Genomic DNA, 243,452 nt, shown 5'->3' on the forward strand with positions numbered 1-243,452 from the left:
AGGTAAGCATTTAGAAGGTCTTAAAAGATATTTCTGGGAAACATCCTCTGGAAATCACCCCATCAGATGTCTCTGTTCAGAGTCTGAACTTCCTATTGATTCACAGTATAACCTGGCACTCCATGATGAAAAAGTACAGTACTACCTACTCTTCTAACTTACCTGTCAGCTCCTTCATATGTATTTTAAAAGCTTGTAATATTGCTTTGTCCAAAAGTTCACACATGAAGACTTGGTTGTGGAAGGTGATGCATGCAGTTTTCTGAAACCTGGTGAGAAATATCCTCCCATCATAGAAACCAAAGAAAAAGTCAAATCAGATTGCATCAGACTGCCCAGTCATCCAAAATGGCCCTTCTTTGCTGATGTGCAAAGGAAAAGAAATCATGGAGCTTGCAGTGTTATATTAAAACCCCCTCCAGAAGTAACATAAAAATGGTAGTGTTTGTAGTTAGCCTTGAAATAAAGAATGTTGATAAATATCAACTACGACTGTAGAAATCCCACCATGTTGTTTTAAACTGTACGTTGCCTAATGAATTGTGTAGTCTTGTGGTGTAGGAGACCCATGGAAGGGGCTGTGTCCGGACAGCTTGCCTGCTTTCTCCAGTTCTCATGAACTCATCTCATGAGAGTTTTAGTTTCCTGCCTGTTACGGCCCTGAGCAACACTCCTTGCTCCAGGACTGGCTGCCAGGCTTGTGGCAGCTCAGGACTGGTGCAACTGAGGGTGGCCCCTGGCCCCACAGTCATGGGGATAATGCGGTCAGAACTGAGCCCAACCATTCTGGGCATGTCTGACTCTGTTTAGCTTCACTAGGCCTGATCCTGACCATCACCCATGGGCTGACATCCCATCCCAGCCTCAGCCCATCCACAGAGAGGTGCCTGATGCCCAGGGCTGGGGCTGTCCTGTGCCCCTGGCTGCACTGCTCCTGGCTGTGGTGGGATGGGATGGGCTGCCAGTGCCTGCCCTGCTGCCCCAGGGAGCCCCCAGCTCCTGCAGTGCCCTGGCACTCCCCAGCTGGCAGCACTCATGTGAACTACATCAGAGATACGCAGGAGTGGGACCACGTACATGAGCCTCCTGGCTCACTTGCGTCGTTAGGAGGAGGCTGAATACGAGTGACACCCTATAATTAGGCAGCCTGGGCACTCTGGGCCTTCGTTTTTCCCTGCCAGACCTGCTCAGCTTGGCAGAGAGACCCTGACCTACCACTGTCAAACTCACGAGGCCAGTTGTGACTGAAAGGAGATGGGGAAAGATCATTCCTGTCACCTCTTTATCAACAAGTGATGACACATTGGAGGAAACTGCCACTCTCCCCAGCGAGGTAGCAAGAGAGCCATGAATTATTTATTAGCTCAATTAGTTGACACGAGCAAAGAGTGGTGAGGGCTGTAAAATAATTACTTATTGATTTGCCTTTTCTTCCTCAAACCGCTTTACAATTTTGGTACAAGACAGCAAAAGCACAAGTGTTTGGGAGCCTGCTTGCTATTGTTTCTCGTTACAGTGGAGCTGGCATTATAAATAATGAGGCTTAAGCTTCGGACATGTCCAAATATTGGTGGTGGCACAACAGATGGAATAACTTTATTTGCTACAGCACAGATGCTGTTACCCCATTATTTTCCACAGGCATGTTAAGCAACAATCAATAACTCTCTGTCTGCTTATGGCATTTGGAAATCTCTGGGGACTACTTATGACACTCATTTGTTTTTCACACTTGCCATTAAATCGTATTCAAAATGCCCCAGACCTTCAAAGGTGGCTACTTCTGGGGTGGTTTTTGTGCATATTAAAAGGGGGCTAATTTTGGTGCATATTAATACTATTAAAAAAAAATCTACCCAGCTTCAGAAAATGTCAGACTATGACACTCTTACAAAGAAGAAAGCAGCGCTACCGACATATTTTTAGATCATACAGAATTCTCCACAGCTTCAGTAAACTTCTACAGTTACTTCATTTTTGTTGCTATGTTGGTAATTAGCAATGTTGGTTACAGTTTGTATCAATGCCTGTCTCATGAGGTCATCAGATAGGATACAGTCTGTGAGTGATGCCTGCTACGTGCTTGTGGTGGTGTAGGTATCACAAACACTCTGTTGCTGAATTGTCACCATAGGCCACTGGTCTTGCCTATGGGAGCTCTTCACGGAACCCTTTAATTAACTGTTCTGAAATTCAAAGTAAACGACAAAATAAATACAGACCAAATGAAGAGCTATTTCAGGTAAATCAGAAATTTAATAACATTACTGGAAACAAACAAATCACCTTCTAATCCTTGTGGAAACTCATATCCTAGGGTAATGGTGTGACTAAGAATTTGTATCATGGCTCAGTACTTCTTGCATTTTGAAGCACAACGGTTCTTGAATTTGTTTACTGTTGTCAAACTGCAAGTTAGAACATGACATATATACTGTCATTAGTCATCACAGTCTGTGGCCAGAAAAATGTCAGGTCCACTCAAAATCGTTCTGATGAACAGAAGAATATGAAGACATTTCTATCGTAGGACTAGCCCACGGTGGACAAAAGCAGATGTGACAAGCACTGGCATTTAAACCTTGAATCAAAGTTACAAGTTTGGAGAAAGGAGCAAGGTTTTCTTTAGCTGGTGACTACCATATATTCTACTGCATATTTGCTGGTTACTCACACTGCTAGATTCAGGTAGCACAGGGCCATTGGTTTTTCTGTACCGGCCAGAGAAGTGGCCTGATCAGATTCAGCAATTTGCTTGAGTAAAAGCCAGCAAGGTGGATTCTCCCTGCTGGCTTTACAGCACCAACAGTGTCATTTTTCTTGGAGCTGTTGTGGTGCACATGATCAGTAACCTCCTTATGTCCAGCACTAGCACACACTAACCACTGCCAACAACAGGAAAATCAAGCTTAGGATCTTCTGTGGTGGGTTGACCCTAGCTAGAAACAGAGCCTCCACCCAGCCACTCACTCCATCCCCTCAGTGGGAGCAGGGAGAGTGGGATCAGGGAGAGAATCAGAGGAGCAAAAGTGAGAGAATGAATTGAGAGCAGCCCTGTGGAGAAGGACTTGGGGCTGCAGGTTGACAAGAAGCTCAACATGAGCTCACAGCTCCGGAAGCCAACCATACCCTGGGCTGCATCAAAAAGGGTGTGACCAGCAGGTTGAGGGAGGTGATTCTGCCGCTCTGCTCTGCTCTCATGAGACTCCCCTGCAGTGCTGTGTTCAGCTCTGGGGCCCTCAGCATAAGAAGGATGTGGACCTGTCAGAGCAAGTCCAGAGGAGACCATGAAGATGCTCAGAGGGCCAAAGCACCTTTCCTATAAAGACAGGCTGGGAGGGTTGGGCTTGTTCAACCTGGAAAAGAGAAGGCTCTGGGGAGACCTTAGAGCAGCCTTCCAGTGCTTAAAGGGGGCTATAATAAAGCTGGAGAAGGGATTTCTACAAGGGCATGTAGTTAATAGGACAAGAGGGAGCGGCTTTAAACTGAAAGAGGGTAGATTTAAATATGAGGAAGAAATTCTTTACCCTGAGGGTGGTGAGTCGCTGGCACAGGTTGTCCAGAGAAGCTGTGGCTGCCCCATCCCTGGAAGTGTTCAAGGCCAGATTGGATGGTGCTTTGAGCAACCTGGTCTAGTGGAAGGTGTCCCTGCCCATGGCAGGGGGATTGCAACTAGGTGATCTTTAAGGACCCTTCCAACCCAAACTGTTCTATGATATGATTCTCTGATTCTATAAGAAGTGAGAAAACTGCTGGGTTGAGATAAATACAGTTCAGTAAGTGAAAAGAAGAAAGGAAGAAAAGAAAGTGATGCAAAGGCAACCATTCCCACAGTGTTCAGCCAGTCTCTGAGCAATGGCTGGTTTGGAAAGTAGCCATTTGAAAACTGATCTTTCCAGGTTTTATTGCTGAGTGTGGAGTTCTGTGTTGTGGAATATTCCTTTGAGTCATCTGTTCCAGCTGTGCCCCCTCCCAGCATGTTGCCCAGCCGCAGCCGGCTCCCTAAGAGGCAGAGTGAGGAACAGAGAAAGCCTTGGTGCTGTGCAAGCACTGTTCCTCAATAGCTGAAAGATTTGTGTGTTACCAACACTGTTTTTATCACTAATCCAAACCATAGGAGCTGCTGTGAAGAAAGCTAACTTCAACCCAGCCAGACCCAGTACAATTTCATACCAGTGCATGCTTGTGAAGCATTTGGACTTGGACATTTTGGTTCAACTTCAGCTTTCCTGCTTTTCTCTTGCAGAGCTGAATCTCAGCTTGACCAGAGGCTGTAGCTAAGGTGAGAATGGAGATGAGGTTTCTAGAAATTGCATTTATTTCTGCTGTCTTGTCTGGTGACTCGGTAGTGGCTGTGGTCCTGCTGCTGCTGAGTGTCACTGTGAAACAATGCCAGAGCATTTCCATTTGCTTAAAAGAAAAAAAGAAGGCAGAGCTAGGAAATTGCACATAAAACAACCGGGAAGAATATTGTGGTTGAAAGCTTCAAGCACTGATAGGTACAAAATAACATGATTACGTTGCCTGTATGATCCTCATACAGAGGATTATCATGCCCTCCTCTTTTGCTCTATCACTGTCTTCAGTTCCACTGTCATACATCACCTTTTTCCACAGGCAACTTTAATTCAAGCATTTTCTTAAGTGCTTGCCTGTGCAACACTGGTGTTCTCAGCAGTTTGTCTTTAACACAGTGTGGGTGACCTATAGATACTTGCAGTAAGTTTTTGCACTTTTTGTTTCTTTCTCTTTTCAATAAAACATATTTTCAGGAAGCAGGATTGAAGAGCATTGTGTTAAGCAGGGTCAGAATGAGAAATGTCAAGATCACATTAAAAAGCATTTAATAGTCTGGTCATTCAGTTCAGCCAATGGGTCTCCTAATTCTTTCTTGCAATTTCTTTAGGGAGTGAGCTTTTTCAGCAAGTAAATGTTAGCAGGAAATTAGGGGAAAGTTTTCAGCAGTTAAGGGTTCTTATGCTCAAGTGTTATTTTGAAAATATTTCTGGTTAAGTGCTAACACGTTTTCAAGTGTTTTAACAGGTATGATGGCATTTCATGTGGGAGGTAAGCGTATACCAACAACAGTACTGCTCCTTCAGCATGACACATGTTCATTTTGTGTGCTGGAACAGCGTGGATTTGTAGGCACCTTGTCAATACCTACACTGGCATCATTCACAGAATAATCCTATGGGGACTGTAAATTTAATTACTGTCAGTGTGCTTAGAGGCATTTTTGCACATCAAATCAAGACACATAAATAAATAAATAAGGCAAACTTTGGACTAGCAGGGAAAAAGCTGATCTCTAGTGTGCTGCATGGTCGTGATATGGAGTCAGAGGAAATCCAGGCTGAGATACTTGTGTCTTTGGCAGTGTTCAAGGCCAGGTTGGACGGGGCTTTGAGCAACCTGGTCTAGTGGAAGGTGTTCCTGCCCATGGCAGGGGGGTTGGAACTAAATGGTCTTTAAGGTCCCTTCCAACCCAAACCATTCTGTGATATCATTCTATGATTCTATGATTCTCTCTTCAGTAAAGACTCTTTCTACCAGCAGCAGCTCTAAGTTCTGCTGTTAGGTGCCTGCCAGCTACCCAGTCCCTACCTGAGGTTTCAGATGCGGGAGTAGGTAAAGCCCAGCCACATCAGTAGCCGCATCGGTTTCTGAATGCTCTACTGCAGGGCAGTTTTGCCGAGTTGCAGGAGCAAGGTATACATAGCTGCTAGTAAACAGGTTTGGTCTGGAAGGGAGTTCTGACTGGCTGAGAGAAAAGGTCAGGAGCAGCCTTCAACAAGACCATCCATCCAGGTGGGTGTTTGACAGACCTTAGAGTACCTCTGGAACGGATTACGTGGCTTTTGGAGGAGAACTTCCCCTGGGGTCCTTGTTTTGTTTTTCTTGCAGTGGCAAAGGACAGTCTTTACATCATTCTGCCCACTACCTTTGTCCTCAGTTATACTTCTTAAGTTGATACCATGGCCTTTTTCTCCTTGATGACTTTTTCATAGGTAGTTTAGCAGCTGGTAGTAGGGAGATGTCAAAGGTCAGAGCAAATACATGAATTTTACCTTCTGTTCTGACTGTAGGGTTTATCCTCTTAGCATTGGCCTGTGTGGGACACCAAAAAGGCCATAAGATTATCCACTGACTTGTGAGCTTATCTGCTTTTTTCTATATCAGTATTTTGCTGCAGTTTAGTCAGCTATAAATCATGACTAGTTTTACTAAGTTAGTATTCACACAGCACTGAGAACAAGCAAACCTTTGTAACAGCGCTTCTAGAATACTGTATAAAGCAATATCGAAGGTGACACCAGATATGTTCTTGCTTCTAAATGTCTTTGCTATCTTCTGTGGACTCAGGGTTCTTGACTAAGTATACTCTAAAAATAGAGGTGTTTGTTAATGTTTAAAATTAGGGCTGCATGACTAATTGATAGCTGGCAAAATGGGGAACAAATTGTGTCCAGATTGAGTCATGTGTAATTGTCCTCCTTTTCTTTTCACTGAACTGTAAACCCTAAACATCTTGGTGGTGGTAGCTCCTGTTTTGGTCAGTTACTCAGACGCAGAAGCACTCTCTGCTGCAGTATGAGAGATGCTGAGCAAGCTTTAACCCCTTCAAAGCAGTTTTGAAGCCCACATTTCTCAGTGTCCCAGAGAGTGGTTTAATCCATGGATTTTGTAAAGTGGAGGAGCAGGCAGGAGAAGGTGGGAAGAGAAAAGGTTCTCAGTGACTCCTGTTCCTGTTATCCTGCTGTGTACAAATAATGAATACCCACACATGCAGGAGCCAAACCCAGATGACCTGTCACTCTGTTGGGACAACCTGCCACTTGACTGCCTACCATGGGAATTTCTTGGCAATCAGGCTGCTACACAGTCTCTGTCTCTATAAACACTTACTGCAAAACAGACCAACCTGAAAAGAACAAACAGTGTGGGTACCCCTTGCCTACTTTTTAGGACATTTGAGAACAGTGCAGTTGAAGGATATTCATTTTATTCACTAGCGGCCTTATTCAGGGTGGGGATTTCAAGCAAAGCTCCACTGTTTCCCGGTGGGCACCCCAGCTACTTCCAGTAGGCTGCTTTCAGATGGGACAGTCCCAGCTGGGAGCTGTATAGGACACAGAGCAAACATGCAGAAAGTGGCTAATGTGCCTCATGTTTAGGCTCATTAGGAAGGGGGAAAGTGTAGGAGAAAGTTTTTTTTCCCTTTTTTTCCCCTTAAAAAAATGTAATAGTAGGCAATTAAGTCATTATGACTTTTCTTGCCTTCCCCATCCTCTTCCTTTCACATGAAGTCTCATATTTAGGATGCTCTCTGGATTCATCTCCTGTTAGACAAAGCAGATAACTACAGTCATGTCTTCCATGTCCAGAGAAAAAAGAATCTCCTTTAGAGATCCCATTCTAAGTGATTAAAGACTGGTGTGCAAGCACTGTTAATAATTTTTTAAATGTTGGGATTGTTGACATTTCGCTTCCCAGAAAAGCCAGCCCTCACTGCATTGCATGCTCTCTGAGAGGTCTCATAGGCTTCTTCCAGAAGACTTGGAAGGGAGCACCACAGTATAGTATGAAAGGGGAGAAGATCAATAGACTATGAGATCAAGAGTCTTTCCATCTGTTTTGATGGAGTTTGGATCAAACTTTATGATAAGTGATGATCATTTGTCACATTTATGAACTTTTCACTTTATGCCTGAAAGAAATATGCTTAAACTCTGGTTGTTATACAGCATGAAAAGTATACTGAATTTAACGGGCCTGATTTTCTTCTCTGTTAGCAATAATTCTTGCCAGTTATAAGCCTAGTGATATCATTGGTGCTATACACATAACTCACTGATGCAAAAGAATGGCGGACGAGCTTTATGGATTGATTTATATTAGCTGAGGACAAAACTGGTGTGCTTTATTTTCAACAGTGGCACAGAAGTTCCACTTGTCTTCAATTAATAAGTCACTTCCATTCAAACATTCATCAGAAGCCTCGCATGACTATTTTAGTAAATCCGTTATTGTTTCTATATCTTAGATGCATAAACATTTAATGATATATACTCTTCTGGCAATTAACTTTTAATACACATAATGCTAGTGTAATTAAAAAAAAAATTGCTGTCATATTTCAGGGGTAAACCAATTTGTTTTCCTTTTTCATCATATACTAGTCTGATATTTTTGTTACCTTTTTTCAGATTATCTTTCTTTTTTGCATTTCTTCTGTATATTCAGGAGCATCAGAACAGTCAAGGCATAAAACATAACATTTTACTTACATTTATTTAAATAAAAAAGAAATTATAAATATTTATCAGTATATTTCAGTATCTTTCCAAGCACAAATGTAGAAGTCCTTTTTTTAAAGGGCAAGGTAGTGAAATACTTGTAAAACAGTTTTGGTGCTGCTGGCCTAAATTTACTTTGCTTTATTTTGCTGTTGCTGTCTTTGTTTTCCTTCTCCTTGCTTCCCGTCCATGATTTAGTATCTTTCCTCCATGGCAGTCCCCAAATACAGTGTTTTAGAGTAAGTAAGTTCCCAAGAAAATGTGTGCATTTTCAGACTCAGCATCTTGGGACTGACAGGCAGCATCAGCAAAAGTCTGTATGCTTGGCCTTAGGGGCGCTTGGTTTGAATTTTGAAGGTATTATTAGAGTGATAGTCTGTAAGGACAAATTTAAGGAGGGTAGTAGTGAAGAGTTAATAGGCATACTAAGAAATCTGGGCAAATAGGATTGCAGGAAGCTTCATCTTGATGTGACTCAGAAATGCCAGCAGGATAAGTGAGAATTACTGACAAGACGTCAAGAAATATGATCTCGAGAGCCTTCCATTGACTTGCAGTTTCTAAATGGCAATCAAAGTCTCAGTACTGGCTTTCTTTGCAAAACCCAATTTCCTGTCATTTCTTTTGCAAGCTTTGAAAACTCCCAGTATTTGGAGTAATTTTAATTCAGTTCCAGTAATATTTCACACATCAGCAGAAACTAGACCCTGTGGGCAAAGAAGTTAGGGTCTGATGTTCAATGAGGCAAAAGGTTTTGAAAAGTTTGCTTTTTTCCACAAATCCTTTGAAGAAGTCAGTGGGGCCTTCCCCGTCCATTGCATGTTTTTACACTGACCAGGGAGCACACAAGCAATCTGAAAAAGCTGCAGATTTATTTTCTGTAAAGTGCTGTGTGTTGGGAGTTTATAAATAAAATACTGTTGTTCGAATATCATGAAGTGTTCCTGAACATCGTAACAATGTGTGAGAAATGTAAAACTGGGTCTGAATAACGAGTCACCTTGGGAGGAAATCCTGGGGCATTTATTAACTTCAGGACATGCAGAGTCACCTGCTTGATTTACTCAGAATTTCTGCTGGTATAAGTGGGAACAAAGTCTCACAGTATCTTAAAAGGCAGATTAGTGCTGAAGGTGCCAAATGAATCTGGGAAACTTCGTGTTTGGGTTGGGAGTAAAGCAGCAAAGACTTGCCCAAACTGCAACAGATAGGTCAGTTCGTCACACCTTCACACCAACCTTAGATGGGAAAAACAAAACCATTAGATGTCTGGAAGATGTTGCAATGTATTTAAAGTAAAGGTCACTGATCTGATTTATTTCTGTTGGGCACTGAGCACCTTCTCTTCCAGAAGTAGGTATGGCAAAAGTCAGCTTGAGTGTTTCAGGTATAGGTACGGTGGATCCTTCTGGGAAAGGTCAGAGCTCCTCTTCTTGAAAGGAGCCAAGACACAAAAAAGGTTTCTGTTAAGACTCATTCTGCCTTGTTATGCCTAGACTTTGAGCAGACTATTTTCACATGTAAACAGAAAGCTTTTCTTACAGGAAAATGCTCAGTCTTTCAGGTATGTCAGTGATTACTCTGATTATTTAAAGTCATAACCCCAGTACTGCCATTTTGTAACGTTAAAAATAATGAGCAATATTAAAATGAAACTGGAAATGTGCCCATGATTTGGTGTATGAAGAAGCAAAATTTATGAGATTGTGACACAGAGGTACAAAAATCAGTTCAAGAGAAGTGTATCTGGAAACCTACAATGTTTTTGCATGTATAGCATAAGAAATCTTGCATGCAGCACACAGAACTGAGTATTGTGAGCTGGTTGCTGTTAACTAGATATCTATGCTAAATACATACGGTATTTAAGGTCAAATTTAAAATCTGTCAGGCATATAATTTGTAGCCATGCCTCAGCAGATTGTGAGCACATCAGACCTCATTTCTTGGGTAACTGTGGAGTCTATGGCAAATCCAAGAATAATTTCAGGAATAGGGTGAAAGGTTCCAACTCTCTCTCACTTGTGCAGATATTTACATCAGACAGAATATATATATACAGAAAATGCTAACAGATCAGAGTAGTAAGGGCACATTGTCACTGATGTATATTACCAAAATTTTACTGTGTTGTCTCTCACTTGGTTTCTCTTAGCTGGAGCCTCAGTGCTGGCTCTGTAGTCTGCTGTCATTGTCCACCATTAAATTAAATGTTATTAAAATTAAATGTTAACAAAATTAAATGTTATTGATGGCAGAATTGTTGAGACAGAGAATCCAGCTTTATTCTGTTTGCTTTGGATTCAAACACACCATTTCTGGCAATATGAACCATAGAGGGTCTATGGTTTGCTGATGATCACGGTGTGCCAAGACCAATCAAGAACTAGACCGGTTATGACTTTTAACTGGAAGAAGAGCAAAACAAGCTCATCTCTGCCTGCAGAAATCCATGCAGGCATATTTGGCTGTTTGATGATTTGCCTCGTGTCTCAGTGGAGTTGATTTCACTAAAGCCAAGCTTCCTGTTTGTCACTTCATTCTTTTTCCTTCAGATTAATACTCTTGCAATGAATGATGCCCAGAGCTGCTATCAGAGTCCATCCAAAGGCAGTTGTTCTGGTACAAGATTCATTTTGGTGAGAATTCATCCATCTTAGAAAACTCTTGAGCCATCCCAGTAGAGTTATAGTGATGAGATTATTCTAGTATAGTTACAGTTGGGCTGATGGAGAAGTGCAAGTAACTGGAGAGCTTGTTATGAATCTGAAACAGAAGCTGACCATCTTGAGTAAGGCCAACCTGCATCTGGGCAATTTATATCACTTAATGGATGTCCCACAATTCACTGCTGATCTCTTCAAACTGCTCAAATCTTTGGCCATCACTTGAAGCTGTGCTGAAGGGTTGGTTTAAGATAAAGTGCTTTCCATTTACTTGGCACTCAGTGGGCACAGGTTCTGAAGGAGCTTTGAGATACCCAAATCCTACTGAATTTCTTTAGAGGTCAGATGCCTGCCTCCCACAGGATCTTTTGAATATCGCTTTCATACCTCTCAGTCAGATGCAAGGGTGGAGGGACTGGGGCCCAGAATTGGCTAAGAACTGTGGTAACAAATTAAGTGACTTCAAGTGAGGTAAATACTAAATATAAATTTCCAGTTTGACACAGAATCTGCTGACAGCACCATAATCTCAGATCCTTTCATCATGTATGATTTTAAGCAGTCATTGGCATGAGGGACCTATCTGTCACATTTATAGTTAGAAGCAGTGGAGGCAGCTGACATCTGACAGGGATGAGGCAGACCCGACAGGCACCCGCATCTTGGCTTGCTTCTCCTCTTCCTTTCCTTCCTGTCTTTCAGAGGCTGGTATGACATCTCTATGGCACAGGCTCTGCCTGACCAAGTCTCACTGCCACTGGAGGTAAATGTGCCACTATGGGGTAATTTCATGACATCGCTACTGTCCTGATGCCATCAGGGCATGGGTCTTTGAAATGGGCAAGTAATTTCTCAGAGAGCAGAAACCCATTTCAGACAAGGCATGTGCACATTCTGTTTCCTTATGGTCTGGGACTACTCTGCCTGGGTACTCTTTAGGAACTCAGCAGCGGTAGATCCTGAATATGGGCTTGGTAATATGGATTGCTGCGGCCCTGTGAATTTAGCAGCTCTGGAGTGTGATGAATCCTTCTAGACCAAGCTGGGTGCCAGATCTCTGCCATGAGGAACATGCAACATGCAGTCTATGAGCTAGTTAGCCCTATAGAAGTCAGTCCTACATTATCAGAGAAGAAGGTGAATAAGCAAATAGTGACTAAAGAAGTGTTTTAATCTCTGCTTCTTTTTCATTCATTGAAGAGGATAATGTTTGCCTGCCCATTTCCTGGCAAAGCTCACCTCTTTCCTCATACTTGTTTACTGCTGGAAGCCATCACCTTGATGTAGGTCATTGGCCATCCACACCCACTCTGTGGTGATTCACTCCCTTCCCATCAGCAAATGGAGAAAAGAATCCGCTCAGAAGCTGGTGGAATCCTATCCCCTGAACACAATTAGTGTGATTATAATAGTGTGGCTGTTTAGTCCTAGTGGCCACGCAGCCACTGGCTCACTCCCCCTCCATAGTGGAGAGGGAGGAGAATTGGAAAAAAGGCAAAAACCTGTGGGTAAAGATAAGAAAAGTTTAATAATTGAAATAAAGTTAAATATACTACTACTACTAATGGAAATAAAGAGAGAGAAAGAGGAATAAAACCCAAGAAACAAAAGTCATGCTCACCACCCAGCTGACTGATGCCTAGCCTGACCTGAGTAGTGATCAGAGCCTTCCAGCCAGCTCCGCTGGGGTTTATATACGAAGTGTTCTGTGGAATGGAATATGCCTTTAGCTAGTTTGGGTCAGGTGTCCTGGCTGTGGTCCCTCCTGGTTTCTTGTGCAGCTCCTCACTGTCAGAGCATGAGAGACTGAAAAGTCGTTGATCAGGGTAAGTGCTACTGAGCAATAACTAAAACATTGGTATGTTATCAGCATCATTGTAAGACTAAAGCTGAAACACAGCACTGTGCCTGCTACTAGGAAGAAAATGAACTCTATCTCAACCAAAACTAGGACAAATAGTTCCTAACTTTGCCCAAAATATGTATTAAACTGTCTATAAAATAGCTTCAACAAATCAAAGGAGTGCAGTCAGTAGAGGATGAGTGAATGCCCAGACCAACATTTGTCTTATTTCTAGGCTCTCTCTTTCATTTTTGCTAAATATTGCTGTGAAAAGGACTGGGAATTTCTAACAGCTTATTTCACTGTATTAGACTGATGCTGTCTAAAGCTGAGACTTGTTAATAAAATTTGCCTTTGGTACCTAACAGGCAATATCTTGCTTATTCTTCTGAACTGCTATACCAAAACTATAACACTTTTATGGTCTTCCCACTGCTGAAATAAGTTTTCTCTTATTTTCTTACACCGGCATAAATCTAAAATAACACCACCATTGAAATCAGTGGCAGAATTTGGCCTCTCACCATATTGTGAGTTTTAAAAACAGCAAGGCAGCAAGGAATTGAACAGAAATCCGTTGTCTCAACTTTAGTAGGGGAACTTCATCTATCAGGCAGCTGCTGTAGTCTACCTGCAGTTGATTGATGTTAGCTTAATAATGATGATCGATTAGATCATCAGTGTCATCCTTAGAAAGAATGTACTTTAGCTAATGACATCAGTTGACTAATAGATTCCTGTTTAAATGTCAAGGGGCCAGAGAAAGACACTCTTGCTAAGTACTTACATTATACCTATTGAAAAAATCGCATCAAGTCTACCTCACAAAGGACTTTTGTGCCATAGTTATAAGCCTTCTATTTCCTCTACTGCCGACAAGCGAATTCTGCTAAAAGTTACACACTGCAAAGATGAGAGTTACTCCATTTATCTTCAAAGCTTGTCTCAGTCTTTCTAGAAAACACAAGGTATAAACCACTAAGTTGTTACCTGAACATTTCTTTCCCTGTTGTCCTTGTAATTACAGAGGGCACATCTCCAGCCCTGAAACCAGAGTTGAAGATGTCTCTTTTGTCCACTGTGATGTCAGAAAAAAATGGTTTGGATTGGATTTGTTTGCTTTTAGAGAAATTCAAATTCCCTTCTTCTACTTAAATGCACTTCCTATAACATCTAGAGAATATCTTCCATCATTGCTGCAAAGAAACTGCATTTCACCTTCCCATCAAGCAGAAGATTCCAAATAAATTTAACATTGATGTTATGCACAAGTTAATGACTACAGTTAGCTGTATCATGCTATGAAATTTTCAAACATAGTATTAAATTGACTTTTAAATTAACATTCAAAGAGGTACTTGCTTAATGCAGACCTAGAGCAGGTAAATATGAATGGGAATACCATTCTATTACTACCTTATTTGTGGAAATACCATTCTATTACTACCTTATTTATGGATTCCTTATGGAGAGGTACAATTTATAACAAGATATGAGTAACATGTTCAGCTAATATAGGGAGGTGGTTGAATGAGGAGCATGCAATTCTATGTGCAGATGTGTAATTGCACAGCAGAAGGTAATTTTTTACTTTGAACTTGAGTCAAAACTTACAGAACTGTGGGCAGACCAATTCATATTATTTTGATAGTACATCTAAAAGCTTTCTTACACTGAAATTTTATTACCAGACAGATTGATTTTATTCCTTTTCAGAAAATCACTGCCAGTGTAAAATTAAGGTGTGAAGCTGATTAGGGCAGCATTACAGAACATGAATAGATTTATTTTTTCACAAACATGTATGCATTAAATCCAGCGGCCTACCCAGCAGCAGTTGTACTTTTATAACTGGAGTTTGAATGTGCTTAAGTGATTGTATTATTTCCATGGCTCTGTCTCACTGTTAAGTCAAAAAACTTCATGGAGAGTTGATTATAGATACTGCCTAAGCAAAACAAACAAAACAAAGTTACTGAGTGGGGATATTTACTTAGAGACCATCACAAATTGATTGCTGCTGATACTCAGCTCACTTGAACAAGTTTCTTCTGGACCAGGCCGATCTGAGAGGGCTGCTGCAGGCAGCATCAAGGAAAAAGTGAATTAGCAGTGCTGATCCCCAGAGCCAGAAGAGAGGTTCTACCTGAAGGGTAATCTTTAGCTGCCAGTGAGCTCTGAGGGAGGTGGAGCAGGGTGAGAGCTTTGCAGAGGAGAGACACTCTTCCTTGTTAATCACTGTGCAGAGCAGGGGGAGATGGAAGCAAGGGAAATAGATACGCAGGACAATATTACATCATCCCAGCAAAAATCAGGAGGGTGAAACACAGAGGATAGTGTGAGTACTCACAACAATTAATTTTACATGTCCACCTTAAGTGGCCAAGGTTATTCAGTGCAGGCTCATCCCCAAAAGAATTTTTTTTGGGCTGAACTCTGACTGGCAATAGGTAGAATCTGCTACATCCAGAATTTATACCAAGTTTTTCCAACCGGCATATTTGGCCCTCAGCCGTGCCACCTTGCTCCATCAGCAATGGCAGCTTAATCACAATGTATGAGCATCCCAGAGTGGTGCTAACTTTTCTTTCCTTGCATCATACTACCTCACATTGCTGGGAAGGCAAAGACAAAGGCAATCTGGAGGCTAACGCAGCCATGACCTTCCTTGATGTGGAGAAGGATTTTGTTTGTGGAGGCGTTTGCTCTTCTCAGGGTGCAGCATAACCTGGAGAGACCTAAGGATGTTTTACATGAGCTAGTTTTACTCCCAGAAATGCCTAGGTACGGCATTATGGCACTCTAAAACAGGCAATAGGCAATCCCTCCTGAATGTGGGTCTGCCAGCAGAAGATGTATTGCACCAGCTTTTCAGTGCTACCCACCCTTTGGTACTCTGATCTGCTCCCTCAGCTACCTGTGTGAGTGCTCCCAAACCCACCTCAGTGAAAATGAGCAGAATAAATCTGAACCTGCTTTTTAAATTAGTCTGCTTAAATCGACCTGGCTCACACAAGCAGCTTAGGGAGCAGTGATAGAGAAGCCAGGTCTGTAAGCTGGGGGTTAGCAAGGGTAGCTGTACCCACGGCAGTGGGCTGTAAGGAAGCATGTGTCTGTGGCTCCAGCATGCCCTCATGCACAGACGCTGTGCTTCTTTTCAGAGGAGGGCTGCAGGTCTGTAAATACACTTCATGGTAGGCTGGGAGGGTCCTGGGCCTTGTTTTGAAAATGACACGACATCTTTCCTATGTGTCTGGCTTCAGGGCATATTGAACTGGGACTAAAATCCAGCTTCTTGTGATTCAAAGGTACTCCACAACACACAGCTGCTTGATTAAACAGCTGTGTACTCCATGCTGCTCAGGCTCTCTGTGAGCTCAAGGTACCTGAAAGAGTTCAGACAGAAGATAAAATCCTGCTACAAAGGTAACAGCTCAGTAAGTGACAGGAGTTTGCAATTCAACCAGCTATTGTTATGGCAGTGATAACTATGTGGTTCAAACGGAACAGCACAGGGCTGTTCTCTTAGAAATTTCAGGATAAGGAGAAGCATTCATTGTCTCATTGCATGTTGCATAGTTTGCTCATTTCACCTTTATCTTATCTAGAGAATAAAAATGCACTGAGGATGTCTTTTAGCAAGAAGAAAAACAACTTGAAGAGAACATTTCTATCACTATTTATCTGTTAATTTAAGTCTTTAGAGGAGAATCAGATATTACAACCACCAATCCAGACCTAAAAATGTATGAAGAATTTGGCATTTTTAGAATTTTTTATTTTTTAACATTTTTTTGTTTTGCAGGTTGAAAAATTAACTCTTTTAACAGTGGACTTTGAAAAAGCATCTTTTTAAATTTTATGCCCAATAACATCATGCTGTGACTCATGGCGGGGAGTTGTATAGGTCACATCAGACTTCTTTCTTTAAGGAAAACATGATGTCACATACGCGGCCCAGTGCGATGTGCCAGAGCATATGAGAGGTCATGCCTGAAATGTGACAAAAACAGTTTTCAAATTCACTTAAAGTCTAAGGACAAACAGCAAAGTGCTAGATAAAGCTGTCTCATGATGTTAATAGTATTAACTTTTATGCTTTTCTACAGCACCTTTAATCCCAAAATGTGACCATCTCTGGAACAAAGAAAAAATTTCCTATTTTAAGTATGGTTTAACAGTATTCCCTCCCTCCCGCTAAGAAATAATGACTGCAATTGAATCTCTTTATTTTAGTGACCTACCTGGATTTAGGCTAAAACATAAAAATTTGTGGGATACTGAGACCCTTAGGTTTATTTTTTTGATTTTAATTGATGTGGTAAAATCGTTGTGCCTCTAGTTTTGCTTCCAGTAATAACATGAAAAGAAAGGTACCACTTATGAACGTCTCTCCTTGGAGATGTTCAAAAGCTATATGAACATATTTCTGGGCAACCGTCTCCAGCTGGCCCTCCCTGAGCAGGGATGCTAGACCAGATACCTCCAGTCATCCCTTCCAACTTCAACCATTCCGTGATCCTGTGGAATGAGCAGCAATACATTGACCCACAGCTACAAACATCTCCTGAATCCATGACTAGGCACTTTTTTTTCCTTAGGTTTACACTCTTTTTGATGACCACCAGCCGTATGCAGTGCTTGGATCAGTCAAATACCAATTACTGTGGCTTCCCAAGTGCTTTGAGTAATGTGCCTGTAATCAGCTTTCAGGCTGATTTTGTACAGAGTAGCACCAATGACAAGGAAGAGGTTTTGGTTAAAATAGACTGACAATTACAGTGTTATTCTCCATCTGAAGATATGAACACATATATATACACGCATTTCATGAATTAATAAAAATTTGGGTTTTATTCTTCTGAACATAGACCCATAGTTCTCCATAATGCATTTTATGAAAGTGGTCACAGTCATCATGTCAGTGAGAGCTTATACTTAATATTTAATCCCAAAGTCTCTTACAAAAGAGGGGAATCCATTTTACAATATCACATTCCAATAAATCTTTGGCCAGATCTGCTCAAAAGTCTGGACAACATTTGTCTTTGCTTGAGTCCAGACCTGCCCTGATGCATGCTACAGATTGGTTTCTGTATGCAGTAATTAACTGTTTCTAATTACTCATCTATAAACCATTGCAGTTCTTTGTTTTCTCAGTTGTGTTGCATTGGTGCAATATTTTTTCCCTCTTTACCACACTATGACAACAAAATTTATGTACTGTGTCCATGCTGTGAATCAATCAAATAATGGATCTATGCTGTATTACTGTCTTTATATTAAAAAATAATCAGCCAGGATTTCTAAATATTCCTTAACACAGCAACCATTAGTGGGAATAGTCATCAGATGAAAATTATCTCTAAGTTCTGTGCTTATTAACATTTAGCAACCTCTTTGGGGTAATTGTCCTTTCCCTATTGAAACTTTTTACTGTTTGGTAAAAGTGCCAGATTTTTTGAAGTGTGGGACCAAAATTCATTTGATCTCTTTGCCTAAAAAAAATTATTTTAATTTCCTGACTCTTCTATGAGAACAAATGTGGTTAAAAAGGGCTGATTGCTCTTTTCTAGTACTGCCATTGGAGTTATGTTCTGGGAGATAGATGCAAGTCATCATTTCTTCTTCTCCTAAGCTCTTCTAAAATGTCACTCTTGACATATACTGTATATACACTGCAAAGTGTGCCCAGATCCCAGATCCAGGCTTGGATCCAAACCTCTGGTCTGGCCAAGTTTTTGTTTTTTATTGCATACAATCCACGCACGTGTCTTTGCTTCTATTCTGGTGTGTCAGTTTGGAGAGAGTTTGGAGTTATAGGAATGTGTCCCAGAGTCCTTAATACTCCTGTAAATAAGAGCCACTTGAATGACTAGCTCATGGGAGAACCTGTCTGCCCATCAGCTAACAGCCTGAGGCTGCCTCTGGTGTGCCCCAGGCTGAACTTGGGCAAGCACACATTTCCCATGAGAGGTGGCTGGCTTTACTTATCTCCCAGTTGCCTCCTGCTTGCTGAGATAAGGAGGAGGAGTTCTGTATCTGTTTCACTGTAATGGCACCCAGGTTTGGTCCAACTAAATCAGAAAAGGTGCAGAAAGGGAAAGCCAGGACCTGCAGAGGCACAGGGAATGGCGGAGCATGGCACAGCTGCTAGGCAAGGCTGAGAATGAGAGTGGGGGTGACAGTGGGGGCCGGTCTCCTCTGCGTACTGGGCATTGCAAAGCAAGCATGGCGTGCTAAATTAAAACTAAAAAGGTGCTAACAAGTAGACATGTTCGTACACCACAGCCTCAGTGAGAAAGCACCTGGGCCCATGCCCAGGGAGCAGCAGCCAAAGCTGTACCCCAATTTATAGGTGAGGAAGGACCAGTGCAGGCACATCTGGGCAGGAGGCAGGGAGCTCTTGGGCTACAGAATGAGTCACCAACAGGTTCCTGTCTGACCAGTCTGGCTACCACAGACTTTCCGGTTTTATAAAGACAAGGCACAGAGTCAGGAAAGGTTAAATCACAAGCAAAATACATTCACCCATCTTCAAAGGTACATCAGGTTCTGTGAATAACACTCTATCTCAAACCCTTGTTTCAGTTTGTTCCCTTCTGCTATCTATATTCAGAAGAAAGTGGAAACTAGCTCCTTAAAATATTTATAAAGCATTTTGTGCAACTAGTCTAAGTTCTAAATTTAACTTTCCCCCTAAAGCCACAAAACATTCTCGGTAATAAATTCTCTCTTTTTTTCCTATTTGGGAAGGAAAAGAAATTGTTTATTTTTAACAATTCAGTTCACAGGAAAAATTATAGCATAGCAAGTAAATTAGCAATTCTCTCTATTATCCAAACCAGCAGGTCTTCTATTAACAAGGGCAATTTGTGGCCCCTGGATTACAAGATCAATCAGGTGGTTCATTTTTCTTTAATTTCAGGGAATTAAGTAGTTGTAAATCAGTCAAAAGCTGCATGTAGGACTTTGTATTTACCTGTGCCGAGTTGATTTAGCTGATCTAATACCACTTTCTTACTCCTTCTGTTTTATTTTCTGAACCTGGGGTTACTGACTGTATGTAATTTATCCAAGATTAAGGACAGTTATTAAAGACTCTCTTCAGCAAATCTGATGCAGACAACACCTTCACTCTTGCTCTAAGAAATGTGCTTAGACAGCCTGACAGTCAGCCAAAGGGATGTTAATGGCACTTAGGCTGGGAAAGGGGAGCTATTCCACCTACTCTGTTTTGTCTGCAAATTTAATGGCAGACTTGTTTTTTTAATCAGGCGTGTAATGTTGGCACATAGAGCAGCTGGTGGGTTACCTGGACAAGGCAGCTCAAATGAAACTTAAACACAGGAGTTAAATCCACTGAAGCTGGATTTCATTCAATTGTAGTAGAAAGCTCTAAGTAGTATGTAGCAGAGGCTACCATTTTGCACAAAGTGGGACTGAAGAGGAAACAGCCGTCTCCATATTTTATCCTTCTGAAAAAAGACAAATGAGACCTAATCGAGTTCTTCTTTACCTGTAGGTCTTCCTAGGCCATACCTAGGAAGCAGGAAACCTTGCATTTGGTTTCTTCTAGGTCACTTGACTACCCATAAACATTTGCTGCATGTCAGCCTCCAACTTTATGGTCCAAAGGCAGTAGCAGCTGTATGTGTGTATGCACCTCAAGCTCTTGTTTTGAGTTGGTGCCATTAAGTGGAGTCAGATTCAAACCAGTCAATGCTGAGAAGCTGGGAGTCTGAGCCAGGGAGGAGCATGGATAGATGATACTACAGCCATTGGCCTCACCAGCTCCTGCAGCCCTAGAGGGGCAACAAGCCCAGCAGGATTCAAGACTGGCCTGAGATATGCCGTGGTCTAAATCAGTTTCTTGGAGCCAGAGGCCAGAGCCAGAACGCAAAGCCATGCTGCTAAGCTCTAGGGTAACTGAAGTTCTGTTTTATGACATAGGTGCAAGATCGGAGATCTTCCTCATAAATTCAAACAGCAGTCAATTGCACTGCTGGATTGCGTCGTTCTGCCTTTGAAGATTAAAATTTAAGTATACTTTTACTGCATGAAGACATACAATCCACCTACTCAAAGAATTAGATGAATCATTCAAAAATTCAGTGCACCAATACATTATTTTTTAAACACAAACAAAATCTGAATTAACTATGGCAGCTAGTTTGAAAAGGCTGTGAATGGGCACATATGTGCTTATATGCCTTTAGTAGAAAACATTTATGATGAAGAAGATGTCAGTTTAAAAAAATAAAACAAAAAAGCAGTTTCTAGAAAAACTAACACCAGAAGAGACAGAGTAGATGTATCTCTCCAGGCCAGTTCCTGCCACTGGTTCTGTACCATCAAGCACAAAACAGGTATGAAGACACGTGGTATTTCAGGCCTGAAAGCATCTTTATATCATCTAGCCTTAAACCCTTTTTACATCATGTATATTCAGGTCATTGTCACCTCTAAGTTGAATTCAGTGACATGCTTGATGAAAGGCCTCCCAGAAAGGCACTGAGTCCTATTTTGAAAACACTAGAGAACTGAAGAGCATAGCTCTTGACTAGGTAGTCTGAGTCAATAGTGACCCTGTTATGTGATAAAAATAGCATGTCTCTGCCCTGACTTGGGAGTTGTGTGGCCCATGTTTACCTCCAATGCCCACATATTCTTATGTGTTTTCCCACCAAATTAGAGAGCTCAATGTATCAGAGCATAAGACCCCACTTTTCAGTGGACCAGATGTCTTAATTGCAAAGTGAGCTGTATGGGTGATGCAGGAGACAAGCTTTGCTGGAGCATTGAGGGCTGTGCCATAGGCTAGGACTGCTCTCCTACTCCTGAGAGGCTGCATTACCTTCTGCAGTTGTAAAACTGAAATTGTGTCAAGATAATTCAACTTTTTAGCATCTGGTACCTCAGGGAGAGCAGTGTGCTCTCTACCCTGTCCGTGTTCTTCCACAGTCCTCCACCCTCACTGCCCTGTGAGTTATAGCAGGGTTCAGCCACAACTTAACAGCAACTGTAAAATCTGTCTAAGTCCGGACTATACAGTCAAAGTGCCTCCTTACAGTAGCATAAAGGTTCTTCAGTGCTTCTGTGGCAATGCAGAGGTACCTTACAGCAAATAACTATTTTACATTCACTTAAATGATCAAAGCAGGAAAAGGAGGCCATAACTGAGATGCAAGCTGGCATTTTTGGAGGATACATCTAAACTATGTAAAGGAGCAACATGCAGAAATTCAAGGGTCAAGTTCCCTGACCTGACTAGAACCCCGACAAGGATAGTCCCTGTGAGGCAGTACTAGCTCGTGCTCTCTATGTGAGCTAAAAAGTCCCACCTCACAGCAAGGTGAGCAGACATGGGTGTAGTGCATAGCCGATACAGTCAGACTGCTGCTGGTTCCTGAACGAGCTCAGTAAGCACCACCCCGGGGCTCTACATACCCTCCACAAAGCATTTAAATCTGTATGTTTGAAACCCTGTGCTCAAGCTTTTGGACTTGTAAATGTTAGCAGTCTGTAGGTTCTGTGATGAGATATGCGTGTGTTGATTTGGAGGCCTTCACTACGCTGTTCTCTTTAAGACTGTGTATACATGCACCAGACTGCCTGGGTTTCATGGGGAAAAGAAGGAATTGAGCTGCACATGTTCCAGCGCTCCTTCAGCTCCGCTACCTCATCCTTGGGATGACACATATCACAGGTGATACAATGTTTTCTTCCAGAGCTCAGGAGCAGACTTGTTAGTCATTGGAGCAGTCAGCACAACTCAATTAAATTTCTTTCACTACCTAATTGACATTTAGTCAGCTAGGAAGAAAACAAAACCAACAGAAAACAGTCCTTGCTTTCAGTTAAGAAGTTATGAAACTTCATAACATCCCAACTGGCCAAATGTGAGGAAGAAACTAGGAAAATCTAATTAGACATTGCATGGCCTCTCATCTAATATTAAATGCAATATATTTGTTGTTACAGCTTCCCTTGAGGATCCTCCTACTCATGTCAGGCATACAAAACTGTTAAAACATCTGTGGCAGCATGGTGCATAACATAATATGTAATCTGTTAAATTAACCCCAAGATTGGGGTTAACTCTTCAAACCGAAGAAGGCAACATGTCTGCTGTAGGCTTGAGGGTCTAAGCCTCAAGCTTAGATTAAGTTTATCTACAATAAACTTAACCTCTGAAAGTGAGATGAACACGCACAGCTATTGCCATAGTAATGGGAAGCATCTTTCAGCTTTGAACGTTCTAGGATATTGCCCTTAAAAGTGATGCAGGACAGTGCGCCCATCTTTGGGAACAACACCTTCTTACAAATAGTTTCCAGAACTTAGCAATGCCTAACACCATTCTTTGTGCTAGTGGGTTTTTTCCTAACAATTCCTGAAATCATATAAACTTAAAGCAAATAGTTGTCAGGATCCCACTGCCTCTTAGCCAGAGTACTCTGATGTTGGGACACAAAATCTATGAACTCTCTTTTTTCTCCAGAACCTGGAGAGGGGGTTAATCAAGAAGCAACAGGTGAAACTTGACTCCAATAGACTTTTGACAATATGTTAGAGGTATTTGTCTTAAGCAGTATCGAGGAATTTGGTCTGGTTCAAGTCTCTTTCTGGTAGTCTGTGGCCTGACCTTTAGTCTTTTGTAAGATATCAGAGGTGAGTTGCAAAATGGTTACCAACAACATTTAAAAAGAAATGTGTGCACACTGGGAATGCAAAACAAGGAGGGAGGAGGAACAGGCTTTCACCTAGTTTTCACCACACCTGAATCTCGTGTGGAGTCATTGCACAAAATAGTCCATGGATTTTTATTTCATTTTTTTCAAAAGGGTTGAGTGGTTCTTGTTGAATAAGGTTGAAGAAAATTGCTCTGGATGAAAATGCAACACCGCCAGAGCAAATCTGGTTTTACAAACATTTTTCAGAGGGTACTTATGATTACCTTTCCAACTGAGGAGATGCATCCGAGCAGATACATCCAAGGAGTTACAACCTGGGCTTGGAAATTCAGCATTTCATTAATGGGTTGGATGATGGAATAGAGAATATACCTGTTAAACCTGCATATGACACCCATCTGGGAGGGGCAGCATGAATGGTAAAGGAGTTAAGTATTCTTGACAAACTGGAAAAAAAACCCCAGCTGAGCTAAAAAGCTGCAGCCCAATAACCAAAATCCCATTATTAGGAAGAAAAATTAACAAACCTAAAATAAGAGTCTTCAGTAGACACAGATCTACTGAAAGGAGTCTAGGAATTAGAGCAGATCACAACTGAACTTAGATCAGCCGTTTCACATTGTTTGGATAAAAAAACAGATATCATAGGAGGATGTGTGGTAAGGAGTGCTTTCCTCACTGCTGATAAGGCTTTACCTGAGTCTTGTGTCTTGTGTCCAGCCTTGTGCCAGCCATCCTGCAAGGTAGATGTAGAGTCTAGGGGAGAATAGTTTGGGTGATGCAGTCCTAGGAAACAAAGTGTATGTAGATAGATAAAAGCAACCAAGAAGGGTTAATACAACGAAGACTGACTGAAACAGTCTTAGTCTTCAAATAAAGTTTTGATGGGACGAAAACTCATAGTTATATTGTGGTTAGGTGTTAAGAAACCTTGGCAATGGTAAGGAAAGATTGATATGAGAGGATGTGGGGTGTCTGTGATCCTACCTTGAGGCAAGATGATGGTCTAGTGTATCTCAGCCAGGACCATCAGACAGGTGAGGCTGTCTGGACTGCACAGCTGCCAGTAGCATAGGTGTCCTATTCACCTTCCGCTCCACCACAGTCAGTAAGGAATAATTTGTGGTGTTTAGTATATTCTACCTCAAATTTTCACTTAAGCTGAGCTTGCTGTATCCAGCAGGTTGGGTTCTCCATCCCACATTTTCGCTGGTTGCCTCTATTTTAGCTGCTGAGCACCTTCTTGAGAACGCTTTTCTGTACTAGCTATTTATGGTTTCACACCAAATGGGAGCTTTTAACTCAGCTTCTGAGGCTGAATTATTAAAAAAAAAAATAAAAAAAAAAAATCTGTATTTCACTACATGGTTCAGAAATCACAGAAGCAGAAGGCCACTAATATTCAAATATCAGAGAGCATAGTAAGATTTACCGACAAAACTGAAGTTCACAGTGTCTGTAAAGCAGGTAAGGCTCCTGAGTATGTAGGAAGCAATAAAGGAGCCAAGTTGCACTAAGTAGAAAGTAGTAGTTAAAAGTAGTCCCTTGAAGTAAGTATATTTATGGTGGTGTAAGCCAGGTCTGGCTGAGGGGAAAAACAAGCTCAAAGAAAGTTGACTAATGTTACATTATCATAAGATCAGCTTCAGCCCCAATAGACTTTAGCTTCTCACACCGCTTTTGATTAAACTCTTGTCACATGTAATACTGATTTCAACTGAATTACTTCTGTTCACACAATGTGAAGGAGGTGGTCTGCCCCTATGAGCATAGAAGGTCTGTGTGTCCTTCAGAAAACATATAGAAAGTAGCCTGCCCTTCCAGCATTGATTATTGTTTCAGTACATGCAGGAACAGGAAAGCATTATGCATGTGCATTTCCCAATGGCTAGTTTCAGCACTAAAGGGAGAAGTAACATTTGCATTCCTTAAAGAACTGATTGAGATTCTAAAAACAGATTGGAAACTTAATGGTAAGAAAGGCACAGCTTGAAAGTCTTTACTTTTTGGCATGAAAGTGTGGACCAGATTGACACAATCTGTGACGTAGTTTCTAATGAAGCATTTGTAATGAGACATTTAAAGCAACTCAAGAGGCTTCTCTATCCTGTTGGGAAAGGAACACAAGGAGCACATATTTGAAATTCATTCAGCAATGAATACATAAGCTGATCTTGACATGAATTTAGAGTAGGATTCAGTTGTAGATAGGTGCTTGGGGAAGAAGTTGCTTGTAGAAATAAAAAAGAAAAAGAAAAGAGAGAAAAATTAAGAGCTAATATAGTTGGAGGAAACTCTTGGGAAAATTACCAAGAAAAGAGAGAGGTTTCTGCTTATTGAACTGTTGAATCATGGAACTGATTTCAGTTGGAAAACGTGCTGAAATTTCATGCAGAGACAAATTTGGTTTTCTCCATAGGTAGGTGGGAAGAGTGGGACCTCCTGATTTCTGTTTCTCATTCACACCTTGCTTACCCAAGGCAGGGAGGCATCTTTGGTGCCCACTGACACACTGTAAGAAGCCCATTTTAAACCTCTGCTGTAGCTGGGGTGAGCAAGATCTAAACATTTTTTTTCTTAGTGTTTAAATGTTTATTAATTAGGCAGCTCAAAGCATCCCACTAGGCACAACCTTAACCCACTAACATCTGTTAAAATCATAGTTTACCTTACTTCCCTGTTGAAAAACACCTGTTTCCCTACAGAAAGACACAACAAATGAATGACTGTGCTCTAACGATCTGACCTTGCTTCTGTAGCACTGTTTTCTGATCCTAAAGTATTGTTTTCGCTTGCTTCCTTTGCTAATTAGTTAGGGATTAATTTTCTACCTAATCTACTTGTGTAGCTTTTTGAATATAAAGTGTTTTTAAGTGCCAAATATTGCTGCTACTGCTGATTAGGTTATTAGGTAATAATCAGTAGCTGAAATAGGAGTTCCCAGAATGAGAAATAAGTATGGCACTCTTCCATCCTCCTTCCCGTCTGTGGAACAGCTGACTCGCTCTGAAGTCCCCATACAGCATACTTGCAAACACCTCACTAGGATGTATATGGCTGTATATGTATATGTATATATAACATAGGCATGTACACAGGCATATTTTAACACCTGATCATGAAATTAACTTTTGGATGCAATGGCAGCTATGGCTTTTAACGACATGAGTAGCACGTGCCACTCTGCAGCCGTCTTTTAGGACTGTAATCCAGAGATGTGAAAACCCAAAAAGACTAATGCCTTGTTTCATGTGGTCTGACTTTTGCCCTAGTTTCTGTGCCTAATATTTCCTTTTGGCTGGCTGCAGGCTTTCAGAGGTGCTAATTGAAAACACTAGGCATGAGGAATTAGGTGGAAGTCGGGCTGACTGACCCTCGGCACAAGCTGTCTCCTGTAGCACATGAACGTCAAAGAAATGGCTGATTACAAAAGCTGTCATCTTCCTCGGTAGTGATGAACTGAAGTCTAGCATGGGCACAAGGGAAATTCTTGTCCTGTGTATGCTTTTTGATTGATTTCCCTGTCAGGATGTGTCAGAAAAGCACTCCCAACTCTAGCCTTCAAGACTAGGTCTGCACCGTCTTTTAGGCCTGGCTTGATGGTGCTCTGCTGAACTGTGTCATGGAAAGAGCTGGCTTTATGTTGTCAAGTATAATAAACCCAAATGTTAGTATGAATTTGCTAACAAATGAAGGTAATTGGGTTCTTTAGGAGAGAATGAGATGACAGCTTTTACTGTACTTCAAATATCAGTCCCAATTACTGTAAATACAATCATGATGCAAAACATTAATTAGGAAAATCTAAACTGTTTGAAATGTAGAGTCCCATATGAATGATTAACTACATGCAAAATATTGTGCCTGATTAGAAGCATTCTATTGAGACATCCATCTGTGAGCTCTGAAATAAAACTGATAGGAGGGGAGGAGAGGGTCTGGCATTGGTGAAATGACTTAGGAAGCTACTGGGCCATGTGTATTTCGTGTGGGGTCATAGGACGGTAATGACTATGTACCCTATATTCTCTACTGTAAGCATCTTCAGAAAGAATATTTCAGGGGTAAGGAAGTCAGGCACTGAAATGGTACATGGCTTGCTCAAAGTCATCTAGGATGGCGGCACCAGAGAAAAGAAGTGAGCATTAGTCTTCCAAGTTTTAGGCGTTCCTCATGCAAGGGTGGAAGTGACTGTCCACAAAAAGGTGGGAAATGAAACTTCTCAAAAAAGGCAATGGTGAGCATGCAATTATGGAAAGACCAGGAATTACAAAACTGCCTGTAGGTCACTCTAAGTGCTCTTTCTGGTGGTGGTAATTCTTGTGATACTGCATTAGCAAGCGTTAATCAATTGCTAATGAAAGAACCCACCTGGAAATGCTGTCTCCAAGTATTTCCTAAGGGATAAACACATCTACCAACTGTCTGCACTGGGTCATGGGCAAACACTAAATGGTGAAGGACATTCTACTGAAGTAAGTAATATCTGGATAAGGCCTTTAGGGCATAGCTTGGTAACAGAATTGATTTAGGGGAAAAAAAGGCAAAGAAATAATCTCCAATCTTGTGATATAGTTTTATTTGTGTGTTCTTTGGCAGAGTAGGACCATGAGAGCTCAAAACACTTTAGCTGCTAGTTTGTGTCGTATTTGAAATGCATTGGTCTTCTCAGTTCATTAAAAATGCTAAATAACTACGCTATTGCTGTTTTATTATGAAACGTGGGTATATGTTGCCAAATGGGCTATTTTAAGCAAAATATTCTATTGTAATCTAAATGTACTATTGTTCCCCATTTGGACATGAGTCCACAGCTACTGAAATATAAAAGCTGACAAAATGGTGTTTGTCAAAACTTTGGTGAAAGAATCAAGCGACAAAGGATAATTGTTTGGACTCGTTTTTCAGTCAGTTCTTAGCCTGAAAGTCCCCTCTCATTTTGGTGGTGGTGCCACATTCATTGCTGGTAGAACTGCTCACCACCAGATCACCCACCAACCCAGCTGGAGCATGAATATATGCTCCCATTTCTGTCAAATTACTTGCATCACGTGCTGTGGTATTTATACTGCCTCCATCTTCTGTGCCAGCTTTAGGGGGAACAGATGATACCCAGAGCAACACAAACCCCGCTGGTACAAAATTAACTTGCTTTTGAAGAATTCTGATCCAGCAGCACTTTGCACCAGGTGGCTACAGCACTTTTGATCCAATACTGGCAGGCGCCAGGTCAGATTTGCAGTACTGAATACTCGGAGCTGTGTGCCCAGAGCTTGCCCTGATCATGTCATGAGCTTTTCTGCTTTTCTTTCTCAGCAGCTTTAGTGTTCTCAGCCTCTTTCAGATGGAGACCCTCCCAAAAACAATGCCCATAAACTTCCCCTGCTATTTGTGCTGATGTATGGCTGTGTTGGTGACGCGTGCACATTTTGGGGACAAAAAATAGTATCATTTATTGTCTGATTCCCTAGAGTACTATAATTGATGCTTACATTTATCCCAAAATGGAAGGTGGCTGTTAAATTCATTTGTTCCAAAGAAAATGGGTCTAGTGCATAACAATGCAATGTTATACCAATTATATAAGAATATAATAATGACAAATTACATAATATCCTAGCATTTGAATTTGTTATCTCAGTATGCTCTTTTTATGATGGTGTAAATTCAGGTTTATTCATGAGCAGCTTACAAACATTCCACTTCAAGTGCTCTATCAGCTAATTGTTCAGGAGCTCTTCAAGAAATTCCCTAACTGTTGATTATGATGCTACAATTTATTAGCTACCTGTTGTTGATTCTGAAGTAACAGTCTTTACTGGGCTGTTTTCATAGTATAAATGAAGTTGATGAAGGAGGCTTAATTGCCCAGCTTTTAATAGACATAAATGTAGGAAACACACTGTAATCTATAAGAAGAGAGTTCTTTCTGGGGACCTTTTAGAATCAGTTGCTAAAGAGTAGTGCAGGTAACAAGTGATAAGTAGTTAGCTGATAATAAAATAATTATTCACAGCTCTCATGGTCTCTGCTTGGTTTCATTTGGCAAGGTCTGTGCTGTTAAACTGCCCCTGAAACCTTGATGTGTGGTTCTCTCAGCAGAGATGTGCCTGCTCTTCCTAACATTGCTCAAAGTTCCACTGGCAGCACCAAAATTTCCCTTTGAGGATGGCTGCATAGAGAGAACAATCCCCAGGGGACTGATTTCCAAGTTCAGCCATACACCAGTAGCCAAGAAAAGCCTCAGCCATGGCAGATGCTCCTGCCATGTAGATGCTCTTTCCACAGTCAGTGGTGCTGTTAAGTATCTCTGGTGTTCTTTTACTTGAGGCCCTTAATCCAAAATGTAGTGCCGTTCACTGTCACTGAAAGCTTCTGTTAATTCATCCCCAAAGTAGGACATTTGTCACTGATGAAAGGCCTTGTGTTAGTTTTAAGCATGATTTGACTCATGAATAGCAGTGTGTGGCTCTAGTGCTCGATTTAGGGACAATGAGATGAGATTAACTCATGAATATTTGCATCTGAGGTAGTTCTTCTCATTATATTGATAATGAGCGCTTCTGGTTGTAGCTGAGGAGTGAATAGTTTCAAGAACTCTAGGAAGTAAGCAGCAAGAATTGCAGATGATTTATTTCCAGAACAGCTATCCCCTAAAACAATGAAATGGGTTATACTTTTTCTAACAGCACAGACAACTGAGAGAGACTAAACGGCATGGGTTGGAAATACTATAAAGCATTGTGAGCACAGCCATCTTTTACACCTTTCCACCTGAAAACCAGATGGAATAGACGTTTGCTGGGTACAAGATAGCTGAGTTCTAGCACCACCTCTTGGTTCCCACCTGTAGATATGGAATGATTCAAGCTAAATAAATGAATAATGGGGAATCAGGAAGCTGAGCCCTTTTGGCTAAAGATCATTCCATTCTTCTCTTGTTCTCAGAGAGGTGTTACTTCCTGAGCTAGAGGTACAAAGCAATCTACCAGCCTTACAAAGCACTGCTGGAATTTCTTCTATTTCCACCGTAAATCTGAGCTGTGGGTGATCATTTTCGTTGTCTATGTTGTGGAAGAATCAGGACTTCTACAGTTCCTTGCTTTTCCAGTGTAAGGGCAGCAATGTCACCTGCAAAGACATCTTTTCTAGGAAAAGAAGGATATCACCAGTTTTATGGCTGGGTTGCATAACTGGAGTTCTCTTTTTCCTATCACAGTCACATTACAGGTTAGGATTTGTTATGGGGCTTGATTATTTTTAATGCAGATATTCACAGACAGAGCACTTCTTGATCAATCTTTGTTCAGACAGATTTGTGAAGGAAAATTCTATATTATTCTATTAAAATTCTATTCTATGAAACACAAAGCCTGTCGCTGGATCACAAAGTCCCTAAGCCCCGGACCTCTTCCCATCAGAGCCCCTGTGCAGAGCTCTGTTTGACAGAGAGCACTCTTTGACTGAAGGCTCAGGCAAATGAATGACAGACCCGTGCTGTATTTGTGAAGTATGGTAAGCACTGTAATAGCTGTTACTTCTTCAGCACTCAGAAAGATAGTACAGTTGAAGACACAGCTAGTTTATGGCTAGTAATTGGGGCATCTGTTAGTTCCCAAGTGAAAATGAAGTCAAGATGAGTGCAGTTGGGAGATACAGTCTGATACTGGCATCCTGGGCAGCAACATGATACTGATGTTGTGTTTGGCAAATTGGAGAAGGTCAGGTTATTTGAAGTATAAAATCTGTATGTACCCCATCTGAAACTGTGCTATCAAAATATTACTTTATTTCTTCAAAACCAGCAGGAGTTATACATGCTGTGAGTTCACAACAACTCAGTTGACTTCAGAGGGAAGTCACTGGAAGATTTACTTCACTTTAGATTCTTGAAAACATCTTAGTCTGTCTCAGGCTACATCCTAGCCATAACTGAAGGCTGAAAGATAAGCTGGGTTTGGTAATGAACAGAGACAGGTTATCAGTAGGTGTCAATGGATGTGAGGAGATTCACCAGACTATTGTCTGTGACTCCTCTGCAGTTGGCATCATTCATGTCCAATTCTTAGAAGACAGAAGTCAGGATGAATAGGGACTCTGTGATGCTGTGGTGGAAACACACACAGATGGAAAACTTATTCCTTGTGGCTCCAGTCATAATGACAGATAGCGTGTGAAGATACTTAAGCTATGGCATTCGTTCTTTGGAGCATGAGGCAGCTCTGCCTCAAGCTCCGTGTAGTATCTCAAGCAGAATCATGCAGAGAGACAAGGTTGCACTTCAGGATGGTGCAAGATTTCATATCTGGCCTTGATCCCAAACTGGGACTTTGTTTTCATTTTCCACAAAGGAAGAGTCAAGTAATGCCTTGTTTTCAATCAGCAGGTTTTTGCTCTGTTTGGTGTTGACTTTAATGGATTTTTAAGGGATTATCGTGTACCTCATTCCTTTTAATGAAGCGAGGGGGCAAAACTGGGGTATTTACCCCTTAGTTGGGTATCTAGGACGTGTTGTTTATTAGAAGTGTGTCCTCACATGTTGCTAAGCAGCTGAAGGAGGGAGAATAGTCTTGTGCCTATGACAAGAGGCAGAGTTCCTAGCTATAACAAGAAAAACATGCCACAATTCCTTCACTCTCAGAGTGGATTAATACCTCTTTTCTTTGCTCCCTGAAGGACAGACTCGAGTGTTTCCTGGGTTTAGATAGAGCTATGCTGGAAGTGTTGGTTGGTTGTGAAATGCGCAATATTCCTCCTTGCTCATTTCTTCAATTTTAGGTTTATTTATTAATAGAAATAGCAAAAGGATCCAGACAGAAATTCCACCTCTTAGGCACAGTAAGTGTAGTAGTGAAATTGGAGGGTGTCTTGAGTCACACATGTGTACCTACTGTTTTTGTTCTGTCATGATAAAGACATGACTGTACAGTTCAATCACCCATTGCCGTGTAGAAGCCAGTTCATTTACTGCTGCCCTTCTTTCCAGTTCACCAGTTTCCTGTTATTGGCATCTCCTACCCGTTCCTGTTCTGCAACAGTCAGCCAGCCTCCATCACACAGCTCTGCCAAAAGCTCTGCCAAGACAAATAGGAGGAAAGTGTGTGCTTTTCAGTTTGGGGCCAAGACAAGTTTAATTACAGTCAGTGTCAAAAGCCTAGATTTCAGGATGCACATTTTCATCCCCTCTGAGCCGAAACTAGTACCTTTTCCCTCTCAGGATCATTCACACAGGTAGGACAAGTGAGGACTGAGATATACTCCCCACATTACACTCAGGGACCCTCTTCCTTCTCCCACTAGCAGAGGGAGAGATCTTTCTTCTCTCAAGCCTAAGAGCAATTTTGACAAAAGCTGCAAGTGCTTTTGTATCAACCCTTTTACCAGATGTGCTTCTCTGGTAGAGATATTCCTAGGCAGACTTTGTGGTGTGGCGTCCCTTGGAGGTTCAGATGAGCTATCTGGTTGAGCCAAGGATCTTTAAAATCTTCCCTGAGCACAACATACTCGTAGGAAACTGAAGAGAGACAACCTTAGGGATTTTAATATTATTCACGCTGCTGTCTTACAGCATCACCCAAAGGTCAATGGCACTCACTGTTAACACCTTAAATTTGGTTGCTCTAAAATTATTTTTCGCACAGCCTTCACTAAGGGAACTGAAAAAGCCTTATAGGGACACTCCCAACCATTGTATGCCCATATATGTGGCTGCCTCAAAAGAGACACTATCAACTCAACTATTGCCTAAAATTAGAGTTTATTTACTGATTACAGTTTTGATGTCATTTTTTAAGTTTAAAAAAAGCTTTGGCCCCTCTGGTAGCAGCTGTCTTCTCCCATTTGAAAGCATCCTAGGAGGAGCTGTGAACTTGTAGCTCCTAATGTCTTTGGGGCCACCCTATGGGCCTCTACTTTCGTTATTCACTCCTAAAATCTCATCCTTTGTCTGTCATTTAGTAAAAACTTCATCTGGATGAGCCAGGTTACATCAGAGATGAAGAGCTGAAGAGCTCTTGGCATTTACCCAGATGGTTTTAGCCAAGTTTCAGTTTAACTGTCAATCCAAGGGCATGTATAACAAAGCACAGTAAGAGAACTCTGAGCTGGTGCTGCTCCAAACCCATGTGCTCTTGCAAGGAAAAGCGAGGAGCCACCATCTCTCAGCAAGACTCTTACATGAGATGGGGCATTGCGTTGCTGGAAAAGTATGATGCAGGCTTGGGTAGTCCAAGCATCTCTGCGCCCATTACATGAGGTAGGCTTGCCTGTAACACCCCCATCCTACAGCCTTGCTTGGATGCAGTATTCATACACATGTACTGGTGCTAGTTTTAGCACAGTCTGTGGGCCTTGATTCTGGGTGGTGTTGGGCTATCTTAGTACAGAACGCATTTCAGTGCTAAACAAAATTAGTTATATATGGCTATTCATTAACTTCGTTGGTAATATTTGCAAAGCAGTTTGAGGTCTTCTTATCAAATGGCCTGTTGTCAGGCCACTGGCACTGCTGCTTCCTGGTGAAGGAGAAATAAAAATAGGAATATTCATAGTCTGTCTTACTTGATTTTCATATCTACTAACCCGGAAAAGAGTTTTTTTTAATTACATCCTCAAGCCAAAGGCATACCTGCTTCTAAGGTTACTGGATGCTCCTAGTCATAAAGAAGCAACTACAATACCTCCATTGCTACTCACCTTTGCTTTCCCAGCATCAGGAGTTAAGAATAAAGTCAATATTTTCTTCCAGACCAAAATCTTCCTCTTTTGCTAAAAGAATAGTATAAGATGATGTGTGTGTGGCAGCACCTCCATAGCCTGTGTCGTTACAGCGTTATGTGATGTAATGACAGAAGAGAGATGAAGGAAACCATCCAGTAAGTTCGCTAAGCATACGTTTTTCAATAACAGTAACCCATGGTGAGAATGGGAATGTTTAAGAAATCTTGAGATTTTGTCTGGTGGAGACTGATCATTTCTTGATCATGTATTGGCTGGCATGATTTGTGTTTTTATTCTGTAATTTGATTTCTTCACCCAGTCTTTCATCCTGGCTATATGAAAACTTATTCCAGTGACTCCAGACACTGCAGCCCTGAATTACAGGAACCAGACAAAAAGTCCTGCCAAATTCCTGAGAGTAAACTGCCTTCCCCTCATGAAAATTAAGTGTTTTCAAATGAAACTCCATTGGCCTCCGGCTTAGAGAAATGTCTGCTGATCCTGTACATCAGAAATGCTGTTGAAAACCACCTTCATGTTCCCAGCTAATTTAATACTACTATTTACTACAATATACAGCTTGAACTGCAGTAGCACTTAGGATTCCTAGTCACAGACTAGGGTTCTGCTGTGCTAAACACGAGGCAGGCATGGAACAAAAAAGAAAGTCTCTTCCCTAAAGAATTTGCAGTCTTTGGCATCAGTCTGATCATAAAGATAACAATCTTTTTTCCAAGAAACGCCTCATCTTGTTCATTATCCCTTGCAATTAGTCTCATGGGGCTCTACTTCCAGCAACATGTACCTGTTAAGTGCAGACTAGTTGGAGCTTAGAGAGATTTTGATTCTTCCATTCTTTAATGAACAACAAATGGTGCATTAGAGATGTTTGCTCCTTCAAATATGCAGACATCTGAATTTCTAATTGTTTAGCATTAGTCATAACTTAAGTAGGACAGAGCAGATTCTATATATAGCCTGTTGCCCAGCCATTCAAGACAGATAGTGTGTTTGTATTTCTTCCCATACTTCTTCCCTTGAAAGGAGGGAGAAGGCAGTTGCAACATTTCTAACCTCAAGTATTCCAAAATTGTGTTCCCCCATCTCCTTCTCCCCCAGATATGGAGATTGTTTTCAGAATCATGAGATGTCTAAAGAAAATTACATGCTCAGCTCTTATGGTTTATTTGGGGGTTCTCTGACGGTGTAGCTGGCTGATGTCTTTAAGCTGGAAGGCTAAACTTTCTTTTTTTTAGCAACAGTTGAGGTTGTAACAGGATTCCAGGAGCAGGAGTTGCCCTTGGTATCACAAACCTCCTTTAAACTGCACTGATCATTTCCCCTCTCTACTCAGTTTTCATTTCTCAGTCTCATTCTCATGTTGCTCTTACATGTGAACATATCACGTGTCTTACATTACGAAGGAAATCCTGGTTCACAACAAACGCACACTGTGGATGTTTTGCAACTGAGAGAGGGTTTCACTTTCTGCAAATTCAAACTCCAGCATTTATGCACTTATCTTCTACTCCAGTGGGAGAGCAGTAGGTTGGGCACTGAAAAAACATAGCCCCAGAAATTTGCTAAAATTACTTCTGCCTGGATGCTGGAAAATGCCACACCAGCCCAGCTGGGCTCAAATGTTTCTCTTGATTTTCATAGTGATGCTCAGATCCATCACTCCAGCAGCACAGTTTCCCCATGTTTGTGACATGGCTACAACTTTAGAGGTACCAAATGTACCCAGACACCAAGACAACCAGGAGTACTGATTGCTTGGAGCTCTCAGGCAGTGCTTGTTTGATGGATTTCCTTGTTGTTACCAGTGACGGTGAGGTTAGTTCCTCCAGCATTGTCATTAACAGCATACAGGACTCTCACACATACCCGCAGAGCCTTCTCAAGCCCTTATTTGAGAGCAAGAATAGCAACTGACAAGTCTTGTGAAGTAAATATAAAGGTCAGCTGTTGCCTCCCTGGATGAGGGCTGTCAGGAGGAGAGAAGCACAGCTCTTGCCGCCTGCACGCTTCTTCCAGCCTTCCCTTCGCTGCTCAGAAGGAGAGATTGAGGCTCTGAGGCCTCCAAAAGTGCTTTTTGGTGATGTCCAAGAGGGTACCGGTGCAGCTCCTCCCTGTGTTACATGCAGTGGTGGGAATAGCCCTGCCCCGGGTGTGTGGGGCTTTGTGCATGGGGAAGGCTTTTGCTGGGGCAGAAGATTCATACTTGAGATTCCTGAGCAGCGTGCACTGGCCTCTGCTCAGCTGGGGGTCAGGCTTTGGGAGGAAAACCATGCCTGCAAATCCCCCCATGTGTGAGCTACTGTGAACGTCTGTGTTCTTCCCAGACACGGTGGAACCGAGAGGATATTCCTGAAGAATTTTTCCTTCTGCTGTGACCCCCAGCCCATAAAACTGTGTCTTGTGGGCAGCCATCTGGGATCAAGAGTGTGAACATGAAGTCATGAATGAAAATAGTCCCCTGGCTGAGCTTATGAACTTGATCTTGGAAAACGCAAGATTCACTCCTGCCTTGTACACAAATCCCTGAGGGATACTGGGTAAATCTCTTCACCATCTCATGTTGTATTTCCCCACTGGAAAGTCTGGGAAATTAAGGTGCTTTCCTCTCTCACAGGACTGTAGGAAAACCTGTTCTAAGTTATAGGTGGAGCTCTGCTGTGATGGCGGGATGTACCACAGAAAATTCCTGAGACAGGAGCATGTCCCTTCCTTCCTGGAGGGAGGTAATTAAAAAATTGAAAGAGAAATTAAAACTGAATGAGAGAGTTTTGAAGATTTCTGGGGTCAGAAGAAAGGGCAGATATCTGATCTTCCTATCAGTTTTGTTCTTCGTCCCAACCTAGAACATGCTCTTTTTAACTGATTTATTTTTATAACTCACTTTAATTGAGGCTCTCTAGGATTATTCTAGCAAATTCAGTCTGCTGTGGAACAACAGGCAAATGTATGTTTTTCTTAAAATGGCTTATCGCCTTCAGGTACAGCAAGATGTCCTGATTTATTTTTTTTCTTTTTCTCTATATTGCCCTATAATCCATAACATTTATAGCCATCAGAGATGGTAGGTGCTCCATCCCTGGAGACAGGGATGGATGTGGTTCTGGGCAACTTGGTCTAGTTGAAGATGTCCCTGCTCATTGCAGGGGGGTTGGTCTAGATGAACTTCGAAGGTCCCTTCCAACCCAAACTATTCCATGATTCTATGATTTTATGAACAGATTTAGATTTCTTAGTATCAGGAGCAACAAAAGGTGAAATGGAAATGTAATGTATACGTGTGTCAGTGTATGATTGCTGGCACCTCAGAGCGGGCAAGGTGCAATGAGTTCACCTGAAACAGTCACAGACTGTAAGATGGCATGCTAGAGAGCTGATCACAGGGACGAGTAATGACAGTGATCGCATGAAGTGGCCATCTGAGATGATGTGGAAATGTTTGCTGAACACAATGCCAGAAATCCTGACAAAGGCTGGAGTGGCAATGAAATATTGCACTGTGGTGGAAAGCTGATCTACATCTAGCATGTGTTCTTCCATGTTTGTAGTTGGACATCTTCAAAAATACGTGGAGTAAGAGCCATGCCCTCAGTTTAACATCATCACTTCTGTATTGCTATATTTAGAACCATGTGATCTCTCTGCTAAGGTCAATCAGTGAGGAGGGGATTCAGTGAGGAGGGGATTCTTCTTGCCTCACATTAGCTATCTAAAAATTCAGTAAGCATCTAGTAGGTAGTTGTCTCCACTCCCTTTATAGACAAGGGAATGAGGTGAGCTTCTCCAGAAGCCTGAAGGTACTATTTTGTGATGGGATGTATCATGTCCTGGGCATGCTTTTTCTTTCCATTAGCTATCTATCTCAGAGCAGCTATAATTGCCTTTCAGTAGGTGCCTGAGTTTGAGATCACTAAGGCTAAAGGGCAGGTGCAACCAACCCGAGCCAGCAGAGAGGAGATGGGCCTCGTTGGCACTTTTTGTTTCTAGACAATGTTATTTTGTGATTCACTGAGAAAATTCTGTTTGCCCCTGATGTTTACAGAATGAGTCAAATAGGAATACTTTCTTTATGAAGGGTTGCTAATCTCATACGTTATCACTAAACATCAAACTCTAATCCAGATATACCTGACACCTGCCCTGCTCTCTCATCCCTCCAGTGAGAACCCAGGGTTTCTTCTGTTGAAATCTCCCTCAGGAGTGACAACTGAGGTTTCAGTCAGAAAACGGTGACTCTGGAGAAAGGACTTCCATGTTCCTAGGCAGTCAGTTCTGTATTGAAAGGCTGAAGGAAGTACTTTTTGGGTTGTGTGTCTCTGATATTTTCTATTCCTCGTTATCAAGGCATCCAAATGTCTCACATTCTTCCCTGCATTTAAATTGTTGCAAGCCCTATCATACATCACTCGGGATCTATGGGGAAAGTGGGGTAATGTGACTATGATGGATTAGAAACCGGCATGTGTGAGACACTGTAGACCCTGCTCAGAGCCAAGGGTCAGGACAAAGGGGAGAAGAACCTGGCAGGTTGTACAGCTCGTGTGAAAACTGCAGGAGCTCTCCTAGCCTGCTCCTATGCTGTATTTGCTTTCCTTGGGTTTCTTCAAGAGACAAAACTGTCTGCCTAAAGGGACCTAAATAATATTGTAAATAATTAAAAGCATAAAATAATCTGAGCCAGTTCTCACTGGCATCAATCTTTTGGAGAGATGCAGCTCTATGCCTTATTCAGATCTCACCCACGACACTAAAAAAAAAGTATTTGGATCAAAATGCTTCCTTCTTTACATTTATGATCATGTTATTTTAAGAGGTTTCATGTCTTTAAAAGGTATATTAAACCTAAAAATGGAGACAGTGTGATAAAACCCATCCCAGAGCACATCTGGAGAGTTTAATAAGTACCTCTTACATTTTCCATCAACTGTTTGAACTTAGCTCCTGTTTCTTTGAACCTCTTGTTCTCACTGAAAGCCCTGCTGACATGCTTTAAAAGCATACAAATAGCTTTTGCTGCAACTATCTACACAATATATTCTGTTCTGTTTTTGTTGTAATACGCATTTCAGTTCATGAATGCCTGAGCTAGCAGAGGTAATGCAGAGACAAATCTCTGGTATTACTACTTGTTTTACCATCTGTTTCTTTATGATGCACAAGATCTGGTTCTTTGGCACTTCACCAACAGCATCCAAGGCTGGAGGTAGGTACAACAAAAATTAAAGTGTATAGCATCCCTAAGGAGATGCTCAGAATTGGGCTGTGGCCAACCTCATATATTAAGTTGTTTGAACTTAATATATGTTATTTTATTAAGGAAATGGATTTCATACTCATACTGATTTAGCATCAATAGCATATGACCACTTTCTATGGTCTGTTGCAACTCCTGACTATGATGGGAGACAAGCAAGTGCATGACCCCCAGCATTTGCAGTCCATGCAGAATAAACCAGTTGGTTTTATGGTAAAGTTTCCAATTTAAAGGGAACAAGATGATTGATGTTGCAACCAAGGCAGTGGAGAAGCAGGACTGAGATGCAGTGGGATGCAAAAAGTGGAAGAACACACATTACTTATGGAATGGGTGTTGGGCAGAAGTTATTTCTATAGGCAGCGCTACCTCCTGGAAGAGAAGATTGGTGGATAAACAACCCAGCTGGAGATACTGCTGGACTATGGTCTGGAGCCTGCAGACATAATGGAGATGGGAGAACACTTCAAAGGGGGCTCAACCTGAATATAGGACACCCTGGAGGGTAGGGCCTTATCTGAGGAGGGCAAACAGGGAAGCACTCGGGTGTGGAGTTGAGAAGGTAGGGAAGAGCAGCTCGTGGAGTCGAGGAGGGGAAAAAAGAGCAGCTGCTGCCTCCATACAAGAGGTGGGAATGCAATGGAGGGAAGCGAGGGCCAGAGCGAGGGAGCGGCAGCTGGCGGCGGAGGCAGGGCCGGGAGGAGCGGCCGGCGGTGCCGGAGGTGGCAGGAGAGGAGGAGCGGGCGGAGCGCTGCTGGGGCTGCGGTCCCTGCCCCGGCAGGTGCTCCCGGGGCGACCCCCTCTGCCCTCCCTGCCGTCCCCAGCGGCGTTCCACCCTCCTCCCTCCTGCGGGGCTCCGGGCAGCGCCTGCGACGTGGCAGTGTCCGCGGTGCGGCGGGTCCCTCCCGGCACCGGCACCTGCCCTGCCCGCGGGGCTCGGCCGCGCTCCCGCCCGCTTTGCAGGGGAAGCGCTGCCCAAAGCTGGGCTGGCCCCGGGCGCGGAGCAAAGACGGGGGGTGATCCACGCAAACCCCGCGCCCCGCGGAGCCTTCCGCGCCGGCCGGCCGCAGCCGGAGAGGACCGTGGATGGGGGAAGGAGACGGCCCGGGGCAGCAGCCTGGTCCCGGGCGGGTCGGGTCCCTCGCCGCGGGCCGGCCGCGAGTGGAAAGTTTCCCCGGAGTGACCTCTCATAGTACGCGCCCGCTAGGCAATCTCATTCAAGTATTTTTGTCAATGGGGCGGGGGGGGCACCCTGCTCCCCGGCCCCCGGCCCGGCTGACGTCACTGCAGAGGCGATAAATATCTGTTGATATAATTGGACGTGAGATTTGGGGTTGCGATAGCGAAACTCGGCCCATCGCTGCTCCGACGGGCCCCCATGATTTATTCAGCAGTGGATCGGGGCACGCAATCGGGCTGTCAGGAGAGCGTCAGCTTATTAGGCAAGTTCTGCGTGATTCCAGGAGAGGGTCTAAGCTATAAAAATCCCGCGCCCGGGCTCTGATTAGGACCAAATCTGATCCCAAGTTCGCCAGGAGCCGGCTCCGGGGAGAGTGAGAGGAAGGGACACCGGGCACCTCCGAGTCCCGCTAGCTGCCCTACCCTGCCGCCGCCGCCCCAGGTAGGTGCGAGGCTGCGCCCGGGAGCGCAGCGGGATGCGCTGCTCTGCGTGGGGCTGAGCGCGGCGTCCCGCGGGAGGCGGGAGCTCGCCCGGCCGGGCGGGGAGCGGGGAGGCGCGGGGGAGCCGGGCACTCGGACCCCGCGGCTGCTGGGGAGAGCCGCCCCGCCGCAGGCACCCCGCCCCGGGTGGGTGAAGGGGCGCGGGTCTGGCTCTCTCCGCAGGGGCTCAGCACAGCCTGGTCCGCGGGAGCCGCCGCCGGCGCAGCCCGGAGCTGTTCCGCGGGGAGGGAAAGAGGGGGGAGGCCGCCTCGACGGCGGGGTTCGCCGGGGCCAGGGCTGAGCGCGGCCGGGCAGCGGTGTGCGGCGCGCGGAGGGGCGCGGAGGGGCGCGGAGCGATGAGTTTCAGCACCGGGACAGCGGCGGCGGAGGGCGCCCCCCCCCCGCCCGGCCCCGCGCTGGCCTCCCCGCCGCCGCGGCTCGGCTGTGTAACCCCGTCCCCCGTACCCCGTGTGCCCCACAGATTTGGGCCCCGACCATGAAGATCCCGCTGCTGGTGTCCACGGGAATCCTGCTGGTCGCCCTCCTGCCCTGCCAGGAGTGCAGAGCCCTCAGCAAGAGCCCGGTAGCCGCCCACGGGGCTCTGCACCAGCCAGATTTCTTCCAGCAGCAGCAGCAACAGCAGCAGCAGCAAACTCTGCCCGTCCTGCTCCGCATGGGAGAAGAGTATTTCCTGCGGCTGGGCAACCTCAACAAGAGACCCGTTGGCCCTTTCTCCTCCTCTTCCAGCAGCACCAGCCACCTACAGCCCGAAGCCGCCGCCAGCAACTTTTTCCGGGCGGCGGTGCAACAGCTGCAGCAGCTGCCCGAGCGCTCGCTGGGGAGCCCCGAGGAGGGCGAAGCCGAGGGCGAGGCCGTGGAGAGGGAGAAGCGATCCGAGGAGCCCCCTATTTCTCTGGATCTGACTTTCCACCTCCTGCGAGAAGTCTTGGAGATGGCCCGAGCCGAGCAGCTAGCGCAGCAGGCTCACAGCAACAGGAAACTGATGGAGATAATCGGGAAATGAAGCGGCCCCTCCCCGCCTTGCCAAAGAGATTCCGCAGTTAGCACAAGAATAATTACACCGTCCGATGTACCATAGTGCTGCTCTGATGTCATCTCTTTATTTTTATATAGCTTTAAACCTAGAAGGGTGTACTCCGAACAGCCTCTGTCCCTTGACTAGCATGCACAACCGTGTACCAAGTGCAGAAACACGAGTGTCGTTAGTAACCTCCCCTACCTTTATTTATTTCTCCATTTCCCAGTTATTCTAGTGCCATCGCTACGTAGGGATGTGTGAGCATTGGAAGAAGTGGTGCCAAGAAGACAGATAACTTTTCTGCTGGGGGCAGGGAGGTGGGAGGAGGAATCTCTGTAAGCTAGTTTAAATCCACTTTTTTTTTCCTGTAAACATTTTCACAATAAAACATCTTTTCAGCGCTCGGTCGATTTGGTTGTGTAAGAGAATGTTTAATATTTATATTTTTAATAAAAGCTGCAAAGTAAAGATGGCTTGATAGACTTTCTTGCCTGGACGCCCGAGGGCTGCTCCGCCTCCCTCAGCCCTTACCGGGGCGGGGAAAACGGGAGGGGGGTGGGCACCCACGGCCGCGGTCACCCGGAGCCGCGGGGAGCCCTAAATCCCCCCCAGGGACGCGTTTCCCCTCCCCGCCTCGGGAGCCCCGGTCCCCGCGGGCTGTCCCAGCGGCGCGCCCCGACGTGCCGCCGGCCCCGGGCCCCGCAGCCCTCGGCACAGGCTGCTCCCGGGGACCGGGGGGAAACGGGGGGTTCGGCGGCCGGTGGGTGCCCCCAGCCCTGCCGATTCATCCCGAGGGGCTCCCCGGCTCCTGCCGCTGCGGCCGGGGTCGGGCAGTCTCCTCCTGCCAGAGCGCAGCGGTGGGAAAACGGGAGCTCCGGCACCTCTGTTGTGTTTTCGTTCTGGCTCATCCTCCCCACACCCCAGAAAGGCAGGTTCTTCCTCACTTTGGCTCCCCCCGTCCTGGCGGCGGTGGGCAAGCCGGGTCCCTCCCAGGGCCGCTGGGGAGGTGGCAGTGCATATGGAGAAACTTCCTGGGAAAAACTGGGGAAAATCCTCCAGGAGGACTGGGAGAAAATAGAAAAATCCCTCACGCCAAACCAAATCCCAGGAAAAACTGCTCCAGCAGCTAGAGCAATGCAGTGGCGGTGGCTGTGCAAGTCCCAAAGCTTTGCAGGGAGCTCACCTGTGCAGCCCGCCAAAATTTCTCCCACAGGAGTGTTTTCCAGGCAACATAGGTACGAGTGAGGGCTGATCAGCCAAGCCTAGGGCTGACCCCTCGCAGCCTGCTGACCTGCCTGGGGGCTGCACTGCCAGCTCACCAGTCTTTCTGGGGCTCAGTGCAGGCCTATGGCCCCACACAGTCCCCTGCCCAAATGTTGTGTCCAGGGCCAGGTTCTGGACTCCCAGAAAAATCCATGCTTAACCCTAGTGCAGAGCTTGACACCTGGTCCCCTATGGCACCAAGCACCCCCAGCAACCTGCCAATGTCTCTCAAACACTACTGAGCGCTGACACTCTGTTCCCAGTGACAATACTTGCAGAGTGTCACCTTCAGTACAACTTGTAGAGCTTCTTTTAAGACATGAATTTGACTTCATTAGGCAGCTCAGCATCTGCCATGCACACAGGACAGGACATTTGCCATTTGCCTTTTTTACAGCACAACATGGGGCCTTCAAATTAAACCGTGAATGAACACCTGTGACCACCTCATCCCATTCTGGTTTCATGCAAAAACATGCCTGTTTTCTGACACACACAGATGACTGAGAAAATGCAGACACAGATTATGGCTAGACAGATGTGGGCAGCACTCTAGCATCTGCCCCACATGCTCAGAGCTGTGTCCTGCAATCATGTGCAGGGGCTTGGCCAGTGCTTTCAGCATGTGCATCTTCCTCATCCCTGCTGCTGGGCACCTTCCCTACAAATAACCTCTATGTGAGGGCCATCTGTGGTGGCTCAGCAGGAAGAGCAAAGGTGAAGGGAGAAATGGCAGCTTCTCTCTCCCGTCCCGTGCTCAGCCTCCGCAGCCAGGGAAGCACCAGTGCTGTGGGGAATACAAGTGGCTGCAGGGATGAGTTCAGACACAACCCTGACTTGAGGCTGCCAAGGGCGTGATAGTGTCACTGAAGTCACCAGAGCACCTATGAGTAGGGATGCAGGAGGGTACTGAGGAGAAACACTGTTTTGGCAAAGGATGCTACTAGTGAATCTCATACCAGCATTTTAGCTAACAGTGGTGAAGCATTTACACCTACACGGGGACGTGCCAAAAAAGTGAGTAACGAAACACTAGCAGTGCTCAGCCTACAGCTGAAGTGATGCTATTTTCCCCTTGGAAACAAGAAATTATTGAAAAACACTCAGTACAATACAGCATAGTAATTTGTCCCCATGTCCCCATTCCTCTCAGGACCGTCATCTCAAGGGCTGGGTACAATGTGGAGGTCAGCTGAGTTCCTGGGAACAAAACCCTCTTGGATGTCCCTTTCCAGGGCAGTTTCTTTGTTGACTGCAGCCAGGCTGCCTGTGCTCGTGGTCCTTCCGAGGAGAAGCACACCAGAAGCCAGCCAGAGTGAGTCATCATTCAGTCAGTGAGTTCAACCAGGAGAAGGAGAAGATATGACGAGCCGGCTCGTCACCCCTCTCATTGCTCATGGGAGTTTCCTCCACTCGTCCTTGAGGGGACGGTTCAGAACCAGTCTGTAAAGGAAGGAAAGGTTGACAAATGGAAAAGGAAAAGATGAATTGCATTAGAATCCTTAAGATATCACAACATGCACAAAACCAGAATGAAGTGGGAAAGAGGAAGAAAGGCGGGAAGCAGGAAAATTTGGGGAGGCGAGCAAGACTTCTAATGCCAGAGAAGTCAGAAGGACTTTTGCCACGGACAGTAGAAGAGGGAGGATTACACCGAGTGAGCCGTGTCGCAGCTGTGCAAAGGGCTTAATCCTGATTTGGACTTCAGGAATATTATTGCACTGAAGGTGATAACTGCCTGCTTAGAAGCGATCCAGAGCCAGCTTGGCTTGCATAGCTGGGCCTCCAGATTGATGTGGACCGAAGCCAAAAGTTATTGTCAGTGCATTGCCACTCAAAATGATCCTTGTTCTGCTGTCATGAAATCTGCCTTGGATGTGCTGCTTTTCATCTTATTTTTTTTCCTTTAAAGTCTTTTAATATTTATTTCACTTCAATTTCACTCAGCCCAAGAATAGGAAATAAATAATACAGAAATATAAGCTTCTGCTTATATCCCAGGCCAATTCTGGTTTTGTTTGCACAGGTACCCTATGCTTACAGTAAAAAAGGGAATCTAGACATGATATGCTGTAACTGCTAATCACAGGAATCATTACTATTTTAAAAATTAGCTAAATATTTAACAGACCAATATAATATGCAGAAATATTTTACTAGTTCCAGTGTTTTCAGATCCCTTTGGCAGAGAATGAAGACTGGTTTGTGATAGTATCTGAAATCCTATTAAGATAAAATATATAAAAATGGGTGATTTGGTAGCTAAAAGAAACCTTTTGTCTTCATCACTAAAACCGCTATTTAACTTGCAACACACAGGATTTTTTCCCCTTCTTTATATTCTTAGATATGCACATAAATTGTTTTACATTCTTAATATTAAAGTTGCTATGCTGCCAGCCTTCTCTCTGCAGGATTTCACCTTCATTTGGGGACTTTATCATGATCTTAGGAGAACTATTTGATGTCAAGATACTACTTGATAGAGGGAAAATGAGAGTGGTGTCCTCTGAATTTTAACGTCTCAATCATTTATAATATTGTCCTAAATGGAGGTTACCGAAGCAGTGAGTGCTCACAGAGATATCCAGGAACAAACAATGAAGCAGGGATGCTTGCGAGGAACTGAATCATGGGATGGATGACTTTCTTAAGCATTTCTGCAAGTGCTTAAGTTAGACTGTACCACACGAATTAGTAAGAACTAATGGTATGTTAAGTATAAATTTGTTACTGGGCTTCATTCCAGTTACTACCTATTCAAGTGTTGTGACACCAACAAACAAGATAGAATGGAAGTATGAAAAAAATAGCTCCCTGTTTCTTTATTTATATGTAATTAGAGTTCACAGCTCCTTTTTTAGATGCAGATCCTCAGACTGGAATAGCCCTACTTGTTCCAATGAAACGCTATCTGAGAAAATGTATGAAATACGGACTAATCTTTTACTTAGATTGATATTTTCAAAGTAAGGCACTCACTACTATTCGCTGCAAAATACATGGCTCAGAAAGGATTTTTATGGACAAGGATCTTGAAGAATATAGCTTTTGCTTTCTAACTTTATAATGCATTTTAATAAGAGCACAAGCATGATGAAAAACCTGGGAGAAACACCTGCCTACTTGAATACCAAAGTCCATTTTCAGCAATGCTGGTGAGAAGGGTCATCTCCCGAGCTTATGCAAAAGTTTTGGGCCCATGGGGATAGATCTTCAACTGAAAAGGCAGGTAGTTAATTGAGTCCTGATTATAGAAGATCTGCCGCTCAGCCCTGGAAAGTGCTGAATGCAAACCTTTCAACCTGATTCCAAAATTCAGGTATCAGCAGTAAATACATGGCCAGACTTTCTGAGTTGTAAGGGATTCTGTGCTCTTTCGATCTTTGTAGATGCAGGAGTGTAGGTGTTCTATTAGACCTCTGTTGAAAATTTTGCCCCTCTTTTTTTTTTGGAAGGACATCTGGAGTGCCTGAACTAGATAAGAATTGTTTTGAAATTGGTTGTGCAATTTTGCGCACCGAGCCTTCACTAGTGTGTGTAAGCAGGCAAGGGACAGCCCTCCTCGCTTCTTGCTCTGCAAAGGAACAGGACTGGCAAGAGGTTTAATAAAGAATTTCATGTATATTTAATATTTTTTTACTTAAAACCACAGTGGTACCTTGTTATTTCTCTGCATGTGCAAGATGGGCTTCCTTTAGCACTTCCATTTGCTGTTCCAACCAGCTACTACCCAGAAGTACACATTAAACTAAGGTTAACTCCGAAGCAAAGAACTATGTATGGACTTAAAGTTAAGCAGCTTGTTTCATAGAATTTGGATCTAACCTAACAAGAAATAAAAAATCACTATGTAATGGTTTAGATTGGCTAGATGACTGCATTACCTTGTTAACCAACTCTGCTGGTACTGCATTCCAAACAAAACAATCTTGGTCTGCATCACTGCCAAATCTGAATTTCATAATGTGTTAACTCCTTCATATTCTGCTGTGATGACATTTTCCTGTGTCAGCAAAACAATGTTAGAGCTCCAACATATTCCCACTGGGTTTGGCTGGATGAAGCATTTACTCCCTGCACCTCGCTGGACTCAGCAGGCTGCCAGTCTGCAATACTTCGATGTGTCTTTCCAAGAGCAATCATTTGCCATCATGCCCAGACAGCTTTTAGACTTGCATTTTCACACCTGTGACACTTTAGTATTTGTGCTCTGAGTCATACAGTGACTGAGGTATGCTATCCTCATGCGAGGCAAGAGACCATCAAAAGGTGCCAGGAGCAACTCTGTCCATGTTATTAAGTAAGTCAACACCTCCCTTCCAACTGCAGCCCACACAACTCAGAGTTATACCTTGTGCTGAGATTGTGTGACACAAAGATTTCAGCTGTGGACTTCTACATAAAACAACTTCTTTGAACTAGGAGGTGATTCTGAAAGGTAGAAAGCAGAAGCAGGGCTCAGTGTTAGTTGAGCAATCGTCAATTGAGAAGTGTCAATGGGATTAAGGCATCCAACCCCTCTGCAGGTCCTTGCAATCTCATCTCAGATCACCTCGCTCTACCTATTACTGCAGCCCTGCTCTGCTGCCAGAGAAAAGCTTTCTGCTGAGCATGGCACAGCCCTTGCCACATGCCTTTCAGATGGTTCAGATTCAACACTTCATTGTGTCTGTCCATTGCTATTAGGTAACTGTTGTCAAGCTTCTACTCAAGCTTTATCTTAGTCTTGGAGATCTCATGGGTAGGGCTGTTTTTCACATTACCTGGAATAACAAGTCCCAACCCTTGATTTGGGTCCCTCACAGTAATAAGGGATAACTAAAGTGTTTACCTCAGATTACATTAATCACATTAGGCCAATGCTGAGACAGTGCTGAATACTTACACTTTGATTTATATTTTCCCCTGTGGTGCTGAGTGACATCAGATGATGCTCTCAATAAGCACCAGGAATTTTCACAAGGCTAGCTCATGCAGCAGGGAGGGAAACACACCCTGCATGACTGATGGTTGAGTTTGTTTTTCCCATAAGCAAAGTCCAGGCTGAAGTTCACAAGCCAAATTTTTGGAGGCGCCGAGCAACCACAACTCCCACTGAGCAGCTATTCAGCACTGCTCAGCATCTGGCACACTAAAATTTGCACGTATAAGGATCTCAGAGTTTAACCTGATGAGTTGTACCAAAGTTGCAGGTATTCAGCATCTTTCAGCATTTGCTTCCTTGTGCAGAGCACTACCTAAATCTGTACAGAGTTCTTGTAAAGGGTGTGGAGTGGGGGAAAGGAGTGAGTAGGATGGCTTTGTCATAATGTTTTCATTTATTAGGGTCTAGCAGTTATGCCATTTATGCTGGGGAAAAATAGGCAGTCTAAGCCTTCCAGATACTTGAAACAAAATGAAATCTACACATTGTTTTCTGCTTTCCTGCCATTAATCTCCATAGCCTTTAGGTACAAAGACTGGGATCCATATTACCAAACTTGAGTCATCCAGAAATGAGATATCCGCTCAAGCAAGCTGTATTCATGCCCTCTAATGGGAGTGATAAGAGAAAGGCACAACCAGAGGGTGATTCGTCCCATGCTTAGAAGTGTCTATAGGGTGGGTTGCCCTCTGGATGTGCCCTTTTCTTTCTACTGACTCTAGAGACACTCTTGGTGACTGGGTTAGACTAGATCTGGCTTTTAAGTAATTACACAAGAAAGGTTTCAGTCAAATACTTCAAGATATCAGAAAATTGCTTGATAGGAATTGAGAACTTTGACTGCGCTATCACTTTTACAAGGTCAGTAACTCTTAAATTTAGGAAGTGGGGAGGAAAGGTGAAGGGTCTTCATAGTCTTCTTTGGTTTTTGCTTTGGCAATTTTTGATTATTTTTTATGACTTCTGATAAAGTGGGATCTCTGTCCCTCTCAGAGGTTATGTCACACCAGCTTGCAGAGAGATGTGAGAAATAAGAGAAATGGGGGCTGAAACGGTTGTTTCCTCCAGGGCTATAGATAACCCAGCAGTATATTTTATCTAGCTTGAGCATAATTACACAATCACAATTTTTTGTAATTAATCAGAAAACAAAAATTGTTGCTGGTTTTATGCTGTCCACAGGAGAATAGATTATGCCTTTGCTGGCAAAGAAAAAACTATCTCACATTTTTTGAACAAATACGGTTCTACCTAGTGGATGTGTAGTAGTTGAACACATTGTGTCACCTGACCTATTTCTGAATTCTCCAAACCATCTTATAGTGTCATGGTCTTAGTTTTCAGCAAATTGATGGGAAAGCTTTAGTGAAAAAAGCGAGAAAAGAACGCAGGGGGCTTATTAGAAGTCAGTATGCCCTAGGATATGGGGTTGTTTCTTACAACTATGCAGACAGATGGGATGGTTGGTTACAACCTATATGAATGTTTTCTGGAGCAACAATGCTAACCAAAGCAGGTACTGCCCCTTGGCTCCCCATCCATCTCTTCTCGCTTTGCCTGCATGGTTCATTGTCCATTTGCATTGCTGCAGCTGTTTGCAGGGCTGCACTAAGAATGGGAATGTCACTGGAATGACATCAATTTTGTGTTGTTTTTTGAGGTGAAGGAAATTATTTTTAAACCTGGACCATTTGAATTATTTGATTCCAACACAGCCCAACAAACAGCTGCCTCAGCACAAATGCCATGTGAGTGGTGGCATCTGGACAGGAATAAGAAGCAGGGCCATTTGGCAAGAAACTCCTAAATCACCTTTGCTGCCACAGAAAAAAAATGGATCTACACCTTTAGAGGCATGTGAACTGCCCAATGCCTTCACTGCCTCCTCTTCATCCAACCAGAGAGCAAGAGTGTGAATATGTTGGAAAATGTGGGTCTTGGAGAGAGAAGCAGTGAAAATACAAGCTTTTTGCTTCTACTGTTTCTGTAGCCTCAGAAAAGGAGTGAGAAATTAAAGTTAATTCCGATATTTAGCTGGCTTGTTTAGAAACAACCCCCAGTGTTGACAAGAACAAGCATGATTAAAAAATGCTAGCTGGCCGCAAAGCAATCACAGAATCTGTAGGCTATGTTTGTCTGCCTCAAATGTCAAGTGTTACACTTCTGGCACTCAACACTTCCAGGCAGCGGAAACAAAAGCAGCACAACAGGTTATTTTTAAATAGTTTAAACTTTAGTTCAAGCATTTTGTTTTCATATTTTTATGCAGTCTAGCTTCTTCAGTGTAACACCTGGCAGCTGTCACATATATCACAACAATATTGTTTCAAGCTAAGAGGCTGTTTATTTTGTAGGGATCTTTTCTTTTTTATTAGGGGGAACCAACAGAATAGTCTCTAAAATAATTGCCACAATTGCCTGCCACAGAAATGCTTATACTAGCAGGCAAATAATATGCACAGACAAACTCCATCAGTCACAGTACTAGATATGTCACTCCCTTAATAGTAGTCAGTAATGAATTTTTAAAGTCCATTGGGAAGAAATGCCTTTCTTCAATAGATTTTCATTAGATTACAATTAACATTATGTGCATAATGTCTAATGCAGTGCCTTTTATAAAATGACCTTAAAGAGGCCAAATATATTTCAGAGGAAAACAGCCCTACTAGCTTCCTTTGACATAGGATCCACACATCTCCTACGGGATGTGGAGGTCCAAACACTTGGACCAGTGGTAGAAACAGTTTTACAGAATGGTGTGAGAGAGCAGCTTTATTCTAACTGTTATTTTGGACTAAGGAAATTTAATTCCTTTATTTATCTCATCTATCTTGTTCATGACTCAAACAAAAAAGCCTGAAGTAATATACTTGTGTAATATTTCATCCATAGCTGCACCTCATTGGCATTACTTTTTGTTGAGAGTGATTAACAGTATATTTGCATAAAACCTTGTCCTGCTACTTACTGTCCAGGACAATGGAGGAAGCCCAAGAGGAGACTCTTACAAACATACGAACGTTAAGGCTGCCTGATTGGAACAGTCATTCTCAGATCTGTCCACACATCATTTCTCATCCTTCCCAGAATGAAGCTTTTGAGGACATCCTGATCAATCAATCATCAATTCTGTCCCCTTCCAACAAAGGAAGGGTCATCTTGAGGGGCTGGAGGAGTAAGTGGTATGCACTGGCCACCAGTACCAGAAAGCTACTCGAGGCTACCAGTTGTCCCCTCTTCTTCCTACTGCTGCTTCATCAGACAAATAGATGTGACTTCAGGTCAGCAAGTTAAATGTGAAATAAACACTTTCAAAGAACTTCTCTGTGGCAGTAACCCATCTAATACATGCCAGAGAAACTTTGCTATTAGCTTTCAGGAGAAGTAGCAAACCTAGTAATGGTAAACATAATGCTTCTGTCAGGTAGTCTTTCCTTTGAGTAACATGGACTGTTGTAATTTAAAGCTTTTCTTTCTCTGCAAAGGGTATTTTTGTAAAGCCAGTGAATGAGACAAAGTGCCAGTTCAGGCTGTAACTCACCCAGAGCTCCATTCACAGGATCAGATAACGGAGCCAGCATAGCTGTGAGCTGTGTAGACACATACCACGCTTGGAGGTCGGAGCACTGCTCACATTGTGACTGACTGACTGACTTGGGCTGCTGTAAGTATGTGGTGGGGAAGTGGGGGTATACATGAGCTGTGGACACAGCACACCTTCTGTGAGAGACAAAACCACACTGATGGAGATGCAGGAAGAAAAACTGGAACTTCAGCTAAACCAGTTGCTATTCTTTAAAGCCAGCACAAAACAGAAGAAGAAATCATTGGCCACAATTAAAACATTTTTTTCCCTCATTGTCTGTTGCTGTTGCCCCTTTTACTTTGGGTGCTCATTTTTCCATGTCTTCAGTTGCCTGAACCTTCTCTTTGCTACAACCACAGCAGGTGAAGCTGGTAGCCAAGAAATGACTCTACCCCAACAATACATTGCTCAGTTAGTAGCATTGTGACTTCCCGGACAGATGTCTGTTGTATCACATCTCACACTGTAATCTTTGCTTGCCCATTAGCAATGCTAGTTTGCTTCACAGCACTCAGTCAACCAATGTGCAACATATTAAACCAAGCTTCCTTCTGCCCACCTCGTCCTGTTCCCATGTGAAGCCCAAGGAAGCTGTGATAAATGCTGCTCTCAAAGCATCAGATTTAGTCACAGTTATTACAGAGCACAGATCACAGGCAACTGTCACCAGAGGCAAGCTTGGAACTGACCTGCATCTGGGCAGGCACCGGTTCCATTTTATTTTTTAAAAAGTAATCTATTTATTTTATAAAACTAAATTATGAAATCGTGCATAAATATAAAAATGAATTTATTTTTAAAAAATAAATCTGGTGCCAGACACTGTAAATTCTCACCAGCACTGATGGCGAAAACGACAGCTACCTTTCCTCAGAAAGGCATTTTGTAATAGAGCAAGTCATACAGCATGTGTTTCATCATGAAAAAAAAGCCATTTCTGTGTGCAGAAGTGCTGAGCCAGGAGTGCTCTAAGAGACTGGGTCTGTATTTCAATCACCACCTTCGATGGTTGAGATAGACTGAGGCAGATTTTATAGGGTGCTCTCTAAATTAAAAAGAGCTATGAGAAATTCTGATCACTTATTCTTTGGGGTTGTGAGATCTTCATTCTCTGCTCAGTCAAAGGCATGACATCTATGTCGGACATCTGCAGCGTGGTTTGCACATTGCAGCACCTATCTCTCTCTGTTGGCCAGTAGCCTGGGCTAACAAGTTTTCTGAGTTAGTCAGTGGTCTCTTACTTAAAGACCTGAAGATTATTGTAAAGATGTCAGTAAAGTATATCACCTGAAAAAGGGATCTAAGATGGAATCAGCGCTGTTTGATATATCCCTTTTATAACATTTCAATTTGGCTGGACGTGCTGCCCCCCAACTTTTATGTCCATTTCAAAAGCTAGGTAGGTGGGCACTGAGTCCTGCAGGGTGCTGCAGTGCAGCCCCTCGCCTGCTTACAAGCCAGGAAAGCCTGGAAGTGGCATGATACAATATCCGAACACAAGGACTCAGGCCAGTTTACTAATTACTGCCGGTGGGATTTTCAGTCACATAGGCTGGTATTTAAATATTGATCTGTCTCTAATAGTTACAGGACTACAAGCACTGCTTTTCATAGACAAGTGTATGACTACACTGAAAGCCTGAACTGTCTCAAAGCGGTAGGATAACTAACCAAATATTTCACAAACAGGTGGATTGTGTTGTTGTGACATATATCTACCATAATCTGATGTAAAACAGCAACAGTTCATCCTTGGTTAGGAAATATTTTTGTTTACACTCTACTTTCCTCTCTGAATGCCTTAACAATGAGCAAAACAAGCAATGCTTGGAGGAGGAGGTCTAGTGGAAGTAGAATTCAATATTTAAATGAGCTAGACAATGAGAAAGACAATGTCTAGGTGAGCCTGGCTTTGTATTAATTTGAACAGGATAAATAATTTTGTCCACTCTGTCATTGTGGAGGTCTTTTTGCTAGCAATGGACTGAAAAAATTAAATATACATAAATCAGACGGTATCTATGACTCACCAGACAAATCACAGACTATTGGAGGTAAAACTTCAGGTGAAGTATTTGCTACTCATATTAATTATGAGAAACTGTTGTCTGAAAGCTGATCTCAATGCATTGCCCTCACGACTCATCACTGCTGCCTCTGAATCACCCAAATAATTCTCAGAAGCAAGGGGGAGAGAGGTGTTAAAGGAGGAACAATCAAGACTTTCCTCATTTTGTCTGAATGTATTTGCTAAACTGAGGAAAAAATAAATCTGACCTGAAGCACGAAGTCAAGATACAAAATGGAAAGTTAGAGGCAGAATTTGCCACCAACTGAATATCAGCCTGAGTGGCCTCAGACCCAGCTGCTATAACCGAGTCCCAGATCACCAAGTCAAATTACAGAGAAGCAAAGGCAGAATTTTTTGACCATTAACTGAGTTTCTTGCATTAGTGTTTGTCCTGCATTTCAGCTACATGCTGAACACTTCTTTTTTTTCAAAGCAAAATGTAAGAGATGTTTAGGAAGAAGCTTCAAACTGAGTTTAATTAGGGCTCGTACACTAGCAGATTCATGGGACTCCTGCAAAAGGCCTGACTTCATGGAGGATAGAGGACCCTTTTCTCATTCAGTCAAACCTTGCAGATTTCTTAATGGTACAGAAATAAATCCAGTTTTCTACCTAAGAAAAGATACAGTGCAAGTGTACCAACACCTAGATGGTGAATATTGAGTTGGCTTTTGCTCTGCACATTCCCAGATCCTTCATTAGCATTAAAAACAATCGTGTCAGGGAGCAGAGAGGTTTTGGAGCAGCAGCTGGCTTCATGGGAGAGCTGCCTGGGCTGCGCCTGCTGCTGATGCTAACAAACTTCTCATCCCACTCTGGGGGAAAACTGTTGGAATGCTGTGTTGAGTGGGCCAGAGGGGTGAGACACTCTTGCTTAGCATCCTTCCTGACAGATTCAGCCTTGCAAGACTGCCTTCTCTTGAGCAAACAGTCCCCTCTCTGGAAGGGCTTCCTTACCTGAGCAGATTGGCAAGACTGAATTTCCAATTCAGAGAAGAGAAACGAAATTATTATTTGTGTACCACTGCCACACTTGTGGAATCATTCCAAAGCAGCTCTACGCTAAAATGTGGGACCGTACCTTTGATAGGGTGGTGGAAAAGCAGAGGCACATGGGCAACGAGCACAGCATGACTTATCTTGGGCTTATTTTGGTTTTGAATGATCTTATTTTGTCTGTGTTGTCTGCATATTGACATGACAACCAATGGGCTAAAACTTCGCTAAGTAATGACCTCTCTGACATGTGAGTTAAAGCTGTCTCATGCAAAAATATTTGAAGGATCACCAGCTGAAATTGAAGTATTCAGCAGCAGGGCAAAGAGAACTACAGTACGTGAATACAGAGAAGACTGTCCCTATGGTAATTCTTGCAGATGGCATAAGGTTGCAAGCAAGTAATAGAAAATTTTAAAACTAATGAAACAAGATTAACATAGGCCACTCCATTAGTATTTCTCCTCCCAGAGAGCTCAGTCCTGATTATATTTTATGTCCTCATGGAATTAAAGCACTGAACTTACTGGCAGTGAAGGGAAATTAGATCAGAATACTGTTTGTGGATGATTAACTTGCATTTCCTTTCAGACTAAATGTGTGTGCTTGAGTCCTTTGGAGCCACAGACAGCTGAGCAACAGAATATGGGGTCCAGTACTTCATGGTAGGTGAAATAAACTGAATAACCAGACACCAAGGCAAACACAAGACTTTCATAAACTTTCTCACATTTATATGGTGTCACTGCATGAGAGATGTTGCCTACAAAAATCTGAGTAGGGAAAAAATTTCCCTTACACATCCATTCCCCTCTGTATTTTAACCAGAATGAAATAATTCGAGCAGATATAAGGTAATTTGGGATCTGCCTTTTTTCCAGTGACAAATACCTGTCATTGCCGGTTTTTGGTATTCCTCTATTACAAACCAAGGGATAGAGTGATTCTGCAATGCAAGATATTTTAAAAGACTACACATTGCTGGAAAGTGTTTTTACTGTTCTGGATGTGCATGGCTTTCTCTAGCTGTCAGAGGTCTGCACAAGGGAATCAAAGGGCAGAACTTAGGGCCGGCTTTTCATGTTTGGTTGCTTAAAGCTGGGCAGCAAGAGGGGCTTACATACCTGGCTTGTTAGCTGGGAGTAATGGACATTTGCACTGTTAGAAGTGACAGATGTTCAACACTCCTATAGACTAATCTTACTACTAAAAATGACTCAATGCATACTTAAAAGTCAGATTTCTAAAAGCATGAAGAGCCATATGCCCCTTCAGGTGTGCCGGTCCAACAGTTAGATGCCACAAGCATTTACAAAACACACACATCATTCTTCATACGCCTAAAGTTCCACACCTGTATGCCATTGGTAGCATCCTTCAGTAATCTTCATTATACAAAGCACAAAAACACATGCCTGAGTCCTGAAATACCAAATGGGTGAATGAGTTTCTGAAGTCTAATGCATAAAATATGTATTCTTCTTTCTAGCTCTTCTTCCTAGCCTCTTTTCTGAGACCGAACAAAAGAAGACAATGTAAGTCTTGGTGAAGATTTGCTTCACCTCCTGTAACCCATCACACAGACTGTCTCTAAGCTCTCTTAAGTTTTTGGTTTGGACTCCAAGATCTATTTCTCCCATGCACCGGAAAAGGCTGCTTGTTAACATCTATGTCACCCTCCACAAATACATTACTCCCCATGGTGGCAGGGCAGTTCACTGTTGGTATTCCCACTCCCAGTGTTTTAATCATTGGCTCCTGGTTGTCATCTGCAGAGGGTCAGGTTCACTTCAAAAGACCTCCCCAACTTGAGATGCTGAGCAGTGTCACCTTACACTCAGCAGGCAGATGTGAAGAGGTGCCAAGTGTGAACCAGAAGCGGTTGGTGAAATGTCTCTCTTACTGGAGATGCTTCTCATCCTCCACCAGATGCAGAAGCAGCCTGTGGTAATTATACTGTTGTCTTAGGCACTTCCTCAAGCGGGATGTGGCTCTCCAGTGTGAGTTACCTATTTTGTTCATGCTGAATCATCTCCTCTCATCCCTTCTTAGACCAAGCAATCTGTACACCTGTGGGCTGTACCCCCAGTTGCCGTATCCCTGCTGATACATCCTCCTGCACCCTGGAGGAAATTTATTGATGCATCAATATAAGTTCTTAGAGTGCAGCAGCCCCTAAATAAAGTAAATTTTGGGAATTAGTAGGTGGAACTAACCTCTTTTTGCTGCTAAAAAGCAAGGAAATCCTTATCAGTGCATTCTATTAAAATAGCCTGAAAATAACATATATGCTGCTTTTATGATAAGAATCATGCAGATTTACATTATTACTATAAATTATTATTACAGTTATTTCAAGTAATTTTATTATGTGGCTTTCAGGGGCTTATCACAGAAAAAGAGAAAAGGGCAGTGACCTGGTATCTCACATGAAAGACAAAGATGCATAAACTGTCTAAACAGCCACCTCACTACACTTGGAGAAGAAAATCATTTTTATGCAAATAGAGTCCAAAATGCCTTTCCTCCTCACCTCCTTTCTACTTCATGATTAAATAAATCATAAAGCTGTCACTAGAGACCACGCAGAAAGAGGTCTCAAATGGTAGAAATGAGAGCTTTCTGCATTTGTCTATTTTTAATTTCGAAAGGTATTTTGAATTTAAAAAGGAAGAGAAGGAAAAAAAAAAGAGCATAATGCTATTCGCATGCCTGATTTTCCAGGAGTACAAATAGGCTTTATGTCCTCTTGTAATAATACAATGAATTTTCAAAACCAAACACAAATAAATGAAAATACACTATGATCCATAAATTTAATTGAGATTCACAGTGTCTGACGCTTTTCAAATTCAAATTACCACCAGACAGTGCATCATTTTGCATAACTTATGTGGCCAAAACATAGGTGATAGCTTCTTCTCTCTCCCCCTTTTATTATGGAGAGATATACTTCAGTCATAGTGCTGGAATTTTTGCACATAAAAGCTGAATAATAATTTAACATTTTTCATAGATACACTCTATCATGTACAATGCTTAGAGCGCAGTACAGAAGCAAGCAGGGAAAACCCAGCATTTTTATGTTGAAGAATAGACCAAAATGGAATTCTTCTGTTGTTAGCGCACATACCCAAAGGTAACTACTATTGATTTGTGTCAGAGGTCTTTAGTCTTCAGTAGATAAGATTAAATGCCCAAGTAGTAACACAGAATTCTCTGCAGATCAGCCATATCACTTTGGAAATTGAATATATGCATATGTCTTACCTAACAGGGGTATGAATTTGGAGCTGGAAGAACTAAATCATGGACAGAGTCTACCAAAAAGAAGCTACTCCAGAAGAAATGTTATGGAATATTTAAGGTTTAGTTTACAGTATTTACATCTGGGACAACTTCACTGGGTAGTGAAGTTCTTAGTCCTTGATCTTACAGGTATTTCAGCTCTTAAGTAGTGAGACCAAAGGAAAAAAAAAGCCTTTGCCCACAAAACCCTCGTTTTTTAAGCACGGATAGTTAAAAACACACACACAGCCTTGGGTGCTTAAAGGGTTGGGTTCTCCCCCAGCTGCATATGAGTGCATTTGAAGGTCATGTTTGGTACTCTATGCTCATTGGGAATGTGGGAGGGACACCTTTGGATGCCTTTGGTGGGAAAAGGACCTGAAGAGGAGTCCCCAGCGTGTGGGGTGTGATGTATGGGCTGCACTGTGAAGGGACTCTCTCCATTCTCTCCATGGGGACCTCATGGAGCAGGGCTTGAGACATCCTCACTTGGGAGCATCACTGATTTGCTCATGGTGGGAATCACAGCTGCAGGATTATTCAGTAGATTTTGCTTCCTGATGTTTACTCCTCTGATGACAACCTTCCAGATCTTCCTCCTCTATTTGTTGGACTGAACAAGCTTGGGGCTCTTCACATCTCCTGTCAACCCACAGGTTCTCTATCCTGCTGGTCATCTGAACAGCAACTGAAATATAAGCCCATATATCTGAGGATGTAAATATCTCTTTCCACTTTGAACTAGGGATGCAATATTTAACCATGCAGGAGTAAGATGAAGGGTGGCATTTCCAAGGCGGGAGGAAAAAATGTTTTAGGCAGCTTGTATTGTGAACTAGCATGATGTTTTTGGATGGGAATAAAGGGAAAAAGTCCTTTAAAACCATGTAGGAACATCACCACAGACACTACTTGAACTGTTAGTTAATGGTAAAAGGAAATATTTCCTACCCATGAAAGTACAAATCATGTATTGAATCAGATTCCAAAGATGATGTAGTATGATAAGAAATGCCAAAAGTGATATGCAGAATGCTAACTCCTGTCAGAAAATAAGAAAAGTGCTTCACCAGTGTTGTCATGACACAAACTAGTCATTATCACTGCATTTAGTGAAAAAGCTCTGTTTACACAGCACTTTTCCATGACATCCTTTAATTGGAGGAAGGGAGTAAAAACAGTGGTGTGAAGAACCAGGGTTTAATCAGCCAGGGTTTAAAAAAAATTACACAAATATGGCGTTTCAGAGTGAGTTGTGTAAAATCACATGCAGGAAAAAAACACAGTTGAAGTTCACATACTTAGAAATTATCACTGCCACAGGACAGCAGCCATTTTGCTCGTGACGTAGACATATTTCAGCTCAGATCTGAAGATCTGACTGTGGCATCATCTCCTGGCATCACCCTTCCTAACTTGGTCACTCTGCTTTTTCTGTTCTTCAGCACAATTTGCACCTTTCTGCTTCCTGAGTTTTCCTATCCTTTCCTCTGTCTCCAGTCCAGGGGCAATCCCATCCTCAGCTGCATTCCTTGCTCCTTTCTCCCTGCATGCCCAGAACCATGAGCTACTCTTTTCAACATCCTCCTCCTCCTAAAATGTCAGTGTCACTCATGATCTGGGAAAATTCTGAAAACCAGCACCCCAAAACTCACATGCCAATGGGAAATGACATCTTTCCCATGTCCCTGTTTTTACTCCTGTTACCTGACAATGAAGAGAGCTGGGTACCAGACTGTCACTTTTTTTCAGACAATTACCCACATCAAACATTGGTTTTGCTCCTTTGCTTGCTGTTGGTAAATTAGGACCCAAGGAAGCAGACCACAGTTAGGCAAGCTCCCAGGAAACTAACCCTCTACAGATTTTACATGCCTATGGTGAGGTCTGGCTGTCTGTAGAACTGATAGGAAGGAACAGCAGCAATAGATTCCACTGTGAATTTATCTGCTTTTGCCAGCTCATTGGGAATATACTTAAGACAAGGTCATAGGAGGTTTGATAATTTAATTTTACTTCTTTTATTCCACTCAAATTTTCTCAAATCAAACCCTGACTTGAAAAATAGTTACTGAAATTTGGGGGTCAAATGTTGCTTTTGTTAAGATTGGAGTTCGTGAGAATCATTCCATCATCAAATTCAAGTGTCACTGCTAAAAGGTAAGTGCCCTTTTATCATAGCTGTAGGAAATCCTGCTAACTTTTTGCTCTCCGTGTGATGGTTTATCATGGTAAGACTTTTTATGTATGCTAAATGGTCAACTCCAACTTTAAAGAAAATAGCATTAAATACCTACTACCCACTTGTGCTTTTTCACACACACACACATAATCTCATCACACACATACAGGTAATTGCTTTGTTAAAATATACGGCTTAAGCCTGTAAATCAGGATGGCGTGATTTAGAGAGTGCTGCCCATGGGCTGGTAGCCAGGCACTAAAGCAGGAGCTGGTGTATTGTGCAAATCCTCCACACACAGCTCTCCCAGTTCTGTTCTTTGGATCTTTGACCCATGTGGAGTTTGTATACATACGCAAAAGAAAGAACATTCAAATTCAGGTTATACCAACTCTAACATTGTACTTTTAAGGAAAACCTCCTCCTGTACTTAACACATCAGTCTCTGTTATCCCATAATGCTGCTGGTAGTCTAACACAGAACTGGAATATATTATCTTCATACTCTCCTTTAATCAAGTCCCAAGAATCCTTGGAGGAAACCTTCTGCAACAGATCTGAACCTAGGAAATCACACTGCTTACTGAGAGGCAATCAAACACACAAGAAGGCTCTGGGTATTTGCATAGCTTTGTGCTCACGTGGGAAAGCCGTACGCTCCGAGTGCAGCCACAGAGCTGCGCAAGGCAAAGCCAAGCCATAGCTGCTCAGCCAGCAGTGGTAGGATGGCACATGATGTACACAGGCTTTCACAGGTGAAGGGAGTAATCTCATGCACAGGATTTTTCTGCTACTAATGCATGCATCTGATGCACAGAGACATTGCCAGCATCTCCAACAGCTCACGAGCTTGTGCATGAGCAACTTGGATAACAGCTTGCACAAGCGAGGTGCACTAGCAGTTAAGCACAAGCAGCCATTGGCATGCTACTCTGAAGCTCAAAAGTCAGCCTGTCACATACTGAAACCGTCTGTAAATCCAGGGGATTTGCTGAAACGACAATTTGTGCTGTTTTCGTATTTCTGAAATTATTATTCTTTAGCATGCAGAGGAAAATTAAGTCACATTTTCCTTAGCAGATGCCGTTCCCGCCTTGCTGCGCGTCACAGCCCTCTGAGGTGACTTCGGTAGCACTGACCTTGGACGTTGCTGTAGTGGCATTACTTTCCTTACCACTCCCTGGTGCACTCTCCTTGATGGCTGTTGCTGCCGGGGCTTCTGCCTTCTTTGCACTTGTCTCCAGAGAAACAGGAGGCCCTACTGTCCCCAGCCCGCTCACTGGGGTTGAGCTTGGACTGCTTGGTTGCCGTGACTGAGCTTTATACCAGCTAGGGTAAAACAAGGGGTCGGTGGCTTCTGCTGTGGCCGGCACTTGAGTGTCAGACTCTGGGGTCTGTTGAGAACCACTTGGTGTCACAACCACATCCTTAATCAGGACAGATAAAGAGAAGAACAAGCAGAGTGCACCACATTACCTTCCTGCCACAGCCACATCGCTCTGCATGCCATGTTTGTTATATATCACTGCAATGAATAGATTTGTCCTAATATATGGTCTGAAAGAATTACAATCAAAATGCAAAGCAAAAGCAACTATCATTTGAATAACACAGATAAGGGAAAGAAAATAAGTTACCCAAATAATAGAGTTGGAGGGTAGAATTAGCTGGGAAGGGGATGCTGACTGAGAAAGGGGTGAGCAAGCGGTTCCTTAATTCAGATAAACATCCAATTCAATCTTAAAAATAAAATAAATTCTGCCTAAGAGCCTCATGAACCGGTACCAGCTGTAGACAGGTGTAGGTACCTTCAAATGGCTTGTCAGGTTGTGGGTTAAAAACAACACATTTGCCAACAAGCCTGTTGATATGAGCAGTCAGAATAAGGATAATACAAAGACACTGGAGAGAAATATTTGCCCACCAGCCTTGCTATCAGTGCTGTAAGCCAAGCACAGGTTCTCTGCCAGGAAGAGGAGCAGCCAGTCGAAGTGCACCTCTCTACCTGCATCAAGTTCTCAGGGCTCGCCCACATGGTTCGTGCTATCACCACAGCATTTCTGCTTTGCCTTTCTTGCATCAGAAGGCAAAAGCTGAAATACAGGTATCCCACACACCGCAACACCCACATGCCATGTCTGACTCCATATCTGACCATCTCCTAATGACATTTTACAGTTGCTACAGCAGCATGCTGTAAAACTTTCCATTTTAGCCTTAGAATTGAGGGACTTCATGTTAGTGGGAAGAATTGCTTATGTCTAGTTCTTGTTTGCATAAAGCCCTACGTCAGTTAGGCTACATAAGCTTAGTTAAGTCAGTGCAAATCCTCAAAATACAAAAATCAATAAAGCCTGATTTAAGAGCATCTTCACACAGCTGGTGTTAACTGATGTATATTTTTAAATCCAAGCAAGAACGAATCTATAGTATTTATTTTCCCTTGTTTTATGTGGGGAGCTTGCTACAAAGATTCTTTACGTGCTCTTTTGTTTTCACACTGGGCTACTCAAATATCTTCACAGCAGCCTTTACCTGCTTAGCAGCTTCACTGGGTAAATTGCATAAGAGGAGAATTTGCTAATTGTATGTAAGGCCAGCTAAAGTAGCACATGAAATAATATTTTTTTATGTAGGTCTTTTAGAATATGCGGCAATCATGGTCTCATTCTAATCACCTTCCTTAAGAAAAAGTGCTGGCCTAAATTATTCACACCCTGAATCTCTTTGCTGCTAGATTGTAAGAGGCCATTTCCTCTCCTGTTTGGTCTGTGATATTCCTATATCCTCCTAGATGAAATCCCTAGCATAACAAAAGCAGAAGGTGGCAAATGCCACTCACAGAAAACAGATAGGAAGTATGACGTAAAAATTGGTGCAGAAAAGCTCACTAAATCCAGAGGGAATGCCAAATTCTCTTGGTAAAAATATTTTAACAACCATTTCATTTGTAATAGTTAGTCTGAGTTAAACCACAGCAAGCAGAACACTCATTGTAATGCACCTGATTCCCAAACTGAATCTCTTCTATTTATATCTTATGTATCCTATATACATCTCAGCTTATCTAGCAGTGTAATTTTTTGCCTATTAAGCTATCTATACACAGGTTGAGAGGAAAGGGTGCAGTTGTGTATGTGTACAAGGGCAACAAACAATTCTGCTCTCCAGCGCATTGACTCCTTAGCGGTGCTCTTGACATATGGTGCCTACAAGGCACCGGGGAGTGTTTTCTTGCTCTGCCAGGGCGCACTCAGCATAGCTGTGAGGGCAGCAGGGCACCAGGGCACTTACCTGACTGGCTGGGGTGGCAGGCAGTGGCATTGCAGCGGGTTCAGCTGGGGGCTCTCCTGCTGTGCTCTGTGGTTCAGGGTCCTGCTGAGGTGGCTGTGGTGCTGTCTCAGCCCCTTCCTCCTCCACTTCTTCCTGCACCTCCTCCTCTCCTGATGACTCTGTGTGGACTTCATCCAAATCTTCACCATCCACCGTCTCCTCCTCTTCCTCTTCTTCCTCCTCCTCTGACAGGACACGTGTAAAAGGACAGGGATGAGCAACACATGAAGATGACTACAATCTTTATGTAATTAAAAAGCCATTTACAATTGCATGGCAAATGTACTGATAATCTTCTGCCTGGCAAGGGATGCAGGCTAGGGAGAGGATACTGCTGAGGAGCCTGATCACACCAGCCTGGACTGGGCACTGCCATGCATCTGCCATTAGGCACTTTGCAGCAGGGAGGACACTGAACACTTGTTAAAATCTAGAGCTTGTTAAAATCTAGAGCTGACCCTTTCTGTGGGAAGGAGGACAAAAAGTCCAGTAAATGCAGTTATCCTCATATCAGGCTGTGTGTGCAGCACAGCCCTGCACTTTTTGTGGAGAGGATACCTGGTTGGCACAATCAACCAGGAAAAAAGTCCCTCTTGCAATTGTAGGTGCATGTTTGTTTTACCACATCAGTGCTTTGCAATACCTGAGTGGAAGTTTGGGATACCAACCTTCCTAAAATCAGACTGTCAAACTTGGTCAAACCATCACTTCTGCATCACCTGACACATCCTGTTGTCAGCATTCATGCCTTGGCTCGTTTCCAGAGGGAGCCCTCTAAAAATGCACTTTCTTTTGCATAATCACACTACTCATTCTCATAAACACCTGATGTTGTTCAGAGCCATTTTAGCACTTCAGAGAAATAAACTTAGACGGATGCATTAATGCAAGCTCCAATTTGCTTGCACATTTTGCACAGGTTATAGTTCTGCCTGAATACTTAGAAGGAATGTAGATCTGTGAATTAAGTAACGCCCTCATAATGCAGAAATGTTTCTGCAGGCAAATACACTTCTGTAAGCAGAGTGCTGAATCTCAGCTTACACATCCCCTGGCTGCAGGGGACCTCATTGGCTGCAGTACATGTCTCAAATACAGGACTGAACTCCTGATTGCCAAAGCCCTAGCTAATGGCTTGTCTCCAGGAGATGGGTATCACATTCCCTATCGCATGGTGGGGGTGTGTGTCTGTCCAGAGCATAAGGTCACAATCTTGGCAGATGCCTGTGCATGGCAGGGATGTGGCAGCTGTGGCTGATCACAGGGACGAACTGGGCATGAGGCTGTGACTAGGGATTGTCCCTCCCAGGACAAATCCCTGGAGGTTCATGGCCCTGCGAGATGACACCTGCTTCTCTGCTGCTGACTGGTGCACAGCTGCTGTCCCGCTACATGGATCCCAGTGCCAAGTATAGCTAGTCAACAGATTCCAACCTACATACAAAGACCTGCACGGCAGGCGTGCAGGGTCCCTTGCAGGGAGCAACCATGCACTCTCAAGTTAGTATAAGTCTTGGCAGAGGAGTAAGTGGTGGGCGGCATCTGCGTGAGACTTAATTGGCTGGTAAAAGTAAATGTAAATGTAAATGTACCAGCAGAATCCAGTGCTAGCAAGAAAATTAGAGATATCAAGACAACTGTTACGGCTGTCTTTTAATAGGAGAGATCTCCTTATTTGAAACATTTGTCTCCATTAACTTCTTGTGGGTTATGCTGTAAGGTAAAGCACAGGTGAGCCTAGATTTCAGGCTACTTTGGTAAATGTCAAATTACAGCTTTGCGCTATTATATATGTATTAAGCATGTTTAGTCATGACGTCATAACAAATGACATGACAAGACGTTAAATGCATGAAAGATCATGACAATTTTTGCTTCCCTTTATAACTCTTGTGATCTTGAATTTCATCTTTCTGTTACGTTTCTCAATTATTATCAAAAAAGAGTTAAAAAAAAGTATCTTTCATAAGTACTTCTTTTAGTAATAAGCATTCAACTTCTTTAATGCCTTTTTAGAGCAGACAGGCCATACAATAAAAGTATAATTTTGTGGTCCCTTCACACGAGGAGTCAGTAAAGATCTCAGGCTTAGGAAAGTGTTGAAGACATATAAAAGGTAAGATTCATGGTGTCAAGATGTTATGAGATTTTTTTCAACTGTGATGGATTTTTGCTTTTGATTATAATTGATACAAAATGGTCTAGTTACACTTTGGGGTGGATAGAAATTCCTGATTCAAGTTTTGCTACCAGTATCATAATGTAAATCACACAGAGCTACAATTTAAGAAAGCAGTGCATGTGAAATAAATGACATACCTCTGTCAAAATCAATTTCTCGTATTATCTTTTCTTCTCTACTGAGGTTCACTGTGAATTGGTTCATGTTTTCATAACCATCCTCTATTTTCTCCATTTGAAATCCTTTGGATGCTTCAGTAATTCTAAAACACAGAAATTAGTTATTGGCATTTAGATTTGCAGATAAATTTGCAATTTGCAATTCATCATAATGATCAAGAGCCTCAAGTTTAGGTACTTACTTTTGTAGCAGTGTTTTGGCATTCTGTGAAAACAAAAAGGAAATAACTGACTTCTTAAATGGTTCATTTTTTTTTCAGAGATTTTATGCATTGAAATATTATTCTTACAGTGGCTGCTTCTAAATGTGCTACTATGGATCTCATAAATGACAACCATGAGAGATCTATGAATGAGATCAGATTTACATGGTAATTAGTATACAGGTGAGTAAATCTTTAAGTTCGTTGAAGACTTTTTAATTAAAATACAAATATGATGGGAAGTACATACAATTTCTACAAAAATGAAATGGAAATATTTTTGCTCTTTTTTTGTGTGGGTTTGTGGTGAAAAGCAATTGTTGCATTACCATCTTCAGTCACAGTAGCTATATTTGACTATCCATAAGGGCATAGTTCTGGAGCTTCTTTGTCTGGAAAGAATATTGTACTCAATCAAAGGCAATTCTTTGATGAAAACAGTGATTTTTTTTATATATATATATATATTTTTTTTTTCAGAAAACACCCTTTCAGCCTTTAATATAGAGAAATTGTAGGCAAAAAAGTAAGTAAAGTCATAAAAATGTGACTTAGAACATAAATATTTAATTCGTGGAAAGTTAATCACTCTGTCAATATGCAAACAAAACCTATAATTACAGAAGCTCAACTACGCATATATTACAACAGTGGGACAATATAGATATGTTAGAAAATGTTAAAATTCCTATTTCTTCTCTGGAGATGAGAAATTCATACCCAGGATAGTATATTTTGGTGAGAATATCAAATACTCACATTCTTGGTTTGGATACTATTCACAAGACTAGTCATTTGTCTGTGCTGGTGCAAGTGTTTAAAAAATGAGTTTGTGTAAATGTTCACTTAAAGACGACCAAACTCTGTATGTGCCTAAAATCGAGAAATGCTTAAATAGTACTTCAATAAACCCATCATTCTTCTTCTATCTGCATTTACAGACTTTATACCTGCAAAAACACAGCCATTTCTGGTTCTTCCATGAACTGGATTCCTGATTCGACCAGCTTTGACACAGCTTCCAAATGATCCGCATACTTCTTCATCAGGGAGCGGACGTGTTCCAGTTTCTCCTCTTGGGTTCTAGTGATTATTTGTGTCATCTCATTTTTTCTTTCTTCCAGTACAGAATAGAGATAATCAAATTTTTCACACAGCTGCTCTTTCTGTCGTCTGCAGCATTCCTGTGAATCATTTGGTTTATGTTAAACATGTTATATTCTTAAAAGAGTTTCTATTTTTACATTTACTTGGAAGCCTTTTCATCAAAGAAATTCCTCTTTATGAGCAGTGCAAAGGATTCTGAATGACCCCAGAGACTTTTATAATTTTCAAAGCTCAAGCTATTGGAACAAAAGTTTTAAAACTGTTCTCAAACTCTGAGTTTCAAGCCACTGAAAGCCCCCAAACAGGTTATTGTATAACTTGCCAGTCTGCTAGAAAACTGTAAAAGGTATTTATGATATCTGCAGTGACACACCAAAGTCTGCAGAAAAAGTAAAAACCTCCACTGTATTAGCAGCTGGGTTCATTTGCATGGACGGAATGTTTTTTAGAGGAGCGATTGTCTCATATCAGTTCTTGAGAGTTTTATTTTTCTACCAGAGAACCTAGAGCTATCCTGGCTGGGCTTGATTTTCGCATACACCCACTTAGACTCTATTTTGACAATAGATGTCCATTATACCCCATTTACTGTGCACTGAATGAGGAAGCAGTACCACAAAGAAAACGGTGTGTGACAGAAGCACAAAGACAAGAAGGAGGAATCAGTTTCCAACCCCACCTTCAGGCACTGATTTTCACATCATTTTTTGAGACACTTTTATTGTCCTTCCAGTCAGACAACATAGCATATTTCACTGAGTAAGGAGGATGGGTTTGATGACTGCTTCACTGAGTGCTCTCTAACAAGAACACACTGCACTTGCAAGGGAGGATATATGGGAGGAAGTAGGAGACAGGTTATCTATAATGTCTGAGGTCTACCAAACAGAAGTACTTGAGTCATCTGTGTGCCCTGGGGCATAACCTTATTGTGGTTATATCTGGTTGTGGTTGATGGTGATTATTTAAAAATCTTTCCCAGGAACTGAGGCTGAATCTTCTTCTTCCCTTGAGGCATAATGCTGAGATCCTGGCAGCACAGGATTATTAACAGTCCAACAGTACTTTTGGAAGTGATAAGACTGATTATTCATAGCACTTGGCCAGAGAGAATCCCACTTTTTCTCTTGACTTTCAGCCCGAGCTGTTTCCTACGTGTGGTCACAGTCTGCTCTGCATCATTCAAAGAAGAAAGCCTTTCGAAGCTGGACGTGTGGCCAAAAATTGTAGTCTGCATTGAGGGGTGGGAAGCGAATACAGATCTTGTCGCATTGACCCAAGTATCTACCTCTGCTTTCTATTGAGGAAGACTAGGCTAAACAGGCACTTGTAATTTAAAACTCCCTGCAGGGCATCAGGCTTGTCCTGACCTTCTGAAGGTCCTTGCCACTTTCCAGAAATTCCTGATTAGTGAATTAAGGGGTGGGGATAAGGAAGCTTTCAAACTAAGTGAGTCACAGTTCCTGGGTGTCATTCTGTTCTTCAGACCTCCAATAATCTTCCTCTCTTCTTTCACCCCTCTCCTAGTTTTCTCCCAGTGTTTCCTGCACTTCTGCTTGCTACAGATTGCTCTTCAGTTTAGTCTACAATGACCTCCTCTGAAATATATTCAGATGCCTTGTAAAACAACTTTAATTTCAAGACAGGTATGTGCTATCTTTTCCATTTGACACAAGACAAGAGATAGAAGGAGAAGAAGAGAGTGATAGCAGGGTGTCCTGAGAGATCCTTCCTTAACTCTCAGCTCTAATATACATTGTTTCCTGCCAGCAGTTGTTACAGAGCTGTGAACCTCAAGAGTAAGAGGGCAAAACAAGTTCCTAACTGCAAATGCTGAAATATTTCTGAAATACTCTCTTTCTGTATACAATGTTCCCATATGAAGTCTCTGCCTTGGGAACTACCCTAATCAGATTCTGTGTAATGAAAAAGGTTAAAAAATATATGACTTTCCATTCTGAAATGTTCTCAGCCTTTTTGTTTCTTGAAGCATGGCTACAGCAAAAATAAAGGAGTCCTTGCCACTGAGCATGAGTCGCACTGCTTATTCTGAAATATTTGTATTGACTGGCCTCCACTATTAGCATTTGCTGAAACATAGTAATTTTTCCTTCATTATTTGACTTATATTGTTTATAGGGCTAAACAGTACTTAATTATTTATTATTGTTTGCCATTATTTTACATTTTATATTCCTTTCTTATTTTCAGTGTAATACGTGTTTTTTAGGGTTGGATAGAAGCAATAACTAAATATGGAATTGTAGGCTACTGCTTACTCCAGCTAAAAGGAAAGCGATCATGTATTTTCTGCTAAAGAAGATATTTACTGTTCTCTGCAAAGTGTTAAGAAGAGAGAAGAGACAATGCTGGATTATAAGTATTATTTCCATGTGTGCACATTTCTTAGCTCCAGCTGTAGCTTTTCATCTTCAAGGACAAACTGATGTCAATTCAGACAAAGCTCTTGTGTGGTAGGAAGTGTGATTTGCTTGAAATGTAACAAGGAAGTGCCAAGGTAAGCTCTAAGATCTATTTTCTGCAATCTTTGACTTTAAAGGTGAAAAGCCTGTTAAACATCTGAAGGTAAAATGGCTGCACTTTCTTTGGGATTTGAGTTTAAAGGTTAGACTTTAAACTGAGTGGATGGCTCTGAGGAAGCTAGTTTCAGAAACTGATGTATTTATTAAGGCATTTTTAGCATAGAGTTTTCTCCATACTTCAGACTAGATATTTGAAGTTTTGTTTCTGGTTCAGCTAGTTCAACTTAAATGTACATAAGCTTTTGCTTTTGTACCACTCAAATTTCTGCAGTTAACCTACTTGAAAAGCTTGTTTCTGTCTGCAAAGTCCTGATAGCAGCCATTTCCATCTTTGCGACTTCATCCTTCCTGACTACAAAGTTCTGACTGCTGCTAACATCCACTGTCATTTACTTGGGCTAATGGTTTTATGTTGTTTAAACCAAACTTGGACATTTTCTGTTCTTCCTTGCTCTAAGGAAATAGGAGCCTTGGTCAATTGTGTACATAGATTGTGGAATCAATTTTTCTTACCAATTAGAATCTATACATCTAGGATTAACTTATTTTTCTCTGCCATTTCTCTTTTCTGCTCCAGCTCTAAAGAGTCAATATAATTCTAATTGGGCTGAGAGGGATGCAACTCCTTCACTAGATGCTTCATCAAACTCTTATCACAAAATCAATCCATATGAGCTTCTTTCAGCCTGTTGCTCTGTGATGCTCACGTGGGTCAGAGCTGATATTCATATTGCTTTGCTGGTACAAACCTCTCGGAGGAAATGAAAGCCACTTCTGCTACTGAATGACACAAAACTAATTCCAGCTCTGTCAGAGTAAGACCGTTACGAGAAAATCCAGTAAATACTCAAAGTCTTCTCTCCCACAAGCAACAAAACAAGACTCCTGAAAGGGCAACGTAAGTGTATTAAAAAGTACTTCTGTGCAGAAGGCGGATCAACCAAATACGGAGCTCACTGACATACTTGGGTGCCATGCTACACAGGTGGCTATTCTGTGGCTTAGACTAAGGCTCTGTTCACAGGACCAGTCAGGCTTTAGACTTTTACAGCTCTAGAACCTGATCTTTGATGATAAATGAGCTGGGAGTTGATGGAATTTTGTTGGATCTGCTTTTAACTTCAGTGATATCTTATGCCACTAAGAATGCTGAGCAAGATGTGCTGATATGGATTATTCTTACTCTTTGTCCTTGGTCACATGGCCAATGTCAGAGGCAGGGTGCCCAGCAGGATGTATCCTTTGGTTGAGGCAGTACAGCTGATACTGTACAAAGCCTTAGGTAATGGTTTACTGAAAGGCTGTGGGAATGCATTTGGGTGAAGTGAGGTCTGTTAAAGAATGATTGTTACCAGCAGTTTAAAAGATGTGACTTATTGAAATAACTGCATTTAAAGAGGTGGTACTTACCTCAACCGTCTTGCAGGTCTCCTCCAGCTGCGTGACTATCCCTTGCATTCTGTCATTGCTCCCCACAAGGACTGCAATGCCATCACTCAGCTCAGACTAGGAAGTAAGGGGAGAGCAAGCAGGAGTGTGTTAGATACTGTCCCACTTCAAGGCGGCACATCTAACTGCAAGGAGAAAAAGATGAATGGGCCATACCAGAATATTAGCTTTACCTGCTCACGAGTTACCCACTAGTATTTCGACTAGTTTCTTCTCCCAAAAAACTATGAAAACATGGACATTTTGAAACTTTTTATGGAGAAGAAACTGTGGTTTTGAAAGGAGGAAGCACTTTGATCTAGGTAGCTCTTCTAGATGCTTTTGTCTGAAGCACTCTTTCAACAGCCCCAGAATATTCCATTTGGATTTGTTGAGAGAAAAGACTTTGTCTCTTGATGGACTGGTTCTTTTTAGTGTCTGGGCCTAGCCATGCCACTGTGCTGTTCCCTGAGGGCTGCAGCTCTTGGCACTGGAGAGGAGAAGAGGTAGCCCATTGACCTGGAAGGATCAGGGCGCTACAGAGCCCCCGGCATGAAGGCAGCAGGGCTGGGGCTGTGGTGAGAGGGGAAGGGAGCAAAGGAGGAGGCGAAAGTGGAGGCTGCTGATCCCCTGGCATGAGGGAAACCAGTGTAAGAAACAAATGGCCTGAATGTGGGGATGGGGATGACTGTGAGGTATCCTTAGAAGAGGAGAGTCAGAGAAGCTGGTCCTTAGGCAACTTGTTGAGGGTGCTGGGGAGGGTAAGGGGCTCTTGGCAGTCTGCTGTGACAGAGGCAACCATGGCCTCCACAGCTTTGTAAACGATCCTTTGAAGCACGCATCCTGCAGCCTCCAGGTTACGCCTCCAGGTTACACCTCCAGTCTTGGGCATGACAGCCCCTTTCCACAGGCACTCTGGGAAGGAAACCACTCCTTGCAAATCTCCATGCAAAGGGAGTGACTGGGTGCATGGATTCAGTCCAAGAAACTTCTCCCCCTTCTCCCTCCTTTTTTTGATTGAAAAGGATGTTTGTAACTACTTTCCTAAAGCGACTTCTCATTTGTAGTTTCCACACACAAGCATCTGTGTGACAAAGTTGGAGGCTGGGATTGCAAACTTGGCCTGTTTGATTGCTTGCCCCACTGGGACCCTCCAGAAAAATGAGCTGTTTATCTCAGGAGGATAACCCAGTGAGTCAGGTTTTAAATTAATACTGTATTAAAAATAAACAAGTCTTCTACTGGTGACAGCAAGGGCAGAGGATGTTAGGTACATCCTGTGCTGCCAACTATTGAATATTCCTGCATTCACTTGCAGAAGGAGGTTTTTCACTTAACTTTCTTAAAAATCGGATGCTTAAAGGCAAAAGTGCCTAATAGATAACTATTTGGTTTGTAATGGTCTGTTCTCTTTCCAGTTCATGTGTTGTAAATCCCACTTGTTTTTCTCATCTAAGAGCACTGAAAAAAGACATTAGGAACCTTGAAAGAGAGATCCTCCGGTTCACATCAAATTGCCGTCTAAAATGTTTACTCACTATACTAACAAAAATTGGGACATTAATATATTTCTGTGTGATCTCTCATATATTTATTTTCCTGTGTTTCTAAACAGATCCTACCGTTTGTGTGAGCCTTTCACTCACACACAGGAATGGCAAAGGCACACCCAGGCCCCTTTGGAAACTCACAGGAAGCCCTTTCATGATCCTATCAGTTGACTATGACATACAAAAAGATATTTACCTTCTGTTGCTGGTAAACATTTGTGAGAGGAGCAACTTGACAGTCTTTGTGGGCACCAAAGACTTTGCACAAGGAGCAGGTGGGCATTTCACAGTTCAAACAATAGATATTAATTCTTTCATCTTCATGCTCTTCGCACATTGGCTGGTCACACTTCCTTTCAGGTCTGCAAAAGAAAACAAAATTAAAACAAACTTGGTGCTCATGAGATTCTGATGACAACACTCAGTGTATCACCGTGAAATACGATATATAGCAGTGTTCAAGGCTGACCTGAGTGTGCAGTGTAGACTTAAACCTGCCACACGGGATGACTAAATAGACAGTGGGACAGATTAATATCCTGACACAACAGGATGTGATGACAATATAGCAACATGACTTCATATGAGAATGCCAGCTGGGAGTGTGACTGAACCCTTGCTCATATTTTAAAATGTAAACAACCTCACTAAGAGTGATCTCAGACTACTCATATACTTTAATTAGCATGTTATCTAACATCTGTCTAAAATATGAAACATATTTAATTTCTTTCAGGTTCATCATACAAAATGTTGGACACTTAGCCTTAAAGTAGAAAAGCTTTTATGGAGGGGACTAATTTGAATCAAATCAGGTATTGATGGACCTTTATGCCCTCAACTCTGTGTCTCTGCTGATGAGCATTGCAAAGCCTAGGTCAGGACTGTCAGTATCAAACAGGACTGGGTCCTTATGGCCTTTACACTAGTCCAACAACCAAATAAGGTCTCACAGAAATTAATTTTATCTGGGTGGCCATGTCTAGCTTGTACAATGTTGAACTTTTTAACAGTAGGTAACTCAATTGTACCCATCACAAAATCCATGGGTTACACAAGGGGCATTCCTTTTCTGTGTTAAGCCAGGAACTGTCACGAGACTAAAGTTCAGTCCTGATCTTCTAATCAGCAAAATGATTTCTCCATATACACACAAGTCAATTCCTGCCATTTTAGGAACTACTTTAGTTGTAGCTTCCTTTAAATGAGCCACTTAACTGATGCTCCCACTGTAAGTGAAAGCTCTGGTCCAGTCTGCATGGGCAGGCTGATGTTTTTCTGAGCTCATGTTTTGGGCTTAGCACCCTGAGCACATCTGCAGCAAGAACATGAGTGTGTGAAGATGTGGTACCAGAGGACAGGGTCAGTGGATTGATGGAGGGAGTGTGTCCAGGAGTTCAAGCCTCCAAAGGTCGACACTCCTATGGCAGCAATGTTAAATATTTCCAACATTAGCCATTATCCCTTTCTGTGGCCATTTGGAAGGAGAACTATGACTTACCTGTAGCAAGTGGAACAATGGCGTCATACAAATACATCTTTTTATCTTTAGATAGAAAATATTTTCCAAAACTATAGAGTTTAATGGAATTACATGGAAAAAAAATAAAATTAAGCCATTTTACAGAGCTCTGTAGCAAGGAAGCAACTAGTCATTCTATTCAATTTTAAAACAATGTATGGGAAAATCATTATTTTAGATCATATTATAGTAGAGTTTTTCCATACAGTTTGGTAGAATGGTCATGGCATTTATTTTTTAATGACAAAGTACAGGTTTTCTCTTCTGAAGGGAATGGAATGAATATGATCAACTAGATGATTTAAAAAAATATCAAGCAACAAAGATGTCTCATGCATTCATATTTTTTAATTTAAAGAAGGCACTGGCATTTAAAGGGTTCATATGGAAAGTTTGTAATCTGCAGTATAACATGATACACCATAATAAAACAAGACAGAAACTTCTGAAGGAAGCCTGTATTATTTGGGTCAGGTTTCTAGCATATAAGGCACTCAGTGTGTCAAATCCAGCATCATTTCAATGCTAGTCAAAAGGCATGTGCTTCCACTATAAAAACACTTTACACTGTTTGCAGGTGACTGCAAACAGCCCCTAATGTATTCATGTTATAGTGCACCAGTGGGAGGGCCTGCGTGTGACGGCAGTAACAGACAATGAATTTCAAAGTGATTAATTAAGCCTGAAATAGCCGCTCTTCCTGCAAATATTTACAAGACCAGAAACAGAAACTACTAGAAGGTTACTTGACACTGGAATGGTGCCACTAACATGAAAGACACATCGCACATGGCAAAAAGGAGACGGTATCAAACAAGTTCAGCCAGAAGTAACCAACCTTCAACAGTGCAGCAAAGAGCTGGAAGAAACCTGGCAGAACTCCCTGAACTAGTGGGGCCCTGAAGACACAGACAGAAGAGTAGAAGTAAACAGATCTATAGTCTCCTTCCCAGGCTGAGCAAAAGGAGAGATTTTCAGCACAATGTTCCCTGACCTCGGAGGGGATCCTCGAGGTCTATATTGGTGTAGCAAAGGCCAAAGCACAACCTCTGTGTTTAAAATGGTGGCTGATCCTGAAACAGGAGATTAAAGAGTAACTGATAGGAAAAAGACAGCATGGCTGTAGTAAAAGAAAAGATTCATCACAGATGTGCTTGTGACCAAAGAAGTAGGAGGTTGCTCAAATGGCCTAATAGCTTTGTGCTCTCCTTCTCTGACTCTGCTCTTTGAATTGCTTAGCCTGTGTTTGACTGTTACATGCTTATTCTTTTCCATTAAAATTGGATTTGGGCCCTAACCTGCGGAGTGTTGTGTGTGGTTTATGGAGAGGAGGATTCTCAGCACTGATAAGGCCACACTTGGAATACTGAGTCCAGTTCCAGGCTCCCCAGTACATGAGAGACATGGACATACTGGAGAGAGCCCAGCAAGGGACCCTGAAGATGATTAAAGGTCTAGAGCATCTCTCCTGTGAGTAAAGGTTGCGGCTTTGGACTTGCAACCTGGATAAGGGAATGTTCAGGTGGATCTTAACAATGACCTTGATCTCACCAACATCTTCAGGCATCCAAATACCTGAACAGAGGGTGTGATGAGGATCGAGCCAGGCTTTTTTCAGTGGAGCCCAGTGCCAGGGCCAGAGGCAATGGGCATGAACTGAAGCACTGGAGGTTCTCTCTGAAGTTCAGGAAACATTCTTCCCCCGTGAGAGTGACCAAGCACTGGCACAGCTGCCCAGAGAGATGGTGGAGTCTCCATCCGTAGAAGTCTTTAAAAGCCAACTGGACATGGTCCTGGGCAACCGGCTGTGGGTAGCCCTACTTGAGGAGTGGGGGTGGACCAGATGATGTCTAGAGGTCCCGTCCAATCTCAGATGTTCTGTGATTCTGTGATTTGCTGAGGAAATGCAAAGTTGCTGGGCACATAAAGGAGCACACTTTCATTAAGGACATAGTAAGACCTTAGGAAAACTGCTGTTTGGTTAGAAAGCATGTTTTCCTTAGGATATTTACAAATCCAAAAAGGTTTCTACAGCAATCCTGAAGGCAACTTTGATACCGTTTTTACTGAGGACCGTAAGATAGCTGTAGCCCTTCCTGTACCATCACATCACCTAGTGCTTGCACCTGGTCAGGGAATGGAGAGAGATCTGCATGACTATATGGAGCACAGTCAGGTCATTAGTGAAGATATTGCACTGTATTAGCCCCAGTTGGGCAACAACCACTAATGGCTGACCTCCACCTGACTTCATATTGCTCACCATGACTCTTTGAGTCTGGAAATTCAGCCAGTTTTCAGTCCACTTCACTGTAGACCTTACTTCATCAGTTTGTCAATAAAGATGTTACAGGAGACATTGTTGAAAGTTTAGACAAACAACGTTTAGTGCTCTCCTCTCATTCACTAGGTTAGTTGTCTCACTATAAAAGGCTATTGGATTAGCCAGGCTGATTTCTCCTTCATAAATCCATGCTATTTCTGTATTTCTTATCACCTTTTTGTCTTTTATATGTTTGAAAATAGTTTCCAGGAGGGTTTGCTTGAACAGCTTTCAAGGAACTGGTGTGAGGATGACCAGCCTGTAGTTCCCTGGATTCTCCTCCTTGAAGATGGGAGTAACATTTGTTTTCTTCCAGTCCAGTCCTCAGGAACCTCTCCCGATTACCATGATCTTGCAGAGATTATTGAGAATGGTCTTGCAGTGACATCAGCCAGTTCCTTCACCACTCATGGGTGCGTCCCACCAGGATGTCCATTTTTTTTTTAATATTCCCTAACCTGATCCCACTCCTCCAAGGGTATGTCTTCCTTACTCTAGTCTTTCCTGCTGGTGTCAGGGGCCTGGGATTACTGAAGGCTGATCTTACCAGTAAAGACCGAGATGAAGGCGGCATTGAGTACCTCGGCCTTTTCTATGTCCTTTGCCACAGAAGACCCTGCTCCATTTTAGCGGTGGACCTACACTTTCTCTAATCTTCCTTTTGCTGCTGATGCACCTGTAGAAGCTCTTTTTGTTAGCTTCCATGTCCCTCCTAAATCCATCTGTGCACTCTTGGACGGTGTCCCCCCTGAGTCACCTGTCCACCTTCTTTTTGCTTCTTTTCGCTTCTTTTCTAGTGTTTTATCAGGAGCTCCCTGTTGATCAATGCAGATATCCTGCCACCGTTGCTTGAGTATATGGGGATAGACCATTCTTAAGCTTGGAGAAGATGGTCCTTGAAAATCAACCACAATGATAGGCTCTCCCAAAAGCAATGAAAAGCCCATCAATAGCCAGGATAGAAGTGGGGCTTGAAAAATTAGAAGACTATAAATGTTCACATGAACATAGGGGTCCCTGCAGCTCCATTACACTAGTACTATCATGAATGCTTGGCCCAAGAAACCAGGTGAGTTTAGGGCTTTGTCTCCACGGGGGGATGGAGAAGATCCAGGTGATCTCTCTCCTTACGTCTTTCACTGCGCAATCTGTGGGGCTTCTTCTGCGGCTCCCTTGTTTGGCAACCTGTGGGCAGGGAGCCCATTTCCCTGACCCAGCCTATCTGAGATCCCTTGTCATCCCTGCAGCCAGTCCTGGAGAACCATGCCCTCCCGTGGGAGCTCTGGCTGAGGCCTCTGAGGTGTCAGGGATAGCTGCTCCTGGCAGTGCTGGCTTCCCCATCCTGCAGCATGTCAGCACCATCGCAGAGCCCATACATGCTGCTCTCAGCACAGTGCCTAGGCCCCGCTGTGCACACTGCTGCAGACACTGCTCCATCTGTGCTACCTGGGGCTCTCCTTGGTAGGTGCAAGGCGGAAAGAGCGCTCAACCCTCCCTGATAGGGATTCAGCTGGTAACAAAGCCCAAACCACCTTTTGATGGTGAATAGCCAGCCAGGCTTGTTAGAGGCTTCCAGAGCTTGCAGGAAGTCACAGACTCCTGTTGCTAACCTTTTCTTCTAGCAGCAGGAATCCTGGTGGTCCTCAGATAGTTCAGGTAATCAGTGGCCTACAGACTTTCAAAGATTGATTTAATATTTTAGCCAACTGGGTCAGTCCTTTGCTGTCCTTTAAAACTGTGTAGAAGCTACATCCTGCTTGAGGATTTCTTTCCTGTGCTGCTAATAGATTCTAAATTCGGCAACAGGTTACGGTGCCAACAGCTAGAATTTGATGAACAATGGTATAAAAGACCGTATGATGTGATTTTTAGTAATAGGAGGTCTGCCTGTGAGGACTTGGGCAGACCCCCCCCAAACTGTAGCCCAGCTGCTGCCCCTGTTTCTATTTTAAAAGCCCTATTTTTTAATTCAAATAGAAGCTCAAATTTAAAAAAATATTTTTAAAATAAATTGGTTTTGCCTAAGCAGGAGATAAAGCTTGCTCCCTAGATGGGATATTCCTCACTCTCCTACGTCCATGTGAAATGCAGCTGGGAGCTGACATCATTCTGACACATGCAGTTATGGTGAATTATACCCGCAGGAGGACTGAAGGGAAAGGGGCTCCCGTGCAAATCACAGGTGCTGCCAGTTTGAAGGGCTGTCTTGGGAAGAAACAAGGAGGCAAAGGTCACGTCTCACCCTTCCTCTTACGTACCTCTGCCAGACCTCAGCCCTTCAGTTGGGAAGAGGAAGGAAGAAGTGGAGAAGACTTGATTTCTCTTGCTTTTTGGTTTCAGTGGAACAGCATGGCAGATCTTGCTCACATTCTCATAGGAGCTTGAGAAACGTTAGGCAGAGGGAGATAAGCAGCTGAGGCCTACAAAGTGCCAAATAGTTTAGATAATGCTGCTATGCATTGCCACTGCTACGTAACCCTGACGATAACTTTCATTCTAAGGACGTACATGAAGGTTAAATAAGCACCTTAACAGACTGAATAAATGAGCCTTTTGGACAAATATCTCAGCAAATACATGTTCATGCTGGTTTTGGGGTTTTTTTTTTCCTATTCTCTTCTTTTATTCATCATGTGTTTTACTTCTGTGGAATTTAAAAAAAATCTACCAAATCTCTTACATTTCTATTTAACTGAATTTTGCTCCAATTGCCCATGAACTACATAGGAAAAGGAGCAGCATTTATATTTTAAGTTAAATACAACTGTGAGCTGAAAAAATAAAAAACAAAAATCCAAGAAAGATGAGGCCACACATGTCTAGCTGATATGGTCAAAAGCAAAGTCCACCACCATAGCTTTACTGATTCATTTCCTCCGGGATTTTCCTGGCTAAAATAATATTTGGGTATCAATGACACACACAAGGGTAGCTGACCTTCCCTTGGCACTGAGTGTGAAGGGCAGCAGAAAGGACAATTTTAAGCCAACTTCGTGCTCTCTGACGCTTTGGAGCTCCAACCTATGCCTAGCTACAGCAGTCTCCAAAGGCATTTGAGCAACCAAGAACAGCCAAAGCCACCTTTGGAAACGTTCTTTCTGCTGGTGACTGTCCTCTGCCAGAGAAGGGGAGAAGTACCCTAAGCCATCCCAGGCTCTGGGCTCCAGTGGCTGTGTCCACCTGCTGCAGCGATACCACCTCATTGTCTCCGCAAAACCCAGCTCCTTGTTGGGGTGGGATGGGAAGACTGTTAGGGAGCACAGCCAGGATTGCATCCTCCTTCAGGTGTACAAAGCACCTTGCCATATGAAACTGGCTCCATGGATCCATGCTGGTGACAAAAGGCAGCTTCCCTGGGTAAGACATGCTTGCTTGGAGGCCTGGGGCCAGGCTTAGCTTTCCCTCTACTAAGTTCCCCATGGTGGTATCATGAGTCTGACCCATCCCAGGGAAAGAAAGATGAGAATGCAACATTTTTCTGTTGCTGGATCTATTACACATCCAATGCAGGAAATCAACATTTAGGAGTAATCTTACTTTTTAGGATCAACCCATTTCTCTACCCTGAGGTTGTGATTCTCATGCACAGCCACACAGCACTGACACATATTATTCCTGGTTATTCTTCCTCTTTTATGGAGCCTTTAAGAAGACTTGATTTCATGAGTTCAGGTCCCAAGCTGACAGGAATGGAGGTTTTTTTTACTGAGTTTTGATTTGACATTATGATGCACGGTATCTTCTGTGTGAAATTCAGTTTTCCTCTTGTTTGCACTGTCTGTCCCTTAGGATTTTCTAACAAGACTTGAAATTTCTTTCCCTTCCCTAGCATGAAAACACCCAGGTTAAAGACAAATGAGAATAATCTGAACTGTTTTAAAAATAAATGATGTGAACCTAGCTGCTTTTCCCTTGTTCATGGAGCCATGCTGACCTCAAGGGCTTTGCTTGCATGAGTAAGTAAGTGTTGTTCATGTGAATAGGCATGGCACAGTCCTCTGGTGTAAGTGGAAGCAGGGAAAATCAGCATCTACTTGCATGAGGTTTTCTGTGCTCAGTCAGAGCTGACTTCATTGCACAGCAAACAGACAGGCACGCATGGCAGCACGATCCCTTTCTGCATTTCCAAGTGACAAAATGACTAAATCAGCCTCGTGTGCCCCAAACAAAGAGACCAAAGGCCACCAGCTTCCTACGCCGTGCCTGATTTTGTAGCAAACCTCCTCTGAAGGGCACACATTCACTCGTTACCTTGTGGACTCCTGCTTGTAGATGTCGATGATGTTCTCCACCAGCAGGTTCCTCTGCAGCCCGTAGACGCCATGCCGGTCAAGGACCACTTCATGCCTGCAGGAGGGACAGCGGAAGCGGCCTCCCGATGCCACAGTTGTGCCTCCTCTGGTCGGCAGGTAGGGGTTGGAGGCCTGCTCTTGCCAAGCAGCACAAGGAGAGGTGAGTAAGGCCATGCAAAGCCATGAAAACCTCTTTCAAAAGCACCGGGGCAAAAATACGCTTATAGGAAACCATTTGTCAATATGCCCTAGGAGAGGGTAGCTCCAACAAGGCACCCTCAGCAAAGCACCCAGCGACTGCAGGGTGAGGGGCCAGTTCCTCGGCTCACACACGTGGCCATGTCCCGCAGCTAACAGGTGTCACTTCAGCCTGCTATGAGCTCAGCCGCAGCCCCAGCGACACACAGCTTCTGTTCTAAATCACCCCCCTTCCTGCCTGACCAACTGTTAGAAGCAGTCATCCACACCATGTGAAAAACCTGCTTTTCTGTTCATGTCAGCCAGGGGTGCCTGGGGAGCAGGGCTCTCTGCGGGAAGAAACCTACCTGGAAGATGTCGCTGGCGCATTTCCGACAGAGGTTGTGCTGGCAGGGCAGGATCACCACAGGCTTGGTGAACATCTCCAAGCAGATGGGGCAAATCAGCTGTTTCTCCAGGTTATCCATGGTTTCCTGCTCTTTGGAGAAGGACTTGTAGTTCAGGGCAGTGCTCATCCCTAGCTTTTCCAGGGGCATACACTTAGGATTACAGCCTCGTGGAGGGGTTTCCGGGTTAATTTCCCTTGAAATAAGTCCAAGGCTGCGCTGCGATCAGAGGCTCTCTGGGTCGCTGTGGCTGGAGGACATTGTTTAAACGAGCGGCCGAAGGGAGCCGGGGCTGTTTTTAGCAGCGAGCGTCACGAGATGCCATCCTGCCGTGCCCATATAAGCGCGTGAGAGGAGGACAGGCTGGGACAGGTGACAGCTGGTGGGGGACGGGGGGGCGGCCGCCGGGGCCCTGGCTCTCCTCACTCACACATGGTGGCCTTCACCCCCTGAGGAAGACAGCAAGCGATAAGCAAACGCAATCCGCTGCCCGCTTATCTCTGCACGGCTGCAGGGAGCGTAGGGCTGCCCCAGCCTAATAAATGCTCTGTTTCAAGCAAGCAGCCATGGCTGTGAGATGCAGGATATAATTTTCCCCGTGTGTTTTGGCAGCGTCCAGGATCTCGCCTTCCCAAGGTGTGAAGCATGTGCAGTTGAAGACAATAGGAGTGATGGCTGTGCTGGAGCTCAGACACATCAAGGCGTAAACATGTCACCACCCTGAAGAACAGTTAAAAAGAAATTGCCTGCCTATAAATGTGCTTAAGTTTCTTCTGGTCTGATACTTTTTTAGGAGCTGTAACATAAGAATCTAACAAACACAACTATTCAAGCTGTTAACTCCACAGTGGCTTAAATATGCACAAAAGAAACCCCCATTATTTGAATTTTCTGATGAGAAAGAGGCAGAAGAAATACAGTATGAAAAGCTTTCATTTGTGGTGCTAGAGAATAGGTGCTAATTGTATATGCTTTCTCTCCACATAGTTTAATTCAAATATATTTTAGTTTTGGGCACTGCTGTGTTTATATCTGTTTATTAGACACTGATATCCCTCTCAGCTTGGCACTTGTTCCAGAGTTATTTTTAAAATGACAATTTCCCAGATAATTTGTGGCATGTGATGCCTGATCTTAAGGGAAAGCCATCTGTGCTTCTACTTGTCAATTTATCACACAACTGTACAAGCAATAAATACCCTCACATTTAAGCCAAAGTCCCTGCATGTACTGTATAAAATCACTTTGCCACTGTACTGTACATGAAATTAGAATGTTGTTTTCTCTTTTAATCAATATCTACAACTGATTTCTCTGTTAAGCGCCTTGTAGAAAGTTCTCATGTTTATAATCCTTCATGACTGTATAGGACTTGCGTCTGAAAAATGCTATAGAGTGGCTGGGTGAGTCCCCTACATGCCCCAGGGCAGACCTCAGCTCCAAAGCCCTTCTTTGGAATGACCCCGACTCCAGGGCCCTTCATCTGCATGCAACACCAGTCTGGAAACTGTGCACTTCAGGGGAATATAAAAGTAAAAGGTTTTATTGCTTTCTGCATGAAAATGAATACTATTCTCTGCATGCAACAGCAACGAACCACATTAAGTTAAATGTATTATTGACTATTTTATTTTCAGAGCCTCACATACTTTTTAAGTGTTTGGATGAAATCCTGTACCCATTTGCAGCCCCACCAAGCTGGAACTTCCCCTTTCTAAACATACACGTGTCAGCAGTCACATGAAAGCAAGCAGATTTTTCTGAAGTCTTGCATTCAAGGGACATTTGTGATAGCTCAGTTAAACCCATTTGAAATCACACCTTTGCTTGGACTGCCCGGTCCAGACAAGAGCCTGGAGCCGAGCAGGAGAAGCTGGTCCGGCAGCTGAGCCATGGACAGCTGGGCTTTCCAGGGCTGGCGGGGAGCCTTTCCTGGCAGCATCCAGAAGATATTCCTCTCCTTCCCCTCCCCTCTGTGGCTGGGTCAGAGGTGACTTTTGCGTCTGCAGGAATTCGAATGCCTCATTCCTACCCTCCTAACTCTAAGTCAGCTGCCCCTCATGCATCAAAACCTGCTTTAATAACGGGATTGAATTAGATGAGGAAAGCTGTCCTTGCCTGGCGAGGCAGGCACTTCCACCTCACTACACAGGCAGAAACAGAGAAATTCTGGGAGGAAAAGCTGAAGATTAGAAATGTCAGTGCACAGAAACACCTGCATATGGTGATGTAGGGAAGGGGGATGAAGGCATCAAAAAAAGTTGGGGGATTGTGCTGCTGTGCCAGCCCTTTGGACAAGGAACTGAAACACCTCTTGGGGTGTAATGGGCCTCCGGGATGTAAATCTGATGAATTTATACTTACCTGTGGTAGGCCACAAAAGCCTTATGTTAACAGGCTCAGTGTGACACGTGATGCACCTGGACGAGGGGTGATGGTTTTAAACTAAAAGAGGGAAAATTCAGGCTGGATGTGAGGAAGAAATTTTTTACAGCGAGGGTGGTAAAATCCTGGCACAGGTTGCCCAGAGAGGTGGTGGATGCCCCATCCCTGGAGACATTCAAGGCCAGTCTGGATGGGGCTCTGGGCAACCTGATGTAGATGAAGATGTCCCTGCTCACTGCAGGGGAGTTGGACTAGATGAGCTTTGAAGGTCCCTTCCCACCCAGACTATTCTATGATTCTATGATCTGCTGGCAACAAGGTAAGGGACAGACTACTGCTGGTTTTCCCCTTTCTGTGTGCTGAAGCACACTAAGAAAAAACATATAATAAACAGCACAACCATGAAAAGAAGCCAACAAAACAAAGACAAACCCAACTTCTGCAGCCAGGCCTAAGCTGATATATTTTTCTGGCAGGAATATGTGGTTCAGACACATGAAAAATTAGTACGGGTTTTTCTGTCAAAGTATTATGAATCCCAGCAGTGATTGCTAGGTAAAGAAATGCAGAGATTCAGCCATGCTTGTGAAGGCCAGATGAGAAGTGCTAGGAATTCCATGCATTGTATGACTGCGCTGCAACAAGGAAGAAGAGAAGAGCAAAGCCCAAGAGGCTGTGGAGCCAAGGGATGGTCCTGCAGCCAGTCTTCAGCAGGAATTGCTTAGGCTGGACTTTGAAGTACTCACAGTGAGAAAGAGCTCAGCACCCTCCCATCTCTCCCTGGCAGCCCTGTCACCCTCCTCTTCTGCCCCTTCCATACTTGCAAGGGAAGGCCACCGGCCTGCACAGCTGTCCATCAAGCCATCTCTCAAGGGACTAACAAAGGGCAAGAGGGCCTGCTTTAACCCCACTCTTGGACAGAAACTCTGGATGTCTTTCAGCCATCACCAAGAAGAAAACACCATTTTTAAATGACTTTTTTTGCAGTACTGCTTGCCCAGGAATGTTACCTGGCTTTGTTGACACAACCAGAGCACTAATTCCTAGAGATATGCTTTCTTTTACGGACATTATTTCTAACTCCTCTGGTTTTGCAGCCAAGTAACAGCTTGCAGGCTATGGACTGTTGGCCAGGAGAGCCTGGAAGGCTAGCTGTAAAGCAGTGGGTTTAGGAGAGGGATTTGGAAGAGGAAAAAGAGGCTGAGCGATGTCCAGGTTCAGGTTTCAATGCCATAATGACATCCCTAGGTTTCGTGTTCACAGAATTCCCCTCTGCAACCTCTTCTCTTGTACCAGTGCTGTGAAGCTCTTGGTGTCAGCCACAGAAAATCTGCCCTGTGGCTCTCTTGCATGACTGGAAAACAAAGAGAAAAAGCATATTTTGCCAGAGGGTAAGTAAGTTCCATGTGACTTAGCTGTCCACTGAGCCCAGCAGAGACAAAGCCTGCTCTGCAAGCACCAGGCTCCTTGCCCAGGCATGGACGTGGTGGGTGGCATGGAGTATCCCAGTCCATGGGATGGTGCCCTGGCCTGCCCCCACCCCACCTCCTGCCCATCCTTGGGGAGGAGCGAGCATCCCGACACCTCTGCCATCCCTAAAGCAGGTGGAGAGCTGCCATTTTCTCCTGGACACCTGCCTTCACCCCACTGCCTCCAGCAGCTCTCTGCATTCCCGAGGACTCACCTGAGGGCTTTGCATGACAGCTCTGCTGCTGGAAGAAGACAGGTCTGGTTGGTGCCCGGAACCACCAACCCATCCCCACCCAGCTTTGCCCTTCCTTACCTCTTGGCGAAAGTCCTGGCTGCCTGAACAATCAACATCCTAACAAAAAGGAGATTGCTGCCTCCATTTCTGCCCACCCAAATGTGAGGTTTAGAATAAAATGACAATGCAGCCTTTCGCTCTCCCCATCCCGCTAAGCATCCTTTGGGGAGGTAGGGGAGAGGCTCTCCATCCATCTCATCTATTTTCTGTGCCCATTTACCCTGCAGTGAGCAGTCCCTCAGCAGGGAATGGTGAGCACTGGCATTCCCACCTACAGTGGGCATGTTGCAGGAACTCAAATTTTACTTACATTTGCAACAACTTGCTAAGTCAATGAGCCAGCCCTCCTACCTATACAAGTGCAAACTGCAAATGGTATCTAGCACTTTTGCTGACTTGCCCAGCAAGTTTGTCAATGACACCAAGGCACTGTGGTGCAGTTGACACACAAGAGGAAAGGGAAGGTTTAGACTGGATATTAGGAAAAATTTCTTCACGGAAAGGGTGATCAGACATTGCAACAGGCTTCCCAGGGCAGTGGTAGAATTACGATCCCTGGAAGTGTTCAAAAAACATGTAGAGGAGTCCCTTAGTGACATGGTTTAGTGGTGGACTTGGCAGTCCTGGGGTAACGCTGGACTTGATGACCTTAAAGGTTTTCTCCAACTTAGTTGATTCTACGATTCTACAATTTCACTATTTTATTGTGATCATTAAACATCCCAGGATAAGTGCCAAAACTACCCTTGTATGTCAATATATGCTGTCAAAGAGAGCCTTTGTAAGAGACAAGTGCTTTCAAAAACAGTTGCTTTTTGAGAATGACATTTTTCCACTCAACATATGTATTTGTCTTTGTGTACCTCATACATGACAGTAGGCCATATGAGGTCACTATTCGGATACCTTCTAAAAACAACCTGAGTGATGGTTTCAGATCTCCAGGAAAACAAGGACCAGCACAGGAGATAATGACATCTTTCGAAATTTCCTTTTGCGCATACAAAATCATAACATCAGGGGCAAGCTCAAAGGATTTCTAAAGGTGAGTCACTGAGAGTACATCAAATGTGCAGGAGTGCAGGATTTCAGAGAAAAGTTACAAAGAGCAGTCAGAGGGATGATGTCTGCCCTTTCTTTTTTGAATAGGGGATGGACACTGACCTGAGCTGAATTGGGTTTATCAACGTTCAAGAAGCTTCCACAGATTGCAGCAAACAGACAGAAACATGGGATAAAAGTGCAGATGAACTAGATTATAATCTCTGTTTCAGATTCATCAGCAGTACCAACATAAATTATAGCAGACAAACCTCAGAGATTTGGATTAAAGGACCTTGAAACATGGAGAGTCCATGGATGAAGACAGGCTGAGAAAGTTGGGGCTGTTCAGCCTGGAGAAGAGAAGGCTGCGTGGAGACCTCATAGCAGCCTCCCAGTATCTGAAGGGGGCCTATAAGGATGCTGGGGAGGGACTCTTCCTTAGGGACTGTAGTGGCAGGACAAGGGGTCATGGCTTCAAACTTAAACAGGGGAAGTTTAGATTAGATATAAGGAAGAAGTTCTTTACCGTGAGGGTGGTGAAGCACTGGAATGGGTTGCCCAGGGAGGTTGTGGATGCTCCATCCCTGGCGGTGTTCAAGGCCAGGTTGGACAGAGTCTTGGGCGACATGGTTTAGTGCGAGGTGTCCCTGCCCATGGCAGGGGGGTTGGAACTAGATGACCTTAAGCTCCTTTCCAACCCAAACCATTCTATGATTCTATGATTCTATGAACTCCATCAAGGAGCCTGCCCCTCTGGCGGGACACCAATCCATGGGATCACTGCTCCCGGCTGCCTGCCTGAGCGAAGGAGAGTCCTGTGGCTTCCTGCTGCACTTCAATAATGGCAGCAGGCCAGTGTGGACCTGAGTGTCACCCAGCTTTGAGAGCCACAGGGGAACAGAAAGCTCTCCCAATAGCAAGTCTTGGCTTTCTCATAGTCCTTGAGATTAGGATGATAAATGGTGGTCAAGGGAGGCAGGGTAACCACAAATGGTGATGAAGACAAGGTGTTTATCATTTTCCCTGCAATTACCTGTATTCTCTAAAGTCTCAAAAGCAGTGAGCCTGAAAAGACAAGTTGCCAGTGCTGCGGAATAACAAACATTAGATTCGTGCTTCAGCATCTCCATGAGCCATACACAACTTTACAAGCCCAGAGGTTCCAAACCCTTATCCCCTCAACACATTACTGCTGGAAAGATATCTACACTTCACAGGCAAGGCATAAAAATATGTCCAAAGCACTGCATGGAGGAAGTACTGCATGTGGGGAAGAAATAGTGCTGCACTACTGCCTACCTAAAAATAGGTCCTCTCCAGGGCTAGGGACAACTTTCACAGATAACAGGCAGAGGCTTGTTTTTCCACCCCCCAAAATATGCTCTGCAGTGAGAATGAGATGTGAAGGAAGAAAGGATATAAATAAAACCAGATACAAAAATAGGAGAAAACAGCAGTTAGAAAAGTGGGATAATCCTGCTTCTTGTTGGAGAGTAGATGACCAAGTGTTTTATTATTCCAACACAGTCTCCCACTCTTCAAATGCAGCTCTGACCCCTTCCACTCTATCACAGCATCCCATGGGATCCTGTTTGTAAATCATCATTACATGTCTCCCTGCTAGCAGAGAAGGAGGAATGACAGCTCCTCCCCAGGTTCCTGTGTTTTATGGAATAACATGATTGTTTAGCACTGGGTTAACTGTGGTGGTGTTGGTGCTGTGACAGCAGGGCTGGACACAGGTAGCACAGCTGGAGCAGTTCTAGGAGGCCTCTGAGCATACCAGAATTCAAGGAAAAGGTGATTGCAGAGTTTTAACAGTAGGAATTTTGACTGGGAAATAGATATGATTACTGCTTTGGCCTTAAACAGGCCATGGTATTCCCCTTTAAACTCTGCTGCTGCAACCCCAGCTCTGTCATTAGGAAAGGAGAGTGATGTTTCAATAGAGAAGTGACTTGTGTTTCACAGCACAGACCCAGTTCGGGCTTCTCAGCTGGCATCTGCTCATCACTTCACAGAGACACAGCCCTGTCCCAGTGTCAGGTTTCTCCCCAGCCTCGGTCTGTTCAGCATAAAGCACTGTTGATGCTATTTCAGTACATCCCCTCCATAGCTCAGCTGGCAGAGTAAAGGAACGCAGGTATATTTTTTTCTCCAGGACAATGCTGAGGTCTGTAGTTCAAAGGAGAGACTGGTTTTAAGGGTATACTCAGCACATGACTTTACACTACGTCAGAGACCTGCTGAGACTCTGTCCCAGCTCCCTAGGTAGTCTAGATTATGTTTTTGTCCATCCCCTTTGAGGGTCATTCCTCCAGGACAGAATAGGGATTCAGTGCTGGAAGATAAAGGGTTGAACATTATGGTATTACAGCTAAACAAAAATGCTGTACGTGGTGGCAGGAAGGTTTTCACACAGCAAGGCATTACCTGAACTGGTCAAGTGCCTGCTTAGCACGTGACTGGTAACAGAGGTGGTACCTCTGTCCTTTAGCTCTTTTTTCAAAAACTCCTCTGTTTTCCTTTCATGCGTTCCTTTGCCGTGTAAATGCTCTTTCGACATATAGCAAAGCCAGCACGAGTATTCATTTCTGAGTGCCAATGCCTTTTTTCTTTTGAAAGTTAGATTAGAAGATCGAGTTTGCCTTTTGGCCATTTTTCAGCCAAGTTCTTTCTCTCACTCCCTCATGTGAGATTCATGTGAGCATAGGGGAGCACAATGCATGAGAGATGCAGGTGTTTGCAAGGACAACAGCTGGAAATGCCTTCAAGCTGGGCAGAAGTTGAATGAATGCACTTTAAGCTATGATCAGGGATGCCATCCGCTGTGATATTGTGTTCATTGTACCAAGCAGCAGTCTATTAGATTAATGTCTTTTTGAATTATTACTTCAGGAAGTATCTCAAGCATGCCAGCCCATCTCTGCACGTGCGGTCTTGTGTCCCCCTCTCCCATCAGGCTCTTCTGCAGGATTCAGCCTTTCTGATTCTGGCTGTGTTTAGGGAATGTGAGGTAAGAAAGGACAGGCAGCAAGTCCTCTGGCCACAGAATAAATCAGATTTCAGGTGCCTTTTCAAAGGCTTTGACCTTGCCACGGAAGGTGCAGCTTTGCAGTAAAATCTGAGTTTTGCCTTGGCTGCCTGAGGATGCACATCTCTCACCATGAAGTCCTACCCCTCTGCAGTCAAGCTTAGGCAATATGAGTGAAGAGTTCATGGCAGCAAACTGCATCGTATTAATCTGATACCACAACCTGGGTGAAGACAAAGAGTTTGGGGCTTTCTTCCTCCCCACCCTAAATTCTCCCCCTGCCTCCGCCTCACCCAGCCAAGCATAGCCCATCCCCAGCCTGGAGGGTGACTCCTGGTGACCCCAGCCATCAGCAGTGACGGAGGCTGCTCCAGCAGTGTGGAAGTGGAAGCAGGGAGGGAGTGCTGCCGTGAGCTGAACATGCCTGACCTCCCTTGTCCTACCACTGTAGTTAAGAAGCTGGGAAAACAGGGCACCGCCAATCCCATATTATGGAATCATAGAATCATAAAATGGTTAGGGTTGGAAAGGGCCTTAAGATCATCTAGTTCCAACTCCCCTGCCATGGGCAGGACACCTCCCACTAGACCAGGTTGCTCAAAGCCCCATCCAACCTGGCCTTGAACACTGCCAGGGATGGAGCATTTACCACTTCTTTGGGCAACCTGTTCCAGTGCCTCACCACCCTCACAGTAAAGAACTTCTTCTTTATATCTAACTTGAATTTCCCCTGTTTTAGTTTGAACCCATTACCCCTTGTCCTATCACTACGGTCCCTGATAAAGAGTCCCTCTCCAGCATCCTTGTAGCATCTTCAGGCATTTGAAGGCTGCTATAAGGTCTCCACACCACAGTCACCCTTTGGATCAGGAGAATGCAGCTGGGGAGAGGACAGTTGTGTGCAGGATACAGGGAGGGCTGGGATGAGATGGCAAAGCAGAGCACAGGATCAGTGACAGAGCTGCTGTGCATTTCTTTTACCACAGCATTTAGAGTTGCACTGCCAGTGAAGCACACGGCTGACTGCATGTAGTCTGCAAGAAGGAGAGGTGGTGCAAAATCAGTCCTCTGATGGACCTGCTTATTGCAAGTTTTGCCTCCTCATGTCACTTGTGTTGCTGTTGTGTTGGGGTCGGATCTCCCTCATCTCTATCCTGTTGCAGGGAATCTTACTTCAGGGAAAACTTGGGAGGTGATAAGCTGGAGCAGTACACAGTGTGTTTCTGCTGTTTCTGATAATCCCAAGGACTGCAATGCAAACATGAGAGAGGCGATAATAGATTTATGTGTAAGTAGACTACAAATTGTATCTCTTCCAGTTACTCACATAGTATGTACGGCATTGGTGTTACTTCCATCCCTAATCATTGCTAGGAAGGAGCAATACACAGGCAGGCAACAGCTTTGTAAGCAGCATCCCTTTGTGCAGAAATTTGATTCAAGTTGCCTCGTAGGCCTTGGTTCCCCATATCCCAGAGTGATGCATCTGCCACTTGCCATCATGCTGCCGGGACTGGGCCTGTTGCGGGATCCTGCCTGGAATCTCTCTTAGGACTCTCATCCCTTGATAGCTCAGTTCCCAGGTGGAGAGCTGTGGTGCTTTCAGAGACCTCACTCCTGCAGCCAAAATGAGGCAGGCATGGCTATTGCTGCCCTTTAATACTTCAGAGAACATGCCAGGGAGCCAGACATGAGTGAAGTGGCCACAGGGTAACAGTCCACCATAACCTTCAGCAAGCAATGTCAGTGGACAACCAGTAACATGGAAATCACACTTAATCCGGAAGAAATGAAGCAAAACTGCAAATAATTTATCCATGAAAAATCCATTAATATGCATCCAAAATAGGTTATATTTATGGAATACATAAATAAGCTAAACAGACCCCCCCCTTACTCATCTAAACCAGCAAGACCTCTCACCCATCACCAGATGGTGTACAGGTGATTGCCCTAAGATGGTACAGTGCTTCCTTAAAAGTTTCTTCTGCACATCATGGCTCAGGTTGCCTTCATTGGGGTGCTCCTGATATGTCAGGTCTCACAGCCAATTCCTTGGGCTCCTGGCAGACTATAATCTGAAATGCATCCAGACTGGCTGCTCATTCCCAGGAACTGAAGCCAGCCATCGTTCACTTCCAGGGGAGTATGTCTCTTTACCAAGCTGGGTGCTACCCAGTCAGGCATGAAAAAGGTAACAACTCTCCCATTCTCTCTCTGGTGACCTCATAATGTGTTCCCAGGTTGCCCTGGGTTGCACTGAGCTGGAGAAATGAAGCAACTGAAGGAGCCATCGTGTAGAGCAAGAAGCTTTGCAGGAGCTGTGCAGGGGAGCAGAAAGGTGCTGGGCCATTTCCTTCCAGTTTAGGGAGGAAAACGTGCTGCCAACTGGCTCACAGGTACCTCTGAGTGGTCCCTATGTGTGGTCATTTTGTAAAGCTGGAAGGAGAAAGTTTGCAGACGCAAGTGGAAGATGCAAAGGGAAAAAGACACGATAATAGAGCAAGAAAGGAGACCACGTATGCATGCACAGAGGTAAGTCCCAGGATGGGACCAAACCCAGGATCTGGGTTCAAACTTAAACAGGGGAAGTTTAGATTAGATATCAGGAAGAAGTTCTTTACTGTGAGGGTGGTGAAGCACTGGAATGGGTTGCCCAAGGAAGGTGTGAATGCTCCATCCCTGGCAGTGTTCAAGGCCAGGTTGGACAGACCCTTGGGCAATCTGGTTTAGTGTGAGGTGTCCCTGCCCATGGCAGGGGGGTTGGAACTAGATGGTCTTAAGGTCCTTTCCAACCCTTACTATTCTATGATTCTATGATTCTATGCCCTCTGAATTAAACAAGCCCTTTGAAGTGATTTCTCAAGTCCAGCATAACTGCCCCCATCATCTTCTACTTTGCAGCACCACAGTAACCTGCTTTTCATCCTTCCCACATCAGCCTTTATCCTCCACATCTCCTTTATCTTCTTCCAAGAAGGGAAGGGACTGTCTCACCCTCTCCCTGAGAAGACAAGCTCCGTCAACCAAAAATCAGCCTCTGCTTGAGCAGCAAAACTGCTCCTCTGGCTCCTTCACTAGCTTGAAGCCAGACATTCACTCCAAACCAAGGCTGAGCAGGCCCACGTGCTTTTCCACATGCCCTCTAAAATAGTGATAGCAGGCAGAGCAAAGAAGAGATGTTTACATCATTACAGAAAAAAAATAACAATAATAATTAAAAAAAGAGGTAGGAAAAGAAGGCGGTGGCATTCAGATAATCTCGCCAATGCATTTCCCATGACAGTACTCTGGCTTAGCACTTCACCCAAGGCATTGTTAGCTGGCCTGGTAACACTAAAGGAATGAAGTAATTTTTGCCAAGAGGAAAGGCCAACGTGTCTCCTGGATATGGAAGAAACAGGAGGAGCTCTGTACTAAAGTGGTGGACTTCCCTGGAAGGCAAGAATTTGGGTTTTTAGGAGGAAATTAGACATGAGAGGTACTTTGTTCCCCCATGAGGAAATATTTCTCAGCCAACACAACCTGCAGTATAAGCTGAGGAGGAAGATAGGCTTGCTGCTCCTCACTGCGTCAGGAGAGCCTGCAGCAAAATGCCTGGATATGAGGGAATGGCCTTGCTGATTTAATCTTCAAAGCCAGTAACTGTAGCCTGGTTTTCTCTCATTTTTCCACCTACCTCTTTTATGAGTTTATCTATCTTGGCAGCTGTGAGTAAATGTTTTTATTTGCTTTCTGTCTTAACCTGTCTTGAATTAAGCATGATTTCAGTGTAATTGGATACTAATGACTCGTTCCTTGCCAAAGGATGTGGTAAATCTCCACCTAGAGCTTGGGGCATCTTACAAGCACTCTGGGTTACCAGCTTGTTCTCCATAGTAACCAAAGCCTTACTGAATGCGCCTTCCTTCAGCTGCAGCCCTGCCCTGGACACGCAATAGCCAGGAGGGGAAAAGTGTCTTTTAGAGATGTATCACTCTTTCTGATCTCCAGCTCTCACCTGTATTCATTCCCTCCCTGGGGCACTGGCCTGGTTTCCCAGCTCTGGCTCCAGCTTCCTCCAGGCATGAGGATAGTACCCTGCTTGACCAAGGTTTTGCCTCAAATCATTGTTCTTGGTTGCAGCCCTTGCCTGGGCTCAAGCAGGGCCCATCTCACTGAGACCTGCTTTCCAAACTGCAGGGCACCACCACACAGCTCTTCTCGCATGCAGTATGTGTGCTGTTAGGCAGAACTGAGTGGCCTTGTTTGCTCAGAGCAATTCTGTTAGAAGTGCAAGGAAATTTGAGCAACTACCCTTTTCTAACATCATTCTTCATCCCATCGTTGCAGCAGGGGTAATAATATCCCTAGGATCTCTGAGCAAATACATGGGAGCCCTTTATCCTGCCTGGCGTGGGCATGTGGTGGATCATCTCTCTGGCTGCCAGCTGGAAGAATAGGTGCAAGTTCAAGCTGTCCAACTAGAAAAAGGCGCTACCTCCCCAAACTCCTGTTTGTAATTAGGTTCTTCCTGTTGTTATATGCCCACCAGCCATTTGGACATGTTCACCCCCTTTCATTCACTTTGTGGTTTTTCGTGATTAATTCAGAGGGTAAAAAACCAAAACCCACGTGCAAAAGAGGAGCTATTTGCAAGTCTCTGCTTATGAGGGAGCTGCTTCCCTCAGTGCTTACCCCTCTGCACTGGTTTGAGGCAATCAGGAGGAATTTGGCCTTGTCTTCACTACCAGCCTTACTAGCACCTGCAAAAAGTAAAGAGAGCAAGAAGGAAAATGAAGAGAGGGTGGAAAAGGCAGAAAGTCAGGTGTCTGTGGCGGCAGACAGTGGCTCTACCTCTCACCTACTGGATATCCTCTCCAATTCTTATGCCTTGCTCCCACTCCATGTCTTCTGTTTCACTGTCTCAGCACGACACTCTTCCTTCGGGCTGCAGTTTGACAAGCAACTGCAGGCAGCTGAGCTGCTCTAGCCAGCAGGATGGGGCAGCGTGTGCCTCCCACCTTCCTCATGCTGGCCCTGGTGCAAGGTCCTGTCCCCAGCTGAGCTGATTCCCCTCACTGAGCATTAGAAAATTACCCACTTCTTTGCTGGACTATCACGTTGACTCAGGTGCTGGGAGCGAGCACAGGCCAAGGCCAAGGCAAGCTGCGCAGTGGAGAAGAGGGCAGGAGAAGTGAAACCTCTGCTTTGGAACAAAAGCTGCTAAACTGGCCCACCCTTCTTTCAAACTTCACCCTCACCATCCTGATTGTTATCCAGAACATAATACCTTCAGTACCCCACGCGATGGTCCATGACTTGAAGGAGCACCCACGAGCAAGTCAAGCCAAAAGCCATCACTTATCAGAGTGGTCTGGCAAAATAACTGCTGCTGAGGGAGGTACAGTAGCAATGAGTGTTCAGATACGGTTGCAGTGGTGAATGTCTGTCTCCAATAGCTCCTGGCATTTCTCTGTCAGCAGGTTACATGAATCCCATCCTGCTCCTAACGAATGGAAAAAAGAGCAATGCTATTCATGTTTTTTCATGTTTTACTCCCTAATGTCCAATGCTGGCAAACTGGGTTTTTTTGTTTGCCTAATAAGGCTAGGGATAAATACGCTGAGTTTGTTTTCAGTAGCTGGGCTCTCTCTGGTGCTGATTTCTGTTTATTTGCCTGAAGGGACAAGTGTCAGGCCAGAAATCAAACAGCAATCAAAATCTACCACTGGAAAGAACGCAGCAGCTCACCAACACCCAGGTTATTATCAGCGAGGGGTCACCATGTTGGGCTGCCATAAGGTCAGCAAAGGGCTCGGAGAAGCAGGCAGCAAATGTTACCAAGAAGTCCTGAGTCTGAACCCAAAATGTCATAAATCTGTGAGGTGTTCCCTAGCTCTTCCTGCAAAAGCAAAACCTACTTTGCATCCGATTGACAAGGAAAACTGGAAAACAAGTTCTTGGGTCTTGTGACCTTCACAGTGTATACCAAGACAACAGTCGCTGGGACATTGGTCTCCCTCCTGAAGAAACAGCATGGTGCTTTGTATGGATTCAAAGGCAAAGATTCTCTTGACAGTCCAAAGAATGTTGTCTCTGACAGCTGAGCTGCAGGAAGGAAATATGGGGTATGGAGCAAGAGTAACTGAGAGGCTGCGGCAGGAACCAGCACGCAGACGTGAGTCAGGCACGTTGTAATTGGAGAGGTGTTGGTATGACAGTGGAGTGGGGGTTTCCTGGAAGACAAGGTGCTGATGATATCTTCAGGGCTGCCCTTATCTCTCTGAACAGAGCAGCTCTGTGCTGCACCGCGCAGCATGTCCCAGCCCTGCAGGCCCCGTGTGTCTGCTCTGGGGTCCCTCTGTGGAGGTAGGACCAAGAGTGGGGTGAAGGCTTACAAGGCTCTTCTGCTACAGCATCGTGGAATCAAATGCGGATGATGCATCATGATGCAGATCCCACCTCTTCTTCCCACTGGCTGGGATTCCTCCTCCAGACACCACAGGAGCAGGCAGGCTCTGCTGGCCCCAGCGACACAACTCCCAGCGTTTGGGAACTGGATGAGATTATGACATTTGTCTTTTTAATTTCCCTTTCAACATAGATATTGCAGCACGTGACATAATGTGACTTGTTCCCAGCTTGTAGTTGCAAAGCTTTTCCTTGGAGCAACATCAGATACAGAGCTTGGACACGGATGCCTGTGGGAAAATGGGATTTCCACTGCACAACTTTCACCCGCTACTGGAGAATTTTGGGGTGTCCCCCAAAGAACAACAGCACAGCCAAGACCAGGGTCGGGAGCAGCACGGGGGGCTCAGATCTGGGGACCCAGCGTTTTGGGAGCTGCATGTGCAGGACTTTGCTCCTGCCCCACCGCAGCCTCGGGTCAGGCTCTGCGTCATACTTCCCCCAGGGGCCAGTGGCGCAATGGATAACGCGTCTGACTACGGATCAGAAGATTGTAGGTTCGACTCCTGCCTGGCTCGTCAGCGTTATTTTACATCCCCCCCATCTCTTTCCCAGCCTGTGCTTCTCCTGAGGTCCCCGCCAAACCGTGGGTGGAGGGAAAAGTGGGAATCTTAGAAGAAAAAAAAGGTTGGAAAGCTGAAGACATGGGCTTCCTTATTAGGGGATTCCTTTAGTTAAGTTGGTACCCACTCAGCATCCTTGGGAGTGCTCCACTTAGTCAACTCCATCTCCAAAGAGATTTTTTTTTTTTAATCTTTCTTATTACATGGATCTTTCCCAACCCCGCTGGGAACTTCCAGCACCCAAGTCTATTCCCAGCATCTTCCAGTTTTCCACTGTCATGCTCTGGCTTGGCTGACCCCAGAGGATGCTCACTCCCCCAGCTCCTGCTGCTGAAACGGGGCAAGTTTGGCTGCTCTGGGGAGGTGGCCAGGGGAGCTAAAAATCATGTCTAAGTGTCAGCTGAGACAGCTGCTGTTAGCTGAGTGATAACCAGATAGATCTGAAATCCCACCTAACTCAAGCCAGGTGAAGAGTAGGTACAAATAGAACCACGTGTTAACGGTATTCAGAAGAGAGACACTGAGAAGAGCAGCTAAGTCAAGAAACAATAGCTTCAGCTGCTAAGAAAACCAGGAAAGATGTTTTCTCATTTCCAGTGGCTTCCTACCTATGTGAGCAGCAGAACATCTTGTCCAAGCACATCTCAAACTGCATCCCTCAGCCAGTACCTCGTCATGTGGGAACATTTTCACCATCTCTCCTTTGAAATCCTCCAGGCAGTCTGAAAATTGTTATCTCATAATCTGGTCTCCCCTGAGATTTATTCTGTTCCCATTTCCCCAGGAGAAGGGGCAGCTTTTGCTGGAAATGCAAACAAACCTTTTCTTACAGCGCGGCAGCTGAAAATCTCTTTTCGTTGGAGCAGGTGCCCCCCACCCCTGGATACCCATCAGGGTATTAACAGCACCCAGTTAATCTGCTTGCCTGCCCACCTCACTCTGGTGACCCAGTGCATCAGCGTGAAATGTCTTATGAATGGGGGTTTTATAATCTTTGTCATTTTTGGTTATTAATATATGCTACAACTGACTGACACACACAGCTCATTACTGGCCCTTGCTGGAGACCAGATACAGAAGTAATTAAGCACTTGCAGGTGACCAGTCACTAGTAATTTGCTCCTAGATGAAGTGTTAAGCAAGCTACACTGTCATCCAAGCACCAAATAGGCTTTACTGTAGTAAAAAGCATTTAGTACCTTTAGATACACAAGCATGTCCTAAAAGAGTGGGAAGCTGAGCCAAGCACTCACATTAACGTAACAGCTCAAGAGGCAGAATAGTTCTGAGTCTGGTGCCTACATTTTCTGATTTTTTTAGTTTTATTTTCCTTTCCTGACTCTCATTCTGTTGTATTTTTATCCTTTTTTTGTTTGTTTGTTTGTTTGTTTCCTTTTCTTTTCCTCTGCCTTCCTTTTCCCCTATGGGTCACACGCAGTTACACAGAAACCCATGCATGTCAATACTTTCTGGGTGGGTGGGAGAGGAAAAAAGTCTCAGAGATGGAGATGGGGGAAAGGAGATGGTCTCTTCTCCAGAAGAAACTCTGCTTTTATTTTGTGAGCTATCCTGTAGGAAAAGGCAAAAGGGGTGCCACTGTATGAGTAGAAAGGAGTGAAGGATTTTGCATGAACTTCTGCAAACGTGAGGAGCAAAGACATTTACGAAGGAAAGTGGGAATCTTAACCAAGAAAAAATCTGCGGCCCTGGATGGAGTCTGCCCTGTCCCACCCCAGGGACTGCCACAGGGATGTGCTTTTGGACTGTGGATTCAGATTACACTGCTAGTGAGTGCAAACCTGTATAGATAATGGGCTCCTAAGCAAATGGGTGTCTTTCCTCAGTTTCTGCTCACTGAAGTGCTTCCGTTCCCTGCTGGGCAGGATTTCCACACCTGGATTTCTCCTGAGACAGCACGAGGGATGCTCTGCACCATGCTGGAAGGGAAAGGAGAAAAGTTTGGTGTTGTGGGCGTCCATACACAGACACAAACCCCTACTAAATAATAGAGAGGTAGCTGGGGCCAGGGATGTAATGCTTGCAGGTCTGACTCCTGCTGAGTTTCACAAATCTGTTTCCCTGCTGATAATCTTGCTTGTACTAGATCCCCACAGACAGTATGTCTTCCTTGCTCTCACATCAGAAACCTATCCCACAGAAACACTCACAGAAAAGACTCATTCTGTGTTCTTTTGAAGGAGAAAACTTCCATTCTTCCCCCGCTATGCAGACAGACTTGGCCGCCTTCAGACACATTTACCCCCTCCAAGCCAGCAGTCGCTGCCAACCATATTTTTCTGCAAATCACGTAGCACCTGCAATGGAGAAGACTTGAAGGAAAAAGGAGAGGGGCAGGCAATACCATAGAAGAGAAATGCAGGCATGTATTGATAGGACAAGGGGAAATGGTTTTAAGCTGACAGAGCAGAGATTTAGATTAGCTGTAAGGAAGAAATTCTTCACTGTGCGGGTGGTGAGGCGCTGGCACAGGTTGCCCAGAGAAGCTGTGGCTGCCCCATCCCTGGCAGTGTTCAAGGCCAGGTTGGACGGGGCTTGGAGCAACCTGCTCTAGTGGGAAGTGTCTTTGCCCATGGCAGGGGGGTTGGAACTAGGCTTTAAGGTCCCTTCCAACCCAAACCATTCTGTGATTCTATAAAAACAGGAAAAAAGGCAAAGTACGAGTGCTAGCCCTGTTATTTACTGAATCTTAAGCAAGCCCATCTTCATCTGCATTAACCCCCTTCTGTATAAATGCCCTCTATGCCCTCTCCTACTGCTCCACCTTCTCCTAGATCGTCCCATGTACATCCGTGTGTATAACAGTAAATTTGGCTTCACATAGGAGAATGCCAAAATACATTATAATATTATTACCAATTACATACTATTAATTTATTATTCGTTATAGTACCATTACATATAATAATAATCAATATTATTACAGAGACTAAAAAGCACTTCCAAAAGCGTTGCTGCAAAACGGATTTCAGTGTTTACTGCAGGGCTGCCGCCTCTTTGCAGTATTTTTTTTCCCTCGAAAAACTGCATGAAAAAAGCGGAGAGATGTGAATTCTTATATATCCCGTATGTTTGAAATGGTTTTAAAAGCCCCTGCCTGGGCGCGCTCCCGCCCCTCCGCCTCCCTCTCTCCCTGCCCGAACCCGGCTGAGAGGCGGAAAGGCGGGAGCTACGGCTGCGCCCCCGTCCGCTGCCGAGGGGCCAAAATAACCAAATTGTTCCAGGCGGGAACAAAAATTCAGCGTCTCCTTCGAGCCGGAATCGAACCAGCGACCTAAGGATTTCCGCAAAGCCGCGCCTCTACAGTCCTCCGCTCTACCAGCTGAGCTATCGAAGGGACCTGCCCGCCGCCGCCCAGCGCCCGTCCAACGTCCCGCCACACCCCGCGCGGTGCTCTGAGCATGCGCCCGGCGGCGGCAGCGGCCGCGGCCGGCCATCAGCACATGCGCGCAGCGGGCCCGGCGCGGGAGAGGGGCCCGCTGAGTGGGCGGTGGCCGGGATGCTAGGCGCGCGCGGGGCCAGTGGCGCAATGGATAACGCGTCTGACTACGGATCAGAAGATTGTAGGTTCGACTCCTGCCTGGCTCGCCTACGTTTTGGTGCCTCGGGCTCGCGTTCGCCGCGGCGTGTTTTCTCTCGCAGTGGAGAGGAAAAACAAACCCGCCCGGCTTCTCTCCCTCCTCAGCGGGCATCCTGCTGTTGGCCCCGAAACCGCATGACACACAGAAAGCTGCAGAGCACTAGCGCCCTTGGGTGTGCCCCTTTTTCTCCTTCAAACAGGCATCTCCCGAGTTGTTATTCCTCAGGAAGCTTCCAGACATGACTCCCCGTGACTATTACATGAGTGGGAGCAACAGGCAAGAAAATGAGGGTCTCAAGCACTGTGTGCGACATAGTGGGGTGACCTTTCTTTGTGCCGCCTGTCTGCACACTCTTCTGTTGTGACCATCACCAGCACCGTTCACAGACAGCAAAATAAAGGATGGCGGTTCCAAATCGGTTATTTGTTCATAACAACATGAACTACTTGTAGTAAACTTGCACTGAATCCACAGGTTGTGGCTACTCCAAAGCTGCAGAATATTCTCCAGTGTAAGCACTGGGTCTCAAGACTAAGGGGTAACAGCGAAGAAACTAACAGCCTGCATCGCAGCAGCTGCCTCCAGAGATGTCATGGTTATTTTCTGTGGTGTCATTTCTAAGGTGAACTGTACTGCCTCGGGCCAGCGATGGGCGCACTGCTCCTCCCCTCGGGCTGAAAGGATTTTGGCCCCTGCAGTTCATCTGTGTGTTAATTGGGTTAATTTGTTGGCACTTAGTTTGAAAAACTTAGGCCAAGATGGGTGCTTTGGGTGACACAATACCCCAATGACGTGGTGAGCGTATAAACGGAGATCAGTGATGTGTTCAGATGGAAAACAATCCCCTCGGCGCATATATAACAGCACCGACTGGAGAGCCACGAAAAAAACATGCGAGCCAGGCAGGAGTCGAACCTACAATCTTCTGATCCGTAGTCAGACGCGTTATCCATTGCGCCACTGGCCCCGCACACCACTCCTTTTCTCTGCCTCTGCAGTATATCCCGACACCCAAGTGCAGCCCCCGCCGGGCCCCGCCGCCAGGAGGCGCTCCCAGCAGCCCCTGCCCCGCGGCGCAGTGGCCCCCGGCCAGGGCTAGCGCCCGCCCCCGAGTTGTGCGCTCCGCGCGGGAGCCCAGCCGGCTCTTGTCGTATGACGGCGGCCTGCGCGGTAGGTCCCTTCGATAGCTCAGCTGGTAGAGCGGAGGACTGTAGAGGCGCGGCTTTACGGAAATCCTTAGGTCGCTGGTTCGATTCCGGCTCGAAGGAGACGCCGAATTTTTTTTTTCTCTCCTTCCCCCCCAGCAGAGTGTTTTTAAACAGCTTCTCTTTAACCACTTGCACATACGGTTGCTTTTCTCTACGAGATCCATCTGCGCTGCAAACCGAGCCGCTTCGCTGTGACTCGCTGATACTGCTGCAGGAGCAGAGGACGCGGCACATGCTGTGTGACTGCCAACACCTTGTTAATTTTTAATGGAAAACAAGATGCGTGTTAGTCCACTTTACCACAAACCCTCACAAAGCAAGCTAGTGCAGGAGCATACCTGTTGAGATCCCTTCATCTCATCTCAGTCAAGTAGGATGTTGAAATTCTGAGGGTCTTTTTTCCAAATGTCCTCTCCCCAAAACGTCTAGACATTGTTTTTCCAGAGTAAGGAGGTATCTATACATCTGCATACTGCCACGATAGGAAAACATTTTAAAATCCAGCCAGGTGATAGATACTTAACACGTCAACTCTCTGCTAGTAGGAAATTGCACATCTTTACTGGTGTATTTCTATTACTTGAAGGTGTTGGCTACCACGCAGGTGTCCCACATTATAGCCTTCCCAACCCTGGGATGGGTGACAATGATACGAAGGACTGAGTCCTCGTGTATGAAACGCTGCACCCGTTCACCTCTCTCAGAGTGAGAGGAGATGCTGGATGTGATGGTTTGGCTGACTTCAGTTTGTGGAGGGAAGGAAGGGGATTCCTGTCATCTGTGGTCTTTCTGCTTTGTAACAGCACAATGAACTTTTTTTTTTTTGTCTGTAGAAAACGATAGCAGAGAAAAAGAAATCAGTAGTTTTAATTGTGATCAGTTTCGCATGCTTCATCTTTTTTCTTAAATGATTTTATCCTGAAAAAGGCAGAAATGTAATCCTTTTTTACTGAAATCATACCCATACCTTGGGTATCTACTCTGAGGGAAGTTAAGGAATGAAATTAAATGATATACAATTATGTTTGATGTTGTTTGGATTAAGCAGAGTTGGTTATCCCACAAACTTATTCTGGGGAGAAAGGTGCACAAACTACCTAAATAACTGGTTATGTTGAATGTAGGCTTAAATTTTCTATGATGCCTCTTCCATTTGGTATTTTGTGTGAATCTGGGTATGAGTTAATATGTAAACATGCAAGAGGACAGCTCTTTGAGAATACAAACAAAACAGTTGCCCCTTGTCCGTTTCCCAAATGCCTGGGCTTCTGTGGTCACAGAGACTGGACACCATCCTGGCGAGAAATATTCCTGCCTCGTAGCAGGCCCAGATCACCTGGCGCTGTGCTGGCTCTCGGACAGATGCAAAACCCCTGGGTGAGATGCTGGTCCCAGGGAAGTGCACAGGACGCCTGCTGCTGTCCTCAGCAGCATTGTGGTTTCACTCTCTGCCCTTAAAGGTCTTTCCCAACCTAAATGATTCTATGGTTCTATGATTCATCACACCACTGTTTTGATTTGGTTTAATGTACACAAGCATTCTGCATTATATGAAGGATTTGCAATGTGCAGCTATAGCTCTGGCTGCTTTGCATAGGTAGGTGCATCTGCTGCAATCCAAGACCTAGTTCTTCTTTGGGGAAACCCTGAGTTGCTGCTTGCCACTTGGGGTGCAAAGCCCAAGCTGTCCATAACTTTGGACAGCTGTCTCAACAGCTTCTCTAGCTGTTACCGGAATGAAGTTGATAGTGTGGAAAAGTAAAGGGAGCGCTACAGTTCATACATACAACCTTTATTAGTCAGAGTGGTTGACAGCAAGGGTAGGTTTGAATATATAGTACATTACATATAAATAAATGCAGTGAAGCAGAACAAAAATTTGAGGATCTGTACATTTTCAGAAGATTAATGGGTATGCAACTGAACTTTCCACTGAAACAGATAACATGAGCATAGCTATGTTCACATTGGGAACTTTTCTGAAAAGCAAACAAATGAGTAAAATCCCACTGAAAAGCTAAGTCCTGAAATCCTTTTTCATCCTTTCTCCACATGTTCTCAGAATAGCTGATCCTGACAGCAAATGCCCTGGTACCCTGAAAACTAAGATTCCTCTTTGGAATTAAACCATGGGTTCAGACACTCTGATTTTTAAGCTGCAAGTCCTGGAGAACCCACTCAGAGGCTTGGTCACTGGTTTATTCCAGGGTTTTTAGCTAACCAAGATACTACATTATGTCTCTTCTGTAGAGGTCCCCCTGTCTGTAAAAGGGCTTTGCAAACACGCAGCAGCTTGTCCACCTTTGCATCACACTGTGGGATCAAGTCATAAACCTTTCCCAAGAAAAGTGTCTCATTTAGAAAGAGCAAATAAGAACCACATGACTTGTGGTCACACACAGGCCTATGGAAATCACTTCCTTGATTTCAGTAAATTTTGGCTTTGGCCCATAATGGGGCCCTGAGGGATGCCAAAGGTGTTGTATGTGAAAAGATCCCCCTGTTGCTTTTGCTAATCTGGGATTTCCCTTTCCCTCCCTGGCTTTAGGCCTGCTCTGTAGCTGTTGTTGAAATCTAGGGTGTAAATCTAGTTGACTTCCACGGGAGCAGGAGGAGGACCTGGCCACCTAGCGGGAAGATGTGCAGCACATGAATGTGTCTTCTGGGCTCACATCCCCTCAGCAGTAGGATGCTGCCACCAAGGCCGCTCCCCTGGGACAACTGGGATGGATGGGCACATTCCCGCAGCACCGCGGAGCAGGCAGGGTGGCAGCCTGGATTTATGTACATATGAGTGGCCTCCAAAATTATTTGCAACATGCAACTGAGGACAAAGAGGAGCCCATGGGGAGGAGGGAAATGAGTGCCTGTGCACAGCCCCAGCCACGCCAGGACTTCCCCTCTTCTCTGGAGCAGAAAAATAGGACTATTTCTGAGGGCAATGTGTGTGTTAGCTGGCCCCAGTGGCTGCACCTGGAGAACAGATATATAACCTGAACTAGAATTAGTGGCTTTTAGAATGTCTATGTGTTATGGGAACTTTCAAGAAATGTTGAAAGTAGTATTTCTTGACTTTGGAGTTATAGCTGGGTCTATAAAACACAGTTTTCCCATATATTTAGCTGCCATGGAATGACATTTGATGTGAAGGGTGAGAACAGAAGACAGATAATTATGTTTCACAACTGCAGGATCCAATTTAAACATTTTTTACTAGCTATATATTCATTGGTCTATATAATTTAGTGGAACGTTATGCCCCCCTTTGGATCACAGCACTTTGATTAGAAGAGCAAAAATAGCAATGCACAGGACTGACAATGATTGATGTAACATGATGATTGAGGAGAAATTCGGCTGTCTAAGGCTTGAACTGCTATGTCCAACAAGTGAAGTGCTAAGTTTAAGATCCAAGAGGTATTTCTTCAGCTCTTACAAATTAGGTGCCTGCTTTCTTCATGCTTTCTTTAGCTGTACCCGCCAGCGATACACCTCATCCCTACCTCTTCATTTTAAATCACACCATGTGCTCTTAAAGCCCCTGTGCCTAGGGCAGAGGGGAGGACCTGGGCTGTGAGGACAGTTGCTCCTCTGCTGCTTGCCTGCCCTGCCGAGCCCTTGCTGGTCCCACAGCCCCGGTTGCCAGCGCTGGTGCGATGGCTCCCAGCCCAGTGCCAGCGGGGCAGTGGGGCCGGCAGCCAGGAGCATGGTGCAATAAGCACTCCAGCAGGAAGCTGCTGGCTGGGGACCAATTTCCAGCACTGCAGCTGCAGCTGGAGAAGCCAGGGCCACCTGACATGGGCAGCAGGCACAACTGGGCAGGATCAGGGAAGCTTTGCCTTGGGGCTGTCAGCAGCTATAGGGAGAGGAGACAGGTACTGGGGCAGCCCAGGGCAGCCTCCTCCTCCACAAGGTGTTTGCCCACCATCTCCTGGGTTTGCAGGGGAAGAGCCTTCGTGTGCTTCTGGCGCTGGAGGAGGCTCCATGATTTGGAGTGACCCATGTTGTAACCATCATCAGAATGATCTCCAAGCAATTTGTCCTTGCTCAAGTTTATAATCGCCAAGGCTGGGCCCAGGCAAGCTGCTGGCTGCTTTCCAAAGAGCATTTAGTCTCCTGGAAGGACAGCCCCATCTGCCTTGTCACCAACCTTGCCTCTGAGCTCTGCTAAAGAGCTTTTCCAGGGCTCCCTCACAGGAATGCTTCACACCCAGCAAAACTGCTGCATGCGAGGAGTGTTCCCAGTGCAGGCAGAGATGGAGCTGGTGTGTCCAGAAAGGGACTTGGGATTGTGCCTGGGAGGTGAACCCACAGCTGAGGGCCTGGAGGAGAGCAACTATACCAAAGGGCATATTGCTAGAGGGAAAGACCATGCTTGAGCCTGGCAGTTTGAAGCCATGAGAGGCCACAACATGCCAGTGTGTACAGCTCAGTAACGGCCATAGGTATCTCCTTGCAGAGTGCAGTTATCAACTTATTGGAAATGGCCTCGAGGGAGATTCTGCATTGATAGGAAATTCTCTCAGGTTACTCTTGATTAACTTAAAGACAACTACAAATACGGGCTGCAGAGCTTATCAGTGTGTTTGTTCTCAGTGGGAAGCACCAACAGGTTGTGTTTGCTGGCTCTAGGAGTCTGTGCGATAGCTCCGACGGCTGTCCCCTATTAGCTGTGTCTTCTCGGTCGCATTAGTCGGCTGAAGCATGATAGGAGTTTCTCCATCTAAATTGGGGAGGATGACAAAAAATACTTCAGCGGCTACCAAAGTCAGACTTCTTGTTAGTACCACAACATTTCATCTGCTGTTCTGGCTACAGCTTAAGCTTGACTTCACAGACACCTGTGTGCGTACTGAAGAGGCGGCAATGCCCACACCGAGTCTACAAATGCTCTTACTCCTTGTCCACATGTAATGCCAGATTTCTGGGTGCTGTTATTAAACCGGGCATTAGCCATACCTGGTGCTTTGCAGATATTGCAGCATAAGGGTTCCTGCCTGTTCCAATTGCAAGTGCTTGTTCCTGCAAATGTCTGAATATAATGAGCGCTGCTGTGAGTCAGCAAGCACTAACCTTGACGGCGTTTGTGAGAATGGGCCAGAAATTACTCTTGAAGAAGGCAAACTTAACAGCCAGGAAAGAAGAGACGTAAAAGAAAAAAAAAAATGTGTGAGAGGAATATACTTGAGAGGGAAGAAATCATATCGATACTGAAAGCCAGCTAGTTAATTAGAAATGTTAAATTGCATTTTGAGGTCTTATGTAGTATATATACAATAGGATTTTGAGAATTACTGTTTTAGTGAGTTTGGAACTGCCAAAACCTCGTATTATCCTCTACTGATAATTATCACTTTATATTATCACTCTTTTATCACTCTATGTTATCACTCTGTTGACTCTTACTGATTTGTACTTTCTCATTCCATGCAGTTATGCAGTTTGGTTTCCCAATATAAATGCATAAAAAGTGTCTTTGTTGTAGAGTGGAGGAAAGTGAAGTCCTTACAGAGTTTCCTGAAGGCTGTTGTGTTCCCTCTGATAATGAAGAAGGTTTGGCTGCCCTTCTCCTGGGCCTCTTTCCAACACACCATTTTTTTGGAGGAAGGAGGATACTCAAGACTCGGAGACTGACTTTTAAAGGTTCATCCATCTCAGTGAGGTGTTTTCATATGAAAAATTTTGGACTTTTTGTATCTTGTATAGAGCCTTATAAAAGGCTCTATATCACAGCCTTCACAGTAATTGAATACGAATGATGACCTTTTTTGCCAAATGACCGAATGTTCAGAAAAAATCCCCATCTGACATTTCCTACTGTTTACATGGCAGTTGATGGAATGAATCATGGGCAAAAGATGCAATGTACAGGAGTAACTTAACCCAGAGCAGGAATCTAATTGCATGCCATACGGCTTCTCCTCAGTGGGGGTAGAACACCTTTGACTGTGTCAAGGTGAAAGGCAAGAATGATTAAATGCCAAGCAGCTTCTCTGTATGGGCAATTCCGCATTTAGACACAAGGTCAAAGGCAGACATGTTTCATAACTTCTGAAAGTATACGAGTAATTAAAGCTTAGAGCTCAGATCAGGCTCAGATCAGTTTGGCAGTTCCAATCCATTTTAAAGTTGCTGTGTATTTTCTAGATTTCTGAGCAGCACTCCCTCCCACCCTCTGCTGCCTCTGAGTTGTTCATTTTCTGGAAGATCACTGACGGGGGGCAGACACTAGCAGTTCATTTTGCTGTGATACCCAGATGTGCAACAAGAGGACAGGACCCACTGCGAATCTGTCGCATCGCTTCCAGCTGATCTGCAGACAGTTCTGAGTCAACACCTTCACCAAGTGTCTTGCTGCCCCCACCCTTCTAAGATTTATGATGGGTTTTATCAGAACAGGGAACCATCGTATAATAAACTGTACAAATATAGTCTGCTAATGGAGAGCTGCAGAATGGAGGTGTGGCAGAATTCACAGTTTAAACTGCTTAAACCACGACAACTGATTTCTATAGATAGCTCTTGCTTGCTGTTCGCCTACACTGATATCATATGGAGTGTGGAGGAGACAATGAAGTGCTAAAAACTTATTGCTTCTGAGTTGAGAAAGTATTTTGTTACTCAGGTTCCTTTTTTTACTTTTTTCCCTTTCCTCTCCCAGATTTCATTTTCCTTAAAATGAAAGTCGGTTTAGAAATGCCTTGCTTTGTTCTTACAATGGTAACCAAACCGAGAGAGAACAAACCTGCCAAACTGCTTTGAGTGCATCATTAGCCTGAAGTACCCTGAAGTACCAAGGCAATCCAAATTCCAACAGCACCTCCCCTGGGACCACGGAAATCAACAGAAGGTTTGCCACTGACTTCAGTGGAAGCAAAATCTGGCAACCTGCCTCGTGCGTGTGAGTGAAAGCGATGAACCCTTGCACGCTCCTGTGCTGCAGGTGAGCAAGTGATACTTCCCTCTGCCAGTGTATTTTCGCAGGTCACCCATAACATCAAGGCACAACACCACAGATTACCCTACTTTACACTTTTTTAATGTCATATTTGATCTGAAACCCTAAAAAATGCCATTTTTAAAATGTAATAATCCAAATATAAGATTTTTTTTTTTGATCTTCCATTAGGCCACAGTCCTCTCTAGTACAAATCAGTAGTCATGAGAAGAAATCACTGTAACCTAAGTACAGGTTGGGGCTTGCAAATCCCCAAGTTCCTTTAGTTCTGATGGTCATGCTACCCATGGAAGTATATGCTGTAAAGTGAATCTCTCATGGGAGATATTCAACTAGCTGGGCACCAGAACTAGTCAAATATATTTGAATAAAGCTTTCCTCTAGAGGAATATGCCATTTTAAGAGGACTGAAGCCTTTGACATGATTATGTTGATTTCAGTGACAACACACTTTGCTTTTACATTTCAGGAAAAAGATAGCTGAATTTTTGGGCTCACATCTCTTTTTTTTTTTTTCACTAATAATTATGTTTTATGGTATGTTAATTTGAGGAATGAAATCAACTGTGTAACACCTTAATTGTATTCAGGAGAAATGTGAGGGACTGAACATTATTACTGTTGTGCCAATTCAAAAGATGAAGTCTAAATCTCGACTCCCACAACACACATAGAGCCTCTTTTGTGCAGTACAGCCAGCTCCAAGCAGCTCTCACTGAGCACAGTAACAACTGCTGGAGACTCGCTCTCAGAGGTTTTTAGCATCAGGAATGGTGATGTGCTATCAAATGTTGCATTCCTCAGAAAAGTAATGACTGACTGACTACAAAATATATGGATAAATTAAAGTATGGCCTTAGCTTGAGAATCTATGCTTTGACCTTAGCAAAAAAGTCTGGCTAGCAATACTACAGATACTGGGAACAGCAGGAAGCAAAGAAATTAATTACTATCTAGAACGCTCAGTCTGTGGGCAGAGGGCATGCAAAGAATTTGGATCCTAATAGGATTTCCTCCTCCAAAATGAAAGCTGCTGCAGGAGTGATCACAGTTTGTTTCTGAATTACCTAAAATTTGGAGGGGGGCTAGTGGCAAAGTGCATTTTCAGCTGGTTATCATTGATTTTTCTAAATACAGCGTCTATTTCCTTTCAGCTGCTCATATTACCCTCTGTCATGACATCTTAACTTTTCTTCCTGATATGTGCTCTCTTTTAATCTAATTTTAAAATACAGAGAATTCTACTCTATTGAGGCAAGCTGGTTTTGATTGGTAGGAAGATGTAGCAAGGCTAAAGAGAAGGGTAGGAAAGGTACAAATATCTAGTTTTCTTCAGGCCCTACCTATATACTTCATATTGTCTTCAAAGTACTTAAAACATATAATAAATATAATTCCACATTCTGTTAATTTTTCAGACTGGGATTTTGCTAAACATTTGAAATGATTTAAAAAAAATTTGATATCTCAGTGAGACTTGATGGGAGTAAAGGGATGGGAAGTTGGTCTAAAATTACTGAATACTAAGAAATGCCACTGGGGAGTTTTGTGCCGGATTTTGGGGGAGAGCAAAATACCTGCCAAATTAAAAAAAAAAAAAATTAAAAAATTCTTGTACTTCAAATTTCCTTCTTCATATTTCAAGCTTGGCTCTGGTGTCATAGACCATAAATATCAAGACCCATTTTAGATTTGCACTTTGCAGGTGCCTGGTGTCGCAGAGTATATTACATCTATTTCAAATAGTGCATTGTGGTTATAAAGTTGTCACTAGTAGTTTTTGTTGCCTTCGCAGAGACTGATCAAGTATGATCAGTTTTTAAGCTGACTGTATTTACCTTGATATGCCTCTAGGCAAAACCCATTTAAAAATACCACCACACGTTGGCATACCAGTTATATAAATAGCATTTGTTCTAACTACTACAAGTGTTTTGTTGCATATTTATGGAAGGGTAAATTTGTGTGAAAAGTTGGGGGGAAAAAAATCTTCTCTGCTAAGGGAACACGACTTTCGCAATCTGGCAGTGCTAATTTAAGCATAGTAAATGTAAGAATGTAACAGCGTAAGACCTTCCACAACAATGGAAGAGAAAAAGAGTGATCTGGCTCCTTAGGTCCTTCCTCATAAAAAAGCATAATCCTAATCACAGTTTATATGAATTTGCAACTGAAAAGTGGCCTAAGTCTTCTCCTGCTGAAGCAAGGGACATTGCATCTCTCATCCTGACCTACAAGTGTCCAAATCTATCCAGCCTGAGATGTTTCTGCTTCCCTTGAAGACGAAGGCAAACCTCTGCCCCACTTCAGCAGATTAGGACAGCGCTCCTTGTTTAAAATATGTAACCCACACTAGTGCCAAATCAGGAAATTACCACCATCATCCTTTGGTATAGCCAAAACCTGAATGTGCAGACAGGAGACACAGCAAAGCTGAGAAAAGAGAGTCACCTGCTGTGAAAGGTGCCCCATTACCCTGGCCCATGTTCCTGGCCAGGCACTCGTGCTTCCTTCTTTGAACTAGCCTTAGCACTCTGCCTTCCCCACTGTGTGAAGCACGGCAGGGTGTTAAATGGGCAGGGAACTGCACACATTTTTGGGAGGATTAGTTTTCACCTGGATCATATCCAAGATCTGGCTCCTGGTAAGGCAGCATAATCACTACTGTCAGTGCAGAAGAGAGTGAGCAGCTCGGGGGCTGTGGCAGCTCCCATGAAAACTCTGTTAGGTTACTGTGCAACCTTACAGTTGGAAACTTTGCTTCTTCTCTTGAAGCCTTTTCTTGAACGGATACAGTTGGCCCACCACAGCCAGCAATAAATTTTACATGAATAAAACCTGAATGACAGCTTATTCACGTGGATCAGATATGGCAAGCACCAGTCCAGTCAGATCTAATGTATAAGTACAGGATCTAGGATACGAAGCAACATGGGTATAGGGGCTAGAGGGTGAACATTGTCACTTAAGATGAGCCCTGAGACTTCTAATGATACAGGAGATACTTACTAGTGCCATAAGTTTAGTTTTTCATTAAAACTAAAAACACAACTTGGGAAGTTCATCAGGTCACGGTGTTAGCTAGAGTCAATTGGCACGTCTCCACTGATGTCTGGAACCAGCCTCAGCATCGTGAGCAGAACATCTGGCCTACAGGCTTTAAAGATTGTTTTGAACAGCTTTGCCACACAGTATGCTCCTATAATACACACCTCTTTCCATGTCGTTCTTAATTTGCTCTTCCAAATCTTCTGGAGACACACAAAACTCCTGCTCTTCCCCTTCCGGTGCTTTGGGTTTACACTTTCCACAGCAGCAGTTGAAGCAGCAGCAGAGGCAGCAGCAGAGGTAGCAGCCCGTCAGCAGACCACAGACTGCAAACAGGCCCTGGGTTAAACACAGCGGGAGGAAAACCCTGTGAGCAATGACCTTCCCCAAACTCTCGGCAGCCTGCTGAAAGCAGATTGTCAGAGGAACTCGGGTTCCCAAGCACTTGGCACTCAGAGGAGCTCAGCTGATGGCCAAGTGCCTGAACAGGGGCCAGATCTTCCAAAGTCCTTCTCAACCATGAGCTCCTATTTGCCACTCAGGACCACATCCACAAAGAAGACACCAACCAACAGGCCCCCACATGCTCAACTTTTGAAGTCTGTCTTCAGAAGCTGGTCCTCAGAAAAAGCTTCCAGGCAGTATGCAAAACCCCACCCACCTCAAAATGACTCATTTCCATCTTAAAAATGACTCATTTGCCCAAGATGGTTTTTGCAAACGCTTATTTACTGGCAGGTTCTTGTCAATAACAAAGCTAAGAGAAAAAGAAGCAAAGACCCAGATGCATCCCACGTAAATTTAGGCACTGGAATAAGGCATCTAAATTAGGACTGTAGCCCCCATGAGCTCCCCACAGTCAATGGGAAGTTGAAAGTCCTTCCAGAGGGTGATTCAGCCTCAGGAGGATTTGAATTGCCCATTGCGGGTGTCTCACTCTCCACATTAGCCTGTGCAAGAGCACACAGGCGACATCGCCTAAATTAGACTCCTTGGTCTGTGTTTCTTAATCTGGGGACTCAGGCGTCAAGAAGTTCCCACCTGCATCGCCCTCTGCCCACTCCTGTCCCTTTGACACAAAGTACAGAGGCTTCAGCAGAGCCAGCCCAACTGCCTAGGACTGAGACCAGAGATCTTGGGCAGATTCAACAGCCAGAAAACTTTAATTTACAGAGCTTTTCTTTCTCCAGACCACGTCACTGCTTGGGTACATAGCACAGCTCCGCAGCTGTGGCACTGGGGGCTGTGTGCTGTGTCGCAGCAATGGGATGGGGGACCTGCAGAAAGGGAGCCCTTAGGGTAACACTGCCACCCCATGCTCCTGACCCAAGTTGTTTGTGGCAAAGGAGAAACCTCCACATCTCTCCATGGACATAGTGGTATAAGATCAAAAGAAAGACAGTGACATTTCTAAAAAGCAAATCAAAGCTGATATGTGGAATGTGTATAGAAAGCCAGCACAGCTTTGTGGCCACCAGGTGTAAGTAGGTTGGAGGTATAGCCAGGCTTTAGCATTATAGAGTCTGCACTTTACTAATTATTCGTTATATTCATAAGAAAACATGCTGCTGAGGAAGAAAGCAAACACAGATGTCAGGATATTGTCAAACTTTGACAATGAAGCTATGTAAATAACACTCAGTTTGACAATGTTAGTGGGGGCCGACTGGAGCATCTCTGAAGGTAATAAGACTATTTACATGCCTAATATAGACATGTATCAAGAGTGAGGAAGGTGCTAATAAATAAAGTGAAGGACTCTGACTTTCTGTTTTAAAATGTTTTTCTTCCAATGGACACCCAAACCTATTCTAAATATTGTGACCCCTAAAATAAGTTATCTGACTGTATAATTTATGCCACAATGGAGAATAAATAACCACAATGGATAGTATGAAAAAAGACAGAATAAAAGTGCATAGAGGAAAAAGCCCTTAAATTTATTCATGACACCTTAAATGTTTCAAGATTTCTTGTGCTTATATTATCATAGTTAGTAAATGTTTATTGATGTGATCAATAAACTGCCTTCATGGTAGAGGGAGAATTGCTTTTTGCTAAAACAACCAACCAATCCCTATGCCTGCCAGTGGAAAAGGAGTTAAAGTTACCATTACCCATGTCAGTATGTTCCCAGTTTAATATGCCTGCTAAGGAGTCTGGCAGTCCAAAAAAAAGTAATTTTCACTTTGCATTTCTCCTTTCATTTGAGTTTTCTTACTTCTAATGATACACCTCCTCACAATTGTCAGATTTTCTGCGTATGAGTGTGCTAGGGAAGAGGATTTACTAGGAATGTTCGTAGTTCAAGAGGAAGATAATGAGCGAAAGCTGTAGTTCTTTCTGCCTTCTATCAGAATGGAGAAAATTAGGGGTCCAGAGGTCATCTTCAGATAATGTCTCAGACTCAAATAGTATTGTGATAGTCACTAGAAAAATCTGAAAATGGCCCAGCATTTGTGCATGAGTTAAAAAGACATGAGGAATAACGAGCTCAGCTTGCAAAAAAACCCCACTTGGTGTCCTGTTCATGCTTTGGAGGTGGCAAGGTTTTGGGTTGGGGGAGGGATAGAGAGTCTATCTGTGACAATCCTCAAAAAAGTCTGTATGAATATTTTGGATTTTTTGTACAGAATTCTTAAAAACCAGGACACAGTGATAACTTCTGCTGGGATATTCAGGATATCTCATCTCACCTCTGGAATACAGGTACCTTGAAACAGTCCACACATTCCTCTTTTAACTATTAGGGACTTACTAGCTGCTTTCTGTGCTATCCACTGCTCTCCTTGGGAGTCAAAGCCACAGCAGTTATTTCTGTTCCTGATTTTCTAACCACAGAGGATTTTATACTCCATAAAAATATCCATTAAATATCAGTAAGAAGAGGAAATACAAGCTAAAAAAGCAGCAAACTCTGATTTATCCTGTTTTGAAAAACCTTGTTTACCAAGACTTTTAAAGGAGTCAATACTGCTGCTCTCTGAGCTCTAAGGCAATGCTTCCTGGCACCTGAACTGAGACAAAGAGGCCGAAGGAAAGGGTGGGCAGCAAAGAAAAGAGGGAATGATCCAGCAGGAGAAGACAGTGGCTGTGGTGGGGTGTCCAGCCTGCAGCAGGAGTCAGCTACAGCAGCTGCAAGCAGGCAGCCTCCAGCCTGCTTCTGAGGGTGCAACTGTGCCTTTGCAAGTGTAATTTAAACACCAGCATTTCATTCATTAGTTTTTTTCACTGTTCTGCATTTGAGCAGCTGCTGTCTCATCCTGATTCAGCAGATAAATTGTGGCTTCTCAGACCCACAAAGTGCCCAAGTGACTTCTCAGTTTGAAAGGGGGCTGCAGGGGAGTGAAGCACTGGCCTGATCTGTGCTGAGCACAGGAATCCATGTTCCATGGTTCTCAGATCAAAGCTGTGCTTACTTCACACAGTACAGACCATTTTCCTATGTACTCCATCAGAGTCTTGCTTTCCTGTGCTTCTGTTGGTGTAGAGAGATGGGGACAGCACAGATTTTGCACATTTGCAATTCTATTGGTTTGTTACATTTCTGTAACATTTCAGTATTTGCAGAAACACTCGATTTTGACATATGCAAACATCAGAAGACACCAGTGATATAAGAAAGACATTAACACAACTCCTTTATGATGAGAACAGCCCATGATGAGCTTTTCCTTGAGCAATATGCCAGTTTTTGATGTAGCATTCTCTTCCTTTGCTACTCTCTTCCTCCACTCCACCTTTTCTTCTACTTCCTTTCTCTCACCCCCTCATCAGGGCACATATGACACCATAATCACAGTGTTATGTATTATTATTGCTTACTTACGCTATGTGCTATATATAGCAAAGAACACAGCTAAATTTGTGCTGTAATAACTTATTAACTTGTTGTCACATAAGTGGGACTTCCCATTTTTGAACGAGTCATTTTTATTTAGTCATTACTGAAAAGAAACTCAAAATTAACCTGGAGCACTAGATTCAAATCTAATTAATGTCTGAAAGTGTTACAAAACATGCACCCTCTTTAACTATTTACCAAGTTAAAAAGAAAACATTCAATATTAGATCTATTCTAAGCTTATGTTACATTCTGCTACTGTTGATTTTTCAGATAATGTTGTTGTTTAATTAAGCTTTTAGTAGTGGTTTAGAATCACATCCTACTATTTGTAAGCTTGTAGAGAGATCATTTTTCAGGGGGTTCCTTGTGGACGGAATTGTCTGTGTGCATTGTAACATTTGATTTGCAACAGAAAATAACAGCTTACCTTTGCCCACCAGCTTGAGAGCATGAAGTAGGTGTTAACATTTTCCTCACCAAACTGTTCTGCCACATAGAGCCCTAATGATCCATACTTGTCATATATGTTTCGCTTGGACAGATCAGTCAGTGTTGCATGAGCATTGTTGATCTCTTTAAATTTTTCTGCAGCCTCTGGATTGTCCGGATTCTTGTCGGGATGGTATTTCAGAGCCAATTTTCTTAAATAGGAAAAACAAAATGAAAATAAGTCATCTGTACGTCTGACATACAGACACTTCGACATACAGACACTTAGAAAACACTACAAAATATATTTTAATAGAGATATAATCATTCTGAACAGTGCATTCAGCCTTCTTTTTCCCAGCTCTGACATAGTCGGTGGAAGAAAAATGACACAAAACGACTGAACATGAAAATTTTGGTGAAAGAGTATTACCATTACAATAAGCATAAACTTTTTGTATGGATACCTAGTCAGCTACCATGTTAAAGGAGACAGTGAAAATTCTGAAAGCACAGATTGCAGCATGATAATAAATCACAGGCATTTGTTTAACTGTGATTGCCAACTGATTTATATCTTTTAGCACATTTCAACAAACATAAAGGCTTTTTGAAGGTAGTTTAAAACAGGATGATCACACTGCTTATCCCATCAACACTGTCTTCTTTATAACAAATTCCGTATTTGATTGCCTGTCAATAGTAGCTGTATTAAAATTTTGTGAACAGTACCTGTGTTTGCAGAAGCCCATACAGTGGTGGTGGGAAACAGAGGTATGAGCTGCAGTAGAAAGAAAGCATCTTTCTGAAGCACAAGTGGGAAAGTACAGTGAGTTAGCCGCAGTTTCAAGTGCTTTTCTCTGGGCCTAGTTCCCCACTGTTGCACCTCTGAAACAGCCCTTAAAGCAGTGGAAGCTGATCATCAACAGTTTTGGGCTGTTTATGCTGGTGGGAAGCCTTTGTTAGGACAGGGCTCAGCACCACATTTCCCACCTGAGTGTACTCAGTGCTATGGCATCCAAGGATAGGTACAGCTTGAAAGGAACAGTGTGGGACTGTTAGCTCACAAACAGCGGTGGGGAAGAAAAGCTTAGAGAAGAAAGGGTTTGCTTCCAACCACGTTGAAGCATTGGCAGTGTGAGCTCACATGTACTTGCAAAACAAGCATAGACAGAAGCGTATCTTTTCAGAAGTCACCACTCCCTTTGGAGAACTGGCAAGATTTTCCCAAGACATGTATTTGATGACTAGTGCTGACCTCTAGTGGCATCAAAAGTGATTTGGTAGTGTTTTAAATACCGTGATTCTCACCTCAGTCAAGCTATGTTGCATTTTGTAACTATTCGTTCTGAGTGTTTCAGGATCTAGCCAGGACCATAATGCCCTAAAATATTATTTGTGGTGCAAAGGCAGTGTTCCCGTTCTTCCCCTAACAAATTGATCCTCAGAGTGGAGTCCTGCTTGACTTTCCACTGAAGTCCCAGTACAGGTTATTCCTGCAGTGAAATGTAAGTGCTTTGCTCCTGATGACAGTTCCTGCCTTGGACACACTCTGCCACTATCAAGACTGATATGAGCCTGGGAACCACCTCTGCCAACGATCTCTTCAGTTCTGTATGCTGAACTCCAGTCATCTTCTCACAGTTCATACAGAACCCTTAAATATGTCTCCAAGAACATGAAGGGCTTCAAGTTCAGTCATATTTACTATACTGTGCATGTGGTACCTTAAACATACGTTTTTCACATTTAACATGTGGTACCTTAAACATAATAAAAGATGGAAGAGGAGAACTGGAAAAACAAGCTAAGTCTTGCATGACTAATGACATTACGTGCCATCCACGTATTTAAGTAGCTTATGCAATCTATCCCTTTTCTTAGCTGAAAACAAACCCCAGCAATTAGAATTAAAAAGCAAAAAATGGGAGAGGTATTACTTTCAAAACCTATGTGTGGTCACAGGCATGGGACAATCAGTCTCCAGCAATTCTTTTCTTTCCCACATACCAAAAGACATCTTCTGCCCTCTCCATATCCCCCAAAATCTCATGAAAATAAGAATTTGAACAAAATGAAGTTTCCAAAAGGTGAAAAACATCAGTTGCACACTCACTTTACTTAGTATTATTTTAGAATATTAACATAATTACTTTCAACATAGTACAGTTAACAAATGATATGTTCTTATTTTGATTTTGGGAAAACCGTCCTCACTAAAAAAAGCACATTAACAAAACAACTTCCTGCAGACCAAGATGACATATACTATTTGAAGATGATTTAGTAATGGGAAAGAAATATATATGCTGGTAGAGCAATTCATATGAGTGAGAAAAAAAGACTCTGTTAGGTCCAACCCAAAAAACAATAAAAGTAAAGACAAGAACTATGTGACTCAACATGAAGTATTAGCTATACAGAAGCTTCCCTATGGGTCCCTGGGAAGGTGATATTCCTAGTTGTGTGATAATCGTGGTTCAGTATGAGTAGGGAAAAAAGAAGAAGCCAAAAAATGGAGAGTGAACACAGGAGTTTGTTGGCTACTTCCAATACAAAACACAAGGATTTATGTCCATTCAAATTTTTCTCTTGATGAACGGCCTTCTCCTTCACCACCTCAGGACCACTGATCACTTCAGACCTCTGCAGCAGGAAGTAATGTGACGTGTTTCAGAGAGGAAAATGACAACAAGCACAGTAATAGCCATGCCACAAGATGAATAGGGCACTTCTGGAAATAAAGTCAGATAAATACACTAAGAAAAATGAACTATGTCAGTGGGAGTGTGAAAGTGAGAGGTAAGATCAGACCAGACTGTGCTGTAGGAGTGGTATGAGAAGGGAGAAACATTTGAAAACAGGAAAGTATCTTGCATAGGGAGAGATATGGCTGTGGTATGGAGAATGAAAGGATATCAAACAGAGCCTTGTGATTCCTTCGATAGCTCAGCTGGTAGAGCGGAGGACTGTAGGCTCCTTGCACGGCCATCCTTAGGTCGCTGGTTCAACTCCGGCTCGAAGGAGTGCCCTTTTGGCTCGGGAACACACCCTGGGGCACCGCTGCCTTTTGGCCCTGCCCGGCTGGCTCCCCTTCATGGCCTGCACAGCCTTCAGCTCCTGCCCATGCTGGGGAACACGAACCAGCCAAGGCAGTTCTGGTGAAACCTGAGCAGGGGATGGTGGTACTTGAGCACCATCAGGTCTTGTCAGGGGTCACCACCAGCAGCAAAGGGATTCTGTGGTTGGGACGGTGGTGCCAGGTCGATGGGAGACCCAGGCTTTGGTTGCCGGAGAGGCTGGGTCAGGGCTGTGTGCCTGCGAGGGGAAAGGACCTCAGGGCAAGGCCATGTGCTGGGGAATTAGCTCAAGTGGTAGAGCGCTCGCTTAGCATGTGAGAGGCAGCGGGATCGATGCCCGCATTCTCCAGAGCTGTTCATTCCCATTGAATGGGCACTGGGCCCTTTGCTGGGGGGTCTCTGTCGTCACGGGATATGATGATGTACCCAGGTTAAGTGGAGGAGGACAGTATCCAAGGATTTGTCGAGAACAGTATGGGCAGTCTACCAGAGGAATTGATCTTCTCCCTCTTTGCTTGAAAGTCGTCAAATGTCATCTCCAGCACTGTCTCGAACTTTGAGCACCCCACGGAGGAAAGATGTGATTGAAATGGGGCAACGTCACTGCAGGGACACCGAAAATACCACCAGGGAATGGAGGACTTTCTCCTTGCGGATGGTCTCAGGATAGCGGTCATGTTCCGCTTGGAGATAGAGAGGTTCAGAGGGCCTGCACATGTTTCCTCATCTTGTAGGAGCAGGTTACGGAGTCAAGGAATTTCTGTCCATTTGCCTGGAACTTGATGGGAGGGCAAAAGGCAGCCCAGGGAAAGTGAATCAAGGGTAGCTGAGGAAGAACTTCAGGAAGGTGTTTTTGGCGCTGAGGAGAGACCAGGTGCAGATGACATCCCAGGAGGTTGTGGGTCTTTTCTCTCTTGGGATTTGGAAGATCTGACAGGCGAAAGGCTTGAGCAAGAAGGAGACTTCGGAGCCGAGGCTGTTTGAGTCAGGCTGTTGGAATGGAGGCATCGTGCTGCGCTGCAGCTCGGGCAGTGTTGGATGAGTGTGTGATGGGCGAGGTCCCGGGCAGTGCCCCATGATTGACCAGCAGGTCGAAGGAGGTGATCCTGCCCCTCTAGTCTGCTCTTGTGAGACCTCACTTGGAGTACTGTGTACAGTTCTGGTGTCCTCAACATAAAAAGGACATGGAGCTGTTGGAGCGAGTCCAGAGGAGGGCCACGAGGATGATAAGAGGGCTGGAGCACCTCCCGTATGAAGACAGGCTGAGAGAGTTGGGGCTCTTCAGCCTGGAGAAGAGAAGGCTGCGTGGAGACCTCATAGCAGCCTTCCAGTATCTGAAGGGGGTCTACAAGGATGCTGGGGAGGACCTCTTCCTTAGGGACTGTAGTGGTAGGACAAGGGGTAATGGTTTCAAACTTAAACAGGGGAAGTTTAGACTAGATATAAGGAAGAAGTTCTTTACAGTGAGGGTGGTGAAGCACTGGAATGGGTTGCCCAGGGAGGTTGTGGATGCTCCATCCCTGGCGGTGTTCAAGGCCAGGTTGGACAGAGCCTTGAACCACATGGTTTAGGGCAAGGTGTCCCTGGCCATGGCAGGGGGGTTGGAACTAGATGATCTTAAGGTCCTTTCCAACCCTTACGATTCTATGATTCTATGATTCCCTCGATAGCTCAGCTGGTAGAGCGGAGGACTGTAGGCTCCTTGCACGGCCATCCTTAGGTCGCTGGTTCAACTGCGGCTCGAAGGAGTGCCCTTTTGGCTCGGGAACTCACCCTGGGGCACCGCTGCCTTTTGGCCCTGCCCGGCTGGCTCCCCTTCATGGCCTGCACAGCCTTCAGCTCCTGCCCTTGCTGGGGAACACGAACCAGCCAAGGCAGTACTGGTGAACCCTGGGCAGGGGAAGGTAGTACTTGAGCACCATCAGGTCTTGTCAGGGGTCACCACCAGCAGCAAAGGGATTCTGAGGTTGGGAATGTGGTGCCGGGTCGATGGGAGACCCAGGCTTTGATTGCCAGAGAGGCTGGGTCAGGGCCGTGTGCCTGCGAGGGGAGAGGACCTCAGGGCAAGGCCATGTGCTGGGGAATTAGCTCAAGTGGTAGAGCGCTCGCTTAGCATGTGAGAGGCAGCGGGATCGATGCCCGCATTCTCCAGAGCTTTTCATTCCTTTGACGGGGGTTCTCTGCCCTTTGCTGGGGGTTCTGGGGAGGTGATGGTGTGCCCAGGTTTTACAGAGCAGGATGACAGCCGCGACTGCAATAAAAGTAGTAGGGGCAGCTTAACAGAGGAATTGATTTTCTCCTTCTTGGCTTGACAGTCGTCAAATGTCATCTCCAGCACTGTGTCCAGGTTTGGGCTTCCTCGTGGAGGAAAGACATGAATGAAATGGGGCAACGTTACTGCAGGGACACTGAAATTACCACCAGGGAATGGAGGACTTTCTCCTTGCGGATGGCCTCAGGACAGCGGTCATGTTCCGCTTGGAGATAGAGAGGTTCAGAGGGCTTGCACATTGTTTCTCATCTTGTAGGAGCAGGTTACGGAGTCAAGGAATTTCTGTCCATTTGCCTGGAACTTGATGGGAGGGCAAAAGGCAGCCCAGGGAAAGTGAATCAAGGGAAGCTGAGGAAGAACTTCAGGAAGGTGTTTTTGGCGCTGAGGAGAGACCAGGTGCAGATGACATCCCAGGAGGTTGTGGGTCTTTTCTCTCTTGGGATTTGGAAGATCTGACAGGCGAAAGGCTTGAGCAAGAAGGAGACTTCGGAGCCGAGGCTGTTTGAGTCAGGCTGTTGGAATGGAGGCATCGTGCTGCGCTGCAGCTCGGGCAGTGTTGGATGAGCGTGTGATGGGCGCGGTCCCGGGCAGTGCCCCATGATTCCTTCGATAGCTCAGCTGGTAGAGCGGAGGACTGTAGGCTCCTTGCACGGCCATCCTTAGGTCGCTGGTTCAACTCCGGCTCGAAGGAGTGCCCTTTTGGCTCGGGAACTCACCCTGCGGCACCGCTGCCTTTTGGCCCTGCCCGGCTGGCTCCCCTTCAGGGCCTGCTCAGCCTTCAGCTCCTGCCCTTGCTGGGGAACACGAACCAGCCAAGGCAGTTCTGGTGAACCCTGGGCAGGGGATGGTGGTACTTGAGCGCCACCAGGTCTTGTCAGGGGTCACCACCAGCAGCAAAGGGATTCTGTGGTTGGGACAGTGGTGCCAGGTCGATGGGAGACCCAGGCTTTGGTTGCCGGAGAGGCTGAGTCAGGGCTGTGTGCCTGCGAGGGGAAAGGACCTCAGGGCAAGGCCATGTGCTGGGGAATTAGCTCAAGTGGTAGAGCGCTCGCTTAGCATGTGAGAGGCAGCGGGATCGATGCCCGCATTCTCCAGAGCTTTTCATTCCCATTCAGTGGGTTACTGGGCCCTTTGCTGGGGGGGTCTCTGTCGTCACGGGATATGATGATGTACCCAGGTTAAGTGGAGGAGGACAGTATCCAAGGATTTGTCGAGAACAGTATGGGCAGTCTACCAGAGGAATTGATCTTCTCCCTCTTTGCTTGAAAGTCGTCAAATGTCATCTCCAGCACTGTCTCGAACTTTGAGCACCCCACAGAGGAAAGATGTGATTGAAATGGGGCAACGTCACTGCAGGGACACTGAAAATACCACCAGGGAATGGAGGACTTTCTCCTTGCGGATGGCCTCAGGACAATGGTCATGTTCCGCTTGGACATAGAGAGGTTCAGAGGGCCTGCACATGTTTCCTCATCTTGTAGGAGCAGGTTACGGAGTCAAGGAATTTCTGTCCATTTGCCTGGAACTTGATGGGAGAGCAAAAGGCAGCCCAGTGAAAGTGAATCAAGGGAAGCTGAGGAAGAACTTGAGAAGGACTTTTTGGCACTGAGGAGAGACCAGGTGCAGATGACATCCCAGGAGGTTGTGGGTCTTTTCTCTCTTGGGATTTGGAAGATTTGACAGGCGAAAGGCTTGAGCAAGAAGGTGACTTCGGAGCCGAGGCTGTTTGAGTCAGGCTGTTGGAATGGAGGCATCGTGCTGCGCTGCAGCTCGGGCAGTGTTGGATGAGCGTGTGACGGGCGAGGTCCCGGGCAGTGCCCCATGATTCCTTCGATAGCTCAGCTGGTAGAGCGGAGGACTGTAGGCTCCTTGCACGGCCATCCTTAGGTCGCTGGTTCAACTCCGGCTCGAAGGAGTGCCCTTTTGGCTCGGGAACTCACCCTGCGGCACCGCTGCCTTTTGGCCCTGCCCGGCTGGCTCCCCTTCAGGGCCTGCTCAGCCTTCAGCTCCTGCCCTTGCTGGGGAACACGAACCAGCCAAGGCAGTTCTGGTGAACCCTGGGCAGGGGATGGTGGCACCTGAGCGCTATCAGGTCTTGTCAGGGGTCACCACCAGCAGCAAAGGGATTCTGAGGTTGGGAATGTGGTGCCGGGTCGATGGGAGACCCAGGCTTTGGTTGCCAGAGAGGCTGGGTCAGGGCTGTGTGCCTGCGAGGGGAGAGGACCTCAGGGCAAGGCCATGTGCTGGGGAATTAGCTCAAGTGGTAGAGCGCTCGCTTAGCATGTGAGAGGCAGCGGGATCGATGCCCGCATTCTCCAGAGCTTTTCATTCCTTTGATAGGGGTTCTGGGGAGGTGATGGTGTGCCCAGGTTTTACAGAGCAGGATGACAGCCGCGACTGCAATAAAAGTAGTAGGGGCAGCTTAACAGAGGAATTGATTTTCTCCTTCTTGGCTTGACAGTCGTCAAATGTCATCTCCAGCACTGTGTCCAGGTTTGGGCTTCCTCGTGGAGGAAAGACATGAATGAAATGGGGCAACGTTACTGTAGGGACACTGAAATTACCACCAGGGAATGGAGGACTTTCTCCTTGCGGATGGCCTCAGGACAGCGGTCATGTTCCGCTTGGAGATAGAGAGGTTCAGAGGGCCTGCACATTGTTTCTCATCTTGTAGGAGCAGGTTACGGAGTCAAGGAATTTCTGTCCATTTGCCTGGAACTTGATCGGAGGGCAAAAGGCAGCCCAGGGAAAGTGAATCAAGGGAAGCTGAGGAAGAACTTCAGGAAGGTGTTTTTGGCGCTGAGGAGAGACCAGGTGCAGATGACATCCCAGGAGGTTGTGGGTCTTTTCTCTCTTGGGATTTGGAAGATTTGACAGGCGAAAGGCTTGAGCAAGAAGGAGACTTCGGAGCCGAGGCTGTTTGAGTCAGGCTGTTGGAATGGAGGCATCGTGCTGCGTTGCAGCACGGGCAGTGTTGGATGAGTGTGTGACGGGCGAGGTCCCGGGCAGTGCCCCATGATTCCTTCGATAGCTCAGCTGGTAGAGCGGAGGACTGTAGGCTCCTTGCACGGCCATCCTTAGGTCGCTGGTTCAACTCCGGCTCGAAGGAGTGCCCTTTTGGCTCGGGAACTCACCCTGGGGCACCGCTGCCTTTTGGCCCTGCCCGGCTGGCTCCCCTTCAGGGCCTGCTCAGCCTTCAGCTCCTGCCCTTGCTGGGGAACACGAACCAGCCAAGGCAGTTCTGGTGAACCCTGGGCAGGGGATGGTGGTACTTGAGCGCCACCAGGTCTTGTCAGGGGTCACCACCAGCAGCAAAGGGATTCTATGGTTGGGACAGCGGTGCCAGGTCGATGGGAGACCCAGGCTTTGGTTGCCAGAGAGGCTGGGTCAGGGCTGTGTGCCTGCAAGGGGAGAGGACCTCAGGGCAAGGCCATGTGCTGGGGAATTAGCTCAAGTGGCAGAGAGCTCGCTTAGCATGTGAGAGGCAGCGGGATCGATGCCCGCATTCTCCAGAGCTTTTCATTCCCATTCAGTGGGTACTGGGCCCTTTGCTGGGGGGGTCTCTGTCGTCACGGGATATGATGATGTACCCAGGTTAAGTGGAGGAGGACAGTATCCAAGGATTTGTCGAGAACAGTATGGGCAGTCTACCAGAGGAATTGATCTTCTCCCTCTTTGCTTGAAAGTCGTCAAATGTCATCTCCAGCACTGTCTCGAACTTTGAGCACCCCACGGAGGAAAGATGTGATTGAAATGGGGCAACGTCACTGCAGGGACACCGAAAATACCACCAGGGAATGGAGGACTTTCTCCTTGCGGATGGTCTCAGGGCAGTGGTCATGTTCCGCTTGGACATAGAGAGGTTCAGAGGGCCTGCACATGTTTCCTCATCTTGTAGGAGCAGGTTACGGAGTCAAGGAATTTCTGTCCATTTGCCTGGAACTTGATGGGAGGGCAAAAGGCAGCCCAGTGAAAGTGAATCAAGAGAAGCTGAGGAAGAACTTCAGGAAGGTGTTTTTGGCGCTGAGGAGAGACCAGGTGCAGATGACATCCCAGGAGGTTGTGGGTCTTTTCTCTCTTGGGATTTGGAAGATCTGACAGGCGAAAGGCTTGAGCAAGAAGGAGACTTCGGAGCCGAGGCTGTTTGAGTCAGGCTGTTGGAATGGAGGCATCGTGCTGCGCTGCAGCTCGGGCAGTGTTGGATGAGTGTGTGATGGGCGAGGTCCCGGGCAGTGCCCCATGATTGACCAGCAGGTCGAAGGAGGTGATCCTGCCCCTCTAGTCTGCTCTTGTGAGACCTCACTTGGAGTACTGTGTACAGTTCTGGTGTCCTCAACATAAAAAGGACATGGAGCTGTTGGAGCGAGTCCAGAGGAGGGCCACGAGGATGATAAGAGGGCTGGAGCACCTCCCGTATGAAGACAGGCTGAGAGAGTTGGGGCTCTTCAGCCTGGAGAAGAGAAGGCTGCGTGGAGACCTCATAGCAGCCTTCCAGTATCTGAAGGGGGTCTACAAGGATGCTGGGGAGGACCTCTTCCTTAGGGACTGTAGTGGTAGGACAAGGGGTAATGGTTTCAAACTTAAACAGGGGAAGTTTAGACTAGATATAAGGAAGAAGTTCTTTACAGTGAGGGTGGTGAAGCACTGGAATGGGTTGCCCAGGGAGGTTGTGGATGCTCCATCCCTGGCGGTGTTCAAGGCCAGGTTGGACAGAGCCTTGAACCACATGGTTTAGGGCAAGGTGTCCCTGCCCATGGCAGGGGGGTTGGAACTAGATGATCTTAAGGTCCTTTCCAACCCTTACGATTCTATGATTCTATGATTCCCTCGATAGCTCAGCTGGTAGAGCGGAGGACTGTAGGCTCCTTGCACGGCCATCCTTAGGTCGCTGGTTCAACTGCGGCTCGAAGGAGTGCCCTTTTGGCTCGGGAACTCACCCTGGGGCACCGCTGCCTTTTGGCCCTGCCCGGCTGGCTCCCCTTCATGGCCTGCACAGCCTTCAGCTCCTGCCCTTGCTGGGGAACACGAACCAGCCAAGGCAGTACTGGTGAACCCTGGGCAGGGGAAGGTAGTACTTGAGCACCATCAGGTCTTGTCAGGGGTCACCACCAGCAGCAAAGGGATTCTGAGGTTGGGAATGTGGTGCCGGGTCGATGGGAGACCCAGGCTTTGATTGCCAGAGAGGCTGGGTCAGGGCCGTGTGCCTGCGAGGGGAGAGGACCTCAGGGCAAGGCCATGTGCTGGGGAATTAGCTCAAGTGGTAGAGCGCTCGCTTAGCATGTGAGAGGCAGCGGGATCGATGCCCGCATTCTCCAGAGCTTTTCATTCCTTTGACGGGGGTTCTCTGCCCTTTGCTGGGGGTTCTGGGGAGGTGATGGTGTGCCCAGGTTTTACAGAGCAGGATGACAGCCGCGACTGCAATAAAAGTAGTAGGGGCAGCTTAACAGAGGAATTGATTTTCTCCTTCTTGGCTTGACAGTCGTCAAATGTCATCTCCAGCACTGTGTCCAGGTTTGGGCTTCCTCGTGGAGGAAAGACATGAATGAAATGGGGCAACGTTACTGCAGGGACACTGAAATTACCACCAGGGAATGGAGGACTTTCTCCTTGCGGATGGCCTCAGGACAGCGGTCATGTTCCGCTTGGAGATAGAGAGGTTCAGAGGGCTTGCACATTGTTTCTCGTCTTGTAGGAGCAGGTTACGGAGTCAAGGAATTTCTGTCCATTTGCCTGGAACTTGATGGGAGGGCAAAAGGCAGCCCAGGGAAAGTGAATCAAGGGAAGCTGAGGAAGAACTTCAGGAAGGTGTTTTTGGCGCTGAGGAGAGACCAGGTGCAGATGACATCCCAGGAGGTTGTGGGTCTTTTCTCTCTTGGGATTTGGAAGATCTGACAGGCGAAAGGCTTGAGCAAGAAGGAGACTTCGGAGCCGAGGCTGTTTGAGTCAGGCTGTTGGAATGGAGGCATTGTGCTGCGCTGCAGCTCGGGCAGTGTTGGATGAGCGTGTGATGGGCGCGGTCCCTGGCAGTGCCCCATGATTCCTTCGATAGCTCAGCTGGTAGAGCGGAGGACTGTAGGCTCCTTGCACGGCCATCCTTAGGTCGCTGGTTCAACTCCGGCTCGAAGGAGTGCCCTTTTGGCTCGGGAACTCACCCTGCGGCACCGCTGCCTTTTGGCCCTGCCCGGCTGGCTCCCCTTCAGGGCCTGCTCAGCCTTCAGCTCCTGCCCTTGCTGGGGAACACGAACCAGCCAAGGCAGTTCTGGTGAACCCTGGGCAGGGGATGGTGGTACTTGAGCGCCACCAGGTCTTGTCAGGGGTCACCACCAGCAGCAAAGGGATTCTGTGGTTGGGACAGTGGTGCCAGGTCGATGGGAGACCCAGGCTTTGGTTGCCGGAGAGGCTGAGTCAGGGCTGTGTGCCTGCGAGGGGAAAGGACCTCAGGGCAAGGCCATGTGCTGGGGAATTAGCTCAAGTGGTAGAGCGCTCGCTTAGCATGTGAGAGGCAGCGGGATCGATGCCCGCATTCTCCAGAGCTTTTCATTCCCATTCAGTGGGTTACTGGGCCCTTTGCTGGGGGGTCTCTGTCGTCACGGGATATGATGATGTACCCAGGTTAAGTGGAGGAGGACAGTATCCAAGGATTTGTCGAGAACAGTATGGGCAGTCTACCAGAGGAATTGATCTTCTCCCTCTTTGCTTGAAAGTCGTCAAATGTCATCTCCAGCACTGTCTCGAACTTTGAGCACCCCACAGAGGAAAGATGTGATTGAAATGGGGCAACGTCACTGCAGGGACACTGAAAATACCACCAGGGAATGGAGGACTTTCTCCTTGCGGATGGCCTCAGGACAATGGTCATGTTCCGCTTGGACATAGAGAGGTTCAGAGGGCCTGCACATGTTTCCTCATCTTGTAGGAGCAGGTTACGGAGTCAAGGAATTTCTGTCCATTTGCCTGGAACTTGATGGGAGAGCAAAAGGCAGCCCAGTGAAAGTGAATCAAGGGAAGCTGAGGAAGAACTTGAGAAGGACTTTTTGGCACTGAGGAGAGACCAGGTGCAGATGACATCCCAGGAGGTTGTGGGTCTTTTCTCTCTTGGGATTTGGAAGATTTGACAGGCGAAAGGCTTGAGCAAGAAGGTGACTTCGGAGCCGAGGCTGTTTGAGTCAGGCTGTTGGAATGGAGGCATCGTGCTGCGCTGCAGCTCGGGCAGTGTTGGATGAGCGTGTGACGGGCGAGGTCCCGGGCAGTGCCCCATGATTCCTTCGATAGCTCAGCTGGTAGAGCGGAGGACTGTAGGCTCCTTGCACGGCCATCCTTAGGTCGCTGGTTCAACTCCGGCTCGAAGGAGTGCCCTTTTGGCTCGGGAACTCACCCTGCGGCACCGCTGCCTTTTGGCCCTGCCCGGCTGGCTCCCCTTCAGGGCCTGCTCAGCCTTCAGCTCCTGCCCTTGCTGGGGAACACGAACCAGCCAAGGCAGTTCTGGTGAACCCTGGGCAGGGGATGGTGGCACCTGAGCGCTATCAGGTCTTGTCAGGGGTCACCACCAGCAGCAAAGGGATTCTGAGGTTGGGAATGTGGTGCCGGGTCGATGGGAGACCCAGGCTTTGGTTGCCAGAGAGGCTGGGTCAGGGCTGTGTGCCTGCGAGGGGAGAGGACCTCAGGGCAAGGCCATGTGCTGGGGAATTAGCTCAAGTGGTAGAGCGCTCGCTTAGCATGTGAGAGGCAGCGGGATCGATGCCCGCATTCTCCAGAGCTTTTCATTCCTTTGATAGGGGTTCTGGGGAGGTGATGGTGTGCCCAGGTTTTACAGAGCAGGATGACAGCCGCGACTGCAATAAAAGTAGTAGGGGCAGCTTAACAGAGGAATTGATTTTCTCCTTCTTGGCTTGACAGTCGTCAAATGTCATCTCCAGCACTGTGTCCAGGTTTGGGCTTCCTCGTGGAGGAAAGACATGAATGAAATGGGGCAACGTTACTGTAGGGACACTGAAATTACCACCAGGGAATGGAGGACTTTCTCCTTGCGGATGGCCTCAGGACAGCGGTCATGTTCCGCTTGGAGATAGAGAGGTTCAGAGGGCCTGCACATTGTTTCTCATCTTGTAGGAGCAGGTTACGGAGTCAAGGAATTTCTGTCCATTTGCCTGGAACTTGATCGGAGGGCAAAAGGCAGCCCAGGGAAAGTGAATCAAGGGAAGCTGAGGAAGAACTTCAGGAAGGTGTTTTTGGCGCTGAGGAGAGACCAGGTGCAGATGACATCCCAGGAGGTTGTGGGTCTTTTCTCTCTTGGGATTTGGAAGATTTGACAGGCGAAAGGCTTGAGCAAGAAGGAGACTTCGGAGCCGAGGCTGTTTGAGTCAGGCTGTTGGAATGGAGGCATCGTGCTGCGTTGCAGCACGGGCAGTGTTGGATGAGTGTGTGACGGGCGAGGTCCCGGGCAGTGCCCCATGATTCCTTCGATAGCTCAGCTGGTAGAGCGGAGGACTGTAGGCTCCTTGCACGGCCATCCTTAGGTCGCTGGTTCAACTCCGGCTCGAAGGAGTGCCCTTTTGGCTCGGGAACTCACCCTGGGGCACCGCTGCCTTTTGGCCCTGCCCGGCTGGCTCCCCTTCAGGGCCTGCTCAGCCTTCAGCTCCTGCCCTTGCTGGGGAACACGAACCAGCCAAGGCAGTTCTGGTGAACCCTGGGCAGGGGATGGTGGCACCTGAGCGCTATCAGGTCTTGTCAGGGGTCACCACCAGCAGCAAAGGGATTCTGAGGTTGGGAATGTGGTGCCGGGTCGATGGGAGACCCAGGCTTTGGTTGCCAGAGAGGCTGGGTCAGGGCTGTGTGCCTGCGAGGGGAGAGGACCTCAGGGCAAGGCCATGTGCTGGGGAATTAGCTCAAGTGGTAGAGCGCTCGCTTAGCATGTGAGAGGCAGCGGGATCGATGCCCGCATTCTCCAGAGCTTTTCATTCCTTTGACGGGGGTTCTCTGCCCTTTGCTGGGGATTCTGGGGAGGTGATGGTGTGCCCAGGTTTTACAGAGCAGGATGACAGCCGCGACTGCATTAAAAGTAGTAGGGGCAGCTTAACAGAGGAATTGATTTTCTCCTTCTTGGCTTGACAGTCATCAAATGTCATCTCCAGCACTGTGTCCAGGTTTGGGCTTCCTCGTGGAGGAAAGACATGAATGAAATGGGGCAACGTTACTGCAGGGACACTGAAATTACCACCAGGGAATGGAGGACTTTCTCCTTGCGGATGGCCTCAGGACAGCGGTCATGTTCCGCTTGGAGATAGAGAGGTTCAGAGGGCTTGCACATTGTTTCTCATCTTGTAGGAGCAGGTTACGGAGTCAAGGAATTTCTGTCCATTTGCCTGGAACTTGATGGGAGGGCAAAAGGCAGCCCAGGGAAAGTGAATCAAGGGAAGCTGAGGAAGAACTTCAGGAAGGTGTTTTTGGCACTGAGGAGAGACCAGGTGCAGATGACATCCCAGGAGGTTGTGGGTCTTTTCTCTCTTGGGATTTGGAAGATCTGACAGGCGAAAGGCTTGAGCAAGAAGGAGACTTCGGAGCCGAGGCTGTTTGAGTCAGGCTGTTGGAATGGAGGCATCGTGCTGCGTTGCAGCACGGGCAGCGTTGGATGAGCGTGTGACGGGCGAGGTCCCGGGCAGTGCCCCATGATTCCTTCGATAGCTCAGCTGGTAGAGCGGAGGACTGTAGGCTCCTTGCACGGCCATCCTTAGGTCGCTGGTTCAACTCCGGCTCGAAGGAGTGCCCTTTTGGCTCGGAAACTCACCCTGCGGCACCGCTGCCTTTTGGCCCTGCCCGGCTGGCTCCCCTTCAGGGCCTGCTCAGCCTTCAGCTCCTGCCCTTGCTGGGGAACACGAACCAGCCAAGGCAGTTCTGGTGAACCCTGGGCAGGGGATGGTGGCACCTGAGCACTATCAGGTCTTGTCAGGGGTCACCACCAGCAGCAAAGGGATTCTGAGGTTGGGAATGTGGTGCCGGGTCGATGGGAGACCCAGGCTTTGGTTGCCAGAGAGGCTGGGTCAGGGCTGTGTGCCTGCGAGGGGAGAGGACCTCAGGGCAAGGCCATGTGCTGGGGAATTAGCTCAAGTGGTAGAGCGCTCGCTTAGCATGTGAGAGGCAGCGGGATCGATGCCCGCATTCTCCAGAGCTTTTCATTCCTTTGATAGGGGTTCTGGGGAGGTGATGGTGTGCCCAGGTTTTACAGAGCAGGATGACAGCCGCGACTGCAATAAAAGTAGTAGGGGCAGCTTAACAGAGGAATTGATTTTCTCCTTCTTGGCTTGACAGTCGTCAAATGTCATCTCCAGCACTGTGTCCAGGTTTGGGCTTCCTCGTGGAGGAAAGACATGAATGAAATGGGGCAACGTTACTGTAGGGACACTGAAATTACCACCAGGGAATGGAGGACTTTCTCCTTGCGGATGGCCTCAGGACAGCGGTCATGTTCCGCTTGGAGATAGAGAGGTTCAGAGGGCCTGCACATTGTTTCTCATCTTGTAGGAGCAGGTTACGGAGTCAAGGAATTTCTGTCCATTTGCCTGGAACTTGATCGGAGGGCAAAAGGCAGCCCAGGGAAAGTGAATCAAGGGAAGCTGAGGAAGAACTTCAGGAAGGTGTTTTTGGCGCTGAGGAGAGACCAGGTGCAGATGACATCCCAGGAGGTTGTGGGTCTTTTCTCTCTTGGGATTTGGAAGATTTGACAGGCGAAAGGCTTGAGCAAGAAGGAGACTTCGGAGCCGAGGCTGTTTGAGTCAGGCTGTTGGAATGGAGGCATCGTGCTGCGTTGCAGCACGGGCAGTGTTGGATGAGTGTGTGACGGGCGAGGTCCCGGGCAGTGCCCCATGATTCCTTCGATAGCTCAGCTGGTAGAGCGGAGGACTGTAGGCTCCTTGCACGGCCATCCTTAGGTCGCTGGTTCAACTCCGGCTCGAAGGAGTGCCCTTTTGGCTCGGGAACTCACCCTGGGGCACCGCTGCCTTTTGGCCCTGCCCGGCTGGCTCCCCTTCAGGGCCTGCTCAGCCTTCAGCTCCTGCCCTTGCTGGGGAACACGAACCAGCCAAGGCAGTTCTGGTGAACCCTGGGCAGGGGATGGTGGTACTTGAGCGCCACCAGGTCTTGTCAGGGGTCACCACCAGCAGCAAAGGGATTCTATGGTTGGGACAGCGGTGCCAGGTCGATGGGAGACCCAGGCTTTGGTTGCCAGAGAGGCTGGGTCAGGGCTGTGTGCCTGCAAGGGGAGAGGACCTCAGGGCAAGGCCATGTGCTGGGGAATTAGCTCAAGTGGCAGAGAGCTCGCTTAGCATGTGAGAGGCAGCGGGATCGATGCCCGCATTCTCCAGAGCTTTTCATTCCCATTCAGTGGGTACTGGGCCCTTTGCTGGGGGGGTCTCTGTCGTCACGGGATATGATGATGTACCCAGGTTAAGTGGAGGAGGACAGTATCCAAGGATTTGTCGAGAACAGTATGGGCAGTCTACCAGAGGAATTGATCTTCTCCCTCTTTGCTTGAAAGTCGTCAAATGTCATCTCCAGCACTGTCTCGAACTTTGAGCACCCCACGGAGGAAAGATGTGATTGAAATGGGGCAACGTCACTGCAGGGACACCGAAAATACCACCAGGGAATGGAGGACTTTCTCCTTGCGGATGGTCTCAGGGCAGTGGTCATGTTCCGCTTGGACATAGAGAGGTTCAGAGGGCCTGCACATGTTTCCTCATCTTGTAGGAGCAGGTTACGGAGTCAAGGAATTTCTGTCCATTTGCCTGGAACTTGATGGGAGGGCAAAAGGCAGCCCAGTGAAAGTGAATCAAGAGAAGCTGAGGAAGAACTTCAGGAAGGTGTTTTTGGCGCTGAGGAGAGACCAGGTGCAGATGACATCCCAGGAGGTTGTGGGTCTTTTCTCTCTTGGGATTTGGAAGATCTGACAGGCGAAAGGCTTGAGCAAGAAGGAGACTTCGGAGCCGAGGCTGTTTGAGTCAGGCTGTTGGAATGGAGGCATCGTGCTGCGCTGCAGCTCGGGCAGTGTTGGATGAGCGTGTGACGGGCGAGGTCCCGGGCAGTGCCCCATGATTCCTTCGATAGCTCAGCTGGTAGAGCGGAGGACTGTAGGCTCCTTGCACGGCCATCCTTAGGTCGCTGGTTCAACTCCGGCTCGAAGGAGTGCCCTTTTGGCTCGGGAACTCACCCTGGGGCACCGCTGCCTTTTGGCCCTGCCCGGCTGGCTCCCCTTCAGGGCCTGCTCAGCCTTCAGCTCCTGCCCTTGCTGGGGAACACGAACCAGCCAAGGCAGTTCTGGTGAACCCTGGGCAGGGGATGGTGGCACCTGAGCGCTATCAGGTCTTGTCAGGGGTCACCACCAGCAGCAAAGGGATTCTGAGGTTGGGAATGTGGTGCCGGGTCGATGGGAGACCCAGGCTTTGGTTGCCAGAGAGGCTGGGTCAGGGCTGTGTGCCTGCGAGGGGAGAGGACCTCAGGGCAAGGCCATGTGCTGGGGAATTAGCTCAAGTGGTAGAGCGCTCGCTTAGCATGTGAGAGGCAGCGGGATCGATGCCCGCATTCTCCAGAGCTTTTCATTCCTTTGACGGGGGTTCTCTGCCCTTTGCTGGGGGTTCTGGGGAGGTGATGGTGTGCCCAGGTTTTACAGAGCAGGATGACAGCCGCGACTGCATTAAAAGTAGTAGGGGCAGCTTAACAGAGGAATTGATTTTCTCCTTCTTGGCTTGACAGTCATCAAATGTCATCTCCAGCACTGTGTCCAGGTTTGGGCTTCCTCGTGGAGGAAAGACATGAATGAAATGGGGCAACGTTACTGTAGGGACACTGAAATTACCACCAGGGAATGGAGGACTTTCTCCTTGCGGATGGCCTCAGGACAGCGGTCATGTTCCGCTTGGAGATAGAGAGGTTCAGAGGGCTTGCACATTGTTTCTCATCTTGTAGGAGCAGGTTACGGAGTCAAGGAATTTCTGTCCATTTGCCTGGAACTTGATGGGAGGGCAAAAGGCAGCCCAGGGAAAGTGAATCAAGGGAAGCTGAGGAAGAACTTCAGGAAGGTGTTTTTGGCGCTGAGGAGAGACCAGGTGCAGATGACATCCCAGGAGGTTGTGGGTCTTTTCTCTCTTGGGATTTGGAAGATCTGACAGGCGAAAGGCTTGAGCAAGAAGGAGACTTCGGAGCCGAGGCTGTTTGAGTCAGGCTGTTGGAATGGAGGCATCGTGCTGCGCTGCAGCACGGGCAGTGTTGGATGAGTGTGTGACGGGCGAGGTCCCGGGCAGTGCCCCATGATTCCTTCGATAGCTCAGCTGGTAGAGCGGAGGACTGTAGGCTCCTTGCACGGCCATCCTTAGGTCGCTGGTTCAACTCCGGCTCGAAGGAGTGCCCTTTTGGCTCGGGAACTCACCCTGCGGCACCGCTGCCTTTTGGCCCTGCCCGGCTGGCTCCCCTTCAGGGCCTGCTCAGCCTTCAGCTCCTGCCCTTGCTGGGGAACACGAACCAGCCAAGGCAGTTCTGGTGAACCCTGGGCAGGGGATGGTGGTACTTGAGCGCCACCAGGTCTTGTCAGGGGTCACCACCAGCAGCAAAGGGATTCTATGGTTGGGACAGTGGTGCCAGGTCGATGGGAGACCCAGGCTTTGGTTGCCGGAGAGGCTGGGTCAGGGCTGTGTGCCTGCGAGGGGAGAGGACCTCAGGGCAAGGCCATGTGCTGGGGAATTAGCTCAAGTGGCAGAGAGCTCGCTTAGCATGTGAGAGGCAGCGGGATCGATGCCCGCATTCTCCAGAGCTTTTCATTCCCATTCAGTGGGTACTGGGCCCTTTGCTGGGGGGGTCTCTGTCGTCACGGGATGTGATGATGTACCCAGGTTAAGTGGAGGAGGACAGTATCCAAGGATTTGTCGAGAACAGTATGGGCAGTCTACCAGAGGAATTGATCTTCTCCCTCTTTGCTTGAAAGTCGTCAAATGTCATCTCCAGTACTGTCTCGAACTTTGAGCACCCCACGGAGGAAAGATGTGATTGAAATGGGGCAACGTCACTGCAGGGACACCGAAAATACCACCAGGGAATGGAGGACTTTCTCCTTGCGGATGGTCTCAGGGCAGTGGTCATGTTCCGCTTGGACATAGAGAGGTTCAGAGGGCCTGCACATGTTTCCTCATCTTGTAGGAGCAGGTTACGGAGTCAAGGAATTTCTGTCCATTTGCCTGGAACTTGATGGGAGGGCAAAAGGCAGCCCAGTGAAAGTGAATCAAGAGAAGCTGAGGAAGAACTTCAGGAAGGTGTTTTTGGCGCTGAGGAGAGACCAGGTGCAGATGACATCCCAGGAGGTTGTGGGTCTTTTCTCTCTTGGGATTTGGAAGATCTGACAGGCGAAAGGCTTGAGCAAGAAGGAGACTTCGGAGCCGAGGCTGTTTGAGTCAGGCTGTTGGAATGGAGGCATCGTGCTGCGCTGCAGCTCGGGCAGTGTTGGATGAGCGTGTGACGGGCGAGGTCCCGGGCAGTGCCCCATGATTCCTTCGATAGCTCAGCTGGTAGAGCGGAGGACTGTAGGCTCCTTGCACGGCCATCCTTAGGTCGCTGGTTCAACTCCGGCTCGAAGGAGTGCCCTTTTGGCTCGGGAACTCACCCTGCGGCACCGCTGCCTTTTGGCCCTGCCCGGCTGGCTCCCCTTCACGGCCTGCTCAGCCTTCAGCTCCTGCCCTTGCTGGGGAACACGAACCAGCCAAGGCAGTTCTGGTGAACCCTGGGCAGGGGATGGTGGCACCTGAGCGCTATCAGGTCTTGTCAGGGGTCACCACCAGCAGCAAAGGGATTCTGAGGTTGGGAATGTGGTGCCGGGTCGATGGGAGACCCAGGCTTTGGTTGCCAGAGAGGCTGGGTCAGGGCTGTGTGCCTGCGAGGGGAGAGGACCTCAGGGCAAGGCCATGTGCTGGGGAATTAGCTCAAGTGGTAGAGCGCTCGCTTAGCATGTGAGAGGCAGCGGGATCGATGCCCGCATTCTCCAGAGCTTTTCATTCCTCATGCCTGGAGTGAGGACCCTTTGCTTGAGGGTTTATGCCCTTACGGGGCTCTGTGGAGATGGAGATGTTCCCAGCCATTACAGAGTAGTATGACATCCATGGTTGTGTTAAATGTACAGTTAGCTTAAGAGAGGATTTGATTTTCTCCCTCCTTGCTTGACAGTCATCAAATGTCATCTACAGCACTGTGTCCAGGTTTGGGCTCCCCTGTGGGGGGAAAACATGAATGAAATGGAGTAACCCCAGTGCAGGGCCACCACTGAATGAAGGGATTTCTCTTTGCAGATTGCTTCAGGACACTGGGCATGTTCAACCTGGAGAAAGAAGGGTTTGGACATTCAAAATCCCCATGGATGCACTCCTGTGCAACCTGCTATAGGTAGACCTGCTTGGCAGGAGGGTTGGACTAGATGTTCTCCAGAGGTCCCTTCCAACCCTAACAATTCTGTGATTCTCCAGAGCTTTTCATTCCCCTTGCTTGGTCACAGGTACCTACGATAGGTGTTCATGGAAAATTACAGCATCCGGGGCTGCATCAAGAGCGGCATGGGCTCTTGATCCAGGAATTGCATTTTTTGTCTTTGCTCGGCAAATGATTGATGGCATCTGGAATAATGTGTCTGTCCTGGCTTCAGCAGGTACAGAGTTAATTTTCTTCGTCATAGTTGGTATAGTGCTGTGTTTTGGATTTAGGAGAAGAATAACATTGATAACAGATTCATGTTTTAACAGTTGCTAAGCAGTTTTACAATAAGTCAAGGACTTTTCTGGTCCTCAGACCACTCTACTAATGAATAGGCTGAAGGGTAGAAGAAAGCGGTAAGAGATACAGTCACTAGACCTGAGCCAAACTGCCCAAAGGGGCATTCCACACCATATGATGCCATGTTCAGTGTATATACTAGGGGCGAAAACTGGCTGGGGGTTGCTGCTTGTGAACTAGCTGGGCATCAGCCAGTTGGTGGTGAGCAATTGCTTTGTGCATCACTGGCATATTCTATCATTATTATTATTGTTATCATTTTTATTATCCCTTACTTTTCTGTCCTATTAAACTGACTTTATCTCAACCCACATTTTTTCCTTTTTTTTTTTTTTTGGTCAATTCCTTCCCCCATCTCACTAGCGGGGGGAGTGAGCAAATGGTGTATGGCGTTTAACTGCTTGTTGGGTTAAACCACGACAGTCCTTTGTGTTGCCCAATATGGAGCTCGAGGGTTTGAGATAATAACAGATCTGACCAGAGCATCTTAAAACATGTTTTTTTTATAAGCATTCATGTTATTACTTTACTAGTTGCTGGTGACAATGTTGAATTATTTGCTCTCAGAGTTGTATTTCATGTTCGCGGAGTTCCGTTATTTATCAGCTTACTTGCTATGTATGTTCACCTCCTGGGGCTGGGTTGAGTTTATAATTTTGCTATACTATGTAACACTGGTTTATGATAAGATTAAACTCCTGGTCGTGCGACTAATCTGGTATTTGTACTCAGCACTGCCATCATCTCTGTACTTTGGGAGCCATCTATTGGAAACTATTAATAATTACACCTTTTACCTTTTTTCCTCCAGAGCCAATCTAATGAGGAGATACCTTCCTCCATCTTCCCTTTCACCTCTAGGCTAGTGACAATAGCTCTTGAGAACTTTGAATATCCTCAGGATGTTCAAACCAACATATTCCTATTGCAGTCTCCTGAATGTGTTTTAGGTCTTTTTTAAGGTTAAAACCAAATATTAGGGATACCAGCCAGAGATCTGTCCTGAGGTTGGGCACTTGAATGGCAGGGTGTGTGGGATAGTATGGGCGAGTGCCTAGGACAGAGGGCACCTACAATGTTTTGGAATTTCACCCCTGAAAAAGTGCAGAATCCTGAAAAACTAGTAAAATATTTGGAAAAAATATGCTGTCACCCTCGCAATTCCAGAGATTTTGGAATGTCACCAGAGGAAGAGGTGATGCATGCTGAAGAGGCCCCAGTGTATAATGAACTATCAGCAAATAAAAAGCAATATGCCCTATTGACTGATAGGTCCTGTTGTACTGTAGGAAAACATCAAAGGTGGAAAGCTGCTGTGTGGAGTCCCACATGACAAGTTGCAGAAATTGCTGAAGGACAAGGTGAATCACGTCAGGTTGAAGAAGTGAAAGATATCCAGCTGGTTTTAGACATTACTGAACAAGGAAAATGGCCAGTACTTTACCTCTATACTGACTCACGGATGGTGGCAAATGCCCTGTGGGGGTGGTTGCAGCAATGGAAGCAGAAAAACTGGTAATGCAGAGGTAAATCCATCTGGGTTGCTGAATTACAGCAATTTTGCCACTTAGGTAGACAACCTTGTTGTAAAAGTACATCACGTAGACGCTTACGTACCCAAGAACTGGGCCACTGAAGAACACGAAAACAACCAGCAGGTGGATCAGGCCGCTAAGATTGAAGTATCTCATATGGATTTAGATTGACAACGTAAGGGTAAATTATTCATAGCCCAATGGGCCCATGACACCTCAAGCCATCAAGGAGGAGATCCAACATATAGATGGGCTTGTGATTGAGGGGTGAACTTTACCATGGACACTATTGCCCAGGTTATTCACGAATGTGAAACATGTGCTGCAATTAAGCAAGCCAAGCGGTTAAAGCCTCTCTGGTATGGAGGACGATGGCTGAAGTACAAGTATGGGGAGGCCTGGCAGATTGACTATATCACACTCCCACCAACCCACTAAGGCAAGCGCCATGTGCTTACCATGGTGGAAGCAACCAGCAGATGGGTGGAAACACACACTGTGCCCCACGCCACTGCCTGGAACACTATTCTAGGCCTTGAGAAACAGATTTTATGGTGACATGGCATGCCAAAAAGAATTAAGTCAGACAACAGAACTCATTTTCAAAACAACTTCATAGTCACCTGGCCAAAGAGCATGGCGTTGAGTGCATATATCACATCTCCTATCATGTACCAGCCTCTGAGAAAATCGAAAGGCACAGTAGACTGTTGAAGACTACACTGGGAGCAATGGGCGGTGGAACATTTAAACATTGGGATACACACTTAGCAAAAGCCTGCTTAGTTAACACTAGGGGATTTGCCAACTAGGCTGGCCCTGCCCAATCAAAGATCAAACCTTTATGTACTATAGAAGAGGAAAGTCCCTGTAGAGCACATAAAAAAGTGTGCTGGATAAAACAGTCCGGGCTATTCCTCATTCAGGCAAAGGCAAACTCATCTATGGGATTGCTTTCGCTCAAGGACCTCGGTGCACTTGGTGGATAATGTGGGAGGATGGGAAAGTCTGGTGTGTACCTTAAGGGGATTAGATTCTGGGTGAGAATAGCCAATTATTTGAATTGTATGTTGATTGCTATACAATACTGTATGCCATCACTACTATGGTAGCTATATGCCATATCATCAGTATTTCAATAAAAATACCCAGATTAATGAAGAATTAATTTTGATGAAACAGGGCAAAGTGCAGTGATAAAAACAGAACTAGCTTCAGGATTCAACAATCCAACACCACACATCATGTCTCCTGCCCAGAAAGACTACTATGACATAAAGAGCCCAAAGTAATCAAATAAATGAGCTCAAGGCATAGGTTAGAAGGATGGATCATAGACTAAGAGAATATTTGTGTGTACATATTAAAAGACAAGAAAGGATGTAAAGTGTGGGACATGGAAATAACCTAGTTGCTAAAGAATAAGAAGTGGATATTATATTGGTTTCATAAGGGACAGAGATTATTTTCTTCCTCCTAACTGGCATGGTGTTGTGTTTTAGATTTAGGATGAGAAAAATGTAAATAACACATTGATGTTTTAGTTGTTGCTAAAGAGTGCTTACACAAGTAAAGGACTTTTCAGCTTCTCACATCCACAAAAAGGTGAGTAGAAGTGGAGACAAAAGAAGTTAGAAGGAGACAAAGCCGGAAAAGCTGATGCTGAAGGCATAAGCTATGAGTGTCCATAAGATTCCTTCGATAGCTCAGCTGGTAGAGTGGAGGACTGTAGGCTCCTTGCACGGCCATCCTTAGGTCGCTGGTTCAACTCCGGCTCGAAGGAGTGCCCTTTTGGCTCAGGAACGCACCTTGCGGCACCGCTGCCTTTTGGTCCTGCCCGAATGGCTCAAATGTCATCTCCAGCATTGCCTCAAGCTTTGAGTTCCCCATGGAGGGAAGACATGATTGAAATGGGGCAACCTCACTGCAGGGACACCGAAAATGCCACCAGGGAATGGAGGACTTTCTTTTCATTGGTGGTCTCCTGACAGTGGTCATGTTCTGCTTGGAGATAGAGAGGTTCAGAGGGCTTGCACATTGTTTCTCATCTTGTAGGAGCAGGTTACGGAGTCAAGGGATTTCTGTCCATTTGCCTGGAACTTGATGGGAGGGCAAAAGGCAGCCCAGTGAAAGTGAATCAAGGGAAGCCAAGGAAGAACTTGAGGAAGGTGTTTTTGGCGCTGAGGAGAGACCAGGTGCAGATGACATCCCAGGAAGTTGTGGGTCTTTTCTCTTTTGGGATTCGGACGATCTGACAGGCGAAAGGCTTGAGCAAGAAGGAGACTTCGGAGCCGAGGCTGTTTGAGTCAGGCTGTTGGAATGGAGGCATCGTGCTGCGCTGCAGCTCGGGCAGTGTTGCATGAGCGTGTGATGGGCGAGGTCCCGGGCAGTGCCCCATGATTCCTTCGATAGCTCAGCTGGTAGAGCGGAGGACTGTAGGCTCCTTGCACGGCCATCCTTAGGTCGCTGGTTCAACTCCGGCTCGAAGGAGTGCCCTTTTGGCTCGGGAACTCACCCTGCGGCTCTGCTGCCTTCTGGCCCTGCCCGGCTGGCTCCCCTTCACGGCCTGCACAGCCTTCAGCTCCTGCCCTTGCTGGGGAACACGAACCAGCCAAGGCAGTTCTGGTGAAACCTGGGCAGGGGATGGTGGCACCTGAGCGCCATGAGGTCTTGTCAGGGGTCACCACCAGCAGCAAAGGGATTCTGTGGTTGGGATGGTGGTGCCGGGTCGATGGGAGACCCAGGCTTTGGTTGCCGGAGAGGCTGGGTCAGGGCTGTGTGCTCGCAAGGGGAGAGGACCTCTGGACAAGACCATGTGCTGGGGAATTAGCTCAAGTGGTAGAGCGCTCGCTTAGCATGTGAGAGGCAGCGGTATTGATGCCCGCATTCTCCAGTGCTTTACATTCTGCTTGCCTGCATACAGGGCTCTTTGCCTGGTATCTAGTTTCTTTGGGAACTCTGGGCATCTTATTGCGTTCCAAAAGGAGGAAACTATTCAGGGATGTATCAGCAGTAACACATGGCATTGGCATAGGCGTAGCTAAGAGATTATCCTTCTTTGTCAGTCAGTAAAGAGCACTCAGTGTTCTGTGGCATTCTCAAACCTCTGTGTAATCTGTCATAGAGGTTTTGATGTACATTTTTTCTTTTTTTTGAACTCAGACTTTTGAAGTGGATCTTTTGAAACTTCTGAAGGAAACAGAAGAAATATGTTATCTCTCTGCATGTTACTTCAACATCAGCCTTCAAAGCAGAAGTCAAAGTACAATTTATTAAGCCAAAAAAAGTTTCTAAAGATTATTTTTGTAGAGTATTGAAGATAAAGAGATCTCCTTTGAAATTCTTCTGATTAGAAGTCTGTTAGCTTTAGTCCTTGATAAACCAGGTTGTGCCAAACTCTAAATAAAAGCACTGAGAGGTACCTCTGTCATGTTTATTAAAAAGTGAATTTTGCCCCCGGCTGTGGTGGTATGATTAATACTGACTTAATTAATAATGGCAAGAAACTCAGAATCAGGTATTGCTGGTTTTATACCTTGTACTAAATAATACCATTTCAGCAGCAGATTTTTGGATTAGCATAAATTAAAAGATAATTACAGCAAATCTATGAGACTGACTCATCATTTTATCTTGCAAATATTTACAGCTACTCCATTAGAAGTGAATCCCTCTGACATTTCCACTTTAGTCAGAAGCTGTCTTTTTTTTCCTATAATTACAAATAAAGATGGATAAAATATTACTGTCGTTTTTGCCATAGATCACTGTGTAAATCATCTGTATTCATTTTCAGCATTAAATAGAGTTAATTCCATTCTACATTCTTCCATGACAACTCTGTCCTTTGAGGATTAAAGAAGGCCTCCTTTCCAGAAAATTAAATGTAAAAGCAACAGGAAAACATGAGGTTTGATACAGAAGATGGTTTCTGCAGCCAAGTATACTACAGGGACACAGAAGGTGCAAATCATGAGCGAATTTGATACTGTAGGAAGTTCATCCCCCAGTGGTAAAGTTATGCAAGACAAGAGAACCATGAGATGTCAACAGTTTTCCTTCCATTGTATGAAGAGTTTGGACATTCACTTCTCCATTCGCCTCCTCTCCCACCTTTAAGAACAGAAGGCAGGAGAGGTGCAATTTGTTCAAAGCCACACAGGACAGACTCCCAGCAAAATTCAAGCTAAACAATGATGCAAGTAGATGTATTTCACAAGCCCTTGTTCAGTCCAAATATATTCTTACATTTGATGGGAAAAGCAAGCTGTGTTTGACTGGTAACACAGTTCAACCAACACCACCCAGAATGTAAGAAAAACTTTACTGCGTTTATTAAACCTGCAAGTAACATCTATTTTGTTCATGATATTTAAAGTGCTTTCAAAAGATTTAACAGATTTAAGAGCAAAATGACCCATAAAATCTTCTAGACTTCTAGGTCTTGCTACATTTCAACAATAAGTACTTTTCACCGTGTAATAACTCGTGTTTGAATAAAACTTATCTTAAAGTCCTCTCTTTCCACAGAGAACCTCCCATTTCCTATGCCAGTATGTTTCAGTGGTTAGTTTTGCTCACTGTTAAGATCATGTATTCCTTTTTCAGCTCACATTGCTTTTAGATTCCAATCACTAGCTTTGGTTATGCCTGCCTTCATAAAGTGATGAACCCTCTCACACCTAACATTTTTCCCCTTCAAAGACATTACACATGACAATCAATCAATCTATCAGTCTGCTTCTTATGACCAGATAAACTGATCTAATTCCTTATGTCTCTTACTCTAGTTCTTCAATTATTACAGCATATTTTTGCACTGGCTTTACTTTTCAATGAACTTCAGGAGAAGATGTTAAGACAAGAACTGGGTACAGTATTCAAAACCCACACTTTGCAAGCATAGTCTGTGTTAGGGTTAAAACGTTTTTGAAGAAGCACACGGATTGCTTGTGGGATGAAATCAATAGATTCCCATTGCATCATCTCTGGTTCTATTCAGGCTCATGGGGAAGAAAAAAATTGTAACAATGTCTACAGTGCAGGTAACTCAAAAGGTTTTACCATCCTAATCATGCCAGACATACAAGCATTTTTAGAGATGTTGCACAGCAGATCTTACATACCTGTAGGACTTCTTAATCTCATCATGTGTTGCTCCCTTCTCTAGGGCCAGGATTTCATATAATGCTTCCCCTGATGTTGACAAAGTACGTTGCCTTTGTTCAGCCATGTTAGCAGTGCATTACCAAAGCTGCTAATGTAGAACAGAATTTTAAATAGCAGGGACTGCAAATATATATGGATAGTATTTTAGTTTTTAATTTTAATATATTTTAATCATGTAGTAAAATGTTAAAAATAAATGAAAGTGAAACTAGAATAAAATCTCCTCTAAATTATCTTCTGTCCCTTGAGATATTTTAGTTATTTGAGAAAATGGAAAAGCAAGAAACAAAGAACAAAAGCTTCTGTGTTAAGTATCATTGTTCATATTTAAGGTTTGATGTTACTCTCACTGAAATCAATGGCTAAATTTCCTACAGCATTAATGTCTGCACATAGTATTTTCACCTATTTTTACTTGTGTTTGTCTACATCTATCTTTTCTAAGTATTAGAAGAATAATTCTACTATTTGTTAAGGCTATTGGACTTCAGTGGGGTAAAAGCTTTGTAACTCTGAGTATAACCTAATGCAACCAGTGGTGAATATTTGCTTTCTCAACACAAGTACTCAGATTCAGTCTAACCAATTTTAGGTGCCTAAGTTGAGTGATCAAGTTTGAAGCTTAGTCAAACTAGACTCCTTATATTGTCAACAGACAAAGATACATACTGAGAGGACAACTGACCAAGCACTTTCTCCCTATGACCTTTACAGCATGCTCAGGATGACTGAATTCCCAGCTCATGTGCCTGAGGACAGGTGGAATGAATCTGGACTTAGGCGATGAGACTAGATACCAAGAGTTGACCTCAGTATTATAAAAGTAACTGTTTATTGCAACCTGCTGCATGGGAAATACTGACATCAATCAGGATCCTATCTTACTTGAAAGACAAGACTTCGGGCTGAATTCATGAGCTTGTGATAAATTTAACAAGCTGCCCTTACAATAGAATGCAAATAAAGACTTAGCACAGGCTGACAGATTTAGTCCACTTCAGATCGATCATTCATTCCTTCTTTCATCACAGAAGCAAAGCAGACAAGTGATTCTCCCCTGAGTGGCTCTACTACCTCCTCACAGTTCATACTTCATCCTTCTGCATTTGAAGAATGAAACATTTTTAAACCAGACCTAGCTAATGCTAGGCAATGACATGAAGAAACTCATATAAACCATAATTTAAAACACCAGATATAGATACCTATCATTCACAAGAGAAAGCTGCAGCTCTTTGATGGTAGACTTGCCACAACAAAACCCTCACCACCACCTCTTCATTTCTTTGTACGTTGCACCCTTCTCCAAATGTTGAGAAGTGATCACAGATCTTAAAGCTGTAATCCCAGCCATGAGAAAAAAATTTCTGAGAACCTGTTTTGTTAGATAAGACTACTCACTCTGCTATTTCACCCTTCTCATTGCTGAGCTAGAAACACTATCTTGCCATTATTCATATATTATTTACTAGGCCACATTTTAGTTCGGAACCAGCCATGTAACACACTTAAGTTCTTTAGTTTTGTTTAATACCAAAAAGAAAATCAAATATCATGTAAGTATAGACAGAAATATAATCCACAGAGTAATTCTGGCACACTATCTGATTTACTAAAAGACCTAAGTTTATTCATATTTACTTTGATGTTTTCTTTTTCTAATAAGGTAGCACACAATTTAGGGTCTTGGGATCTGCCAAAAAAAAAAAAAAATCCTTTCTACTTTCAAGTGTTGCACAAGCCATGAGCTAAATGGACTGAACTTTTTCTTAAAAAAAGAATAACAATTAAGAATGAAAATATATGATATATATATTATATTACTTTCCCAATATATAATATAACTTTGCCACTTGCAGTAGTTACAATGCTACTTATTAATAGTGGTATATCCAGACCATATTTAACATAATCCTGGAATCTGTCCTGATCACACTGGAATCATGCAAGGTACCTCGAGCCTTTTAATGCACAAGATAATGTTGTGCAACCATGTGAAGTCACAGATATACAGCATTATTTAAAAACTCTGTTATATAATGCTAATTAGCTACATGGCAACCCTGAAGCATAAAACAAAATTAAAGTTATGATGGATTTTATTCTGAAGAACTAAAAAGTTGTATAATTTGTACTTTCTTATTAAATAATTTTAATAACTTAGTCAGCTATGGAAATTTAAACTCACTAGCCTATTCAGTCTTCTAGTGATTAATCACCTCAAAGGTCTAGCTACTCAAAATGATTTTCTTACTTGTTTAAAGCAGTGCTATAAAATACTAAAAGTACAATGAGATTACACTTTTACTGTTTATTGAAGAAGGTATAATTTTAGTTACGATTTTAGTACGAAATAGATTACTGATGGCTGAAATTACATTAGAATCCTATCTTCAAGCTATATATTTTTGTTCCAGTAGAACAGAGTCAAGAAAATGTTGTTTCATTCCTTGAATGACAATATATTAAAAGACAATCCAAATTCTGATAACAATTCCACGTTTCCTGAGAGGATGGGACCCCAGTTAACTTCAGCTGTTTCTGAACAAATTTTACACTATCGAGGATTAACTATCTTATACAGGGGTTGTAATAATACGCCTTTCTTTTACAATACCCATAATTCATTTGAATTTGTGCTGAAAAATAAGATAAGGTGATTCAAATAACATACCTGCTTCAAAAAGTGATGGAACACAGACTGGCATGTAGAAACTCACAACATTATCCGTTCAATATCTTGATGTCTTTAGGCCAATATAATCCAAAAGGAAAGGAGCAAGTTCCTCCAGAAGCCCTGTTCCGCAGAAAGTGGCTGCTGCTTTTCATCCTTCACAATCAAGGTTAAAAAGGTCAGTGGAGTCTGATTACTCCTTTTGTTTGTTTGTCCAGTATCCAGTCGGTTATCTCTCAGGAAGATCTATGAAAGAAAGAATAAAACATTCATGAGCCTAAAGGCTGATATATCCAGGAGTTAATGACATCAAAAAATGTGGGACGACTGTGTATTTAGTTAGTTGTTCTTCTGTGCTTTACACTTGATGGGGTCTTGAGTTTGTTGGTTTTTTTCCCCACGCAAATGTATTAAATTTGTTTAAAGATACAATGGTCTTGCTCTAAAGTTTACTTCTTTGAGACCAGCTATGGCCTGCTTAGGTTTTACTATGTAGTCTCTTCCAGAACATGATTAACTGAAGAAGTCCCTTTAGGACTCCTCCTGAATTCTTGTAGATTTTTATATCAAAATAGAAGATGTAGGGTGCCTTCTTTTATTCTGATGGAGCTTCTCCTCTAATTTATACCATGAAAAAGTCTGGAGACTTTTTCCAGTTGGAATAGAGAAGACTGTAAATGACAGACACTTAAAAAGCCAGTCTCTCTTGGTATGTCATCCTTGGAACCAAATAGTTCATCCTTTGAACTCAAAAAGTTCATTTCCCAGATCATCCAATTCCAAATGACAGGTTTTTGTAGTGAGTTGACCTTGGCTGGCTGCCAGACCCTTACCCAGACACTCTCTCACTCCCCCTCCATAACAGAACAGGAAGAGAAAGATGAAAAGTTCATAGATGAAGATAAAGATCACTTACCAATTACTGTCATGGGCAAAACAGACTCAGCTTGGAGAAAATTGATTTAATTTATTGCCAGTTCAAATAGATTTGGTAGAAACAAAGACAAAAATTAAAACAACGCCTTCCCCATACCACCCTGTTTCCAGGCTTAAGTTCACTCCTTCATTCCCAACTTACCTACCCTTCACCCTTGAGCAGCACAGGGTAGATGGGGCATGGTAGCTTGTGGTGAGTTCATAACTGCTCCTCTCTGCTGCTCCTTCCTCCCCACACTTTTCTCCTGCTCCAGCATGGGTCCTCCCCATAGGCTGCAGTCCTTCACGAACTGCTCCAGTGGGAGTCCTCCATAGGTCATGTTTTCTGTCAGAATTTGCTCCTGAATGGGCTCCTGTCCATGGACCACAGTTCCTTCAGGAAATACCCATCTTTTTCGGGATGGGGTGGATGGGCTGCAGCCACTATGGCCCTCACCACAGGCTGAATGGAAATACCTGCTTCATCATGGTCCTCTCCACAAGCTGCAGGAGAATCTATGTGCCAGCGCCTGGAGCACCTCCTCCTCTTCTCCTCTTTCTTCTCTGACCTTGGTGTTCGTAGCGCTGTTCCTCACACCTTTCCCTCACTTCTCACTGCCATACAGCATTCTGCTCTTTCTTAAGTATGTTTTCCCAGAGGTGCCACCAGCTTGTCTGATGGGCTTGTCTGTGTCCTGTGGTGGGTCTGTTGTGGAGCTGGCTATATCCAGCCCCTGACCTCCTCCCACAGGCGCCTCCCTTCAGCGCCCCGCTACTGAAATCTTGTCATGGAGCCCTGGTGCAGCTTTGTGTAGACTTAAGTCCTGCAAATGGATTCATGGAACCCCATAAACCAGTAGTCGGGTTTGGCAAGAGTCAGTGAGTTTGTGCTTGGATTCCACTGCAAGACTGGAAATATAAATTGATATTAAAAAAACCCCTCACAACAAAACAACAAAACCAAACAAGCGTAATTAATTATAATCATATAAAAACACTATTTATGGGAAAGGAAGCAATAGTGTGATAGCTGATAAAAAAAAAGAAAGTGAAATGGATGCTTTTTAATGCAAAGCATGTGATTTTAACATTTCTCTTGTTCTTAGGTATTCTCTTCAAACATGCCCTCAAATTTCAGCTTTGGATGGGGACAAGGCAACGCACATTTCAACTAATGTGCCGTCCCTAAAATGGGAGTGCTTTTCATAGTTATAGTCGAAATGTCGAAGTCAAAATATCATTTGCAGGACATTCACAACAGAGTAGGTATAGCTAATTCTATTAAGTTGTATGAACACAATAAACCTGACTATTCAATCAGCTTGCTTGATGCCAATCTCTGAAATGACTTTATCATTCTTGCAAAATACAACACAACAAAAAGTACACTTTTTAACGGTAAGAAGAAATTCAGGGGGAAAAATATAAAAGAATGAAAATAAAATCGCTTTAGGTTACCCAAATCCTTTGTACTTATACATAGCTTATTATCAAGAAAACATCACTGTTCTGCAATCCTATCACATACCCAGGCTCCCAGTTCCGTGTGAGCACAGCTCCCTCTGGTGTCTTAGACTCTCGCTGCTCTATAACATGTGTCGCTTATTTTGTTTGAAGGAAACGAACACAATTTCTGCAAAACTAGTTTTTTTTCCTTCGAGGATTCTATGTCTGTCGTGGTTTAAGACCAGCTGGTAACTCAGAACCACGCAGCCGCTCGCTCACTCCCCCTGCTCCTTCCTCTCCCCACTCCCGGAGGGGTGGGGAGGAGAATCAAAAGAATAACTCCCATGGGTTGAGATAAGAACAGTCCAGTAACTGAGGTATAATACAAACCCACTACCGCTACTACCAATAATAATAATGATAAGGGAAATAACAAAGGGAGAGGATACAATTGCTCACCACCTGCCGACTGATACCCAGCCTGATCCGGGAAGCGATCTGGGCCTTCTGGTTAACTCCCCCCGGTTTATATACTGGGCATGATGTGCCATGGTATGGAACACCTCTTTGGCCAGTTCGGGTCAGGTGTCCTGTCTCTGCTTCCTCCCGGCTTCCCGTCCCCCTCTTCACGGGCAGAGCATGAGACTGAAAAGTCCTTGGCCAGGGTAAGCATTACTTACCAACAACTAAAAACGTCAGCGTGTTATCAGCACTGTTCTCAGGCTGAAGTTGAAAACAGCAGTGCACCAGCTACTAGGAAGGAGAAAAATAACTGCTACAGCTGAACCCAGGACAATGTCCTAAGCACATTCTAACTAATCTTCAAAATACTCAGACTTTAATTAGTTGTCATAACTCTTTCATCAATCAGATCAGCTATATAATTTTGAAGAATAAAACATATAATTTAATACCTGTTCACTCTTCTCATTAATTTTGGGGTGGTTTTTTCTTTTGTATCATAACACCTAACAGCGCACCACAACAGCACTGTGGCAGGCAATGCAAAACTAAAGGAAAGCCCTAGTCCCAAAAGACCTTATATCTAAAAAGCCTTATTACACTTTACATTTCATGTATATGTTGCATGCATTTCAAAACAGACAAATCAGAACATGCCCGAAAATGCAAAGTTGCATATCAGCCTATAAACATTTGAAACATGGCCCAGACAGAGCAGGAGGTCCAGGGTTGCTTCAGAAGCCTCCAGGTACACACAACTGGAGCTAAGGGTTGAAGAACTCTGAGTCACTCCAGTCCTTCCTCCTACCACTCCCTCCTTTTCCTGGCTCACAGCAAGTTCAGGAACTAAGGGCCTGGAGCTGAAAGGCATACATGCATGAAAGGACTGGCATCATTGCTCAACAGAGGTGTGAATTTTTAGCTTCCAAGGCAAGGAAAGACAATTTTTAAAAGCTGAATAGTTTTCTTAGTTGGTTGAATCCGGAGGTGTTAATATTGAAATCATCAAAGCATGTAGGAGATACAAGCGGTCAGACAGAGCACTCCTGACCTTCATGGAGAACCTATAGCTTCTGACTCTTTCTTTCAACAGAGACTGTGAAATAAAATCTCTGATTTTACTCAGAGGAATTTGGGGACTGAAATAAATGATCTTGCTTATCTAGTAAAGCCAGCAGGTTAAGTGAGGTAATCCTTTCCCTCTATTCAGCACTGGTGAGGCCACACCTGGAGTGCTGGGTTCAGATCAGGGCCCCCTAGTACAAGAGAGACATGGGCATACTGGAGACTTCAGCAAAGGGCTTTAAGGATGGCGAAAAACTGAAGCATCTGCCCTATGAGGAAAGGCTGAGAGAGCTGGGACTGTCCAGACTGAAGAAGAGTAGGCTCACAAGGGATCTCATCAAAGTATATACATACCGGAAGGGCAGGTGTACAAAGGATGGAGTTAGGCTTTTTTCAGTGGCTGACCAGTGCCGGGACAAGAGGCAATGGGCACAAACTGAAACACAGGAGATTCCCTTTGAACATCAGGAAATGCTTCTCTACTGCAAGGGTGATGGAGCATTGGCAAAGGTGGCCCAGGGAGGCTGTGGCATTTCCATCCCTGGAGATACTCAAAAGCCACCTGGACACAGTCCTGGGAAACTGGTTCTAGGTGGCCCTGCTTCCTTTCCCCAAAACTTCCCTAGTGTGATTACTATTACCACTAATTTCTGTGCTTTGTTCTGCCAAAAACAGGTGGTAAGAACATTAGCAAAGATGTTGGAATCTATATTGGTGACTGACAAGAGAAGGAAGGCAGGTGATGAGACTAAAACAAGACATCTTGCTAGTTGATGACTTTTCACAGGTGAATGAATGGCTGTCCAAAAAAGAAGACCCACCACAAGTAAAGCATGAGGATATGAGTAAAGAATGGTAGGCTGATGAGAGGAGAGAATATGCACACTGAGAAAGGGTATATACAGGGGTAGCATGTGCTGATTTTCCACTCTTTGGGCAAGATCTATCTTTTGTTTTATGGTGATGTCAACATTAATAAGACCCAGCTAAGCAAGCTAATCAAAGAGCAAAATACTGAGCAAGTGGAAAAAGATGCTTCTTCCAAGATGTGCTGGGCCTCTGGCTCAGGCACAGGGACTGATTTTTGTTAAGTAGGGAAGAGTACTTCTGCAGCAGCTATGTTCCAAAATGTTCTTCTTGTAATTTCTTTTTAGCCAGTTCTGTTTCACATGCTCCTGGACATCTAGTGCCCTGTCTGAACTGTATTGCATGCTACCTGTAGATATTCAAATAGTCTCTTAAAGAAGGGAGAATTGGTTTAAGGTCCTTTCTTCAGAGTGAGTCTTTTTAGATCTCAGACAAGCCCAACAATTCTACAGCAAGAAATTACATTCCTCTTGCCACATTTCTCTGTTACAGAATAGTTACTGTCATTATGGCCTCAAAAGTAATAACAGAATTGATTTAAATAATATGATTGCATAGCATCCATTTTTAAATACATGTAACTATATTGGAAGGAAGGTATTCCATCTGGTAACCCATCTGCAACTCCATCTATACAAGTAAGTAAGTATCCATAAGAGAACATTCACATATTTGAATTCTCTGAACATATTGTGACCTTCTGTTACTATTCACATAGAATATCTCAATTTAAATATATGTTGGGTTTTTAATATCTTTCAACAACTGCAGTATTGAAAAAAAGTAGCAAACTCTAGAAGTATGAACCTTAAATGAACAGTCATCAACTGTGTACCCAAATTGCTCATGCTGTTATTGGTCAGTTTGACCCGGAGAAACAATCCAAAACTGTGACTTCCTAGTTCATCCCAGTAAATCCAGCCCAAAGGCTTGGTGGACTACCTAAGTGACACGATATAAGCATTTTTCCCCTAGCATTTAAATTAGAGGCTTAAAAATGATGTTTTAAGTAATAGTAATACAGTTAACTTTTTCAACAAGATGAAAAACTTGTTCACTGGCAAATTTATTTTCCAGTGAACACTGGAAACACTGGCAAATTTATTTTCCTCTGTGGCTTACGAGAAAGTTCTGTCTATCCTCCCTAATTTAAAATGGGTCATGGAGGTAACCGTAACTAGGACGTACATTGTAATCATCTCTCTGTCTTTAATTTAAATTTCTTTCTGAAAGGCAAAGGATATGAAGTCCCTAGTTTACATAGCTTTGACAACTTAGAAGAAAGTTATCTAGGACTTCAAGTAAAATTTAAGCGAGAGAGTCCCCTGATTCCTTACTTAGGCAGTGCTGTGGTAATCTATTTTGCAAACAACTGCAGCACTTAAGGCAGAATTCTACCAGTTCTTATCCTAAGTTAACAAACTTACAGTGCTGGTTACAGGGTTACTCATTTTAGGACAGCCTAATCAACTACAGCTAAGAATCAGGAAGATTAGCTTGAACAGGATAAATAAGTGCTTTGACCTATTTCTCAGGTTATTTCACCAGGAACGGATTAGGAAACAGCAGTATCACATCTTCTTGGTACCTCCTTCTTGGGAATCAACAGCTGCTTTCAGTCCTCCCCACCAGGTACAACCTTTCTGCAGTACCTAACTGTTCTCTCCACTTGTTCCTCCTTCACATACTTTTCTTAAAACAACCACCCTTTGACATCTGCAGCCTTTGTCTAAGCAAGCTCTTTCCTGAAATCCCCAACATAGTCCTCAGTTCCATTCTGCACCTACCCCTCAGCTATTCTCTCCCAAATTCCTACAAGCTGGCTCCTTACTTATATAGTTCCCAGGAGGGAGAGGATGCAGCAGGGGAGATGGCAGTCAGTAGTCATTTCTTTTTAAAGCTTCATTAATCCCCGCATAGGATTTATTACCCTGTCTTAGAAATGCTCACTTAATTGACGGCTGAGAAAGGCAAACTCTTTCTAAAGTGCTGATGAGTAACTATCTTAACTTATCTAGATCCAGAAAGGAATGTCTATTCAGTGGTTGAGTTAAAAACCAAAGAATTAAAGTGACATGCAATCCCAGGGGGAGGGGAATTACAGGTTAATGGATGAGAATACAGAAGTCTCAGATATATTTCTTTTCTGAATGTCACTTAGTGGGAGAAAGTAAAAATTCTTAAAAATCTATTTAATTAGCATAAATATTTCACCAGTAAAGAAGCAAAACCATATACACTATTCTCCATATACTAAGTGTAGAAAAAGCCACTGAAATATTTTGCAATAATTCAGCAGACTAACATTTCAGTAAATTAGTAGCTTCACTGTTAACCATTTATTCACAAAGTTCTTAGGGTTTCCCCCCATCCATTATAACAAGACCTTTCAGCTGGAAAATACTCAGAGCTGAAACTCAAAGTCTAAACCCATGGGCTTACAGTTGGCTCAAACCAACCCGAGGGCTGTCAACAAAGGTACAGTCCAAACTTACACTGAACTTTCTTCTTCTTATTATTTTTTTCCCTTAGTTTTCAGTTAAATCAACTTGCTAGTCTGACTCACTCCGTCACTGGCATCAATACTGGAGCTGATGCAATGGAAGTGGTGACATCACACCTTTTCAGCAGCAGCAAAGTCTTATGCTTCTCTTCAGCTCACTAAGAAAACGCACCTTAAAAGGTATATAGGGGCCATACAGAATACCATACAAGTGTAAAGCACAAGTAAATTCTATGGAAAATTAGGAGAATCAAGACTCCTCCAGACTACTCTGTGGCTATAGGGCAGGCTGGTGTTCGACGGTATATTGAATGTTTTTGAGGCTTCTGCTGCCAGCTTTGCAGTGCCATAGGTGCATGACACAACGTGCTGTTCCCACTAGAAGACTCCCTGCCAATTCAATTTGTTCAAACAAAACTTTGACAGGTTAACTTTGCCCCGGCGGGATGACTGCTACAACAGGCATTGGTTGCCCACACAGCCCTAACTCTCTGGGGTTCCGGCACTGCGCGTTCCTCTGCAAGCAGGATAAAAGCAGACAGGCGGCATAAAATCATCACGAAGCGCTCCGCTAATTTGACAAAAGTGTAATCATGTGCCCACACCTGATCCAGATCAAATTTGTACTGCTGGGTGATGTGGCATGGCCCAGAGCCAGCGGTAATGATTGTGGAACCACAGCGCCCAGCTAAGGCTTCTTCTGCAGATGAATTACCCGTACAGGAGACTGTAAATACAGAATGTGGCCTATCACTGTGGAAACGGCTTGTGCAGGCTCCCCAGAACATGCCCCGATCCGCACAAAAGACACAGAGCGTAATCTCTTGCCAAACCACCTTTCTTTCTACCCTCGGAGAGAGGGTGCTGGGTTGCCTCTGACTGAGAGCATTAAGCAGGGGAGGGAAACAAAAAAGAGGAAATTACATGTCTGAGGTTTTTCTTTCGGGCAAGTCTCTTATAAAAATAAAGGAGTGTACAAACGTCTTTGTTTCCCTGCCAACTTTTATAAGAACTAATTAAGACCAAGGAGAGCTTCGTTTTCCTGTTTATTTCAGACAGAGAAGAGCTAATGAATTTAACCTATTGATGATTTTGCAGCTGCCTGCTTTAATTTGCTTATGATTGGGAAACAAAAAGTTAGTGTAACAGCAATGAGCTGCCAAAGCCGCGGAGCGGTCACTGGAGCAGGATCCAGCTGTGTGATCAAATTTCAATTAGGCAGCTGTGACAACAGAGCCCGGGCTGTCCTTCCGAGCAAGAAACCAGTATTAAAATCATGGCCACTGCTTAGTAGTGGCTTATTTCCAAGTCAACTGATTCGTCCATAGTAAGGTCAATATAAGCGTAAAGGCACAGAGTGCTGGCACTTATTCCCTGCCAAAGAACATCATGCACTTTTCAACTTTACGATTTATCTATTGGTTGCAATAGAAAATTCAGGCCACAAAATTCAGTGGTAATTGCTATCTATAAATGAAGAACTATGCTTTAACAGAAAATAGTCTTCAGGGGTAAATATTCACAGGCCTTAGCATAACTCCTACTTCTTAGTTCAGGCAAATCGATTACAAAGCATTTATTACATCAGAGTCCTACCGACTTTATGGTAATCATACAGAATTCAATAGAGATTTTTACAACTGCTGTAAAACCTACCAGATAATTTTTTCATGTCCTTCTGATTCAGAAGGTGAGATCCCAGCCCTCTATAAATCAGTGACAGAACTCCTCATTGAGATTGACAGAAAATGAACACCCAATCATTTGCATCTCTTATTTATAAAATTTTCCATAAAATACTCTGCATGACTGGGGAACCTTACAGGTTTTGCTCACATTAAATTCTACAGGGTTTTGTGGTTTGGTTTGGTTTGGTTTTTCCCCAAACATATCGGGGAGGATGATTAACTTCAGGGGAAGAGATGTACTTTATTTTCTCGCTTTCCTTAAAAAACAGATCTTCAAACTTTTACATGTTATTTCAAAATATTACTTCAAAACAATTTACAAGTCTTAGACAGGGATTCCCAAACTACGGTATCCTAGCACCAGGCTACCTAAGCTACTTAAGAAGGCATGTGCAGTCCTTGGGAACCACTGCTGCCCTGTTGCACCAGCCAAGGTTAACCCTGTGTCAGCTCATGCACGAAGCTTTGTACAGTTCTAACAAATGGAAACTAGAATACTGAATAACAGCTAACTCTCCAAATTTGCACTGTTACGTGTTTATTCTATTCCAAAATCACAAACCTGCAGATGTGAATCTTTTCCTGGGAAGCAGAGCAAAAGCCTTCTCCTTAAAGCAAGTAGAAATTAGCCACCAGCACCCTCCCGCTGGAATGTGGCAGTATTATAAAGACTTACTTCTAGTGGGTGCATGGAGTTTACGCCATGGAAAGGGGAAATGATTTGCTGCAGTATGTATGTCGTATCAGAGCAGAACAGAATCCATATTATGTATTACTTGGTAACAGTCAGTATATGCTGCTACTGTTCATCCACATCGCAATCTCCTCTTCTGGTGCTGGGCACCTGACTGCAATCTTTCATCATCAGCTTTTGATGTCACAATTCATAATAGGCAATTTGCAATAACGGATTTCACCAATTCATCCTTTTCCTATTTGCATATTATTTAAAAGTCACATGCAATTTAAATTAATGTATGGTTACAAATTACATACAAAACAATGTTCATTCCTACATTTGATAAGTAGCAATTATCAAATAAGCTTGCACGCTGAACATTTGTTCATTTTTTTCCAAGTAGTGCTTAGAAAGATCTATTTCACCAATTGTTTCCTCAAATGGACATTCATGTATGTAAACACGATAAAGTGACAAGAAAACAAAAGCATATCTGAAAATTGAATTACATAGCAATTATGCTTTGAATTCATATGCTGTTTGGAAGCATAGCTTCACAATGTACATTTTTGTCCGTATCTTGAAATAAACTAGTGACTTGTAATGCAAATGGTATGGACTTGCAGTTTATTAGTATTAGTTCTGACTTCTAAAAAATAAAAGTCAATTCTCCCCTTATCTGAGAATTGATTCCCTTGGCTACAGATGCAAGGATGTGTAGTTTGCCCACAGATCATCCAGTTCAAGATCAGCAGTAATATAACCAATCTTTCACCAAATTCAGCTCCTTGGGCCTATTGGTTCTCAAATCTTTGTGCTCTGCAGTAAAGTATAAAGATCTTTCTTTAGAGGCTTCATACTCATTTTGTCTTTTTAGACAAATTACAGGTACTGCAGAATAGGTCTTTTCTACTTATTTTGTGTAATTATGAATTGAGTGTACAAGTAAAATTTGCATACAACTCAGCAGATGCCATGGTTTCCCCTGGTTTTAGGTATTCCATAAAACATGCTGTCTTGCAGGTTTTGAACAATTTGCAAACTAGTATAGTTATTCAGACTTTATACATTTTAGAATGAAATTGCATAGTAAAGAATTATATTAACAAACATTCAGAGTCCAAACTGAGATTAAACATTATAAAAGCTGAGTATTTTCTTAGGCCTATACTTGTAAAAAGTAGTCTACAAACCTCTAGTCATGTAATTTAACCTAGAAAAGTGCTGACATGGTATTGATTTATGTAGATTTAACTGATGTTCTGACACATGACTAGAGGGTGTTCTCCATAATCCCAACTCAGCAAAGCATGTAAAGACAAGCATAAAATTAAGTATATACTTTGTACCACTAATACCTTATGCCAATTAACCCATATTTTTGCCACAAATTCTGCTCTGCCTGTCTTGTATCATAACTGTTATATATATATACACTCCGTGTTACATATTCCATATATCTGTTATATATTTCAATATATGTTACATATATATTCCAAAGAACATCTTTATGTGAGATTTGAAACTAGATCTTCTAAAATGAGCTACTTTTTGAATTACATAGTATCTGAGTAATCCATAACACAAACCTGTAATCCATTACATAAACTCACCATGGCGCTCCCGTTGCCTGTTATATACCTGCTCCTTGTACCTGCTGTACTGTCTGGTCCCACTTTTTTGGGGGGTTAATCTTCTTCCAGCTTAATGCCCCAAACTCTCCTGGTTTACCCTAGAGCTGAGCATCAGTACTGGCAGGAGCAAAGAGCCAGGAGTGAGATGGAGGGGTATAGCCCCTCTGCACAGCAGCATCTAGCTTAGCACAGATATATTTTAAGCCCACATTTCCAATGCACTCCACACCATTAAGAGGCTCAGCCTCTGTTTTAGTGTATGACTTCCTCCCTTCCCCCTCAGCTTTTAAACAAGAGACTTGTATCTAATTAAATGCAAAGCTGCTTTTAAGAAATTGATCGAAAAATGTTCTCCTAGTACTCAGACTGGCTTTTATCTGAACGTAAAAGTCAGTTTATCAGAGTTAATCCTTTTAGTATGCACTTCTCTTACAAAGAACAATTTTCTTTCATTTGGTCAAGACAAAGGAATTCAGGAATTTCTGTAAACTAACCCTCCCATTGCTTTGTTGCGTTTTTGTTGACATATTGGCAACATTCCTTCCAGTTTTAATTGGATTAAGCACATAGAAATTTAGTGAGTTGTAAATCAGACAGGATTCCAGCTACCTTTTTGCTATTGTTGAAAACAAAAGGCCTAGCAAAGAATAAACCTAAATAAAACCAGAGGTAGTCTCTTGAAAGTAATGAAATCTTCTCGCTGCATTTGCTCAGGTAGTTAATGGGAAGACTGACAGAATGACAGATGTTTTTCCAGACTTTCAAGGAGAAGTCATGCTAATGCTAACCCCGACACATTCTTTCCTTCATAAAGAAACGTCAGGATGCTACATGGTGGAAAAACATGAGTTGCTGCAAATACTTAATCCTCTCACTTCTATTCAGCTGAATGGGATTACCTTCTACTGCTACAGGTTTTGGTAGAAGAGCAGTCCCCCCAATTAGCTAAAAAGCAAGCACAAAAAGATGAAACACCTGATTAATGTTTGATGCAAGCTCAAATTTAATGGAGAAACTGAAGCAGTATATTTGAGCATCTTTCGAAAAGGCAGAAAAAATAACTGCTTGTAATATAATGGAGTAATTTAATTTGAATACAATTAGTATACATTTTTTACTGCTAATGCGATCCTCTGAATGCAATTGTTACTGCTAATCATAGTTAATATTTATTTCAACTTAACGCTTTTTGTGAGGGATAATTGCACAAAATGGCACTTCAATAAAAATAAAATTGAATAGTAAAAAAGCCGAAGTGGAAGAGGAAGGTGGGTGTAAGAGAAAGACTGCTAAATTCTGCCATGCAGTCATCCAATTATCACGTGTGCAAATGCTGTAAGTTACTGGAGTTCCCATTTTGATTTGCTTTCCCCACCAAAGGGAAACTCTTGTTACTGTGTCCTTTTTGCTGCTGGAAATTTTCCAGTAATTCTAGCATATATAAAGAAGCAACTATCCTACATTCTCATACAAATGAGCTTCTACAGCAAGGGAGTGTGCTCATCTTTAACATAACTAAATTAAAATGTTTTTTGTCTGAACAATTCTAGTGCTATAGGTCTCATTTTTCAGCTTTAAACAACAAACTGCTTTCCTTCAGTTTTGGACAACACAACACAGTGAGATTAATGAAGCACCATTGCTTCAACCTAGTTGGCCAACAGGAACTTTAACTCATTATTTTGCTTCTAGCACTATTTGATATTCTCAGTTTTAATATTGTAAGACACCTTTACCATATGTTAATAGTCCAGTAAAGAATCAGAAGGGACATAAGGAATCTTTTGAACCTAAATGCAACTACCAAATCCAAACCTAACTCTCAGTCCCTAATTATGTAACTGCTTACTTAATTTTTCTTAAAAATACAAGACAAAATTGCTTTAAAAAATCCTTGTTCAGAATGTGCTGAAAATTACACCTTCATGTAATGAAATCTAGAAAGAAGGTGCAATTTTCAGGACATATTGGGGCAACATATAAAACATTAAAAAAAAAGTTGCAAAATGAAATGAAAATAAACCACTACATTTTCTAAAGACAGAATGGGTGATTGATGCTCTACAGCTTATCATGGACACTAGCAGGTACTGTACACTGCACAGTATGTTGATAAATGATTCAGCTGGCAAATGTGCAACGCATTCGTTATATCTGTTCACAGTGGTCCAAACCCATTAACAACACAAAAAGCTGTGAATTTTCAGCTTCTAATAACACCATTAAACTTGTAAGCTGCACCTCTGAAACTGCACCTGGGGTTCACATATCCTCCCACTCTGATATTAAAAATATTCTGTGCATCAGCTGTTATTATGCATGTAAAAATGACACAAAGAGAAGCTTTCTCCACAGGCTTATGCTGACACCAACGCCCTTAGTCATTTTAACACTACTGTAGCAGGAGGTTTTTTGTCCAGACAACTGTTACCACCGAGAAAAACAGAACTTCAATGGCTGAGACCACTTAAGTTGTGCACACTCCAGCAAGTTTTCTAGAAGAAAGAATAACAGCGTGAAAAGAATCACCTTTTCACACTGTTATTCCCAATAATATCTTCAGTGGAGTTACAAAACGTTGTCTTTGAACCGGTATTAAACTTTTGACAGCCTGTAGCTGTGTTCAAAACTGACTTTTAGTAGCCTGTTTCCATGGTCAGTCCCTGTTCCTGGAGGCTATAACTTGTCAGTAAAACTCCCATCTTAAATGAAGCATAGAAAGGGATTCTTAGGGTTGGACGCAAAGAAAAACCAAAATCCTCTGGGATCACTCTTCTTAACTTTCTGCTCCAGCTTGCTGGTTTTGGCGCAGAATTGGTATGTCATCGTTAGCCAATGTCAGTTTAGTGAAACTGAAGTTCTTACAAATATTGAAAATATTATGAATAGTTACAATATAGTATTCAAAATACCCAGAATTGAAGCAAAAGCAAACAAGCAGCCTGCCCAAGCAAGTCCAACCGACTTAATCTGCTTCTCCAGCAGAGTGACAAAACCTGTAGCTAATGGGAACACAGTACATGTGACATAGCTCGTCTTTGCTGATGCTGCCCTTCCACACGGTGCACCCTGACACTACCATAAACAAAATCACACATCTCGCTTCATCTGATCAACTTCACAGACACAATGTTAAGTGTCTAAAATTAAGAGAAAATCTTAATTTGTGTTCCTTCCCTTCAGGAAAGAGGCAACTTCGAAGAATAACTTGACTGGCCTGCTGTCTTTCCCTTAATTATTGACTATGAAATTAGCCTTAGGCAACTACTCTTCAGGTTAAGCTTAAGTTACTAAAGATGAACCTGGGGCACAGAGTAGATAAAGCTACTCCAATGTGGGCGCAAAAATGATTGGAAACCATTCCCACAGGTGTTAGCAAAGGTTGACAGGATATACTAAATACCATTCTTTAGGTGTCTTCCAGATCTTGGACTCACTCATTCACAAAATTTTCACTGTTGACCTGGTTGACTTTGAGAGCATGCTTATTAAATGGGCAGATGACAGACAGCCAGGAAAGACTGCAAGTATATTGAAGGACAGGACTAGTAATCAGTGTTTACCAACCGAAAAAGAAAATGGGTTGAGGAAATCACAACGCACTCAGGTAAAGGCAAGTGCAAATTATCCCACTCAGAAAGGACGAACACGCTGAGGGAATAGCTAAAAGTTCTGCACAAAATGATCTGGGGGTGCAGGGAATGACAGGCCAAACAGGAGTTAAGAATTTTGTATTGCCACAAAAATCCAAACAAGGCCGATGCAGACCCAGGGCAAGGCAGAGGGAAGGGCCACACCAAAGAAGGACAGAAGTATGTTTTAACCAGGCTGCCAGATGTTTGGAAGTTCTATGGAAATATACAGTATTCACTCAGATAATAAATCTCAGTAGAAAAGAGGATGTATTTGAGTATATGCCAGAGAAATAGTACATGCCAAAAACAATGTGTAAAAATGCAGTTGCTGAGGACGTAACAAATGAAAAGACATTTTTCCTGTCTATAGAAATTACCCTGCCTTTCATACCATGTAACTTCTTCAGGCAAAAGAAAAAGCTAGAAACTTTTGTACTTGTCTTGACCATGTACCTGTAAAAATAAATATGTTCTGTGTTCTTAGGGTGTGTTCAAAGTACAAGCATGTTATGCTTTTGAGGATCCTTATTTTCCATTTCGTACAAGAACATGGGAAAAGCATCTTTTTCTGTTCAGACTGTTCAGTTCTGCCAGCATCAGCTGGCTGTGCCCCAGTGGCACTCAGTGCCGTGTGGTTAGCCCAACAGAATGTCTGCTGGAGTACCTGTGTGATTTCATCCTCTTCTCATATGAACTAAGAAACTAACTCTGATTCTGTGATCTTCCATCTCTCCAGTTTCACGAGTGCCCCTCTTCGTGATAAATCCAGCCACCAGTAATGCTTCTTCCTTGCTAGACAGCACCCTGAAAATTACAATAATATGTAAAAGATACTAACTGTAAATGTGAAAAGAATAATTGAATCTTAATTAACCCCCCCTCAATTTGAAGAAATTCTGATGTGTGGTATCTATTAAAGGCTGTATATGCCATGATTAAGAAGCCACAATACACAGAGCTTACATAGGTCAACTGTGACACCTCATGATGTCATATGATGCACTTAAGAAGTGCAGCACCGTGGTGCTCAAAGAACCCCATGGCTTAGAGGGAAAATAACACCATTCAAACAAAATGCTGTGAACAAACACTTTGGTGCTGCTATACCTCTGTAACAAACTAACTAAAAACCTCTTCCCTGTGCTACAAGCTCTTAACTTTTTCACTGTGAGGGTGATGAGACACTGGATCAGGTTGCCCTAAGAAGCTGTGGCTGCCCCATCCCTGGCAGTGTTCAAGGCCAGGTTGAATGGGGCTTTGAGCAACCTGGTGTAGTGGAAGGTGTCCCTGCCCATGGCAGGGGGTTGGAAGCACATGATCTTGAAGGTCCCTTCCAACCCAAACCATACTGTGATTCTATAATTGTATGGACTTGCAGCAAGACAAGATAGCAGACAGAACAGACAAGATATAAAACACAAAGCATGTATCATTTTCATAACATGCATATATAGGCTGAAAATATGTGACTTATACCATAATTGTAAGGCTCTGTGTATCATCCTGAGGTGGGATTATTCTTCATAAACATAAAAGCAATTTTCACCTGGCTAATATTACTAACTTCTGTATTTATTAAAAATAGTGATTTGTCCTGAAAGCAGAACACTTATAGAATCAGTCACTGCCTGGAAAATATATGTCTACTTTGTAACAATATATTTCAGATTCCCTGCAGGTGTTTATGTAACATTAATTAGAGATCAAAGATAACTTGTTTATTTACAAAGGAAAACACTGGTTATATTATTTAGGCTCAAACTGAGCACTAATTTGACCTTAAAGAACTGGTTTCAACTTGTCAGTTGGAAAGTACACAGAGCTGATAGGAACTGTAAAACACATTATCAATAACCTTTATTTATAGTTTGACCATATAGGTTTGAAATATACACTCTGTATATTCAGTGAAAGTAAGAACATGCTTCCCCCCCCCCCCCCCATGGTATATTGTTCACAAATTGAATTTTAGGTTGACTAGAGTGAAAATCCATCCTACCTGAGTACAGAAAACTCATCTGTTATTAGTAGGAAAGAACCAAAAGCAATTTTGAAAACAGGAATGGGGGAGGGAAATCCTGACTTCCGTGAAGCCGGTGGAGTTCTATCAGTAACTTAAATGCACTATTGATTTAATGTAAGCAAGCTGAATATGAGTAAACTGCCAAAGAATGCAGAAGAAAACCCAACACACCTTAATTACTGAAAAAAAAAGCTGAGTATGTTATTTTACTTTGAATTATGATGTGATTATATTTTGAATTATTGCATGTGTACGTTATAGTCATACTGTGAATGCTTGTGACACTTTTACTTCAAGAAACATGAGAAAAACAACTGAAGAAAGCTTTTAAGAGGCAGCAGTTGATCCAGTGTCCTCTCTCACGTGTCCGTACATCCCCGTGGCTATCCGTAAGGCAACATGGGATTGCAGTTCTGCAAAAGAATGAGGTGCATTTGTGAACTTCATAGCTCAAATGGCCATCAGTCCACATCAACAAAACTTCCTGCTTCTGTAACTAGTTCAAACAGATGAAAATCCTCCCTACAAACCACCTATTCTTTCCAAATGGGCTCCTCCAAAGCTGTGTCATTGCCTATAAATAACCATTATCATGTGAAATCTAAACCTTTCTGCCAGTAAGCAAGCACTTAGAAGAACAATGTATTATGCAAAATTAAATCATATGAATCATTTTGCAAAATCTGATTTTTAAGTGGGTACAGGCACTTCATATATTACTCAAAGAACAGAAACGTTCCCTTACCTATCGTGTTATATTTAGGACTTTTTTTAATGATGGAGGAATAAGAGAGATGAAAGGATGGAAAAAAAGCAGCTGCAGGGAGTGACAACGGGAGGCTTAGCCCTAAGTAACAAAGTTTAAAGTGTCCCAGCTAATGCGATGTAGGTAGCTACGGACCACATCACCTCATGAATTTTCCTACTTCTTCCAGTCCAAACCCTGGAGTAGTGTGGTTTGCCAGGAACCTCATCTTTCACCTCCACAAAGATTACATGGTGCCATTACCTCTTCAACTTGCAAAAATCCCACCCCTCCACGTTCTAGAACATGAACAGCTAGGATTCAAATGCAAATACAAACTCCTCCGTGTACTGCTTTTGACAGATAACGCATTTTAAGCAGAATTCTTTTTCCTCGTTTGATTTTGAATAGCCGTGAGCTCAGGGCCAGGCCATACGCGCCCGTGGGTGCCCGGCTGGAGAAGCCGGATCCCACCCCGGGGCAAGCGCAGCCCCCCGGCCAGGGGGGGTCAAGGGCTGATGGAGAACGCGGGCACAGAGCCAGCCACTCCGCGGCCGCGTTCCCCCCACCGTGCCCCGGCCCCTTCAGCCCTCGCCCGCGCAGCGCCGGGAGCGGCACGTGCTCAACCCACTGAGAGGAAGGAGAGAGGGAGGGAGGAGAAGGGAAGGCGGAAGGTGCCGCCTCCGGCCGCCGGGCGGGCAGCGCTGCCGGCGGGGCGGGCGGGGCGCAGCACACGCAGCCCCCCCCCCGCTCCTCGCCGCCGGCCCCAGCCACGGCCTCGCCACCGGCCGACCCCGAAGGCGCGAACAGAACGGCGCATGCGCCTGCTGCGGCGCGCGGGGCCCGCTGGCGCCGCCGAGCCACCCTGCTGCGCACGGGCGAGAGGAAGGGGAGAGTGGGTAGTTACGTGATGACGCTCTGCCTGTCGCCAGTCGCGCGACCCACGCAGAGTCCGTCGGGCTTGTGCCTCCTCCCGGGCCAGTGCGCTCGGGGCTGTGCACAGTGGGGGCGGGCGGGGCGAAGGCTTCCTCCCTCCTCCTCCTCCTCCTCCTCCTCTTCTCCCTCCTCCTCCTTCTCCCTCTTCTCCCTCCTCCTCCTCTTTCTCCCTCCTCCTCCTTCTCTCCCTCCCCCTCCTCCCCGGGTCCCCTCTCCGAGGGCCCGGCCCCTTCCCCCCGGCGGAGCAGGGCCGTGCGGCGGCGGCGGCGCCTTCTCCTCCTCCTCCCGGCCGTGCCGGACAATAGGGGCGAGCGCGGCGTGTGTCTCATCCAAAGCGGCCCCCCCTCCCCGGCCGGCCTCGCCTCCATGCGCGGCGCCGGGCAGCGGGGCTGACAGCGGCTCCCGCCGGCGGCAGCGAGGCCCGAGGGAGCGGCCCCGGGCTCCGGGCCGGGACTCGCCGCCTCCGGCGCTGATAGAGGCGTCCCGCTTCACCGCCTCCCGCTCGCTCCCGGCGGCCGTTCCCGCCAGGCTTTGGCGGCGGCGGACAAAGGCCCGGGGCCCGGCGCGGCCCGGCCCGACCCCCCGGGGGGTGCGGGGTTGGTGAGGAGGCGCCGGGCCCCCGCGGGGTTTTGCCGCGGGCTCCCCCCCGCCGCCCCGCTGCGGCGAGCCCTGCGCGGGCAGGTGCGGCGGCGGGCGAGGCCGCTGCCCTGCGGCGGGTCGGCGCACGGAGGCTTCTTCAATGGAAGTATGTTACCAGCTGCCGGTGCTGCCGCTGGACAGACCGGTGCCGCAGCACGTCCTCAGCCGCAGAGGGGCCATCAGCTTCAGCTCCAGCTCCGCGCTCTTCGGCTGCCCCAACCCCCGGCAGCTCTCGCAGGTAGGCGCCGCTACCGGGCCCGCCGGCTCCAGCCTCTCCACCGCGGGGGTCTGCGCCGACTGGGCGTCCCGCCGGTCCCCTGCCCGGGCGGGCGGCCCCGGCTCCTGCTGGGCGCCAGGGCCTGCCTTTGGTGTCGGCAGGGAGCTGCGGTGCCGGGGGGGAGGGTGGGCTGGCGGCGGAGCTGCCCCCAGGGGCTCCCGCAGTGCTGCGGCGGCGACGGCAGGGGCGAGCGGCCGGCCTGCCTGTCGCCCCGGCCACGCCGCCGGTCGCGCCTTCCCCGCGGCGGCGACGACGACGACGAGAAAATACAATGTTTTGTACGTTTATGGCTAGTTGCTGTCGAGGCTGTCTTTTCAGCGAGCGGTAGACTCCTTGGGGTTTATTTTCAGAGCCAGTGAATTATTTGTTTCTTCTGTAATTTTTAAACGAGGGCTGTTTTCTAGCTTTTTAGCTTAAGCTTTCTTTGAAGGGTCTAAGTTTCCTATGGGGCTGCCAAAAGCTGCAGTGACTTTACTGAAATAATGAACATGCACTGCAATGTTTTATTTGGGATGCTAAGCTATTTCTCCCTCCAACTATTAAGACTTGCCAATCCGTCTAGAAAGAGACAAAGATCCTTGGCTTTCTCACTTCCATGGTATTGTCCCTGCCCACATTACATCAGTCACAAGATGAACTATACTGTATTTTGTTTCATCTGATCTTGTTGGAAATACTACAGAAAGGGTCATTATAACTATTAGGACAAAAGGAAATGTTTTGGGTTTTTTTTTTCCCTGTGAACACTGCCCTAAATTTCTGAATATGCATTAGTATGATTTCCCAGCAAACAGTGATGAAATTATATTCTGATGGAAGTCCCTAGCGAAAATGTGGAATTATGGTGGAAAGCATGTGTTTTGGTGGGAAGTCAGCTGGTTTGGGCTTCGAGGGATTTTCTGCAATGTTGAGATTGAAAGTGCTCTGTAGTGTGTTGACGTAAGAGAAAATGTTGTCTTTACTCTTTGCATGTGTAATGGTCGTTTTTGTTCGTTACAATTTTGGGGTATCTTACTCAGTTACTCTGCTTTTTCATGACTTGCTTCACTTCACATATGCGCATATAGAAAGTACTGGTCTCTTTTGTCTTTGTCCCTCGTTTGGTAGCAGGGAAGCTCTGTGTGTGCGGGCATTAGGTATGTGTATGTTTGGGGAGGAAGAATCAACAAAATACTGTGTTAATGACCAGAAATTTGAATGCATGTGGAAATAATTATTAGTAAGCAAATGAAGATGAGTGTATGTTGACGTCCCTTCCTTCTTCGAGTATGAATATAATCATTGACCAAAACTTCGGTTTTACAAGAAATTAGTTTTCCATGTAGCAACTGGGTTGGAGTATTTTCCATTTGTACCACTTGATCTTGAGTTGTGCTTGGTGATGGTGAATTTTCCATTCATATGTCTTCTTGAAAGTCCAACCTCATGTAGCACGTTTTGTCCTGTGCAAATAAGAGAAAAGCCTCTCCTGTTTGAAGCATTCGTGGCCTTCTGGGAAAAAGAATAGGCAAAATGGTCAAGGTGATAGATTGTATTTATTCCTTTTCTGCGTGGTCTCCAGGGCAGGTGACGCATGAAGTGTATACAAGTTTATCAAATTAAATATCGTATTGACATTTAAGGTTGGATTTTTTTTTTTTTTCCAAACTTTCAGGCTTCTCGATGGATTCCTTGTTTTCTGACCAGTATGCTGCAGGTGTATTAGAGTGAGTCATAGGGATAGGTGCTTGAATAACTTGTAAAAAAAGTGAAAACTGTATGTATGCATGCTTGACTAGTAGTATTTTGTTAGAGTAATCAGAGAAACAAGTTTATGCATTAATAAAAGGGAATTTGGATATTTAAGTGAGGAAGTCTGTGCTAATATTGGCCAGCTGATCAGAGTACAGCTATGTTTTGCTGCCTTTACCTTTTTTTTCTAACTTTCCCCAAAGTCTCCGGCAGACAACAGGATGTGAATGTCTACCAGACCTGCAGTCAGAGGCTGGTGTAAATGATGGACTAAGAAGCGTCCATCAGCGTCTCACCAGTGAGGTTTATGGTTCTATGTAACTTCTGAACTTCACCTTGCAAGTCTCCTGTAAGACTCCTAGTATTCCTCTGCCATTGCTGTTCAAAGGCATCTGAACCCTGACTAGTCATTTTCAGTCTTCTGCTTGGGCTAGCTTTGAGCAATAGGAGTAAAACTGGAGGTGTGTATTAGCAAACTCGAGAAGCTGATATTTACAGCCAGCATTTTACAGTTAATACATATTTGCAAGATTTTGCTAAAAAATGTAAGGTCTTGAAAATTGAATTCCCACTTAGAGATTAAAAGTGAAATGACTGAGGCATAAGACATTTTAGGCTTATCCTTTCAGCGAGAAGGTATTTTACATGGCAAATACAAGTGAGACAAATGCATGCTACATTAAATACAGCAATTAATTGTGACAATGCAAAGAAGGCAAATATTAATCTTTTCTAATATATTAAGTGGAATTTCAGTTTAATGCTTTGTTAGTTTTACTAAATAGGTTCAAAATGGGCTGCATGTCGTGGTTTTTTTTTTTGTTTTTTTTTTTTTTTAAGCTTAAATGGAGTGGTGCTGGAAATGACCTCAAGAATTCTGGTCTACTTCCCTCAGCCCCAGGAAGGATAAATTATGCTTGCAGTTATATTAGGAGATGTTTGTCTAATCTGTTTGCTTAATCTGTTTTTAAGATAGTCTTATGAGATGTGGTGAGCTGACATAACTCATTATTGCTGAAGGTGAAAAGTCCTGACATTGGTGCATGTGTTATTACTACTTCCTTTATGCCATCTCTGATGCTTGTCAGGTGTTTGCTGATTCAGTACACTAAACCAGCAGAAAAGTAATGCAAGCAGGAAACTGAGTAGCTGCCTGCTATCTCTTTGAATGAAATAGGCTTAGTGAAGTTTGTCAGAACTGGTTTAAAGGAAAGCTTGGTACCACTAGGCTTTTGAAACCCATAAAAGCCTCAAATAATAGAAATTACGCAATCTCACTAGACGACTTAACTGTTCTTAATAGTGCTTAACTGTTCTTGTCATAAGAGTTCTTTCCCAATACTGAATTTAGATCTTCCTTGTGGCAATTTACGCCTTTTACTGTCCCCAGCAAATGTAGAGAAAAGCTTATTCCTTTTTTCTGTGAAGTTTTCTTTTATGTATGAATTATTTCCCTATAGTCTCTTCTTTAATTTCAAAGTATTAACAACAGAAATAGTAAAAGTGACATCTGTTACCTGGAGGTTATTTGTGATATTTATTGTTCAAGCCCAGTCAAATGAAAAGCTGCTATTGTTATGAGTTTATACAATTGTTTGAGGTAATAATTGTCTTTGAACATGAAAGAATTTTAAATGCTAGCGCTAAAAAGCTGTTTTTAAGGGCACTTGAATGGGTAACAAAATGACTAGACATTTCACACTGATGAGATTTGAGTTTAAGTTCACTGTATGATCAAGTGGATGGTAAGTAGTACCTTGGATCATACATTTAGGGTGTTCATTCCAAGTCTTACAAAATTGTTTTGCAAATTAAAGCTGAAAATTAAAAAAAAATTGTTCTTTTAGAGAACAATTTTGGATTCTTTGCCTCATCTGGTTTTTAACTTGTATTGTTAATAGTAGTAAAAAAAAAAGGGTTTCTGAAAATGTACTTTAGTGTGAAAAGTTTTAGTGTGATTTTTTTAAATGAATAAGGGTGTATAACAAAACCCACTTAACCACTTTACCAGTGTAGCTGTGAGCACTTACAGATTGCGTCCTGTGTTGTGTCTCCCCTCCAAAAAAAAAAGGGGGGGGGGGGGGAAGTTGCCATAAATATATCACAAATGAGTAAGGAAACTTTGGCCTAACCTGCTGTTTTCAACTCATTTCTATCCCTCTGCCTTTTAACTGGTTCTGCACTCTCCGTAGTGCCTCCAAAAATGGCATCAGTAGTACGTAGTAGCAGTGTCTGAATAGAAATAGAGATCTAGTTTTGGCCTTTCTGTCCTTAAATGTTTGAAATTGATGGTATAGAAAGATGCCTGCTGAGGATGAAGTTGCATGAAGAGGGAATGGAGCAAATAATAGAAGACTCCATTTGAATCTCAGAAATGTCTCCGCCTGAAGTAGCAGGTATTACTGTGTACCAGGTAGGACCACGTACTGCTTACCTGGTATTTGATAACCTGGTTCATTACTCCTTTTTATTGCAACCCCATTTTATGTATTCAAGCAATACAGCAGCATGCTTTGTGACTCTCCATGTGATACACACCTGAACGGTAGACTGCAGATCACGCATATGTAATCCTAGATTTGATTTAAAGAGGATGCGTGGGGAGAAAAGAGTCGCGAAGAACGGCTGCACTGATGGATTCTTCAGTGAAAGGCACGTGCTTCCTCTGAAAAACTGTGTACCTCAACATAGGACAAGAGGTAATGGTCTCAAGCTGAGTTAGGGGAGGCTTAAATTGGATATAAGGAAAAATTTCTCCACAGAGAGGGTGATCAGCCATTGGAACAGGCTGCCCAGGGAAGTGGTGGAATCAATATCCCTGGAAGTGTTCAAAACCCATGTAGATGAGGCCCTCAGTGATGCGGTTTAGTGGTGGACTTAGTTGTCAGTCCTGGGGTAATGGTTGGACTTGATGATCTTAAAGGTCTTTTCCAACCTAGTTGATTCTGTGTATAAACCAAGTACTTTGGCCACCTTTTGCTATGTAACTCCTCAGTGTTTGTCACTCGATGCAGTCCAAACACGTTTCTCTCTGCATGTAGCATTACAGGTTACAAGACATAATTGAGAGTTGTATTTTTATGGCCTGAGCATAGGCATTGGTCCATGCGAATCCCATGGTTGCACCTTTTTGCTGGGAGAAGTGTTGGCATGACCTATTTTCACCTTGCAGCTGCTCATTTTTCCTCCTGCATTTTCATCTTAGTTGTGACAACTTCTTTCTTCTCTCTTTTTGATCAGGTTATTTTCCAGCCCTCGCTGATTCACAGAACAGTTTCACAGGTGATTGTGCCTGTTAGTAAGGAGGAAGCAGTATACCACAATGCTAGACCAGGAGTAACTAGCAGTGGGGAGACAAGAAATATCTTAGGTTGCCCCTGCTGTTGAATGTGGAGACTTACCCTAAACCCTTTTCTTTCCTCATCCACTGTTTCATAACTTTTCTTCTATACCTTTCTAATCCTCTCCATCAGTGTTACTCAGTTTCTTGCTCTTTTATTAGCTTTCTCCTGCCGTTTCGCATATCTCTGCTGCATGAATAATTAACAAGTTAAAATAATGAAATAATTTTCATGCTGTGATTCCTAGCCTCTGGAGTTAATTCTCTGTGTTGCTGCTATACTTGCTATTCCCTTCATATTGTATTTATTGTGTCTGGTTGCTGAGATTGCATCTATTCATATGAGAGGCAGAGACTGACTCTGACTACGCACAGCACGGACAAGTTCTGATTGGGGATTTCATGCAGTACAGTAATTTTAAGTGGTAGTTCATTTTTAAAATGCTCTCTGACTTTTAAGACCAATTAACTTTTTCATATGTTGTAGTGTAAAGCAACCTTGGTACTTGCATTCTGCAAAAGGTCATAGCAGCTTATTTCATGGCCTATAATTGCCTATGTAAGATCTAAGCAGAATAATAGTTTAAAGTCCCCATTAATTAGATTGTCTTAAATCACCAGAAGTCAATTCTTCTTTGTTCAGATTGTGTAATAGTATGTTTTGTGCTTTGTATGAACCTCAATTTTCTGATGCTATCTTTAAAGAGAAATTGGTTTGAAAGGAGAAATTATAGCTATGTGCCCCTTAAGTTGTGAAATACTGAATTTTAACCATAAAACAATTTTACATGAAGTTGGCATTAGTATATGAATATTCAATATTCTATATGAACTAATAATGCAGATGTGTAATACAAATACAGGTTGTTGGAATTAGTAGTGTTTCATATGGGATGTCTGTTTCAGGAGATTTTTTTTCTCTCCACCCCCCCACCCCTCCCCATTTGCTAAGCAAGTCTTTTTTGTTGTTTGTTTGGGTTTTTTTTTTTAGGTTGAGAAAAGCAACAGTATCCAAATTTGGTTAACTCTGAGTCAATATGGTAATATGCTCAATTATGAATTAATAAAGTATCATAAAAATCATGTAATTTTCTGACATTTCTGTTGTTCTACTGTTTTGGCATGTGGAAAATAACGTTGAGAACATCTGCAGTTCAATCCTTATTTCTTCAGTTCTTTTATTTTCTGCAAAGCCTATGCGGGAAAAGAAGTCCTGGTAATAGAATAGGGATTTGTTTGAACGGTTTTCAGTCATGTCAATCACCATTGGCTTATTGTTTTCTTATGTTTCCCTCATCACTCAGTATCTACAAGTTCCCACTGGTTTTATGCTAAAATTGTAAGTTTCTGAATAAACTAAGTCATTTTCTAGCACAGAGGATCTAGGATTCATGACTGTATTTCCAGGTCCTGCCAGGTTATGGCTCACATACAAAACACCTTTTGGATTGGACTAAACCTGTTGTATTTGCCTTTCTTACAAATTCACTGACTCTGCATGGAAATAGTGAGTAATTTGGCAGCTCAAGTTAGGTTGTGTTTTGTGTTGGGTTTTTTTTTTCCCTCCCTGAAGTGTGAAACCAATGTAACTTGGTTGTCCTTTACTGCGGAAAACTTTGTTAACACACATAATACTTTCACCATGTGAATTGGTACAGTTGGGTGTCTAAGATACAAATTCATGCGATTAAAGGAATGTAGTATGTTCTGTTACTTAGAATATCCTTTCCTTGTGAATGAAGGACTGGGGATGAACATGCTAAAAACTTTTAATCATAATCTTGGAAATCATACTAAATACTGCATTTAGTGCAATTAGTCCTTTGTGTGCATTTATAGCTAAATGCAATATTCAATTCTACTTGAAAATTCTTCCTGTATAAGCAAATAAAAGTGCTTGGTGTGTGCATGCACGTGCACGTAGGGTCTTGCAGGAAGCATGTGTCTGGGACCAGGAACTGAACCTAGACCTCTCAAATTCCAGTGCAGTGTTATGCACAGAAATCCTCATAGGAAAACTTGGAAGAGTTTGTGTTTCGTTAGATGTGGAGTTTTCCTCAGTTTGTTCTGATTATGTCATTAACAAGTAACTGCAGTGTAAATAAGCACCCCGTGTAATCCAGCAAGGCAGCCTGCCAAAGGCAAGATATTTTATTATAAAAACGCAGTTCTGGAAAACTGGAGTTAAGGATTAGTTGGGGAATTGTTTATTTGTATGTTTGCATCCTGGGTGTATTGTAAGGAATCCGTAGCCAAATATTTTGTTTTCTTTCTGTTTGAAAATAAATTTGTGGCTGTTATCTCACCTTCCCTGCCCTCCTCCCTTCCCTACCCTGAGAATTTTTTACTTCTGTTACAGCAGTCTAACTCATGTTTTCCTCCCACTTCCCCCAGCTTTGTACACCTGTGATACGGCAATCTGATTTATTATCTTCCTGACCACACTCCCACAATAATTATAATTAAAGAGATTCCTGGAGCCTGCTTTTCATCACAAGGTAGAGGGCAAATTCTTTTCTCAGCTCCTAGATGAAAGTGTGAAGGAGCGAAAATTTGCAACAGGCCCTCCTTCTCTGCATGCCTGAGCATCAGAAAGAGTATGCTGCAATGAGAATAACAAAGATAGCTCTGTCTTAGGAGAAGATTTTACTATTTTTCCTGCTCCTTGCTGCCAGATGAGATATGTGGAGACAAAGAGGCTGTTTCCTTTACCAGTGATTTTATTTAATTTTTTCCCCCAATAGCAGGCATAGCTGTAGGCTTCTCTGACTAGTAAACTGGATAAAAAAAATCGCAAAGGAGAAGGTACAGGAACCTATTCCAAAGCTGTGAGGGAAAAGGTTATAACGGGAAGCATTGAGATTTCAGTAGGCAAATCAGCCTTGGAATAGGAAAGGTTTAGCATCTTTGTGTGCAGTCTCTGTCTGATACGGTGGTTCTTAGTTGTCCTAGAAATTGAGGTACATATGGTCTTGGGATGCTTAGAAGCAAGTGATTTCCAGAGCGACTCAGTTATACAGTTAGATCAGAAGAAGTTAACACTTACAAAAAATACTGGTTTTACTAGTATAGGCTGGTAGCAGAGGGACCATAGATAGCTGTCGTGGCAGGAGTGATGCTGGCCTGTGCTATCTCCTGCTATCTCCTACAAGCTAACACGTTCCATATATTGATGCTACAGTTGACGACATGCTGAGGAGGTTTCACATTTAGTCAGGTATGAACTCACACTTGTATTTTTTTTAAACTTTTAAGTAAAGTACCTGTGCAACAGAAATATCCTGAAAGGTGTATGTGTGGTGGTGGTGGGGCATCAGTAGTGCCCTGTCTTCCCTTTTGGAACGGTAGAGACCTCTAACCAGTGTTCAAAAAGTCTGGAGTACTTAAATTTCCTTGATTAATATCTATGGAATTTTGGATAGTAGATTTCAGCAAGTGCAATAATTGAGCTCTTGTACTGGGCAAAGAAAAATCCATGCAGTTCCTTTTACAGCTGCAAACATGGTGTGGAACTGCTAAATAAAAAATGCCTACATGTAGAAGTAGGTGAGGAGTTTTTTATGTTCTTGCTTATTATGAGGGATCTAGAGAGTAACTTGATGGAGTTTTGTTCTGTCATTTCTTCTGTTGTAAAGTCTGAACTACATTTCCTTTAGTATGATGATGATAGGAATTTATGCACTTCTCACTGGATTTAAACAATATATTTAATCAGCTTTTCCTAGCTTGTTTTCATTTGGAGGAAATAAACATCTTTGTCAGGATAACACATCTGGAATTTAGCCCACAAATTGACAGAGGAAATGGTAGAACTTCATCTAATGCCTGAACTAAAAAAAAAAAAAGAAAAACAGGGAGAAGAAAAAAAAGTAAACTAGAGGGTTTTTTACCTTGAGAATCCCATAATGTCCCAAATACTTCCAAAACACTGTTGGCGCCACACTTCCACCCATTTTTTTCCTTCTTTCAAAAAGGATACTGGTTCTCTTCTGAACGTACAGTCACCCTGCTTATATCTGTCACTGCAGAGTATTGTGAGAGTTTAGCAACCTACCATAAATGAGTACCAGAAGTTGAACATAGCGAGTTGCAGGTACTAAATACCTTAAGTTTTAGAATCATAGAATCATGGAATAGTTAGCATTGGAAATATCACCTAGTTCCAACCCCCCTGCCATGGGCAGGGACATTTGCTTGCAGGGAATGTGTTGGACTTGTATGCTATGATCTGTATCAAGTTTTAGGCTCTCTTAAGGAGGAGAAATGCTTCATCTCCCTAGGAGTTTTGAATAGTTGAAGCTACGGTTACCTTGCAGTTTTCTTTTTTGTGTGTTATGACATCATTTTTTGCCAGTGCCCTCCAGCTTAAGGTGAGGCCCAAAGCGATGTTATGTGTCTTAATAAAAGGCCCTTGGTTAAAATTGTTCACCTACCACCTTTTGATACAATAGACTATAAGTGAAATAATCTGCCGTGCACTACAAGGCTAATCCATTTTCACGAGCTTTTTAGGAAAGATGATTTGAGAGGATTAGACAAGTTATGCATGATTGGTTGGCTAAATAGGAAAAACTATTATGACTAACGAAGTTTAAGACTTCTTTAATACTGTTGTATTCGTGTGAGAGCATAGGAGAGAAGCTGTATACTTGAAAAATCTGATTGTATTGAAATCAGTTTGGGAGCCAGGAGGTCAGATTTTTCTCTTATACTTGAATGTGGCAGAGAGTCTAGTTAGGGTGGGAGGACAGAAAGATTGATAAGCTAAAGAATACATTTTAAGCTCATTTCTTAATGTACTAATGCACATGTTGCGGAAAGCTTTTTTTCCTGACACTCCTCAAATTAAGATTGTTAAAGTTAAGTACAATGGTTTTTGTATTTAAGGTGCCATGCAAAATAGGAGGGCAATTTCTTTAATTCTACCTTGTTCAATACTTCTGGTGCTGTGCTTAGTGCTTCGAGGGGCATGGTGGTTGATGATTATCATCTACTGGAGACACAGTTTTTATTACTAATATTATTTTAAACAGTTTTTTTTTTTTTTTTTTTTTTTTTTTTTTTTTTTATTTTTTTTTTTTTTTAAGGTAAGAATTCTATTTAATGTCTGCAGTCGTAGTTCCAAGGTGCTTTTGGTGTTAAATGTAAGCAGTACTGCTTGCACAGTAATTGCTTTTAGCTGCGTATTTTTACCCCTCCACTTGTGCTGACATTTGTGCTCCTCTGACCCTGCAGAATGCCAGTTTACCGAGCTACAGCAGCAGAAAGCCCTTTCCTTTCTGTAGCAGTAATTTTCTGCTGGTTTGGCTCTCCCTGTCTTTCTTGCAGAATCTGAGGAGCGTTGGTGCAAGGGAAGGAGCAGGGCCCTGCAGTGTGTGGCAACACTGACTCAAGTTGTTTCCATTGCAGTTGGAGGAATGTCCAGAACAGCTGACAACTGTGTGGAATTGTTTCACTTTCTCCCCAAACAAGAGTGGGATGAATAATTCCCTGCTATTATTAAAATTAACTAATGCACTGTATTCTGCTATTTTGTGTTCTTGGAAAAAGTATTGTGCATCACGTGTCTCTTATACGCTAGCATTCACATAACTTAAAAATCTGTAATTTCATCTTTATTAGATGAGCCCATGCTTCTGTATTTTTCAGATATGGGGTAAATTTGACTTGGAAAAAAGAACCTTTTAAAAGGGCTGTTGTTAACCTTTGCACAAATGCTTGATAAAGTACATTAAGTCCAAATAGTCTATATTTCTTCCTTTTTTTTTAACTGTAAAACATCCAGTTTGGAAACTTGGGTTAATAGACTTCTTCAAAAGATGAGATTTTGGTTTTGTCTTCCTCATGTATGAGTAGTATTTTTAGAAATAATGTACAAATGAAAGATTATTTTCATGTAAAACTGAAAGTGTCTTTCCTTTCTGCATTTTTTACTGAAAAGTAGCTATGGTTGTTACAGCTTATAAATGAAATGTGTCAGAACATGAGGATCAGTCCTGTCTTTTGTCTTTGGAGCATTGCTGAGAATACTTAAAAGGCTTGCTTGTGTGTGTGTATGTGGGAGTGTGTGTGTATATATATATGTATCTGTGTGTATATATATATGTATGAAAATAAATCTACAGATATATATGAAAATGTGTTAACTGAATAAGGGTATGGTGGGTGCTGTGTAGATTCAGAGAAGAGGAAAACCAGTATTCATTGTGTCATTTGCTACCATTTTGTTTTGTGTCCAGTAAGTCACAGGATAAAATCATGTCCTGAATATATAAATTTCTGGAAGACTTGCTGCTTTCACTTGATCTTTCTAAGCAATAAGATTATACTTACTAGATTGCTGGCCTTTATCATTTACAGTAACGTCTTAGAAGCACTTGGTCAGAGTGAACAATAGATAAAGGCACATTAGTTATACGCTGTTGTAAGTGCTTCAGGATGATGTCAGGTAACTTTTTAGTTTTTTTTTTTTCTTTTTTCTCCTTCCTTTCTCCAGATTCCTAGTTGTTAAATATCTCCTTCAAACTTCATAGAGCTTGCCCTGGAGCATGTCTTAGGCCAAGGACAGTCGTACCATAGTAGCTGTTCTCTATGTTACTGAGTTGCCAAGTCAAACAAATTTGGATTGACCGAGTACATGTGTGCACAGTTGTTCAGCCATCCGTTTCTGCTGAATTTAGTAGAGCACACAGTATGTCGATCATGTTGATTGGCAGAATTATTTTGAATCTCAGTCTGAAGTGCATCCAGTTCTGTTGGAGGTATTTGTGGGTGGGTTCGTTAGGGGCCTGTATGGAACCCAACCCTTGTTCCTAGAAGTGCCTTGAGGGAGTTTGGATGCCATATGCTGGACCGCACAGTGCAGCACCATGAGAACATTCTCGCGAACCATCAACATACAAGAGATAAGATAACCTGTACTGCTGATATGTTTGCTGGATCATGATAGGAGAAGCTGCAGCAATAAATTTCATGCGTGCTGGCATTTGTGAGAAGAGAATTGACCGGTAGCAGATGATTGTTCTGCAGATGTAATAAAGCTTGAGGGTGTAAAGAGTGATGTGTATGAAATCCTTTCTTAGAAGCTCTTCACATTTGTGTAGAAGATGCTGTGTAAAGGTCTTACCTAAGGTTTCCTTTGTAATATTTGTAAGAGCAAAGAACAAGGACTGGCTAAAGGCAGTGTATGGAAGTTGTGCCTCCAGTGCCTTCTGGTGTTTGTCCGCCTTGGGAGAAGGTGAAGATCAGATAACTTGTGTGAGGTGCTTGGTGGCAGAATATTACCTGCGCATTTTGAGAGATGGGTTTGAAAGCAATACGGTTTTGTTGAATGCATACATTGATCCCCATCTGTTGTATTTTCTCACCTCCACTGCCTGGTGTATGGCATTGCTTTCTTCATGTTCCTACATGGTGGCCGAGGTCCAGATACAGCCTCTCAAACCCTCTCTGAAAGTTTCAGGTGTCTTTATAGGGCCCACTTTACTCCAGAAGTGCCAGTGAAAATGGGCTTGGTAAATAAAGGAAATCAATCTGTGGTTTATTTATTATAGTAATATGTAATGAAGTCTTAGGCAGATGTTTAGTTTTTATGAATTCCACTTATTTCGTTGCTTTGGGATAAAGAAGCAGCTCTGGTCAGGAGGAGAAAGCTGTTCACTTCTAGGGCTTCTGTGGGCACCTAGGCTTGAGTGTATTGTTGTGTAGTGGTGTATACTTTGATCCTGGCTTCTCCATGAAGTGATATTCTTTGCTGGCGAAGGGCTGTGCTGGTAATTCTCTGCAGGGGATGAAAAAAAGATTGTGCTGCAGAGAGTATAGCAGCGCCTACACAACACAGAGAGGCCTCTAGTGAGGCAATAGTTGCTGAGTTACGGTTTCCAACATTGAGCTTCCTTCTCGATTGCTTCTTCAGTGTCTCTGTATTGGTTTTCTCACCCTTGTTGAAGCCATATAGTGGCCTCTAGCACTGCCAGAGCAGTGAGAAGGCTCTTACTCTTTTGTTGCAATGGTCTTTTAAGCCCCTCTTGGGGCCTCACAAGGACCTGAACTGCTTCGAGTCCATCTGGTCAGTTGTACTGGCTCATAGATTACATAATTAACTGTTCCTAGTTTGGGTCCCCTCTGTTGCTGCTTTTCCTCGTAATTCCAGCAGATCCAGGACTGCTGCCTGTGCACAACTGGGATAAAGGGCTGCATTTGAGATGTGCCTGGCATATAATCCACCATCAGTTTCAGCGGCCCTCTCTGGATTGCAGGCTGGCTTTGGGTGGGCACAGGATACAGTAGTAGTATTACCTTGAAAAAGAAAGGGCATGAAGAAAGAGAGAGAATCCTGGTTTTGGAAGTGAGTCTGATTCCACTGAGTGTTCAGATGGAGAGTATGATTACAGTTCATAGTTTCTGTAGTTTTTTCTGAAACCTTATGCTTCCTTTTACTGCTCTGAGTCCTCCAGTAGAGAGTCAACCAGTAGAGAGTATAGCCCTGAAACAGTCTATAAAGGAGTGTGAAATGTGCTTTTGTCCTTAGTCCACACTTTAGTGATTAGAAGGGGTTTGGCTAAAGTACCAGGGCAATGATATCTAGAGGACTAACAGGGAAGCTAGTGGTGTAGGTTAATTAGACCCATAACAAACTGAAATAATTCAAAGTCAGTTTTCATCCCATGAACAAACTTACCTGGCAAAACCCCCTATATATAGCCAAAGGAATTAGCATCCTATCATTGCTGTACTTTTTTTTAATAGCTTCCTCTTTAAATTCAATCTTGAGCATCTTGTAGGTTTTTACTGTTTTATTAGCCCATGGTCTTACGTTTTCTAGTTCAGGAAAAAGAAATGTATTAGTGAAAATTCCTTGGTGCATCTGCAGCGTAATGTTTGGGTTTAACAAGAATAGAAGATTTGCAGTTCTGAAGGCAGATGAAACATTTTTGTAGTTAAAATGGATATTTAGTGAAGTGATTATGTTCTTTAGTTTTGTAGTGTGCAGCTCTAAATATTAAGTGACTTTTACTTTACCTAAATACTTTTCCAGTTTGCAGTTCTGAACTAGATTTTTGTGTGCTAGTGAGTTATACTTTCTTGGCTGGAATGTGCAAGGGTGGTCTGCATTTGAAATCTTTCTCAGTACTGTTGCAAAACCTGATGTTAGAATAAACTCAGGGATCAAAATACTGTTAAACCTCTGCTCTAGAGCTGAGGAATTATGCAAGGAGTGCAGGTGAGATAAGGGACTTCATCATCTCTGCCCTATCAGCGGTGACCTCTCATGTCCTGTGTGATCTGGTGGAAAGGTGCTGCTAAATCGCCTGCAGCATCTCTGTTCCCGTCTCAGCTATGCAGATAAACAGAAATGTTTCCCTTCACTTGGCTGGTTTTGGAATCTTTCCTCCTTCATAAATTCCAAGTCTTACAGGCTCTTCTATTGGCTCTTCTCTCTGCTATAGAATATGGTAGTTCTGCTCCTGTACTTCTGAGAGGAAGAGGGACTCGTGCTTAGGGGAAAAGGGTCTGGTCAGTCTGTAATCCTTTACACTGCTGTTTGAGACAGAAAAGGGTTGAGAATGAAGACGTGTATAAATATTTTAGGGTCTGATGGTGCAAGCTGGGGCTCAGGGCCTGTAATACAGGATTACTGGTGTAAATACTTCAGTAGGCATTAGTGCTAGGCTGGTGTAGCTTCCAGTTTTAACTGCAGTGTATTCTTGTAGTAGTATATTGCTTTTTCACTAAATGAAATTAATGCATCTATGCTTATTTGTGAAAAATTGCTCTGTGAGATAAGGACTTGTATTGCATTATAGCTTTGTTATGATTTCCAACACTTAAGCCTCCAGCAGCAGCCATGGGTTATTCTGATTACTGGGCATTTTTTTTGCTACAGAGAGCAACATGATGACTTTTACTTCTTTAGATTGAAGACAGAATTTTGGTTTGTGGGCTTTAAAATAAAATATTGTCTTAGTATTCCATGGACATTAAAATGCTGTTGGCCTGCGAAAGAAATTGCATTTATCTTTCATGACTGTTCACCTTTGTGAGTACATTTCAAGTATTTAAGTAGCAAATTATTCTGATTGACTGCTTTTAGTGGGCATTCTGCTAAGGGAAGACTGAAGGACTTCCAAGCTGTTTGTTTTAAAGTTCTCAAGCAGTATTTGAATGAAGCTAGCTAGTGGACAGATGCATAAGGTCTGTGCTTGGTAATGCTGACTCTTCATCATACTATGCGAAAACTCAAGTAATTGGAGTTTTCATGCTCACAAAATGGAGCACATAGAAGTTTGTATCTCTTATTGTCTTGTGTAAGAAGATGCTTTTTTTTTTTTTTTTAACCTTACAACTTTAGCTACAATTTTTCAAGCAAATATTAATGTTTTGGAGTATGTCCTTTTTGATGTTAAATACACAGAGGTAAAATATTTCAACGGTAGTGTGAAGGAGAGAAAAGCAGTTTGAATGTGTAAAGCTAGCAGGAAAGGTAAGTAAAAGGCATAGCAAAGCCTGTAATTTAGGGAAAAAAATTGGGGAAGGGGGAGTATATTCTTGTGTAGATTTTTTTGTATTTGAGATGGAAGTTCCAATATGGTGGTATTAAAGAACTATGCATGCTTTGGTCCTGTCCTTTGATTCCTTGTCAGGGTACAAAAGGTGGCCCGAGCGCAGCCTTCTGCTGGTTTCTGTTGCCAATGGTGAAGGGACAAACCAGGTAATTAATTCATTCTCTCTCGTCAGGCACACATACGTAGGCACAGACTTCAACAAGAAATAAAGGCATTTAAAATGTAATGTATGGCTGGACAAGCTTTGGAATTAAAACTTTTCAGGTTTGCTACTTTAAATTGTCCTGCAGTCACAGACAAAATTATGGCAAAAGGATACTTTCTTGAAGATGATTAAGGAGTTCTAAGTATTCTAAGAGCAGCTTTTGAGGCCACAGGGCACAAATTAATTCTAATTAGCCCATGGTGGAATGTGTCACTGAGGGTTGTAAAACTTTCTGTTCTGGGTAGATATCTCAACATGTTTCTCTGGATGTCTTGCCATGTTAAAATCCACACACCACCACCTGGAGGGTTCTGTAAATTGCCAGTCTGCTTTGTGATGTGTATCTCCAAAGCCAGCTGACAACTCAAACCATTTGAACATCTGCAGGGACCACATTACATAAATGCGTTGGCACCAATGTTGGCTCTTCCCACGCATTCAAATGAAGCTGGTATGGCTGTACTGTATCTTCTTAATCAGCTTTGACCAGCCATCTAGGTGATTTGTCTTTGGAAATGATGTCAGTTACTTAAGAATTTGTGGTACCTCAGGTGTTGGCAAGGAAAATGTGGTTGTAAGAAAAGGGGCAGGAAGAAGGAAATTTGAAGAAGCTGGTGATTAAGTTCCCTTCTAGGAGATGAGACCTACAGAATGTTTTCAGTATTGGTTCTCTTTCTGCAAACTGGTTTCAAGGTATGCAGATTAAGTGGAAAAATAGATGTATTTTTTCTTCTGAAGTGAACTTTTAGGCTGGTTTTTGTTTGGAAAAGCAAAGTGGCTGATTCTTTGGGTAATACCAGCTGCCTTAGCATTGCCTGGAACATAGGCATGGCTGTGCATTGAAAGCTTCGAGCGGCGCTCCAGAAGCTGTATCCGTACTGACAAATGTAAGCAACTCCAGTTACAACTTGAATACTTCTTTTTATATCTGAAGAGTTTCCAAGTTCACATAAACTGGTTAAATTTTTTCCTTAAAAGTTAACTGTTATATATAAGTGTGATACATTCATTGTAATTTGCAGATAGTATTGATTTAAATAATTTGATAAAAAAACCACTTTGTGCGTCATGGCAAATAAATTATTTTTGTATCCTATTGCTTTCATTCAAGTACAATAGGTGAAGCATCATAATTACAGCTATTGGAATACACGAGTATTTTGTTCCCAGGCTTCTATTCATATTAGCAGAGGGCATTTTTTTTCTTTTTTTTATTCAGCCTTTCTTTTTCTCAGCTTTCATTTAAAGATTGTGTTTTCAGTAACTGAGGATTTCAGATCAAATTTTCAGTTTTTCTGAACAATTAACTTTAATTAGTGTTCTTCTGTTTGCGGAAAAAGCGGAGGTGAAAGTTTTATTTTGGTGTCTTTAAATCACAAACATTGGTAGATGTTGCATCATAAAATTGGTGGGTGATTATTACATTTCCAGGTGTTCTGTGCTTTCTAAAATAGGTTTTTATCTTAGCTATTCTATTATAACAAGTTATATTATTCTGAAACTATTTTGGCATGGGTTGGTGCTGTTCCTGAAAGTAGTCTCTTGATAGGGGAGTTCTTAAAGAATTTGAGGATCTGCTTTTTTGGTGATGGCTGAGGGATGGAGGAACCTCACCAGTTAATGCCAGACTACATTTCTTCTGTACTGTTATGAGAAACTTTTTGTGTGGATCAATGATTTTGATTCTATCAACAAACTGACTGTTCTTTTTATCAGTACAGTAAATAACCTAATGTAATCATTGCACAGGTCCAGAATCTGGCATTCTTCATATCTTTGAGACCTTCATTGTGACTTACATATTAAGTTGTGGGCTGTTGGTATTCTGCAGAGGTGGAAGGGGAAAAAAAAAAATTGCTGGCATACCTGAGGAGCATTTTGTAGATTTAGAAGGCACCTAAATCAAGATACTGAAGAGAGCTTTATCAAGATAGTGAAGATAGTGTTATCAATTCTGTTAAAGATTAAACTGTTGTTACAGGTAGTGAATTAGCCTTTTATATAAACAGATGTAATGGGCATGTTACTTCATGGATAATAATTACAGAGTTGATATGGCATTTAGGTGTATTACAGCTCTTTGCTATTTGGAAAGTTTAATATATGAGTCTGTGTAATGTTTGACACCATGCGTTGTTTCTTGTTACTCATTTCTCTCCTGATCTGCTGATGCTTCATTGCGTTTCGTACTGGATACTTTTTGGTAGCTTGCCTGTCAGTTTTGACCATAGGTGCAAAAAAAATTTTATTCTAGCAAGCTAGCTTACCTCCCTCTCCACTATCTCCTCCTTTCCCCCCCAACTTCCGCAATAATTTTTCCAGGAATGTGGATTGATACTGGATATGCCAAGTGGTTATGAGCAGGACTGTGTTCATTTTGGGGAATGCCACTGGTATGATGTCAATTTGATTTGATGGAGTTTGACAACACCTGCAGTTTAAAAAGAAAAAAACGAAAAAGGTCTCTTACCTACAGTGAAATGATGCATGTACACATCAAGGAAATGAGTCACCTCATATTCTCTGATGGAGGAAGTGGTTAGGAATGAGGAGCCTTCTGCACATGCGTAGCAGGCTTTGACATGCACAGGTTTAGTGCATACATGTAGGCTGTTCCCATATTCATTAGCTCACTGAGTCTGTTCTATTGTATCAAATGATCTCAGTGCCCAGAATGTGCTGATGTGCTGTGCGTGATACCAAGTTGCTCTCTGAAGGATTTCCAGGTATCTGGCAGTCCAGATTGATAAATGTAGGGCAATGTTGTATAAATGTTGGATAGGTTACTTTCTAAGAACTTTGTCCAAACTGGTGCAGATCATAGGTGTGTTGTTTGGCATTGCATACGCGTGCCAAAGTTGAAACTGTCAGGCAGGGGTGTTGGAAGGAATAATCTACTTGGTGCTTGTTGAGGAAGGCAAGAATATGACTGGCTTCTCTTCTGGTTCCCTGCTTGTGTTAATTGTGAAGCAGAGCCCAAGTTTCTTCAGGTTTAATCTGGTGGTGGTGGCGATGGTGTTGAGGCTCAGCTCCTACCTGCAGTTAGTTAGTTGTCATGAATGGCAGTTAAGAGAAAAGCCTGTGAATGTTGTCTTCTCCTTTCTTAGAGTACATATGCTGTGTATATTTATATACTCGTGAATTCAGTCACTTTTCTTCCAGCTCCTGCAAAGAGTAGGGTTACTCTTCTGGCTTTTCAGAATGTTTGCTCATCTTATTTCAAGAGAAGCTCTTATGCCTCGTTACAAGCCTGAGGTGGGTTTCCCCAGCCTCCCATTTTCTAAACTCTTGGTTAATGAACTATCTTCCTGTCAGGTTTCCTCAGCAGCTTGCAGACCTTGTTAGAAAGGTTTACATTGCAGTAGGAAAGCTAAAAGGTAAGAGTAACTAAGTAGCACTGTTGGATGGATTGCTGCCTTTGGGCTTGAGGGACATTCCTGTATATTCTTCAGAAATTAGTAGGTTGGTTGTACTTTTTCTAGTGTAAGATAAAAGGTAGGAAGTGAAACCCATTGAAGCTGAAACTGAGTAAACAAGGCTCTATCAAATAGATAATGTAATTTTGGGCGGGGAACACACAACACACACCTAAATATGTGTTCCTTGAAAATTATATTGGTCTGCTTGGTCTCAAAAACTTGTTCAGACCTCCCCCTCCTCCCTTTATTTTCTGTCTCAAGTGCAAACAAAAACGATAAGCAGTTTGATGCTGAGCTTTCTCATCCATTTTCAGTCTCATCTGAAGTGCAGCAGGGGGGCTTTCAGTTCGGTTATTTGTTGGGTTTCTTACATTTCACCCCTTTGTATGTTTGAAATAAGAATAGCAGCAGTTACAGAAACCACACCCTTTCAGTTTTAAAGGAAGAAATTAACCACACATATCAGGTCGAAAAAAAAAAAGGCAAAGTAATGTGTCAGGTGAGTTTGTCAGGATATGTTTTATAGTATGAAATATTCAGGAAATATTGAAGTAAAATAAGTATGTTGTGATAGTTGATTTGAGAATAAAAGTTAAATTCCTCTTTTGAGTGCTTTGTGATATAATTTATAGGAAGGAAGGTGTTGGGGGCTGATGAGCTACTTAATTTTGCATGTGGAATTCCACTTTATGTGGAATGATTTCCGTGAAAATATCATGATAATATCCAGCTAATTTCATCTGCCAGTGGAAAATAGCTTATTATCCCTTCTCCTGGTTTTGTGGGAGATATTTGTGACCTTTATAACTTTGCATTCAAAGAATTTTTTTAGCTTCTAGATGTCTTTATTAAAAAAAAGAAAAAGAAATGCTATAGTGTTAACATGAAAATGTACTGTTTCGATAAACTGAAATTTATCCTTAGTGTTTCGAAGGTGTATGGGGATTTTTTAAACATAACCATATTTTTCTCTAATGCAATAAAAGACTTGCCGTTCTAAGCCTTGAAGTTACAGTTTCAATTCCATGTCTGTTCCAGCATATAATAGGTAGTGATTTGCAAAAAACTAAGTTGTTGGGTTTTTTTCCTCCAGTACCTCTCTTCAAGAGTCCTGCATTTGAATGAGTTTATCCTACTACTTCACAACATGTCTGGAATCGGGAAGAAGTGGATTAATATATATTGCCTTAGGGCAAGCTGTGCCTCAGTGGAAGGCTGAAAGGTGTGCAGCTGAAGGGTGGTGGGCCTCCTGTATCACACGTCCGCTGTATGTGCGAGGCTGGAGCCAGGAAAGGAGTTCATCTTATTAGTTGTACTTCTTCCTACTTCTCAAATGTTAAGTCTTGTTATATTGAAACCTGTTTTGCAAAATGAGGGAATAAAGAGAAGATCTAACAAAGTCAATGCACTGAAGTGCAAGTCAATGCCAGGTCTAGGTGTTGTACCCCACGCATACATACTGTAACAGGCAGCATAGCAATCTCTCAATTCAAGGTGATCTTGAAGTACTAATGATAGGAGTCTTGTACCACTAAACACAAGCCATAACCTGATGATGAGAGGCATTAGTTTTTCAAATAAACTGCCCTATATCTGTGGATTTTAAAACATTAGGCAATTATTTTTATTAAATAAGGAAACATAATTATAGCAATGTTTAGTCTCACTGTAATTACTGCAAAGGTTTTTAGGAGGCTCTTGAGCACTTTGCTGTGCTCTTGTGGCTAACCTGTTCAAAGCTTCGTGCAATGTTAAGTTTTCAGGGTCAAAGGCATTTCGGCATGAACTGTGCCGTTGAAGACTTGCAGTCTGTCCTTAGTGATGGGAGTTTTATGGGTAGTGCCCTGTCCACAACTAGCCCTGGTTACTATACCGCTTACAATTCTAGTAGGCGTTGTGTGTTGAACAGACCCGCCTAGAGGAAGTAACTTCAGACAAATTCTAAATCCAGGAGTTTTGAAGATTTTAATTGAACTTTTGGATTGGGAGATAAAAGAAGCAGCCACACCAGTGTAGAATGTTCAGTTGTTCAGGGAAAAGTGTACATAGCTGAGGTCTAGAAGGATAAAAATGAACTGGTGTACACAACTACTTAAATTTTCTTTTTTTGCATTGTACTGCTTTCTGTAAAAAGTTGGTACTCACTGGTTAAGAACGATTGCTTTAAATTTGTGCATTTGCTTCCAAAGACAACTTATATGCTGAATGTATTTGTATGTCTCTACGTAAAGATTTATTGCTTGACTGCTTGAGATACATTTTCAATTAGTTTTATAACTTGTTTTCTGTTGTTTAGAAGTGAGTGTTATATATGTAGTTTATATCTTTAAAACAGCAGAATGGGCCTCTGAGATTAATCTAGAGTTTTTGTCACCTTCGGGAGTTACGTGGGTAAAGTATGTTCTGACCTGATAGAATTTCATAGTCTGATTGTTGAGTAGGGTTTTTTTTTGGGGGGGTGTGTGTGGGGTGTGTGTGTGTTTCTGGTGGGGTGGTTTTTTTGGTTTTTTTTTTTTTGTTTGTTTCCTTTCAATTAAAAACAAACCAACCAACCAAAACAAAACAAAAACCAAAACCACCACCCCACCCCCCCGCCAAACAACAAGAAGGAAAAAAACCCAAAACAACCCCAAACTGTGACATAACAGCTTTCTTCCCTTGTGGATGCAATTCTAAAGACAATCACAGAATTTAGGAAATGCACATTTGGATTGCCTGTACAATCCATGTTACCATCCTTACATTGATGCATTGTGAGCTTTTAATTTTGTGTTAATATTTTCCAGGAAATCTGGAAAACTCTGCCTCTTTTACTGCACAAAATGTACTTGCTTGTGTTGAGAGAAGTGTTATAATCATTCCTTGTGTTTTTTGTCTATAAAGAATGAAGGATTGTGTGTACTTATAAGGCACTTAAATGCCGCTCTGGAGAAAAGATTTCACATGCTTCCATCTTGTAATTGCTTATTAGTGCAGACATGTAAATTAAGCTTTTCCTAGATCATGATTATATGCTTCTCATTTGTTAAGTGCTTGATGTGAGATCTTGCAGTTGGAGTTGCCTTTCCTGCCCTCTTCATCCCCTCTACCCTCTCCCAACAGAGGAAAAAGCTCAGGCTGCAGAGCTGTGCTTACATGAAGGCTGTATGTGATTAAAAAGTTGGAAGACTATAATTCTACCAGTCTTAAATTGGGTGCCCAGAAGGACTGATGTTTGGGCTCTGATCTCTTTGTGCTGGGCTGGGGTTTTGAAGACGAATACTTGTGAAGTGCTCTGTTGCTTTTGATGAATGCTTTAGAGAAGATTCTGAGAAAATTAATTCTGCCTTCAGAGGTGGGGTACTTGGCAATATGTGATGCCTATTGCCATTTCAGACCTTTCACTTTTCTTTTTAAGTAAAGAATTATAACTTAATTATGGCAGCAACACCGTGTGCGCACAAATTGACTTGGGAGTGCTGTGGAAGACCAGCCTGGAATTTCACTGTTGGTCTGTTCAAAATACAAAAAGTATATGCTGTAAGAGAATTCAGTTCAGATGCACCAGTACTTTTTTTTTTCAAATACATATATTTTGGGGGGGGGAGGTTAAAACTAAGGACAAAGGGGAATGGCTTTAAACTGAACGAGGGTAGATTTAGATTAGATATTAGGAAGAAATTCTTCACTATGAGGGTGGTGAAGCATCTGAACAGGTTGCCTAGAGAAGCTATGGCTGCCCTGTCCCTGGAAGTGTTCAAGGCCAGGCTGGATGAGGCTTTGAGGGGCTTTTCCTGGTCTAGTGGAAAGTGTCCCTGCCCATGGCAGGGGGGGTTGGAACTAGATGGTCTTTAAGGTCTCTTTCAACCCAAAGCATTCTAGATTCTATGATAAGTGTGGATTATAAGTAGCTGACTATGTAGGAAGCAATAAAGAAAAAGTTGTGGTAATAATTGTTAGGTAGGATTAATTGGAGGTAGGATGATCTATAGCATGGGGAGCAAGGCTCTGCCGCGCATATCACAGGTGAGCTTCCCATGTCACCCCTCAAAAGAACAGGAATCTTGAACTACAGGCTGGGTTGCATTTCTTCAATTTTTTTATATCTAAGCCTTTGGGGGTAGGTTCAGCACTTCCAGTACTGTTCCTTTCAGGAGCAGTGACATCCATATTCAGTCACTTATTTTAAAGCAAATAATGTTTTTTCTATAACTCTTTTGTTCTGATCTTCAGTTCTGTGTGCTCATCTGTATTTCCATAAGTCTTAAAATTCCTTCATAAGGTGAGAAAGGCTTTAATTATATTGAGGCTCGTGTCTGTCTTCCATCATATTTGGAGAAGTGACTGACAGCAGATCCTCCTTTCCCCTGGAGAAGGAGACGAGTGGTTCTGTATGGCTTTTGATCTGTGAGCTCCCAGCTCTGACAGAGTGATGAGGAGCCTGGAATTACGCTGCAGTCATGCAAGTTACTCCTCTCTTCCCTCATTTTCCAAATGTGTTTCAGAAGTTGCTTATGGATCTTAATCGTTTTGCCATTCTGCTTCTTTTCTAAAGTCCCTTTATAAAATTAGATTGCTACATTCATAAGGAAGTTATGATCCAATATACTAGACTTTCCCCTTACTGCTTAAGTCATATAATGTTAATGAAATAAATTGTGTCTTGGTGTTCTTAGTTTGTTGTGTACAGAGAGCACAAATTCAGTACTGGAGTTAATCCTGTACCAAGCTGAAATGGCTTTTCACAGAACAATGGGATGATTAGTGATGCCAAATTTGAAGACAAAACTGGGATCTGATAATAAAAACTTGTGTGATTTCTCTATATTAAATGCTTTCAAATGTACTAAGCTGAACTACTGTTCAGGGCTCTCGGTTAAAATGAAAGGTTTTAACAGCAGCTTGTGTGCAAACAGGGAATACTGCAAGCGGACTAAACCTAAGTCTTCAAATAATAAATTCACCCAAAGTAGCTAACTGTTGCCTTAATTAGATATAGCTTCAAAGCGTATGCTGAGATTTTTCCACTACAGCTTTTCATCACTTCCACAAGTTCAGCATGCCCTATACAGATGCTTAATTTGTATGCTGGGCCCTGTGATAAAGCTATTTCTGTCGATGAGATTCCAAAATTGTAGGCACTGATGTCAATGCAGATGAGGTTAGCCTAATTTGGTCAAGAGAGGGCTATGCCATGCAAAATCATCTTTACATGGGCACATAAAGGCCAGTGCCAAGACTGACAGGTGTCCAGTGGGTGGCAAGGAGCTTCAGAGAGAAACATTCCTGTTGGTACTGCTACAATTCTTGCTTCTTTAAGAAACAATATAATAATTGTATGTCTTTTTTCAGCATCCCTGCAGGATAATGAAGTAAAATGGAAATGGAACTTAATTTTACAAATGAGAATCTTTTAAATCCTATTGGAATAACTTTTTAATGCTAGATTCTTAAATTCAATTTCTGCCTAGTGTTAAAGCTTGACAATGAATGTAGAGTCTTGTTGCCTTCAAAATGGAATATTAAATTCAGAGGTATGCTGCTGTGGAATCCCTGTAAGAAAAATCACTTGAAAGTGGTTTTTAATTGTAGGAGGTCTTGGAGTGTTGTAAATGTAAAATGCATACTCAGGTTGAATAATGAGAAGTCTGTTAAAGGATAATTGTATTTTTGAAAAGGCTGTAGAAGAATGTTAGTAGTAGTTGAAGAAGTCCCTAAACATTTTTCTAATAGCTTTCCACCTTTTTTCTATGTCAGCTGTGAAGTGGATATAAGAAATTTATTAATCTATTCATAGAACACTTTCTTTGTATGTCCGTTTCCGTACCTCCTTCCGTGCTTTCTGCTAATAGGGGATTGCAATCATATAGAATTTTGTGGCTGGGAATTTTTTATATTAGTTTTCAGCTTGCAATTAATCTGTTCCTTTGTCAGCTACATTTTTCTTAAGACTGATTATATAAAAAAACCCAACCAAACCTCTTTCATTGCATCCAAGAAAAAATATCTTACGCTGACATGTCTGTGTAATAGAAGACTGAACTGTTTCAATATATTTAAGTCTCAAACACAGTAGCCTTTTTCGATTCAACACCTGCAGACGTAAGCCACAACACTACTGAAAAGCTCTCTCTGTTACTGGGTCAGCTTTATCTATAGTGGGTGAGATGCTGAAATAAATACATTAGGTTTTTGATGAGAAGTCTTTGGTTGCGTGGATTGCTGGCATTCACATACTGACAGAGTATTAATGAAGGCAATAACTATGTTTTACAAATGCGTAATGTCTGTAAAGGTATTCATGCAAAACCGATATTTTATTGAACTTTATTGGCAAGTTTTTAAGGCATTTGCTGCAAGAAATTTGCATCTGCTACAGGTCAGAGAAGGAGATTTTGGAAATACGTAGGTCAGGGTTGTATCAGTAACTTAATAGAAGGTGGGAAGCTCGCAATAAAATATTGCAGGCTGGGAAGTGAGGGAAGTTGTTGCAATGGCGGGTGTTGAACTATGACATTTGTAAGGCTGGGGTTTTCATTAGAGCCTTTCCAAGTTTAAGTAGTTCAGCTGAAATTGGTCTGCTTAACCAGTTCAGTTGAAATTGGTCTGCTTAACCTTAATGGGTGTAGGTTTAATTAGTTCTTTGGAAAATGCATGGAAGACTACAAGCATTTTTGGGTATGGTGCATGAGCATATTCTGAAATAAGTGTTTAGTGCAGGTAGTCTCCAGATGAATTTTCTTCAGGAAGAATGTTGTAGCATTAGCTGTAGTTCTGCTGCTAACGATTTGGGGTAGTGGTTGTTTTTTGGATGGCCTTTTTTTTTTCTTCCCATTTCAAAAAAAGCTTGAAATGTAAATTTCAGAGGTGAAAACTTAAATGTATTTGGCCAATATAACTTCTCTTAACTTTTTTTTTCTCTTTTTTTTTTGTATTTCAGATAGTATGTGTTGCTGCTTAGTTTTGTGCTTTGTTTTTTTGTCACGTGCTTGGGCACAACCAATGTGATCTTTCTTTTAATCTTTTTAATCTTTATGAACTCTATGATGACTATTTAAGTTAATTATTATTTTCATTTGTAATGCCATCATGCTATAAATAAAATACTATATTGATTTGTGGCTTTTACAGCGGATGGTGTAACCAGTTTCAGTGTTTGTCCTGTGTAGCCCTTCAGTTGTTTTAATGGAAATTATCACAGAATAGAAGAGTAAGGCTTGGTTTATTTCAGATGTTCTGTTGCAGTTTCTGCTTAATTTATTGATGTGAAACTTCCAGCTTTCCCCTTGAAATTTAATCTTTTTTGACAACGTAATATTTTCATGTGATGGCTAGAAAGGAAGCAGAAACAAAGATGATTTTATTACTGCGTATTTAATGTTTAGCCTATTTTATGAGCTTTAGCGTATGCCTGCATGCCTAGGGAAATACTGAAATGTGGGTTGTGTTGTTGTTTTCCTGTGGAAACACTTTCTTAGTTCTCTCTCCCTTTTTTTTTTTTTTTTTTTAATAGTAGTTGAAAATTATATCTAAAATCCTTGCGTAAATAGCTGTTTGTTACAAATGGAAGCTGTGTTGCCTGGGGAGTCTCAGTAGGTGTCAATATTTTAATTTTGTGTAAACTACTCTTTAAATACTTCCTATAAAGTGAAGTGTGTATGAAGGGGTTAAAGCTATCTTTTAGCAGTGTTGGAGTAGGGAGAATTTGCTAGTCCAGAGCTAGGCAGACAGATGCTGCTTAGGCTTGGAGGGAGGTGAGCCATCATAGTTATGGGAGATTACTCTTAGGAGCCAAATAGAAGCTCATGGGTTTTTATTCAGTCTGTTCATTTCTGATTCCTTTTCTTGTCTGAATGAGAGAAACCAGGGACCAAGTCAAAAGGAGCAGCAGACATTGTACCCTGCCCCAGTGCCTTTTAGCCGTCATTCATTGCACTGTGTTTCTCTCCCCTTGGGGTTCATGAGCTAGACAGACACTTCTGTGGAAATTCATGCATACAGCTGCTGTCTGGGGAGGCCCCGATTGCTGACTGAGCTCCCCCTTTACACACATGCTCTTCTGGGAGCCATGAAGCTGCAGAAGTGAGCTAACAGTGTTCATTCAAGTATTCGTATAAGAATAAAAGTTAATGGAGAAGCTTTTACCTAAGGAAAAAAGCTTAAGACTTGAATTTAGACGACAAAGTTCTTGTGTCCTTTTTGTCTTCTGTAGGTAATTTATGAAGAATTATAAGATGCAACTACTGTGACTTAAATTTCTGTAATTTCCTTTTCTGGTGTTGTGATGTGTTGACAATATCGTAATGTCATCTTCCTCTGAGATTGTAGTCTCAGTGTTTTTTATTTAGGGTTCCAGTTAAATATCAAACAGAGAGTAAGACAGTCTTTCACTGTTCAAAGGATGTGCTTTAGAGCAAATGTTTTATTACAAACTCTAAAATGGTGGTAGCTTTTCTTGTCACACATTACTGTTCATCTGTTTTCACTTAGGTGGCCAGGTTACTTGCAATATGTGAAGTATGTGAGAATCAAAATTACTCTTTGTTTGCTTCCAGTATGACATTCAATCTTCGTTGAAGTTGTGTTTAATAGTGAAACACGGTAACTCAGAGCAGCTAAAACTCAGCTCACCTTGAGAACAGTCTGTCTTTACTGAACGGATTGCAGGTTGAGCACCTGATGGTACTTTGTCTTGTAACAACAGTCCCATTTTTTAATTCTTCAAAATCACTAATGAAGGCATTCGCATTGGACTCCTAACACTGGTCCGGTTTCTTGCTGTGCCACAGACCTTTTGTGAATGAGCAGATGACAGTATCTGTAAACACATGTCGGCAGATACAAGCTGATGTAGACCAGCCCTGGTTGAACATCTGTCCAATCATGTTAAAATGGTTCTCTGTCCAAAGTAATAAGCCTCAGTATGTCTGACAGACAGCTGAAAAATATTTTCCAAATAACAAATGACAGTTATACGTATGTAAACTGTCATCTTAAATTTTTAATGCTTTTTTTCTATTATTTCTTTAAAGAGGATTTGGTAAGAGAATATCTTCTTGCCAGCTTCACTGGAGAGAAGCAGAAATCTAAGTTCTGTGGATTCAAACAAAGCCCTACTAATAGTAATGCAATAGTAAGCAAGCAGCATCAGAAAATGGGTGTCTGAAAAAAAGTAAGAATATTGTATTATAGAGCTTTAGTTCCTTGGCTAGATACACTTTGATAAGAACAAGGCTTATAAGGTATAAACTGGCATGGTGACAAATGATCCAATTTAGAGGTATAATGGTATGTTCTTGATAGAAACTCTGAAATTTACTATCTTAGGTAAAGCAAATCACCAGAAGATTAACTAAAGTTCATGATTTGATGGAGTACTGAGAGTTCTCTAATTTGTATTGCAAAAGAAGTTTTTTAGAAAGAAGTAATTTGTTTCTAGATGCTTAATCTGTTCAAGGAAATAAAAAATGTGGTAATATCCACCCCTTGGCTAAGATACGTGCAAATCACTTTTCTGGTGTTAAACAGCCATTTCTATTATCCTGCGTAAGAATGATGTTCAGCAAATAAGATGAAAGGTTAAAAAGACCAATCAGAAAAATGCAACATTTAATAACATGCTTGCTTTGGCAAAGATATATGTGATTTGTTTGTAAAATACAGAATATCTCATACTCCTTTTGGAAATGCAGTGCACATAGGATGATCCTGATAGTTCTCTATTGCTATATTAGAGTAGCTAATGAATGAGTGGTGGTATGGAAATGTAGGTTGTTGGCTTCCTTTCCTGCATTGAGATTGGATCCTTTCTTTTCTAAGGGGAGGTTCTTTATTTTTCTCTCTTATTGAAGACTGAAATGGAAGATTTCTAAAAATGAAAAGTGGATTTTAAGGAAATTGCTAAATTCTGATTTCTGGATCTGTAGCCATCCTTGGCTTTGGAAGTTCATGTTCTGGAGTTCTAAGCCCTTGGTTCGAGATCAGCCAGCCTTCCGAGTTTAGTTGCGATGAGTTAGGTAGTAGTGATGATTTATATGTGGTAACAAAGGTGGATTTTTCTAACTTTATTTTATTTTTCATGTTTGCTTATTGCTTGCTAGCTGATCTGTAGCTTTATGTAGTTGAGTCACCACCCCTGGAGGTATTAAAAGACGTGTAGATGTAGTGCTTAGACATGTGGTTTAGTGGTGGACTTGGCAATGTCAAGTTTACAGTTGGACTTGATAATCTTGAAGGTCTTCCCAATCTAAATGATTCTATGATTCTATAATCTTATTAACAAGCAGCTAGAATAGTTGGAATCTTTTACCTAGTTGCAACATAGGCTAACATGGCAAATGTTTTAAATAAGAAGCTGAATTGAAAGTAAAATTCTTAGGTAACATTTTAAATTAAGACATAAACAAGTAACATTTGTGAAAGTTGGTTGTTGTGTATACATTATAAAATTCTAAAAGGTCTGCTCTCAGTATCTGTAAAAATAATGGCATATTTTCCTCTTATTTTTTCCTTAATTGCAATGCTGAGTGGTTGGGTTGGGCTGCAGCAATACCTACCCACCTTTGTTACAAGAATACTTCTCATAGATTACCATTTAATTATTCTTTGTTAGTGAAGTCTGCTGAAGAGAGAGATCGCACATGATAGATAATGAGGCAGGAAGAAAAGCAAAGAAAAGATGGAAATTAGCTGAGAGCTCTAATTCCCCCCCCCGCTCCCCACTATGTGTCAATAAATCGGTAAATGATGGGCTTGTTCCTCTGCTGGCTTTATGTGCTGTTAATATAAATGCGGTTAAGTTCCCTGACTGGTCTGTAACAAGTAATACGCCAGTGTGGAGCATATCCTAGAAATGAGTGTGCCACTATTCTGTGCCTGTTCTGGAAGGGGGTTTTTGAAGGGCAAAGGAAGCTCCATGGAGAGCTCATTTCTGGGCCAGGTGTACAAGTGTGTGTGTGTGTGTGTGTGTGTGAAATCAGGTCGCTCTGGCAAGTAGGAGTGATCATCAGTGGGCCTCAAACCTCTGCATAAAAACTCATGTGGTGATGGAGATCTGTGAAGCCCTGTTGTATTTAAACGGGAGCATCATATCAGACCCAGTAATGTCTGAAATATGGTGCTGTTGCTTCAACCTTGGATTCTCTGTAGGTGTTATTGAAATGTGTTGTGGGGGGAGGGGGCATTTAAAGACACTGCTGTACATATAGTAGTTACTGAGATTTGTAAGACAAGACTGAGTCATTCTTCAGGACTGCTGAAATTCATTAAAAGAAAAAAAAAAGGAAAAAAGGATTTGAACAGATGGGTATTCAGAAATATGCAAGTAAAACTGGGATCCTGTACTTAGTACTTCAAATAATAGAGTACACTAATAGGAAATAATGGGTTTCCATGTGGAGCCTTGCAGATCTCTCGGAGCGGATATGGACATAATTGGATCCCTGCAAATCGCCATGGCATGTTAATGGGGAGCTACTTTGAATTGATAGGAGCTGGTCCCATGTGCCGCCAGTTTCACGGTGAGAGCAAACCAGTATCTTTATCAAATTCCTAAGTGGAATCTTTGTAAAAACCATTGCAAGACCCCAGGTGCTTTCTGCTGAATGGATAATGAGGTTTTTTTCTCATTAGGAATTACACAAAGGTTTACTCATCAAATGCAAAAATGGTAGCAAAACATGCCTTTTACTGCTTAGATGCATCTACAGTGACATATTTTACATTGAAGTCATTGGGATATTTATGTTCCTTTGTTTGGAAATGGTAAGAGACAGCAATTGCACTTGTACATTTGAGCTGATGGTAAGGACAGAGTAGCTAGATAATAACTTGCATGCTGTATTAGAGAGTTAAGTACTGGAAATCTAGTCTTATCAAGCATGGCATCTCTGCAGGTATTGAGAAAATGAATTTTAGAAAAACTGAAAAAGAGTCTGCTAAAAAGCAGGGAAGAAAAAGAGAAGACAAGAAAATGAAACAGCCTTAGGAACTTATATAATTTTTAAAAGACAAAAGAAAAAAAAGCAGTGTATGATAGCTGTTCTTTCTGGTGTGCTCCTTCATGTCAAGGTACAGCTGAGACTGATGGTGTCTACAGTCCAAGGGTCACTGGTTGCACTCCCACAACTTTGCTAGTATAATAGATAGCATGTTATCACTGAGGAGAATTTAGTACTATCTTATTTTTACATAGTTTTGTACCTGAGAGTTTACCGTACTTGCTAATGACCTTGAATAATTTCCTTCATATACTTGTAAGACGTCATTTATTTCACCTTCACCTTAGAATTGCTAATGGGGTTATTCAAAGCAATACTTTCCCCAAATGAAGCACTTGAGTTTCTTTGTTGTTTTCTGATACTTCTCTTACAAACCAGTGCACTTTTTGGTCTTCCTCTGTCTCCAAATTCTGATTCCTATTTCTGAAACAGTCTTTCCATTTCCAAGCCATAGTTGAAACAAATAATGCTATAGTGGTGCTTAACACATGGGCAAATATTTTTATTTCTGTGTTCTGGTATTAAACCAATCCTAGAAAAACAATAGTTTTAAGAAAAAGCTTCCAGTAATAGGAGGCTGATTAATTAAACCACTTGCTGTTGGAAGACAAAAAGGGAAAAGGGGTTGAAAATAGTGATGGAGAGAAATGCTTGACCTTTCAAAGACTGTAAGGCTATTTGTGTTAGTTTTATTTGGAGGAGAGTTCAGTCTTAAGCAAATCATCTCATTGTCCCTGTTTTTCATGCCCATTTGTTTGTTTTCCAGAGTGGTTTTAGTATGTGCCAACTAGGCTCCTTTCAAAAGAAACTAAACGATTCCACTCTTTACGTGCACCAAATGTACTCTAATCCTTGATGGGATCATAGAGGTTTGACCATTTACTGCTCATTTCTGGCAGCTTTGAACCTCCTGTGGTAGGTCTGGTCCAGGAAGTTTGAGTAAGTGTGGCCTGCAGAAAAAAATCTCCTGGGCTTCAAATAGGATAGGTGTAAAGACCTCCACAGCAGCTGTGTTTTGATCTGCTCCAGTTGTGCCAAACTGCTAATGCAGATATAGCCTAATGACATTTATTGTGGGTTTTGGTTTTGGTTTTTTTTTTTTTTTTTTTAAAGTAACATCACACTGCTGCTGACTAATTGTCAGGGTGTCTTAACCTTGTCAAGTGTTTGGAGATGGCGATGTTGTTAAACTTACCTCAGTGACAGTTTGTATTTTGGGTGGAACTTGACAGACCTTTAGGTAAGTGCTGTATTCATTAAGTGGGGTATCAAAAGGTCCGTTCTGAATGTTCTTGCCTCTGGTTTTCATCTGGCTAGTTTTCAGAGGCATGGGGAGGGGAGAGAGTAGAAGATACATTTTTTGGAATGTATCATGTGGTGGAGGAACCCAGTTACTGAGTCGTCTTCATTCCATAAACATCCACTGTGGTGTGTGTCCCCTTCTCCAGTGGATAGGAGGAAATGAATTTTTTAGTGCTAAAGCTACTCCTTTAGTAATCTGTGCTAACTTTTGTAATGTGCACATATTGGAATTTGCAATATGATCTTACGATAAATAATTATAGGAAGAGCAGAGCCTTCATGTGACTTTCCTTTTAATTATTCATCTTTTTAAACTCATCAATATCCCACACTATCCCTTTTTTTTTCCCTCCATAGCTGCTTTTTTTCCCAAACTATTTGAGATTTCTTTGTATTTCTGAAATGAATAAGTTTTGTCAGCTTAAAATAACAAAAATTAAAACTAATCTGGAAGCTGCACCAAGTATATAGGACCTCTTGGTTGCACAATCGGTTCACTTGGAGGAGGTTAGCTTTCTAGCCCTGGGAAGTGCCAGGGAGCGTGTGAGGGGAGTTGTAGACAAGGTCAACCCTTGGAGCAATAAACCAAAGCAACATGCCAGTTCAGGCTTGGTATTTAGTGGACAAAAGAGATTAGAGAACAGTGATTGGTTTCAATGATTGCATTTACTTATTGCATTAACTTTAACATTATTTATAGTAAGTTGGTATGAAAGGAACCTTGAAATATGTTTTGAAGTTCAGTTTACAGCAGTTCTCCAGGTGGCAGAGATAAAAGGAACTTGTGAGTGTCAGCTATGGTCAAATCAGCTTGAAGCAGGCTCTTCATAGCATTTAAAGACAAGGCAGTATCCTGAATTAGCTCAGGTGGTTTGCGTACCGGAGTTTGATCCTGTAGTCTATCCTGCTTTGCTGTATTAAAATGTGTTATCAAAGCACGCAATCATGGGTTTTGTTTCCTTTAGCATTTCTGTAGGGTTTATAAGGCTTTTCTATTTGCCGTGTTGTCTGGTTGTGGAAGTTTCTTGTTGAGTGTGGCGTTGGCAGCGAGACGTCCGGGACAGCACTGCTCACGCGGAGCACATTGCTGGGGCTGTCAGGTGACGGCAGCCTTGGCGCAGCTGTTGACGGTGCAGGCAGCCCCTGCCTGCCTTCTTCTGCCTTCTGCCTTCCCTCTGCTTCTCCGCTCAGACCGCTTCTCCGGCTCAGACACCCTCACGCAGCTTCCACACTGGCGGGGATCAGGGAGGCGATTATGCTTAAGGTCTTTGGGGTGATCCAATGGGAATTGCATTGATCTGGTGTTTAGCTCTGATCTTTATCAAATGGATTACTTCTAAGGTAGGCCATTTTATTATTCTGTTTTGACTAACTGGGTTTATAAGTGCCCTGAGAGAAAAGTCATTAAGAACTTCATGAGTACTTATTTTTCTTTTTTAAATCTAATCTGTTTTGGAAACACATCATTCGTCATCTAAGATTGTGTTCCTTCAGTGTTCATACATGATTTTGTAGCTCTTGACTTTCGCCTGCCTTGAAATGGGAAGAGTGTGTTTGTAGCAGTGCCAGTTAGGAGACGGGGAAAAGGGATCTGAAATGCCTTCAGAATGGCAGGGGTTTGCTTGCCTCCCCTACTAGCAGATCTTCACCTTTATAGTGCTTTAAAGGCTTTGTGAAAATAAGGAAAAACAATTTTAAACATAGTGAGAATAATACAAATTAGTGTATTTTGCTTCCTGGACAGGATATCCTTTTTGCATTGTTGATTTCAGGGTTACAGGAGTGGAAATACCAGTTTTGTTTGCTTATGTGAAATACTGGCTACTTCACATACTTTGTAGCCTTTCCATTTTAGATGCCTGTGTTTTGAAAAATGTTTGCTAATTAGACACATCAGACAAAATTATGAGTTCCTACTCATCCTAAAGAACTTAAGTATCCCTATAACGTATATTGTGGTAGTAAATAGTAGTAGGATTGGTGCTTGGAGATGAGACCAGGTTCTTTTCAGTATAACTCGCTGCCTAACCTGGAATTCATTCTAAAAAGAGGAATAAATTTAAGTTTAGGATTGTGAAGGAGTGTTAGAATCATTGGAGAGAATGAGGGAGGCTGAGAAAAGTCAGAGTTCATGCATTTATATATAGATAGGGCTTTTTATTAATACACAATTTTAACATTTCTGTGCAATTAACAGGAGAATCTGAACAAATACGCATTTAATCTTGTGAAAACAAGCTTTCCCAGGTATCCGTGCCTGTACATTTCAGTCATTGCCAATAACACAGTTTGAAACTTACTAAAACCAAAACTTGCCAGGCTTAGTTGCGAACACTTGTGATAACTTTTGTCACATCAAGAAAAAGACCAGGATACTCTAATGTGGATGTTTACTTGTCAATGATGGTGGATTCTAAATGCTGAAGTTTTACAGCCAGTGTGCTAGCTTAGTACATACATCATCCACATTTTACTGGTATACAGTCAAATTACTGTTTTCTGAAACTTGACATAAAAAGCCTGTTTAAGAATTATGTCTGTAATTCAGTTTGGTAAGAGATTCTGTTGAGGTGGGAAAAACAGGAATTCCAGGTAGCTGACGTAATACAGTCAAGCATAAAAACCTCTGCTGTTTATGGTTGTGTTTTTAAAAGAAGGAACTGTTATCACATTTAAAGAATTATTTTTCATGTTCATCCAATTATCCTATTGTGCTGTTGCTTTTGAGTCCTTCTGCCACTCTGATTCAGTTCCTAAGGGTAATACCTCTGAGTCTTTCTGTCCTCACTTAAGTCAGTCACACTTCTTTGACTATGCTTTCTATTCTGGTCCGTTTCCAGGCTTTTGTTTTGTATATTTTTGTTAAACCTTGAGGTTTTTATGTTGGTGAAACTTTGGGCAAATCTTATGATGCCACTTGATACAGATCTAAAGTGTGTAAGAAAATACCGTGCAGCTGCTAGTTAGACGTATGTTAGATGTATGTATCACTAGTGTTGATAACTATCATTCAAACAATAGCTAAGCTTATAAATGATTGTCATCTGTCTTGGGAAATGGTCATGTGAAATAGCTTTATACGGAAGAAAATACTAAAATTGCCACATTCAGATATTTAAAGGAGGGGGTGTGTGTGTGTCTTATTACTGATTAGCTTTGCCTTCCTGAAATTAACTATGCTTTCTTATCACTGCTTTGATAAACGTTCAAAATACTGCTTTGAACTCCAGAGAAATACTTAGAAAACAGTAGTAGGACTGTTTTGCAGTGGCTTTCCTGAGTTCAGTGACAGTTTCAGTACTTCAAAAGAATGTTTTTTCCAGTGATATAGTGAGTAAATACTTGGCGATACCTTGTGGAAAACTTAAGTTAGCATGGAACTTTAAATTACTTGAAATAATGCTAAGAATACATGGTGGTCTCACTTTCGAAATCCAGTAATAGTTGGAGAGATCCTAATGGTCTAAGTTTCTAATTCTAGGGTCTTACAGTCAGTAAACTATCTTAGAATCTGAAATAGTTTCCAAGTGTGTATATTTGAGGCAGTGTAACCAGTAAGTTGCAGTTGCCATGATATACCAACTTCTCCAAACTTGTTCTTAGTTTCTCTTTCTGAAAACAATCCTCTGATTGTTGGGCAAGTAAGTTGGACAGAAAAGCCAAGTAAGTAAAAATACCATACTGGTTGTGTTGCTGTCCTCTGGCTTTTCTTTCCCTGCTTTTATGAACTAGAAACTGAGCCACAGAATGTGGATTTTTTACTCCATCAGAAATCATAGATGGTTCTTTCTGATGGGAGGTAATGTATTCTGAAGGCCAACAGCTCTACCAGTTTCTGCGGTTACAGAAGGAGACCAGCAGTTGTTTTGCTCGATAGTCCAAAAGCTGCCTCGCTGCACTTGCCAACAGTAACAGTAGTGCTCTGCTCTGAACTGGATTGGGAAGTCGTTGTGATAAAACTGATACATCAATGGAAATGTTTATTTGGCACAAACACCAACAGGTGCTCTGTTTCCAAGTGGTGTATGCATATGCTGTGCTCGCTAGCATCACTGAAGTGGCTTCCCTTTGAAGATATAACTGCTATTTTGGCATGTCATTTCCATTGCATGGCCTTTAATAACTTCTCGTACTCTTGTGAAAAGATCAGAGTTAAAATCTTATCTTCTGGTAGACACTCCATCTTTTTTTGTGGAGATCTTGTATCGTTGTTGTTAAAGGATTAATGGATCTTTCACTTTAGTTTGAACTTGTTCCATTCACTTTCCATAAAGATTTAAAAAAAAAAGAGAAGCTTTTCTTAATGTATTGCCCTTTGGAAGAATAAGTGACACTCTGAAAACCTCACCTTAAACTTCAGTTTCATATTGAAGTGAAAGTCCAGTGTAAACAATCATTCCCAGTTGTCTTTTCTGACATCCTCCTTCAGTGCTGAAGCAAAATGACCCACCCAGTTCAGGCGGCTGTGCTCATGTCTGGGAAGGAGTGGAGCAGTTAAGAACCTTACCTAATCATTTGGGGAATTTGTTGAATCACTTGGGGTCCAGCAGATATTCCCACCAGACCAAGTTGTCCTTGAAAAGGGAACCTGCCTAAACACATGAGGATTGTCTTCAGTTTGAGCACTGGTAATTTTGTCTGCCTGTTGGAATGATGCTTATTTGTTTGAGATTTGTACAGAGGGTTAAGGAGTTCAATATGTTTATGGTTATTACCAGGTACAAAGCTTCAGGTGGACCAAAGAGGTACCAGAGATCTAGAAATAAATTTTTACACCAAATGAGCTAAAAATATTAACAATAACTTGGTATTTTGAAGTGTCAGAAGTCGAGCTCTGTTCATGCAGTTTTTAGTCAAGGTTTCTGTAGGCTGACACAGCGTATGCTACAGTCAGCTGTATAATTAGGGTAAATTTTTAGCGTAAGTATAATCTTGATGTCTTGATGTAGGCCGCAGAGAGTGGGTCTTTGATTAGCAATGAGGGAGGAGGCAATTTGGTGGTCAACAAGGACAGAATCCTGGTGATGAAATTGTTTGAACCGCTGGGCACTTTACAGAAACTTTAGTTCTTCAAGATGCATTTGCCTTTCTGCTTACAAGTTTGCTGCACGTGGCAGTTCACTTCTCAGTAGAAGCTGATACATTAAATCTTATCTTTCTCTTTGCTGGATTTAAAAAGTGGAATCTGGGCAGAGGATCTTAAAGAACCAGAGGCAGGATAGATTAAATGACTTCTTTTTTTGCCTTTTCCCTTGCATTTTTCTTGTGTAGGGGGTAGCATAACAAGTACACTGAGGGTATTATTTGAAGTGGGAAAATAGGCAGTATACCTCAACCTGTAGTACATAGTCCATAACCTATTTGCAGCGTAAGCTGACACAAAGCAATACGTGGCTGCATGAGCATAGTATTATTTAATTTACCTACCTATCACAAGTTACTGAAAACCTCTGTCTCTGACTGCCCACCACAGTGCTCTTAGCTGCCTGTACCTCACTTAATTTGCTTGGTCTGAAGGTACGAGGTATGACCACTCATCACCCACCTGTATCTGTCCCTTGGTGAAACTTGCCAGTAACTATTTTCCTCTTATGTGTTTTACTTAACAAATTCCAATGAATTAAGTAACTTTAGGATCTCTACCCTTTTAGCAAAATCAGCTGAAATTGTCCTACTCTTTTGAAGTATTATTAGTAAGGTTTACACAATAAATTTTCTCTTTTTCTTTAGGAAGCCATGCTTTGAAAGGTGATTTTAAAAGGATTTGATTGTTCAAATATTCCTACGAGGTCTTTGAGAGTCCTTGCAGAATGAAATAACTTGCTTGTATAAGGAACTGGTTTATATTTTGAAAAATGTGCTTTGTGTTTGACATCATGGATGTACTGTTTTATCTAGCAAATAGTATTTCAGAGAGCAAGTAATATTTTAGAATCAAAAAGATTTATTTTTCAGTAAATTTTTACATATTGTTTTCCTTCTTGGAGATTAATGTTCCAGTTGGGCATGGTTCTTCTAGCTGCATGTATGCTTGGCTTTCTCCTGTATTAGATTACAGAACTGTATTGGACATGTCCAGAAATCTGTGATAGACAGGTGCAAATTGCAAGTTAACACTAAATTACATCACTGATTGTGCCTAGTCAGTGATATGAAATGTTCCAGGCTACTGAAAATATACCCAGATGAGATGTGCTGAAATTCAAAGGCAGGTTATATGAAGAAATTTGAAAATGCTAGTGGGAAATCCACATTATTTTCTGGCTGATGAGTTGTATTGCTGCCTTTGCCATCAGGACAGGCACATTGCTGTGAGAAATGCTGTACAAATATATTTGAGGGAAAGATTATTTGCACGGTTTATGATCTTCCAAGGAAATAGAGAACAAAAGCTAAGGCAACATAAAAGTGCTGTACAGGGACTTCTTCCTTGTAGTCTTACAACAACTACTATAATTGGACCCCATTTGGAGCTAGATCTTTGGTCATTTCTGTAATTAAATATGAAGCTTACCTTTGGAAGAACTTCTCTGACTTCAACTGTAATGTTTTATTTTTTGTTTTAACATGATTATGACAATTAAGTGTAACTTCTGGGTTTGGAGTCTTAACATGTCAGTTGTACAAATCATGCTGAGAGAGGTTATTAATCTCTAGTCTGTCTTGGTGTGCATCCAGTTTGTTCTATAGATAGATGCATATAAGCAATTTTGCCTTCTCCCCCTTCCAAGTAATTTGTTTCATTATCTCTTTTTCTTTAAGAATTCATTTCGGTAGCCAACATCTGGGTTTTTTTCGGTCCTGTTTCCCACTATGGTTTGGTTTCCCATCTTTTGAAGTTGGACGTTTTCAGGTGGTTGTGTGTACCTGGTGTAGTGTTGTTTCTGCTACACAGCAGAAAAAATGGGTGGCTGCATCCACCTCCAGGTTGGCTTTTATCTGAAGTTCTCAAAGGGGTATGGTAACCCTTTGTGGCACCGAAGACTTCTCTGTCCTCAGTATACTAAGAAGCATGGTGGACAGGGAAAGGTCATAAGAGTTTTTAATGTGGACACATACACACAAAATCTTACTTCTTTAAAGAACAAATGTTGTGAACTGGCAAAATTGAAGTCTGATTGTGAAGGTGTTCCTCTGATCCCTAGGGTTAAGAAATAACATTAATGAATGTCCTAGGAAATGGCAGAAGATGGTGAAAGTGCAGTAAAGGCAAGGCGTGAGGCTGGGTGCTAGGTTGTGCCAAGCTTTGAAGACTACGTGATGCCGGTGTTGTGTAACTATGAGAACATTCCTCCAGTTTTTAGCTATTAGAAGGAGGGCTCACCACACTTGTGGGAGACTTACTGGATTATAGCTATTATCGCATGAGTTGAATATGTATGGAACATACGTACTTTGTGTAGGTAAAAAATACAGCCTATGTGGGAGTATCTCGATGTCATGTATGACTCTTCTAGATGTCTATTATCAAATGTGAAATTCTGCTTTCTTGTTTTCTTTAAAATACCTTTATGTATTACATCCTGCTTCAGTGGAACCTTGATTTGCCTGCAGAAAGTACCAGGTGGAATGCAAGTAGCATGTGACAGCCAAGTCCTGCCCTTGCAGAATATAGGTTGAATTCCAAGGACTGCAGTAATGGTGTCGTTTGAGTTCTTTTACTTCTTTTAAAACTACTTTTAGCTTTGAAAGACGGAAATACCACATAGGTAAAAGTAAATAAACAAATAAACCAGGAACTGCAAGTATTCGTTTTAAGTATTACTTTCTAGAAGGCTCTGAGGAGGATGTTTGTTTTTTGGGGTATTTTTTTGTCTGCTTAATCTTATTCTGTCATTTTTATTATTTTTTTTTTCCCCCGTAAGGATGATTGAGGAGCATCTGGAAAGAAATCTTGGAGGGGAGGGGGAAATCTGATCCTGTCCTTCATGATTTTTTTTCATTGGCAATTCCTGTCCTTCCTTTGTCCCATCCTAAAACAAAATCAGTATTTACATAATTGAAAGATGCATGTTCAAATTTCAAAACTTAATTTTGACATTTAAACTGGAAATAGACGGTTGAGACTTTATTTTCAATTCAGTTTAAAAAAGACTTGGTTCTAACTTGCATAAAATACACTACTTTTTTTTTTTTTTTGTTCCAGAGACGTGGAGCTATTTCCTATGACAGCTCTGATCAGACTGCGTTGTACATTCGTATGCTAGGTAAGCATGCCACTTTCTATATTGCAAAGTTCTAATGTTTATGATTGATTAAAAGTATTTTTTTTTATATGTAAATTTTTAAACTTGTCATTCCTTTCCTCCTCAATAATATTCTGGTTAGATTCTTTAGAAGAGTTTGGGTTCTTTTGTGTTGACTGGGATTTTTTGGTTGTTCGCCTTTGCCTTTTTTATTTTTTTGAGCTAACCATTGTATTGGATGTTTTACTTCTATATATATAAAAAAAAAATATAACTCTTACAATTAACTGAACATGTTTGGTAGAATTTAAGTTTTCCAAGTGACTCATGATTGAGCTTTATTTCTGTGATGGAATTTATCGGCTCTGCGTGGTAACTTACTTTGTGGGTAAAACTGTAGCTTAGAGAACATTTGTGTGAGATTTACCACACACTTTTAAAAGTTCAGTGCTGAGGCTATGAAATGCTCAAGGTGTTCTTAAAATAATGATATGATTTTAAACAATACTACTTTTATTAATCCTAGAAGATGACTTGAGAACGGAAAGGATGCATGACAGGGCCAGTAGTTAGTCAACTTACTGAAGAATGTTTCCAGAGTAGCAACTAGATAAAGGGTAAAGCCAAATTAAAATCAGAGAACAGAATTAGGAGGGGAAGCATCCAGGGGAGACCCTCTGCGATAGCGAGTGCATGAGGTCAGTGGTTGGGAGGAGAAAAATGCAAAGCTCTTGCAGATCTGGCTGCCGGATTCAGTGCTTCCAGCACCTCTTCTAGAGGCTGCTGGTGGTGCAGATGGCATGGGGACTGTGTACGTACTCTAAGTCTGTTTCACTGCACAATTATGCCACTTAATTTAAGCCATCTTGAGCTATGATTTTGTGTTGAAATGGACTATGAACGCTTGCATGATGTCTCGCACAGCTCAATGAACATCAACAGCTAGCAATTATAAATTCTTAACCAGCTCCAACTAAATCAGACGGATTTAGTTGCCCTGAGTCTTTTCAGTTTAGTTGTATATTGTATGTGTTAAAGCCCCCAGAAATTCCTAGCTGCATTCTCTATGAATTTGAAGTTGTAAGCTATATGCATGTGTACACATTTATGTTTATGTATATGAATTTAGTAATAACCTCTGTACATAGTTATACACATGCATATGTGTGTATAAATCCAATTTTGACTTAATATATTCACATTTTTGTTTTTCAGTTATTTTGATTTTTTTTTTTAAGCTTGTGAATTTGTTAATACTATAACACTGTCTACTGAAGGATTTTTAATAAGGGAATGTAATTACTTTGGAGATTGGTTATGAGGAGGAGGACAGAAAACGCTGGCTTCTAAATGTTTGTTGAAAAAGCTGCTGTTTATTTAATTTTCAAAAATTAAAATAACTTTTTCATTTTTAATCATCCTTTTAGCAGGATGCATACTAGAATTTTTCAAAATATGATTTTTCTGCTTTAGTCATAAAATCAAGAAAGTAAATTCAGGCCTGAGATAGTTTTGTTTCCTTGATTTTGTGATACTTGCTTTTAAACTAAATTTATTTTATGCTGTGTTTCTGCTTCAAAATCCTGCAAATTGAGTACTGTTAATTCCACAGCAGGAGAAATACATATTTATTTTTAAAATGAACTGATGTGCTTGAATTAAAGGTACTGTAAGTACATGTCTGTGTTTTTATCTTTATAAAATTAGTTTGCTAACGATAGAAACCAGCTTGTAGGAAAATACTTCTTAATTTCTGAGGAGAATAATCTGATTTCTTTTGCTATTTTAGACATTTAACTGTACCATGAAGTAGTTAAGACCATTATTTCTGCAGAGAGGTTTGTGATAATGCTCAAATCTAGAAGAAAGCAAAGCATGACTTCCTGTGATACTTGGTACATACACCTGAACTGAGGGAAAAATAATTTCTTTTGAACTCTTTCTCTGACTGTTCTTACAGGCAGAACTAGAATATATTCAGAATGTGACGTTAAGTAACTTAAATTTTCACTTGTTCTCTCATTGGAATTAATTCTTAGACTGTGTGATTGGTGCTTGTTATGAATAGCATAACTCTTGCTGGCATCCGTTGCTGTTCAGTGATGCTAGCTATTCAGAGGCAGTAAGGCATTTAAAGGATTGACCTCTTCTAACTTTGGCGGGGGGAGGAGGGTACCAGCAAGCAAACAAAAAATTGCTTATTGGATGTTTGAATCAGTATGCTAGAGTTGTGTTACTTTCTCACTTGTTGATGATCAATTTGTTTTCCCAAATGTTACCTACATTATTCTGTACAAGTTAGCAGATATTTACAGATTTATTACTGTTGTATTTGTAAATGGACTGTAAAAAAGACCAGCCTGAAAGCTGAACAGTTGGATGCATCGGAATGTAGATACATTCATATTGGAGTAGATTCAAGAATGAATGTATTAAATTAGAATTCTTTGGAAGAAATATGAAGTACTGCATTTCCCATACAGTACTGTGAAGGATTTGGTTTTGTTTTTTATTTACCTTTACTTTAGCAGAGTGAGCTCTAAGGAATCCTCAGCTGTAACTTAACGGGAAGTTAGGCACGGTCATGGGAGGTTTTGCCTATTACTTGGTTGTTATTCCAAACAGACTATATTTAATAACAAAATATACCTCCATAAGGTGTTTATTTTAGCAGACCAAAAATATAAAGCTCAGGGTATCTAGGACACCTCCCTATGCCTCTGTCTAGTTGTGCTGACGTAGAGTTGCTTCCTTTAGCATTTTCAGTTGTTGCAGTGGGAATCCAATGAAAACTCATTTGCGCCAAGTAAAGAGAAATTACTGTGATATGGCGGTGTTTCCGGGTTCAATTTAAAAGCTCAAAATTTAGGGGCACACAAATAAACAACTAACTCTTAGCTGTCTTCATCAGTGTCGACATAAACAAACAGCGATGACTAATGACTCATCTGTCATACCCCATTCCCAAAATATACACTAAGCCATTCCTGAGTGGCTTATTTACTATTTTAAAGTATAGATACAGATGCAGCATTGTAGAATTTTTCTTTTAAGACCTTGGAAGGGCTAATATATCTGCATCACCTCAGGCGGCTACTTCTCTCAGCAACTGTGAGGAATTCTCAAAATTTCTTGTAAGTGCTTCTGTGTAATCTTGATACTTTATTTTTCTCTTCTTTCCTTTTCTGGTTTCTTTTTCTTGTTGTTATATATTGCCTGAAAATTTTGCTACTGTTCATGCGGTAGAAAGAGTGGGACACTGACTACTTGTATTGGTGAACATTGTACCTCTGAACTAAAACTGGAGCATTTTACCTGCCTTTAGAGGTCTTGATCACTTCAGATGGGAAACAGTGGAGGCAAGCTACTGTGTAATGCAGGTGCATGCTCTTCTCCGATAGTGGTTGTTATGTTGTATTCCTTTTGCTTCAGTTCCAGCATACTCAGCTGACCTGTCACCTGTTTCTCCAACAAATTTAATAGGAACTTTGATCTCTGAAGCTAGTAATTCTTTCTGGAAATCCTGCTCTTCGCAACTTCGTGGCTTTGACTTGGGTGGTTTACCTTGAAGTAATTTCTGCTCCCAGCTGTCTTCTGTGATCTCTGAGATCTCTGCCCCTGCTCTTGAAGGCCTCTGCTCCGCAAGCAGCTGCTGCATTGTTACTGTGCCACACTGGAGTATTAGGGTAGCACGAAGTATGTGCCATGTAACCCTAACACACAGGGATGTCAGCTATGGCATTTCAGCTGCCTCGTGAGTATCAGAGCTGTCCTTGCGGTGTGAGCAGGAGTCTTGAGAAAGGGGTAGGAACCAAACAATCTGTCTCAAGGTAAGTTTTGTTACAGCCCTGATTCCTTTTCAGTTTTCAGTTGTAGCTGCAAACCTCCCTCTTGCATTCCTTCTTCCAGTATTTATTCAGTCTTCAGTTGAGTTTCTGCCTGTATGGGCTTTGTCTTAAAAATGCAAGCAATCCTGGTAATCTAGAACTATTCTGGAAAAAAAGAAATCTAGTGAAGTACTCAGCCAGCAGATATTTTGTCATGTTGTGCACAAAATCAGATTTTTGAAAGGAAGGTTTCATGGTTTTTAAATCTTTCTCTCGACTCTTTGAATTCAAAGAAACTCTTACAGAGGGGAAAAAAAAAAAGTTCCTGGAAGTCCACTATGATTAAGATGCTGGGCTTGAATGTGTTCCCCTAAGGAAACACACGAGTCTCTTCAAACTGGCTAAAGTGGCTAAAGAGACACTTGAGATTAAAATGGTCAACTTGCTACCACTTCTGCCACCCCCCTTCCCCGAGAAGTTTACCTGTAAGCACATGGTGCAATCTGATGATTTCAGAAGATTTTGTTACCACTTTGATTTTTTTTTTTTTTTTTTTTTTTTTTTTATTTTAAGGCCTAGGTAAATGAAAACTATTCATAAGTTCTTTTGTTTTAGAATTCTGTTGAATTTTAATTATCTTTCAGCTATCCTAATAATGATCGGACTTCTGTTGCTGTTTGAAGGAACTATGTAACAGTGCCCTTTTATCTGATAAGAGTAATCTTAAATCTGAAATGTCTTTGGCCTTTTTTAAAGTTACCCATGATGATAAACATGTCTCTGTAATTTCAGAGTCATGGGGTTACAAAAAACCTATACCGGATTTCCCAAGCAAATCGATGCAAATATGTTGTGTGCAAGCACAACGAAGTGGCTGCATTTGGGATCTATTAATCTTTGCAGGTCAGATTAACTGAACAGTAAATGCATAATGATGGTCCAGTATTTCTGGATGTTTTTGGACTTATTATACATATGTAGTAGAGATTAGTTTCACTGTACTAATAGCACATAATTTCATAATGTGCTAATATGTAACCAGTTTGATGCTATTCGGTTTTTTTATGTTTTGATATATATAGAAACTTCAGGTGGATGTATGGTATCTTCAAATTCCACTCGTACCAAATTTTTCCAAGCACATTTATTGTCTGAAATTTTGAAAAATGCAGGAGTTCTGTACAATGATAATGGAGACAGCTTTTATGCCTTCGATTTTGCCTAATAGGAATTGTTACTTTGTTTACTGTGATAAATTCCAGTCCTGTGAAAGTGATATCTTTTTCCGGAATGGATGATTTTTTTTATTTTTTATTTTTAAATACATTGTTGAGGTTTTGATTCTTAACAAAATACCCTCCACTTCTACCACTATTGAGGAGGGAGAATTCTGTTTAAGAAATATTTAATGAAAATATTTCGCTTTCCTTGCTGGGAATTTCTCATTTCATATGTAAGCAAGTAAATAGCCCATTTTACTTTTGTTTTTAGTATATCATTTCTTTCAGCTAACTGTTCTGTAAATAGATGTTTTACTTATTTGTGTTAAAAGCAATGTAGTTAGTTGGTCTTCTCCATTTCACTTGTAGATGGTTTTTCTTGTTTTCCTACTTAAGATCTGCAACACTGCAGGCACTTCAAGGGAACAGGGATACTGTTATTCTATCTGTGCTGTTGGACTAGTAGTAAATAAAAAAGAACAAAGCAGAGAGAATTTTTCTGGATATCAGTTATCAGATGAACCTGCTTGTTTTGCTGTTTGCAGAATTCCATGTTACTCTTCAGGTATTCTTCTGTGAACTTTTTCTATTCTTGACACCTTGAACAAGTAAATTTTTCACCAAAACCTAGTTTATACTGACTGAAACCATTTGCTAGTTCACAGTGTGGTTAGTAAATTTGAAATGTTAAGACTGCCTTGAAAACTAAACCACCTTTTCTGTAAAAAAAATTAGCTCAACTGAAAGTCGTCTTTTTTTCTTTTAATTCAGCTGGTGAACTCGTTCACACAGCTGTAGCTATGACTGGTTTCCCAGATAAATGTTGGTGAAAGGTAATGAAAGTTGTATTTTCCTCCATGTATACTGACTGATATTTTCATACACAGCTACTAATGCATTTGCCTCTTCTTTTCCAAAATATCCTCCCTTTTTCCTTTTTATTAATTTACTTTGTAGATAAAATTCATCAGTTGCTTGTGCCTAGCAGAAGAGTTCTACAATTTGCTGCCTCTGTATTGCCTGGAACAAGACAAGCCGCTTGCACTCTACTCAGATGAATGCTTGAAACTTTTAAAAATAATATACTGTCAGTGTCTGAGAAGTAATATTTACAGGTAGTAATTGGGTTACTTTCCCTAGCAGCTCTGTTAAGGTTTTCAGTTTCAAATAAACAAAGGAGTAGTAACTGAAAACCTCGTATTTGGTATGTTTTTACTGATACATGAACTCAGACTCATTTGGGGAGCCCTGGGCCTACTTATCTTTTGTGGTCCTTCCAGCATGCCTCACAAGATAATGTTCACGTGAAGTGTGTCACTATAGATATGGCAGTGTTTATAGATATGTATCTCTAGAAAGATACCTGTGAAGTATTAGAAGTATAATACTGAATGTTTAGTTAGTATCTTTAGCTATTTTCTGACAAGTTGCCTGCTTCGCTGTTACAAATTAGCAGGTTGGAGCAGAAAAGGGAAAAAACACTCTCAAGCTGTTACCAGTTTCTGTAAATTAAATCATTATATTTTAATTTTGTTCTTACAAAATCAGCCTTAGTTCCTCGAGTTAAATACTTAGTTTTAATCATATGAAAATAGCTGTATTTAAGGAGAGGAGAATACTACATTTGAAGGATTTTCATAATTAGAAACCAGAACGTTATAACATCGTAGATTTCACTTTTTTTTTTTTTTGTTAGGATTTGAGGAGGGAAACGCTATTGCATTTGATCCTCAAAGGTTTGCCCAAATTTGTAACTGCTAAAGGATTTTAAGTGAAAGCTTTTAATCCAGGTGAACTACTTGTATGCATTAATGCCTAATGAAAGAATACTGATCAGCTTTCAGCTGGTAATGTGCATAAGTAGAAATCAACTAGCATGCTAAAAGATTCAGGTTGAAGCTAATTGCAGTGCAAAATAGTTTGATAAAATTTTAATACTGAGTTTTGGTATTTTAATAGGCTCTTGTGTAATATTCAAACAGCTGAGCACAAGTAAGTAAATGCTAGTGGGAAAATATTCTATTCTGTAATATAAACCCATATTGTAACTAGCTTATTTGCTAAAAGCTACCATTCTAGAAGTTGAATCTTTTTTGTATTATAAAAAATGTTATCGTTTTATGTGTCTTAATGAGGAACAAATCTACTTTTAATGTTCTTGTTTCTTGTCATATTAAGGTGCATTTTTACCATACTGGTGTAGCAAGCTGTTCCTACTTTCATCTGAATGCTTATCACATGCTTCTGGCAACGTATGCTTAGGCAGGAGAGATTTTTGACAAGAAAGCATGCGATTGCATGTTTAACAAGTCTTCAAACTTTGTTTTGAATTTCACCTTTTAAAACAAAAAGCATTGAAGTAGGCCTATTGTTTGAATAACCCTCCTCCATTAAGTACATGAATCTTTACCCCTCCAGGCTATGTTCATTTGCATTTTATCTCTGCCACTCTTCCACACTTTTATTTCACTCTTGACCCTGTTTCTAGGAGATGTGCGAGTAAGAAGTCGGGCAGGATTTGAAACAGAGAGAAGAGGTTCTCATCCATACATTGATTTCCGTATTTTTCACTGTAAGTATTTAAAAGCAGATAAATGACAAGTAAACAAAGGCTTCCATTAATTTCAAATACTGAGCCTCTGAAAATAAAGTTAGCAGCTCATATAGCAAGACTATTTTTTTATACTACTTAGGAAAATCTTTCATGCTATTTCATTACCAAAAATAGAAGAGGAAAATCTTCACTGCTGAATTTTTGTTTTTTAAAAATATAATTTAAACTCATTGAATTTAGACCTGGATCCCTATAGAAATGCAGACTATCTTATATCCAGCCACTGATGTGTGTGCTGAGTTCTTACTTGACAGGCACAATCAGTTAAGAGTAATACTTTCCTGCTTTCATAAAGCAGCAGAAGGGCCTAGTCCAGGATGACATTTAAAGACAAAGTAGCTGTCAATGTTTTTGACCTCATCATAATCAATTAACATTGCATTTACTCAAACATGTAGCTAGGACTTAAATTTTTTTGACATAGACAAATCTTAAATAAAGATTCAAGTGTGATGAGAAAACAGCAGACTAAATTTTTTTGATTGTGTTTTAGGAAACATTTTTCTAAGAAGTGTTGCAAGAAGAATATTTTCAGATAATTTCACTTTTTTCTCTACATCTATATTGTTACAGCTAAATATGTCAGAGTTGTAATATAAAAGCTTCAGAAACCACTAAACCAATATGCAGCAAAAGTGCAGGGGATTTAAGTCTTAATTAAATTATACCGATAATATTAATGTATTAAGTGTCATAAATTATCTATACCAACATTGTATCAGCACAGTTCCAAGTATTCTGAATGGAATGGAGAGAATTAGAAAAACTTACCTCATGGTAACAAGTGTGGTTGTTGTAATTACTTTATTATAAAAATGAGTGGCAGAAACTGGTCTAATTAATATTCTGATCTTAAATGAAGTTACTCTTAAAAGTAGATCACCAGTTAAATTTAAAACTCTTAAACTCTGTCTCATTCAAAAGTTAGCATCATAAAATAGGTGAGAAAACAAAGTTTGAAGAGTATGCTGTATTAATTTTTTCAATAGAGGATAAGAATTCCATCTCAAGTCCTGATAATTCTATTGAGTATCATAAAAATTCTCTGTAGAAATAGCACACTATTTATGAATTGCATAACTGTCTTTTGTATATATATGTGGCATTTCATGCTGATATGGGAAAATACTAACAGTTATTAAAAGAACTACCTGTTAAAAGGCAGTCAACGTATAGTATTATTACTGTTGTCAAATTAACTGTATTTTCTATGGGTAGTCATCACACTGTTTCTTTCCATCCTTATGATTGTGTATCAGGCAGATCATGACTAATCAGGAAAAGGATTTTCACACCCTTTCTTCTTGCCCCTACTTGTTCAGGCAGTCACCAACTTTTAGCAACATTAACTGTGGTGTCTGATGACAGTGAAGAATGTTGCTAGGAGGCCCAAAAAATTCTTCGGCTGTAACTTCCCTCTGGAGTCAGCTGCTGTGGCAGTTTTCAGAGTTGCCATGTTATAGTTGGATTTTGGGATTTTTTTTTTTTTTTTTTTGCACTTCAGGATTAGGGCCTGTTGCAGTCTTGCTGTTTGACTTCAGGCTCCTGCTACAGTGTGGAGTTTATTTCAGAGTTAGTGAGGAATTCAGCCCCAACTCTCACCATATCACTAGACTATTCATTTACAGTTTTATTTTTTTATGAGTAAAATGTTTTCTTTTTCTTTGCAATGCTGATTGAGCCCCGATTATTGTTTCCTTACTTGTTTTAATCAAAAAGGCTTTTTATATCGTGCTGTCAGACTGCGGGTAGAGAGAAGTTGTGGGAATCAGATTTGACCTCAATTTTAGGATATTCTTCCCACCCTCCCCATGGAACTCCAGAAGGATTTTGCCACATAGAGCTACATGGCTGAAAAATGTTCACCGTATGAGTAATAGGCAGCATGTGAGAGGAGCCAGCTGAGCCAGCCCACACTTCTTTGCTTGGGGCAAAACTGGACTGAAAAGGGTCTCTTCTGCAGCTGAAGCAGACTAAACCATCTGAATGTTGGCTTTTTTTTCCCCCTCCACCACAACTGCATACTGAACATCAATAATGCATGGATATGCTTCCTTCATGGTGTTTGTAAAGTTTCACTGTAGCTTTCTTCTGTGACTTTTACTTTGTGATTCTAAATATTTTGCATTGACCATTGCTTACCTGTTTTGCAGATGACTTACATACTGGCTGTCATTCACAGTGTTGAACATTATTGCCATTTTGTATTTTGCTTAGCTAATGTTTGTTGTTAAGCATTATTTTCTTTTCTGTCAGTAATGTCTTGTGAAGAAGTTGAATGTCTTTCAGAAGTCCAGCTAATAATCTGCTGACCGGTTCTCTTTTTCTAACATTTCATTAATAGGCTCTTAACCCAGTGTTATATTAGTAGGTTTGAAGAGTGCTTAATGCATTACTCTATTTTCAGGAAGCTACTGATGGTTTGTTTTGTTTTTTAGTGATCACTTCTGTTTCATAGAACTATTTTTACTTGCCACTTCAACTAGTGTTACCAAAGTAAAGTTTGTTAGCATTTAGTTCTTAAGACCACTTCTGTTTCTTCTTAAGGATTACAAGCTCAGTGTCTGCAACTTCATCCCAGAGTTCTGTAATTGGCACATGAATATTCAAGTTTCTAAATTGACTGGAAGTATTCTCAAGGGTAATTTCTTTCTAAAATCTTTGAATCTTTCTTGGATTTTAAAATTATTGTTGGACAAATGTCTTTGTTGCTAGAGATGGTATGGGAGTCATATCTGAGGGTTATTAAATGCAGGATTTGACATATGATCAGACTCTTGGGTGATAGTCTTCCTACTATATTATCTATTATTCCAGAAGTCACATTTTTGTATCTGATTGCTGGAACTCGCCAGGAGGAATAGCTCAGTAAGGAAATTTTTGTTTCAACAAGACTGCTTCCCAGCAAATGGGGAAAGTCAGGATTGCATTCTTCATATTGGTTGGTAATTGATTAACATCAGGACATCATCAGTTAGTAGTTTTTCCTGTTACTGTGGTCTGTTGATTATGTCTGTGTTGGGACCATGGGCATAAACTCAAGTTAACAGCTCAAAGCTGTCATTTCTGGAGAGAGCAGCCACGTAACTTTCTTCCTCAGAAGTAATTTTTTTACCTTAAATATAATGGTCTGGTTTTGTTCAGTGGATGTACATATTTCACAGTTGCACAGTAAATCGCATACACTTTAATATTTTGAGTTGAATATAGAGCACTGGATCTACTTTTTCACTTGTCAGGTAACAAGGAGGCAGTTTGACAGTTTACCCTCTTGACAACCCAGCATGTGCTGTTTGGTTTTCAGGGAAGTTATTGAAGAAGTGATTGCAATGGTTATAACCACTCTTGCTCTCTGCTGGTTTACAAATAGATGACCATTAACATGATAGATAGTAATTCAATCTGCAACCTGGACAGAGTATGTTGGTGAAAGCTATTGCAAAACAAAATCTTTGGTAGACAAACTGGTAAATGATGGTATAAAAATATTTCCTTTTTCAGAAATAGCAAACTAGGCTTTGATTTCTTGCTGTTGAAAGGTTGTCAATAAAGTCTGTTGTTCCTTATATGCATCTGTCTCTGTGTGTATATATACACACACATACACTGAAGAAACTTTGATTATGTTTGTCTAGCACGCACAAACAAAAGAATATGTGATGTGCCCCAGTCACTCACTGCTTCACCTGAAAAAAGAGAACAATCAGTAAATGTGCTCAGTGTTGTATACACTGTATTGTAGTGAGGAAGTGAAGCCAAAATTAGTAAAGTGAAGCTAAAGTGAATCATTAAGATAACAGCAAAAATATTGGGAAGTGTCTTAAGCAGATACAAATTTAATGCTTTCAAACTTCCTTTTTAGGAAAGGGTTGTTGGATATAGTCTGAGAGAACTGGATGAAAACCAAATACTTTGGTTTTGTGGAGAGGAAACATTTTTTTCTTCTTGCTTTTTCCTGTTGTGTCTGCACCAGAACAGATAAGATCTTGTCAAAAGGTTTTTAGAATTCTCTTGTGCCACTCTAGTCTGAGCATGCTTCTATGAGGAGATGGTGTCTGGCTCTATTTTGTGTTTTATAGATAACCAAATGTTGTATTTGGGAGTTAAAATATCTTAGAAGACGGAGGGGTTAGAGTTAATCAGTATGTTTCTGTAAATGTTTAGGAATGTCTCAAATTTGAATCAAATTGATGCTTGCCTACAGTACAGTGCTTCACATAAGAGACAAAATGATGTGATTGGAACTTAAGACTTCACTGCTAAGTGGTTCTTAGTTACATATGGAGCTTTTTAAGCAGAGAAAGGAAAGAAAGGTGAGATTAGGTGACTTTAATAGATGATGGATAAATGTCTGTCTTAAGAGTGCAAACACATGAGGAAATTCCAAAGTTTATCTTTGGTATACAACTTTCAGACTGTTTACTTGGAAATTGCAGTTCATAGAACATTTTATATGCTACTCTGCGATCTTGCAAAGATGTCAGTGTCTACATCTTGTAGTGTTGCTTTAAACTTTCCAGTTTTTCGCTTACAAATCATTGGAAAAGGTTTACCTTGCACAATGAATTGACTTCCCTTGGGTGAGAGGCCAGAAGTCAAAGAAGAGAAAAGTTCAAATCCAAATGGATTGCCTTAAATAATTGGGAAATCTTTCTGTAGCAGCACCTGATCATGCTTTTGACAATACTATCTAGAGTTTGAGATAAAACAAGCGTAGTCCAGATGAAGTTAAATGCCCCTTTTTTATTTCAAGAAAATAGAGGAATTACCTAACTGAATCTGGTTAAGAGTAATTGTCTGTCTTGTTCAACAGTCTATGGTGAAGAAGGGTGAGTTTTAGAAGGAATAATGTCATGCAAGAAGATTTATGTGTGGTCATAGGTTGAATGAAGTATTTGTTTCTCTGTGAAAATGCCAGCACTGCAGAGTGAAAAGCTTGTACTCAAGAGATTTCTCTAAAAGCTGCCTTTCTGTGAAGGATGGATTCTGAAATTGCCATCTATTCACAATCCAAAAGACACAGCCACATTCAATTTCTTTTCTTGTTTTTAACCTCTCCAATGTGTTCCTTATTTGTAAAGGTTTTTTTTTTCTTTTTGTCAAACATTGGCCAATTTGGCACAAAGCATGTGAAAATTCTTTTGTTTTAATCTCTCCTTCAGGTTTGATTTTTGCGTTGACAGTCATACAGACTTTTAAGGGGTATTATTTTTCTGTCAACCATGATGTGTTACTTTTGAATTCTTTCATTTCTTGGGGTGAAAAGTAGCCAAAAAGGATTCCTTGATGGTTCTGTCCTTCCCTGACTGTAGAACTGAAGATTTCTAGGACACCAAATAATGGTGCTTTCTTAGAAGACATCAAGGAAAGGATTTGGTGATGGTCCGGAATGTATTATCGTTCTTTAGGGAAAAGAGTTGAACCATTATGTTGTGTACTTGAACAAGAGCTTCAGTATCTTTATTAACACAGCATAACCCATTTTTATAAGGGGTCTATGTGTATTTTGTTGATATTCTGCTAAATATTTTTCTTAAGTGAGGTTTGTTAGTTCATGCTGTGTTGTGAGCTACAGATTTACCTTGCTCGGTGGGTGGGTTCAGGTAAGAAAAAGTACACAACTGCAGGATTGCTGGAGCTATGATTCAGTAAATTGGTAGGGAAAGAATATGTCTTGTATATACTAATTCGTAGTCCTGAGATAATTGCAAAATGTTATGCAGTTCAGTACAGGAATGGCATTGTTCAATTCACTGGATGTTGTATCCTTCTTGAGGTGTTTACAGAAATATTAAGAGGAGCCAAAATTCGAGAGTTGTATTAAGTAGAATCCTTTAGATACCTTTTCACAGTATTTTCTTTACACTTCTGCTGCTGTGTAATGGCTTACAGTGCCACTGGAGAATTAGCATTTAATTCATACTGAAGTAATGTATTTGCTGCACTTTGAGTAATTTCTCTCAAATTAGCTCTTCTTTGAGCAGAGAATTGTACCAAAAGACTTCCAGACTTCTGTCCCTTCCAACCTAAATTATTCTACCCTTTGGTTGCTTTATACTTTGCTAATGCAATATTTCATTCTGCAAGACCCTCTACGAAAGGAGTTATCTTTGGTGGTGGTGCTGCCTAGCAGTTGCCCTCCGTTAGGGAGGCTCTGTTGAAAACTACTAGAGTTTTTTTCAAAGTTGTGGTACTATTAGTGTTTCTTGAAACTTAACACATTTTTCTGATTCCACTCGGGTCAGAAGACACTTGCAAACCCATGTTTATTTAACTAATCTTTAACCCACAGCATATTTTCTGGTGATCATTATTTGGAAAAAAAGAAGCATGAATGTATAAATACATATATATGGTACACGAAAAATGAAACAGTTTGGCTCAATGCTGTATTTTAAGCAGAAGAGGGGGTATAGTGCCTTAAAGTGATGCTAAGCAGGGCTTCAGAGTGGTTCTAAGGAAGGTAATTAAGACACCAGTAGTCTTTATATGTAACTTTTAAAATCTCTGCTGAAATTATATCTTCCAAACAAAATCATAGTTTTATATAAGACTTCAGTACTGAATGTCTTAAAAGTTACTTTAAAGTGCAAATCATGAGTGGAAAACCTAAAGAGCTAAATAACAGGGCTTAATTTTATTTTTGTTTTTAAATGTGCACAGATCTATTGTAATGCATTTCTTTGTGATTTGATGGGAATAGATGTGAAATTAGAATGCTTCTGGGTCCCTCTAGTGGTGTGAAATGCTACGTGGTGCTTTCAGGTGATGCATAAATAGAGAATGATTTGTATCCTGGAAGGCCTTAGATATATGGTTATAATTGGCACGTGAAATTGAATATTTGTTTCAAATATTTACAAGTAGTGGAAACTTTCAGATATGTCAGGTTTGGTGATAGTATCTGCTGTGTAAAAATGATAAATGTATATAGTTGGTCTTAACATGGAAAAACTGTGAGAGATTGCTTCCATGAGAAGATAAGAAGAGATTTCCTTGATTTTTATTTTTAGGAAAAAAACTCTGGTGGACCTGCACACCTCAAACTTCTGGTTTCACGTTCAAACACAAGAAAGATCCATTCTCCCAAATGCCTTTTTTTTTAAATTCCTTTTTCTGTTAGTGGCAGTGATACTTGAGATCCTCAGTTAAGCTCCTTCTAGTGGTAATAACAAAATTCAGTTATTTTTATCATGAATAATTTCCTCTTTACCTTTTGGGTTGTAGCAGGGAAGAAATGGGTGTTTAGTTCTTACGCTGGATAGCCCTGTTTTGTCCAGGACCCCATCCAGAGGCTCTGAGTGTTTACATTAAAAGAAAGTTGAAGCTTTTTGCTAGGATTTAAGGCTTCTATTAATAAAAAGTTAAACTAAACCATAGTTAAGTTATCATTCTTCCTTTTGTTGCCTGCCCTTGCAGTATGAAAGATGCAAAAATTCAGGGAATAAATATATCAATATATGATGATTTTGTGATTGTCACTTGTCTTATTTTGTATTTTTATTTCAGCATGAGAAAAATAAATATTTAATGCCCCTGTGCGATGTGATAATTTTTTTTTTTTTAGGTTTTCATAAAGTACAGCACACTTAGAAGATTGGGAGTGGGAAGAGAGATTAAAATAAGTGTCTTGGAATACAGATGAAATCTGTTGCATGAAGGCAACTTGCATGATTTTATTTTATTGCTGTATATGCATAGCATTAGCAAAATAACTGACGTTAGTAAACAGAGTTATTCCTTTTTTTCTTAGGCATTTTTTATGATACCGGCATCTCACTTAAAATATTTAGAAACAAGAATATAACCATTTTAATTACAAAAAAAGAAAAATAATCTTGGGAGTAATAAATACTTTAGGTGATATTCTAACTGAAAATAAGGCACGAAGAGTGAAGAAGGGAAGAAGAGTGTCATAGGAGAGCTGCTGTTGACTAGGCACAAAGGCCTAGTCTGTCATCTGGTTTCTTGCATTGAAGGGACTTGTGAATGCTTTTTAACATGCCCCATATCCTGACTTTGCTTTCATTCTGTTTCAGTTCTTAAGGCTGTAAATGTCATGTATGTTTATTTTTCTCATTCTGGTTTGTCCTTAAACTGTCCTTGTTTCTTACGAGCAAATGGTCACTATTGGATTTTAGAAAGGCATTTAGCATGCTGAAAGCTCCAAATGAAATGAAGGACATTTGTGCTGGGAGGAGGGATGGTTTTGCAGCATGCTTTTTCTTGTGCAAATGTAATGCACTCTTCATTTTTCACCACCTTCTTTCCATTATAAATACATCACTGAACCTTGCTTTGGTAGGGTCTCTGAAATTAGCCTCTGAAATTAGCATCTCGTTTCGTGACTCGTGATAGAAAGAGGGTAGGTTGACATTCTCATATTAATCATGCATATAAATGAATTTTCTGCTTGTACCAGGAGGGAAATGCCAAGTTTCCGTGACACAACTGTATCATTCAGTTTACCAGTCCATTCTGCAAACTTGCCTTTGCTGATCTGCCAGAACCACAAAGGGGCTGACTTTTGTATCCTTCATAATAATTTATCTGTGAGGAAAAGGAAACTGCAAGCACGGATGCTATCACTGTTCCTGCAGCTGAAGAATCTATGTGTTTTTTTTCCTCTCCCCCAGTCCCCCTTCCCTGAAAGCTAGCTATTTTCTTTTTCAGCCTCCCTTTTACATTAATTACCTGTCAAACCTCCACATCTGACTTGCCTATTCTGAATTGTCCCATGGAAAACGTTTAGCTGTTAAAGAGAGAGCAATTTACTTTTGGGGTTGGCGTAGTCCCTTCTGAATTAGCTGTTCTGGAACTGCAGAGGGCTGGCAGGGCTCAAAATCGATTTTGTCATTTGGAAGTTATTCTAATCATTGCAGATCTAAATGATAAGGTCAAGCTGTTATTACCTAACTTGGGTTCTACATGTGGAACGAATAGTAGTTCAAAGGGAAGGGCAAAGCCCTGACCCCGGGGAAGGAGCAATCCCCCAGCATAGCACAGGCTGGAGGCTGACCAGCAGGAAAGCATCATAGCAGAGAAGGGGGTCCTGGTGGGCACCAAACTGAACATGAGCCAGTTTGCCCTTGCTGCAAAGAGAGCAAATGGTGTCCTCTGCTACATCAGAGGAATACTGCCAGCTGTGGAAGGAGGTGGTCCTGCCCCTCCTCTCAGCACTGGTGAGGGCACACCTGGAGCATTGTGTCCAGGTCTGGGCTTCCCAGTACACAAAGGAGATGTGGACATAGTAGAGAGAGTCTGATAAAGGGTCAGGATGATGGTTAAGGGGTTGATTAGGAGGGTCTGAAAGAACTGAGACTGTTCAGCCTAGAGATGAGAAGGCTTGGGGGAATCTCATCAATTTTTATAAATACGTGGAGGGAGGGTGCAAAGAGGATGGAGCCAGGCTTTTTTCAGTGGTGCCAAGTGCCAGGACCACAGGCAATGGGCACAAACTGAAACACAGGAGGTTCCCTCTGAACATCAGGAAACACTTTTTCACTGTGAGGGTGACCAAGCACTGGCACAACTTTCCCAGAGAGATTGTAGAGTCTCCATCCTTGGAGATGCTCAAAAGCCACCTGGGCATGGTCCTGGGCACTGTGCTCTAGGTGGCAGAGGAGATTGACCAGATGATCTCCAGAGGTCATTTCCTACCTCAGCTGTTCTGTGCTTTTGTAATAGCAGCATTGCTACCAGGAAAGCCGGAATACGGTAGGCTTTTTAGTTTGTTTGAATTACATCAGATGGAGTGGTGCTCTTTTCTTCTTCTCTTTTATGAACACAAATATAGGTGGCGTGCAGGCATGTTCTGCCAAAGATTAACAGGTGGCGTCTCTGACAGACTTATTTGTAGCATGACAACAAAAGCAGGTTTTTGTTAACTATAGATCTGTAAAAGAGTACTTATGATCAAGAAAACTATTTGTACTTCTAGAAGAGTGCTGATTTCTCCTACTTAAATGTTTATTTTATTGAGATTTAGTGAAATTACTGGATTTTCTATGTGACTGTGGACATTTTAGATTGTTTTATGACTTAAATATACCCATTTAATATTATTTCATTTCCAACGTAATGACTTCTGTTCTGAAATGTGGTTTTTAAGGGACTGGATCAAAACTGAAGGGTAAAACTTCTTGAAGCCTACGCTGCATTAACAGGAGCAGCTGTATTGCTCCCTGCTTCTCTGTTCTGAAGGGTGGCAGTGCTCAGACTGTAACCTCATGTTAATGGCTGTGGTTAGAAATATTAGTAATGCAGTGTGGCAGAATCTATTTGCGTGCAGTACTCATGGATGTTGCTTTATAAGTAACCTTTATCATATGGAGTAAACCTCCTTAGATAACTGGGATATATAGATATCAGTGTTTTCAGAGGAAGTGCCCTTGGCCTGAAGTATGATGATTCAAAGAAAGATATTTCATGTGAAGTTGTCCATGTTAACCCTTTGAAACTGATGAGACCTTCAGTGTCTTGGTGAAGTGTTTTAGCCACGTCTGAAAGAATGTTCTAGTTTTGTCAGTTTGATCTCTGTTAGCTGAGACTGATGTGAAATGTTGCTGCATTTGATTTAGATACTCTGTTAGTGCAATTGTAAATCCTGTTCAGAGGTGCTTTATTATTGTAGATTGGAAATCAATATATTAATGAGCTAATGTCGAACAGAAGGTACGTTAGAACTTCAGCAGGGAGAGAATTTATGTGGATAAAGATTTCTTATGTAGAATTAAACTGCTTACACTGAAAATCACTGAGTTTTTTTAATTGATGTTGTTAATAAGACCACATCTTTCCCAGTATAATATTTTAGACTGACTTCAAGAACAAAAGTTGTAACTGCTTACTTCACCAATTTCTAATATGCCTTGTTCTTGGAAGGGCAAGAGGTCTGTGCTACAAAGGTGAGCTCATTTTGGTTTTGAGGATCTGCATTTTTGGCAGTGAGCATGTTTGCACTGACTTTCTTACTTAATAGATTTTTTTTTTTCCTTTTTTTCTTTTTTCTTTTTTGGGGGATGTAAGTAATTTTGGGCAGAATGAGGGAATATCAAGATTATTGACGGTTATACAAAACTGCTGTTGTGGGTTAAGTTTGGTGTTACATATTTTAGAATGAAAATACCTGGCCTGTTGCAGAGAAACTAGTGATGTGTAGTTTGATATTCAGGTTTCTCAAACACTTCAAGCATATCAAGTGGAATTAAGCATAAGCTAGCATCAGTCATTTGAATAAACCAGTAATGAGAGTAAAGCAAAATATTTGCATTAATCTTTGTAAACAGGCTAAGCCAATTTTATGTAGTGTTTTCACTGTCCTGGAAAAGGGAATTATATATGCTGGGAAGGTAAATGTAGTACTTGTCTGGCAGAGGAGAGATTCTGAACATGATTGTCTGCAAAAGCATCAAAATCACTTGAATGCATTTAAAACTTTGCCGCTAAAGTTAGAATTTCTGAGCTTTAAAATCTGTGTTAAAAGTTAGTTGTGTGTACTCAAAACCTACTCATAACTCCTGTACCAACACAATTACTGATGTTCTTTTGCTGGTGTATGTATCTTACGTAATTTGCTAGGGACACTGATTGGATGTGTATACATGAGAGAAGTCCTCCAAAAAGCAGCTTTGTAGTACCCTATGTGTTTTAACACAGAATACAATTTCCATAGTATTGCTGTCCTTTCAATAACAGAGTTACTTAAAGATAAGTTTCAGCTGTGGTACAAATATTTCTTTTTCTTCACAGGATGCTTACACAGAAAAGTGTTTCTCTGTATTTACTGTTAATAAAAACACCTGTATTTGTGGCTGAAATGTTTGACACACAAAAAAATTGCATCGCCTTTGTTGTACCAAACTTCCCTCAACAGTCGTCTTTTTGGTAAAGGTTTTTTAGAGAGAGTATTTATGTTCTTGTTTTTTGTAGCAAATTCTGAAATCGAGGTGTCTGTGTCTGCGAGAAATGTGAGAAGGTTGCTTAGTTTCCAGAGATACCTGAGATCTTCCCGTTTTTTCCGTGGTATCACTGTTCCAAATTCTTCAAACATTTTAGATGATGATTATAATGGACAAGCAAAGGTTGGTTGCTTGATTTTTATTTTTTAAGTATGTTTTTTAAAGTGTTTGCTAGTATATAACTATCTCATGTTAAAAGTGCAATTAAATAAATACTTTAGGCATGTACATTTTTATATATATGTGTATTTTTGTGTGTGTATATATCTTAATAAAGTCCAGCCAAAATTTTCTAATGTTTTCTAACAACCTCCTTTAACACCCACAAGTTTACTGGGATAATTTTAGAGTTTACATGGCTAATGTGTTATTTATTTGTTTATTTATAAATAACTCTAGTGAATATTGGATACCTTTTAATAATTGAAGAAGAATTGAAGAAAGGAAAATGTATCTGTATTTAAGAAATCTAATGGGGCAATTTGCACAACTTCCCTCCTCCCCCATTTTCATTTTTAGTCTAACCTCACTAGTGAACATCTGGAAGAGTGGCTACCTACTGCTGAAAACTCAGTAAAATGCAATAAATGGATTTATCAGAAGATTATTGTGCCAAACCGACTTTCTCTTTAGTAGTCAATTCTAGAAAAGTGTGATAGTCACAATATGCCTGTGCTGTAGCAAAGCAGGGAAATCAGGTATTGGGAAGACCGGTGGTACTAAGATAACATCCCAAAGGCTGTGTCATCTTACTGATGCATGTAATGGTTTTTGTTTATCATCTTGACACAGAAAGGGAATATACTTATGATACAGTGAATGTATCCGTGTTGACCATGACCAGGCTGCAGTATAGGAAGAATCTGATAACCTGGGGGATGGATTTTAAAAATGTGCATGTAATTCAATAGTAGAAAGATCTTGTTAATGCTCATGTTTCTTCTCGTAGCAGGGTTTTAATGGCTGGTGGAGAAAAGCTAGAATGTATAATTGGATCACAAAACAATCCAATGAGAATAGGAGAGGGCAAGTATCTGTAGTAAAATGTGCTAGACAGGTATTTCTGCTGGAGGTAGGGGAGGCAAAGATGTCACTGCTGAACTCTGGTGAAGCCTCAAGTGCTGGTTGCTGCTTCTTGCTGGAAGAGCAGTTCATGTGGAGCAGCTGTGAAGAAGTGCTAGTTCAGTGTTATAGAATGTCAAAAGCCAGTTTCTTGAGAAAGAAATTAAAAGCTTGGCTCCTATGTTTGGTAAAGCATCTGTATATAACTTCTATAAACAACAAAGGAAAGAGGGAAAATTAGGTGAATGACTACACAGTGAGCTACATAATTTCCTAGCTCATTGCAAAAATTGAAGTGGAAGAAGTGTGCATACACAATCATTCTGTCATACTGTTTCTGGTTTTAACCAGGTTTTAAGTTGTGTCTTGTTTCTTTTAAGAAATTGACTAAAGGATGAAGGGAAAATCTCCAACCAATTCTGTCAAGGCACTTCTTGGGTTTCTTCAGCTTTTTAAACGTGTATTTTAAAGTTTTTCAGTTATCAGACAAATTTATTCTTTCAGTACTACTTTTTTTATGTAGAAATCATAAGACTTGCATCTGTCTCTGAAATCTTAAATACTCCTCTGGGTTACAGGAAGATAGGCGTATACTGAGGAAAAAAATGACAGTTTTTGTGTTTTCTTTCAGTGTATGCTGGAGAAGGTTGGAAATTGGAATTTTGATATATTTCTTTTTGATAGACTGACAAATGGTGAGTTTATTTTTGCCATTTCATTTCTGTTTTATCTTTTAGCATAACTGTATTGCTGTTACATTGCAGTATGTGATTGCTTGTTCACTTAAAAGCACAAATTTCTTCAGGCAGTACTTTTTGATTTAATAGTCTTTAATCCGAGTCCTAGTTTGCCTGATTGCTCTGATAAAATACTGTTACTGTCAGCACTGGTAATAATGACTGATTTGTAGAAGAGGCTCTTCTTGTACTTTGTAGGTTGCTGTTCTCTGATAGTAATTTGATATAAAGTAACAAATAGTCTTGCTTAGTCTTTTTTTTTTTTAATTATGGATTGCTGGTAATTTATATGGTTGTGTTCAAAAGGTTATTTATATTGAGCAAGTATTCTGATAGATTTAATGTTAGAATAGTTTTATTACTTTTTAGTGCAATAAGAATGCATGTTGGTTTGAATGCATTGTAATTATGATGTATAATAGAATACCTAGAGAATAAGGAATTGAGGAAACAAGTTGCTGTACTCATAGCTTGCACAAAATACAAAATGGAAGAGAATATCATGGTTAGTTTTGTGCACCTGTTACAAATAGTGATAGGAATTTACAGAAGTTGTTAAAAAAATCAAATAAAGTATTAAGTTATGGCCAGTTAGAAAAGAGATCTGTAAATATGCTGGAAAGGAAGAGGGGGGACTACTGCATTATGTAGGGTGTAGTTTTGTATTTTAATCACAGCAATGGAAGCTGAATTTTGAACAGAATGGAAGGAGATGAGTGAGTCCACATCATGGCGACATCTGTGCCAGTGTGGAAAGAGAATGGAGGGTAGCTCGTGGAGGTTTTACATCAGTCAAATGGAGTTAGTAGCAGAGATGCATTTAGGGTGTTTAAAGTTGGCAGAAAGAGAAGTGAAGTTCAGAAAGGAAAATGTGGTGCCAAAAGATAATTCTCTCCTGTTTTGTTGAAGGGATGCTTGGCTTAAGCTAATGTAAAAGTAATATCCTTGCAGCTTGATTTAAATGGATAAGAAAATTCATAAAAATAATGAAAACAATGAGGATTTTTTTTTTTAAATAGAATGTTTATAGAGGTAATAAACTTTAGACTAGATAACTGAACGAGAAAAAGCTGTTTGCAAGTTAACTTGTTTGTAAGCATCGCTTATTTTGAATTACTTTATCAGATGGGAGTAATCTGAAACCATCCTTCTTACAGGAGGCCGTCTCTACTTTTTAAATCTGCTTTTTTCAAATACATTTTAGATACTACTAGTACAGCTTCTGTAGTGGAAGCCTTCCTATACCATCCATTTTGCATCCTAATTCAGTCATTTTAGGAGGACATTTTGAACAGGCAGTCTTGTTCTTGAAAGTTTATAAGAGGAGAATGCTGTATATAAAACTGCTTGATGAGCTGCCCAGGATGAGCCTGTAAGAAACAAATTACTCAGTAAAGGCCGTTTGAAGCATTGCAGATCTTATTCTGAGGAAGTGGCACGCACATACAAGTATATTAAGCTTAGTAATAAGTGAGATTTAGCAGATTTTTTTGTCCTTGTGTACCTCAGTTTCTGTCTGTGCTAGGTTCTTTAATTCCTGCTAAATGAAGGTTGTCCATGTACCAGAACTGAGTTATCTGCCACTACGTATTGTTTGCAGAGTAAATAATGGGCAAGTTATTTCAAGTAAACATTTGCAGGCTATTTGCAGGTCTCTTACAGTTTTACTTGTTTTACCACTGCAAGTGATTACAATATTATAGCTATGAGTAGGCAAAGTATATGGAAAGCTTGTAATAGTGTACATTCCCTACAGATACTTAAAACTTTTTTTTTGAGTTCTTGGTGAAATAAGCAACAGTTTAGATGGTGATGAAAATGAGAGATAGCATATGTATAATGTACCCTAATCGATGGTGTTGGTTAGCTTTTTTTTTTTCATCTGATTATTTTTGCATTCAGTTTTAAGCTCTATGTCTGTGATATGTTGCATCATGATATTTATAAAGTTAAATACCATTTTAACAGGTTTGCATATTGAAACCTGTTTCTTTTTTCATATTCAGTAACATTTTCCTCCTATCAGTTGACAGTGGACAATTGGTGAATGCGTTATAATTATGCATAAACACTGGTAATCGCTAGAGGAGATAGCTAATGGAATCTTATGCAGTAAGATTTATATATTTATCATAAATTGGTGTAGAGAAATTTGCTTGTATAATTTTTGTGACCAACTTGTTTGAAATAATACATTTCTTATGAAAGAGTCATTGATTTCATGGCTTCCAATGAATTAGTATTTTCATCTTGTTTTTAGGAAACAGTCTAGTCAGCTTAACCTTTCATCTGTTTAATCTTCATGGACTAATTGAACACTTCCAGTTAGATACGATGAAACTTCGTAGATTTTTGGGTAAATACAGCTTTTTATTATGATGAATATTGCTGTTTATCCGCATTTTTATACCTTAACTGAAGTGCTGGTTACAGTTTGGCAATAAGGTTTGAAGAGTACTGGTGCAGTCCCGGTTGTGCGGTGATTTAAATTACATTGATTGAGACAATCTCTAAAAGTTTCTGGGAGTATAGAAATCTCCATGTTAAATCCAAGCAAGTATTAACAAGTTTAGTAGTTTTGCAGCAGATGCTGTATTGTATTAAATCTAAAAAAACCAGGAATATACGTGACATTGTGTGACACTTTTTTGGGGGAAGGCTAGACAGCTCCTTTCTTTGTTTTAAGTTCTGCTTTAATCTTAATTTCCAAAGTTCATTATATAGTTTCCTGACTGTATTGAACATGCCAGCTTGGCCATATTTAGTGGTGCCAATTTGATACTATCTTGTTTGCTCAAACTCTCCTACAGATTAGCACTGTAGTGTGGGCATACTTTTTTCATAGAGTGCAAGACAATTTTATTCGAATGTTGGGGCCCGTGGCACTGGAGTGCTTCAATGGAAGGAATTGTAAATGTGGTACAGAATATTTGAACCAAGTGGTACTTCCACTTTGCAGCTGAAAAAGCTGTCTTTCTGCATCCCTGTCCCATAAATGCAGATGCTAGTGTGAGACTTCAGTTCTTTTGTGACAGTACCTTTTATTTTGTGAAGTAGGATGCCTTTTATTTTTTTAACTGAACAGAAGAAAAGTTTCTGGTCCCTTTTAGCAGGCTTTCACAATTTCATAGAAAACAATTTTGGTAGTTACAAAGCTTGTCATTTAACAAGGGAGAAATCACATTTGGAATACTTTTTTCCTCTTTCAAAGAAGGGAATGTTTTGTTTTCATCATTTAGTTCTTTCAGCTGTAAAAAATTTAAGTTGTCTTGCATTTCATGTTGTTTTAAAGTGGATTCAGTTCCTTTGAGTTTCAAAAAGGTAGATCAGCTGACCTTGAGGACTGATATATTGGATGTGAAGAAAATGATGATAGAAATCTGGTCTGAGGCTACTTAAGTTGTAACTGAGTGTGTTTTGTCTTTCTCATCGTGCTTATTTCCTGGTTAGTTGAGATTTAGCAAATTACAGCACTTGAAAGACAGGTTAGGAATGACTGAATCAGTTAACTGGTTTTCAAAAGATAATGATAGTCTTAACTACATATGACTACCCGAAGCCGTAAGTCACTAAAGTGAGATTAGACCTGGAAGGAGGCAAAATTTTATTCTAGCATTGAGATTCACGACCTTTTTGTTTTCGTAAATGCCTTTTACTTAATAGCACTAAGAAAAAACATTTCTTGACTCTGTCCTAGCCCATATGTCCAATCAAGGAATCTTTCTTCTATATACAGCTCCTTAGCATGGACCCAATTCTTTTATTTTGCTAATTCTTATACCCTAGTCCACAGTAATCTGAAGATCAAATTCCAGAAGACTAGGACAGTTCAAGTGGTCCGTACAAAATTCTCTTTATTTGAGAACTTACTGGAATCTTTTTAAGGAGAGAAATCTGATTTTAGTCCTCAGTAGGATCTCAGCATTTTATTTTTGTGTATATATTTATATGTATATGTACACACATATATCTCGTATATATGTATGTGTCTATATATAAAAAAAAGTTTGCTTGTTTATATACATACACAGTCTCTGTGATCTCCAAAGGTTACTTGGAGATCTGTCACCTCCTACCGTGTGTTTTCAAGTTCTTATTCCAGACCCAAACAGGGGGAAAGAATATGTGAAATACCTGGAAGCATAAAATTCTTGTGCCATTCTAGTTCTGGCAAAGTGTGATCAAAATACTGTCCTAGGTCTCCTTTATTAAAGTAAATATTTTGGGCAGCTGCACCAGCCTGTGAAGCCACAAAAAATTGAGGAGTAAGCCAAGGACATCCTCCTTCATGCACTGGATTTGAGGAATAGATGAAAGGGAGTTCTACTGCAGGTTAATAGAGCCTGAAGATGCTTATTTTTGTTGTTTTCCATATGAGATGTCAGCTATGTGTTGAGTACTATTGACATTACACAATGGTTACAGTATTTTGACTTCTCATGAACCACAGCTCTTCACAAATTCCGTGGCAGTAACACTCCAACATTACAGTCACGATTACGTGAAAGGTACTGGCTTGTAAACTGGGTAGGGAAAGAGGTTGTGGGCATCTTTGTTTGAATGGGACTGACAGCTTGTAGTCAGCTGGGAAAATGTTCTTTTGAGGTTTGCTTAAAAGTGCTAATGTGTCATATCAGGCAAAACTTTAGAATATAGTTTGATTGCTGTGCCTCAGATCTCCTCCCCCTCTATACTTTTTAACATTATACTTCTGTCACTCTATGTACTCAAGTTAATGGTGATGTCCTTTGAAGTATTCTACCTATGATGTTTAAAGACAGCCAGTAAGATGGAGGAAAGCCAGGAAGAAGTTAAATAGGGAATCTTGAATCTAGGAGTGGTTAGTCAGACCATCATCTAAATGATACTCTTTTCCAAATTGCATAGAGGCTTAATTTTGCCTGAGTACAAGTATGAGAAGATGCCTAAACTATGTAGAAGTGGCTTACCATGACCACTCTCCTGAAAGGGAAAGAAATGCACTTCATATTACAGGAAAGCAGTGCCCAGTTTCTCTGATCCTGTCTGTTTTCAAAGCATGATGCTTTGGTATATAGTGTCATCTCCATCTTGTATTTCAGGTTGCCTCAACGTTCAGGCAGGCTAGATTATCAAAGGGAGCTTTTCCTGGGAAGTTCTCAAAGTAAAAGTATCTCAGATTATATATTGATTTCAAGTTGTTTAATTTTTGCTCTGAGATGACTTTACATGTAGTTGATTTCCTTTAGGAAATACTGTTTCTTCACATAAAAATCTTTTATACCCATGTTGTGGTTCAACTGACGATTTATTGACTTAGACACTTTTATGTATACGTAACTTGCAATATTGCATATTTCTGTATCTAACCAGGACATATAAAATGGTACATGAAAAAATTGCTATTTTATTTAAATTTGGATATTTGTTATTTTCCTGCAGTGATGGTTCAAGAAGATTATCACAGTCAAAACCCTTACCATAATGCAGTTCATGCTGCTGATGTGACTCAGGCCATGCACTGTTACTTAAAAGAGCCCAAGGTAAGGGAGCATTCTCGCTTTGACATCACATGGACATGCAGAAATACATGTCTTTATGTGTGTGTGTGCGTGTAAATGGATTGTGTGCACATATGCACATGTATATGCATATATATGTGCATATACACATTTTTTATTATATGTACACATATAGGCATATACACACATTTTTTATTAAAAGCAACTAAACATAAAAACCCAACAAAACAACCTTTTGAACACAAAAAGGCAGGGAATTACTCTCTGTGTTGCTGGGGCTGTGGGTTCACACTTAGTAGTATGCTTTTCTTTTTTCCTCTCTTGTGAGCTGGCGTCATCTTTTGTGTTACTTTGTGCTGAACCAGAATAGGGAATTAAGATTGCAGTACTCTGCTCCAAGACATTTACATAGAATTGCAGTCTGAGTCAGAGCTGGCAATAATAAACCTGTGTATTTGTCATTTGGGGTAGGGGTTTTTTGGTTAGTGGTTGGGTTTTTTTTTTTTTTTCCTCCAGAAACCACCGTTTCCCTTGCTTTGCTCTCTTTGATGTTCATGAATAGTATGCTTCTGGTAGAGGCGCCTTATTGCAAGACATCAGGAGTTCTTGGCCTTTCTTTCTAGTACAGGGGCAGTGTGACAGACCTTAAGGAGTTGAGTGTTTGTTTCTTACTATGTGGACTGCTGGCAGTCTGCTGTAAGTGATGTCAGACAATTTCAGAGCTAAACCCTGTCCTGTATGAAATTGAAAACTGTAGTGCTCTTTAGCCAGGTGAGACAAGTTCTCTACCTTGATGCAGCTGATCACCAATCCGGGATTCTCTTGAATAGCCTAGCTCTTCATTCTGCTTCTGAGGTGATCCATGGATGTTTTAAGAGGCTCTTTGCCCACTCCTCCAACTCAATTTCTCAGTGCTGCTCTCAGCTTAATTGTTGGTGCAGCTGATACACGATGAGCTTTTTTTATGGTATGCAGTTTGGAAGCTCTGAGCATTTTTTATTTAATACTCGTGATGGAAGTTTTGTAATTCTTCAGATGTAAGTATAGACTTTGCATTTTTAGTAACATACAACTACTGGTTCTGTTGCACCAAAGTATATTATAAGCACGTGAGGCATGATAGATGGTGAATGCAACAAGGAGTATAAACTTCTGTCTTCACAGGGTGTTTGTTGCATGTCACTTTTGTGCAGGCAAAACTGTCCTCTCTGGTTTAATTACTCAATTAAACTCACAAGCCTCCCAACCAGAAGTAGTAACAGCTGTGAGCAGTGAAAATAAGTCCTTGCAGTTTCATGCTGAGTTAATTGACATGCACATACTTCTTGAAAATACTTTTTTTTGGCAGATTTTCCTTTCTGTTCTTTGCCTGATAGACTTTGAAGTAGAATTTTATGTAAGAGTAGAAATCCATTCTGAACAATTCTAAAGTCTTCCAGAGCATTAGTTTCTTTAAAGATGAAAGTTTTTTCTAGTTTTTAAAATACAGTCTGTATTTAAAGCAGAATTGACACATACGGACAGACTTGCTAAATGAGATGGAGAGCTAATTTTAAGAATCTGCTGCTTTTACAGGATCTGGTTAGGAATAGTCCTTCATTAGCAGCCAGAAAGCAGAATTTTCTGCGCCAGCATTTTTAAAGACTGAATCTTCCTATTCAGAAAGAGAAATGCTTAAACCGTTGTTGAAATTTTGTAGCTTGGGGGGGGAAATAACTGTGAAAAGTCAGTGGAATTAGTTTTATGTTATTAAAATTCTCTGAGTTTCTATTGGCTGTTACTTACCAAAAAAGGAAGCAAAAATGCAACATCCATGCATTTTTTTTTTTCCACGGGCATACTTGCATTGCTAACAGAATTACATTTGTCATTATTATCTTACAGCTTTCCAAATCTTTAACTCCATGGGATGTCCTGCTCAGTTTAATAGCAGCTGCCACACATGATTTGGATCACCCAGGCGTTAACCAACCTTTCCTAATTAAAACAAACCATTACTTAGCAACTTTATATAAGGTAAGGACCAAATCCGTTGCTTTGTTAAAGCCGGGTTTGGAGAATTCCTGCGGAGTACAGTTTAGCTAGTGGTAGGTTTTAATCCAGGCATTCTTTCCATGTCATTGGGATAAAAAAACCAATGTGCAAGCTAACAAAGTGTTACAGATTTGTGAGATATTTGTGAAAGAAAGAAAAACACCACCCCCAAACCCCAATGAAACTGTCTGGTACTGCTCTTAAGTCTATAGCTCTTAAGAAAAAGTCATTGATTAATACCTGTAATATCCTTTTCATTTGCAGAATACCTCAGTATTAGAGAACCATCACTGGAGATCAGCAGTGGGGTTGCTGAGAGAGTCTGGTTTATTTGCACACATGTCATTAGAAAACAGGTATGTTTAAACAAAGTAGTACAGATTAATTTAAGATGTAAGTAAGATGTCACTTAAGTAAGACAGCCTTGCAAAACAAGCTAAGTTACTGTGGTTCTGAATACAAAATGTAGATTATGATCTATTTTAAGAATTCGTGGATACCACGCTGTTGGGTACCATGGGATACCATGCTGTTGGAGTAGAGCAGTTCGTGGTGCAATGTGATCTTTGGAAAATAACATTTACTGTAAGCACACTGAAGATTTGTATTCATATAGTCGAGCACCTGTTCAGATTAAACTTGGCAGCCTTTTCTCATTCTGCCACCACAACGTTAGTTTAAAATAGACCCTCTTCACCTAGTTGAAGAAGAAATAAGCTTTAAACAATTGGCTTGTGCGTTTTTAAGGCAAAAAAAGGAGGGGGGGAGAGGGGGCTAAAAACTGCTTTAGTCTTTCTGAATGCTGCTACTGAAACATCCTGCTATTTCTATGGATGTTGTAGGAATTTTTCAGAGAGGGACAACAACTACAAAGAGTTCAGTGAAAAGGCTGATTATAGTACAAATACAAATGTGCGTATTTGTATAACAACAAATAAAGAATGTGATAAAAAGACATGTAAAACTAGTGATGGCTGTTCTTAATTGTTATGCTTTTTTAAATGTTTCGTATCACTAATTGCAGGCAGCTGATGGAAAGTCAGATAGGTGATCTCATTCTTGCTACAGACATCAGTCAGCAAAATGAGTATCTGTCCATGTTCCGATCCCATCTGGATAGAGGAGACCTATGTTTAGAGAATCCGAACCATCGTCACTTCATTTTACAGGTGATCTTTTTGGTAATATTTTTGAAACCAGCATTTTAGTGTCAAAAATCATTTAATTAAAATGTTAAGTATTGCTTCTGCCAGGCTGTCTCCTCCTCTCAAAATGAAGTAGAAATACCTTTTAGTCATTTTGTTGCATTACAGAAAGGTTGTTCCCTCCCCTTCAATCTTCCCCACTCCCAGCAATTCTCCCAAGTGATGTTGTGTGTTGGTAAGTCTGGTAACTTTGAGCTGCAAAAGCAAGGAGAGCTGTTTCCAAGACAAGAGTTAGTTGTTCTGAGGACTCCAGTGCAGTCTCAGAACTGTGAAATGCTTTGTCAGAACATATTTCAGGAAAGGAAGGCATTACTGTTGTGAATCAGTTTCAACTGTGCTAGAGAGAGGTTTAGCAGACTTTAAAAGCAAAAGCCTTGCAAGTCTTTTTAGGTTTATAGAAATGTTTAGTATTAGGTTCATATCATGGGCTATAAAAGAAAGTGGACAAACAGATGAGTTCTGTCCTGTGCAAACCATTACTAAAAACGTGAACTTTGGAGCCAGAAATAGAAAATACAGTTTGCTTACTTTGTCTCTCTGAATTTCTTGTCTCCTGTACTAGTGAGTATACTAAATATAGTGCCCCCAAAATACTTTGACTTGTCTGAATTTCCATATTACTCAGAGACGATCATGAGATCTGATAGTTCCCTGAGCGTTTTTTAAACATGATTACAGAACATAACTTTGCAGAGAAGCACAAATGGTAGGTAGGTTTGTTATTCACAAAACTTAAAATAATCTGCTGTCAGGACATAAATAATTACAGATGCTTCTGTTGGAGGGAATGGTGATCTAATGCTGTATGTTAACATACTAGATGGCTTTGAAGTGTGCTGATATTTGTAATCCATGTCGGACGTGGGAGCTGAGTAAGCAGTGGAGTGAAAAAGTGACAGAGGAGTTCTTCCACCAAGGCAAGTAAGAGTAGAAGTATCTCTTGGTACATAATGTATTTATACTCTGGAGAGACCAACTGTGAGTCATAGCTGCTTGCAAATAAAAGGATTTATATTTAGGACTAGTAGAGATTTACAGTGTGGGATTTTTCTTTTATTTCATGGGTTGTACGTCTTGCAAAAGGTCAGTGTTACTAAAACCCAACAAAGAGTCTGCTTGGAATCTGAACCTAGAATGGGTGATGCAATAGGTCCCTCAGCCTGAAAGGTGCTTCAGGGGAATAATTACGCTCACTTCACATTTACCCAGTAGTTTCAGTAATTTACAAAGTTATATTCATCATGTGTCTTCAATATTTAAACTTGAGCCGTGAGGCCTGTTGGTAAGCAGAGAGCTATAGAGGAGATGTTTAGTTACTGTGCAGTTAAGGCTACTTCCTTATGTAAGCAGTTAATAAAGCTTTTAATTGACAAATGGAGTGAACTTTCTCCATGATTATTAATTTTTTAAATAATACAGCGTGCTTCTCCCTTCTTAAGGCTAGTTTAGCTGACTTGAGACCTGCTAATTTGTGCATAGATGCGTCAAATGGGGAACAGACTGCATTTTTTGGTGCTAATCATGTGAAGCTTATTCTTAGATAAAGGTGATGGGGAAGCAGAACAACAAATTGGCTTTAGTAAGACGTTTCTGAGGACTAAGCTGTTCCATATTGCTAAGGGAAGATTTTAATTTGTCATTTCTTTGACAGTCTAGGAGGTTTTGGAAGGAAGTTTGTTAACCCTTCAGGAAACCTGTGATTTGATGGGGTTTTTTTTTTTGATGACAAATACAAAATACTGTTAGCCTGATTGACAGTCCTACTTGTTTTTTTGGGGAGATGAGTGAGAGAAATAAATACATTCAACCAGCTGCAAGATACCATCCCTGTTAACCAACTTGCAGAACTCATCTCTGTGAGTGTTTGGCTCTGTTTGGGTCTGGATGTGATGACTTAATGGTTTGTATTATACTTCTGTTTGCTTAGGAGATATTGAAAAAAAGTATCACTTGGGTGTGAGTCCACTTTGTGACCGACAGACGGAAACTATCGCCAACATCCAGATTGGTAACTGCAGTTTGATGTGTTTTGGTAGATTTCTTTCAGAATGCAATTTGAATAAAGTACCTCTTAGATACATTCCCTAAAAGCTGTACCTCCTCGTGGGTCTGTGGCAGCAGTTGTTACAAAGAGCAGGTTTTTTCTAGTTTGCTATGTAACGTTTCTCCCTTGAATTGAGTGTGTATGAAAGGGGCTGCACTGCCGGGCCTGGAGCCTGAGCTTGATTTGGATATAAAATAGTAAAATGACTTCTTATCGTTATTTTTAATAAAGTTGTTTATGTGGATTGAATAAGACTCACTTAAAAACATAAAGAATAAATTTAGCCACAAACATGGTGCAAATTAGTGCTCTAAATTAGAGGCAAAACTTGACCTGTTCAATCAGCTGCACTGTTTTAATTTAAGGGTGTTAGGAAATTGGACATTTCTGTAGTTGACAGGTTCAATGTTGGGTTGTCTTACCATTGAATTTTTGGTTCACGGAAATAGACACTATAAATACATACAGAAATGTGTCTATAAATGTTTGTGTGTTAATGTGTTGTGGCCTTTTTGTTTAAAAAATTTTTATGATTTGTATTTTTAAGTCAGCCTAATACTGTGAAAAGAATTTTTTTTCCCATCTGATATAGCTCAGACTGACTGTGGGGCAATTTGTTATAACATCTTTCTTCTAGAAATTTAGGTTTTCTAAATTAGTGTGACTTAGTTGCTGATGTTGAGGTTCTCCCCCCTCAATATTCTCCAGTATTTTTCTTTATTTGGTCATTGTTGTGAGAGAAAGGAGGCTGATTTGTAATCCATTGTGGTTCTGGACAACCTGATCTAGGTCAAGATGTCCCTGCTCACTGCAGGGGGGTTGGACTAAATGACCTTTGAAGGTCCCTTCCAACCCAAACTATTCTATGATAATACGATAATATGACTGACTAGTAAAAACTTACACCTTCTGAGAGATTATTTTGTAAAGATAACTTTTAAATGCATGGTGGAGAAGAGTGGTCTGACACACTGTGAATTATTTGCTACTAAATATTATTTAAAATATTAGGTTTGAGTATTTTAGTTTCTCTTTTTCTCCGTTTTGTTTGTTTGTTTTGTTTTTCACCTGGCTCTGTTTGCTTGTTTTCAAAGGGTTTATGACCTACTTGGTGGAACCACTGTTTGGGGAATGGGCCCGCTTTTCCAACACGAGGCTGTCGCAGACGATGCTTGGCCACCTGGGACTGAACAAGGCTAGCTGGAAGGGGGTGCAGAGGGAACAGACTGGCAGCGGTGACGATGTTGACCCCACTTTTGAGGAAATGGACTCAGACATGTTACCTCAGGAACCTCGACTGTCCTGACCTCAATCTTCATGACAAAACTGCCTCTTTCTTCTCTTAGTATCTGCGCGGTTGGATTAAAGGAGATACTTGCCAGCCCAAGGCTTTGGTAAGATGATAAACCGATGCCAGCATTATTTATTTCCAAGTTTTCCTTTGACACAGACCATTTGAATCAGAATTTTTTTAACCTGCAAGATCTGAACACAGAGCAATATGCATACGCCTCAGTTGGTTTTCGTTCGGAACCTTGAATATGCAAAGCACAGCAGTGACTGAGCCTCGGAGAAACAGTACGAAAACTTCGTTGTGCCACATGGCTTTGGGGTTGTTTGTTTCTTTTTTGTGATACTTGGAATACGCTCTTCAAATCTAAGACTTGAGACGGATTGTTCCACTTTCTTGGAATTTAGCAAGACTTGGGTAAATGTGTTCAAAGCATACCTTCCACTCAGTCCCTGTTTTAATACGGAAATGTGAAGTGCCCATCCTCTGCTGCCTCTGGCAAGACTTGATGTTTACAAATGTACTCTGAAACTATCGGTTCTAGACTTAACCTTTGCGTATGGCTGTGAAGGAACCACTTGACTTGGGGGTTTGGGTTTTTTTTTTTGCTTTTTTAAAGGAAAAAGATCAAAGTGGAGACTGCAGCTCTTGTTTCTTTGGATGCAGAAAAGCCTCCCATTTGCCATGATTTTGTTTGTGCACTGGGAACTGAGCATTCATCATAGAGCACAGCCAAGCTTTCCTCCAGTGCTATATGGGAATGCAAGTTTTTTTAACGGCGGAAAACACTTCTGAATCTGGGAAGGGAAGGGAAGGGATGGGAAGGGGGGGTGGAGGGTGGGAGGGGAAGCGTCCGAACTGCATTGCGATTCTGCAGTGGGAACATCGCATGTTGTTTTCACTCATGTACACTTGAACTGCACATGCAAGAAAAAAGGTGGAATGTCTAAAACACCATAACCAGCTCAGGGTATTTGCCAATCTGAAATAAAAGTGGGATGGGAAGCGTGTCCTTCAGAACAAGGGTACAAATGCCCCTTTCGCTGCAGCGTGTGTGTATGTGTGCGTGTGTGTGAGTATGTTTGGGACGGGGGAGGGCGGGAGGGGTCCGGGAAGGGTTTGAACGGCAGCATTCTTATTTTGTTCTTTATTTTGTCTTTCCTTTTTTTCCTCTTTCTTTTCTTTCTTAATTTATTCTTTTAGAATGTGACAATTTCATGAACAGCCACATTGGGGAGGAAACTGTAACAAATTGCTACAGATGCCTTAAACTATGCACAAAGCTAAGTGACCAAATTTGTTTTTGATTTGAAAAATAATAATAATGATAATGAAAAAAAAAAAAGTGCATTGTTTACGTATTCCTCCCTCTACTGAAACATTACCCACGATAATGGGGTCTCGATGGGAAAAGGAGAAAATGTTTTTTAGGGCAAAATTAAAGGACTAATTTTAAACTTAAAACATTCCATTTTTGTAATTTGTTTTACATTGGTTTAAGTACCGTAAGCACAACTGTAATCTAGTTTGAGAAACTGGTGCTTTCTTTTAGTTCATTTGTATTTCCCTGTTATTATTGTAAAAGACTGTTTATTATTAATTCTGTTTACAGTTTGTTGCAACAGCCATTTTTGGGAGCGAGCTTCAGCGTAAAGCCATTTGTAAAGGCTTTGCCATATTCATTTTAATATGTGCCTGTTGCTGTTAACTTTTAATTAATAAAAAAAACCCTCTTTTCACATCATGCTCCTGTACATTTGAGTTACGACCGTCCAGCGTTATGGAGAGGTAGCTAAGGTTGCAGTCAGCTTCCACTGTAAAACTAAGCCAACTTCTGGATCTGAAAATACTAGTCCTCGTATGCCAGAATTGATTGCCTCTTGGAGCTTGGCCTTTTACTGTTTGAAAAGCAAATCCTGACTTACCTGATTGTTTCCCTTCTAAAATGAAGTTGTTTTATTATTCTTTCATGTTCCCTGGAGTAGTATCATTAATCTCAAAGTGGCCATGTTTAAAGAAATAAATTTGTAATGAAACCATTTGTGTGAACCTGCGTGAACTTCCTTCCTTTGCTGCCAGTGCAAGTTCTTGCTGTTGTCTGACTTTAGCAGAGAAGGATGAAGTGGGATTTATTTAGCTTTGGTTATAACCTGCAGTAACAGAAAAGCTGTATTTTAACAGGTTCTCTTTGAAAGGGGGACATGTGCCAGTGGTGCTTGGAGCTGTCAGAATGAAGAGGTAACAGCTCTGCATGCAGAGTAACTTACTATGGGGAGACTGCAGCTTCCTTACAGCCTGTACGGATTTGTAGGGTTAAGTGTGGAAAAGTACTGGTTCCTCTTTGATGTTTTTGAATAAAACCTGTGCCAAGCTGGCAGCTGTTTTGAAAACCACCACTGAAAAAGGGATCTGACCATGTCTTCTGTGACTCACATTGTGACTTGGTTTAAAGACAGGGCCTCAACAGCAAGTTAAGTTTTGCAACTTGATACAGGCGACTTCTAAACTTACTTAATTTTCATTATAAACTAATGTGTTTCATCAAAACACACTAGTTTATAAATAAGTATATAGCAATATTTCAGTATGATGTTTATAAATAACCTGTGGTTCTTCAATGTTGTGCAATATTGCCATCACGTGCTCTGATAGGAACCAGTACAGCTCATCAAGGTGCTGGAGTAAAACTTGAGTAGTTTTGCTTTAAGACACCTTTCCTGAAAAGGGGCTTCTGCCTTTTCCTACCAGGTTGGATTTAGAAGGACTGGTTTTAATCCCATCAATCACTGTACGTTCAGGCTTCTGACATTTGACTGAATTGTGTGAAAGATTTCAGGTAGAAAAATACAAATTAAAGTACAGCAGTCTAAAATGAATTATTTGATGGCACCTTTGTGAGTTCATTTTCTTGTGCAGATGACATTTTTTACCATAGTTTTACATCACAGATAAGACTTGTAGCATGGTTTTGTATTTCTGGGGTGCTGCGTACCTGCACCTCGCATCAGCGCTTCAGGACACTGCTTAATGTGGGGTTTCTTATGTTTTAACCTCATTTCATAGGTCGAGTGCTACCCTGAATTTTACAAGTCGATGAGG

The 243,452-nt window shown here is 42.4% G+C and overlaps 4 protein-coding genes, 1 long non-coding RNA gene and 30 other non-coding genes across 38 annotated transcripts; 30 read left to right on the forward strand and 5 right to left on the reverse strand.

The window, feature by feature from the left end:
* Nucleotides 1–40,820: 40,820 nt before the first annotated feature.
* On the forward strand, nt 40,821–42,663 carry CRH (corticotropin releasing hormone). The gene is made up of 2 exons (XM_030507399.1): nt 40,821–41,118; nt 41,638–42,663. Exon 2 carries the CDS (start codon nt 41,653–41,655, stop codon nt 42,178–42,180), a length of 528 nt encoding a protein of 175 aa, XP_030363259.1. The 5' UTR covers nt 40,821–41,118; nt 41,638–41,652; the 3' UTR covers nt 42,181–42,663.
* A 1,850-nt stretch (nt 42,664–44,513) lies between these two features.
* Nucleotides 44,514–101,997, reverse strand: TRIM55 (tripartite motif containing 55). Its single transcript, XM_030507649.1, has 12 exons — nt 101,986–101,997; nt 92,983–92,985; nt 81,719–82,001; nt 81,133–81,305; nt 73,233–73,398; nt 71,469–71,564; nt 67,359–67,592; nt 66,388–66,410; nt 66,164–66,288; nt 63,806–64,029; nt 61,651–61,938; nt 44,514–44,901 (listed from the first exon to the last, which is right to left on the reverse strand). Exons 3-12 carry the CDS (start codon nt 81,905–81,907, stop codon nt 44,782–44,784), a joined length of 1,638 nt encoding a protein of 545 aa, XP_030363509.1. The 5' UTR covers nt 81,908–82,001; nt 92,983–92,985; nt 101,986–101,997; the 3' UTR covers nt 44,514–44,781.
* TRNAR-ACG lies at nt 96,884–96,956 on the forward strand. The gene has a single exon. It is a non-coding gene; the product is annotated as a tRNA-Arg (tRNA).
* TRNAY-GUA lies at nt 100,266–100,356 on the reverse strand. The gene is given in 2 exon segments: nt 100,266–100,301; nt 100,320–100,356. It is a non-coding gene; the product is annotated as a tRNA-Tyr (tRNA).
* TRNAR-ACG lies at nt 100,535–100,607 on the forward strand. Its single transcript has one exon. It is a non-coding gene; the product is annotated as a tRNA-Arg (tRNA).
* On the reverse strand, nt 101,495–101,567 carry TRNAR-ACG. Its single transcript has one exon. It is a non-coding gene; the product is annotated as a tRNA-Arg (tRNA).
* On the forward strand, nt 101,778–101,868 carry TRNAY-GUA. The gene is given in 2 exon segments: nt 101,778–101,814; nt 101,833–101,868. It is a non-coding gene; the product is annotated as a tRNA-Tyr (tRNA).
* A 4,077-nt stretch (nt 101,998–106,074) lies between the features above and the next one.
* DNAJC5B (DnaJ heat shock protein family (Hsp40) member C5 beta) lies at nt 106,075–146,796 on the reverse strand. The gene is made up of 5 exons (XM_030495726.1): nt 146,619–146,796; nt 143,902–144,032; nt 116,089–116,302; nt 111,979–112,153; nt 106,075–106,531 (listed from the first exon to the last, which is right to left on the reverse strand). The coding sequence occupies exons 2-5, from the start codon at nt 144,006–144,008 to the stop codon at nt 106,437–106,439; spliced, it is 591 nt and encodes a 196-aa protein (XP_030351586.1). The 5' UTR covers nt 144,009–144,032; nt 146,619–146,796; the 3' UTR covers nt 106,075–106,436.
* Nucleotides 119,029–119,116, forward strand: TRNAY-GUA. Its single transcript is given in 2 exon segments — nt 119,029–119,065; nt 119,081–119,116. It is a non-coding gene; the product is annotated as a tRNA-Tyr (tRNA).
* Nucleotides 119,447–119,519, forward strand: TRNAA-AGC. Its single transcript has one exon. It is a non-coding gene; the product is annotated as a tRNA-Ala (tRNA).
* Nucleotides 121,249–121,321, forward strand: TRNAA-AGC. The gene has a single exon. It is a non-coding gene; the product is annotated as a tRNA-Ala (tRNA).
* TRNAY-GUA lies at nt 122,046–122,133 on the forward strand. The gene is given in 2 exon segments: nt 122,046–122,082; nt 122,098–122,133. It is a non-coding gene; the product is annotated as a tRNA-Tyr (tRNA).
* On the forward strand, nt 122,464–122,536 carry TRNAA-AGC. The gene has a single exon. It is a non-coding gene; the product is annotated as a tRNA-Ala (tRNA).
* TRNAY-GUA lies at nt 123,270–123,357 on the forward strand. Its single transcript is given in 2 exon segments — nt 123,270–123,306; nt 123,322–123,357. It is a non-coding gene; the product is annotated as a tRNA-Tyr (tRNA).
* Nucleotides 123,688–123,760, forward strand: TRNAA-AGC. Its single transcript has one exon. It is a non-coding gene; the product is annotated as a tRNA-Ala (tRNA).
* On the forward strand, nt 124,464–124,551 carry TRNAY-GUA. The gene is given in 2 exon segments: nt 124,464–124,500; nt 124,516–124,551. It is a non-coding gene; the product is annotated as a tRNA-Tyr (tRNA).
* TRNAA-AGC lies at nt 126,685–126,757 on the forward strand. The gene has a single exon. It is a non-coding gene; the product is annotated as a tRNA-Ala (tRNA).
* TRNAY-GUA lies at nt 127,482–127,569 on the forward strand. Its single transcript is given in 2 exon segments — nt 127,482–127,518; nt 127,534–127,569. It is a non-coding gene; the product is annotated as a tRNA-Tyr (tRNA).
* On the forward strand, nt 127,900–127,972 carry TRNAA-AGC. The gene has a single exon. It is a non-coding gene; the product is annotated as a tRNA-Ala (tRNA).
* TRNAY-GUA lies at nt 128,705–128,792 on the forward strand. The gene is given in 2 exon segments: nt 128,705–128,741; nt 128,757–128,792. It is a non-coding gene; the product is annotated as a tRNA-Tyr (tRNA).
* TRNAA-AGC lies at nt 129,123–129,195 on the forward strand. The gene has a single exon. It is a non-coding gene; the product is annotated as a tRNA-Ala (tRNA).
* Nucleotides 129,899–129,986, forward strand: TRNAY-GUA. The gene is given in 2 exon segments: nt 129,899–129,935; nt 129,951–129,986. It is a non-coding gene; the product is annotated as a tRNA-Tyr (tRNA).
* On the forward strand, nt 130,317–130,389 carry TRNAA-AGC. The gene has a single exon. It is a non-coding gene; the product is annotated as a tRNA-Ala (tRNA).
* TRNAY-GUA lies at nt 131,114–131,201 on the forward strand. The gene is given in 2 exon segments: nt 131,114–131,150; nt 131,166–131,201. It is a non-coding gene; the product is annotated as a tRNA-Tyr (tRNA).
* Nucleotides 131,532–131,604, forward strand: TRNAA-AGC. Its single transcript has one exon. It is a non-coding gene; the product is annotated as a tRNA-Ala (tRNA).
* TRNAY-GUA lies at nt 132,308–132,395 on the forward strand. Its single transcript is given in 2 exon segments — nt 132,308–132,344; nt 132,360–132,395. It is a non-coding gene; the product is annotated as a tRNA-Tyr (tRNA).
* Nucleotides 133,532–133,619, forward strand: TRNAY-GUA. The gene is given in 2 exon segments: nt 133,532–133,568; nt 133,584–133,619. It is a non-coding gene; the product is annotated as a tRNA-Tyr (tRNA).
* On the forward strand, nt 133,950–134,022 carry TRNAA-AGC. Its single transcript has one exon. It is a non-coding gene; the product is annotated as a tRNA-Ala (tRNA).
* Nucleotides 134,747–134,834, forward strand: TRNAY-GUA. Its single transcript is given in 2 exon segments — nt 134,747–134,783; nt 134,799–134,834. It is a non-coding gene; the product is annotated as a tRNA-Tyr (tRNA).
* On the forward strand, nt 135,971–136,058 carry TRNAY-GUA. The gene is given in 2 exon segments: nt 135,971–136,007; nt 136,023–136,058. It is a non-coding gene; the product is annotated as a tRNA-Tyr (tRNA).
* TRNAA-AGC lies at nt 136,389–136,461 on the forward strand. The gene has a single exon. It is a non-coding gene; the product is annotated as a tRNA-Ala (tRNA).
* TRNAY-GUA lies at nt 140,471–140,558 on the forward strand. Its single transcript is given in 2 exon segments — nt 140,471–140,507; nt 140,523–140,558. It is a non-coding gene; the product is annotated as a tRNA-Tyr (tRNA).
* On the forward strand, nt 141,178–141,265 carry TRNAY-GUA. Its single transcript is given in 2 exon segments — nt 141,178–141,214; nt 141,230–141,265. It is a non-coding gene; the product is annotated as a tRNA-Tyr (tRNA).
* A 16,556-nt stretch (nt 146,797–163,352) lies between the features above and the next one.
* LOC115611996 lies at nt 163,353–165,299 on the reverse strand. Its single transcript, XR_003992842.1, has 2 exons — nt 165,188–165,299; nt 163,353–163,948 (listed from the first exon to the last, which is right to left on the reverse strand). It is a non-coding gene; the product is annotated as an uncharacterized LOC115611996 (long non-coding RNA).
* PDE7A (phosphodiesterase 7A) lies at nt 165,043–242,392 on the forward strand. 4 transcript variants are annotated; one of them, XM_030495735.1, is made up of 14 exons: nt 165,896–166,093; nt 206,819–206,879; nt 213,865–213,897; nt 214,394–214,477; nt 226,451–226,602; nt 228,173–228,236; nt 230,539–230,634; nt 233,700–233,800; nt 235,664–235,795; nt 236,078–236,169; nt 236,838–236,982; nt 237,839–237,935; nt 238,946–239,026; nt 240,157–242,392. In XM_030495735.1, exons 1-14 carry the CDS (start codon nt 165,956–165,958, stop codon nt 240,366–240,368), a joined length of 1,488 nt encoding a protein of 495 aa, XP_030351595.1. In that variant the 5' UTR covers nt 165,896–165,955; the 3' UTR covers nt 240,369–242,392. The 4 variants fall into 4 exon arrangements, with proteins under 4 accessions (XP_030351605.1, XP_030351595.1, XP_030351596.1 ...); XM_030495736.1 differs by lacking the exon at nt 213,865–213,897; XM_030495745.1 differs by lacking the exons at nt 213,865–213,897; nt 214,394–214,477 and having other exon boundaries at nt 165,043–166,093.
* The last annotated feature ends 1,060 nt before the right edge of the window (nt 242,393–243,452 follow it).

Source organism: Strigops habroptila, chromosome 1 (genome assembly GCF_004027225.2).
Source record: "Strigops habroptila isolate Jane chromosome 1, bStrHab1.2.pri, whole genome shotgun sequence".
NCBI lineage: Eukaryota > Metazoa > Chordata > Aves > Psittaciformes > Psittacidae > Strigops > Strigops habroptila.

Excerpts from the sequence above, each read along its gene's own strand:
- PDE7A (XM_030495735.1), top strand. The coding sequence starts at position 165,956 with ATGGAAGTATGTTACCAGCTGCCGGTGCTGCCGCTGGACAGACCGGTG. Across the intron at positions 226,603-228,172 it reads ATTATAATGGACAAGCAAAG|TGTATGCTGGAGAAGGTTGG; the intron begins GTTGGTTGCTTG and ends GTTTTCTTTCAG. Across the intron at positions 233,801-235,663 it reads GTTACTTAAAAGAGCCCAAG|CTTTCCAAATCTTTAACTCC; the intron begins GTAAGGGAGCAT and ends ATTATCTTACAG.
- TRIM55 (XM_030507649.1), bottom strand. The coding sequence starts at position 81,907 with ATGCCCCTGGAAAAGCTAGGGATGAGCACTGCCCTGAACTACAAGTCC. Across the intron at positions 66,289-66,387 it reads GCCAAAACACTGCTACAAAA|AATTACTGAAGCATCCAAAG; the intron begins GTAAGTACCTAA and ends TCTGTGTTTTAG. Across the intron at positions 61,939-63,805 it reads CTGCCACCCCAGCCAGTCAG|GATGTGGTTGTGACACCAAG; the intron begins GTAAGTGCCCTG and ends GTCCTGATTAAG.
- CRH (XM_030507399.1), top strand. The coding sequence starts at position 41,653 with ATGAAGATCCCGCTGCTGGTGTCCACGGGAATCCTGCTGGTCGCCCTC.
- DNAJC5B (XM_030495726.1), bottom strand. The coding sequence starts at position 144,008 with ATGGCTGAACAAAGGCAACGTACTTTGTCAACATCAGGGGAAGCATTA. Across the intron at positions 116,303-143,901 it reads GAGATTAAGAAGTCCTACAG|AAAATTGGCTCTGAAATACC; the intron begins GTATGTAAGATC and ends TTCCTATTTAAG. Across the intron at positions 106,532-111,978 it reads TAAGAACGACATGGAAAGAG|ATGGAGAAACTCCTATCATG; the intron begins GTGTGTATTATA and ends TCCCCAATTTAG.